The 201,966-nt window shown below is 41.0% G+C and overlaps 2 protein-coding genes across 4 annotated transcripts; both read left to right on the plus strand.

Annotated features, from left to right (window-relative positions):
• The first annotated feature begins 17,425 nt into the window (after positions 1 to 17,425).
• TMEM108 (transmembrane protein 108) lies at positions 17,426 to 171,543 on the plus strand. 3 transcript variants are annotated; one of them, XM_041407802.1, is made up of 5 exons: positions 17,426 to 17,546; positions 86,254 to 86,335; positions 160,176 to 161,288; positions 169,666 to 169,820; positions 171,200 to 171,543. In XM_041407802.1, exons 2-5 carry the CDS (start codon positions 86,296 to 86,298, stop codon positions 171,320 to 171,322), a joined length of 1,431 nt encoding a protein of 476 aa, XP_041263736.1. In that variant the 5' UTR covers positions 17,426 to 17,546; positions 86,254 to 86,295; the 3' UTR covers positions 171,323 to 171,543. The 3 variants fall into 3 exon arrangements, with proteins under 3 accessions (XP_041263736.1, XP_041263738.1, XP_041263737.1); XM_041407804.1 differs by having other exon boundaries at positions 169,669 to 169,820; XM_041407803.1 differs by lacking the exon at positions 17,426 to 17,546 and adding an exon at positions 48,069 to 48,152.
• Positions 171,544 to 174,499: 2,956 nt separating this feature from the next.
• On the plus strand, positions 174,500 to 195,092 carry BFSP2 (beaded filament structural protein 2). Its single transcript, XM_041407954.1, has 7 exons — positions 174,500 to 175,051; positions 182,373 to 182,455; positions 184,328 to 184,484; positions 187,991 to 188,152; positions 193,253 to 193,384; positions 193,842 to 194,062; positions 194,854 to 195,092. Exons 1-7 carry the CDS (start codon positions 174,596 to 174,598, stop codon positions 194,855 to 194,857), a joined length of 1,215 nt encoding a protein of 404 aa, XP_041263888.1. The 5' UTR covers positions 174,500 to 174,595; the 3' UTR covers positions 194,858 to 195,092.
• The last annotated feature ends 6,874 nt before the right edge of the window (positions 195,093 to 201,966 follow it).

Raw genomic sequence — 201,966 nt, forward strand, 5'->3', positions numbered from 1 at the left:
CACAGGCAAATTAGTTTTACAAATGTCCTTTGTTTTCTGTTCATTTCTTCATTTTTTCCTTTCATCATTCCAACAATAACTGTCGTGGGAAAAAAAACTACTCATGGTCCTCCTCTAAAACAAAACAAATTGAAAAAAGAACAGCACTAAAACATACTCAGTCTTTTTGACAGGATACAGAGTTGCCTTTACAATTTTTCTAATTAATTTTATCTTTGAAGGGCAGCTTAGGAAAAATAAATTGTACACTGAGGTACTACTCACACAAGAGCAAAATTCAGTAAACTGTTAATATTGAAAATCCGTTACAATTTTCTCTGCTCCATTACATGCGCATGACTTAAGTTGAGGCTCAGCACATTTGAAAACTCGGACATAATTTTGAGTCCTGAGGGAGCAAGGCTTAATAAGTACTCACACTTCTTCCCACTTCATTATTACTAGATTATTGCTTTCTTATTCCACTATCTTAACTTGTATGACTTGACTGTTCAAATAGAAACTCATTGACTTGAAAATGAGCCCTGTTGAGCTGGCTCTACAACTTTTGCCTTAGAGAAGAATTTTTAATGATGTAAATGTTGTGAAACTGCAGATGCTTGCATAGGAAGAGAAAAGAATGAGGCAAATATTTCCACTTTGTCTTCCAGAGAAAAAGGGGTATGCAGGGAACATTTTATTTTTTGTTCCTGTGTCTGCAGTTCTTAACCAAGAGCCTGAACATTTTTGGAACTCCTTATTCAAGCAAAATTATTAACTTCAAAGTCTCAGAATATGGCCACGGGCCTGTAAAACCATTAGGATCATTTTGGTTGATGTGCGTTGGACCATGAGTTGCTAGAGGGTTAATAGCAAGGTTGGATTAAGTAAACAGAACCAGACACAGAGATTGGAAACCTCCATTTTCCATGTACAGTGAGGAAGTTACAGGACAGATGGAAGAAATGTAAATTTTTCAATGGCTCAAGAAATCTCCTTTGCTTTTGAGCTGAAAAGCTTGATGCTAATATTGATAAAACAGTTTATTTGGGAACACTGATGAAAGAGGACATGGATGCTGTGTTGGAATTGAGCTACAAACCACAACATTTATTTACTGCTGCACACATATGCATATTCACACTCAGATATAGTTTGCTGTCTATTCTGTGAATTTAAGGCATGGCATGACAGGCCTAGTGAGGGATTCCCAAATCCCCTTGGGCTGGTTGTTTCAGGTGAAAGAAGCCCTGCTACTATCACTCCAAGCTCAGCAGCTACCAGCCTGATTCCTTACACTGCTTGCATAGGGCTGGGTGAATTACTATAAATTTCACAGGTGAAATACACTGTGGAAACCCCTCCCCACAGATCCTCCTGATGGGGAGACCCCTAAAAAGCTCTGAGTCAGGATTGAGAGAGACGAACTGGACTTTCGGTTTTTTGGTCTTCAGGTAGTTTATTTTTCTTGTCAAAAGTTCAGCATGCCGTCTACATCTTAGACTTAGCGTAGAAAGAGAAGGCACCAAAAGTCACAAGACACAAGGTTCAAGGTCTTTTAAAGCTATTTTGTTCATTTAACTCTTAGAACATACTTTATTTCTACCTTTCTAACAATAACTAATTATTTGTCTGTCCACGCAACATCTGCATTGCGGTTCATCTTAACCAACCACTCTGTGCCACCGACACTGCAAAAAATGGAGTAGATGAAGAAGAACAATGCCCAAAATCCTCCATCTTGCCTTCTATCTACCTCCATACTAAAACCCCAAACCTCTAAGTTTTTCACCCTGTGATAAACTATACTGCTATCTATTTCACACACTCATAGATTCCAATTCATCCCAAAGTCTTGGAAGCTTTCTCCATGGGCGAAGGTTAAAAGCAGTATTCTCCTGCGGATCAGGACTTCTCAGGATAGGCAGAGAAATGTTCCCTGTGCCCTGGGTTCCAACAATACACCTATTTTCTTTCCAAGGATTGGCCTGTTGGTATACCAATGCATTGGATACTGTTCATTTCAGAGAACCAATGCTCAGCCAAACACCTTGAAGTGACACATTATGAACAAATTCACCCACATTTGGGACCCTCATTTTTACTGAACATAAGTAAGAAGCCAAAATGTTTGCTGACCCATCCTTTCCAGGGAAATCCCTACATGATCCATGCAAATATCAGCAATTGTGCTACCTGTACTGAGTAACTTGTAATTCCTTTAAAACCTAGACAAAGTGGATGGTGCGCTTGCTTTATTGGATGTTCGAGGTGATTGAGCTTGCAATAGACTAAAGACCTGCTTACAGACAGACATCTGCAGACCTGTCAGTCTGTGGCTGCATCTGGTTAACAGTGGGAGGGTTTTTATGAGTCCCTGAGGAATGCCCTGAATGCCTCAGGAATCACCTGAGCCCAGCACTCTCCCCAACAGGAAACCAGGGAATGGCACTCTTTAAGACTCATCTCTCCGATCTTAGTGGTGTGTCTGACAATTAATGTCAAAGTTGATTAATATAGCTAATTCATACACATTGTGAGATAAATATCCGAAGAATATCATCAGATCGAATGTGGCAAATGTAGAAACTGGAGATTTGTACTGCAAAGCTATAGACTGGTCATTCCAGAATTTTGGAAGAGTCAAACACCTAAACCTACAGGACAACGATGGGCAGAGATTTTTTAGAAGGTTGGCCCTGTGAAAATGCCTGAGAACCTTTTGCAAACAGGGATGAAGGCAACAAATCGTAGAAATGGTAGGCAAAAGGAGGATGAAAATGTGTGAGGAAAACAAAGGGTTTTTTTGCCCCAAATATACTAAAAGAAAGGAAAGCATTCTCTGAAAATGATTTTATTTTTCCTGTCTGTCAAGTAAACAAAAATACCGCACTCTGAATAAAAACAATAAAAAGAAATCAATATACTAGAACAGAATTCACCAGTTTTCCATGTAATACATATTTTTACTATTTTCTTTTTTCACAGAAAACAGCCATATTTTATTTGTTTTGTCAATGCTCTACATTTATTTTAATAATAAACAAAAGGCAGATACTTGGCTATATCTCTATATCTTCTATTTGGCTGAAATACTTTCACACTTTCATTGGAATTCATATTTAGACAAAATACCTTCTTTTTCTTTTTCTTGAGAGAGTGATAACAAATACTGAAGCTGTTGTGGAACCCATCTGGAAAGCTGCACTGACTGGGGCATTTCCAGGAGTCACACCATCAGACAAGTAATGCACCGCTGAATCAAAATCCAGCAGCATGTTTTGTGACCAAATGCACTTAAAAATCTCTACAAAATGCTAATAATTACATGGCTGAATTAATAGCCCCTGAAAAAGACTTATAAAACTGCTTTGGTAATGCAGTTGCTTAATTGCTTTCATCCAGCTATAAAGAAGAGATCCAGTAGGCTCTACATGGTTATATTTTCATAAAACCCAGAAATAACAGTGCCATGATGGCAGAGGGATAGTTTTCGAATTGGATCAGGGACAGTGCAAACAATTTCAATCAGACATCTGTTTCTGAAGTCTCACTTCCTAGACTTGTAAGTTATGTGACAATTAATTTTCAGTATAAAGTGTCCCAAACCTTGAGGTTGGAAACATGAATTTTCTATTCTTTATCTAGTCCTTCTCTCCTTGAATGCACAGAAGAATGTCAGAAGAAGACAAATAGCTCATCTTATTTTAGTCTTCTCAATTTTCAGAACTGTAATAATGAATTAATCCAACGCCTTGCTAATTGGAACGTGATTGTAGTTTTAGAGATTTTTACATTTAGGAATAAGAACTGCACTGTCTTTTCAGGGGCACTTTTAGCTTAATATAATCCTTTGCAACTTACGTAAAAGTCCTTACTGTATATATAATTTCTGCTTCTCAAAAGTTATTTTACAAATAAATGCATCCAACTACTGGTGATACAATAAATCTGGACACAACAAGTCCATAGGAAAACAGATGCAATTTAGGAAGAAAAAGCAAGGAAAATTTTACTTTACCTGTGTTTGCATGACAGATGGTGAGCACAATCTTGAGTAATTTGTTAGTCCTTGTGAGTGAAATCAATTAAGTTTAGAAAATCTATTTATTGCCAGGGAGATTAAAAAGTAATTAGCAATCATAAAGAAATCTGTAAAGGTCCTAATTATAATGAAGCAATGAATTTAGTTTCTGAACAAGAGAAAGGTTCTAAATACACAGGAAATTTGTATCTTATCTGTTGTTCATTAAGAGAATAGCGAGCCCAATATTTTTGGTGTTTTGTTGATGATGTCTGAAAGGACCACCTGATTTTTTGTATCACAATGCTGACACAATAGCAACATCCTTAATACCAGTATAATAAAAACCAATAGCAGCATTAAGTACTTAGTTAAGAGCATTTTGCAACAGATAGGAGAATAATCTTAGAAATTTTTTCAAAATTTTCATACTATTTCATCTTTTTCTGCAGTTACTTTTAGTTTTATTTAGCCTTTTACTTGCACCATTAAAACTATATATTTTTTTCTTTTTCTAAGAGCTGGGCATAAGAAGAATAATTTAATTTCCACAATAAGTTTCCATGGGATGTACATCACCTGAGGTTTTTGCTGGAAAGCACATATCAAACCCCAGCCTAAAGTTGGTGGTGGCACATTTCTGTTGACCATACAGACGTAAACTAGGGAAATACCTGAAATGAAGAGAAAGTCAGCAACAACAAATCCCTGGAGTTTATGGGATATGTGAATATATGTGGCTTGTTGAAGAGACTTAGGTATGCTGTGGGGGGAGGTCTTATTGGTCACCTGCTGTCCAGATTGCCTCAGCTTCTTCCCTGCTGGGCCCCTGTTGTTAATACTGACTCTGATAGACACATGGCAAAATGGAACTTAAGCCCCCACTGCTCTGGTTTGGTGTGGTGACAGCTCCCACCAGCAGTGATCGCTCAAGCACTACTAGGAATTCTTTATGGGTGAGGGCAGCTTTAAACTAGTTTTCTTTGTTGATGTGTTTTTAAAATTTATTTTATCTTTGTGAATTACTCTCTTTGCTCTGAACCAAAAAAAAAAAATAAAAAAAACCAAAAACCAAAAATAACCCTAAGTTTACTTTCAGCTACCAGTGCTCTTCCTCAAAAAAATGTTTCATTAGGGTCTGTGTGAGGTATACACGCATCCTCAACACCTCTGGTTTTGAACAGTATATTCAGCACATTTATAAGAGAAGCATTCCCATTCCAAAGCCTGATATGTAATATTTAGATACAGATGTAAAATAATTGTGGCAAGCTTTGAAAATGTTGTACTTTAGTTTACTCTTTTCAGTGGTATACTCCATGCTCTTCTGCAAAATCCCTAAACAGCTACAATCCTACTCAATGAAAAGTACCCTCAAAGTCTTTTGAATTCTCCTATAAACCCTAAGGCTTTTCCTTCCCTCTAGGAGAACTTTTAAAGCATTAGTAGTTTTTTTTTGTTTTGTTGAAGATTTTATATTTTTAATATATTGCTTCTTTTCCATCTTGCTTAATTAACTGCTTGGAGACTTCTGTTTTGTTCATGCAACCAGCACAAGAACAACTTTCCCCTAGTAACAGCTGCTTTTTTGAGAACCCATCTTAATCAATATGCATCAAACCGAAATCTCTGAGCACTTTCCTGAAACATTCAATATATGAGCATGCTTTATGTCTAAATGACTTTGGCATTCATAGCTGATCAACTTTTCCTTCTTCAGTCCTTCCCTTTCCCTTTACAAATTCTAGGGAGCTATGAGATGCTTCTGAGAAACAAAAGAGGATAGAAAACCCCAGATATGAAATCTAAGGTTTTTGAAGTTGGTAGGCTTAACCTGGGATTTCCAGGACCATGCATAAACATTTAATAAAACAGTGCTCAGTCCTAGATCTGTATTTATTGCTACTATAGGCAGGTAGATATTTAGGATGCCTGAAAACCAGACTATATAATTAAATATTTTACCATGAATTCAGGGACCCAATGTTAAGTGTAAGCATAAATACAAAATTACAGTACTAAAAGAACACTCCACTGACTGCTGTTATCTGAATTCACAATCAAAATTCATCCAGTGGATGCAAAATTAGAAACATTCTTTTTAAAACTTGCTAAAATGGCTCAGGCCAACGCTGTGATCCCGAATGAATGAAACTCCAATATTTTTCTTACTCTTCCCAGTATTTTTATCATTACTTGTATCGAATCTTTGTGAGGTCTTTCCCTCTTTGATTCTAACTCATCGTTCTTAGCACATGCATAATTTCATGACTTTGAAAAGACCTAGAGATGAATTAAATTTGAGATGAAAGGAAAAGAGATTAATAGTAAAAAGGAAAAAGCTTTCTTCTTCAAGAAAGTGACTCAAATAGTACAGATTTGCTGCCAGTGCTTTTCTGAGAAGTATTTATGATCACAGATGTTTATAAGCCAAGACATTTTTGTAAAAAATCCTGCATATTTCAGGGATAGTTTTATGCATTTAAGGAACATATTCTTAACAACTCATCTCCAAGTTTTATTTTTAGAGCAGTGCCACAATATTTTAGTATAATTTATTAAAAATTGATTATGTTGTTAGCTCTCAAGTTGTAAATGAAGCATGTAGGAGGAGAGGGATTACTACTGTACAGCTTCTACAACTGGGAATAATTATAGTCCTTCTAGAATAAGAAGGGGGTGGAAAAATATTGTGTAATAAGTTGTGTATAGTTTTTCCTTTCAGTTACAGACGGATTCATTTTTTTAAACTGCAAATCTCTCAGCTCCTGCTGGGTGTTGGTTACCCACCATGTGACTGACCTACAGAGAGAAGAAAGGGATACGGTCAGAGGACTCACCTGGGGCTCCTCGTGGCTGTAGCTCTGAGAGCTGACAGCCCAGTGTTGCTTGTGCACCTCATCCTGATCCTTTGAAGCTGATGGGCATCTATCAGGCTTCAGTTCTCTTGAGTGCTAAGGAATTCTTCAAGGACAAAGAATTCTTGTATAGACCCTTCCTTGTTCATCCTATTTTACAACTTCCATTCATTTTGCAAAGATAAATTTTACTTGATATCTAAACCAGTTCAATTTGGATCCTCTATGCACTAAAAATTTACATTCATTTACTCTTTTTTTTTTAAATTTTCATTAGGTAGAAGATGAATAATGCCATGTGTTTTTACAAGTCCCATGAGGATTTTGAAAATTTCTTGTAACTCTAGTTATAACATCAAAAATAATTTTGTTCCAGTGAGAAAGAATCTCCAATCTTTTTCATTTGTCTTTTATAATTACTTATTAATTACAGTGCCTCTAAGGAGCCAAGCTTGCTGGCTTTTGATCAGAGACAAGTTATAACCTCTCTTCAAAGCATAGATCTTGAAGTGGCTGAACTTAAGTCTTCTTCAGAAAACATCTTTTAACCTGTAAATATCTATTGCTGGCTAGTTAAATAAACTGCCTTAAAATGGCTAACCTCAGTATGTAAAACATAGGCAGACTAGTGATTTCTCTGGAACAGGGTTTCCATATGTGGTTTGTGTGAACCCTAGGATAATGTTTTCTTAGCAGCTGAAATTTCCTCCTGAACTGTATTAAACAACTATGGAAGAAAAAGCTTTTACAGAAAAGTTTTTACACATTTTTAAAGTTTAGCAGAGTTGATGGACATTCTGCCAAACAAACCCCCTCTGTGTAGAGCAAAGAGGTCTATTTAACTTCAGGCTGTTACTTTATTCTGTTAAAGGCAGCAGGGAGATCAGGCAGACTGATGCTCCTTCTCTCTTTGACTAGGAACCAGAGTATCCATAGACTGGCAGACATAACTGAGGCTGCAAACCTAGGGAACTCTCCTCATATCTATTTGCTCATCATACAGGAAGGTGAAAATCTTACACTTCCTAGTCAGTAATAGGTTACTCTGTTATTGCAGCTTCATTAGCATATTTAGCCTATTTATTTAATATTTGTACTGTGATTGAAAACAACTATCTGCAGATGTTGTTAGTTGTTGGTGTATGACATGGACTCAGCCATTCACACAGCAGCTTGAAGGAAATATTGAGCAAAAGAAGAAATAAGAAAGGAAAGCCAGAAAGACATGGCAGTAGTTGGTTTTGCACTGACAAAGTAAAATCTCACTGAATAATCCATAGTTTCAATGTTGGTGATATTTCACCAGCAGCAGCTCTTTAATTGGAAGGAAGTCAGCAAAGATTGTAAAGCCTGTTGAATGAAGTGCCGAGCAACCAGGCAGATGGGGAGATTTCATTTTGGCGTTTCAGTGTCTAACAGGGGGTTTATAAGAAAGATAAGAACAAAGTTTTTAATCGGGCCAGTTGGGATAGGACAAGGTGTAGTGGTTTTAATCTAAAAGAGGGTAGGTTCAGAGGGTGGTAAAACACTGACACAGGTCCCCCAGAGAGGTGCTGGACATCCCATTCCTGGTAACATTCATGACTGGGTTGAACAGAGCTTGGAACAACCTGATTTACTTGAAGTTGTCCCTGATCATTGCACGGAGGTTGGACTAAAGGACCTTTAAAGTTCCTTTCCAACCCAAACCATTCTGTGGTTGTTCTATACACCAGAAGCTCTGTGCACTGCTTTGCACTCTTAAGTCCTAAATTCCTGACACACTCAAGATTTCCATGGAAATAAAAAGTAAGATAGCCTACACTGTCAGAAGACAGATGTAGCAGGTTTGTATTGGCTGATAATAATTATGTAGCAATAGCAAATCTAAGGCAAAAAGAGCCTTTGGTTACAAAAAAAAGGTAGGGTTTCCCCCTCTATTGGTTAACATAGGAAAATGCCAACCAATAATGATTTTGGCTAATGAGGGGAGAGGAAGGATGGCTTAAAATTTTGAGGAAGCAGCAGTGCTTTGGGTAAGACATTGAACTGGAACAGAGCTGGGCTGGGAGCTGCCACTGTTTCTAGATCTGCACTTCCGAGGCTCAGGTTCTCTTGGAGCAGCCACACCGACGTCCCTACAAACGTTCCCTTTCCTACGGGATAAATCCTAACTCATCAGTAGCAAATTTCCTCTGGAGGTCTCTTCCAGCCAGGCTCAAACCTGTAAGAGTTGCCCTGACAGCACACGAGCCCCGGTGTAAATGACTGGTAAAACACTGCCAGAATGTCGAACAACCCACTGCTCGCAGCGGCAGGGGCTGCGTGGAGCGAACCGCGGTGGCAGCCACCTGTAATGTCACTGTAACACCGTATTCCTGCCAACAGCGCCTGCCGTACATTTAACCTCCCCAGCCCGGCCCCCCTAAACCCCGGGCTTCCCTGTCGGCGCAATCACGGCTAACCCGCCCTCCCAGTCCCGGTGAGACCCTGCCCCTCATCCCTGACAGCGCTGCCGCAGCCGCGGCTCCTCATTTACATTCGCCGCCCGCGCCTCGCCCGCCGCCGCTCCGCGCCCCCGCGGCGGGGCCGCCGCCTCCCCCGCCCTGCCGCAGCCAGGGACCCTTCCCGGGGAGGCCGGGCCGGCGGAGCCCCGCCCGCCCTCGCTCCGCAGCGCAAGGGGAGGTGAGCGGCAGCGCCGGCTCCTGCTCGCCAAGGCTGGGGCTGCGCCGTTCGGTTCTGTTCCGTTCGGTTCTGTTCCGTTCGGTTCTGTTCCGTTGGGCTCGGCGGCACCAGCTCCGGAGTGAGGCGTGCGAGAGGGATGGGGCTCCGCTTGTGAGATGCGTTCGCTCCTCGGTTTGTCTTGTTTCGCGAGAGACGGTCTGAAGTGGCGGCAGGCTGGTGGCTAGCGGTGATAGTTGAAGGAGCCTTGCGCTGTAACTGTCCTTCTGCGGCGTGGTGGGCTCGGTTATGTGTGAATAAGCAGTTTCAGGGGTAGGTACGTAGTGAAAATAGCGTGTGAATTATTCCCACTCTTTTCGTATGGGTGGGAGCTGCGAGGGAAGGTGACATTAGTATCTATCATTGCGTGAAAAGCATCATATCTCGGGTAGAAGGCAGGATTTTTAATTTTTTTTTGTTTTTCAAGGAGGAACGACCAGGTGCTTGTCACTACCAGTTTGCAGAGATGTGTCTTGGCAATATTCAGCCGATGGCACGAGACTGCTCCACAGGAAAATGAACTGGGAGCCTGTGGCTTGCATGTTACATTTAAAGGAGAACACTGCATGTTAGACGGCATCCTTTTTTGAAGATGTCTAGAAGTGTAACCAACGCCTGTTGTAGTAGTGATAGTCAGTTTACTAGAGACAGCCTTCATATATTTATCTCATATAGTAGGAGGGGCCAGACGACTGTTTCAGTAAAATATTTTAAAGCACAGATTGCATAGATGGTTGTAACAGAGATAAAACAACTATGGGTAAGTAATTAAGGATTGAACAGACTTATACGGGAAAAATTGGGAAGGAAATTGAACTGTGCTATGAATAAATGGCCATGCTTGTGCAGCAATACTACAAAACATATACTGTATCAGAGAAAATTCACCTCTCTTAACTGCAGAAAGCAGTCAGGCATTCAAGGTCTGTGGAGGGAGTCCTTTATATGGAGAGGCTGCTGTGGAAAAAGCCGCTAATTAAAGCAAGTAGGATCAGTTCATCTTTATCCTATTGACAATTTAATGTTTAAAAATGACCCTTTGACTGCCTGGGAAGGTAAATCAGCAATGAGGACGTGCTTTTGATGAATGAAGGTGTCGTTTTACACCTGGCCTTTATTTTTGGGGGGGATGGGGGGAGAGGGGAAAGTGTGCAAATGAGTAGATTGAGGAATGCAATTCAAAAGAAAAAGAAAATTTAATCAAACATTTTGTACTAATGCTACCCCTGCAAGGCACATTCAACTGTTCATATCTATGGTAAGTTTGTCAGAGTGAGCTCTGATATTTGCAGAGTGATTTTAACCAGATAATTTGTAGGAATAGATAATATTATAGTAACAGTGACACTACCTGTATCTGAAGATATTCTACAGACTTAAAAACTTTAGACCTAAAACTACACATGCAAGCAATTGGCTGTTGCCTACTATCCTGTTGTCCCAGAGTGACCTATTCCCCTCTAGTTTATGCCAGACTTATTGCAAGTCAGAATCATAAAGTAATATTTCAAGCAGGTGCAGTGAAATTATTCTGCTAAATTTCTTACCAGCTATTCTGATTGTGGTGGACCATGCTAATCAACTGTGTGAACACCAGTTATTCCTTTTAAAAAAATGTGTTACTTCTGAGCATTTGAAAAATGCAGAAACACCTTTAATCCTATTAGAACTGATGGAATTTGCTTTACCCTTGTAAACTGATGTTCTCTAGACTAATGCCAGGTATGGAATAGTTTGAACTTTTGTCTTTCCACTGGAGAGATTAAAGAAAGAGGGAAGCCAATTACAGGTGTTACAATGGTAGAGATGCAATTATGTGATTGCACCCAAGGTCTGCAGTTACTACAGTCTAATGCAGAATAAAAAAACCCACAAGATTATTATTGACAAAATCTTTTATTTCTGCTAATAAAATGGATGTGTCAATATACTGCTGACATATCTGCAATATTGTGCATACATTAAAGAGATTTTATGTGTTGTCACTGCCTTTAAAAGTTTGAAAACACTGGGCAATCTTTCCTCTCCTGGCAACAGCAGGCAATATTCCTAAGTGCTTATGCCATAGCAACTCCTCTGGTGCTGCCTTCCACTGGAGGTCTTGCCAGGGCTGAGTTTTGCCTTAGCAGATAAGCTGAATCAGCACAGATTACATTTCTTCACAGCCTGCAGCTCCCCCAAAGCAAGAGTTCAGCTAAGCTGAACCTCTCTGTGGCCATGCAACAGATCTCGGTGGCATCAATGAAAACCAACCAACTCATGCTCCAATCTAGCTCACTGGATTATAAGTAGACCAGAAGTTTTGGCCATGCTATAGATTGGATTAATTGACTGCCAGGTAAATAGGGGCAATTAATTGAATAAATTCTAGTTTTTGTGTTTGAAAATTATCTATTCTTGTCAAAGTTAGTGGATAAGTGTAGAAAACTTTCCCTGACTTGTTCCATGACATCCTTGCTTGAGCAAAATATGAACTGGTATGCTTGGCTGTGCTTACTAAATTGATTAATAAGCAACCTGTGATTTTTTATGAATAAGTACTAAGTTTTTGCATCCGAAGCTCAGCTGTGTTGTGGAGCACAACTAAAGACAATATGGTGTCTACGACAGATCTCCTTTGAGTGATGGGGGCAATTTTATGACTATGATACTGAAGATATTTAAAGCTTATAATCAGTAGAAATTAAAGTGAACCAAAAATGTTGTTATTCCCTGAATTATTTCAAGGAAGCCATTAGGCACAGTTACAGGGGTAACTACAAGTGACTCATCTGGAGGCATGTGCTGGCCACAGTAAATATACAAAATAGGAAGAATGAAAATCTTTGTTAAGTTTTTAACTTAACATCCACAAAGAGAAAGCTTCATTGTCAACTCTCTTGTCTGATGGAAGACTGAGTTATTCTTCAAAAGAAACAGGAGTGAGCCCAGGTTATAACTTTGGATCTGCTTTGGAGTCTGTTAGAAATAAAGCTTTTCAGACTTTAAGATACTAGGACTCAGAATGGTGAGGTTAGAGGTGTTACCAACAGATCATTAGTAACAGGAGTGTGGTAACTGTTGAAATAAGGAGTGATGGGTGTAGGAAAGAATGACCTATCTCTTGCTCCGGGCTGATGGAGGAAATGAACTATGCAGAACACTTAGCCACCTCTTTGGGCAAGAACATGATACATCTCTTCTTGGTACTGAGTAATCCTTGCCACTGATGATGATATATGTAATCCATAGGTAAAACCTTCATTGTGACCTTTGGTTTGCTGATAGCATTCCCTGGAAAGCTGAGCATGGCTTGCCAGTTTTCCTTTGAAAAACTCTCCGGAGCTGGGTAAGGGTCCAACTTGTTCTTTATTATGGCAATGAGTTTCTCTTCATTCTTCTGCATCAGAAAAGCAGGTTTTATTCAGTGGGCTGGGAGGCTGAGGGAAAGATTTGCTAAAAATTGCCTCATCAGTCACCATTTGGGAGCATGATATAAGGGGAGACATAAATGTAATTTTACAAGTGGCTAATGCATTAAATGCTGAAAGTAGGAGTACTGATCTTGCTGCAGGCAGCAGTAACCACTGGAGCTTTTCTCCTAAGAGAAGCATAAAAGGAGCCACATGATTCTTAGAGCAAGAAGCACCTCTAACATCTGGGTACATTTTCAAAGTAATTTTTGCATCAGTCCATTCCCTCTGTGAAATGTGGAGACCTCAACTGAAATTCTTGTACCACTCTTCAGGATCAATTTTGTAATTTGGCTAGGTCTGTAACATACTATGGTGAACCTGTTTTAAAAAAAGAGTTGAGTAAATTTGGGAACAGGGCTCTGTTTACAGGGTCGTAGAACTGCTGGGTTTTCAGGGACCTCTGGAAGTTGTGTAGCCAACCCTTTGCTCAAAACATCTAGAGCAGGTTGCACAGGACAGTGTGCAGCTGAGTTTTGAATGTCTCCAGTCTCTGGGGTTGGAAAGTCCGCTGCCTCTTTGGATCACCCGTATGTGTGTTGGACCAACCTACAGTGAGAATTTTCTTCTGTTCAGATGCAGTTTCTCGTGTTTTCAGTTGTGCCTGTTTGTCGCCCTGATTTTGTAAGACTTTGTTAAGCCTTCTGATGTTTACATTCTTTCAACAAACTTTCTCACACACAGTTCTGTAAATAACCTATGTTTTGCATTCTTTCATGGAGGTGGAGAGAATTGATGGACCCTTGGTCTGTCCAGTGGCATTGGAGAGGTGGCACTGTTACCCTCCAATCCACTGTCACTTTTGGAAAACTATAAATGTTGGAGTCAGAAAATAAAGCTTCTTCTTTTTTGTTCCCCTCGAGAGCAGCAGTGTCTGTGTCATCATTTCGTGTCTTATCACAACAACTGTTTCATATTATTCTTTCAGTGGGCCCCTGAGGAGAGCTTGGCTTCCTCTTCTTTGCTGTCCCTTCTTTGTCACATGGGCATGCTCCTTGTCTGTAGTCAGCTTGTCCACTGAGAGTCCCAGGTCTGCTCTGCAAATCCATTTTGCTAGCCAGTTGCCCTTCAGTCTCTGCTAGCACAAAAGGAAAGGGATGGCTAAACAGAAAGGTGGGAAGAAGAGGAAATGACAAAGGGAAAAGAGCAGGAGATGCGGTGGGAGGTGGGTAGGAGTGTGCAGAGGAATGCAGGCATCTGGAGACATTATGCTGTTTGCAGCAGGCTGGTTTACCTCAGCCCCATTATAGTGCTATTGAGGCAAGACCACATGTCAATCCACAAGTGCTTTTATGCCTGGTAATTGAAGCAGGATTTAATGCATCCTGTCGTTGTAAACAATGACATTAGTATGAATCAACAAGGATGTGTGAGTTTTTCCTCTGCGGTTGGTACATACGCTTCCAGGGCAGCCAGGAATTTCCAACAGTCTTTGCAATGGCATAAATTCAGGCAGTTTTGGTGTGATTTAATAAAAGGTTTGGCTGGGCATCTCACTTCGCCTTATTAAGCCTATTAAGGCAGACTTTTCCAGGAATGGCCTTTCGTAAAACATCATGACTCCTAAAGGAATAGCAATAGTTTTATGACAAACCACCAGTACCTTATGTTAGTTATGGAAGACATGGCCTTCTGTGGTCACTTAAAGGATCACTGGCATTCATATTTTAATCCAGTGGGAGTCCTCTAGAGTAGGTGGTGCAGGACTAGATTTAGGAGTCCTTTACGGTGGCTGTAAAATGGAGGTTGTGCAATAAGGTTGATTCTGGTGTTTTATAACACATGTCCACTGGAGCATAGAATTTCTTGGTGTTTGGAAATCACATAGGCATACTGGGAGTCTTTTCTAGCTCAGAAGCAGTTGCAGCTTGGACTTATCATCAGCCATATGCACATCCACTATAAATAGGTAATTCAAAGTCAATGGAGCAGTATCTGTCTACCCTTTGTACTTTTGTTTTTTTCTCCAGAAGACTGAAAGTTACCCCAGAAACAAAAAAAAATGGTTTTCTTTTCAAAGTCACCACAGAGCACATGCCAAAGCCTGTGTCTCAGGTGTCCCTTTTCTTAACCTGCTGCCTCTTTCTGCCAAGTCAAGTGGTCCTAGTCCATGTTTCAGTGAAGCTCCTTTTTCACCCACCTTTCAAAGGACAGCAGCCACTCACCTCTTTCTGATCCCTGCTTGCTTTAGGACTCCTTGGTGTTACAGGGAAATGGAGATTGATAGCAAAAAATTTGCTGGCTGCCTCTCCTGACCTACCCTGGTCCATCCAACAGGACTGAGATGGCAGGAGGGTGTCATGTGCTAAGACTAGATTTACTTATTTGAAGTATAAAGTATAAGTATAAAGTACAGGTATTTACTTATATAGTATTTGACATTATGTTGGATTTGTATTCTGAAAGAGTAACACAGTATTATGCCAAAACCCCAGCACATGCATGCTGCAGCAATTGTAATATATAGTGGAATTGCAATGCAAGCTGCTTCCCCATGCCCAGTCTCTGCATGATCCACTGTCATGAAGTAGGTGGATTTCTTCTAATTAGAGAGGTCCAAAACCATGGGTTGAATACAAATATAGCCTGCAAGTGGTCAGATGACCTGAATAGTGTGGCATTTTCAGTTTTTTTTCCTAGCAGTTTGCATTGTGGTGTTTAATTTACAAGAATGTGTGTTGTATTTTTTCCCCATGTTAGGTCATGGCTGTTATTTTATCCAGTACTTCTGAAGGATAAACCTTTTACTTCACAGAAACCAAGTACTGAAACTTGTTGGGAGTAAAATGTTGCGTAATGTTGTTATTTTTTGGAGATTGAACATCAAGGATTCTCTGGTAATTGTGTGTGACCTTTCTGATCTGAGATCTGACTGCATCAAGGCAGAGGCCCAGATCCCTTGAAACATGTCCCAGGATCAAGGCTTTTTCTGGCTCCATCAAGAGTTTCAGGTTTGAATAGCAATCAAACCAGATGTAACATGTGCCATCAGTGTGTGACATGCAGGGATGGTGTGGCTTTGTGTGCCACCCTTCATGGTGAGAATTTACATCAGCCTGTAAGTGGTTCATATGCCATAGAGTGTCACCACTTAGGATTTTTAGACATTCTGACTGAAGTGAGTTAATTTTCAATTTTCCATAATAAAAAAGGGAGGGAGAAAGCAGCCTACAGAGGATGTGTATACTGCAAATCCCATATACACAAGGCTATACTAACCTTTGAAATACTCATAAACAATTTCTGTGGAGAGCAGGGACAGCTTCTAAGCAGCAGGAGCCAAAATGTGGAAAGCAGCAAATATGCATCCCATTTTCTGTGCCATGATGCTGGAGCCAGGGGTGTCTGGTGAAATCTCATAATGAAACAGTTGTTTGAGCAGTTGAATACAGCCCAGCAAAGCAGCTCTTGAACTAGCACAGGCTGCCTGTCTGCCAGTAAACAGATAATTACACTCCGTTGTTTAATTGATCTTTCATGAAAACTGCAATATGTTTTTTGTAAAATCCACCATGAAAATGTGTCCTGCTTGTGGATCCTGCCTATAGGGATCAAGATACTGGGGAGGGGTGTCAGGTACAGAGGTAGTGCTCTATATGCTGAACAATCTGCTGTGGGGAGTCAAGCATATTTAAGTGACTCCTTCATAGCTTTCACAGAGGAAAACTGTATAAGTCTTGGTTTTCAGAAGTCTTTTTCAGAAGACTTTTTGATTCAGATGACCAAATTTAGATACCTGGAAGGCACTGCAGCTCTGGGTACATTTGAGGAATTTCACTGTGACTCCCTGAGTAGTAAAAAAAAAATAAAAAAAAAAAAAAAATCTTTGATTGAATTTTCCTACTGTCCCACTAATTCATTTTGTTCCTAAAAACCATTGAACACTGGCCAGGGTCACTTCTTGGGAAGTTTTTTTCTTTTTTATTACCTTGATTGATGAATATAAATCTTGGCCACTCTGTCAACCTCCAGTTTCTCAGATTAGTAGCATTCTTATTCTGAAACTAGTATTTAAATTGAATTTAGTCTCTTTCCACAAGAATCAACCTTTAACAGATAAATTAACAAAGAAATTGATGATTCAGAGATGCAAGTTGTGTCATGTTTTGGTTTTTTTTCAAGTGTTTGAATTTCATGTTGGGAAATCTGTAGGATATACACATATGGAATATGACAGTCTGGAAAGTCTGAGTCTGCAAAGAAATCCTAAAGAGTCTGCTACTTATACACCCAAAAATCAATAACCTACAGAAACAATGTGGTCAGTAATCCATTACACTGAAAGCTCTGGAGAGCAATAGGAGTCGCATGGCACAGAGCCATATGTATTTAAATTGAATGCCTTATAAAATGAGATGAATAAACATCTTGGAATAACACACCCACTTCTGTAAATTTACAGGTTGCACCAGCTGGTAGATTAAAAAATAAGAAAGCAAGAAGCTGGAAGAATTTTGATCACCAGGAAGATCTGAACCAATGGACTGTATGGATATAGATATGTTTGAAGGCATCTGCTCTTCCCGTTACAAGGTAAGGCACAAATGGATTTCTCTGCTGCTTTGTGTCTCTTCAGTGTGGTGCAGCTCCCTTTTGTGGCACTGCTCAAGATGGTAGGGGAGGTGTTCTCCAAAGCTTGCTCAACCTAGTGGCTGACTGCTAATAACTATGGCCAGTTATTAGTAACATAAATGGATGATATGCAGACCCAAAAAAGCCTGAAGTTTGAAAAGCCAGTGATAAATCTGGGGCCTGTAAAATTCAAAGTTTTATTATAAGAAGTACCTGCTCAGATAGCTCTACAGGTTGTCTATTTTTAACATGTGCTAATAGAAGACCTTCCTGCTCACCTAAGGCATCTTTTTTATGTGCTTATTAATTGCTGTAGATTGAAGTAGACTTGAAACATGTACATAGTATAGCAGCTAATCAGGAGAAAAGGTCTCTAAACTGGATGCCAGAAAATGTCTCTGACTGGAGACGCAAGCTGTGCCATTTTCTTTATACAGTTTTAGTGTTTCACTTTCAGGATTGTTATGTGGTTCGTTTACAGAACCTGCTTAATTTTCTTTTTTTTTCCCCTACCGGTAAAAATAGTTACTTCCTAGTCTAAGTTGAAGATGGTGGAGAGCTTGATAGATTTACTGGGCATCTTTTTCCTGATGCCCAGATATACTCTCACTCTGAATGTTTTCTTTACTGAGCTGCTTTCAAGGAAGGTACAAAACACAGAATTTCAAAAAGCTACTTGAAACTGGTAGAAACACTTGAGAAATACGTGAACTAACTTGTTTTAAAGTAAAATTTATTATTTGTGAGATGATGTAGTTCTGCATGTCTGGAGAGTGGCTATGTGGGACTTCATATTTTTACAATTTGGATCAACACAAGTTTGCTACAAAGCAAATGCAAAACCATACCAGCTCTGTGTTACTCAAGAGCTCAAATCAGGCAGCTGAGCAGTTGGAAAAAGGCATCTGCAAATGGGCTTAGCTGGTCTCTGCTTTAACCCAGAGAGGTTGGAGAGAGGACTTTCAGCTCAAGTCAGTGCAACACTTAATTTCTCCATTTTCCCCAGCCAGTGTTAAATGATAAGGGACCAATCCTGTGCAGTGCTCTGCCATTGCTTCTATTCTGTATGGAAATATGACCACCAGTGTTATCAGTCTGCTATTTCCACAAGTGTGAGATAACAAATCTCCTTCTTTTGTGGAAGAACTAAATTGAAGAGATCCTTAGGTGGGGAATGTAAGACTGTGGCACTGCATCCTGTAGATATTTTGGGGGGGTGAAGGGGCAGGGAGGGGGAGGCTCCCTTGCATGCTGAAGTAACAGGAATGACATCGATGAAGTATTTAGAAAATGCAATGATAAGCAATAGCAGATACAACTTAAAAGGAAAAACACATTCAAACTCTTGAGCTCTTGGAACATTCCAGTAACTTTCCACAGCTCTTGTTAGGAAGGAATGCACATGGATCATAAAAAACTGTAGGATCTGGTCTAGATATCAGGCATTTCTCTGGAGAGTTTTATTTCATCTACCAGATGGTTGTGCAACCTCTGGTGTCCACACTCAAGTGCCCCAGTGGAATCTGTTTTGCCACCAGTTGTTGCCAGCTCCCACAAGTACAAATGCCTGCTGCTCTGTGCTTTCTTGTTTGAACACCTTTACACGAGGCGTATGCAGGGGGCGGGGAATGCCAGCTTAGGTTCTGCCTCTGTGAAGGGACAATGCCATTTCTTGTGCCACCTTGCCTGCTTTAATCGGGTCCTTCTCTGGATCAGAGCTTCCTGAGTTTTTGCTTCTTGGCACAGCAGGGAGCCCAGCCTTGGACAGGGCCTCTGGCTGTTGCGTGGCAAGTAATCCTTCCAAATAGGATTTGCATTCTTGCAGCAGCCGTTCTGGGGATAGGGGCTGAATACATGGAGGCAAATTGTGCTTACACAGACATAGCTCATGCCCAGCCATTCAGAACACCAGTCAATGACAGAGTTGCACACAAATTGAGTATCTGAGTATCTGAAGAGGACTTGTACTAGTGGCTAAGAAAAATGTACAGGGTAAGAGTATTCTGCAGTGTCTTAGTTAACTGGATTTATTGGTGCTGCTTCACAGCAGAAATGTTGTTAGAGCCCCAAGGTTGCTTTGTTACTCTTCATTTGCCAAAGGCTGTTGTTCCTGCTGTACTGCTGTGTGGAAATGTGAGCTTGCAACTCAGCTACCTCTGTGAACCACGTTGGTCTTCACCTAAAACTTCATTGCTCTTTCAGTACTGTGCATGCCCTGCTTTAAAGCACCTGAGATGATCCACTACAGTGACTCTTGTAAATGGTATAGTATATATAGTATAGTTTATATAGTATGTGTTGTATAGTGATTCTTGGTGGTAGCCTGCAGCTGTTTAATAGAAAACTTAACTGGATGTAATAGTGGCTTAAATCGAAGCCAGACTTTGAATTCCTGAGCTTTTAAATTGTGGTTTATTCGTGGGCATTTTTCTTGATGGCCTTTTGGCCGTGTTTGTACAGTTTTGGCTGACAAATGATCGAAAAACCAGACAAAGCTTAGGAAATGAAGGATCAAATTACTTTCTGGTTTATACCAAATACAGATACTCCAATATTACAAGAAGCTATGTGAGTTTCAGTTAATATTCATGTCATGAAAATGAAGGCCTGAAAACCTCTGAAAATCCTAGATTAGAAAAGTTAAAAACGGAATAAACATTTTCTTCAACTCATCCAAATGTTTTGTAGCTCTAGTTTTGTTGTGGGTTTTTTATTTGTTTGTTTATTTCCTCTGTAGAACATAAGGACATGTTTTTTCTCCATATTGAAGCACTGGCAATTTTTAATTGAAACATTTATTTTTAAACTAAGGATAGCTGAATCAAAATGAGTTGACTTTTCTAGGAGTTTACAGTCCAATGAAAGACTTCCTTATACTTGAATTTAAAAACTGAAGGTTTTGCTAATGACTTAGTCCTGTCTTTCTCCTTTCTGGTGCACTGAATTTTATGTTCCACTTTTCTGGTAATGCCCAGGACTTGATAAGGATTCAGTTGTTCTGCATACTGTGTTGGGTCTCACATAAATTGCAAATGCATCTTTCTGCAAAGAATATATGATCAAAGAGGCAAGAAAGTTTAGAATGAGTATGACCCAGGAGCATAGGGACAGTGAGACATTTTTCATCAGTACAGTAAGCAGTGCCTTGAGGAACTTGCAGGCAACCATCTACATATACAACTCCATAGCCTTGAGGTGATGCTGTTTTAAGGTGGTGGAGAATCAAAGCCTTTCTTCCACACAAGTGGGGAAGGATCCGAAGAACTTCACATTGTGTCACTGTAGTACTCCATCTATGATGTTTTGATTTGAATAAGAGCAATTTGATGTAAATCAACTTGGAAATGGGAGCAGGTTCTTGGCAGTGGGGGGAAGCCTTTTTCTTTTGCAAGTGAATGTGACATACGGCTTGCCTGTCCTGCTGTGTAATTTGTCCTGACATTTGCTGGCACAGTAAGTTCTTACTAACTGCAGTGACATTTGCCCCTTGTGACATAATTCAGAACACTTTTTCATAATACTTCCACTTGAAATGAAAGCAGCCAAACTGTCTTTTCTAATTTCAGCCCTCTTGATCCTTCATCCCCAGTGATAAATTCTGCCTTGCAGTGTTTCCCATTGCTGCCTGAAGTAAAAAAAACGAGATAGCAGCTAGCAATGCCAGGTTTTTCCCTTGTTGCTACTTTAGAGCATGCTAGAAGTCACTGATCCTTTATGAGCTAAATCCTGAAGGAGTTAGCTTCACAAGTCAGCCCTCCTAAAGCAGACACTAAGACACAGAAGTAACAACAGAGCCATCAAATAATCAGGTGTGTTTGTTCTTGCCTCTATTACTACTAACACTGGTCACTAGTCATAGAATATTATATTAAAAATCCATCAAAAGGAAAATGGTATGAACAAAGGTCACAGTCTAAACATGCAAAAAGCATTTTGTTTTGTTTTGACTTTGTTTTCAATTTGTTTCTAAAAGAAAAGTATTCTGTATTCTTTAGTAAAGAATACCAAAACACTTGTTGCTACTTATTCATCTACTCAAGCTGTGTGTGAGATGCAGCATTTATTTCTTGATGATTAATGGAAAATAAAGTTGTTTTGATAGCATTTTTTTCATGTTGGTGACATTGAATGTATATAATTCACTCCACTTTGTGATCTGGCCCTGACAAGTTTGATTTCTATTTCTGTCACTAGTAAGTGACAGTGTATCTTTTGGGGTGGTAGGAGACAGTGGGGATGAAAAGTCTTTTGGGCGCAGTTAAATGTTGTCAGGTGTGGTGGGGAATTCACCATTAAGTGGAGGAAGTTTGGGATTATGGTCTCTTGCTCAGTATCTGGTATGGAAAATAAACTGGTATATTGTGTAAAATCAAACTATGAAATCTGACAAAAAGATAAACTTGCTATGAGACTAATCTAAGAGGGTCCATCAGTACTGGCAGAAACAAAGAAGCAGGAACCTGACTATGCAGGATGTCATAGTGCTCCCTCTGGTTTCTCACCAAGCATAGAATTGAAAGCTGGGAGACTTTTAGGTATTTAATTATTTAGCCTCGGGTTCCTCACAATCCATAATGAGCCCAGGTTTTGAGGACACCTTGTATCAGCTCTGTGGGGTGGGGAAATGCCTTTATCCCACCCCCGCCACCCCCCCCCCCCCCCCCCCCCCCCTCCCCATACAGATGTCCACTGAGATTAGCCCAGGATCATGCAAAGCAGAGAACTAAATTCCACTTCTAAAACTAAACACCAGACCTGGCTATACTCTTACATCCATGGGCCGATCTTCCTGCAGAATGAGAAATGGGCCATACCATGCATGTCCTCAGATTAAGGATCAGTCTGTTAAATTTCAGCTGTGCATTTCTAGGTCAGATTTAAAGTGAGTAAAAAGGTCACATTCAATTCTTTGCTCTTCAGGAAGATAACTGAAAATAGTAAATGGAGTACAGAGAGCTACAGAAACTCAAGAGACTCAGTTTTTAAGAAGCAGGCCATACTGAACTTTTAAACTGTAATCTGTTTGCAAAGGTGAAATTGCAGCTGAGATAGCATCACTTTGTGCTAAAGAGGTCCCTATAAATGAAGATCCTCATACAAGAAATTAAATTGGTATAGAAAAATCTATGCAGGGTGACTTGTGTATTTGTTTTTGTATCTGTGCTATTAATTGCATGTTAGATTACCAGAAGTGAATTTTCAATACTCTATTTGTGATTTAACTTTTTCTTTTTTGTTTATGTTTTCCTCTTGTTTTTTATTCCTCCTTACATGGAGCATGTGTTGATTGCTTAGATTTAGTTAGACATTAAACTGCTTAAAAACAAGCCTTTGCAAAAGCAAATGCAAAGTAACATTCTTTATAAAAACCTGTCTTTTGGCACTTAGCGTGCCAACAGCAGTGCTAAGAAGTCAAGGGAATGCCTGCAAGTATGAAGGGAAAAGCACTTGAAGTGAAATTTCACAAGTGAAAGCCAGCATCCTCTTTTGCAACTAGTTGGGGATGTTTACGGCTGTGAAAAACTTGCTGATTGCCGAGTTGTTGAATCAAAGTGCTTAAAAAGTTGGGAAAGATTTTGACTTCTAAATGTTCTGTAAAAGCCTGTTTTCATGCATTTCAGTGTGGGTTTCAAAGTTAAAGTGTTGGATTCTTTCTAAATGTGTACAGACATGGGAAACTGATAGATATGATACGCCATGTCAGAAGAAAGCATAGTGGTGGTTTTTTGCTAGAAAGTGAGATGAAAGATGATCTGAACATGGTCTTACCTACAGGATCTGATTGGGGTTTTTTTGCCTGTCTTCAGCTAATTTCCTAATTATCCACTTTAAATATTTCCTGTGATTGAATGGAGTAATAGCTTGACTTTGGGAATGAAATGAGGGGGTGGATATATATGTGCAGTTGCTGAAGCTCCAGATTGTTAAAAATGCAGACTGCTGGTATAATACAACTTTGGTCTCATTTGAACAACATGATCAGCAGGCAGAATTGTCTAGGCATCCTAGAGAACTACCAAATAAGTATTTAATTCCCTAAATCCTCTATTGTGGTTGTCTTTTGTATGAATCGATGTCATAACTCATGCTCTCTTTTATAGCTATTCAAAGAAAAGGTTGGTCCATTTTTTAAAGTTACGCTCTTTGTCCTAATCCTTTTTTTTTGAATACTTGCTCATTTAACTGCATCCAGTGCTGACATTCTTTGCTCAACTTAGTCAAATTTTGGAGATAGGATATATTGTCTATAAACTTTAGATAGTTCAGCTGCTCTGCCTTTTATGCTGAATCTTTTTTAATTTTCCACACCATTGTCCGGAAGAGATTTTCAAAGCTAAGAATGATATCAGAGAGTCACCTTGTTCTGTTCTTTCTGATTTGGTGTTATTATCTGCTTATGCCTTATCTTACGGTAAAGTCAACTCCAAAAATGATGCATGTAAAGTCTTATTCTCAGAGCTTTTCTTTGAATTGAAAGATGTTTTACTTATCACTATAAGATACTAACTTGCAATTGTTTCTTTCTCTTTTGAAATGTCATCTTCATGCCCTTGAGTACAGTCTCTCTTAATATGATGTCTGACGCAGACAATATTTATTTTATTTCCTCATTCTGTCGTACAACTTAATAGCTTTCAGAATGGAAGCTGTCAGGTACCAATTGGCAGGAACCACCACACTTTAATTTTGTACTTTCTTCGGCAATTTAATAATACTGTATTCTTCAGTTTTCTGTTTCTCAGTAGTAGTCTGCATCTTTCTTCATCTTTCATTAAGGCAAAGCATCATTTATGTCTTGCCTTGACTTTCCCCTTTTGGAGCATGTGACATCTTTCTTCCTTCCCCTTAGGCTGTTAAAATTCTTCTTTGATCTTCTTGCACCTTTCCAGGTTAATTTTAGTTGTCTGCTTATGGGTGATCAATCTGTTTTTATCCAGCTTTACACTAAGTGGAATCTTCTTTGTGTTTCCCTCCTGGGACTGTCTCGTCCCTTGAACTTTTGCTCTGTGGAAAAATAGAAATATTCTGCTTCTCAATCACAAAAATATCAAACACATTTTCATGCTAGTATGTAGGGGCTTTTTTTTGTCTTACTTAGGTAAGACACAAATGCATATCAAAGAGATTTACATGGTGGCTCTTAATCTAATGCTGGCATTGCTATAGTCCTGTGCTAAACTTACTAGGCATGGCTAACATCATGTCTGTCTCTTGCAGCATCAATTTTATGTATGTATGTATATGAAACCTGTGCTTTGTGCACTTCACACACTTGTATAAAACTTCCCAGTGAATTACAGCTGGGTATCTGCTGAGTTTCCAATCTTGTTTCATACAGAATCTTTTCTAATTTAATGTTGCCAGTCTCGTGGTTCAAATTGCAGAACACCTGACTTCCAGACTTGGAAGAGTAAAGGAAACCTGGAACTTATTAAAAAATTTTGGCAAGAAGTGGAGGTGATAATTTTCAACAACCCAGCCAGAAACAGATTGAGAAAACTTAATGCCTGGTTTCTCTCTGATGTAACTGGTACCATGTATTTTAAAGTAAGGTCCGAAATAAAAGACCGAAATTCATGTGCTGTACACATGGCAGATCAGAGCGAAGCAGTCCTAATGAAATAGCAGTCCTTTCTCTCTTCACATTAACAGCTGCTGCGACAGAAGTGCTGTGATTTCCTCCTGCACAGGTAGAAAAGGCACAGAAAAGTGATGTAAGGGAAATATTCCTGAAAAATTTCCCTAGAGTGTTTGCTTTCAAGTATGAAAACTGTCTAGACTGATCAGTAGATCAGTCATAGAAGAGGCCATTCTGCAGATCTTTCCCTCCAAAACTGCAGAAAATTTCTAACTACCTCAGATATTAGAGGCACCAGCTCATCTAAGATGTGCATCTGTTTCAGTGAAGCAAAAAAGGAATAATTGGCTACTTTCACAAATGTGTGTTTAGTTTTTAAGCACTGTAAGGTACAGAGTACCAGCAGAGCTCCCTATGAATTAGGTTTGGCTAGATGGCTGCCAGCAGTGACTTCTTAAAAGGAAAGGTGATTTTAGATATCAGCAGCTAACAGTACAAAACCAGTCTAGCACTCAGTCTGATAGCACAGCCGTGGAAGTTTGGTGCCGAGGCGGGAGCTTGGGAGTGACAGTGGGGGAAGGCGTTGAGGGGGTGGGAAGATAATTTTCACACTCTGCACAAGTAACATAAGCTCTGTGTTTAATCTAATATCCTGAAATCTGACATGGATATCCCTCAGGGGATATTCACAGACTAATTGTAAGTTCTTCTTTGACGAGAGGAGAACTCGCTGAAACATTGCAGGAAGGGTAGCTGTGAAAATTTTTCCATACACTTTTTTTCAGTGCTTCTTATCTCCAGTTTAACCCTTTGTCCTACTGAATTGCCTTCATTATCCCTGTCTGATATAGAATACATTAGTGGGTTATGACAAATACTCAGACCTGATGCAACAAGACTGAAGATCTTCCAGTAATATTGTTCCGTGGCTGTGGCACACAACCTTGCAGTGATGCAATGACCTAGCCTCAGGCTTTCCCAGTGTTTTGTGTGCAATAATTAAACTTTACAATACTCTTCTGAGGCAACATCTGTGACAGCCTACCTGTGTTAGGCAGTGCTTGGTGAGTAGTTATACTGTAATTATTTTAGCTGTTTATGAGTGGAAATATGGTGTTGCGTGAAATCATGGAAGCTGGCCCTGTCACACACTGTATACCCTTCTCCCAAGGTCTTAACACTATGATGACAGGAATGACAAAAATAGAAACCATGAGTCTCAACTCCTGGGAGAGTGATTTCATCACTGGACAGTGTCTCTTCCCTTAGGACCTTCTGTGCATTTGCTTTAACCCACCTTCTTTCTACCTTTGTTGCAAAGAAGTAGTCTGACTCTAAATAAAATGTTAAATCAAGTTAGTAGCAATAATACATCTCTTCCATGGGGATTTGCATTGTCTTTCTTTTTAAGTTATATATACTAGGAATTATACTGAACTCTGTGCTGTGTAGTCAATACTGCATGAAAATTGAAAACATTCAAGCACCTTTTTGGAATGGAATGCCCTTACTGATGTTGCAAGGCAATTGAGTTCTGTTAGTATTGTTTGTTGAAAATCAACCAAAACACAACACCATTTTTTGTTTCCCTCATCCCTGTGACACAACCCTCAAATTTTTTTATAGATGTTAGAAGCTAAGATTCTCATTCTTTGGAGAGCCTGCACAACTTCACTCCGCTATCATTTAGATGATCACATGAGGTGTAACCAGATTTTTTACGCTATCATTTAGATGATCACATGAGGTGTAACCAGATTTTTTACACCATATAATAATTATTGCATCCTAAATGCAATAAAACTTGCAAAAGACGATCACCAAAGGACTGTTAAAGCTGATTTCTTATCACTGGAGCTTACAAGCTGCAGCTGACAGCTGGGTATACATGTAACTAGGTAAAGGTCAGAAGTAATCCACCTCCTTGCATTTTGGCACTGCGGTCCCATTCTAAATACAGTAACTAGCTACAGAAGTGGGTTCTGTTCAGATCTCCCTCCTGGCATACACGATTTGATGAGAAAAGGAGCTAATGAAAGCTTAAGTTTTTGATTTGAGAGGGCTTGCCCAATTCCTTTTACTAAGGATCAGGCTGCCCACTGGTTTGCTTTAACATCACCATCTTCCAAAATAACATACTGACTACTCCAGAATAATACACTGACCACAAATCCTGGTCAGGAGCAGTAAAAGTAGCTGATACCATAGTGCTGCATGGGAAGGGCAGCAGCTGTTACAGCTGTAATTTATTTATTTCTTTTTGAGTTGTAATTTGGTTTTGGTTTTGTTTGATTTGGAGGTTTGTTTTTTTTTTTTTTTTTTAATTTAGGTTTGGTTTGCATTTTTAACTTGGTAGCACCGATGCCACCTCAAGGGAATCCATAAGGGTGTTTTCTCGTTTACTGTGAGGATAATCAAGTCCCTACTTAGTATGAAGCAATCTCTAGTAATTTATGCCTGTATCTTGGCTGCAGATTACAGACTACATCATGCACATGTTTGGAAAAGTACAGGAAATCTCTTACTGAAATTAAAAGTAAACTTTCTATTGACTTAATGATTAAAATTGTTTTTGCTGGTTTTATGAAGTTTTTTTTTTGAAGGACTAATCACAGGAAAATGATGATAATTTAATAGCAAGAAAATAGGGTTAATTAGGAACTATGGGGTGCTGCAATGACCCTAGAGATCACCCAAGTAGGCATGACTTTTGTTGAACATGAGACTGGTTTCTTGTCTCCATAACAGTTACACCCCAAAGTGTGGATGAAGCTTTTGTAAAGTGTGCTTCGCCAGAAGGTGTCATTCATTGAGATAAAGAAGCTTATTTTTTGTTTGTTTCTGTTTTGGAACTATTTGAATAAACATGAATCAGTCACTTTCTCCCATTGATTCATGAGTCAATGTGAGGGGTTTTGAACCCATGCTATTAATGTTCATAGTTTTAACTGCAATGTTTTTATGCAGTGCTTTTACTTGGACTCCTCTCAGAGTTTGTTTTTGTTACTTTATGTACTACAGTATTGCATAGCACATTTGAAAATTATATTTTGCTCAAACTCAGAATTTCTTCTGTCATTTTGCAATAAAACAATGTTATGTTGCCATATTTTTATAATCTTCTGAAGAACACCATTACTTGATTCCAGTCTAATTTCTGTTTATTTAAAAGGCTGATACATTATAGTTTACTTCAGAAAAAATTAATTAACACTCCAGGAACATCAGGGATGAATGATGAGTATTAGTTAGTCATCTCCACAGCTTTTCTCTTCACTCCTTTTCCTTCATAGGAAGGAAAAATTCAACTATTAATATTTTTATTCTTCTTCATTCAGTGAAGATGTAATTCAAAATGTATTAATAGCTAACTGCAGAGTGTCATGGAAGTCTAATAAGATAACAAATTACCTTAAAAACTAGGCAGCTTTCTGTACTTACTCTTGATTCTGGACCATGTACTTTCAAGGCTATATACTTGAGGCATTGTGATCTCAGATAATCTCTCCCAGTTATTAAAGAAGGTCATTGTTTGGTATGAGCCGGAGTATAGACTCAGGTTTCAAAATAATCTATCTATTCTGATCTGTGAAATGAAATACCAGTAGTTTAATGTATTCTTTAAATTAATAATTACAGTGTATTTATGCTGTCTTTCAATTCACATAATTCAACAGCAGATGATGAAAAAGATCATAGATAACTCGATTTGTTGCCATGCCAAAGCAGGATTGTTCCTGGTGTCATATTTTCCATTGTGTTGCCAGTACACTTTTTGGTAACTTGAAGGACAGATTCCCCCTAATTTCTTCCTCCTTTCTAAGTAAGGTTGAGGTTCTTAAATGAGTTTCATTAAGAGGCTCATTCTTTGTGGCAGTCAGAAGTTCATCAATGTAAAATGACATTTGCTGAGATGAATCCATGTGTTTTGTGTAATAATGGAGCAGTTTATAAACTGCACCAGCAGTGACTGGATGGTGCAACTGGAAGAGAAAGTGTGACCCCTTGACTTCTAAGGGTATGAAAATGTAGAAGTTGCTTCTCGAAGGTCTCCTCAGGTGGTTTATTAAGTGATTGGTTTACAGACTCTGCACTAAACATTGGGCTTGTATGCCAACCTCCTGGGAGAATTCAGTGGCAAGTAGGTTTTCTGATTAGCCAGGAAAAGTTGTGAATTCAGTTCCTCATCATAGAAGTGGTTGTATTTCTTAAACAGAATTACTAAACTTGTAATCTAGAGGGAGAGGCTGATCTGTAGTATGAGTTTTTTCCCATTTTGTAACTCTATCTATGTGAAAGGATTGGCAGTCCCTCCTACTCATATAAAGTCACCTTAATCCAGGTAAAACTTTTTTTCTCCTCTCTTCTTTACCACAGCCCACCAGACTTGCTCCTCAACTAAACCTTTAGTTGTATTTAAAAGATTACTTTAAAAAATGTTTCCTTTACTTTTTGCAAAATTACACTTGGTCTCTTCCAGAAATAATTTCCAGTGTGAAAGTGCTTCGAGTGAGCCCTTTCTTCAATCAGAAAGTTTTTGTACTCTCTTCTTTTATTTACTGGAGGAAAACATTGAAGAAGTTATAAAACTTGAACCTCTGTGTCTTGTGTTGTCACTTAAACCAACTACCACAACTGGTGGCTGAAGAATGTACAGTCCAGCATTTATTTCGCTTGATTAACAGATCCATCCACTGAATTTTGTTCTTACTGACACTGAGGAAGTGAAGCTGCTTGCCCAGCCTTCTCAATTCTGTCCAGCTAATTATCTGTGTAGGATTAAATGCAAACAAACCAAAAAAGGCAAGCATGCAAAAAGCATGGTTTATGCTTGGTTTTCAAAAGAGATGTCAGATATTCATTCCCATTTGTTCCCATTGTTAAGGAATTGTGCTGACAAAAGCACTTTGGTCATGAAATAAGAGGAATGGAAGGAGAGGGCAAGGCAACATTAATTGGACTGAGGGATGTGCACGTAGCTTGGCAAATTGAGCAAGTGGAAGAAGTGGGGTCAGAGTTCCTGACTTCACAGCTGATAGACTGATTTTCTCAGTTTAACTGATTTACTCTGTGACACAGAGTACCTTGGCTCTTCAGTACACCCATCCATAAGAAGGTTATGTTACCTGATTTAATAAAGGGTTCTGCAGATTAGTTTGTAAAATGCTTTGGGAAATTTGAATGAGAAGATTTATAGCTAGATAGGTACAGATGTAGAAATAAATACAGATATGCATCTTAGCCTATGCAGTTACAGAGCACAGCGTTACAGCCACCAGAGGAAAGGACTGAAAGAAATCCTCTGGAAGCAGTTAAGTAATTCCTTGACTCTTTTCATACATGTACTAGGTGTTGCTTTTGTTTAGCAACCACTGTGTGGTGATATGCAACTTAGAGCATGGATAGAAGCAGAAGTGTGGGGAGAAAGGATAATTTGTTGAGGTTTTTTAATTCCTTTGTAACTTGTCATTAAAACCAAAATTCATTCTTTCTGTCCTCTAGAGCTCTAGAGTGTTAAATGGCATTTAAAATGAAAGAATTTCAATACCCAAGAATTATATCCTGAGGAGAAATAAAAAGGCTTTTTCAAAAAAGCTTTTCTTGAAGACAGGGTACTGGGTAGATGATTCCCTGGTCACTTCAGGATAGCAATTTTTACATTATTATAGCAGCTCTTCTCTGAACACTTGCTTCTCCTATGGCTCATCAGTTCCATTTGCAAATCACTCAATTTTTAAACCATTTAACTGGTAAACACATTTTAAGACTCCATGTTAAAAGCTGTAGCGATGTGCCAAGAATAATACCAACCTGTTCTTCTACAGCACTGTAGGATTCATTCCCCTTGCTTAGTATCTTCCATGTATTTTTCCTTTAGATTCCTCTTCCTCTTTCTTCAGTTTCTGCTGTCCTTGTGGCAGTTGTGTTCAGATGGAGTAGAAAGCAAGAAGTGAGAGCTCCCTGAAAGCATTTTTGCTACACCACTGAGAGAGGAGACTATTGGTGTGTGTCAGCAGGGACACAGGCAAGAGGTGACAAACAGGTGGCATGAAAGGAAAGGTAAGAAGCCATGAAGGTATAAGGGAACAGCAGTTGTCAAAGAAAGATAAGCAATGTCAAAACAATGTGCAGGGAAGGGAGACAGTTGGGGACCTAAGGCAAAGGTGGTCAGAGCTTGAAAGTGGACAAATACCATTCTTCCCAGCCAGAGCCTTTTGTGGGATGAGTGGCCCATGGTGACCTGCTGACTACTGGGGAAAAAGCTTTGGCCTCTTCACACTGAGCTGAAAGACCCTGGTTTTTTTAGATCAAAGGACAAACAGACCTCTCAAGTACTTTGGTTCATGTTTCTTCTTGAAAGTGTCCTGTGCCATTATTACATGGGTACAGACTGAAAGAGGGGAAATGTAGGTTCAATATTAGAAAGAAATTCTTTACTGTGAGGGTGGTGAGACTCTGGAACAGGTTGCCTAGAGAAGTTGTGGATGCCTCAACCTTAGCATTGTTCAAGGCCACATTGGAAAAGGCTATGAGCATCCTGGAAGGTGTCTCTGCCCATCTTGGGATTAGATATCTTTAAGGTCCCTTCCAATCCCTTAACATTCTGTGATTCTGTGATTATGTCATGCAGTAAGGGAAAAAGCTGCAGGGCTGCAGCTGGGAAGTGTCTATTTTGCCTAACCCATATGGCTGTATCAACTTTAATAAATGTGGCCAGCATGCCCAGGGTCACTCAGGCCCTAAGCACAGCTAGCTACATGCAGCTCAGCTCTATATAATCAAACTTTTTTTTTTAGTTTTTAGATGATAGCCACCACTGCTTGCTTGGCGTAGTATCTGTAGATTGCTGACTCCCAAAGTGTGTCTGAGAATTGTCAAATCCAGGACAGTGACCCTCTGAGTGATCTAACAGCATTGGTGATTGATTTCCAACACCCATGGTGCCATAGGTTGGCTTTCTCTGAAGGATATAGAAGGGGGTGGAAAGATGATATTATGATGATAATGGAAGGTCAGAGATGGGCAGTGAGGATGCATAATGAATCACATTGATCTTGACATTCTTGACAACCCAAAGCCTTTTGGGGTTGACTTCACTCCATCTTCAGGAAGTTAGAGAAGATTTTGAAAAAGTTTTGCTTTTGAATATCTGAAGTTCATTTGAGCCTGAGGAGCTCGGTTGGAGAAGTGAATAGGGACAGGTTGCAAGTCTTCTTCCACAGAACTGCTTCAGTTTTTTTTCAGAACTCCCTGCACAAAGAGAACAGGATTATTGGTACTTTATTCCATGAGGACCAGCTATGAAACAAGGCTAAAAAAGGTATTCCTTGTTGACTGCACCAGGAATTATACTTGCCAATGCCATTATGTGGATGTCATCCTAATGCCCATTTGCAGCAATGCTGTAAGCAAACTCATACCATGGTTTATTTCTAACTAATTAAAGTCTTATTTAGGAATGAGTAATCTGTACACCAGAATGATTTATTTATTTATTTAAAATCAGAGAGGCAGGCATTTCATACTGAGGTCTGCTGCCTCTGTAGTGCAACTTATTATCCCAGAAATGATCTGGGGTTGCTTTTCTCTGAATTCAAGCATCTGTGACGTTAATATTACTGCATTTTATAATTGGTACTTGATAGTTTAAGTGGATGATCAGCTAAGACATAAATGCAGCTTACCAGGAAACAATTGAGAATTTAGGATAATAAGACTGATTAGACACTGTGTTATGCCAGTCTCATGCTAAGATAATTCTACTGAGTTGAAGTTGTACAAATAATGCTGTAAGATGCACAGTGGTCAGGCAGGCCCCCTTCACGTATGCTTAACTGCCTGTCTTTGAGCAGACGCTGTCTAAAAGGTAGTAAGCTCTTGTTAGTGAGAAAGATAATATGCTCCTCAAATCTAGGATCATAGACATTGCTTTCCTGTGATCTTTTGCCACTTCTTTCACAGAGGAGTTTGAAAAACAGCTAATAACATCTCAAAGCAGTCATCATTTCAAATATTTTTGTCCTGTTATCTAGGCTCTTTATTTTAGATTAAAATATAAAGGGAGAAGTGTCTTGTCTGGCGTTACATAAGCCTGGTGGCTTCCAGCATTCATTGGGAATGCTTGTGTGCTGCTAAAGCAGGTGTTAATGCTCTGCGGAGGAGGGAACTGAGGGCATTTTTCTGGTGGACAAGCACAAAACTGGCAGCACATAAATTGTACAGGCTCTTAAATCAGGGCCCAAGCAGCAGAAGGAGCCACGTGGTCCACTTGAGCTGTTAGGTAAAGGTGAACAAAGAAAGCTTTATGTTACCTTTGGTACAAGGCTTCACGAGAACCAGTTTAGTCTATGTCACAAAAGATATCAGCCTTATTGTCTGGGTATCAAAGGAAGATGACACTGCCTGGTGTGGAAGATGTTGCTGGATATAGCAGCACAGGAAGGAGACCACTCACTCTTTTGTCCCAAGGGCTCATTCTGGCCCTGATTCCCATGGTCTAGGGATGGAGAGCAAATGGAGAGAGTTCAGTGATGGTAATTACAAGCTGCTTTTTTTTTTTCCTAGAGTGTGCTTCCCTGACAGCAGGCAGTACTTCTGCTAAGATTGACCTGTCAGTATCTTGTGCTGCTCTGGGACTCGCATAACCTGAATCATTTGGATCCGTTTCTCGGATTCCTCTGTACTTATTAGGCTCATGAAATCCATGCCCTCTGATGAGCATTTAATGCTCTCTCCAAAAGTGCTGGCTAATCCCCAAGTGCCTGTTTGGCACGCCCTTGACAACTTCAGTGTCACAGGAGCAGCAGCTGGAGCTGTGTGTTCAGTGTTCGGTGTGGTTGGTTGGGGTGTGTTAGACATATGCTGTGTGTTCAGGGCTGTTCAAAGGATTAATTTACATGAGCCATGCAACTGTACTGAAGCTAGTGGTCTTCAGTCTGTGCTCATTACTCTGTCATGCTTAAGCATAACAAACTATTCATCTTATTCCCAGTTTATTTTTCCCCGCAAAAATTCACCAAGGGGAAAAAAACCCCATGAAAATAACAGAAAAGCTTCCAAGACTGGTTGGAAGGGAATGAATTCATTAGTTTTCCTAGCTTTCCTCTTCTAGGCTCAAGCCAGCTGCCCAGTCTGTCTGGTTCATAGATGTGAGTGAGCCACAGTACCGAGGAAAGACAGTGGGAGGTGCGGATGGGGAGCCTTTCTGAGATTATTAAGGTAGAGGGGAAAGAAAATTACTGTTTAGGACACAGGCTACCAGTGAAATTATTGCTTTTTTAAGCAATTTGGTAGAATGACTGCTTTTTGAGCTAATAGTCCCAGATTTCTTCTTTAGTTACTGACTATATATTGGTTGATTCTTTCAGGTCTTTACAACAGACTTTTTTTTTTTTTTCATAATTGCACTTTTTTATTTCCTGGGTGAAAAAAGGGTTATTTCACTGTCTTCCAAGCACAGGAAGCTTCACTTTTATTCTTTCCTTGAAGTTAATAAATTTAGTTTGTTGTTCTTAGGATGAGAATTTTTAAATTATTACTTTGTAGAAGTATGTCAAAAGTCCTGAAAATTGTTGTCCGAAAGGAACTGGCTCCTGTTTGAATTTTTGCTTTGATGCCAAAGGAATTTCTGTGAAGGAAGGGAAAACTCTGGTCTCTTTGTCACTGAGAACATATCTGAATTGATTTCAGTAGAATCTGGTAAAATTGGCATCAACCTGAACCACTGGAAAAAGACACTTTGCATTATTGTCTTACTTCTTAATAACAGTACAGTACCATTTTCATCAAGGTTAGACAATTCTGAAGTGTGCTAGTAAATATCTGATGGCAACTGTGCCAGTGGATAAGCATGGCTCTGAGTCAGGAAGACTAAGATTCTGATTTCTGTTCATTTTTTGAAGTACCAACTCTCCATTGACCTGTCCTTCTATCCAGCTGCTATTGCCAAGCTATACATTCACTTTCTAATAGACAACTTTTTCCTTTTGCCCCACATATTTCAGGAATGCTTATTTTATTTGTTTATGCATCTATTTATTCATTTATTGTGTATCCAGCAAGATGAATCTGTATGAAGAGCTGACTGCAATTCAGCCATGTCATCACAGCAGATTTTTCCAAGGAGAATTGGAAAATCCCGCTGTGACAGTCACAGCCCAGCTGCACATCTTAAAACTTATTGCAGCTCTAAACAAGAAAATTGTACAATTTAAATAATGAAGTGGATCTCAAATGTTTTTATTGTAACCAAACAAATAGACACACAATGAACATGGCCCTGCCACTGATGACTGGCATAAAACATTGGGAAATGTCATATTTCATGGTGCAGTTAGACATCCAACAGCCCTATCTCAGCATGGATGTCAAATTTATATTGTAACAGTGCTTTATGATGGCCATGATTTTTATTGATGACCCTTGCTATCCATATGAAATGTTTTCTTCTTGCAACTGTGTTGTCAAACTGACATCACCCCTCTTCTTTACTATTCCACAGCAACTTTCCACAGCAGAAGGATTCAGGCATTTCACCTGTTTAGCTGCTTTAGCAAAACACATCACTCATAGGTTAAAACTGCAAGATGAAATGATAACATTTCCCCTCACAAAAGTGTGTGTACAATGGAACTTTATGGGAAGGAAATGTCATATCCAAATCTTACACAGCAAGAAAAACTACTCCATCTCTTGCTAAAGATGCTGATTTGTGACTGAATGTGATTTGAAACTGATGTGATTTGAAATCACAAAGATGTGACTTGAGCTGAATACAAAATCACTTGAAAAATATGAGCATTTGCCGTGTTCCTTTAGAGGAATTACACTAAACTTATGGTTGAATAGCCATTTTCACTATGGTCAGCCAAAGACAGTGTTAAAGAAAGTTTGTTGAATTTCAGATAAGCCAAATCACCTCTCTCAAACAGTCAGTAGGAATAGGGGTTTTTTTTTTATTATTTTAGCACCTTTTACATCTTTATTCTTGCAAAGCTGGAAATACTGTGTGAATAGTGTACCTCTGGGAAAAAAAGTCATATTTTATTTGCAGCCTGTCAGGAATGGAGAGATCTGGTTAAAATGAAAACCAAAGAAAATTGTCTGGATTGGGCTACTGCCTGAAGAAATCTTGCTCTGAATACTGAACTATGTATTACTTCATGTTAAAAATGCCCCCATTGTTCAAACCGTATCTTAGCTAGTGGATTGAATTTTTTTAGAGATGTCAGCTGAAGGTGCATGTTGGAATGGGAAGTTATTTATATGTTTTGTGGAAAGAAACCTGATTTGGATAGGAAAATTTCTTATAAATGCCAGGTTCATTTCATGGCTGGAATTTTGGTCTGGTAACCTACTGAATTTACAGTCAGAATTTAGTTTTAGGTGGGATGCAAAATAGAGCAGGTTATATAATCTTTCTAGCTAGATGGGGGAACGCATTTTCTAGGAATAAACTGACTGATTTTTTTCCTTTTCAAAGTAGTTAATGTTCTCCATGGTCTCTTCCTCAACCTTTATAAGCAGAGCATAAACAGCAAGGGATGAATCTTCAGTGCATCACTTTCACATCAGCCAGTAAGAAGCATTCTGCCCTGAAATGCTGAGCCCTCACTGCACAGCACAGCTTTCATTGCCTGCACGCGTGCAGTAGTTCTGCTTCTTTCTAGTTGTGTTGAACACACTGCACTTTGGAAGGTTTCATCTACAGGGCAGATTAAACTGTCTTATACAGTTGTCAAATGCATTTTTGTTATGAGGTAGTCCTCTGACCAGGGGTGTTTAGTGTCCCAGAAATTCCAGACAAAGGGTTGAGACTTTCTTCTTTTCCTTGTCTGTAAAATTCCTCAAGCAGTAAAAAAACCAATGACATGAAGAGGAAAACAGAGTAGTCTTAATCACAGTTACCTGCTGTAATAGGCTTGGAATTCAAAGAAAGGCTGATAATCTTGAGATTTCTGATGTCCTTTACTGCAAAAAAATTGCTCAGTCATGTTGTCTGCAGGCCCTGTCCCTTTGCTTGTCCTCCTGCATGGGCTGTGCCGCTCATAAATAGGATTGTGCTCTCCCTTGCCGAGTTCTGTGCAAGCCTGGTGTGGGTTCACTTGGAAAACTGAAAATAAAAAAGCAGATGTAGAAAATAGAATTATGTGTTCTCACCTGTTTTGTCTGAGGTAAAGCAAGTTGTTTACTGACCTTTTCTTGCTTTAATGATCTCTGTGTTCCATCTCTTATTCCAGGAAGCTTTGCATATCTGCTTGTACCTATGACTAGAAAGCATTAATTTGGACACCTGGATGACAAAAAATTGTTTATTTACACTTAAACAGCTGCAGTGTTGGAGTGCATCCTTTGAGGATAAGAGCACATGATGGACACTAATTGGAAGACTTTGAAAACTGAGCAGTATCTGCCTTGAATTATAACCTTGTGCTGTGCTCTGCACAAGATCTGTAAGATCAAGGCAGAAAGTCTCACTGAGAACTAGCACAGTTTCAGAGACTGCAAAATAAAAAAGCTTTGACAGTCTTAGAAATGCTTCACTCGGGGTTGAATGGTAGACATGCATCTCAACTGCATGGGCCTGAAGGAGAGGAAAAATTCTGATGTGCTGTTGGGGAATTCTAAGCTGTGTTGTGTTAGTTCTGTGCGAATTGTAATCTTTGTTAATTTAAGAGAGGGCTAAGCCTCAAGTCCTGGACAGGATGATTTTTCATGTGCAGAGTTCTGCAAAGACTGCTTTGTAGATTGGTTTTTTAGATATCTATGAGCTTTACAAGCCATTCTACAATAGGCACAATGAAAAGTATATAACTCAGAAGTACAGACAGTGAAAACTATTATCTCACCAGGAAGTGTAAAAAGGGAACACCACTGAGGCAAGCAGCTTAGTGAAAAACTTTGACAAATGGTAACTTTTTAGAGCTTTTCTGGATTTGCAAGGCTGTGGGTAGGGAATCAGCTGGGGTAGAAACCAAACATCAGTTTTAGTGGGACATTCGTGATAGCAATGACTGTCATGTGAGAGGAGACCAAAGGGAGGCAGCAGCTCGATGGAGAATTATCTTGTCATTCACCTAAGATGGCAACATCTGAGAAAGGGGAGCTAGAAGAAGTGCAGTGGTATTGCAACAAGGTGCATTGTTGTTGTAAGGGGTAAGTGCAGTGATGTTAGCTATTTTCCTTTGCAGGACTGCCAGGCAGCCAGGCTGTTCTCAGGGGCAATATGTTGATTTGCAGCAGAGAAATGCTTGCTGTATCTCGTTCACTTGGGGTAGTTTCTGTAGTCAACACAAGTTCAGTGACAAGATCCTGTGGTTTTTTTTGTGTCCCCTAGAAAGGAGTCAGTGTCCCTGCTCACCCTTTCTTTTGTAGATGTACAGTAGCCTGTGATAAAATAAATTTAGACTATTGTATTTTTTGTTCCAAAAATCTGTTCAGTGTTTTCACAATGCAGCTAGAGTGATATAGGCATGTTTCTTTTCTTTAACTTGCTTGCCAGTCATGTTGATGCCTTACAGAGCACATTGTTCAGGGTACTGTTTGGCCATCTTTGTGAAACCCTTTCTCAATTGTGTTGTTGGTTTTTGTCTAAAGATGGAAAGCTTTTTAGTCTTAGTCCTTCACTGAGGCACTTCAGTAAAGATAAACACTTGGCATATAAAGTACAAGGCTAGATGTAATGAAAGAGTTGTTTGCTTGACTTATTTGGGTGCAGTGATTTTTACATGGATGCAGCTGGTGCTGGTTTCCCATGTAGACACCCTTTTAGCAGGGGGTGTTCACTTCCAGGGCTGTTTTGGGGATTTCTTATATGCATCTCTTATCATAGGGAAAATGTTGGCTTTTTTTTTTTTTTAATAACTTCTATGTGACAGCTTTGCTAACCCAGGTTATCTGAAATGCAGGTCTCGCTTTTGGGGAGATTTGAGGATTAGAGGTTCACATGCTCCTGAACAACAAAAAGCCCTTCATTGCTCTGTGTGTCTCATCTCGGTATGAAATGCTGACCTAAAGCCTCGCTTGTGTTTCTCTTTGTATATCCTGGCAGCAGAGTAGCTGGTGTTGCTGCTGCAGGAGTAACAAAAGCTTCCAATTACCATCTGTCATGTCATATTTATAATTTTCAGGATCCAACCATGGCTCTCCTGGTGCGATTGACTACGAATCATGATTGACGTTAATAGCTATTTTTAAAAGTCAGAACCTAGGCTTTATTTCTGACAAGGGGAGCATGTTTGATTGATACTGAACTCATTACAATAATATACTCGAGTCCAGGAGTCCTGCCGTGACATTTATAACAGCTTTGTTTCACATGCACATGTACAATTATGTCCTAGTTGTGTAGGGCCTGCTCCAGCAGTTTGAATTTAATGCCATGTTTGGGGGGTTCAAAAAAGGAAGAAGAAGGGAAACAGACACCTGTAAAGGCAGTGAACACCCCTTTCAGAGGATTGTCCTATTGCTGAGCGGAGGAAAATAAATAAAATATACCTCTTATGCATTGACTTTAGCCATATTTCTGTTTGAAGAGATGCATATCCCTTTTTTAAGCTGTGGCATGCTGGCATCAAAAAATGCTCTGCAAGGGTAGTAAATCCCTACTATTTGGAACAGGCTCATTATACGCTTCAGAAATGCAGGCTTTTGATTATCCTTACTTTCGTCATTCATATGTGATTGCTTTTTATTTTATATACAGTAAGTATTATAAGAGATACAGACAAAAGTTTTGATTCAACTTTGAAGCCAGGCGAGGAATAAAATATTTTTGCCAAAATGAAAAAAGTAAAGAAAAGGCAATAAGACTTGTGTGAACTAAGTTGGCAAAAGTAAATACTGCACTAGCTTTTGTGGCATTGATTATAAGAAAAAGAAGAGACAGCTTTGAATGAAGTCCAAAGGACAACACCTGTGGCCTGAAAAATCAATATATTAGAATAAATTGTGTAAAACGTTGGCTGTAGTTGAAAAGCACGTTCTGTTGAGAAAATCTTTAGAAGTGGGTGTTGTACTTCAGAACTTTGCCATGTATTCTGTGATTTTTCTTCTTCTGTATATTTTTAATAATTTGTGAACAAATGAAAATGAAATTCTGAAAGGTTTTTTTTCTTTTTTGTGGCATAGTTCTAGACATTTCAGTGCTCAAAACACTTAACTTTAAGTGATAACACAGCAGCATTTAATTCTGCCACCAAAACTAGACCTATAATTTCTGTGCAATTTTAAAGTGTTTTTGATGATTAAGAGCCTGTGTCTGTTGTGTATAATGAAGTTTTTAAAGGGTTTCCTTCCAGGTCTCTGCCTCGTTTTTTGTGTTGTGAGTTTGAAGATCTGGGCTGGCACCAAATTAAACAGAGCTCTCATGTCTGCTCTCTCTGCCTCCCTGAGACATGGAATAAGTAATAATAAATGGTAAAGACTAGATGAGATTAGAAAATCTGCATAAATAAATAATGGGATAAAAATCAAGTTTTACAGAATCAGGGGCAATTTTTTCTTAAAGCCAAGTGTCATAATTTTTAGAGAAACACCTTACAAATACATAAGTTATGTAATAATTTGTGAAAATGGCAAGCCATGAAAGGCAGGAGTTCTGATAGGACTAGAAACATGATACATGAGTAAAATTAATTATATCTAATTGTATCCAGTGCAGCTTCTAAAATTAGGCAAACTTCAAAGAGGCATTTGTCATTACCACCCTCTGACAAAAGGTGGGATAGAGCATGCTTATCTTGTTGTCCCTGGGAGCAGCACTAGTATTTGGCTGGCAAACAATAAAGGTTTTCTAGTAAAATTATGCTCGTGGCTGCAAGAAGACAAACTCACATTTGAACAAGTACACTGGATTATGGTGCCTACAAGCAGATAGCAGCCCTCAGGATGCACAGCCAAATGCTTTCTTGTCTGTGTACAAGAAATTTTTGTTCTTGTAAAGCAGTGCATGAGCACTTCTGCAGGTAGTTATTTGACATAGTTGTGAAAACTCAGTCTTTCATTTGATAGCCTAATGGACTGATACTGTATTTTCATTTTCATTAGGATGCATAAACTTGAATTGATTTTGCACGAATGTCACTGAAGAAAGGATGTAACTTTTGTGCAGACCTATTAAATTTTTTCCTTATCTTCTTCTAAGCTGTGCTTTAAAAAAAAGAAATTCTTAAAATGAAAGTGTTTGTTGGCATGAACTTCAAATGTCTTCTGAAGAAAACTTCCTATTTTAAGCTGACTTTTAGCAAAGTGCCCTGTCTGCTCTGTAGCATTCATGCTGTGAACACAAATTTGAAATGCAAAGAAGGTGTCTGTTTTAGTACCACTGGCCAGGGGCAGTGAAAGGAGTGCAATTCTTCTTACCTTCACCATAACTCAGTGCTCTCAGTTCTGGGGGAGAAACTATTGAAAGAAGAGTCCTCAGTTTGGAAGCAAGTAGTGATTTGTCTTTGACTGGGTTTGGTTTCAGATCCTTGACCAGGTGAGACACCTGTCCAGGATATAGTGAGAGGATCATATTTTGAATTAAAAACAATCCTAAGTAGAAATAACTGGGGCAAAAGCTTTTAAGTACTTCTGCATGTAACAGAGAATATTTTTCAAGCACACAAGTTTTATGTGAAATTTGTAATGAACCTTATGTCCTTTTTGATTCTCGTGCATATTAAAAAGCTGAGACATGAGATATACAGTAAGGCAGATAAATTTAATCTTAAGTTGGTTTTCTTACATTTGAAAAAACCGCAAAAACTAAGAGATATGAGACTTAGTACTATCCTCAGTAGCTCAGTGCTAATGAAGGCTTGTGAAATTGTTTCCAGTAGGAAAACAGAGTTCAAGTGCTAGCTGGAGTTTCTCTGCTCAAGAGCGTGCCCATGCCAGTATGAGTAGGCTCATGGAGGCAGCACTGTGGTCCTGGAGCCCAGTCTACAGATGCCTGAGTAACACTGAGCGACTTCCTTAATCTTCTACAGCACAGAGCAAAGTAAAGTAAATTTACTTCAGGAGGTTTAAAATTGATTGAAACACAGGCTCACCTACATTGAAAAAACACCTAGGGGACTTCTGCAAATGGAGAAATATTGAAAATCACTAGACTACACAATTACATATGTATGATTATTACAGGGAGCTAATCTAACTGCAGGTAAAAGCTGTCAGTATGGGTTGCTTTAACAATTGGCATTGTGTATATACTGGAAAATGCTATTGTTTTGATTTCTTCAGATGATGAATGTTTGAGTGTTAAAGCACACTTGTCCCATCTGGTGGGACCAAAAACCCAGACACTCTCACAAGTGTCTGGTCTGTTTGGAGGTATTTTAGCCAACAGACAGAATGCTTTTATGGTCAGCCATCAACTAACAAGACTTTCAAATCAATTCTTTAGATATCAAATGCTGCCTTGGCACAACTGTTGTCTTCAAGCAATGACTTTTAAAGTAGATTGTTCTCCAGAGAAAAATGAAAGTGTCTCTCTGCTGTTAGTGTGATTTATGCTTCAAGTAATGTGCATACCTTGAACAATAATACTCGCATACTCAATTCTATTTACAAGTGAAGGTTTTTTTGTGTAATTTCTAATAAGTTTTGCTTGCATGATGGGTAGAATGATTAACATAGACAAAATTCTAATGGGTGGGACTAGTTACTACAATATGGATGCTTTTTTGAGCAGACTTTATATAGTTGAGGTGAGTTTCATGCATAAATTCATGTTTAGATATTACATGCTTTCTTTTGTCTAGAGATTGAGGTACATGTATAGATATTTGTGGATTAAGTGAATGTTTAGTTCTAAACCATAAGATAGACTACAACTTAATAGCCTAGAATTTTTAGAAGATACAAATATGGTGAACAATCTCTTGTTTTAGCTTGGCTTCAATGTATTTGAGGTACCTCTTGTCATTTTTTAGCAAATGCATATTGATGTTCTGGCGTGGTTTTTAAAATTGGATTATTTTATATTTTTATTTGAGTCTGAATGAAGAGCACTACCATTTCTGATTATTACTGAAGGCTCTCCACTGAGAGAGGAATGCTCTAGAAACAGCTGTTCCAGGAGCAGTGCCTTCTACATCTTAGCCACTGACCAAAAACAAAGTCACAGAACCATGTAAATTGGTGATAAGCAGGCGTCTCTGGAAGTCACCTGGTCCAGCCTCCAGCTCAAAGGGAGCTACTGCCAGCAGTAGATCAGCTGAAATGTGGCTTTGCCTTGCTGAGCCCTGCAAACCTCCAAAGGAGGTTTTGCAATCTCTTTGAGTGAAGTTGCACTCCAGCATGGTCATTTTGCTCTTGGGCATGAGGTTCAGCTAGTAATCAGTTGGTGTTTCTTGAGCATGCAGTTCTAGGTGGAAGAAGGAGGAGTGAATCTCTCAAACTGTAAGACCTACACTGTAAATCAAAACACTTTCCATAAGTAGGTTTGCTGAAGAAAGCATAAAGGGGAAATTCCATGCTGGTTTCCTTTAATTACTTCAAAGCTCAACAGAGGAACTTGAAAATCAGTTATACAGACATGACTGCGTGCCAACACATCTCTTTCGGAAATAGCAGAATTGCTACTCCTCGTTTTGCTGATGATGTCATGAGGAATCTGAAGGAGCAATCTGAACAAACTGCAGCTTAGGCAATGCTTTATCAGCAAAACAGTTATGGATTTGTGGATAGCAGCATATCGACCATGTATTTTAGTGCATTTGGCAGTTTTATCCTTTAATCTGCTTGTAAACCCTTTTCACCGGCTTGTAAGATTGGCTTTCTCAAAATAAGTAAACTGCAGAGGTGATTGTATGTGATGTTACACTGAGATGAGCATCTCTCATGGCTAAGATGATGCCATTTTTTTTTTCTAATTGGGACTATGGGAACAATTTGATAAATAATGTAGTTATAGATTTCAATAAAAAAGGGAAAGCACAGAGTAGGTCAAGCTGGGCACAACTAGATATCACAGTAGTTGGTTTGAAAATATTTTTGAAAGTTGGAATAAAACCCATGAAGTCTGAATTGGGGCAAGGAAATGTACTCACTTACTTTCAGAAGTAATTTTTGATTTCTGCTAGAAATAAGACCGACTCTGTGGAAATAACAATGACAGAGATCCTTTGACCCTTGGGTTTGCAATGTGTAGAAATTCTTCAAGATTCTTTCAAACTATTTCCCACTGGAAATTTTGTGTGCGTTTTGCAAACAAAATTGCCCGTGTCCTTGAATTTCAAGAACAAGCAATCAATTTAAGTGACAACTCCTGAATGATGGAATACACCTGAAAATTTGCAATATTTGTTCCAACAGTCCAGCAAGATTTCATATCTAGTTGTCAGGAATTCACCTGACAGAGGTGAGTGCCTGAGGACAGACCTTGCTTTGGGTGCCACTTCCCTGCTGAGCCCTGCTGCTTAGGTTGGCTTATCCAGCTATGGACTTGCTGCAGTTGAGTTTGCAGCTTGCCATGGGCATTAAGTAGTTCAAAATGTGTTCTCACATTTTAATAGCAGCCAGTTCCTGCCCTTCTGGGGCTGGATGATAATAAAATTACTGTGTGGAAATGGATAGAGGACAAATGAAGTGCTGCTGAAAAGCTAGATGTGACAAGCAGTATGGAGGAATAAGACATTTCCAGGGCTTTCATTTGTGCTGCATTATGTGAAATGGATGAGAATGGTTTCTTTGTTCAGTCAAGATTTTGTTATGAGGCAGCTAGGTCACCGAGGTTGACTTACAGTGAAAACAGGAGGAGAATATTGATGACTCCTGATTGCTAGCCAAAAGCAGGAGAGGGAACAGCAGTTCATTTTAAAATCGAGAAGCGTAAAATGTCACAGAACACAAACTTTCTGTTTCAGGAGGAAACCTAGGTAGAGAAGTTTTTGTTCTCTTTGTGAATAGGCATCAGACTTGATTGTATGTGCAGTCACAGGTATACCAGGCCTTAAAGTTGTACAGATGCCATTATCAATGGCCTTCCCTTGCAATCCATGCCAGCTCTGTTGCATCCGCTTATTGCATTGAAACATAATGACTGAGAAGTTTGTTTTTCTTTCCTTCCCCTAAGAGGTTAAACATTTTCTGCCTCTGTAAGAAGTGAATCAATAAAAATGGCTGGAACCCTTTGAAATGTACATCATAGTTTTTTTCAGTTAAAGGGGTTATTTTTGATGACAGCACTTCAGGTCTATTATGTAGTTAAGAATCTTAGCATTCCATTTCCCCAGTGCTGCTGGGTCCTGACATAATAATATGCACATTAAGTGTGCACATAGCCACACAAGTGAACAAGAATGCTGTTTTCTGTATTTCCTGACTGTTTCCTCATGCCAGTCATAGGCCAATCATTTAACCAGCACCATTTGCTAATATTTTTGTTAACTCAGGTTTTCTGAGTACTCTGTCAGAGATACACTGAGAATGTCATGAAGTGCTAGCAAAAGGGCAAGAGTCAACTTCACTAAAGCACTTCTTGAGGCCTTTCCTTCATTGGGATTCCTCTGCAGCATGTACCAAAGAATAGTTGATTTCTTGGTACAGTAAGTCTTACCTGTGATGGAATGGGATGGAATTCTTCAAAGGGTTGAAATAGTTATCTGTGCCTAGAAAGGCTCCTTTTAAGTATGTTTGTTTACACCTTTTTAGATTGTCTCCATTGATCATTGTTCAATACCTTGTTTTTTCTTTACTGTTTAAAAGTTACTGTGTTTTTTGTGCAAACAAGGCAAAAGAGTTTGTACATAAAGAACACTGTGGATATTACCTCTCCGTGTTCAGAAAAATATGGAAACAAATCCAAACAACTAAGTGTACAAATTTTGAAACAGAAAAATACTGTGCATATGTCTAAGTATCTAAGCATATTATTATACCTGCATGCATAAGTAAAGATAAAACTCATGCATGGTTTTGCTAAATCACTACAGCTACTCGAAATGCATCTTGTTCACAATTGTATTTATGAAATTGTCAACTCATATACATCAACATTTATTTTTCCTGTGTCAGGTTAAAAAATGGTTTGAGATAAAGTTGACATTGTATAATAGGTCCAGAAAAAAAGGGGTACTTGTTTTATGGTTGAATGGTGGCATAAGGTCCTCCTAGCTTGTAATTTTTTTCCAGTCTCTCTGAGCTGGAACTGCAGGAATTAAGTCCCTACAGCACTCAGAAAAAAAAAAAAAAAAAAAAAAAAAAAAAAAAAAAAAAAAAAAAAGAGGTCGGAGAAAAATGTCACAGACCTTGATAAATACATCAGAAGATCTACTGATTTAGAAGTATTAAAATTGCTTGGAGTTTGATACGAGGAAAATATCCAATTTGTGTAGGGTTAGTTGGACAGCAACTCAAAGTCACTCCATGTTTAGGACCAGATGATTGAAAATAGTACATGGATATGTACTGTTTTCCCCCATGTGGGCATGAATAGGTGCCTTGAGCCCTTGATATAATAAAGACTTTTTATCTGGCCAGTGAAGATAGGACAGTTAGAGATACATTTATTCTTGATGCATGTTTGGGCATGGATTGTTGCTGTTGGTCCAGACAACTCGTGTCTGACACTGGTTGATCTCTGCTAGGCAGCCAAGGCATGCATAGAGTAGCAGAAAATTTTTATCTCCTACCTGCTCAGGACTTCTTTTTCACAGACTCAAGAAAATGATAAATTGTACAGGGTTGTAAGTGAAATTGTTCTGCTTCTCTCCCTTCTGAATATAGTCACACCTTAGTTATCTCTCATCTGTTTAATATGAGAAAGATTCAACACTGAAACTCAAAAAACCATACTTCTGTGTTACTCTTGTGATCTCTACTGCCCACCTGACACTGTCTTCAGTGCCTTGTACAGAGAAATTCTGGTCTCATATACACAGATCATTTTTCATAAGCTGAGCAATCTCTGGAGCAGGAGATGTGTGGCTTTGAAATTATGAGAGCATGTCTACAGGCTGGCAAATGGCATTTCTCAGTGGAACATTACCAATTGGTCATGATCTACCAAATGCACCTTGGAGTTTTTTCAGCCTGCTACCTGATTTTTGCACCTCTGACAGATGGCACCCCAGGCCCTTCATATCACATTTGTTTGTCTCCTCAGTCTTGACTCTGAGGTAAGACTGCCATCTATTGAATCCTCAACATTATCTCCTGCAAAATTCAGCTTTCCACCTAAATACTGACCAGTCCTTTGTTTATGAGATCTGACAAGATTGGAGGCCTCCCTGGCATGCCTTCAGGCTGGATCACCTTGCAAGCAGAGATCAAAATGTCAGAAAGCAGCAGCTGAGCAAGAGCTCTTAACTTGCTGCACTGATTCTTTTTGCACTGAAAGAAGCCATTACAGATGCATCTTTCCAGAGCATGGCTGTCAGATGCATTTTTCCAGGGCCTGTCAATTGCAGTAGGATGCAGCTGTCTTCCATCAAAGGGAATTTCAGGCACTTGAGGATAATAGAAAGAAAGAGATAAGAATAACTTTCAGAAAACACAAAATTGGAACATGATTATAAGAAAAAAACCCTTCCATTCAGCTCATTGATTACTCTCAATGATTTGTCTCTGCTTTCATTTATATGCAGGAATACTCTCAAGTGTAATAAGATTCATACCCTGCACATTAGTAGCAGAAATTTTTAAAATCACTGGCAGGATGCAATTCTGAAATTCTGCCTTCTCCCTAGACACCACTTCACCTTAATAGTTTGATAATGTGAAAATCCCATAAGCACAATATTTGAAATTTTAATTTTTTTTTTTTTTTTTTTTTTTGCATGTCAATATTTAAGAGACTCTGCTGAATGGACTTTTAAAGAAGACTCCCTCATTTTAAAAAGTGAACTGACCACAGTTCAAAGTTGTTTGAAGCCAGTGGCTCGGTGGTCTTTTCTGGATGCCAGTGCAGTGGGACTCTAACAGTTCAGCCAAGTTGAGAGGTCTTGAACATTCTTTGTTAATCTCCAGGGACTTCTCTTGCACAGTCAACAAAGTAAAGAGTAAGTAATCTAAGTAAAGATTAAACAAAGGGTCTGTTCAGGAGGATGGTGAGGAGGCTGACTGTTTCTAAACACATAAGGATCACTACCAACCTAGCACCTCTTGGGATTTCAGACATTCCTTCTCCAGGCACTGAACAAGCTAAAGGTGCATGGCTAAAAGCTTGATTTCACTTGACATATTCTGCACATCTGTCTAGAAAGGCTTTCCTTTCTTAGCAGTTTTCCTTGGAATATCTCCTCTTTTAGGGGAAATAATATTTATTGGAAATAATTTCCAATGGTGTTACCTGTTTCAAGTAAAATCCTAAATATCAGGCACTGCAGGATGGTGCTAAGCATCAAAGATGCCTGAGTTTAAGTAGTGAATCCTCAGAATATTAAGGATTATTATTATTTTCTGTTGCCTGCAGTGGAAATATTTGTAGCTATGCCAGCTGAATAATAAGGTAAATCACAGGCCCAGTTGTTCTTTTTTGCTCTACCAAAAACTGATGTGAATTACTGGGAGCACTCAGTTCCAAAGTGTGGTATATTCCCCCTTCAGTGATAAAGCAGCAAAGTTGCTTGTATCTGCAGATCCTTCCCATTGGATTTAGGAAGGGTAATGCTTTCCTGTTCAGGCACTACAAATGAGGTAACCCATCACCATCAGAAGCAATGGAAAAAACAAGGACCAAAGGTTAGCATGCATCTTATGCTAGTTTGGCTTTGCCTGGACATTGGCAATCCACTGTCCCCTGCTGACTTCCTACAGCCCAAGGAGCAGAGGCCTCATCTTGTTCTGCATGCAGTAGTCACTTGTGGCCCTTCTCCCAAGGCTGTATGAGCAGTGAACTCCTAATGGAGAATTGCTTGGCCTTGTAAAGTGCAGCATAAGAGATAGAAATGTTTTCGTCCCTTAGGGGGATAAATTAGGTAGGCACAGGAATGAGAACAAAAGGTTTTGGAGTGGATTGAGCAAATAATACGTTTTACCACAAAGAGAATCAGTGTGTGCTGGGTGAACATATTGCTCAAGAGTGTATGTTAAAGTGCATAACTGTTCATGTGTGGGCTTGTGTGCTCCAGTGTTCTTTTATAGGGGTTCTTGTCACCCACTTTTCTCGCTTATGCACAGGCAAAATTGGGCTTCACCCAGCCTAATCCTGCACAGTGATCCTGTACGAGGCCTTTCAACACAAGAAAAGTACCTGTGCAACAACCTCTATCTGAACTGCGTCTCACAAGGGCAGGACAGACAGAAAATTACCTCAGAACTGAAACATTATCTTTTTCCTTGAAAAATCTCCATTTTCTCTCAGTCATCCTTGGGGCTTTTCATTCAGACATCAATAGATTCTTCCTTTACTGCCGGGCACCCAGAGAATGGTGATGGCCCAGGAGCTTTTTGTGTGCTCCAAATGGCAGCATCTTGTCCAATTCTTGGCTTCAAAGTCTAAGGGAGATTTGGTTCCTCTGAACATAGTGGGTAAGAAAAAACCGGGAAGTAAATGGGCATTTACAAAAATTAATTTCCCCACATTTTTTGTGAAGTATTAGCCAGAAAAACCAAATAACGAGTTGATGTATGTGTTTTATTCCTCCTGAGGCAAATAAGAATATGGATCATCATTTGTTTATGCTGGACAGGAAATCTGCATAACTTTAATAGGGCTTTCTATTAGTTTGTGACAAATAACAAAATGCCAATATATTCACCATTCCAAACCCATTAAACCTGTCAGCTTTGCAAATGATTGATAAAATGCTCTGGTTTAGACTTGCACATTTCATCCACATTTTACTACAACCACTGCTTCATGTATGAGGGACAGCATTCTCACCAGGGATAAGTAATTGGCCAATTAAATCATAGGCCATGATATCTTGTAGAGTGGAGTTAAATCAGTGATAGTCTATCTCTGAACACTTTGAATCTTAATGTTGGATAAATTAAGCTCCCTTCTTTGCAGTTCCCTTCATATGGAATCCTTCTGGTGTGAATAATGGAAAACCTGAATTTGTCAGTCAGGCAAGGCTTTACACTGCTTTTTTTGCCACAGATTTGTTTCCCGACTGGGTTCCACCTCTACATTTATTACTGAGAAGGCATTAGCAGCTTGGTTGATAAAATAATGCCTCCCTTATTTATGGCTGAAGCCTGACATCTTGGTAGCAGGAAGTGTTTTGTCAGGATGAGGACCCCAGGACTTGATGTTGGAGCTTTCACTCCAAGATTACTCTCCCCCAGTAATTTTGGCTTCTTAGTGCTACAAGTTGAATTAATTTTAGTAGTCCAGTATTGTCTAGAGCTTTTGAGCTGTACCAGAGCTCCATTGTGTCACAGACTCTATATAAACCCGTAGTGGGGAAAAGTCCCAACCCTGCAGAGACTGCAGTGTAATCAGGCAAGAAGATGGGTAACAAAAAGGAAATGGTATCTCTCTTTTTCAGATGGGGTTTTACTATTCACACAGGATAACAGAACAGTAATGCTGTTTTCAGAAGTGTGGAGAAATAAAGCATTTTGCCAAATGTCAAAAAGGGAATTTCTGTTAGAGTGGGGAGTGAGCTGAGATTTCTTGAGTCCCAGTACACTACTCTGATAAAAAGACAATCCTCCTGCTTTGTGATTTTTAAACAAAATTCAAGCATATCTCCCACAGGCTGGAAGCTAAGTAATATTCTTCTGTTAGATGACAAAAAGCACTGTAGCATGTGGGGAAGGCACAAAAAGTAAACAGAGATCATAAAAGTAAATTAGTTTTTCTTTTTTTCCCCCTCTAAATAATTTACAGATATCTTAGCGACAGTACTAAAAATGTAAGAATTGCTTCTATTTGACTCTGAGCTCTACCTCATAGTTGTAATATCTCCTTTTAGCACCCAGGGTTAATCTGGATGCTTGGATAAGAACGACCAAAAAAAGGTGAAGTGTGTGTCTAAGTTCCTAGTAACAAAAATGGTGACCAAGGTTTGCTGTTTACACTCCTGGATCACTTTTCTGCATTCCTGTGCTGGCAGTGACTGTTCCCTAAGTCGGGGCTAAATGTTTTAAGCAAAATCCCTTCCTGAAATATGCAGCAAACTCAAATCCTTATTTTTAAATTGAGAACAAGACTAGGTATTTTTCCATAGATGCAGGGACTCCAGCAGGGGAGGTACAAAAGCACTGGTAAACCCGATAGTTCTCTTAAAAAACCAGAATCATAGAATCATTTATATGGGAAAAGACCTTTAAGATGTTCAAGCCTAACCATAAAAAAAAACCAAAAAAAACAAAAAAACAAAAACAAAACAAAAAAAAAACCCAAACAAACAAAAAAAAACCCCAAAAAACCAAAAAACAACAACAACCAAAAAAAAAAAAAAAAACCAAAACCATACACAAACCTTTTTGGTTTTGAAGAAGATGATAAAACATGGGTTATTTAGTCTTAACCCATTCTTTGGTTATGAGTCAGACAACGCATATGTAGAAGCAGTTGCAGGACCATGAAAAGTCCTGATTTGGACTACATCTTCCACTGAATCTGTGGAGCTGCACCCAGTGTCCAGTAGTGAGGAATTTGGTGTGATGTCATGTCAGGGGCCAATGAGGAGGGCAGTAATGTTGCCTCTGCTTCACCGGAAAAAATTCCTGATGACAAAAGCAAAACATAAGCCCTGATTGTGGGGTTTTCCCAGCCCAGCATGGAAAAATGAGTTTTTGATCTTTTCTTTTTGGTGCTCCGAGAACTTTTTGTAGGTGGATCATGTGTTCATACACTGACGAAGGAACAGACTTGGCTTTTCACACCGCATCAGAAGGGCTTGATTGCTTTTTTGGAGGGAATGTGCCCAGACACCATCAGGGGATAAGTAGTAACCAGCTGGTGAGAGGTATTTAGAGCAGAGACACATTTGGTGATTAAGTTCTGACTGTTGCACTGATGGCCTTCAGCCTCGTTTCCTTAATGGGGCAGACTTGGCAGCAGGGAAGAGTGGGAACACCTGTCTGTTGGCTTCCCCTGCTCCGGCCTGAGCATCCTATCATTTGAAACACTGGGCATCTGCTGCTAGACCCTGTCTTTGTGAGCACTTGCACACATTTTCAAACACTTGCATGTGAGATAAATGCCAAAATCAGCTGGGGCAGGTTGTCAGGAGTCAGAAACTGAAGCTGAACACCTTCACCTCTGGAGTGATCAGTGGGCTTATTTAAAAAGAGTTGCAGAACAGAAGTGCAGTGAGTCTCAGCTGTGATGCATGGTAGGCTTGTGCATACACTGAAAACCAGATGTAAAAAGCACCTGCATTTAATCAGTCTGGGGAGAGTTGTCTCTGAGCTTTATCAAGACTTCTGATCAACTGCTGGTGCCTAACAACACCCACGGAGGCACTGGGAGTTGTTATGTCACTGGCAAGATATAATACTGTTGTTAATTTAATGCTCTTTAGATTGTTTAATTTGGATTTTCAGATTTAATCAAATGTCAAACTTACTGTCCAAATTCCTAAATTAAACATTAATTGTTTGGAAGCTTCTCCAGAACTGCTGTTTGTTGCATCAGTCCCACAGTCACTTTTATTGGTTGCAGAAACAACCATTTTGTACCAAGATAATTTGGCCCTTACTACCGGAGTCAGAATAGCTGCCTTGAGACATACTGAGCCCATTTTCTGTAAGAACTTGTGATTTTTAATAACATCATCGAAGTCATTTTGGTGGAGGCTGAGCAGGAGTGGAATAAAACCCACAAAAGGAAGGGTAATTCCCATTCTCATTAAGGCATTCCTTTTGTCTGTATCTTGATGTATGTCTGCTTAATGACTGTCATGTCCCTGATCCTCCCGGGGGTATTCATGTTTGTCTGCTTTTATAAGAAATGAGTCATGTAGTTTGGGCATCTCTGTCACATAAAAGCATCTACAAAGATCTGAGTGTAAACACTAGGGTTTTGTTCTGCTGTTTAAAATCATGCTCTGCAAACGCTGTGCTGGCTGAAGTTGCATGTAATATCTTTGTGAAAAGGGGAAAGACCAGACTTGGAATGTAAAGATTTATGAATATTTGTTAACAGATGAAGCTCTGGAGCAACTTTTAAACTTGATACTGGAGTTTTTGGTGTAGTGTTGTAGGTGTCTGATTGCTACAACACTGCAGCCTGGTTCCTTGTTAACAGCAGGGCTTGTGTGAGCTGAGAGTTGCTGAAAAGCCTGTCCCACTTCTGCGTGTGAACGGTTCACAGCAGAAATACAGGTCCATCTAGTTTTTATCGACTTCCTTCCACACTGGCACTTCATAATGGCATTGAGGACAGGCTGTGAGACAGCAGCTATTCTAGGTTAGAGTACACATGCCAAGTGTCTCCCCACGTTGTCCTTGTGCAGAGTTGAAGGATTTGGAGCAAGGGTTTGCATGAGCCTGTTATTGTGTAAATGCATGTGCTATCAGAACAATTTTCAGAACAGCGTGGTTTCTGATCTTTTGTAAATCCAGAATAAATGATACAGTTTTATTTCATATTTTCCTTAAGCTAATTGAAAGCATAATTTAATCCTTAATGCAGAGTATCAGAAATAAAATGGTCATTAAGCTAAGTCCCTTAAAATAGTGACATTGCACTCAGTCCAGGAGGGCTTACTGAAACATACTCTGCTGCTCCTCCTTTCTCAGGATCGCAAACAATTCAAATACCCATGCTCCAAAAATAGACTTGATCAATACCATTTGTATTTAGATTTTCATTGCATTTATGATTGTCTTTCAACTTTTGTTAATAAAACCAGCTAGCTGTAGTTCACTTATTCTGTTCTTGGTGCTACTGGCAGAAAGGCAGTTACAAATGTGTTCTGTTAGTGCAGAATGGATTTTCAATATGCACCTAAATTTCAGCTCCTTTACACTAAGAACACTGAAACTCGTGTCCCACGTCTATTCAGGGATTGTTAGTGATACCAAAAAACTTGCATTCTGGTCAGTGTAAAAAGAGGTGACTCTTCCCTGAAATGCTCCAGAGAGATACTGGGGATGCTTTGTTGAGGCAGTTGTAGCATTTGATATTGATGGGACCCTTTACCTTGCCAGATCCATTGGAGCAGGATGTGACTGAAAACTTCTTAGCCTAGACCAGTAAAAGTGTGTGTGAGATGTGACTTTCCTCAGTTCAGCTAGGTTGTTGAATATTTTCAGAAGCCAGCAAACAGCTGCTGCTTACCTTTTCCTCACTCACTTTGTAATTTTTGACCTGTTACTTTAATTTTGTTTCAGCCTTGTTTTTACCCAAATGTGACTCGGACTTGTCACTGCTGCCTGCAGTACATGGAGCAGGAAAGGAAAAACAGGAGGGAGAAAGGGACAGGAAAGAATCTGGCAGTGTGGTCAAAGCCAGATGGTATAAGAATATGTTTGGGGAAAGATATCTGGCTTCTGAGAATATTTTCTACCCTTGTTATTTAATTTTTTTTAAATGACATAAGAGTCTGTGGTTAATATTGCTTTGTCACCAATGTGTAGCGGCTAAAATGTGTTCTTCCTAGTCTGCAGAAAGCTGTGTCCCAACTTAAGTGTGAAGCAACATGTCAGAAAAGCAAAGTGACATACCAAGTCCTGAGCAAGACTTTTCTTTTTTTTGCTGAACGGTAACAAAATCTGAAAAATGGGGAAAGCTGTTTTGGTTTAATATATCTTGCTTTAATGCAAGACTGGTAAAGGGCAATATGAGTGTGCTGTGAAGTGGACGTACAGAATGGGTAATTTAATTTTGTTGCTGTTGTAATCTGCTGGGCATTTTTCCAAAACAAGAGTAGGGTGTAACTGGCATATTTCATTACAACTGCCCAGATGACTAAGAGGAGATTAAGCCTTTAATTACAAGATGGAGCATCCTCAACCAGCATTACAGCTTGTGACTGAAGCCACAGTCAGTCCTGGAAAAATCTAGAGGGTCTCTAATAGATGACCTGTATGTACCTGCTAAAGACTTTATGTCTTGCCTATTTACATATTTATTTTATTGAAATTATACAAATGTATGTATAAGAGGATTAATATTTTCCATGAATTGGAAATATTCTCATGCATCTGGTCTCCCAGCCATGTGGCACTGAAGCAAGCTGACTGCCAGTTCTGTTCTTCTATGTTTTCATATCGGCAACATAATTTTTAAAAGGTGCTACCCTGTGTGGATAGAACCTTTAAACATCATATTTAAACACCTTGTCTCCTTTTTGACTTTTCCCTTCAAATTAGCAAGGCTGGTTGCCGTCAGCAGTGGTGGATGGTTAACATTCTTGCTGATTTTACTTGCCATCAGACTGTCAAGTTAGGGGATGACATGCAATGCTCATGTAAAAGTGGCAGAGAAAAGATTTTTGGCATTTTTTTTCCCTTGGGAAAAAGGTAAAAAGCCAAGTGGAGGGATCTCAAGTACCAAGAAGGGCTGTCTTTTGACAATATTTCATTAAACCAATCTATATGAAGGAGCTGATTTCTCTTTTACCCAGAATATTTATAGGGAATAATGGTTTGAATATTTTTAGGGAGCTCCTTCAACTCCATTTGACTGTAATGGGAGTTGGAGTGGCTCAACTTATTGCAGGAAAAGAGCCCCAAAATTATGCCTTTATGCACAAGAGTTAGGTGATTAAATCTGAGACTTTTTCAGTAAATTATGCTGGAATAGTAGCCAGAGCAGAGTGGAAAATAATTTCTAGTGCTAGTTCATATACATAGGTTGAAGATATGGCATGGAAAGCTGTATTTTGCCAGTTAGATGGTTTGCCAGAGAGGAGCATTCCCTGGCATAATGCTTGGGTATTGCAGGCAGCACCTGGCTGTGAAGAGCAGTCATTCTCTCTCAGCTGCACAAAAGTCGCAGGATGTGGATGATTTTGTTACTCTGATTCCTTAAGTCCTGGAGCAGCACCCAACTTTAATGAAGCTCTGCTGCTGTGGACGTTTCTGTTCTCTGGCACAGGGAGCAGGATGGCAGTTGAAAACAGCCATCAGGTTGGACTTTTAACACACTCTGAATCTGCTTTCCTCACAATGTGTCTGACTCTGGTTGGCATGAGGTGGCTTCTTCCTGACAGAGGTCTCTAAGAAGAAAGCAACAGTGCAGTTTTTTTATGCATTACAGTGTGTTTGTCTGAGACAGCAAGAACTAAGTGGTTGCAGGCATGTGAGCTGTAGTTGAATGACTGAAATATGGTGACCATCAGGAAAGACCTAAAAAAGGAGCACAAAATTCAGCTTTAATGGGATTACTGTGGAAAATGGTGTCCTGTGAGCATGCAGTTTTTGATGTTGCTACTCAGAAATCCTCTGGATGACAAAAAGTGTTATGGAGAAGCTGTAATTTTACCGGGGATAAGTGCACTTTCTCTCTTGAAATATAGCATATGCAGGCAGTGGCCTAGTGAGTTGATACTCTTCAGCATCTCAGTTGAGGCAACACTGCTGTTACATCAGTGGGATTTTTCTGCAACTTAATTGTCACTTAATAAGAGGAGAGAATATTTTCAAAAGTGAAAATATCCCTGCTAGCTTCTTTGAAAGGAGTTTTACCTTTGAGAGCTGTGAAGTTAACATGAGAGAAGTCAGTAAACTAGCAGGCATTTTGATACATAAAGGTCAAGGATAACTATTAGAAAGAGTGGCTGGCAGAGAAAATCCAGGCATTTAGCAGTGGATTCATGCCACAGCGAGTTATGATCAGGCAGTTAAATAGCAGGGTTATTTGCATCATCCATGTGGTTCCGCTGTGCTATTAACCATTCCTCCTAGTGTCCTCTGCAACAATGCTTTTGAAAGTTTGTATTTAATTGCACATATATCCTGAGGCCCAGACTTCTTGTTCTTGTGTTTGTGGCTTTAGCAAGGATATCAAGAGCTGCAGGATAGGGCATATTGCTTTAGTGTAAGAAATTCAAAGACTACATTAAAGTAGCTCTTTCCCTTATTTGTTCTTATGTATTCTGCTTTTCATCCTTTGAACATGACAGGAATTTATTTTCTTGTTCCCAATAGTAGAGTGCATTGTGAGCACTGTATATGTCCCTCAGCTATGACTGAAAAATAAAGGAGAGAAACAGCTGCAGCTATTCCGTAGCCAGCGGCAGCAATCACTGCATGCTGGGTCGTCTGCTTGGCAGGCTCTACAGCTCTCTGCCCAGTAGCTAGTACAATTATCTCAGTTTATTTATGGTTATGGGGGGACATAAAGAGTACATTTGGGGAAAATTTCCATTTTCATGGTATACCTGGAAGCCTCAGTCATCGCACAAACTTAGCAACCTTACTTCTGTAGAGGCAGAAGCTGAAAACCCATCCATTCTGACCCAGCTATAAATATCTTCCTTGGGTGTGCTTCTCTTGTGACCTCGCATCTGTGTTTTCAGTGATTAGCCCCACTGAAATTGAAAGGTAGACAGTGGAGTGTACGTCTGCACTAGTGTTTGAGTTTGGTTTAGTAATCTTGTTTTGATCAGAATCCCTCCTGTTGTCTGCACTTCTTTCATTCACAGCAGTCCTGGTGCTTGTGAACTGGACTGGTTTTGGACAAAACTAAACCAGAAGCTGCAGCTGTTGATACCCTTGCTAAAGTATGCAAATTTCTCTCACTCAGTCCATGGGAGACTAAAGCAAAGCTGGTCCCAAGTAAGCTGCCCTGAAACACATAGGATGTGGTTGCTGGATCTGTAGCAGTACTGTTATAAGAAACTACACCAGCTGGGCTACACTACTTGCTTAATAGATGTAGCCTGGAACTACTGAGCTCTGTAGAGCAACTCAGTCCATGGAGTTCAGCTCAAGCCTTCATGCATCTCTACTCCCACGTAGGAGACTCCATATTCAAAACCTCTCTTGACGGAGGTGGTGATGGTGAATTTTCTTATCAGCCCCTGAGTACTCGCAGCAGAGGAGGGTGAGATGACTTCAGACACCAGCAGATTCCCAGCTGCCCAGGGAGGAATGCCTCCTTTATCCTACAATAAGTCTGGTCCTTTGAAGATGGATGATCCATATGAACTCCACTTTCATTTAACTTCCTTGATGCTGTAATGAAATGCCACTACCAGGACTCCAGATCTGTTGAGGAATAGAAGAACAATTGTGACTGTTTCATTTTACAGGCTGTTAATTAAAAGTTGCTGAATACAGCACAGGACACAAATACTTCCTGAGTAGCAATGTTTATTACTATTACTGTCTGGATGAAACAGGACAGATTATTGTAGTTATATAGTTGTTAAATGATCAACAGAACACCCTTTGTATGAAGGCTGTGGAAGTTCAGAAGATGCCCTACAGCAGCTGAACAAAACTCTTAAGATTTGCAGCTTATTCCCAGTGTGTGGGCTGGGTAGTAACCAGTCCAGTTCATTCTTGCCAGGACAACTGGGTGGGCCTGTTTTCTTTCATGCTGTACCAGAAAACTGTCTGTGGTAGCCAAACAATGCCAATGTTTTCAGTATTACATTACCATAATTGAAAATACTACTGAATTGCTAGAAAACTGCCAAATCAAATGCTCCAAATAACCGTGGTGCCATTTGTCTGACAGATAATGTTTGATTTCCTGAAGAACCATACAGCATGCAGAATTAGGCAAGGGGAAATACACTGCATGGTTATTAATGCTTTAATACTTGAAACTACTTAGCAAAGAACATGTAGATCAAAGCTTTTGCATGAGGAGATTGAGCTTCCGAGACAGGAGATAGCGGGAGCAGTCTGGAGCAATCTAACAGAATCCTGGAGGATAAAAAAAAAGAACTGATTACATTTCCATTAGTTTTTAAATCTCCTTTGTGTTCAGTTTAGACATTTTCATGGCTCTTGAATTCCAGGTTAAATGTAACCTGTTAAACACTTGATCTATTTTCTCAAATTGACAGGCTCTAGCTTTCCATTTCTAATAAATATGCTTGGAATTTTTGTAACCATCCTTCAAGAAGAAAGCTAAGGTGCTTGTTGATTTCTGATTGTCTCCACAGATTATGAAAGAAAGAGATGGGTTGTAATAATCCACTCTTTATTGAAACCAGCCCCAAAAGATGTATTTCAGACAGGTCAGATTTTCATGACCTCAGTTGCTATGACTCATAGAACAGAAAAAGGAGAGATAATCCTTTTTTTTCTTGTTGTGATGTGCATTTAATGATCTGATTCATATTTAAAGCCCAAGTCTACCATAAGTACATTCCTTATTGATTTCATTGGAAAGAGAAATAGTTTTTTATACCCAAAAATCCTGTAAATCCAAAAGCTGACCCTCCTGAAGTCGATGACAATTATACCAGAGACCTTGTAAGTGCCAAAATTTAACCTCAAGCTCCTCTGGATATATATGGGAGCATCGGAGAAATTATTTGGAGCACGACTCCAGTTCAATGAAAAAGAAAATAAAACATTAAGGGTCATTTTCATCTATTCCCAGCTTTTTAGCATTTAATGTACTCAGTAATTTCATAGTATGAAATCTTCTGAGATTCTATGCTAGTGTATATTGCAGTTTAGTGTTACTGAAAAGGACCAGTTAAGCAAAATACTGATTTTCATCGAAAACCCATCATATTTCATTAGAAGGAATTGCATTTCTCCTTGTATAAGTTGTTGAGGAACCTGAATTTCATCTTAGGCATTTCTAAATCCATTGAAGCAAATTAAGACCCCTACAAATCCTGTATTAGTAAGGAAAAAGTTGATACGCTGCATTCTTTATATTTCCCTGACATATAATTGTGTTTACTTCCGTAATTAGCACAAGTGTGAAAAATAGCACAGATTAAGACAGCAAACCGTCCAGTTTACAGAGCTGTGACTTTGAGTCACTGGGAGGGGACCGCTGATCACTGGCTTAGTTAAATACACAAGCCAAGGAGTAAATCATCAGACCACAAAAGTAGGCTTTAGGAGATGTTAATGCTGCTTATGTTAATAACCCTCCACGTGATACAAGAAAGTGTATAAATGGTTCTTTCACCGTTGCTGTTTTTACCCTTTTGGTACTAACTGGCAAAGCTTCAATTAAGAAAAGGTCACCAAAAGGTTAAGTTCTTAGTGGAATTTTTTCAGCTCTTTAAATAAAAAACACTTTTGGATCTTCCTTCTTCTCTCCTTTCCACCCCTTTCCTGACCCCTTTTTGATGGATATAAGTAATACTGGGGAGGATTTCCAGGATGTTTAGGAGTCACTTTGGCCTGACTGACCTCAGCAGACATATGTTGATTTTGACCAAACATCTGGTATTTTATTTTACTGTGTCTTTTCTTCCAAAGAGATGCCTGAATCTTGACTGGTTAGTTGGTTTGGTTTTGGAGTTTTTTTGTCTTACAAAAAGGCATTTAACATTGCTAGATATCAACTGGCTGTTTTAAAACAGTGGGAGTAAATAAATACTGACAGAAAGTATAACATGCTGTAACAAATATAACTCTATCTTCTACTGCTAATTAAAAGTTATAAGTCAGATTTTTACATATAATTTGTGTGTGAATAGAGCAGGTCTTTGTAATTGAAGGCTGTCAAAAGAGGAGACTTCTAACAGCTGTCTTTTAATTTATAAGGTGATTTGTTTGTTAACTGGTTCATGGCTGCCACAATTTCGGGTGTACCTGGGTATGGGCACCCACCATGCTGCTCTGTGTTTTAGCTGTCTGCCTCTCCCCTGGAGGCACCATCACACTGGAGACTGTTGTCTTAGGGAAAAGGTATTGCAGGCTATGTAAAATATATAACATCACACAGCAACCTGGCACTTGGTGTGCATCACAGCCCGCTGAACACACCTGAGGCATGGTGTGAATCACCTCTGAAAGGCTCAATCATTTTTATAAACCCAAGTTTGCTTATGTGCTCAGTTCATTGGTGCTGAAGTATTGAACTCTTTTATGAAGGGGCAAATGTGTAAAATTCAAAATGAAAGGGTTTTATGTGCAGTAGGCTGGATTGCACATTGAGGTATCTTGTGAGTCAGAGCAGAAAGAAAATCTTCTGGCTGGTAGTAGCAGGTGTATTGAACTTTTGAAGGTGAGATTTATGCTTCTCTCTGCTTTCCAGCCATTTTTGTTGGGCTGAAGGTGAGAGAAAACAATTTATGCCATGCCTTTAAAAAACAAGTCAAAGTAAGTTAAAATCTACTACATTTTCTTTGCTGCTTCCTTCTTTTTTGACCTTGAATTCAGTGTGATGGTAGCGTATTAGCAGCAGCACAGCCAGCATTGAAAACAGAGAGAAAATCCTCAGGTCATGCCACTAGCTAGAAGAGATGAAGCACTACTTAACAGGGCCTGGCTATGTTCTCTTGAATTTTGGACATGTTTTGTTTGGTTTTGTCCATACTTTGTAAGTGTAGCATTATGGTTTGCATACATTTACTTCATGGCAGAGAATTTGTCACTGATGTAATTTTGTCTGTCCATGTGAAGTGTTGTGCAGTCAGTGCTCCTGCTGGCACCAAGCTTGGATCTCTTAGATATGAATTACAGCAAGCCATGATGTTCAAAGTGCAATATATTTTGTCAGAAAATACTTTTGCATTGAAAGGAAAGTGTTGTTTTACTAAAATACACAGCCATTTCACCTAATCTCTGTTTGTCAAGTCCAATGTTAAATGTCCCTCTCCAGGGTATGTAATTCCCTCCTGATGTAGACACTCATGTGAGAAGCTGGAGCTATGGATTCAAGTCCCTGGTTGAATCAGGCAAAGCAACAATTTGAGCTTGTACTTTTCTAGATCCTAGGTGAGTTTTTGTTTCGGGCTTTTGGTTTTGTGTTATTTTTTTTTGTTTTTTCTTTTTTTGCCCACTACAATTTTAAGTGTAAATTCCTTACCCCAGCATGGAACAGAAAAATATTCAAAACATTTGCAATTTTCTTAACAGAAAAAAAAATCCTACACTTTATGATTGATTGCAAGGAAATCTTTAGTTAAGTGATGTGTCATTGAGGAGGAAAACACGATGGGTTAGTTTGGATTCTGTAATATGTGCTGGTCTGGAACCCCATCTCACTGGAAAGCCCTGAAAAGTGAAAAATAAAGTCTCCAAACATTCCCTATTTCCACAAGGGAGCTTTGGCATTAGCACAAAGGTTTTGGGAGCTGCTATGTCCACATTTTTGTAAAGATGGAGGAATGTGGGAACAGAAGCTGCTCTCTGCATTGTCTCCACTCCTGGGGAGTGGAGTTTGCAGTTTGGGACAGAGGGTGGTTCTTTTGCTGCCTGGAGGACAAGGACCTAGGTTCTTCCGGGCCATTGTGGTGCTCTTGGGTGGGTGGGGAAGGCGCCTGGGGCTTCGGTAGAACTCTTATTGCCTTCTGTTAGAGACAGAAGAAAGCCTTTGTTTTGTCCTCCTCCATCTTTCTCTCCATCCCCCACATAAGAGCTGTGAAAATCTCCCCTTAAAAATACTCTTCAGATACATGTCTGTATGTTTAGGCACACACACACTCACGTGTGAGGGCATGTGGATATTCCTTGGATTGTCCTGGGGACATGCAGGTGGTCAGCAGGTGGAGAGCACTAGCACACAGCAAATGACCCGATTAGTTTTCCCCTGTTAGTCCAAACAATGCCAGCCCTGCGAGTTATTTCTGGAATGTGTTAGAGCAGAGCCATGTTCAGCAGACTAGCTTTGTTGCTAAGGAATAGCGGCAACCACAGGGAAAAAAACCAAGCTGATTTCTAAGCTTTTAGAAACAATGTCTGGAGGGATTTCCCGCTGGACTTAAAGCACATTAATCTTTCTATCTCTTGTCAGAATTACAGTGTATTTGTGTTCAGGTATCATAGCTTGGCTGGGGCCTTATTTGTAAACACAGACAAATGTGTCTTCTCTGAGTATTAGGGGTCTTTTTATTTCAGGAAAGCAATTTGGCCACTTCAAATAAATTCTTTACATCTTGTGATTTCAGCACTTGGGAATAGCTCTGGCTTGACAGCCTCAGGTATACCAGGCTTTTGTTTTGCTAAACAGCTTTTCCTTAAAAAAGGGAGAAAGATTTTTTTTTTTTTTTTGTGATGTGTGATGAGCAGATCAGCACCTGGTCCACAGTGAAGGAAACCTAAGCAGTACAGCAGCAGTGTAGAGTTCTTCACATCTGTGTCTGTCCATATGGGCAGAGAAATTCTGTGGCACTCTTAATAACTCAGTAGAATTGATCCCAGTGGTGGTTGTAGACGAGAACATGAGTTTGCCTGCTGTTGCTAGTGGATGGTAGTATCTGTTTAGTTGCACAAACGGGTGCACTTTGGTGCTGAAGCCCATTTTCTATAGCTGTTGTAGGTGGTCTGTGGTCATTCTACATGAACTCTTAACTGTAGGTTTCTTGACTGCTGTTCAGTAAATTGAATTGGAGATTGCATCTTTCTTGAAAGAGCAGCAAGAAATAAACCTGCAAGTAAATAAGAAAATTGTGAGGGAGAAAAGTAAATCTGTGTATGTATCCCATCAATTGTAAGCATCAGCTCTGCACTGATATCTGGCTTAAAGAATCTACAAGAGCCAGGTACAATTTACTCCTGTAATAGAAGGGGGACAGGTACTTTTCCATGTGTGCTCATGGCTAATAGTCAGAAAACTGGGATAAGCATGATATTAATACATAAATGGAGTCATAAGTATGAATTGTTACTCAGCATAGCTCCCTCTTTACCCTTCAGATATGTGCTACAGAATTTAGTCTGTTTCACTAAAGAATGAAATAATAGGAAGCTTGGTCAAGAAACTGTTTCCTGCTTCAAGAGATAAATTCTGTGTAACTAAAACATTTTTTGTACCATCAAAATTATGAAGCTGAATGTAAGTTTTATTTTGTATAAGTTTTATTTTCTTGAGTATTATTGTCAAGTAAATCCATAAAGATGATTAAAAACTGGCTTCCTCTCAGCCCTTTCATTTGTAAGGAAACAAATGTGCCAGTCTCAGCAAACAGATGTCCACATCATAACAACCATCATCACAGTTGGCTTGAAACCTTGCCTGTCTCATAAATGCTTTGAAGGACTGAAGAGACAAGGAGTTTTACACCTCTTGGTCTCTCTAGGTCAGGCCTGAGAGAATAGCAAAGGAGAGTAAAGAAATCTGCTTTGTTACTTGGTTGTTATATTGTATGGGTTTTGAAATCCCTTGATTCCTGTTGCTGTCCTCTAGGGATATCTTGTTATTAAAAGAGACTTATAACCAAAAATATGTAAACAATGTTGTTGTGTGATTGTTACTTTATTCACACCATGCTGAGCCTGGGAGGGGGATGCATGAAGGATTTAATGCAAAAGGAGTGGGAGAAGCAATTGAGTTTTATCCCCAGTCCTGGCACAACCACTTGGATCACTGTGAAGGAGGAAATTTACCAGAACAGGGAGTTGATCTTAGTGCTGTGGGGTAATTTTGGGGAGTGTTGTGCAAATTCTTTTACTGACTCCTATAAGAGTGTAAGTCAGACTTATTGGATATGCCTGGGATCTGGCTGTATGTTTTTCAGATTCATTGGATATGCCTGGGATCTGGCTGTATGTTTTTCAGATCCAAAGACTGCATTAAAATGCAATTTCCTGAATCCTGTTTTTTTTGTCCTTTCTCTGCATAACAACAATTCTTAACACCCAAGAGTAAATTTACAAACAAAATAATGTGTTTAGACCAATACTTTACTGAGGGATGACTTCAGATTTGCTGTGGGTGCTATAGCTTATCAGCCACCAGCACATGCGAGGTGTAAGAGCAGGATGCTTTGGGGGTGCCTTTGTTCCTGAGTGGCTTTGTGGATTTACTAAAGCATGAGATGCCTGCCAGCCAGCATTGGTAAGTAGTGTCTCACTGCAGGATGAGTGGGGAGATTGCTGAAACATTGAAGTCCCACTTCACAGATTATGGAGCCTATGCAAAGAACAAAGAGACTGTATCTCAAAGTGCTTTTCATAATCTCAAATTGGGTTTTTTGGGGAAAGGAGTGGGTGATTTTAGACTACTACATTGTAGGGTAAGGTCCTGTAATGCCAAACTACCATGAACTGCTGTCTCTAGTTTTATGTCAGGAGTGCATGGTGCCACAAATGAAGTCTACTGTGGCACTGGGATGGGATGGATCATTCCTTGCAGTTCTAAAAGTACTGTGAGTCTGACCTGTATGGGGAATCTTGCTGTACATGGCATGTGTGTCTTCTGCTTCTTGTGCTGTGAGCTGTCTTGTGTGTAGGATGGTGGGGGTAGGGAGAGGTGTCTGGAAAATATCTGTCTTTCAAAAGGACTGCATCTTGTCTGCCTATACAGAAATGATAATGCTGAATTTCTTACATCGTCAATTTCCATGGCAACGAAAAATAATCTCATAAATGTGGGATTATTGCTTTAGGATCAAAGGGGGGAGAACCTGGGCTGTGAAAGAGAAAGTACACCCCTTACTTTATTTAAATATCTTAGCAGAAGAAGGAGTAAGAAAACAACTCTTGAGATTTGAGCATACTTTGCTTTTACTTCTTGATCACCTAAAACCCAAGCCTTAAATATTAAGCAAATAAAAGCAAGAATGTTCAGCTCTCTTACTCTATTATCTTGTCAGCATTGTTCATTGCTTCTGAGTTCTCAGCAGATGATAGAATAATTGTAGTGGAGCAGTAAAGTATATCTAAAAGAATCCTTTCCTTCTTTCAGCAGTGCCCTTGCAGCAACTGGCTGGAAGGTTAGACCCCAAAAAAGAACATGATACTGTCCACGTTGTGGTAGGTCACTCATCCCAAATAGCTCTTAATGGGGACTCCAGTGGAAATATTTCTCCTGAGCAGACTGGTTGGAGGGCAGCAAAAACATTCATGGGCTTGCTGAAGAATCCTAGATGGAGTCCACTACAGTTTGCACCATGAGAAGATTGCTGCAAACACTCAGTGTCCTCTGCTTCTTTTCATCACATCTCATTTTGAAGCTGTTTGTCTCTCACATACCTACTTACATATTGAGAAGCTACAGAGGAAATGTAGGTTTATAGAAAGGGGCTCATCAGCTGCCATTTTTCCTAAAAGAAAAGCTGCAATTTAACATTAACCTAGCAATTAAGCAAAAATTTACGCTAACATGCTGCTTTCTTGCATAAAAATCCCTCTCAGCAGCTCAGAAAATTATCTACGAGAAAGGTAATAGAATAATTCCCAGCATCTTTGATTTGGAAAAGCCATTTTCTGGCATGATTGATATTTCCTTTGTGTTAGCATGGGAGGCCATAGAAAGAGGAGTAATCTCTGTAATGGGTGTACTCCATGCTGGTGCCTGGGGTCCATGATACATTTGTCAGGCTTTAATTAAAGCTCTGGAGTTGAATTTCCACAGTAATTAACTTTTATTTTCAGTTATACTATGTCTCTCATTTTTGACACTGACACTTTCCTGTTAGAGATAGGGGCAGCAACTGGCATGAAAAAGAAAGGATGTGGAAATGAGGAATAATTTAAGAAATGGCATTGCATTTGCCATGACTTCTGATAGCAGACAAAATCACATTTTCCTTCAAAGCTGTGTTGTTGTTAGCTACCTAATATGTTTTCTGCATAAACACATATCCCCTTACCTTGGTTACTCGTCCTTATGCAAGGTCCAGTAGTAAAAAAGCAACTTTTGTTCAGTGGTATTGCACATTGCTGTTACAACAGGTCTCCTGTTATGCCTCACAGAAATGTTTTGGTACCTTTTGGCAAATCTTGACTTTTAAGCATAAATGTGTGCTAGTGAGGCTATTCAACCATTATTTCTGGTATTTCTGCAACTTCTAGTTCAGTTCTGAGTTGGATTTTTAAGAGTAAATACTACAAGAATCTACATTCTATTGTTGAGTCTACATTCTATTGTCAGTGGTGGGTTTGGTTTGCAGGAATCTCTGTCTCATTGAACATACACACTGCTTTTATTAATAGAAGTTAGGCACTTGTATCTTTCTCTTCCACTTTTAATTCATGTAGTTCTCACGCATACTGTGAAGTACTGTTTAGTAGGAGCACAAATAGCAAAATCACAGAGCCATTGTCATTTGGCTTGGCCTTAACAAAACAACATTTCCAGGAGCAGAGAAATGCAGACCTGGAATCCAGTCCCCTTCTGTCTGAACTGCTGTATCGATTACCCTTTGACAGACACACTGAACATAATTTTAAAAATTGAGGGTTCTTGGGTGGTTTTTTTTACACTACCATGGTCTAAAATCTCTGCTATTTATTGTCTGTCCTCTGATTTCCACTTTGAATGTATTCCCAGCTGGCTGTCACCATGTCCTCATGTGTGCCAGTCTGCATGTGCCTGTGCTCCTAGGTGGGCTAGGTGAAAACCGCCTTGCAGGATGCTGTAATTGAGTTAAGAACTATCAGAAAATATTAATTTCCCAGTTGTCTGAATGTTGTCTCACCCTCAAGAATAATCTTCCAGAGAGGAGCGAGCTGCCTTCTAGCTTTACTTTTGTCAGGCCTGTTGGTGTAAACTAACTTAGGAATTTGCTTTCTGTAATTTGCAGCAGCATCTTCTTTCCCAAATACTTTCCGGGTATCTCTTTTTTCCAAACTGCAAGCTTTTCTAAGCTTTGAAGCAGGTGATGGAATGGGCCCTCCAAATGCAGAACTACCAGTAAAGAAACAGCTAAGAATAGTATCGCTCCTGAAATAAAGCACTAGAGATAATTAAGCAGAACAGTGCAGTAAATCAGTGTGGCACTTAAGGGCATGGCAAAGGCCATGAAAAAGAAAGGTAATAAATTGTATGGTGAGAGATGCTAATTGATCATTGTTTGCAATTTCAAGCTGTGTCTCCAGATTTCATTTTAATATTTCTTGTGGACTGAAAAGCAAGTGCAGAGCTGAACTGACTGTGACCAAATAGAAGAATGGAAGCAGCAGAGACACATGGGCTGTTCAGGCACCAAATTCCTGTGAAATAATTCTGGCAATATGTTTCCAAATATTTGGCCTATCTGTTTTATAATGTGCTGGCTCTACTCACCCCACTTGTCTTACAAAACTGTTTCATAACAGAATGTAGCTGGATGCTGTGAAATTCTGTACGATATTTTCTCAATACTTTCTTTTTTTTAATTTTTAATTTTTTTTTAATTCTTCCTTGATTCCACCATCTCTATACTTCATGTGTCCATAAATTATTTATCCAATGTCTATTAAAACTGTTCATTGTAGATAATTTTACGAGCTCTTGATCAGCTTTATCCCTGAATACTTCAGTGCTAGCTAGCATCTATTTGGCAGTGCTGTGCCAAGGACTGAGTGGCATTATTTTACATGCAGTTGTTCTACAGATGTCATGGGGAGGAATCTCATCCATGTGTTCCACTGCAGTACTCACTTGGAAGAGAAACTTGGGGTTTGCTTGATTTCTGACCCAGATCTGATTTTGGACTAACCTGTGGTTAATGACCCATCCTATTTTAACAACGGACCTTGTCCCAGCTTTGTTAAGATTAAAAAGGAGCTTGTGTAAATGGCTTACAGGAGATTCCCAAAGATGGACCTTGCCTCAAATCTGCCATTAAACAGAATAATATTTCTTCCAGACACCTGAAGGAAATATTTGAAGTCTTGCAAAGCAAGAATTAATATGCGGGTGTCCTACATTGCTAGAGAGGAATAGTCACTGATGAGGTCACAACTCTATGAACTATATTTGCAGCATTGCTTGGAAACTTGTGTGTGATACATTGTGTTTTATATCATTACTATTGATCTTTTTTGTTATAAGTACATTTCCAAATTTTCCTTCTTCATCTGCAGAGCATTTTATGCCATAAATATATAATGTAGTTCTTCCAGGATCTGTTTTGCACATAGAGCTATTACTGCATGTTTTGCAGAGAAATCTCTTACCAGGAGTAGAGTTTCCTGCCTATTCATTGTCCTTTGATGGAGTTTTTCAGACCAGTCTGAGTTCATTTTGATCCTGACTTCCCCAATGAATAGGAAGCCCTGTAGGTACCTTAGCTGTGCTTGATCCACTAAGCTCTCTCAGGAGGCTGGATTTATTCCCTAGAGCATAGTGCCACACTGTGTGGCTTTTGCCTTCAGCCAGCTCACATAGTCAGTAAAATATGTCTGTGCTTATCTGCAAAAGGCTGTGTAGCTGTAGCACTGATGTGTAGAGTGAATGTGTCTTGCCAGCTCTTGGCTCCTTGGGGAGGTACTTTTTTATACGGAGATGATATCTTGGAGCAACAGTTGCTGCCATTCCCAAACCTTTAGGATGTTTGAAACCCTGCCCTGCTTGTGGAGAAACAGACTGAATGCGCATTCAGGATGATTTTATGGCATATATTAAAGGTGAAAGCACACTGTGACATTGACTGGAATCATCCCATCACACAGGGAAGCTTTCAAGGCACCTGCTAATCATTTACAGCATCTGTGGTCTTTCCTGACTCTTACTGTTGCCAAAATATTGTCAACACAAGTTAGCTCAGCTGCTTTGCATCCCTGTGCTTAATATCTCTGATAAAATGAGCATACATTAGGAACAGGATTTAATATTGATCACAAATCTCAGGCTGTTAATGTTGATGCATAGAGGTCTCAGTCATGAAACAGAGAGAGGAAAAAACTATCTGAGCTTTAAATCTATGTGTGTAATTTTATTCTTTTTCGCCTAAATTTTAAATTAACAGGCTACAGTCAGTCTGTGCATCTTAGTCCTGCTATAGGTGTTTTGTTGCAAATAAATAGTTCCGTATTCATGGCCAGAGAGAGAGAGACAAAGAAACTCATCATTTCATTTAGTGGAGATTTTAGGACATTCTCATTACAGAAAGGAGACTTAGGTTTTGTGTCTTATTTATACAAAATGGAAAAATAGCTCTAGGAGGGCAGGGAAAGAAGCTTTATGTTAGAGTACTCAGCAAAATGATGGTTAAAGTACTTATCTAGGTTGTGGATAACTAGCTTAACCACCAAACTGGAATGAGCCTTATATTTATGAGAAAAGAGTTGAAACACCATTTTTCCATTCAAGCAGAATGGTCAAATATCTGAAACCTCAATAAAAGAGAAAAAAAAATTGGCATGGGAAAAATATCTAACTCATCTCACTGAACAACACTTTCAGTTGTACACACCATCAGAAAGTGTCAGCATCATATGTCACTCCTCAGCTTCATATTTCCACAGTTGACAAATCAGAGGCTGGGGCAACACTGCATCAACTCTGCTATCGCTGCAGCATTCTAGGCCTGTGAGCTGAAGCAGTTAAAAAAAAACAAACCAAAACCTTAACTCCTGTGTAACAATGATTCTCCAAAATGCACAAGTAGGTGAAACTGGAGTAAGAAATCACATTACTCCTTGAATTTTCAGGTTGTGGTGGCTATTGCAGTACCAAAGCGTAAATACAAGGAACTTGGACATATGTTAAACTCACATATATGAATTGTCCTCCTACTGACATCTGTAGTGCTGCTTGCATGGCCAGCCTGCTTTCAGAGCAGATGTCAGTAAAAGCATCACAAACCCTAGGTAAGATAAATCTGAATATATGGGTCTCATCTGCATTCATAGCACAATGGGAAAATCTTGACAGAGTGATGAAGATTTAAGAAATGGAAGCTTGCACAATTCAGGTGCTGCGTGCTAAGTACTTAGGCATTCTAACATAAAGATATGTCCTGTTTTTTTCCTGAGTCTGTGATAAGAAGGATTATTCAAAGCTGCAATTGATTCATGGATAATGCAGACGTAGTATATTTTCACTGGAATGCAGAGAGAACTGGTTCATACAGATAAGTTATTAGAGGGGAATGGCACAAGATTTTCTTTCCAAGTGAATAATCAAGCATCTGCGTTGCCCTCAAAATGTCTAATATTGACTTTTTCCAACAAAAGGACGTCAGATTCAGTGGACCACTGCTTTTGTGACTGTGCCTGGCTTATAGATCCAGGATCACTGTGACAAATCCCACTATTCTTTGGTGTGAGAGGCGCTGTTTTCTCAAGAAAACATTAAATGGTTTATATAAAGTCAATCTCACTCCCAGCCCTAACAAACTAGTCCAGAATTGCTCTTTGTTTACATTGTTCCATGTGCATTTAGCCTTCTGGTGAATAGCAAGTGAAAGTTTTGTTCTGCTGTGTTACAGCATGCTCAGTTGTACTCCTACCTGGTGGGAACAGATGTATCTACTTCTCCTTCTTCAGAAATGCCTTGCAGGGCTTTGAGACTTGAAATGTCCTATTATCTACCAAATAACAGATGTCATCACAGATTAGCCTCTCGGAGTAAAAACACAGGCACACCACACAAAAGATGATGATTAGCTAGTTGAATAACAATAGACAAACTCCAATGCAGATGTACAGGAAACAAGGAAAGGATCAGGCAGTTATATTTCTATTTTCCTGAGTTCATTATATACATTCATTTTTACAATGACATCTTAATGTTAAAGCTGCTATTATGCAGCTTTCTGTTTCAAAGCTTCTAACTTATTATATTTTCAAATTAAAATAATGTATTAATATTTCTCCCAATTACATGCTAATAAAAGACTTAATTCAGTTTGCATACAATTAATGCATTTGTTGCAAAAGTATTCCATGTTATTTTACTTAATTTCTTTAAATATATTTCAGTTAAAGATTTGCATTCATATCTTTCAATATGAAGGAGATTGAAGAATGTTTCAGTGATAAATCCTGCAAATCATAATACACCTCTCTGTATATGGTCCAGCAGAAGCTAGAAAGTTTGCTTACATAATTTGGAATGAAGCATATGAAGAATCAGACACATTTATCTACAGGACTTCCCCTTCTGGATGGTTTGATTGTCTCCTTACAAAGACTTGCGTACCTGCTGATTTGGTGGGTCAGAGTCTTCCTGAATGCAGAAAAATATAGACAAGGACTCTGTTGACCTTGAGTCTGGTAAAGGTTGTCTGATCCCTCTTTTAGTCTGTAATTTTTTTTTATTTCAGTAAAAATAATTTAGTCTCAGAGAGAAAAAGAAATTAATAAAGCAGGGGGATGGGCAATCTTGTTTGATCTCATTACAGTACCTTGTATTATATGTGGGATTTCCATATCACAGATCAGGAAGTTGAAATCTGTCGGGGAGAGAGGATCATGCAGGACAAAAACTAAGAGGGATTTCTCTAGTGGAAGTCAAGGTTAGAACTCTCATATTAGTGGAAAACTGGCACATTCGACTGCCTTCTGCTATGAAAAATCCTTATCCATGTGCATTTCTTCAAATTTTGCAGTTCAGCTGTCCTAGGATTTTGTCAGTAGGGAGCATGCTTCAGATGAGAGAGATAAAAAGGTTGTGGCTATGGCCTAAGTGGTTGCCTTGGGTATTGAAATGACTAAGAAAGGACAGGGATGGGGTATGTTCTCCATGGAAGGGAAACTAGGAAAGGGACAAAGAGATTATTAATATGTGGAGACAGCATGGTGAGACAAAGAGAGAAGGCACAGAGGTGTGCTGAGGATGGAATGTTTAAGAAAGGAGAAAGAGAGAAAGGTTGGCAGGATTCTGGCAGTAGGGACCAGACTAGCAGTAAGGCAAGGTCAGGTGTTAGCTCAAGAGTTAAATTCTGGGCTCAGAACAGAAAAGGCTCCAGTTCTCTGGAGGATTTTTTTTTTTTTTTTTTTAATTTACAATTTTCTTTTTGTGTTTTTAAACTGTGTAAATTCCTCTTAAAAGTCCTTTTAAGGGCACAAAGCAAATCTCTCTGAAATATGGAGAGATTTCAGTCAACACTGCTCAGATGAATCAATATTTTATTTTATCATAGTAGTTCATTATGTCACCTCTTCTTCCCGTAACTGTACATCATTCAAAGCCAGCTTTGAAGCCAGAGTTATTAATTTCCTGGGGAGCACTTCTGTGGCTCTCATTATTGTGGCATCCGAGTGCTTTAAAAACATTAATGAATTTATCTGCACAATGTGCCGATAAGGTGAAATGACATTATGCACTGGGGAAAATTTTATGCACAGAATCATGATGTCAACAAAGGACATTTAATTTAGATGCCCAACTTGAGATGTTCATGCCCTGACTTCAAGAAACAGCATTGGAAACAGCTCTCTTTGTTTTGGAGTTGGCTTCTGCTGAGTCCATCACAGTTGGAATTGCTCCATGCTTCCACAGTTCAGAGCGCAGGTGTTCCGTACTCTGCTCTAAGCAAACAAAGAAGATGCAATTAATGACTGCCTGCATGAAGTTTGGGTTTTGTGACTCCCTTGGCATTAGGCACTGAGGCAGAGACAGAATCCAGTTCCCCAGGGCAGCTTTCCACTGCCTTAGGCACAACCATGGTGGTTTTCCAAGCCCTTACCTCAGTCTTGTTGGACTGACCAGTGCCATCATTGGTGGGGCAGAGATGCAGCAAACAGCAAGTTCCTTCTTGTTGTGACCTTGACTTGCTGAATGCGTGCAGTCAGTCCTTGCTCTTACACCAAGTGAGGCTGGATATTAGACTAAAAACCAAGGTATGTGAGTTTATTATTTGCATTGTCACAGTGTGTACAGACTGGAGCCAGTGTAGATTTCTTGCACTGCCAGGACAGATGCACCAAAAGAGCTCTCACTCCTTTATATTGATTCATATCTTCTGTAGCTCTGTTGTGACAATCTTAGCACCCAGGAGCAGGGGCTTCTGAAGCAGAGAGAAGCTGCAATTTTATTTGAAAATGATCCTTCATTGTTTCCCTGGGTGGCCTCAAATTGTGTGAGCTGATTTGGGGATAAGGTGGGAACTGTGTCACACAATACACCTATGGCTGGACATCTCCTCTCTTTGTCCTTGCAAGGTTGAACTCATGGCTCAGAAGAGCACTGCACCCAAAAGACACAAAAGTTTTCCCTGACTTTATACAGCCTGTAGAAGCAAAGCCATGGTGATATCAAGCAGGACATGGAAGAGACAGTCTCTGTTTCACTGCAAATGTTTTCTTTAGTAGGAAAAAGGGATGTTTTTTAGATGCACAAATAGAAGATAGTCTTTATTAGGTTTCACAATGAGAAGGGAGTCTCACTGAAGTCTGTACCTGCAAAAATCCTGCTGTAATAATCTGGTCTCCCCCACATCCTCTCCTGTTTTGTTCAAGACCACTCTTCCCCATTTTCTTTCATCAATTCTATTTCATACTGAATCCCATTGTGATGGGATAGAGTCACTGCAATTACTCTGGGTTTGCAGTCAGCAGCTTGGAATGTGGCTTAGTCCATCTCAGTTGCAGTGTAGCAGAAAGTATCTGACACACCTGAAATGGTCCTCACATTTTATCTGCAGTCAGCTATTCAGGCACATGTTTATTTATTAAATCCACTTATCAGTCCTTCATCTTAGCAGTCCTATTCTTTCCCTGTCTAGGTGCTTCCTTACCCTTGTCAGGAGAAAAAAAAAAAAAAAAAAAAGAAGAATCTTCTTCAAATGGTGGCATTTGCTTGCACTGCTTTATGAAGCTTGAGCCAGGTGCTGTGTCTATACTGAAATCTCCTGTCAGGGTTAGTGGGCTTCACCTGAGGAAGAACTTTACAGTTCCAGACAGTAAATAGAGTTTTCACTAACCTATTAGAATAAGCTATGCATCTGAGCATAATCTTACTTGACAGGATAATATGTTTTTAGATGCTGGTGTTTTGAGATTTCCCTTTTTTTTTTTTTTTTACATATATTTTTCCTTCTGGCTTACTTGCACCTCTGTAAATGCCAGTGAACCTCTTGAAGGAGGGAAGATGAGCTGTTTAGCCAGTAGCAGTCTTGCTGGCTACACAAACTGAAAAGGAAGAAAATAAGACACACAGTGATCTGCATGCTAAATCCTGTCTAAAGCTTCAGACCTGTCGTGTAGAGCTAAATCTCTGTCAGTGCCAGGTTAGCATCTTGCCCAATCATCTTACCCTACTTCTTCTTTTGCCTTCAGTCCTCCTCTCCAAAGCCTCAAGTTGTAGACATCACGTTGACACAGACTAGGGCATTATTATTATTCAGAGTTGCATAAAAAGTGAATTTACATTGAGTAAAACCAATAAGCCGTGCTGCTCTGACATTTAATTTTCTTGGAAATTCTTCCTATTGAATCAGACAGCACTACATGCATTTTCAAATGAAATTCAGTGTTTGCACTGCAGTAACCTTGTAGGCAGAAGAATGAATAATTTGGAAATTACCAAGAGGCTATTTCCTGCCACCTTCCTTCAAACCTAATTTTTTTGTGGCTATGTTTCTGTATGATGCCATGTGATTTTTTTTTTTTTTTTTTTAATTTCCATCCACTCTCTCAAAATGGTGTGCAAAATAGTCTTCTATAAAAAGGGTTGCTATTAATGTCGGGGTCACTGGTTGGTAGTCTCCTATTTTTTTCTGTGGCCATATCTTCCTCTGACATCAAACCCTGGGAAAGTTGAGGGTAGATAGATAAATAAATGGTGCCCCTTGAACTAGACATGGTTATGATAAACTATGAGATGAAATGTCAAGTCTGAGCAGGTGTACTATTCTACTTTCCAGTGTATGTTGATCAGCCTGCCAAAGCAGTGCAGTCATATTTCAGAGCTCACTTTATCTCCCTTCTCTTCTTACCATATTGAATGTCTGATTATAAAGGAGGTAGTAAATGGCTCTGTTAAAAGGAGGTTTAACCAGAGACGTAGGTCAAGACATCATCTTACTTTCTGTGTCAAATGATTGTGCATTTATGCATCCATCCATCCAGATCTGCCAAAGATGTTCCTATTCTTAGAGCTGAAGTTGTTATAATTTCATAGAAGAAGCTAGTTCAGACAGACTTTGTCTTTCAAGTGATGGACTTCATTTCAAGATGAATGTGTGCTCTAAAATAGCTGAGCAAAGGAAACCAGCAAACACATCAGTTGGGATTGCCCCTGAACTAACACCCTGTCATGGGAGCAAGAGGATCTGGCAGAGCACACAAGAAGGTCTTAGAAATGCCCAAACTTTCACATCTGTTTACTATACTAATATTTTTACTAAAAATATCATTATAAACCATGTTGGTTTTTCTTGGGATTTATGGTCTGTTAAAAAAGCTAGCAATATAGGTTAGTATTAAATACATTAATACACCGTTGAGACTGAATGGTTAAGAATTCAAAAGATGATTATGCTTTCCTACCATGCTTTTTTCAATTATAATAAAATGTTTCTTTCAATCTTAGGTACTTGTGTATGTCTATTATAACCTGTCATTGTGAAATTAGATCCTTATGCTGTACTTACACATTATTATTAGAGCTGGTTCAAAACATTCAGTCTGAAACTGACATGGAAATAATCTTGAACATGTATTTTGATGGGAAACTTAATATGATTCTCTTTTGACTGAAAAGAAAAAGTAGATATGCTGTACAGGTTTATTAATTATTTTTCCTTTCTTCTTTTTTCTTTCTTTTTTTTTTTTTAACCTTTTGTCACTGAGAAAGGCATGCTAGTATAAATAGGGAAGGAAAGACAAACAGAAAACATAGCTATCATCTATACATATATCCACAAACAAATATATATATGCAATTCAAAACTACAATAATGAATGCATCACATTTATTTAATTTTTTTGGCAACTGAAGTGGTTATATTTTCCTTAACTGTGGGATGGGCCACAACTAAAATATACAGGCAGGGCACTCTGACCTGACTCATAGTTCTTGTATTTCACCCGTCTTCAGTTCTCAGAAAGGCTGGGTCTGTAGAATGGTCTCAGCATCTGATGGAGCCAGAAGAGCACTACACTGCCATCCTTCACTGGTGATTATTTTCTCTGTGCTTTGTAGGTGTAAACCAGCCTAGGGAGTTGAGAGGCAAGGCAGGGTGATGGGTCTTGGACTCAGGTCTGCCGTGCTTATCTTCCAGTAGGTCAGTTGAAGTTCCCCTAGAGATGGTCCAAAACTTAATTATCTTATCTTGATCTTTTTCTTCTTTCATATTCTTCAAGCTCATTAATCTTTACAGTCTCTTGAGGAAAGTTAGTACAAGGGACCTCTTTTACAGATGAAGTTTTCAAAGCCAAAGCACAGTATGTGAGATTTTTGTCAAAACAATTAGAGGCACTTTCATTTCCTAGCTTGTCTCTTTAGTTCCCCGTAAATCAGATAATGCTGATGCACAATATTGAGCCTCCTTTGTGGTGGTGTCTTAAGGATTATTTGTTTGGCTGGGTAATTGTGACATTCACTAAAGGGAAGATGATCTTGCAGTTAAAATGTTATCTTGAGATGTTTCCATCTTTACTATAGATTTCCTTTGAAGCCATCTGGGGCCTGTGTAACAGTGTTTTTCAGGACTCCAATACAGGTATGTTTGACAGCACAGGACTTGCTTTCATTTTGGAGAATTTAAGCATCTTTATGAAACTGATATTTTGGCCTGAATTTCAGACACATGGAGCATGCATACTCCTCTTTGTGTACAGCTGATACTTTCCATTCTTGAACATTTGACCCAGTCAATCCACCTTAGGAATACAGTACCATATGATAAAAGAGGGAAAATAGTATCTTCTCTTGTTCATGCTTTTTTTATCTACTTGTAATACTTTAATCAAGCTGAATAATGTGAAAAGCGTGATTTCAGCTGCTTCACAAAGGTAAACCCTTTTTCTACTCTCCTGTGTTTATTACAGTGCAAGCAAAGCTATTTGCTTGCCTGTCCTTTACATTAAGTATTTTTTTACTGTATATCCTACACAATGGGAACAAGAGAATCGTTTAACACAGCTGCAGAGAAGTTAACCCCATAAGCCTTGAAATCCCTGTAGCTGGAGAAAGCTCTGGTGAGATTCCTTTTACAGATATTGGCATCCTGATTTTCGGTGTTACGGGCTGAAATCAATTGCTTGACCTTCAGCCCTTTGAAACTCAGTGGAGAAAAACAGCCCCACAGAAGGAATGGGCCTCTTCCTCCCAAGAGAGGCATTTTGAACAGGGCACGGGCATCAGGCTTCAGAGGAGCCAATCCACCTGCTCATTGCAGAGGGGGTTTCAGCATGTAAATCAAATGTCACATCCACAGTGTGGACACCCTGAGGCCCGTGGGATTCCACAGGAGATCCTTCAGGGAAAACACATCACAAGAGTGGTGTGGAAGCAGAGCTTTTTTCTACATCCATTCCCTGCTGTGAGCGAGAAGGACAAACAGACTGTATTTGCTTTATTTTTCCAGAAGTTATAGAGACATCTTTACTAACATAGTCAGAAAGGTCTGGCACTAACATATGTGCCAGAAAGGTCTTTTAACAGGAGAGTTTCCAGTGGTTATAAAGTTTTTCTATCAAAAAGCAGGCAATTTACACTGCTGAATGCTTCCTTGGTGTAGTGCAACCTGTGAAATTTTCATCATGAGCTTGAAATGAATATTAAGAGATTTTCTTTGGTTTGGCTGACATAAGACCCACAAAGAAAATTTTGAAAAATTACACAGCTTAGTGTTAAATTTGTCATATTTCATTAAAAAAAAAAAAGTCTTTTCAAGAGGACAGTGAAAAGTGCTTTTCACTATGGACTTTTTCTGTACAAGTTTCTTGACTCAGTTGTTTCACTTTATTTTTTCATGTTGCATTGTGAAGGATTATTCTCCCAAAAACTCAGAGAAGTTGGACTTTCTTCCTTCAGTTGCCCAAAACAGCATATTTCAAGGTGTATTTCCATTTCATATTTCAATGAAATAAAATTTCATTATCAAAGTTTCAAATGCCCATATATTCTCATGTGATGAGGCGTTTGCTTACTGGGAAAGAGAACATTGCTAGGTGTCCACAGGGATTTCACAAAAATATTTCACCATTTCATCATTGGATATTTTGTATTCAGCCATATACAAGTTTTGAAATGAAGTCTTCCCCTGCTCACCCCTAATATGTATTAATGACCAAATTCTAATTATCCCTACTGCTAGGGATAATTAGAATTTGGCTGCTAATTCAGTTTGATCTTTATGAAGATGCTAGCTTCTCAGGGCTCCACAGACATGAATGATGTAAAGGAAGGGCTTCTTCTTTTCTTATTCCAAAACTGGACAGACAGACACACACAGTCATGCCTTTGCACCATTGAGAACAAGAAGCAATCAGAACAACTGTCCAGACTTTTCTCCCACTGGAGCTGCCATAAGAAGTATTTGCTAATGGTAGATAATTAGGAACAAAGAAATAGTCAATAAATAGTTCCTTGCACCACTGATGTAGTGTGAAGGACGTTTAGCAGCCTAGGGCTTTAGAGTTTTTCTGATCTCCATCTCTGAGATCTCTCAGTTATAATCAGGCAAGAGAGTGACCCTGGCCATCACAGCTTTTCCAGAATGGTCATGTCTCTTGTGAAATGACATTTCATTTCCACCCTCTCAGTTTTCCCTAACCTTCAAATGATTGCCTTTTGCTGTTCAGTGATTGCTCGTGATATGACCATAGATGCCAAGACATTAAATAGCCAAAGGCAACAGTAGTTTTACCCAGCCTTTTCGGACTTAGTCCTTCCCCTGGCCATGGTCACATAGACATGAGGTTCTTCATGCCCATCTATTTTTATGACAGTGAACCCCAAGAGTTCCTTTCTTCCCACTCCTTTTCATCAGCATGCCCAGCTCTGACTTGTGAATAAAGGAAGATGGTGAAGGGTGAGCTAGCTGGCAATGGCCTCCACTTGCCACAGGGATGACAGTAGTCTTCAAGTGATCATCTTGCCTAGAGTTCTTCATGGAAACACTGTCACAGCTGGGAGGAGGGCTGTAGGAACATAGGAATTGGAGCTGTTATGTTAGAGAGATGAGGGATGGGGACTTCAAGAGTTAATGATGAAGTAGGGAAGCTGAGGAAGGGGGAACAATTGCTGTGAGGGTTTCCCTTGCACATTGACACTGCTTTCTCTGTGTGTTTTCCTCGACTGGTGTTTATCTTTGTGCTAATGCAGAGGTATGGATCCAAACACCAATACAAGAAAAACCATAGCCAGCTTCAGGCTCAGTGGGGATTGTAGATGCTGTGCATCTGAATTCAGAGGGGAGAGGCTTTGGGAAGATTGTATGGTTTTGTTTTGTTCTGGATGCTCTGAGATTCTCTGCTTCCAAGTTCATGTCACATAGGATGCAAGAAAAGCATGGTAGTAGCTCAGGTTCAGCTCCCCACCTGACTATTCCTTATGCACATGTGACAGGCCTGCACTCCACCACCAAGACTGGTTTTGATCAGCTGTCATATCCTGAGGGTAGACCCTATTCTTTGGAGACCTTAGGAAAGCAAAGGGTGTATACTTCTCTGGGTGATAGTGGAAGTAAATGTGAATTGCTCATTCTTAAATCTGCAAAGAGGAATTTACTTCAAAAAGTGCTGAAAGGACTGGGCATAAAATGGGCATAAATATAAAAAATCTGCACTCAGAATGTTATGAAGAAAGATGGTAACAGTGGTTTGCATGTTCCAAGCAGTGGGAAGCAAATCACAGCAAACGATGTAGCACATATTGAACAAGAAAGAGAATTCCTGCTCGGGGGAATCTTATTGCTGCAAGTGAATCATCTTTTTATTAGCATGCCCTGAAGCTTTTTTGGATATAAATTTTGCAAAATAACATCTGGATTGTGGAAGCACACCATAAAACTAAGAAACAAACACAAGGAAAACACAGAGTTGTGCTTGAGCTGTGTGTAGTCAAGAAGAGGACACCTGCTTCCTTTTATGAGGCACACCGGAACACCCACTGTGACTAACCTGTGGGATGCAGTGGATGGAGACCATGGTGGTGGAATTTACACTGGGGGAATAACTCCTGGGGGTAGTCTCAGCTCTCTTGAGTTGTAAGTGAGGAGCCTCTCCTGTTGATGTCTTATAAGAAATTTGTTGGACATCCTGGGGCAATATTATACTGAAAGGATCAAGGCTGGGTTTTCTTGAGAGGGGAGACAAAAAAGATGGGAGATGGAAGTACTGAATCTGTCTGCTCTTCCTCTTTCATTTTCGGGAGAAATACTGTTGTTGAAAACTATCTGTGATGTACCTTTTTCTTCTTTCCAGAATGATCCATAGCAGAGAGAAAGCAGTCAGAAATAACACAATAAGGTTTATGTGCTTCATGGATGGGAGTGGCATGTCTTTTGCCTGTCTCTTCTTTTCATCACCATTTTTCGACTTCTTTATTTCAGTCTCCTGGTCTCCATTTGACAGACAACAAAAAAGAGTTCTCCACTGACTGTTAGCTTTGGCTCAACGTGCATCTTCTCTTCTTTCTCCTCTATTTCTTCTTTAATTTAAGGCCTGGTTGGCATTTTTTCCCCATCAGACATAATGAATGGCTGGGAGCTGTCTGCTCTTTTGGACTCTTTTGTCTTCAATCCATCATTATGTCTTCATTGTCCTCTTTAATTTAACTGAGATGTTGAGGGGATCACTTACTGTGAAAGACAATATTGCTAGCTGTCTACAGGGATTTCACACATCTATTCATCATCTTGGTAAGATAAACTATATGTGAAATATTGTGTACTAAAAAATGCAAAATACGTAAGTCCATTTCAGACACCAAGTTCTTAACCAGTATTTTTAAACACAGGTGTCTATGGCTAGGCATATGACACCTTTTCTGGACACAAATTTTGTCTAATTTAACTATGGAAGATGAATATTTCAAAGTTGACATTGATTTGACTACAAACTTGCACTAACTTTATTGCTTTATTTCAAAGTATGTCAGTAGGTACACCAATATGAACTGCAATGCAGAACTGAAATGAAAGTCATAATTACACCTTTATTTCCTGGTTTTCAGAGGGAGTTCAGAGGAATTGAGAATATGCCCTTTCACTTGGAGACCAAAATCTAGGAAATTAACTTTACAATACTTTAAAAAAAAATAATCTCAGGGATCAGGTATAGTTGTATCAGATAATTCCCTCAAATACTCAGAATGACTTCTCAAACATTAACGCCCAGTATGTTTCAAAATTAGTATTTTGGAGAAGTCTACTCCCAAAAAACCTCAGGGAGGTGTTGAAGAAATGATTGAGGAGCATAAAATGGATACAAAACTCAGAGACTCACATTAGATTTTGGATTATTGAAGTTTAGCACACATTTTCCAACTAACTTTTTTCCAAGACCACTTCTATTTCTGCTCATTCTTCATAATTTTTTTTTCTTGTAAGTGACAGTTTGTGTATTTAAAACAGGTGGTGGTACTCTGGTTTTAAATTAAACTGTCCAAAATCAGGAACCGGCTTTGTGTCTGCATTTTCCATCTGCATAAGCACAAAATCTATTAGTGCCTAAAACTACATTCTCAAATACCTAAGAGAACATGGGTTGGTGAACTTGAGCATTCTCAGCTACCAGCCACTCAATCTGTAACCTTCCTTGACTGTGATAAATAAAGGTACCTACAGGGCTCTGAGAAGAGTATTGTGATGGCTGGATATGGCTTGATACTCAGAAAGGAGATTTCCTCTGCATCTATTGAAATGTCTGACCATAAGATTTTGCTTTATCTTCTCAGTGGTACAGAAGAATTTCCATGATTAGAAGGTATTATTGTAGAAACTGTGGCAGCTTCAGAAGTCCTTATATATGATAGGTATTTATTTGTAGTATAATAATAATAATAACAATAGTAATTCAACCCTTCATTGCCATCTCTCAGAAAAGTCAAGGTAGTAAATGATTGTGCGGCAAAAATGGCAGATGAAATTCTGTGGTGATAGTTGTAAAGTCACCTCCACAGGCAAAAATTAGTCCAAGCTCTAACTACCTGAGGAAAGCTTCAGAGGGGTTGTTATTACTTAGCAGACAGCTCTATAAAACAGTGGAGTAGAGCTCAGGAGCAGTGATGAAGACAAAGAGAATCCTAGGCACAACTGGGAAGAGACTAGAGAAGAAACAGGAAATATCACAGCGCAGTCTGAAACTCCAGTACACACCCAAATGTTGGTGGCTGCGTACAATTTTGTTCCCTTCTCCTCAGATCTGTACTGCAGTGGATTAAGTACATGTCAATTATTAGACATTAGGTGTATATAAGGCATGACAATTATCAGACATTACGTATATCTTCTTTATGAAAAAAGAAATAAGATAGAAGTTCCTCAGCTTGAAAAAGATATTCTAAATGATCTAATGAAAGACTAAAAATTGTATGATGCTGAGGAGATAAGTAAGGAATAATTATTCTCAAGTTAAAAAAATATGGCACCTTAGGTAATTTATTTCACTCAGGCTTGCTGAAGATAGAGCAATCTATGCCAGGGCATAAAGATTACCTTGCACTGAGGTTGTTTCACAAATCATTTCCCTGCTCTCCTGCTGGCAGCTCATGTTTAAGCCAGGGTAATGGACTTGCTGGAGCTTTCACCCGGGTGGGTGCAGCAGTGGTTCCTCTGTTGCCATGTCAGGTCTTGATTCAGGGACTTGATGGGCTGGTTCATCTGCCTCAACTTTGTGCAGCCTTGATAGGCATTGCAAGCAGTCTCTGCCTTTGGAAAACCATCACTGATGTTCCTGGGATTCCAAAGCTATACCAATAAATCTTACTAGATGTCTCTTGTCTCGCAATAAAACAAATCCTTGTTTTGCACATATTTCCTGTATACAAGAAATAAGGTATTAAAAACTGTGGAAAATTCAATTGCAATATTTTCCACACATTTTAAAATTTAAATTAGTTGAAATAGTTGATCATTGTTGGTCCCTTCCAACTGAAATGTTCTCTTCTATTAATCCCAAGTCACACTAAGGACTTTGAGGAAATTGAGACGTAAATTCATGGAAACATTTCACTTATGTATGTTCACTGAGTTCTCCATGTATAATTTCATAGCCATGTGGTCAAAAAAATAAATCTTCTGAGACCAACAGAAGAACATAGTAAAGTTTTCCAGTGATAACCTTTGTTTCTTTGCCCAAATCACACTAGCTCATATTTCTTATCACAGGGTAAATTCATGGTCTAAATAAATATACACAAAAGCATGCAATTTATTTCAACCACAATGCCAGAATTTATGAGCAAATACCTTTATTTATTATGGGTAGCATTAATGTGGAGAAGAAAATACAAGGAGAAAGAAGAAGAAGAGAACTTCTCTTGTGGAAGAGAAATACAAAAAAAATTGTGATTCACAGCCAAAAACTTCATCACATCAACATTGCCAAGCATAGTTAAAATTATACAAAGTCAATAATGTGGATTTAGGGTTGCAATTTCAGAATCTCCCTTTTTTTTTCCACTGTAATTTTATGACTTCACATGGGTCAGTGCTTGTAAATCCTGTTTTGATACAAACTTAATTTATTTGTTCTTTTTAAGCGTACTTGGGTATATGGTTTCTACACTGTCAGTGGCTTATCTGGTTCTTGTCTTTCCCTGCAAATATTTTTATTAATATCTTAGTGGCTGTTAAACACAGATGTATTGTATATGCATCATTGAAGAGTGCTGTAATAGATTATATGATGTCTGTTTATACATGAAGTCTGAGGTTTTTTACTACATCTGTTTCATCATTTGGTAAGCCATAGCGAAAATGGGGCAAACAGAAGTCCTTTAGCAAGTTTCCGTGATAAAACTATAGCATGAATCTAACACTGATTCTGATTAAAAATGAGGCTAATTCACAGGTGATTGCTTCCATTTAGGAGAAAACACCTTGCAAATACTGACATTTCTGCAAGTTACAGAGATGTTTTTAAGGTCCAGTGTTAAATGGAAAGTGTAGGGGAATCCAAACACCCAGCATTGTGTGCATAAAGTTCTGTGTGGAATAACTAACAAAACCCAAACATCTTTTGTTACAGGCAAGAAAAGTCATGATCCTTTTGAGTTTTCCACATAAAAGTCAAATATAGCTCTGTTTTCAGAAGCTCTGCAGCATTTATGCAGTTCAAAGGTGTTATTCATTGGTTTGACTTGTTTATCTTATGTCTTCAAGACTGCATTTTAAATAGGCTCCGAAAGATTTATATGCATGTTAAAATGACTCAGAAATGTCCCTAGGAGTTCAGAAGATGAAAATATGTTCAACTGAAAGCTAGAGGATACTACATGCTTTTTAATATTGACCAAGGGACTTTCGAGGAGGTGATCTCAGGGTCCTGCTTTTCACAGTTGGTCCTGAATGTTTAGCAAATTATTTTTTCTGGAAAAAAAGAGCTTGAATGTTGTGTTGTCTTTGGGTACTTGGTGAGACATTACTCACAGCAGTGCTTTGGGACCACATTTGCTTTTCACTTCTGATTTATGCATTTATTTCCCTCACAATGTGAATAATTAATATCAGCATGATTGGGATTTACTTTTTCATAATATCTTTTAAACCAAGGTGAAAAAATATCCATGTCAAGTATCTGAAAATACCATCTGAGGACTCATAAAATATTATTAGTTGCTCCCCAAGTGGGCAAAGGCAGGGAGGTAAGGTGGTCACATGTTTTTGCCACATCACATTTTCGGACAGCAAGCACAAGAATTATGAGATCCCCCTTCTGTACCAAGACAGTTCAATTTAGAAGAAACAGAAAATGCCTAGAGACATGGAGAAGGTTCTCCTGCCCAAGTTGCTGGTGGGGTATATCAGGAAGAGATATGACCTACGACAGCTGAGTAAAATGAAGATAAAAAATGCCAGGACAAAGCTGCCCTCTGTGCAGAGATTTCAGCAGAGTTTGGGATCTCCTCAGCTTTGGCACCACTGAAATTTTCATTGGGAAAGGAGGAGGTGGGCTTTCCCTGTGTTGTACTTCTTGAGGGATGTGAAAAGGGGAGGCTCTGGGAGAAAACTACAGCCCCATGTGCCCAGCACAGCTGCCTGGTGCTGTCTGCATCTTGTGTTGGCTTCTCCACTGAGGACCCTTCATCCAAACTAAAAGGACTCCTACTAAATTAATTTTATCAAGACATAAGCATGACATGAAATTAATTTGCAGTGTTTTTATTTCACATACTCTTGAGAAATTTTTCCCTGTTTGGCCATAACTCTATCCTTCCCTGCCAAGCTGTTGGAAAGCATGACTAAAGCAAGCAAAGGGCAGCCAGGCAATTTCCCAATGCTTATCAATACAATTTTCCTGTGAAGCTTCATCTGACTTTGTAATGAACAGGTATAACAAGGCAGCCTATATTTTTCAAATATAATTTTCTCCTTCTCTTGACTTTTTTTTTGACAGAATCATGAATAAACTGGCAGACCAGCAGGACCACATGATACCATGAAGAGAAGCTTACAGGTCCTCTATTGCCAACTGTTTAGTAAGTAAATATTAATTTTTTATTCTGCAAAGAAGAAACTATTCAAATCCTTATGTAAGATAGTAATATTTATGCAGGGCACAATGCAGGGAAGTACTTACCCATGTGTCTTGCTTCAGGTACCTGGAGGAGCCATATGGAAGTTAAATTACCCTGTTGTCTGAGATATTTAGAGATGTATTAAAAATGAGTTGAAGGATCAGCTGATTCTGCAGAGTTTTGTACAAGAATAGAAATGATTTGCTGTGTCTTGCAACTGAGGCAGCTTTCACCCTCAGAAAAATGAAATGAAGATACAGAGGATTGTGGCTGGAAGAAATAATGCAACATTTTTTGGAAGAGGGATCCATCCCACTTTTCATTTCTGGTGGTTGCCACTCAGTAAAAGATGTGTGAGTGAGGAAAATCAGGGCTCAACAGACCTAAATTCTGTGTCACTTCCTGAGATGACAAGTTTTTTTCTTTTTCTAAGTTTTGGCTTTCAGAAGAGTACATCCAATATGAAAGCCCAGCAAAAACATCAGGTGGAATTTAGTCCGTGTGGATAGGGAGTGGCTCCCCTGCTCATGGAAGTAAGGGAAGGTTTTAGGTGTAAAACAGTATTGACACTGTTGGGGCATTTTTATAAACTGACAATTTTCAGTGCAAGCATCATATGCAGAAATTTTTCTTCAAAATCACTGAGATTAAATAAAGTAGGACTAGATAAAATGTAAGTATAACCACTGGCTGTCATGTTTTACAAGGGAAATTGCTAACTTCCAGTAAAAATGAAAAAAAAAACCCACTTTTTTAATGTTGTCACTTCAATTTAGCAGAATGTCTCACTCCAGTACACATATTTTCATAGGCAACTTTGTATGGGTTTCTCTTATTCTGGCCAAAGTAAGAGAAAAAACAGAAAATCATGCTTAGTATGCTTGGAACGAGCAATGGAAGGACTGTTATTTTATTGGATGTATGAAAAGTAAATCTGAGGAATATTTTGTGGGCCGTTACAGAAATCTTGTTGCTATCATATCTTTGCTTTACTCATGATCATCAGGGTATAGAGTGAGAAATTTCGTTTTGCTTTGCTGTATTGGTTGATGTTCTCATAATGTGTATTTTTACCACAGCCAAGGACCCAGAATATATCACTGCATTTTGCCACATTGAAATGTGATTCTAAAACTAACTTGGTTTCTGGACCAACATTAGGTTCATTGGAAAGAAAATACGAAGCAGAGCTGTATAAATACATTTCTACCAACATGTAGGGAAAAGAAGGAAGGTATACTTTTCATACAACCTGTCACAGTGTGTTGAGTCTTTCTGTAACTATTTTTATTTTTTTTAATGCTATGCTTCCCTGCTTGGCAGCATTCTCCTTTGTTATCCCTGCTGCTCTAAACTGTATTTTTCAGGGTCATATGTTGACAAGATAGGGGGCAAATAGAGGAACACTGAATATAAAGAGGGAAAAACCAAGAAAACCATACATATGTATATACACACAGATATATATTGTAACTATGCAGCAATATTTTCAGCTCTGTGATGTAATTTGAAAATATGGATTCTGAACTTACTACTTCTAATGACAGGAGAGAAAACAGCTTTATTTCTCTGAGTGCAGCAAAAAAGTGTAATAAATGTAGTTTTCATTATCAAATGCAGCAGCAACTATAGCTATATCAGAAGTATTTTGGGCATCTGGAATGAATTTTTCCAGTGGTTGGTTTATAAAAAGCCTATGGCAAGTTACTTAATTTCTATTAAATCAGCTTGATTTTAGATGCACTGAGGTGCGTTACCTAAGCTCACTTTTTCCCCAGTTACATCACAGTGCTAAAAACAAACTCCAAAAGAGTGCATTCTGTCCAAGGAAGAGGAAATTACTTTAATGTGCTTCCTGTGACTGTTCTTTATGGTATAAGAAGCGCCTGCAGCATGGTCTTATTTGTTTCATTTGGACAAAAGAGGAAATTTACTGCTACTCTACAACTAAAGAAAAAGCAAACATTCAGAGAAAGTTTCTAAAGAGGATATTCTGCTTTGGGCTGATTCACCAATGTCTTCCACCTGCCTGCCCTCCTCATCTGCAACTGCAACAAGTGGGTCTGTGGTGCTGCTTTGATAACGTGGCAGTGTTTTCATCTTGTCTGCTGTGGCATGAGTGAATGACTGAGGTTCAAGCCTATAGAGAGAAGGGACCTGTGTATGCATTCTTGCAAATGGGAACATAGGGCATGCATAAACATAGAAAACCGAGGATAGCTGGAACAAAGTGTTGGTGGGTTTTGTAGAAACAGTGATCAGCTGGAGAGATGAGACTGTGTGTGCTTGTGGATGTGCCTGTGGCAAAGAAATGTAGGAAGAAGCAGTTTCACCTCCAAACTGGTGTGTTGTTATGAGTCTTGCCACATTTTACTTGAGTCCCAGCTCTGCTACTGGGCCAGTAGTGGCTACACTCATCTGTGAATTCTTTTCCACCTCTGTTCATTTGTGCTGTGTTCAGCTGTGTTTGTGCAGTGTCTGAGACACTAGGGCTCTGTACTCTAGAGGCCTTCTTGGCTTTGGGCTTTGGAAGAAAATACTTGTGTAGATATTGGTTTGATGGTCAAACAGTGGGATTTGTTAGCTGTATTTTTTAAATCAGACCCATATATAAATAAGATTTTGATTGTAGCTTATGTCTGGGTTTTTTGGTGAATTTCACAAGAGTTATGTAAGCATTCTATTGCCATCCATACTCTTTTGCTTTCCAAAAAGAGCACATTCCATCCATTCATGCTGATCAAGAATAGCATGTGAAAATGGCACTGGCAACAGCTGCTCTTTTGAATAGAGTTGTAGCTGGCTTGAATCTGATCCCAGCTGTCAAGGGGTAGAGTCTGTGAAAATTGTAGCACTACACTTGGCCCAGGACAGGGGCTCCAGGCGATGCTACTTTACCTCTAGTCATTCATAATTTATGAATAAGTAATTAACCACATGATGTAAAACTATGAAGTAGTGCTTTCATACTGTATCTTCAAAGTTTCTATTTAATTTGAAATTTCTTAAGACATTAAAAAAAAAAAAAAGATTGAAATAAAAAATTTGGAAGAGGTTTCTTAGTATGAGCTCTTTGAAGTCACTAGCTGGATTGAGTTGATGAGGACCAATTAAAGCAAAACATGTGTCCACAATTTGCTGCCATTTGTTCAAGGCACATCTTTATGGATGAAGTTTGTTGCCTCTGTAATGATGAAGATGCAAATGTCTTTCCCATGAGGCTGAGCAATCTCAATTTTTTATAAAGACCTAATGTGATGATTTAAGCCCTACAGCATGAGCCACAATATGTCTGCATTTTCTGTTGTAAAACATGCACATGATAATTCACCATGCATGCATTGTTCACTCAGGGCTTCTAAGCTGCATGTATGCTAGAGAAAAATGTGGGGACAGGTAACTGGTGAAGCTCTTGGTGCACAACCTCTATACGGGACTTTCTTCCTCAGGCATTTCTTTTCCTGAAAAAAATTCAAGGACGTTTATTTCTTGTTTACTTACAGCACTAAGGTCTGTGTGAGGACCTGTCACCACAGCATCTAAAATAAATGGCCATCTGAATGCTTCTTCATGTCATTATCACTTAGTGCGTTCCCAAGTATCACTCTTTCATCTCAGAAGCCTGGCACAATGCCCAGTAATATCAATAGAAAGAGTTTCCTATTTGCAAGTATGTACCACTCTCTGTAGTAAAATGAGCAAAAATGGCTGTGCCTTGTAACACAGGCTGTCACAAGTCTCCTATCCCATTGCTGTGGATGCAGCTCGCCTTCCCCAGTGTTAACTGGCAGCCTGGCTGCCTCTCAGTCAAGTCTTTGCAGTGAAGTTCACCCTGTAGAAAGGGTTAGCACAAGCCTGTGCTACATTCCACTCTGAAGCAAGTCCAGGATGAGCCCATCCCTCTTCTTGTAAATATTTGATAAGCAATGTGAGTTTGTAAAATATTAGAGAAGACCCAGTCCTATTACCTTCTGAAAGGTGTTGAGCAGCCTCCTAAGGCCTCTTGCCTCTGGTAGGAAACCACACCTACCAGCTTTTCTTTCTATTGCCAAGTGCTGTCTGTGAATAATTACGTGTTATTAATAAGATGGTATGCACTGATGGCTCGTTTATACAATTACACATGGCTCGTTTAGTGTAAGTGAAGAGGCCTGGTAACAGTACAAGAAAAGACTGGTGCCAGATGCCGGGGAATAACCTGTCCTCTGCCCAGAGTAGTAGATGAGACGTGAAGAAATGGATTTATAGAGCAGGTAGCTTGACATTAGGTGTCAGGCAAAAAATGCTTTATCAGGTTAAGGTATTGAAACCCTAGAACAGGCTAGTCAGGAGGATTTAAGTCTGTCACCGAAGAACCAAATGGAAAAATACCCAACATCTCTCATGGGAGACAGAGGTCATCTAGGTTATTTCAAAAGCTCTCATCAAACCCTCTGCTCCTGTGGCCACTAGGTACTGTGTCCTTAGTGCAAATGAGCCTGCTTGCTTCCACAGAGAGCTCTCAGCTTGCACTAGCCATGTATAATTAATCCATTTGCTAGAGATGCACAGCTGACATGGGCTTAAAAGTACTGGGGATCACTTGATACACATCAGCAGAGAGTGTCTTCCTATCATTCACAAGGACCCACAGAGAGGAAAGAAAACAGCGTTGTTGTTGTGCTCTGTTAGATTGACAGGTATTAGCTTGAGCAAAGACAGCAGCAGGGAGTGGTTATCCAGCAACAGATTCCATCTGGTTTGCTTAAAAATTAGAAAGGTAAACAGCCTCTGGCTATGCAGTGTATCATGTACAAAGCTTTTTGGGATGCTTACTGGGCTGAGGCATTTTTATTTGAGAGTCACGTGGCTTGGTAACAGCCTGCCCATCGGGCAGCTCACAGCAAGCAGTCCCTCAACACTTTCTTTTCCCAGAATTCAATTAAAGGTTGTTGCTTCAGTTTCTCAGCAAAAACTGCCTTCTTGAAAAAAGCTGCAGCCTTCCATTTTGTGATCCTGTGCTGAAAAATAGACCTTATAAAAGGGGACTTTAAAGGCAAGCCAATGCACCTTATAAAGAAACTAAATAGAATTTACATTTTCTTATCAGATGTAGGCTCCAGTGTCCTTGATGTGCCCTTTAGTGAGATTTCAGCTTAAAAACACATACACACACAAGAGGGAGGGTTCCTGCTTGCTGCCTGAATAAGCAAAACTCTGAATCAGATGGCTCTTGCCATTCCAAAACTGAGATTGTTCCCATGAATAGCTTGCAGTATGTATTCTAAATTTGCTGGTTCCATGAACAGTGCCACTAAAGGAATAACAGAGGCAAGCTCTTTAACAAGTTTGAGGTACATCTGTGGGGTGGGGTTCTTCTGCCCTGTTTTGCCAAGAGCGGATACAAATTCAGGACGTAGCAACACAAGCAACTAACATATTGTGTAAAGTTCTCCACTTTTCTTGCAGATTTGCTGAAACCTGGAAAGATATGGAATAGGCCTGGGACTGTAGGATTTCAGGTCATGGTCTTGACACTGAATTTGGGATAAAAAGCCAATAGGCAGTTACACTATTATGTTTACTCTTTCTATTTGCAAACAAGCAATTCATGCCTTTGCATATATCATTTGATAGTCTGAGTATGTTCTGGTTATTAAGCAACTTCAATTTTATGCTTATACTGGTGCTATTTGCACTAGAACCCTGTAGATTTTTCAAAATTAATGAGCACGGATTCTTCATAGTGTTTATATTCATCAAGCATTCACACACCAGTTGTGTGACATTCTGGTAACAATGTCCATGATTAGTATGCTAGAAAACCAAGGGATATTAAGTAAATACATATAAATATGTATGCTTAGCCAAATTTGAAAACGCTGCAACGTTTTGGTTTTAAAATTCCTTACTACCTTGTTAAAACAATAATTTGATATAAACCCACAATATTGCTTCCACCTTACATTTTGAATTATTTGTGTTTTGGACCTGAAGTGATCCCCATTGTATGACACCATATCTGTCTAATCTGTTTTAGATTCAGGGCTATTTGCCTCAAGCCCTGAGAGAGATATTTTAGAGGGAGGGTGAATAGGCAGGAGTACAAATGTGACTTTCCTCTATTTTCCCTTTCAAAAGTCTATTCATCCATCTCTAACAGAAATGAAACTTCAGGAACAAAGGCTTAGCAGCCTGTGCAAATTCATGCGTGTGTTTTGAGACCCAGTGTCAAGTGGAGGAAGAAATGTTGCTGTTGTGCAAGCCTAGCAACCATGAAATATTGGTCCTATTGAGTTCAATGGCAAAACTCCCGTTGACATTAGTAGGATTGGGATTTTATTCCCAGCCTTCATGTTCCCAGCTTGCTTTGATATGTTGCAATATAAAACAAAAATATCCTGACAAACATTTATTTCTTTCCTCAAAGCCTTTTTTCCTGGCTGTGCCTAAGAAACATTGTTATGGTTTTTGACAATATTGCAATCAAGGCCTAATTCAGCAAAGACAGTTAAATATGTAAATTGAGTTGTTAGCCCCAGCCAGACTGCCCCTACAGCAGCCACTAGCCTTGGGCTTGAATCACCATTGAACTATGTTCCAAGAATTTGAAATAAGAACATTTATATGTCAACATGCACACTGGTGTCTCACGTCCATGAATTATCCAGTGCCTGTGACAGTGTTCCTGTGGGAAAGACAGAAAAATTGCTGTTAGATACTCTGTTACATTGTTATCTGATATTCCCCATGCGAGAACTGCCCTGCACAAGGATTTGTACCACTGGTATCAGTACCAAAGCAATATTTAGACCCCCGTGTTTAGGTGCTGAAACTTTTATATGTTAAAAGTGTCTTTGACTACTTCCAACGCCTTTGAACTTCTCTCCCTCCAGCCACCCCGTGGCATGCTACGTTCTGTTATTTTTGAGCAGGAAAGACCTAACTGTGGATGTTATGGCAGCTTTCATTGCTCAGTGTGTTCATTGTAGCTCACTGCAGGCTGTGTAAATAATTTACTTGTAAAACCAGGCTTGTTGCAGGCAGTGGAAACAGTTTGGAAGAAATACACAAACACCAAAGTGTCATCTAATTCAGCAGCATGTTATGGGTATTGTCCCTGTCCCTTCTCTAAACAGAATATATATGGATGCCGTCTGTGGATCTACAAAAATTCTCCAAAGGACTTGAGCACATACCACAACTTAAGCACGTTTGACTCAATGGAAGACCTCAAAAGTCCACCTGCAAAAAAACTTGGTGTGAGTCATCATCCAAGTTAGCCTTTGGAACAAAGCCTTTGCTTCTAGAAGCAGTGCATCCATCTGGTCTTTATTTGAAGACAGGCATCTACAAAACTTCCTTGACAAATCAAGGCCCTGTACATAATTGGTATGAACATATTGTTTTGTAGTACATTATTGGCTTAAACTGCGTGTATCCTCTAATGTCTGAAACATCAAGGGCCAGATGTGCTCCCAAGGTCTGAGAAAAGCCACAGTCTCCTTTCACATGAAGTTGTTCCCCATATTATTTTTGGATAAGAGGAAGATGTTGGTTATATGTCCTACACAAGATGTTTGAAAAGAAATCTTAGCAGGAAAAATACTCTACCCCTGCTCTGGTAACTTAAGGCCGTTCCTCTACTGGCTTCATGAAAGGTTTCTGGAAATGAGGAGAAAAATTTTATAGCAGCTCACAGCCTTTCAGCTAGAGCAGGCAAGGGAACCATAACAGTGAGGCCATATTTCCTTGGGATTGAGGTGCTGGGCCTCCACTCTGGATGGTGTGTATTTCATAATGGGCATTACGAATGCCCAGGAGGAACCACCACCTCAGGTTTTGGAGGAATAGTGCAGTGTAGCCTGGCCAGCTTTCCCATTACTGAACTATTCCTACTGCTGAAGACCAGACTCCTGGTCATATCCAGGCCCAAGGACAGGCTTTCTGGGGCCAGGTTTTCCATATCAGCAAATGCTCAATAACTGATTTTGGCACTCAGTGAGTTTTTCTAAGTACCTAAGCAGATTAACCTGCTTTCTTCCTGATGGCTGGAGCCACCAGGCTCCAGGAAAGGAAGGAAACTTCTGCAGGTGGCTTGAAGAAGTGCATGAGGCACATCTCTCTATACAAAGTACCAACATATTTTGGAAAATCTGTTCCCTTTCCCTCGAATTTAAGGGAGCAGACTTTGTTTCAAAAGTATGTCATACTTGGTCTTAGCAAGCACTGAATATTACTCATATAATATTGAGACAAAATATTTTTGTTCTGCATTTTTGTTTTTCCCCCTTCCCTTATAAGGAAGGGGGAAAAACAAAAAAAAGAAGGTACGTTGAAGGAAGTAAAATAGTGTGGATGGGTAAAGAGATGGCTGTATATTCCTCATAATAAAATAAATATATTAATAATAAAGTAAATATATCCATTTCTTATTGCAGGTTTAATTGCAATCTTTAGGTGTATTCCACATACCCATTTGAAACACTTGTGCCAATTGGATTTATTGTCCTATTCTGTATTCATTGGACTGTTTTCCCTTACTCTCTATTGCAGCAACATGTAAATATCTTTCTTGCCACTGCCATCATCAGTAGAAATGTGTGTGCTGTGGCAGAATAAAGCTTGCTCTGCATGGAAACCTAAAATATTGCTGAGATTGAAATGTTCAGAACACACAACAAACTCTGTCTCATGAGGTTAACCCATCGACCTTCCTTATTGCTAGAAAAGGAACCAGCAATTCTCTCTCATCCCTGAGGAATATTGCTCTTAAATAAGTTGCTGACCAATGCCATCAGTTGTTATGAGTCATTGCAGGAGACTCTGAAAGAGTTTGAAATTTTCATGCATGCTTAGGTGACTTCACATTACATTTTATTGTGACTTTCAGAGTGAACCAGTGAGTATTAGGACAGTACTTTGATGTAAAACTGTGAAAAGCAGTATGATTTCTGGCCATGTTATAAATCCATTTTGTAAAACCCATGGCTTTGTTGCTACTGGAATTCCCATGCAGCCAGCCTGTGAGGGGTGCTCAGTTTTCTAATACGAAGTTTCTCATTCTTTATGCATATGGAAAAGGCACTGCTTCCTTAAGTTAGCATTGCATGGGAAGGATGATGACTTTGCACTACCTTCTAAAGCATTGGATTTCACTGGCTCCTGTAGAGGCTACAAATTCATTAGGCTATTGCATCTTTTCATTGCTGAGGGCATTAACAATTAACATACAAACACCACAATGAAGATGTCAAAGAGAGGAAAGTAAAGATAACAAACAAGGAGAGAACCTGATAAATTAATGGCGGCATGCTTGCAGGGCAAAACACTTGTGTTTGTATAGATAGATTTACTTTTGCCCTAAAGCACAGGGAGAGAAAAAAAGTGGCTTAAAATCCTGTGAACTTTCAGTCTTGTCTTGCAGGTAGAATGGATCAATTATCTCCCATTTTTTGTTGTTCACTTCAACAGTGCTGAGATTTGACACTATTTTTCCTTAGAGAACCTGGCCATTTCACCTAGTTAAAAGCTGTTTTGTTGTGCCATTTCAGGAAGGAAGAGCTGTTTTTCTGATCAAGGTTCCGTACATGCCTGAAAGCCTCACGTTAAATCCCTGCCCCGGGACCTACTTCTTAATGCTGAGGTTGTGAAGCATAAAGTTAATCACATTACAGTCTGTACTGCACAGAGGTGCCCTGAAAGTTATTAAGGATGAATCTTGTGCTGGAGAAAGGGCAATAGGTGCTTAGGGAAGGAGGATCCTCCAAGGCTGATTCCCAGGAGCAGACAAGGAGGATGTGCAGGAATGGAGTAATGTTTACAGCTGATTAGGAATGGACAGTAGCAGGGTTTTTTTTTCTTTTTTTCTTTCTTTTTTTTTCATGCAGAGCAATCCCTTATGGGAGAGATCATCTACAAGACAGGAGTTATAGAACCCTGTGCCTCAGCAATGCACACTGCAGTGCATCTGTTGCCCTTGGGACATTTATGACTGGGACCATTAGTTTCAAAGTCACAGCTGAGCATGTATGTGACTGACAGGGAATCAGATATAAATCCTCTAGCCTCTGAGGTGGAAGTGAATGAAATGGAGACAGGATAAGACAGAGAATGCTTAGTGTGCATTGTCAAAGAAAGGGCTCTTACAGGAAAATGGAAGGTCCTCTTTCCTTGCAGTTTACAGAGCTGCAGAAAACCTGGGGTGAGTGGGGTGCAGTGTACATAGACTTGACTAGTGCTTCTTTCAAGGAAAATTTGTTTCAGAAATGAAAGGCTGTTCTAAAGACAAGTCTCTGGTGAATAGTTGTTGGGAACATCTCATAATGCTCCTAGCTACAAGCTTCTCTCAGTTCCAGGGCACCTGTCTTCACCAGTATTTTCCAACATGAAAACAATCCCTCTTTCTTGCAGAAGGTGGTGACACCATTTACTAACTTTTGTCAGCTCTTCTCAGCCCTGAGGAAGCCACTGTCTCCACCTGTGAATGTTCCCTGCTCCTGGACCTTCAGTTCTACCAGAGCAATGTGCCTTTTTCACAGTGGTTTTCACTGCTGCGTCAAAATTTTCAGCTTCATTCCCCAGGTTCACAGGCTCTGTGGTAACCTGGAGTTGCACAGCACAGCTCAGCACAGCAGCCTGTGCTTCTGTGGACCACGGGCTGGCTGTGCTCCAGAGCAGCCCCATCACAGAAAGAACAGCTTGAGGGTTACAGTCAATTGGCATAAATTGCTAAGGGCCCAAAATATGTTGCAGAGCCAGTGTGGATTGTTAAGCTTCAAAACACATTCCCTTTTTCTTGCTTTTTTTTTCTCACTTCATTTTTCTCTGCTGACTCTGTGGAGGAGAAAAAGCTTGGAGCCCCATTTTTGTCATTCTCAGAGGAGGGATGTAGCTGATGCAGCTGGAAGACTTAGGGCCAAAAGCACCTCCTAATATTCAGAAGACCTTGGACTGTTGTTTTCATCACTGAATTTCTCAGTATCTCCTGTTCCTGCATGTCTTATCTATTGAACTGTAAGCATTTGGGGCTAGGGGTTGACAGTATTTGGATGTGTTATACACTGCTGAGCATAGTTTTGGCTCTTATTTAGTAATTACAACAATTAATAAGAAATACCATATGGCTAAAAATATTGTAACTCTCAAAAGAATTCTTGGGCCATTTATTTTTTGTGCATATGAGTGTGTGCTTCATTTAAGCCAATTATTTTTGTATTAACAGGCATTGGTTATGCCATCCTTCTGCTTTTATTTTTAGTAATATTCAGATTATTACAAGAAGTGTGAAGAGCAAATGAATAAAAGAAATCCGTTTCCTAGTACTTGTCTTCTAAAATTAAATTTTCTGGTTGAATAATCCTACATTTAATCCTCAAAGGGATGTGACCCCCAAGGGGAACATTCTCTGCACCCTCAGGTTCCTGCTGTCAAAATGTCAGAGGATGGGAGATGAATCCAAATGAACTAATGAATCCAAATCCTTGTTTGGAAATCAGGTGGTGTTTGATTATGGCTTTACCATCTTTAACCACAAATGTGAAATTTATGGACCTGAGACATGTTACTCTCAAAATTCAATTCCCAGGTTGTGTTCTGCTTTTCATACAATGCAGCAAAATATGACAGAGTCCCTCTTACTCCCGATCTTGTCAGTTATGGGAGACTGGGAAATCTCAGTCTCCAGTGTTTCAAGATGGAATTTTTACGTCTAGCAGAGATGATCCTTTTTAGCATGGCGTAGACAAGTGTAAAGCCTCTTTTGTCTATGGATTGAAGAGATTCAAGCTTTATATCCGTGGAGGAATGGAGATCACACATGGTCCTGCTCCATCTCCAGACTGCCTGTGTGTGTCCCACTTTTTGAACTGGAGGCTGTGACAAAAGATTCTGTTCCCGTTCAGTGATATTTTGACAGCAGAGTGCTGTTACTGAGCCTGTGATCTGGGGCAAAGGACGCATCCACGTGTGTTTGCACTGGGCAGCAGCATCCACAAGGAAACAACAGACCAAGGACTTGGGGCACCATGGTACCTAAATCATCAAAGTAGCAGATTTTTAAAGTTATGAATGAGTTCACAGAAGTGTATTTCTTTAAAATTCAGCTGTGAGTAGAATATGATTCTTATTGCTGTTAAGAAAGGACTAACATAGTGTGGCCATCTCATTGATAGTTTCAGAACTATTTCTTGTGTTTAAATATTAAATAGAATTATTGAAAAGCTTTGACTACTGCCTTTCTGAGAACAAAAACACAGGTAAGTATATTTTTAAAGTGTGATCTGATATGCTAAGGGGGGACACAGGGGAAAGATGTGCAGAAGAATTCAGGTTTGTGTTAATATTTTTTTTAAAACAGCCGAGATGTTATTTTGTGAAATAAAGTTGTTTTGCTGTGGCAGATGTATAAAGGCATTGGTTGTTTCAATGTCAAGTGCCACTGGCAGATGAAAACAAGATTGTGTGAAGAACTGCAGTTGGATCAGCAAGGCTGATTCCTACCAGTCAGAGAGCTTCTGGAGATTACAGTGTAGCATGGAGAATTTATTGAGGTGATTTATCCACAGTGCTTGTGAATACATTGCATCCATACTCTGTCTCAGCTAGTGTAGAGTGTTCTCAATACCTACAAATGTATTATTAATGTTACTGTAGAAAGCAGTATGTTTTTGAATCATTTCAATATCCTTCATCCTCATGGATTTTGAACATAACTCTAAAACTCACAGCAAATCTTCTGCTGTTGAAACAAATAAATTTTGGGAAAACATAAAAAATACTTCTAAAAATTACATTTGATAAAAAATACTCAGTCAGCCTTTCTGCTGCCAAGAGCACCTAACAACCAGAATTGGAAATTTCTATAAAAGAGCCTTCTGAAAGGAGCACAGGGGGGAAACTGAATATTCTGGTTTTGCCTGTGGGGCTGCCTTCTTGTTTTGGAAGCTTCTGTCAGTAGGTGTGGTTGGTAGAAAAAACAGCTGGAGAAAAGCAAACTGAAAAAAAAGAGACAAAGCATAATTTCATGTTAAGTACTCTGTTTTCCTCTGCATTCATAAGTTCTTGTGCTATGATGGAAACAAAACCAAAAAGACTTGTTAGAGGAGGGGACCAAGAACTTTTGTTTTTACAGTCAGCAGTAAGACAATCATGTGAGAAAAGACTCTTTGGTTCGTGTGGTTTCCTCTGTCATGGTGTCAGAGAGGGAGAGTTCTTCTCTCTTCTCTCTGCTTTGCAGTGCCAAGCTGTTCCTCAGCTGTTCCCCTCAAGCTCACAAGATCCACTAGCTGACCATGCTGGCATTGCCTCCTGCCCAGGCTTGCAGATCCATATATTTTGTTGCTCAGCATCTGCAGCCAGGGATGAGTTACCAAAAGAAGCAACTCCTTTACAGCCACCAAAGAACAACCCCTTCCTAGAATTTTTTACTGCAGCATTTCTGAACAATCCTTGTGAGGTGCAGAGAAAGGAGTCTGGCAGAGCTGTCCCTTTTAGAACCCTTTGGAAACTAGCACTGGAGAAGAGTGGTGTGGGCAAGAGTAGCTTCCCCAGCAAGAGTTTTGGGAGGGGGAAGATTGCTCTCAGATCAGCGTGGCACCCTGCACCTCAAAGCTTTAGTGAGAAAGAAAATTAAGCCGTTCCAGGAGGTCAGTCATCTGTGGCTCATCTTCCACAGCAAAACATGCTTTCTACAGTGCATCTGTACAAGAGTAGGAAGCAGTAATGAATTTGGCAGTGAGAAAATTTTGCATTTATAAAGTTATTAGCTGCAATGGTTTCATTTCACAGCCCTGAAATACACAAGACACTGAACTGAGAGTTTCTCATGTTTTGCAAAATTCAAAACTGCTGGTTTTGCACTGAGTTATGGCAGGACACTGTGGTAGCCTCTGGTAAATGAGCTTCAGAGATTTACATCCTTATGTTTGCTTTCCTAAGCCAATATATATTTGTGCAGAGGCAGTATTTTTTGTGCAGGTAAGATAGGATGCCAATAGTGTTATGTTTGTCATTACAGAAGATCAAAAATGCTTTCATTTATAATATGCATTCCAATCTCAAGACCCTGTTAATTTCAATGAATTTCAGGGTCTGGTTTGAGGGACAGTGTTTTAATGAAGACATAAATCACCAGTCATAAGCACCTCTTTGCTAGTTTCATATGTAAAGTCAGTAGCTGTATTAAAGGTACACTGATATTCATAGAGCTTTTGGTCACTATGGAAGAAGTATTTTTCTGACAGGTCTGGGACTTTGTAATTTATAATAAACTGTGAGAATAATGGACTCAGAACTGTATGTGTCTGAGGGAGAGAGGTACCTCACAGTCTACTGAATTTGACACATATTTCAGTGTTTTTAAATATTAATTTGTTTTTATTCCATTTTCTAATCTATTTGTTCATTGTTCAACATAAGAGAATTTCAGCCTGTGTAGATGCATTAAGCACATATCCTACCCTGTGGTTCACTCATCAGGTTCTGTAGATTGTTAAGGTAATGCCTCTAGTGCAAGTTTGGATATGAACTGAATCAATCTTGTGCTTTCTTCCCCTTCTCCTACCCCATTTTCATTTGCAGAGGACCTTGGCGCTGCTGGTTGTCATAGGAATGTGGTAGGATTGTTGAACAGGAAAAGGGGAGATGCATAGCTTTGCCCATAATACATTCAGACTGCTACCTCCAGGAGCTGCAGCAGCAAGGGGCACAGCTTGGAGAGTCGCTAGTGGCTTTGCAGTTGCAATAATGTTTTGGTGAGGGCAGTGGAATTTCAGTACTCCTGTTTTGAGCCCAAAGCCTTTACAATCCCCAGCAAGGGCTGGGAACAAGTTTAAGTGCTCTACAAACCTAGAGGTGATAGATATGTGTGAGTGAAGTGTATACCCTGCTGCTCTGTTGTCTCGAGAAGACATCGCTGTAATGCATTTCACAAAAATGTTGCAGAACTTCTCAAGGATTTCATGAGGAGACACTAAAGTTACCAAACTATATCTCCTACAGCCTTCACAGAAGAGGCAGAAGCTAAACTTTGTTATGGATGGCTAGTCTTCACCCCAAAACTGTGCTTAGCGGCACAGTTTGGATATGAGAGACCTTGGAAATGTATGTCTGACTGCTATGCTTCTATAGTGTTCATGTCAGCAACCTTCTAGCTATTTACTCAGCTTTGAATGGAATTATATTTGTGATGGCTCCTCTCTAAAGCCAGGTTTTGTGATGGTGGGGATTAATGGGTCTCTTTTTTAAAAGAGCTTTGCTTAGTTCTAAGTCAGTGTGCTAAAAACACCCTTAGGCTGTTTTTAATGTCTGTTGGGATTGCAATACTCTAAAACATTGCTGGCAGTGATGGAGCACCTGCAGTTTTCATTCTTTTAATTTTATTTCCTAGCATTTGAACAGGAATTAATCAGACTGTGAGGAGACTGCTGCAAGGTTTAGGTAGATTTGTGGCTGCCCAAGCTGCTTCCCTCAAAAAAAAAAAAGAATGTCTGTCCATTTCTCTGTGACCCTGTCTATGCTGGCAGTCACTGCATCAAATACTTACCCTGAACGAGAGAATGGAAGGTCCAGCTGAAGAGAAGATCCAGAATATTTGAAGAGAAAAAAATAGTCCTGAACTTCTCTAAAGGTCGTTGTTAAAATTAAGATTAAAATTATTAACCTGCTTTGGTAAAGAGGAGGCTCAGCAAGTACAGGTCAGTCAACAAGGCAGCAGTATGATGCATAATGGGAGTGTGGATGCATTGGAAATTAGGATTGTGGATGCATTGGAGGGTTAGTTCTTAGTATTGTTTAAGAAATGCCTCACAAAAGTGAATGAGAATGCAAGAGGCTGAAACATGCTCCATTTACTCCACAACAAGAAGAAATACATCGCCAAAGGGAAATCCTGGGATCTCTGCTGCTCTGAGTACCACCTTCAGATTTCTTTCTGAATTTTCATCTTTTTGTATATGAGCTTCAAATTGCTTCATTGTCATAAGGAACAAATAAAATTAGTTTATTATTAATGCTTCTATCAAGTCTAAAGATCATACTCTATATTTCCAGCAGTGTTAGACCAGTGGAATTTCTTTCATTCACTGAATCGGATTCTTAGTGGACAGAAAGATTGCCATGATTAGCTCAGTTTAATTCAATATTGCTCCATGGAAATAAGTCACAAGACAAGTATGAGAGTTTTGTCTGGCTTTCTTGTGTCCTTCTGCTAGAGTTTATGTTACTGAGCACACTGTTTATTCTTCAGGAGTTGGTCAGGTAATGCTCATCTTTTAGGCACAGCTTTACTGCAATTAATAAAATACTGATACTGTATTTCAAACCCATAGATTTAGTAGAACATTTTTTTGCAAAGCTTAAACTAGTAGGTATTCATTAAAGCATCTTTTTAAGGATGTTCCTGTGTTTTCCACATTAGTGTAGTCTCAGAGATACATATATGTAAGGTCTGTGCAAGCCCTTTTTTACATGCAGCTATTCACACAAAGGCTGTAAATGAAATCCATCAAGCATCTCTTAATTTATTTTATGGTTCTTGGTAACTTCTTTCTTTTGTTAGTACAGCATTTAAGCATTGTCAGAACACAGCTTCAGATTCTCATCTTGGTTGTTCTGATAATTTAATTTCGAAAAATTTAATTCAACAGATCATCTTTGGATTTATACTGACGTTAAATGTGATCTGGTTCACTTGGTATCTGTTCCAATGAGAAAGCCAATCTATTGAACTATTTTAATATTTTCATAACCCTTCTTTGCTGCAGTTGCCTATTTATGACAGCCCTAGATAGTATACAGCTATCTAGGTTGGTTGATTGTCATGTGAGGGACCAGTAGGATGCTCTGTAAGAAAAAGATCCCTGAAGTGTACTGATTTTGCAGCTATGCACAGTGCAAGGGGGAAAGTTGTGTGGAGTGACAGATGGATGCCTCTGGATAACCTCGCTGTAGGTGCAGGAGGAGCAGATGGCAGGCGGGGTAATGTCCAGACATATGATTTTAGGTACCTTTGACCCTCAGCATAGCTTTGTGCAGTAGCAAGTAACACTGGAGTCTTGTGTGTCACTTTTATGTGATGCAATGTGCCCTTCTGGTACTTCAGACACAGTTACAAACAGGAAAACAAGAATAATGCTGGCCATTATTTCTTCTTTTGAGGGTCTTGTGGTATCTTGCATGGATAAACTGAATAACTCATTAGTGAGATCTACAAATTAATCATCCATAACTGCTTTTGTGCTCTGTGTGCTGTAAATACATGTTGTAGGGTGAAATAGGTACTGTAAGCATGTGCATAATTAGCTTCTCTGCCTGTTTTGCAGATGAGAAGCCAAATCTATACTCTCAGCAAGTCAGTGGTAGAACAGAGCTGGAGTGCTGCCTTTTCTGTGTAATTCCTGGTTGTGGTAGATTTTTGGTGAACATGGCCCAGATTCTGAAGTTTTCCTCAAAACATTTGCTTTTCCTTGACTGGTCTTAGTTCAGAGGGTGACTTGATCAAAGCAGGAGAGTGATGATTTGACCTGAGATTGCTTTTATTTCCCTGAGTGATGGCTGAATAGCTCTCCTTCTTTCTTGGATGAAGTAATGCTTGATCATGAACAGACATTAATCTCTACTGAGAACATTTCATATGATGGGAAAATGGAAAGAAAATGAATCCAGGCTTTTATGCAGCACTTGGCTTTCTTCTTCTGTAGCAGAAAGAGCTGAGTGGTTTATAGGAAGGGTCCCAATTCTTCCTTTTTTGGCCCCAGCCAGCAAGTAGCTAAAAGTTAGATACAGCAGAGTGACTGCACAGCCAGGGTGTAGGGAGCAGGCTAATCTCTGATATGACAGAGCCCACTGACCACTGAGAAGCCTTCTTCAGCAGCAGTCTTGCCCACAGTAATGGAATCACATGAGGAAACCCTCATTTTGGGAAGCTTCTTCTTCTCACCTATGAACAGATCCATCAATCTCTCTCTCACACTTTTCAGGAGCCACTGGAAATAGGTATGTAGAGATAAATGAGGCTATTTAAGGTGAGGAGGGTGAAGTTACTGTAGCAGTAGACTTTCTCTCAAATACAGCCATTATCAGAGTTGTGCTCCTCAAATGTCAGGGACAAAGGCACAAAAGTTGAGGAAAATTTTCTGCAGCTTATTATTTCTGATGATAATAATCGTCTTTTTGTGTTCAAGCAGGAGAAGGGCTCATTTTTCAAACCCTGTGAATATATGAGCTATACCATCCTGGATCCTAATGCATTTGAAATCTGAACTGAGAGAAGATGAGCACAGGCATTATTTTAGCATTGGAACACTGAAACAACGTAGGAACTGGCTTCTTCAAGACTGGAGGGAGATTTGCTGGTTCTGAACTCTACCCTCAAGGCCCACTTGGTGCTTTAGTGCACGTTCTTCACTCAGTTTGTCAACCAGTCTAGCCTACTGAATTAGGGAGAAAATTGATCCTGTGTTGATTTCTCTTCTTTCTGGTCTTCAGTATTGCAGAAATTAAAAATAAGCAGAGAGTAAATAACGTGATTTTTATTTCACTCAGAACTGTATAGTGATTGTAAGTCCTGCAGATAGTTGCTGTGTGATAAGCACTCTGCTCATGTAGGGAGCTTATTTTTGGGAGAGGCAGAAGTCCCCTATTTCCCCATGATCACTGTGGGTTTGTGAGGGAGAAAAGCAACACGTGGGTTGTATGTATAAAGGGAGTCTTTATCCCCAGGATGGATAAACTACAGCAAAATGGTAGTGCCTATGGAGCACATGGTAGGACATCATTTCCTGCCACAAGACAATGAAATTCCTTACTCAATTTCCCTGGAAGAGGTGAGATTGCACATTCTGTTAAGATCACAGACTCAAATCTTCTTTGTTTATGTTGGGTGGTTTCGGCTATGTTGGGTTTTTTTACTGTCTTGCGTATTTTTCTTTTTTTTTTTTTGACAGTTTCTTTATTTGTCATGTATTTTTGTATTCTTTGTGCAGCTTCTCTTGGTCTCTCACATTTACCCAGCTTGCTGATCATGGCCAGTGGCATTACCCTGCTGAGTAATGCCCAGCTAGGAGCCGTGTCTTGTCTCAAACATGGCATAGCAGGGTTGAGATCTTGCTCTGAATAACTGCCTCCACTGCCACCTTCTGAGTTTAAATCTCCCATTTGACCTTGAAAAACTTGCTCCATCTTTTGCCGTGTTTCCCCATCCCTGCACCCTGCCTAGCCCATGTCTAGTGCAGAGACTGGGACGTGCAAACATGGCAGAATTTGTGGCCATAAGTAATTGGTGATTTAATGTCATCTTGTGGGTTTTCTTTCTAAATTGAAGTCAACTGCCTTCAGCAGCAGTCACAGATGAAAAGGTCTTTAAGTGCTGCTGAGCTTTAGCAGGAAAGGAACCACTTATTCTGTGTGAGCCTGAGTGTGCCTTGGAGGTTTCTCAGAAAGAGAACATTTGAAGAAAACAAGAGCTGATTTCAAGTCCAGTCAGACCATCCTCTACAAAACAGACTCAGCCGTGCCCTGTTTCTCTTGTTCATATTGGTTTGCAAATTGCAGTTAAACAAGTTTTCACACTGACCATTTGGAATCACCTTATAAACCACAGACTTCTTGGTTTTGCTTCCATGTGTGCATAGAGTTAGTGGCATGATTAAGACTTTGCATGTATACAGAGAGAGATTTAGAGAGACAGGAGCTGGCTTATCCGCTCAGGTGGGGTGTCCTGCTCTGGCTGTGGCTTCTGGGGGCGTGCTTAGCATGGTGAATATGCGAGTGTAAAGTGTTTGTCTGGGGATGAGCACATACAGTACCTGTGAGGGAAGGGATGCTGCTCCTTACCTTGTGCTTATAAAGCCTTCGGTGCCACGTGCCAAGCCCAGTCACACTCATACACTTGATACTTTGCTATTAAAAGCTGATTTTATAAAACTGCTTGTTTAGCACAAAATCACAGACACTGGAAACAGAAAAAAAAAATAGTTTATTTTTACACTCTCTCAATTATCTCCAGATGTTCCCACTTCATACTTTCCAGCCCTGATACAGTCCTCTCTTAAGTCACACCTTTCGTATAGAAATTACCAAGGAATAACAATTAAGGTCTATTTTTATCTCTCCCAATACCTCATGACTACACAGGACACGAAACCTAATTTGTATGACACAGAGCTAGAATTATGTGGTAAAGGCTACAAAATTTTTCCTTGTCTCCTTTTCTTGTCTGTCTGCCTTTGGTTTTGGTTGAGCTTGATTTATTTCCCATTAATCCACGTGTTCCATTCCTGGTGCATTGTTCTTGTTTGGATGTAAAATGCAATGGACAAATACTCCTGTGCATTGCAGAAATTGTCCAGGGAAAGTTAAAGGTTCCAGTTAATAGACTACATATTTTGTAGCTTTGGCTCTGTCTGGCAGTCTCTCACGACACTGATCAGAAACCTGATTAGGAGTGAATCTCCCCTTTCATTCTTTCTTAACACAAAGCTGGAGGTGGCTTGGAAAGTATGCTTGAGGAACCTTTCACAATAACAAATCACTATATTGCTTAATATATAATCATAATTACTGCTGCCTACTGCCAGGGAAAAAGAACATTGCACTTCTTCGTGCTGATGAGACCATGAACATGGTAGAATGAAGATATTTAATTTGTCAGCGTTAGTATTCAGAGTGAACAGAGCTTTATAATAAGTCATAAGATACCACTTCCAGATCTGGAACTGCTACTTATGCATTGATATTGGGGGGGCGGGTTTGTTTTTGTGTTTTTACATTTTCTGTACTTGAAGCAGTAGCAATTTTAAATCAAATCTCAGAAGGACATGAATCCAAGGTTTGAACTTTAAAAATGAGACTTTTCTAAGGCTCTTTCCTTTCTCTCATAGCCCTATATTCAGAGGAATTTGATTATTTTATCTCCTTGCACTCTTTATGATCAGACTGTGAAATCCCACTAATGGATTCACTGCTGTTTAATGTGCTGTGTGTACCTGCCAAAATGACCATGGTGCCCTTTACAGGCCAAATAAGGGCAGACTCCCTGGCACCATGTGTTGGCTCTACAGTGAGAAATAGGTGGTCTGTATGCCCATCCAAATACCCTCGCCTTCCATCTTGCTAGACGTTTCAAGAAAATAATCTTGGAATTTGGCAAGGGAACGGGGGATCATACATGGCCAGATTCCCCTGCACAGATAGCAAAGCAATTACGGCCAATTTAAGACGACAGTCATCCAAGCTGTTCTGTGTGGAGCCAAATTGAAGTATACCCAAAGCAGATTGCAGGATGTGAGCCTAAATTTGAAATCTCAATATTCTTAGAACTTTTCTTTTATATTTAATTATTATTTGCTGTTTATTTTGTAGCAGTTCTCCCCTCCTTCATCAAGCAGAACACTTCCATAAAAATCAGCCAGTTGATTTCTGTAAACGTGTCAGAATCAAGCTTTCCTTATGAGTAATAAAAAATACATTTATGGGACGTTTCTTTTCCACAATGTAGTGCCAGCTCTTCTTTCCACCAGGAGAGGCTGTCTGTTCCATGGCAACTGGAATAGAAATATGATTTTTCAGTTGAAATATCCTAAAGAGGCTCATAACAATGAGGCCCACCTAAGACTGATGGGAGGGAATTGGTAATTTTGAATAAAGTGCTCTGGCCATTTTAGACAGGGATTTTTCTGAAACAGTCGGGCAGAAAGTCTCTGAAAGCCCAAACACGATCAGGCAAAGAATTAACTTCTTCTTTATAGCTGCTGAATTGAATTATCACTGGAAGGGAAAAAAGCTCCTTAATGTTTTACCCAGATATTGATTCTCTGTTGTTGTCAAACCCCAGCTGTTCTGTGGAAAGAAATCGTGGGGTCAAAATATAACCCTTGTTCCACACCATGGAGGATCAATACCTGCAGTATAATTCAGGTAGTTGTAATTACAAGGTCTTGACAGCTTTGCCTGTAGGTTAAATGACAGTCAATACCAAGTTCCTAGATTTCTTTTTCCTGAAAGCCCCTAAACATGTGGGTTTTGCTTCTTTTCTAACAAGAAGGAATCTTTGAGTCCTGGCACTTCTAAATTGTGTGCTCTGCAGACTGGCCTGTCTACTGAGCATGGGTGTGTAGGATAAACCCTGGCTTATTTACCCCAAGGAATCCCATTACTTTGCTTTCCATGCAGCCTGCAAATCATCCTATTTTATAATGTTAAGATTTTTTGGGTCATGGTGGGCATGGGGAAAGGTATTTCCAGTGATCAGGACCAGCTTCCCTTTCATGTGAAGGACAAGGCTGAGGTTTCCAAAGTAACAGCATGTGGTGGTGGGTGGGATGGCAGCTCTGGAGTCAAATCACCAGCACTCCAGAAGATATTCTGGAGAGCTTTTTGGATGGATTCCTGCTGCTCCTGGATTTCAAGTGCTGTCTTGAAATTCTCATCCACATCTGCTGTCACTGTGGATTAAATTATTTGTGTTCTTACACACAGCAGGACAAACCATAAGGCTCCTTGTGTACTTGTGTGCATGCAGGCACCCATGCCTACCCAATATTCCTCTTGTGAGCTAGCCACAGGCTTTACAAGAGACATTCTGCACAGCTCACCACTGCTGCTCAGCTCTCAGTGACTTCCACCAGTGGCAGGAAGAGGATGGTGCCCAACACAGCAGGTGCTCAGTGGGACCAATCACCATTGCATTGACAAGACCTGCTTGGCTGACCCTGCCTGTGAAATAATGCAGGCAGTACGTCATTGAAACGATGCAGGTGCAGCTCTGTACATAAAAAAATGATGGTATGGTGCTAATCAGAATTAAAATAAAAGCAGCACGGTCTGCTGTCCTAAGAGACCCCAGTCTGGGGCACTTGGAGCCCAGCTGAGCACAGCCCAGCTCTGCATGCTGAGTCCCAAAAGCACAGAAATCACATGGGTAAGGGCTGTGGTACTGTGTGTGCACCGGTTTGACATTTTTGGGCACTGTTGAGTGGTCCAATTACATAGCATCATGGAGGGGGAAAAACCCATTTGAGTTACATCAGTTCATGAATGTTGAATGCTTTTCCTGACATTCTGTACAGTCTGAGGCACTGGAAGAGTTTATACACTGATCTTCTATGTACTTCCTGGGAGTATGTTCATGTTGAAAATTTTAGATTGCCAGCCTGCATTACAAGAAAGAACAAGCAGGTTTTTTGTCTTGATCTTCCCATCCAGAACCTCAAAAAATATAGTATTCACCCAATAGTTGGTATGCCCTTCCAGTAGAGTTTTCTGTGTTTTTGGAACAATCCAAAAGCTCAAAAATTTTAGTTGTCTGTCGTGACAGTTCCCCCATCTGGAGGGACTTAAAACACAAGTAGATATGAAGACAAAAAATCCTGAACTTCAAACAAAGATATATTGTTTATTATTACTGCTGATGGAAACCAAAAGAAAATCCCTGTCTCGCCTTCGCAAATCATATTTATTCTCCTGCTTTTTATTTCATCTGAAAAAAATAACCTCTTTAGTAGCATCTAGGAGTCACACTGAAGTGACAGAGAGGGAAGTGTGCCACCTATGAATAACAAATAAACTGGCAGCAGTACCCAAAACCTATGGTTTTTTTACAGGTCTGTCATCTTAGAATTCACTAGGCTAAACCATACTTAGCTGGTGAGACCAGATGAGATAATAGACGAGTTACAGACTGTTCCTGCTGTGGACAGCTGGTAAAGTCATTTAATTTTTAGCTGGAGATTTATCTGCAGACTTTCACTTAAACATCCCTGAATACAGAAGCACAGAAAAGGATTATATCTGTCTGTCTAGAAGTATATATATAGTTCTTACATATTTTAAAGAATGAGAGCTTACTTCTGAGTCAAGATGTAAGTTTTCATGCTTAAGTTGTTGTAATAAAATAAAAACTGCAGTCCACCAAAAAAAAAAAAAATTGAAGAACAGTGTGAGCAACATAACCTCATATTTTTCCATATGGATTTGAAATGAAGCTGTTTAACAAAATGGAGACATCTTTCGGTTTGAAATTTCTATAATCTCTCTGCAATTATGGGAGAGACAGGTAATCGATTGGAATTTTGATTTTTTTACTTACACTGAAAATCCACCCTGATCCTTGTTTTCAGTGAAACATTTGATGTTAAAGTAATTTGGATCTCCTTTAGATAGGAATGCCTAGAACAGGGTTTAGGACTAATATATTCAACGAACAGGGAAGCATTGTTTACAGGCATCCCCTGGGTCTCAATCAAGGCATTAGCAATGGTTATTGTAATAACAAAGGAAGGTGCATCCCCTCTTGGCAAATTCCTGTTGTTTGCTTATCTCATGTGCAGCTCTCTGGTGTTTTATTTGAAGAACATTTATTGATTGTTCCTCATTAACAATCATGTTGTATTGAATGAAAAGAGTCAAGTCATGTTTGATATACTGCCCTCAAACCCTCAGGCTTAGCACATCCGTCCTGGTTCCATTTTTTCCCTGACTGCTTCTATTCATTATTTTTAATGGACACTTTGAAAACTGCATGATTAGGAGCTGATTGTGCTAAATTTTTTTCTTTTTTTCTTTTCCATGGGTTTGGGGTTTTTTTTTTTTTTTGTTTTTTTTTTTTTTTTTTTTTTTTTTAAATGAGGGAACAGGTTTTATGTTGTAGGAATATACCAGCTCATTCATTTTGGCACATCCAACACCTAGATATGGGTATATCTAATCTGGTACTATCTTACTGAGAATGGCAAATATGTTGGACCAGATTACAGGAGGCTCCCTAGAGAACAGCTGCTAGCTTAACTTTGCTTATGACTGACTTTTGTCCTGAAACAAAAGAGCTTATTGTTCCATTTTAAGCTAGCTAGACTAGCAGTGTGCTGTTCTTTTTGTTTTTTCCTTAGGTCGAGATAGATTGGCTCTTGATGATCCTGATTAAATTCCTTTTTTTCTACAAGATAACACAGACCAATTTATGTTCTTCTCTCCTGTTCAGAACCACATATCAAACTAATTCTATTTCTACAGCTTCTGTTTTCACACATCTCGCTATTCTACAAGTTTAGATACTATTGGATTTCCAGACAGAGTAAATGGACACATCAGATTTACCTTTTATCATTTGTGTGCAGAACTGCCTCAGCATCCCTCTTGTGCATGTCATTGCTAAGGCTTAAATCTTCATCTCTTCAATTTATCCATAAGGATCATCCTGAACAATTTTAATTATTTTTAACATCATTCATATTTTGCTCCTGCCAGGAAAGGCATTAATAATTTTGGGGCTCAGCATAATACTTTTTGTCTGATTGTATCTATTCCTGAACCGTATGTCTATACTTTTGCTTCATCCTATTTAGCAGAATATTGGCTACATAATTAAAAAAGAGAACAAGGCATGTTGTAATGTTACTTGATAATTATATCAACAAACCATAACTCCGAGAAGTGACATTTTAACAATCATCAGCTAATTGAACTTAAACTTATTCATAACTGGGGATGTATAACCTGTGTTTGAAGAATGTAGTTCTGCTCCTCCAGCATAACCATAATTCTGCTTTCTGAGTCACCAGTTCCCAAGCTGCCTGTTTTTCTCTGGATGGCAGTGCTGCACACAGGCATCATGCAGCACTGACACAAACACAGTTTATTAAGCCACTTTCATCTGTGGTGAAAGTAAATGCTACTGCTGATGCCTGCTGCAAAGTCACCAATATCAGTTGAAAAAGTTCTGCTGTTGTCATTTTATAGGCCATAATCTTTCAGAGCTCTGGAAGAAGAAAACAGTGCCAGCTACTGGTTGAATTGAAAAAAACAGATTATTTTTGGGGTGCCTAATGTGCATTTTGGCATTTTTTATCTAATCCTCAGTGAAGTCTGCTCTACACCAATAAAATTTAAACATATATTCCCATCTTCTTGGCAGCTAATGCACAGATTTATGTCAAAATGCTGCCTGAACAGGAGTCAGGTGCAGCTAGATGCCCTGCATCCCATGCCAAGTCAATTCTTTGTTCCCAAACCATTAAACATACATCTTGTGGAATGATTATCCTCTCGAAACTAGCTGCAAACTAATTTCATTTTACTCTCTACTCTCAGGTGATTTATTTCTTTTTTTTTTATTTTTAGTTGGAAGTGCAAAAGGAGCAGGTGATACCTGGCAATGGACAGGGCAGTGAGATTTTGTCCAAACATCCATGTCTGAGCAGGCAGTTTCTTTATGACCTTAGCATGCATTTCAGTGAGCAAATTCAACACCAGCTGCATTTTCCCTCACTGACAAAAAAATTATCCTTCTGGGGCTCAGCTTAGCTTTCCAAGAAACTTTCTAGCCTTAAAAATTGTGGGAAAAGCTCAAGAATGTGACCTCAGTGTCACAGGACACCTCGTTGTGGACAAGCCTTTTAGGTGGTTGGTGTCTCGCTCCGTTTTGGGATGTTTTGAAGCACTCCCAGTTTGCATGTTGACCCTACTTGCAGCCTCCCCACAGCCCATGCAGATGCTTTCCAGCAGACACATACAGGTGTGCATTTTGCTCATTAGACTTTACCAGGGAGGATTCCTGGCTCACTGCTCTCACCATCCGGTGTTTGTCTTTCTCACTTTCACAAGAATCTCACCTCTGGGAGTCACAGCTATTTCCAGTTTCCTTCCCTCTTTGAATTCCCAAGTTACCACAGGCTAAGAGACAGCTCCTGACACAAAATCCAGACCCCTGAGAATCAGGATCTCATGGCAAGCACCGTGGTGTGCTGTGCTTATGTAGTGCTGATCTGGAGTTGAGTGTTTCCAGCAGCCACGAAGGTGCCCAGCTTCTCCTGGGGGCCTGAGCCCTAAGCCAAGAGAACTGAGCCATGATTCACTGCTCATCACACATGAAGAACCAGATATCAAGGTCCTCCCAAGCCAGTCTGATCTACATTTTGGAAGCCAGTGAGAAAAGTGGTTCTGGAACACCTGAGAAAATGTGTGCTGATGTAGCCTCTGCTCTAGCACCCTTCAGCTCCTTTTTAGATGTCAACTGAAATGTACAACTGAGAGAACTCAAAAACTGACTTCAGGGTCTGTGTAGTGGGCTTTATCTCTGCTTAAAATTGCAAATAGCCTGAAATACTGGTTTTGAGCAAACAGCCAACCTTACTGAGATGTTTAGAAACAAAAGGCACAAAATGAAACACTGAAAAAAATGCAGTGCAGTATAAATAAAATCAGATTGTCTCTTGAGAAAAACAACAATAATGATGATTGTTTTTCCTACTTTGTCCAACAGTCATATATTTTAAAATCATGTAGCTATGTCCCACAAATGTTGTAATATCTAGGTACTTTGGAACAGAGCTTGAGCCATGCCACCATTGAATTGTTGCAGTCAAGGCTGTAACATATATGTCTATGGTGAGGTGTATGGAGAGGAATTTGAGTGTATGTGAGTATTTGTAAATCAGAGTTTGGCTTTGTGGTGGGTTGACCTTAGCTGGAAACCAGGTGCCCACCCAAAGCTGCTTTGTCACTCTTTGTCACTTTGAGGCACTCCTCAGCTGGATAGGGGAGAAAAAATACAGCATAAGACTTGTGGGTTGAGATACGGACAGAGAGAGATCACTCCCCAGTTACTGTCACAAGCAAAACAGACCTGACTTGGGAAATGAGTTTAATTTACTAGCAATCAAATCAGAGTAGGAACAGGAACAGACTGCTCCAGCATTAGTCCTGCACAGGGCCACAAATCTTGCCAGCAAACCTGCTCCAGTGCAGGCATTCCCTGGCATCACAGCATCCTTCAGCATTTACCTGCTCTGGTGTGGGTTCCTCCATGGGCTGCAGGTGGATCTCTGCTGTACAGTGGAACCTTCACAGGCTGCAGGGGACAGCTGCCTCACTGTCAGTGTGTTTGTGGGTCCCAGGACGAGGGATGAGATGAATCTGGCTCCATATTTCTTAGAAGGCTGGTTTATTATATTATGATATTATATTAAAAAGTGCTATACTAAGCTATAGAGAGAAAGGAATCCATCAGAAGGCTAGGAAAGGAAATCAATAATAAAAACTCGTAGCAGACAGAGTCTGACTCAGCTGGCTGTGATTGGTCATTAAGTAAAAACAACTCACATGAGACCAATCAAAGATGCACCTGTTGGTAAACCATCTCCAGACCACATTCCAACGCAATCAGATAGGCGATTGTTTACATTTCTTTTCTGAGGCTTCTCAGCTTCTCAGGAGAAAAATCCGAGCGAAAGGATTTTTCAGAAAATATGACAGTGACAGCCTCACCATGGTCTTCATCGCAGGCTACAGAGGAATCTCCATTCTGGCATCTGAAGCACCTCCAGCCCTTCCTTCTCTGCTGATCTTTGTGTCTGCAGAGCTGTTTTCACTCACACACTCTCACCCCTCTCTTCTTTGACTGCAGTTTCTGTTGTGCCTTTTATTCCCACCTTGAATGTGTTCTTCCAGAAGCACTGCCACTGTCACTGATGTTCAACCTTGGCCAGCAGTGGGTCTGTCTTGGACACAGCTGGCACTGGCTCTGCCAGACACAGGGGAAACCTCCAGCAGCTCCTCACAGAAGCCCCTTCTGTAGACCTCCTGCTACCAAAACCTTGCCATGCAAACCCAAGGCAGACTTACAAGAATAAAACCATCTCCGAGGAGCCAAATCCCTTGACAGAACGTTGAGGAACGCTGATGTGCTCAAACATCAATCAAAAGAGAGGCTAACTGTCTGGAATCCCAGTCTCTGCTTGATTCTTCAAGACCCTGCTCAAAATATCAGTATTTTGTGGAGGATACCTGTTTGTCATCTCTGCAGAAGGAGGTCGTCTCCTGACCTTTACAGTGAAAAGTTCCCAGGCAGTGATGCACAGTCCCCTGACACTGTTAATCTCAATAGCAAGCTAGAAGGTGTGCCATGGAGACAAGTAGACCACTCATTGCCAGTGTCACCTTGGCTTCCTTCAAAATTAGAAAAAAAAATAAAAGAAAAAACAACCCAAGCAGTTCTTCATAGCAAAACCAACAAGTTTTTATCTGTTACTTGTGCTGGCTGTTATCAATTTGGATTGGCAGAAACTTGGAGTGCTTCTGAATATTGGCCTCTGCTCCACCAGTTGTCCACAGCTGCCAGCTGTATGTTCTTCATGTAGACCATGCTGTATCATCAGATAAAATTGCAATATTGCCTCCAAATAATGATCCATTTAGGACTATGTCCTGGTCAGGCCCATATCAAAATATTTTGAAACTTGCTGATAGATGGTGAGTTTTTTATATGGGTGAAAGTAGCTCTACTATTAATCTTGGGGTTGGTATCAGAGCACTGGAGCCAGCTTTGAGGCTTTTGTCTCTGAGTATTTCCTCCTTAGCCCAGGACAGTTTATCCTATGGTCATGTGTAAACAGTAGCACACTGATGAATAAACGGTGTTCCTGCTGTGTCCTGTTTGGGAGCTGTAATTATTACTCAACAAATTACTGGGCACCCTGCTGAGACATTATTTAATGCTACTTCAGGTGCACAGGAACTGATTAATTGAATGCCCCTGTAAGCAGCCATTACTGCTGTTTCAGTAGGATTTTATTGTTTTCCCTCTCCTCCATTGGGTATTTAGAGACTTTTTCATTGCTTAACTACCCCATATCACAAGCATTTGTATCTAAGGGAGATGGAGGAGATGTAGCCCTTTCAGGTATGTTTCGGACTAGGACTCTGCCTCTGTAAGAGTGTGTACCACATGAATTAGCACAGAACATGGTGATTAGTTCTTAAGCTGATATGACTGAAGGTTTGTCTCCCCATCTAACACATCCATTGGATTAGTAAAACCATTTAACATGACTCTTGGTCACAAAAGAGAGCAGTAATCATGGAACTTTAGCCTCCAAATCCAAATGAGTATGTCTGAGATGGAGCTCACCCCCCGTATGGCCGTCAGGATTGGGCTAATCAAGATGGGTTAATGGAAAGATGGGTTTGGGCTGGGTTTGGGAGTTAATCCACAGCAAAATTCTAAATTAGCTGTCTGGATACAGAGAGAATTATGATCTTTTATAAACCTTTAAACTGTTCACAGATCATGTATTATTCTGCATTTTAAATCAGTCTCATGCAAATCAGCCCTATGGGAGGAAAAAGGGTTAGTTAGATACTGATTTCTAACCTGCAGTTTTGCTTAAATTATGTTTTTCCGGCACTGATTTACAGACATGAAGTATAATTCTATAATCAGAATCTCAGATGGACTAAAACTACATGATTGCTGTGGCTAGGGGAATGTTGTCAATTCAGATCTGACTCCGTTTATCCTGCAGTAAAGAACTATTTTGATCTTTCACTTCCCTTTATTTGGTAGACTTCATCCTGCAGAGAAAGTAGATCTGCAGATAGCAAAGGATAGTTTGCAGTTCCATGAATATATTTCTGTTAAAACATAAGTTCTTAATTTCAAAGTGGTTTTCACTGTCCAGCTGCCTGACACAGAGACATCCAGTGGTTTTCCTCAAAGAGTCTGTGAGCCTTGTTACTAATGCCTTGATGATTTCTCAGCTCTAATTTCTCTCCCAGCTAACCAGCATTGTTACCTGCATAGATACCTTAAGATCACTGGTTAGATGGGTACCAGCACATGTGCATGATGACTCCTCAGTTTATCTCAGCCACAAGTGAAAATCAGCTGCATATACATGGAAAAACTAACCTGATGAACAAATCCTCTTCTTTCCACTTGTGTTCCTTAAAGACTTTAATTCATCTCAGTGGAGAAAAAATAATAATAATCAACAGTTGAACAATGAATTTTTGCCTGAAACTCTGGGCAGTGGTTATTAAGCAGCTCACGGTGGTTCAGTCATGTGCAACTCATTTGAACTCATGAGTGCCGCATGCCTGAGACTATGCAAAGCAGTTGAAACTTGTACATAGAGCAGTGTGTAAACATTAAGGATGAATGCTGTCTGCTTTCAGGTAGCTTTTCATCCCACATCTTCTACACGAAGAGGCACCAATTCTGCTGACATCTTTATGAGGGAAGAGGAAATTACAGTTTTCCTGCTGTCACCTTCCCAGACAATACACAAAGCTGGTAGTTTCTGTGAAAATTCTCACATGTTTTTCAGTATCTTTTCCTTTGTCTATTTCTCTTTAGTCTACCTATAAAGTCTTGTTACTCTAAGCAAGTAGTGTTGTCAATTTCTTGGGTGCCTAAAGCATAAGTGACTGCATTAATGTGGCCTCAAAGTACTGTGTTTAATTTGTGTTCTCTTATTTTGCCCAAGAGAGCTATGGATTTCGCAGCTGAACCTCATTTAGGCTGCCAGTGTAGGATAGGTCAGCATTTTTGCTCAGATTAGAATGATACTTTTGAAGTGAGTCTCCTGGCTGTCCTGATGGCTCACATTAGGAAGCTTTAACAGCGTGCAGCAGTTTGATCCCTGTGGGTGAAGCCAGGCTGAAGTCCTCACCTGGGAGCACACTGTTGTGCCCCAGCTGCTGATGCATGCTAGAGATCATCAGAAGGAACCCCCTGAAACACATCCACAGTGTAGGTGTTGGGTCTTCAACAGCTCCAGCTCCACTCCAGAGCTTCCCACCAGTTGCTCCACACTACTTGTTAATGTGGATGTTGGTGCTTGTTTCTGGAGTCCTCTGCTGCTCTGAGTCACATTGAGTTGAGTGTGCTCTCTGCTCTGAGCAGCATTTCTGGGTGAGCCAGGTGACTCCAAACAAGTCAGTCCCTGACTTCATGTCTATACCAAACGCATTATCATTCCATAGTAAGAGCGTTGCTGCTGTGAGGTTTATTACATATATGTGCATAAGGTGAAATGAAGATTACCACTTTTTCTTTCAAAGCAGGTTGACAAGATAATGAATGAATGAACGTGCAGCTTTTACTGACACACTGGATGCCTAATTCAAAAGTCAGCCTGCCCATGTTAAAGTCATAATTACCACCAGGTGGGAAAAACATCCATTTGGCTCATGTTAGATTTTTTTTTTAGTTGCTTCTTTCTCAGATTTCACGTACTGTCAGATTTGAGTCCCCTATTGTCAGGTGTCATTGCTTCAGAAGGTTCGGTCAGAAGAACCAAATCACAACATTTTCAATATCCCTCTTGATACAGTACTTCAAATCCCTTTGCCCATGACAGGAAATGCAGTACAACTGACTTGGTAAATGCTTGAAATAATTGAATAAAATCCTCTCTTGAGTACAGAATACAGAGGTTCAAAGCAAATGGCTTCAAATCCCGAGATCAAAATAGAAATGCAACATAATGGGTGTTGAAAGAGCAGGGGAAAAAATTTCCTTTCATTGTGATGAATTCTGGGTTCTTTCAGCTTCCCTTGCAGCAATTCTGATTTTTTCATCATTCTATGTTTTAAACCACAATTGAGATTTAATACTGTGCCAGATGAGATAATTTATCTTCATCTGACTGCATATTTCTACTTAATCTACTTAGCAGATTTCTACTAGCTCTGTCAACCATAAACACAACTCTACCCTTATACAGATTTGTTTCAGTGCTTGTGGCTGTGTGATTACCTCTCCCATCTTTGCTTCTGTAAGCTTTCTTTCATGCACAATGGCTTACAGCTCAGTTGTGACTTGTCAAAAAAAAAAAAGAAATGTTTTGTATGCATGTGGTTATGCTGTTGGGAATATAGCATCCCTTCTTAATCAGGAAATGCATTTGGAGTATACAGCAAAACTGCTACCCTGCCATACTCTTCACTGATATTGCATTTAAGTCCCTTGCAACATGGAGTGCCCAGTTCTTAGTTATATTTTTGTGCTACAAATAAACAAGTGTAGTATTTTGCATACTCTCAAGTTGTGTAAACAGTTGTGAAATTGATTTCTCAGGCAGGTCCTGCGTTCCCCAGCCTTGCTCCCACTCAGCGTGTGGTTAACCTTGCACCTCTGGAAGTAGTTCCAGCTGGTGTAAATCTTATTCCACATCTCTCATGGGCACGTCAAACTGTTTATGCTGGTATCTGCACTAGTAAATTATGTGTTCCCAAGAATAGTCCTGACAGCTGATGCTAGCTGGTGGGATTCAGTGGGCTACTGGGGCTTGCTGACAACCCTAGGCAGGGAAACTCTCCCAGCCTGCACAAGAGGGTGGATGGGTTCCCACTGCACTTGGCAGCAGTTTGTGTGCCCTACTGGAGCAGCGCCAGTACTGGGTCTGAGAATCCTTTTGCTTTTGGATAACACGGACAACTGCAACCCAGAACCCAGGGGGTCTTCCCAATTCTTACTTAATTAGCTAATGCAGGCATAGCTTTATTCAAGGCTTGTGTACAGTCTTCCAAAGAAGTGAGGAAGTACAAGTCCCTAAGTCAGATTTGCAGTTTAAGCTTCATGCTTTTCTGAGATGGGGAGATTTCACAGCCCTTCCAAAAGAAACATTTAAAATTATTCATGCTGCCTGGTTGTCATGCAAGTGAAAAAGTGCTAATGATGTGAAGGGATTTGAAGTGAGATGAGTTTTGCATGGCTGTGCTGAGGAGCACTCTAGTACTGAGCGAAATCAGAAATGTTAGACTTGGAGATCAGTATCAGTGCTGCATTGTAGAAAATGGGTGTGGAATTACTCCTTCTAGTTAATTTATAGTCCCAATTTCTGTGATAATGAGCTATGCTATGACCCAGCAAAAATTTCTGTCTTTGTTCCAGAATCAAGGAATTAAGAGAAATCAACATACAACAAACCTTACTGATTTCTGTTAGGGAGCTCTCTTTACTTTCTTCTATTGCAGTGGTATGATCAGCTTTGATATTGAATTTATGTGTGGTAAGAGAGCTCCATGTAACAATTTACGTCTCTTGGATGGGGAGTTCGCACAGAGATAATGAGAAAAATGTTGCATTCATTCAGTCTCCTTGAGTAATGGTTTTAGTTGCCAAATCATTCTTATTTTCAGTAGAGAAAGGAAAAAAAAAGTTTTTAAATATAAATCAGGGTATATGGCAAATAGTTCTCCCTTTCACCTATTTTAACACAGTGCATTTTTTAGAAATAGATTCCACTGATGAAAGAGTACATTGTAAGCCAGAAAGTTCTGACTCCTTTTATTTTATTTTTTATTTTTGCATGATGTATTGTAATAAAGCCCACTCCTGTTTGAAGTTAATATGTTTCAACCGATATTTATTTAATCTGGGCAAAAGAATTGCAAGAACAGCAATAGATCATATTCTGTTGTGTTGCATTTTTGGTCTGCTGAAATAGATGGTAACAGGAGCTGGTAGTGGTTTTTGCCGAATAAAGAAAAAGAAAGCTGATCTGATCAGTTACTGACTGGCTCATCTCTTTTGGATGTTGTCACTTATGCCACCTGTTCTTCATCTTTCCATAATAAACAAGATCAGCTGAGAAAGGTAGAGAATTTTTCTGCAATGAAATAAAAATGAGGAGATCATTAATGCTCTGGTGTTAAACATCCTCTCAATAGGGAGCTTCTGTCTCAGTTCAAGATAATAGACAATGAAGCTCTAAGACAGGAGCAATTTAAATTACATTTTAATCAACTCTCAGGAGGGAAGTCAGCATTATGTGAAACTGTTAATAGAAAAACAGCAATGTTTCTTACTTTATCATTTGTGTGCATTATGCCTGAACAATCCGATGAATTAACAGATTATCTCCTAATTCCGTCAAACAGTTCTGTGATGCTTTAAAAAAAAATCCCATCCTACCTTCCTGACACTCTTTCAGAACAATAACATCAGATAATCACAGTCTCTTATCTAATTTCATTGCATTTAAAGTCTGAGGGGTGAAGGCAGTGTGAATGTAAGAGACAATGTTGTTATCACTGCTGCATTGTGACTTGGAATGGAAATATTTTTTCTTCCTTAGACTTTTATGCACCCTGTCAATGTCGCTGGAACAACCTATAATAAGTGTAATAAATGCTAGAGATTTGGCGTAGAATCCAGTGAGTGGGCTGAGTTTTCATATAGCTTGTTCTTTCAGAAGGCAAACTCAATCAGCAAAATGTACCAATTGTAACAATTATTTAGTGTGAGGTGTCACTGACAGAGATGAAATGGCAAGTGTGCTGTGCTAATCCCACTTCCCAGGCTGGAAATGGAAACTGCTGATTAAGAGCAGCAAATCAATTTGTTAACTATAGTTCTAAAAATAAGGTGTGCTGCAAATAGAAAATTAATGGGAAATGGATAATGTTGAATGGATTGATCAATGGAAATGAAAGAGAAGACAAATGATGTGTAACTTTATTTTTCCCTTGGCTAATCAACTTCATGCCCATATGTAACCAATGAAAGAAGAGGGAGAGAACACATTAGTAAAAATTAACCAACGACACTGAACACTGCTCCTCCACAACCCTGAGGAATTAGTGCAGGCAAGAGTAAAAATGTTTTACATGAAAAATCTTTTCTTTCTCAGAGTCTTGGTTTAGTTGAAATAGATCCATTGTGTGCCTTATATTATCCCTGGATCCACCAGTCTCTAAGAAGGGGGTACTGGAAAGGGGCAAAAATGGAGGCAGGGGCATTAGTGGAGGGAGAAGGAGTAATGTCTAAGGAACTTGCACCAGGCTAGAGGAAATATTACAGTTCAACTGCTCATTGCCATTACTGGGTTTAACTTGCAATGGTGACCAGGGTCATGGTTTCACCTCACATGCCATCCCAGTGACTGATTCGGAATTACTTAGGGTAAAATAAAGTGAAGAACTTTTCCTCCTAAGGCTGAGCAATCTTAGTGAAATTTGGAGGAGACAAAGCAAAAGTAGAACTCTGCAGCTCAGAGATCAGTTGTGCTGCGACCCAGATTAATCTGAATACCTGCAGTTGTGCTGTGATTAGAATTCCCTCCTTTAAGAGGAAAAACATGGATGATTCATGACCTCTTCTGGGAGTCACACAAATCTGTCTGCATGAGGCTCCACTACTGAGATTGTGCTTTTTGAGAGCACAGATCCCTGTGTTACTCTATGTTGTATCTTGATTCCTCCTCAAGGAATAACCACTCCTCAAGCCAGGAATGGAATGGTAGACAGAGAATCTAGTGTTTTGGTACAAAGGCCTATATTTCAGATAACTTTCTTTCATAACAATGGGGGTTTAGAACATATTTTTAATAGAAAATATTGATTTAATTCAAAAATATGTACTAATCTCCATAAAAATGGAAACACTGAAAACATCCTGGTTTTTGAAAAAACAGGGAAATCTGGGGGATGTTTGTCTTCAAGAAAACCAAAATGAAATTACTTTTTGTTGTGATGTTTGAAGATCCCCAAAATCAAGTTGCTTTTTTACTGTTAAAATTCAAACAAACAAACAACAGCACAAAAACCCCCGCATTTTATTCAGTGACAAGTCAAAGTCAATCCCCCAATTATTTTAGCAATTATTTGCCAGTTTATTTCAGGCATTATTTGCCAACTTCTGATCAGGAGTTCTTGTGATCAGGAAGCCCAGGATTAAATCCAGCAAAGAGCATGGTCCTGATGAAGTGGGTGCCAGTGCTGTTTCTGGGCAGTTGACTGCATTTTGGCAGACCAGAGATTTCAGCAGCCTGCACTGCAAAGCAGGCACGTCCTGGTGAGGGTTTGTTGGCTTTATGCTGCTGACTGCAATCATCACAGCATAGCTTCATGCTAAAATCAGGAAGCAGGTCCAATCCCAATGCCATCATGGCTTTGCAAAGGCTTTCCACAGCCAGGTACATTCCTCAGTGGCTGGAATATTTTGTCAGATCAACGTTTCTTCCCCATGTTTGATCCTTCTGCTTGTGACAGTAATAAGATTTATGAGACTTGAGGAACAGTAGTTACCTTTTCAAACTTATTTGTGTTTTCTACATGCAAAACTAATTAGTGATTACTCCATAATTATTTTGGGGTGCTGAGATATGCTCTGAGATGAGCTGTATTTTTATTTAATTAATCAATTTCCTGAACATGGATGAATATAATAAGCACAGTTGCAAGTCTGGAACAGGCCAGTGTTGATACCCAGCACAGTGAGACATCTAGCTAAGATCAAATCCAGCTTGAATCTGTGCCATAAGCTATCACAGGGCCTTGCTTGGTTACTTTGGGAAAAGAAGAACTGGAAAAGGGAAGGTCTGAGGTGGAGATCCAGGTATGTTAATGAAATGAGTGGATGACCTTATAGATGGCATGAGCAGTTGAACAAACCAGACAGCACTTTAACAAAAAAACTGAATTATTTTGGAAACTCTCACAAGAAATGGTGCTTTGAGAGAGCATGTAAATCAAATGATGGTGCTCCTTATTTGGCTCCACAAGCTGAGCCACCTCAAGATTCCTACATTAGGATGTGACCATACTAATCCAGCATTTGTGGTGCATGAAATGTCCATGTTGTTGCCAGTGCCTGAATATATGGGATGCTTTTAATCTGGCATGGCATGTCATCCCAAGGAGAACACTGTGCCTGAATCTTCAAAGATGATCTTGTCTCATTGGCTTCCAGTTGTGTTTACTGGCAACCTGCAGTGTGTTGCCATGCAGCTGGTGTGCAAGCTGAGGAGAACATAAACAGCACAGTTGGGAGACAACACATGCTGTTTCAAAAAAAAAAAAAAAAAGAAAAAAAAGAAAAAAAAGAAAAAAAAGAAAAAAAGTCTGATCTGAAATGCAGCAGCACATTTTTATGAGAATTCCATATGGAAACAAAGCACAATAGAGAATCAATCTCACAAATTATTATTTTTGTGGAAAACCTTCCCTTTTCCCTGAAGCTTTCTCTTCAGCAGTCTTCCACTGTAATTCCTTACCACTGACAAAAGTTTTTGGCAGGCTACACACACGGGTCTAGCCTGCAGCTGGCCTTTTTGGATGCTGCCATCCTGTAGGAAAGGGGTGCCAGGACCACCTTATCTTTGCTTTGCCATTACTAAGAGTCAGCTCTGGCAGTCCAATAGCTCTAAGGCAGCGGCATCCATCAGCTCAGGGCTGTGGCCAGGACACACAGCCGTGCTCTGCATGCACAGCAATGGATGCTGGAACACAGGCTGCTGCTTTTGCCAGCAATGGCAAAGTATGCTGCTGTAAGCCACATCCTTCTAGGCTGTTAAGCTGGCAAGACAGCTTAACCTCCTGGTTGGCTTTCCTTCCTGGATCCCCTGCTCTTCCACCTAGCAGTGGCTTTTTGCGCAGCATCCAGGTCTCACGGTGCATTTCTGTTTCCTAGGTGTCATGGCAATAGCTCCTGAGAGCTGGGGCTTACTCCAGCAGATACAACCTGCTGACGCTGAAAGCACTGCCTGTTTCTTCACACTAATTGCATGCAAACTAGTCAAGCTGCTTTAGTCCCCTGCTTCCCTCTGTCTGCTAAGGACTGCAGATCAGGAGCATGCCAGGGAAGTAGGCAGAGGTCATATATGGATTTCATCTTTCCAGAGAGACCAGCGTGTCAGAAAAGAACAGGCAGTCAAAGGCACCAGTGTGCTTCAAGATCTTTGACTTCAGAGCTGGCTTTTCTCATCACTGCTTGGCCTTTCCTTCACTCTGTCAGTGTCTTCCTACCCTGGACCAAGCGTGCCTTACAGTCATCTTAAGCTGTGCTTTTTGAAGGCAGGATATTGTCAGTGCTCTGTGTCCAGACTGAAAAAATAGCTGCAGAGGGCCAGGCTGAAGTCAGTGCCACAGCTTTCCCACTGTAATGGGCTTTGGCTCTGCTTTTGTAAAACCAGATGTCAAGGATCAGACGTGAAAAGGCGAATGGTTGTTAAAAAGTAATTTAGTAAATAAAATAAGTGGATATCACATCCCCAGCTGGAGTTATTGCAGTCCTAAGTGCTTGAAAATCATTAGGCTCCAAGAAATCCTGAAATTGGCTTAAATAATATGAGATTAGAAAGTGGTTTTGGGGTTCATGTAGTTGGTTTTCAATATTGAAGCATTAAGGGCTCGCGTGGGTTAGAAACATATTTTTATTAAAAAGTGAAGCAGGGATTTTCACTTAGGCTGCTTCCATGTTTGAAGAAATTCACAAAATATGGAAGAACTCATTGAAAGGGTTTCCTCAGCTTTTGATCTGGGGAGGAGAGCAGCATCAGCCTTCAGTGGGTAAGCACTTGGTTCCTCTAACTCCATAGGTGCCAAGGCAGCTACTCCAGATTTACACTTGACTGTATGAGACCAGAGACAAAGTAGACTTCAGCTGACAAAAAATGGTACAATAAATTTATGATCAGTCTTTTCTTTGGTTGCCTTCTAATTACCTCAGGTACATCTTGATTTTCTGTGTCAGGCAGCAAAGCACAGGACAAAATATGTGGACTATTTGTATAATGAACATGACCTTCATATACTCAGGGTCATGTGTTTTACAGTAAAGGTGGTTATTTCTAGCCAATCCATTTGTATGCTGGCATGAAGATACCATACGAAAATGAGGGTTTTCTTTTGAGATGTTCATGTATCTTCAAGAAAGATGAAATCTTTTAATTGATGCAATCTCTTAGTAGCAGCACCAAGGTTCATTTTGATAAGAGCAGGCTAAGAATTTTTAAAATTCTATATCTTACTTATTGATACAAACTGAACTCACAGCGCTTTTAATTAAGTTGTCAGTGTGGTGACAGTGACATTGAGAAGGTAGTTGCACAGTCATTCCTTTTTAATTATGTCTCTTCTTGGTAATTAGGGTAATTCCAGATTTATGAGGATTAAAAGAGCCATATACCTTAAATTTGTTCTTGGAGGTTCTTGTAACACACTGAAAGTACTGTGTCAATATAGTAAAACCAGAGTCAAGGTAATGACAGATAGATGATTCTCCCTTTCTGAAATCATGTCCTTTGTCTTCTGGAACATTTTTATACCTATTGTATGCATAGCTGGAGAGAGAGCACAGGCTGCCCACGGACACAGAGACTGCACTGACACGGAGGAATAATGGAGGAGTGTTTCTGAAGCAAGAAAGGGATGCTGTTTACTGTGGTGAAAGTCTCCTACAGTAAAATATTACCTGCCTTTTAAATGGGAATAATTATTTAGGGCACTTCAACCTGAAGCAGTATAAAGGTTGGGGAGTAATTTCTTAGAGGACAGGTAGTAGCAGCCTGTTCAGTATCAGTGTTCTGATGTTTCTGACATTGATGCTTGGAAATTGAGGCATCCATATCCAGATAAGGGGTTGGTGGATGTGCCTGTCAAGTTCACTTCCTTTTATTCCCCACATTTTTTCTTCACACACTGCAGTCTCTTTATGTGCAGAGTTTCTGTTCAGCATGTAGTCTTCTGCAGGGTAGTGGAGGAGGCCAGGTGGTGGCAATGCCATGTGTTCCTGCCTTCAGCCCCTGCCATTGCCTGCCACAGGCACAGTTAGCTCAGTGCCACCATTCTCCACATGCTGAGCTCTGTGCTGCCCACCCAGTGTGACTTCCATTGATCCCCAGTGCTTCTCCCTGAAACAGCAGTGTGTAAGTAAAGGTGGCAGAAAAGAGGCCTCAAAACAAGAGCTGAGAAATGAGGTCTCTGGGCAGGATGCAAGGGACTGGCCAGTGCTTTGGCTCTGCCTTTTCACAGTCATATTTTCTGGAAAAATCCCTTCACCCAGGATTTTGCTCCTGGGAAGCTGAGAAGCCTCAGAGGAAAAGGAAAACAATAATTATCTGATTTGCTTCTCCTGTGTTTTGCTCCTTTGGAATATGTTTGGAGATTGTTTACCAACAGGTGGTTGTTTCATTGGTTTCATGTGAATTGCTTTGACTTACTGGCTAATCAGGGTCAAGCTGTGTTGAGACTCTGGAAAGAGTCACGAGTTTTCATTATTATCTTTTTAGCCTTCTGTAAGTATCTTTTCGGTATTCTTTAGTATAGTTTAGTATAGTATAGTTTAAGTATTCTTTAATATAATATAGTATCATAAAATAATAAATTAGCCTTCAAGAACATAGAGTCAGATTCTTCATTCCTTCGTCTGGGAACCACACAAATACAATACTGCCTTGCATGGAAGGGGGCACCATGCACTTCAGCCAAGCCCTGATGTCTCCTGCCCGTATCTCTGGTTTGAATACCAGCCTTTTCATAGGTCAGAATTAAGGTGCAAGGTATTCCTGTAGAGACGCCATTCCCGTTCCCCGAGTGCCTGTCTCTCCTGCAGGGAGGATAGATCACCAAGCACTCTCTGCAGCATATACTCAATAACTCTTTAACTACTGCCTGCCTTTTCACATGTCTGATTCTTGACATCTGTTTTTACAAAGCCAGACAAAGTCACACCTTATCTGTCTGGATGGTGAGGCATTCACATGCTGAAATACTCAGCTGAGGTAAAACTGCCACTGATCCCAATGCAACTCTTATTTGGGGAATTGAAGGTTTAATTTCTTAATGTAATAAACAGCTGCCACAGTGGGTGGCAGCCAGGAGAGCCAGTGCTGGGAAGCCCTGGGTTGCAGGCCATGGTGGCACAGCTGTTCCCAGCCACACTGGGGCTGAGGCTGCATCCAGGGTGTCTGGAGCTGAGCAGGAGCACAGGCATGCTTCTCTTTCCCTGAACTGGGGTATGTTTTACCCACTGGGCCAGTTGGCTTATGGGTGCAGACATCCTTTAAATGAAAATCTTACTCACTCAAGAATGCCTCATGATTCTAAAGGAAAATGCACAAATGAAAATACAAACAGTGAGCAGAAAGTGGTAATTAATGTCCAGTGCACATGTGCAGCATCGCTGATAATGTTGCCTGGTAACAGAGGAAGGGGTGGCAGAGCCTCACCAGGAGGCAGGGTGTCCTTTTCAAATCTGGGATTTTGCCCAGGGGAGAGAGAGAGCCCCACTGACAGCTCTCTCCTCCTTATTGACCCCCATTTACAGATGTACATGCATGCATACATGCATACTTACATTTCTTTTGGCGCTGCAAAATGCCATCCTGAATAAATAAATACATGAGCTCTCTCTTTTCATCTCACACCAGACACCCGTGTTTTGCTCTGAGGTGCCTACAAAGGGCTTTGAATGGCAGCATGTTCAGTGGGGGAAATTTTTGCATCCTGTTCCTTTGATCATGATAGCATGGTGAGGAGGAAGCAGACTGTCTTCATTTCTGTAACTAGGTAGGGTGCCCAACTTGACAAGGAAAAACAGTTCTTACCCTACCAATTTGCTTTTTATGACCTAGAGAGCATTAGAACAATTTATGCATTTGTAAGTGCATTAGAAATAGCTTAAAAAGAAAATTTGAAAATTCGTCAGGAATCAGCATTCTTTTTCAGTCCTTAATATATTCTGTTCTATGAAATTATAATCTGTTTTCCTTGGGGTCTTTTACTATGTTTTCCACAGCTACAAGTGTCCTTTTTTGTTCCTGCTGCAGTACACGAGACTGTTAACTAAAATTTGCAATCTGTGAATAAGCAAAAATATTTCATTGTTGCAGCAGCTACCAAGGCCACAAAAAGACACTCCTGAATTTACACTCCCAGCAGGCTGCAGCAAAGATTTTTGATTCATCCACTCTTAAGTCTCACCTAGTGCTGAGAACTCGAGGCCCAGGATGGAGTCCACCCAGAAACAGCATGCACTGTCGAGTCAAACGTGCTCTCACAAACAAAATTTCCATCTTGTAAGGATGGAACTAATTGTATCAGGTGTTTCAGTGTCGATGCAAGTCAGGCAGATTATTAATGGTTCTCACCAGCTCTCACAGAACTCAGAATAGTCTTTATCTCCAGCTGAGAGGTATCCAAAAGGATATGCTTTTTTTTCATTCAAAACTACCTTGTGAATTCAAATAAATTCCTTCCTGACAGAGGTGTGGCAGAAATTGCTGGTGGCCAGCACGTGCTTTTGGGAGACATCTATATCTTTATTAACTGAGTTTTGCAATTCATTCGAGAAATAGTTTGTTGCTCTCAGTAATGTGTAAATGTTTTATTAAAATGTTGATGGCATTGACTGGAAATGAAATAAAAGGATTTTTAATTTCTAAAAAGCCTGTAAGTAATTACCAGTTCATGCCTAGGAAACCATTCAACTGCAATAGAGCCTCAGACCTTTTTTAGCATCTACCTCCAGCTATTTTTTAGAGTGTAGAAGATTAGAATTGAAAAAACCTATTAAACAATTGAATGCCAGCTTTTACAATAACTGTAATCTAATAAAAGATTAATGCATCTCAGCAGATCTGTGTATGTTGCCAGTGGAAGGTTTTTGACTGAGCTGTTAGAGGTGTCACTTTCATCACAGGCTAATGACTAGATAAATAAAACAACATCACAATAGAAGAGTTTCAAAAGGCTTTTTTATGGTAATAAAAATGCATTGCCTACAATCAAAAGTGAAAATACGAGTACACAAGGGAGATCCATTGTTTGAAGGGAATCATAAAATTTGTTAGGAGAATTAAAAAGTTACAGCAATGTGATTCCTGTCACCATAATCTTAGTATGCAATGAACAGCAGAGTTACCAGCTTAGTTTTGAAATTATAGCAACACTGATTGAGGACAATAAAGAATAAAAAATCTTCTTTTAAAGGCACTTTTCATTTATAGACTGCATTATTCAGAGACCAAGTGCTGAATCCACCAAAAACCATTTCATGTTTAAAATCATGACTGGAACAACTTTGCAGGGGTGATATGCAGCTACAGGTCTAATTACTTGCAGTACACAGGATAGATGGATTTTCTGTTCACTTGGAATTGTCACAGCAGCAATGAACTGGGTGTTACTGAGTGAGAGACTTAGTGAAATATTACCTAGCACATTGAGTAGGCATGAGATTGGAGGGAAGGTTAGACACCCTGAAAGGTGTTTTTCTGCAACTCTGAAGCCATGAAATTGAACAGCAGCCAACCCCTTTAAAAGACCGCTCAGTAATGAGCTGTAAAAAGCAGGGTAGTTCAGTGAGATGCTGCTTTATAAACAGTAGGAGAGATTTTGGCTAGCAGACAAACTCCTTCCAGCATCTTGATGAAGCAAGCATCGTTTTCCTACTGGGATGCTGCCCATTAGCATCAATCCAGACCACCATGCTTTGGGTCTTCCAAAGGAGTATTTTACACTAATGACATTAACAAATATAAATTCAGATAGCACATTTTAGCCTTACTCTGTCTGGTTTATCATTACTAGACACAACAGTAATCACAATAACAGCATATCTGAAGTAAAGTTAGGACACAGAAATACAGTAACACCGCCATAGCCTTGTTGATCATCTGAGCTTAGTGGGAGCTTCAAGCCGTGGCAGTTGGGCTGCTGTTCAATAATGCAAAACGGCTTCATGGCTCCCTACACTGAAGAAGAGAACATAGCCAGCAAAGGCTGTTTATTTTGCTTTTCTCTATTTGCTGTTATCCAACTGTATTGGGTTTTTTCCAAAGATCTGCTATTGCCACACAAAGCGAGTGGCAGTGTCGATAGCTGTAAGGAAATGATTCGCTGGAATTATTGGGAATGGTGTCCTCTCATTCTTGGGGTAGAGCACCACCTGGTTTGGTGGGGTTCCTCCCTAACCACCTGCTCACTTCAAATATTTTCTGATGACAGTCTAGCAGGATAAATGCCAACCATCAAAACTTTAGTTTAATGCCATAATATGAAGCTAATTGAGCCCCAGCAGCCATGGGGGAGTGACAGAGAAAAACAGGTAAGCACAGCAGGATGGATTTGGGTACCATCTGGCTTCAGGAGTTCTTCATTACCTGGGTTTTCTCATTTTCTCCAAATTACTTCTGCTAGGGAGAGGCTACCTACCCCCTGGAAATGAGCTCACTTTTATTAAGTACTAGAATACATATTAACGTACTTAATTTTACATGTTCACATTTGGTGATCTGCGTCTAGGAACTCACAGTTTGAATGGATGTGGGAGAAAACTCATGGAAAAGTTCATTTTTCTCTCACATAAAGTCTAATACATTTATAATTTTGGCCATTTTTTTAGAGCTGTGGTCTTTGGACCAATTTTTTTCATCAATGTACTTCAACGCATTAGTTCCTAGGAGATTAATTTGGTTCACAAAAGGAGTTAGCAAATAAAAAAGTAGGGGTTTTTTCTTGCAAATAACAAAGTAGGGTTTTTTTTCCTTGTAATTTCATTCTGGACTTTAAGAAGTGAGTAACCTTCATAATGTTAAATTGAGAAGAACACCAGCCCTGTTTGCCTTCCTTTTACCCATGGTTGAGCCAGCATATTTTGATTAGCCAGGAATCATTCAGATAATCCTTTAAAAATCTGGCCAGTTTCATCAGTCTTTGTGAGCCTACTGCACGCACCTATTTCTTTTGGAAAGCACCAAAATCAAGTCCTAAGGATGTTTTTGTCTCTCGGGAGCTAAAAATTCTCAAAAACAGAAGGGTTTATCTACTGGTGGCAAAGATGTGGTTTCATCTTAGTCCAATATTTGAAAGAGAGTATTGGCTAATCCTGTTATTCCTAAATGTTGTTGTCTGCAGTACCACTGAAATATAAACCTGATGGTGACCTTCCTTCTGTGCAGCTATGAATTTCTTACCTTGCCCCTGCACTCTCAAGTGTCTGTGACTTTATGGTGTATTAGAGGAAGAAATGGCTCATAAAGATCTTGGGTATCCAAATCTTTGTGTTCACTTGTGTATCAAAGCTGTTGAAACTGGAAGGATTCTCACATGCCATATGTATCCATGTTGGATATACCTCCACCATCTATGGCACAATAATAAGAACAAGATGTGGGCCTAGAAACTGACAAAAATGCAAACCTCAAAGCTGCCAAATTAAGTAAATTTGTCAGGGAAGCAGTGAAAGCATCTGCAGGCTGCATCTCATGACTTTCATAAGGAAGAGAATTCCACCAAATTCAGGCCAGGCGTATTCCAGATGGCACAGATGGTTTAGCAAGTGACAGATTGGAAACAGAACCCAAATTATGAGCAAGTACATAAACAGAAATCAAAATTTCTCCAATAGGTAGGAATCAAAGCCTGAAGGGTCTTCAGAGACAATAATAACATGTTAATTTTAAGCCTTAAGAAATAGCCAAGTTGAATGCCTGAATAAGGATGGAAGATGACAAGTTGTGAGAAGAGCGCACAGCTTTTCAGTAGCTGCCAAGTTTGGAGTAGATTCTTAACAAAACTGAGAGGCAGAAAATGGCCCCCCATATGTAGCTATAGTCCAACCTGTAAACTGCAGAAAAGCAAGTCAAGATTTTGTTAACTGGCTCGTTGCAAAACCAGTCTGAATACTGGATGGAAAAAATTACATTGTTATGTCTTTTTAAATCAAAATCCAATTCAGACTGGCTTTTATGACAGCCAATTTATAGATGGGTGAAAATGTGCATATTATAAAAACAGTAAGTACCTGTGAACATGTGAAGAAAGTGTGTGAAAACAATAGGAGCAATGAAAGAAGAATCAGAAGTAAGAATAATTCAGTATCAATAAGGGAGGGAAGAAAATCACAGCAAAGAATATCCTCAAAATGGCATGTGGAGAAAAGTGAGAGGAATTTTAGCTCTGACTTAAACAAAGACTGATAATTTTATTCTCCAGTAATACAGGCCACCTTAAAATTTAAGACAGCAAAGCATTGTAATTATTTGAATAATAATTACATTGTAGTGTCAGTATAAGAACTTTTAAGTGTGAAAATACCAATTATAGGTTTGTGTGTACATGTGTGTACATATGTGCACACACAGACATGTAAAATGCATGGATAAAATTTTACAGCTGCCACTGTCTCCTACTCCCTTTAAGCCAATGGTAATAAGGCTTCCAAACTGCCATCCCTTTTTTGGCAGTGCTGTCCTTTTTTGCTGATTAATCCCTAGGTGTTAGACATGGGCAATGGGCCTTGTTCATGTGTGAGAGTTGGTTTTGTGTCCCAGGGAACGATTTTTACAGAATCAGAGTGATCGGGAAGATGCTGTGGAGCTGGCGTGCTCTCTCCTTGGCTTTTCCTGGCTTTATGAACAGCAGGTATTTTCCTGGTTAAAGGTCAAAATAATAAAAGCAGTGGTGATTTGGTATTTCAGGCATAGTTAGCTCTTCTATGTGGTCCTTTTGCAGAGAGGCTGTGGACATTCTTTTCCTGCCCTTTTTTAAGGAGCTGAGTATGTTCCACCTCCTATAACCACACAAAGAAGGCTGGAGAATGTCAGTAGCTCTGCTCTATCCCACCATACACACAAACATTCCCCTCCAGTTTTCAGGGTGGCAGAAGGCCATTCAGTCTGGTAGGTTTTGTTTATGCTTTTATTTGGCCAAGTGCACTAAACGCACATCCCCAGGATCCAGGTCAAGCTCTGGATCTATTCTGATGTGCATCAAGGGACTGCCTTAAGCAGTGCTTTGTCCACAGTACTTTGGTGTAAAACTGTATCATGGCCCTTCTATCACCCACTGTCAGAAAACCAAAAAAAAAAAAATTAAAAAAAAGAGAGAGCACATGTAGCATATGAACAACCCATAAAATAGCTGAGAAAATTAGGTGGGAAAAAAACCCCTGTATTTATGTTGAGTGGTTTTTCCTGGTGGCCAGGGAGGTCACCTCTTTTTTTTGTCTTTTAATCTGGTCTATCTGCAATATCATCTTTGTACTGCCTTCCTGGTTTCTTTATTTTCCTGTCAGTCTCTGCCCTACTCCTTGCCCCACTGTCTTTCTGAATTTCTTTGATATTCAGATTTACTCAAATATGCTCTCAGATCAAGCAGCGGAAAAAGAGCAGTAATTTAAGTCACATTATAAATCCCAGATAGGCACTAGAGGTTTCTCTCCATATCTGCCTCCCTCCCCTCCAAACATCACCAGAATGTTTTCAGGGTCTGATACTGGCTGCTTCCTTTATCTTTCCTGAACAAGGGAGAAAAATCCCCTGTGGGTGGAGAACACGGAGACCCTAAAGCCTCTTGTTTGCTCTGATGTGCAGCTCGTGCCCATGGAGCAGGAAGGAAAGGAGGGAGCACTGCCGGGGGGAAACGCGTGCTGTGCTCCTTGGGTAAAGGCAGCAACCCTGGAGCTTAATGAATCAGCAGCTTTCATCTGAAGAGGGGCTTGCACAATGTCCCTAATTGGATTTCTCTGAAGAGCTGCAGGTCCTAGATCATCACCTGGAAGGGGAAGGTGGTAACAAATGTGGACAGACAAGGTGTGGTGTTGCTTAAAGGAAAGGGAAACTACTGGGTTGGAGACAGTGGCAGCACCGGCCTCGTGTGGCTGCTGTGACAAGATGGGGCCCACATCAGTGATGGCATCTCAGGCTCAGCAGGAGGCCCTGTTAAAAATAGGAGAAAACTGCCAGTCTTCCTACAACAGCACAACCTCCTCTGTGACAATTTACCCAACACCAGAGGGATGCCAGCATCCCTGGGGGACATCTACATTCCCACTTCACTCCCCCATCCCTCACCCTCACTGAAGTTGTGCCATCCATCTTTAGGCTCACCCCACTGACTCCACTGCCTCTGTGGAGTGTCTGATGTGGATGCTGGGGGCACTGGCAGGTGGTCCCTTGGGAGCTCCTGGTCAGGAAGTAGGAGCCTGCATTAGGTCTGTGCCGTGGAGCAAAAAACTGACAGCTAATTAAACATGGCTTTAGGCTGTGGTCACTACACCTTTGAGAAGAGAATTAAAGGAAAAATGCATTGGTGTGTTCTCATTTAGAAAAAAAAGTGTTTAAAGTCTCCATGTCTGTCCCACCTCATGTGGAGGTGGAAATGTTCTTTCAATGGAGGCCTGTGACAATATGTGATGGGCTCTCACTAAGCAAGAAGATGCAGATACCAAGAAATTTTCCTGATGACTGGGAATTCCCCTGCAGTTCCTTGGATGTTCATATTTTGCACCTGCTGGAGTTGCTGTTGACTTCAAAGGAAGCAAGAGACAAACTGGGTTTCTGTGTGTATAAGAGGGTATATTCACTGGTGACAGCTTTGTCAGAAACCAAACAGAGTCTTCAAACTAGGAGTAGATTATCTGTTCTGTCTTCTATTTTTATTATTCCCTTTATTATGACTGTTAATTTTTCTAAGTAATTTTGTTCTTTCCCTTTTGGAGTTCCACTTCAGATGCTTGATCCAGCCTAGTACTTTCTCTCTGACCTCACAGTCTGTTGCCATGGAAATTCAGCTTGGTAACTTCAGTGATGGATTAGGCAAAAGACAAAAGATAGTCTAGATAGGAAATTGTTGCCAAAATCCATAAAATAAAATTTCTTAACATCAACATGGCATTAAGAAGCAAGCATTCTTTATTTGGTGCCAGACATGCGGGGGGATATTTCCACCAAAATGTTGCCCATGCTGAGCACAGAAAAGGCTCTTGTTTGTATGCTACAGTTTACATACATATTCATTGATTTCCCAGAGGAAACATACATATGATAATGATTTCCTCGAAGCCATCAGTGTATTTCCTTCCTCATCAGTGCATGTGTTCTCTCATCCCAGGGGTCTCTCTGATGGGCTTTGGTGGTCACCAGCCCTGAAGTTGTAGTTCACTGCCTAATGAACACGATATTGCTTCCCAAATATGGAGCTGAGGTGACACAACTGGTCTAGTTCATTACTTTGGGGACCCTTGATGAACAAAATGTATCTCCCATCCCTCTCCTTGGTTAACATTCAACATGATCCTCCTCACTGTGTGGTTTCAGTCTAATGGTTTTGCAAAATAATCATTGTATTTTCCCTGCCAGCAAAGAGTTCTTCATCTGGCAACCAAATGAACTTTCATTTGCTAAAAGGGCAAGACCAGTTGTGGCTGTGCTGCTACCATGTCTGAGGAAGCTGCTGAAAGCAAAGTCCTGACTCTGGATTTGCTACGCAATGCCTGGGATTGAGCTCCTGACCAGCTCATGTGTGACTGCACCAGGAAAGTGGTATACCAGTGCTGGAGGAGGGAGTTCAGTCTGTGCCTTTGCCCACTAGAGGTGGGTCACATCTCTGTAGCTTGCAGACAGGTACCAGAATTTCATCAGCATTTCATCAGCCCCTGCTGGGAACCAGGGCTACTAGTGCTCCAGTGGTCTATATGGCTGCAAATCCTTGATTTACCAAGCTGAAGCACACAAGGCCCCCTGAAGTACTTGCTTTTCTGTGGAAGGCCATGTAGAAATCCCCAATAAGAAGCTCTCTATTAGCAAGGCAAGGCCAGACATCCATTCAATGTTTTATCTTATTGCACCTAATCTTTGCTGTAGAAAGTAGTGAAGGATATGTTTGCCCCCGTGGGTTTGTGTGATGATTTCAGTGGGTTTCCAAGAGGGAGGGTGAGCAGTGCTGCTGCCCCTATGCAGTGCTGCACGTGTTGCTGCAGGTGCATGGGTAGGGCCAGATGTGCAGCACTTTTCTGATCGGCTCCTGAGAACCCCACAGCTTCCAGGGCTCTGCTTGACATTTTGGTACAGTCTGATGCCTTGCAGCACATGCCCAGAGCACTGCATTGATGTCACTGTGCTGGATATGGGCCAAGCATCCAAAGGGCAGTGAGTTGGTTAACATGATTATCACGTTGCATCCTAGTCTCTCCATATGACAGAACTTTCCATTCTTGTTCATGACTCTGACACATTTTTCTCTAAGGGCAAATGTGACTTAAGCAAAGTGGCAGAAGGGAAAGAGGCCAGTCAGCATTCATCAGAGAAAAGAGGTATCTGTGATGTAAAACAGTAATGTTTGGAATTATAAACATCAGGAACAACTCCCACCAGTGCTGGATACTGTCTGTTTCGTCTGATAAATCTTGGAGAACTGGGAGCCCCCCAAAAGCAACAGGAGTACTGGAAAAATAATAATCCAGTGAGGGTCAAGAAGCCTGGTGGTGGCAGGCACTTCTGTGTCCAACCCAGCAAAAAGAAGGGGGAGCTGACATACCTCAGAAGAGTTAGTGCCTCTTCTCTGAGGGATGAGAGTTGCAACAGCTGGAGATTGTGCAGCTGGCTGCAGGCAGTGTTTAACAGCTGGCTTAACATCCAGCCCCACCAAAGGGCAGAGCTGTCCTCACATTTGTGGGAGTTATTTAGGTTCCCAGAATGATTTTATGCTCATGACAAGGATTAGAGCAGTGCAGGGCCTCTTCCATTCTCTGGGGACAGAGTAGGGCACAGGAGCTTGTACAAAAGGAGAGCCAAGCTAAAGGTTTTGCCTAATGCCATTTTAGATTGGTGGAAATCCTCCCTCTGATTGCAGTGGTCCCAGGATCGGGCCTTGAATCTTTGCATCTTGCCTTGAACAAGCACAAATCTTTTTTTAATGTGGGTTTATTTCATCCTAAGAATTTGCCAGCATTCCCAGCCCTGAACTGTACTCTGGAGTCTCCAGCTGCACCTGCTTCTTCTGGGTTTGTGCAGGCTGAATTTGGTGGAATTGCTTTGAGCTCCTTGGGACAAGGGCTTTCGGTTGCTGTGTGCTGGTAGCGGGCTTAGGCTCATGGAAGCTTGCTTCTGGCTGCTTTTTCCAATTTCTTGGGCACAGCTTGGCCTCATAAACATCTAGAACATGGGCAGGCAGAGTGCAGGGAAGGAAGAGGACCATGATGCAGCCATTCCAGTTTCTTCTTTATGGCAAGGATGACATGAACCAGTGATCCTTTGCTATTGAATTTGGTATTTTAATGGAGAATGTAGAAACATTGTACATGCAATGGGTTGCTCATGCCATACATTTCCCACCATCAATCTGAAATGGAATACGCATTGATATGATCAGTATTTGACCAGCAAAGCTCTAATATCACCAGATGAACCAGAAGAACTTTCAGCTCAGTGGCAGAATCTTTTCCTAATGTATCTATACAATACTTCAAAATATTTGCAATGGATTTATTTCCAGTTGGGTCTAAATCCTCCAGCAAACTCCAAATTTATTACCTCTGCTATGTGCAAAATACCTTCTTTGTACCTCATATCAGCTTCCTTTCAAACCAGATGGTACTTAGGGTTTATGGCATACTACATTATAGTCACTTACCGTCATACATATTGTGTTCTTCCATGGCTCTAAATGTTAAAGGCCACCTTTTTGCCCTATTTGAAAGGAGGGGGAGAGCAGAAAACACATGTATTAGCAAAATTGCTGTCATTTATTTCATCACATCAAGGCTGAAATAACCAATCCATTAAAAGGGAGGTAATACATCATACATTATCTGCTGCTTGCTATGGCAAGCCACTGGCTCAGCACATGCAGACTTATGGATTTGGCATGTGGAAAACCATAATGAATGGGCAGTTGTGATGAGCAAAATTAATGCTAATATTTACTGTTCTACACAATTGCTATATATCAACAGCTTCCCCCTCCCTTTCTGTTTGCCTCCCTCTGTACATGCAGGCAAATGTTCCAGCTATTTAATTTCTATCCCAGCTATCACTCAGTAGCAAGCTTGTCAGCAGGGGCTCCAACCCTTTAGAGGACAGAAACGGAGCAGAGGCCTCAGGGAGGTTGGTTTGCCATGCCACTGTGACCTCCTCTTTGGCTGCCATTGTGCCTGTGTGTGAAAAGAAGCTCCAGAAAGATGCTGCCTGATAACTTCTCTCTCCACAAAATAGTTTAATCAAAATGTTTTGGGTCAACTGGAGGATGTCTGGCTGTGCAAAGCAACAGTTAAATTTGGCACCAAATGTTTTGAACTACTGTAACAACATAATACCTTATAGTGGTGTATATATATTATACTTATTATTTTTATATCTAGAAAGACATGAAAAAGTATATGTTATAGATAGATAGATAGATAGATAGATAGATAGATAGATAGAGAGATAGACAGACAAATAGATCTGTTATTATATTCTTACAAAGCCACCTGGTTGCAACACCCCGTAATTTAAACACCCTTTATTTAAGCCCCTGCTCTGCTGATGGCAGGGTCAGAGTGAGGCATAAGCAGGCTGGATCAGCTGTGTCCTGTCCCACTTTGAGTGGGAAGAGGACAGGACACTGTGGGGACACAACAGGCTCTGTCCTTGTGCTCCCAGCAGCTGCGGACAGTCCTTCTGCAGCTTCATAAGAGGGTTCCTTTGGCAGCTCCTGGAAAGGCAGGGATGGGCAGGGCAGCATGGCTGATGTCAAGACTTGGGTGACTTCCCATGTGTTCCCTGATGTTCTTTGCATGCAGCCTTGGTGTTCCTTTTGAAGTAAAGCAGAAACATCCACATGTCCAAGCCTGGCTCTTCACAGTCACCTGTCTATCGATGCAACAGGGTGTGCTTGAGGCTTGGTGCTTATGGTTTCTGGACTCATTAACTACATGTTCAGGAAGTGGATCCATAAAATTCATTAACCCTGGATGATCATCAGTACTCCCTATGGTGCAGACATCAGCCCTGTACTCTTATTTGTGCAGTATGGACAGCAAGAGCACACTCCAGGATGAGTTCTGGCCGGAACACAGCTACTTCACATGCACATCCCAGGCAGCTGAGCCTGTGCTAAATCACCTGCCCTTTGGAAAGGCAGGGAAAAACACTGGCTCACCTGACCACCAATGTTAACTTGTTTCACATGCAGTACAACAAAATCATTGCTACAATCGCACTGTACCATTATTTTCAGGGTCTGAAATGTTTTTCTAATCAAATTTTTACTGTTTTCCTCAATGCTGAGTTGCAGATGGTTTGTGACTGCCACTATCCTATTATTTTTAAAAAAGAGTGCTGTATTCTCCTGAAAGGCTGAGTGGCAAACCTCCTATTAATTTGTTTCTCCACCTTTCAGCATTCCCATGTCACCCACTTTAGCTAAATGGGAGTTGTGTGTTGCACCTTGGGGAGCAAATCCCCATAAACATGCAAACATGGTAACTTATTTCTAAAGAGGAACAGCTGCACTATTACTCTTGTTTTCTCAAAACAGCCAGAAGATAATGGGTCCAGATTTGTCCTCAGCCCTCTTTCTGTAACCGCTGTGATTTCAGTGCATTGCAGTTGCCTCATGGGTGGGCAGACCTATGTGTCTTGTTTTGCCCTGATCGTTGTCAGAGCACCATGGTGAGATTGAACCTGATGGGAAGCTGGGTTGCACAGGTGCACTGTGCAGGCTTTTTGTCTTAGAAGCATGAAGGAAAAATGGCAGAGCAGGGATCTGGGTCCTCGAGAAATAGCTGGCTTTTGCCCACAGCACTTGCCCTTCATCACCATAAAAAAAGTATTTCAGCATCTCAAATGACCCTTCCTTCTGGTGATCAAGATATGGGCATTTGTGTCTCAGTATTTTTGTATTTGCCAGGAGAGCTTGAGAAGGAGCAAAACAAGTCTTTCATGGCTCACTAGAGCAGTGAGTGGTTGCAGCTTTTGACAGCGTGACAACTGAGTAATAACATGTTTTCACATGGTGGCCCTGCGTGATGTCCTCAGCATCTTCATGCTGTACTAGAGATTCCCTGTCCCAGGGAATGACATGTGGAACAGGGTAGTTACATGGTGTTTCATAACCACTGCCTGTGGCTAAGGATATGTAGTTGGGCTGGTCAGAAGTTTTCAAGTGCAAATAATTTTTAGCTAAAAAGGGACCAGAGGTAAACGAGCTTTTTTTTTTTTTTTTTGTATTTGTCTGTGTATCTCACATGCAAGAAAACAAGTTGGTTTGTTGTAAGCACCCAACTCAAATTCCTCCTTGAACCCTCCAATATGAGCATTTGGAGCTGTGGGTTTTACTTCCAGTGGCTCAGACTTTTAAAAATCTCATTTGATCCTATCAAAGCTGCAGAAGGCAAACATGGGTACAAGTGTTTCTCAGAGAATGAGCGGATGACTACGATGCCACTGGGATGCCTAACGTGGAGCAGACTCCTCATCCAACCAATGTGTCTCAATGTGAAAGGCAGAAATATATCAGATTATGCTAAAATCCCCGGGCAGGCATTGTGAGTGTGGTTCTGGCTGTGGTCTGGGCTTCAAGGTTCAGCTTGAAAGATGGGGTTGCCAAAGCAGGCAGTGAGCAAGGATCTGGGGGAAGTCTTACACATGTTCCTGGTAGTCATCATGGCAGGGTTCCTGTCTGTGAGACATAAGGAACAGATTCAAATTTCCCCAAACAGCCTATAATTATCTGATGCTAAGAGCAAAAATGTCTCTTCTAGGAAAGATGAAAGCCACAGTCCCACTCACGAGCATGTGGGCTCTTCCAAAGCTAATTTATGATGGAGGTGTGGGAATTGTAAATTGCTTCTGTGGAAACAAAACCACTGTTACTGCTTCTTATGGGCTTCTTTTTCCAGGCTCTTCCCCTGTTTTCACTTGTTCCTAATTTTCACAAGAAAGTTTCTTGAGGAGTAGCAATGTACCTTTCAGGCTTGGCTCAGTCTAAAGGTGAATATTTTGAGAACTCTCAGCAAAAGCAGCCTGGCTGTTTTTATGATATGTGGGCGTGAAGAGAAACCAGCTATTCCTATTTGTTCCAGTTGCAGCTTCTCTGACCTCATAACTCAAGAAGAGCTGACGCTAGGAAATTTGAACCCAGCTTGTTTTATAGACCTCGGTGATGAAGGAGAAAACAGTTCATGTCTGAAGAAAATCAATTCAATATTTCTAGAGTTGGAAGCAATTAGAATTGAAGGCCAAATTTTTCTTTGAAGTACGGCAGCACAGCCCTCCTGAAATGCCAGTCCGAGGGCAGAGCTCATCCTGGCACAGTTTGTACATATTGATGAAGAATTTAATTTTTCCTAAAATGTTAAGCAGCGGTTGAAGGGAGGAGAGGAATGTCAGATTTATTCTGCATGAAAGACCCAGTTCCAGCTCTGATGCCAAACTCTGGGCCAAAGTATAAATAATGTTCATTCAGCAAGAAGTAAATATCTCAGCCATGTCAATGGGAGGTTTGTGTAATGATCAGAAAGAGGATTTTGCCATGTACAAGCAATTAGCCTTTTCAGATAACATTATTTATTCTGAACATAGTTCTTACATCCAGTATTGCTTGGTAAGAAAATATGCCATCTTCCATTCTTACTTCATTCTATTCCCTTTTTTTCCTTCCTCTGTCTTTCTCCCTGCTCCCTGTCTTGGGGTATCCCCTTTGTTCTTCCTTCTTCCTTTCCTTCCTTAGAGCAATTCTCTAACACTGCTATCTGCAAAGGTTTCCCTAATATCTTACCCATTCCAGGTAGTAGCAAAGAGTTAATTCTGGAATTCAATTGTTGTTTTGGGGCTTTGACTTGACATGTTGGTGGCAGTAGAGAGAGACAAACTTTCCATTTTTACAAACCCAGAACACAGGTACGGATAACATCTCATCAAAATATTGAGGGATTGGTCACATAAATCCATTGAGTAAGTTTGAATCAGCCTTAGACTTGGGTTTTTCATTGGGTGAATTTTGTTGTTTCTGTCAAGCTGAACACCTGTGTGAAATTCCACATAAAATTTCACCAGATCTGCCCCCTTCATCTTCAAATAAGCTTCTTGACCTAAGCAAAAGCACTGTGGAGTGCAAATCGTTAAAGGGAACAGACATGTTAAAACCCCTTAAACCCATAACGTATTTACAGAAAGTGGATTTTTCCAGCTCTTGCCTTTATTGAATTGTCACCTGCTGTATCAGGCAAGCTGCGAATGAACAGCTGTGATGAAATCAAGTCTTCCTACTCCTAAACCATCGAAAGACATCTCCACAAATGACCCAGCCATCCTCTGACATCTCATGACAAAAATCTCCATTTAGTGTGACAGAGATGTCCCTCAGCAAAGCCCTCCAGGTCTAGCTGAGCTCAATTTGTCAGCTAGGGCTCTGTTCCACCCAGTTCAAAGGGATTCTACCTCTTCTGGTTTGGAGGCAGAGCACTCCATTCTTACACCTCAGCTGAGTGTCAGTTGTCATGACATATATTTGGAGTTAAGCAAATGTTGTGTCTTCACTTTGCATTAGGAGGCATCCTTTTAAATTGATTTTATATTCATAGGCTGCATGCCATGTGTACATAGTAGAAGATTTTGCCATATGTAGGGATAATGCCTCCAAATGAGTAATTTTCCTCAGGGACTGTAATAGAGACTGACAAGGAGACTCAAATGCCTGGATTTTTGTCTCCTCTCCTACTGGAGAAGATGCTGTGTGGGCATTTCAGACCCACCTCAGAACGCTCCATCTGATTCACAGCACTGCCTTCCTTGTACAGCCTGTGTCAGTAGCTCTTTCTTACTTACAACAAACGAAAGACCTTGATATGTATACTGTAAAAGGTGGTAAGACCTAAACTACAAGAGACTGCATTTTTTCCTGATTTGATTTTTGACAAAAACATGAACAAAATATAAAAATGAAATATAAATGTGTGTGTTAATTATAACAAACATTGGCATGCCCAGACTTTTTCACTCACAACTGCTGCTATAACATACCTGTGCCTGTGGGTGCACAGGAGGGGCAGAGAAAACTTTTCAGCATAATCATACACACATCACAAAAAGACATGTAAATGCATCCCACAAGGTGTCTGCTAGGAATGGATTTGCACAGCTGTCACCAGCAAATCCTAGTCTCTGCAGGATGAGTTTGATCATATTCATGCCTGTGAATGAATGAATGAATGAATGAATGAATGAATGAATGAATGACTGAGTCTTTTTTTTTTTAATGGAGATTACAGTTGGTTATTTTGTCCTACAATCTAAAAATATTATTCACTTTCTGCTCTCCACTTCTGTCCTCCCTTTCCTTTCTTCCCCCTTGCAATCACTCATTTGTTTGAGGCTAGTAGCAGCACTGTCTCAGGAGGGAGGTGCAGGGAGAAGCATGCAGTGACACGATCCTGTTAATGGACTGTGCCACCAAGATAAGAGTGTAGCTCTGGAGGGGTCAGTGTGCACTGCTGGCTCTCAGGGTGTGGTGATGACAGAGTGCTCTTGGCTTGCAGCTGTGCAGCTACAGAGCCAGTCCCTGGATGGCTCCAGCTTGGCAGTGCTCTTTGGGTTTCAGTAGGGCCAGATGTCTCACACAAGCTCAGGGTCAGGTCTGCTGCTCTGCAGAGCCTGCAAGAGAGTTGGTATGTGTGTTGCCTGGGCCAGGAACTGAAAATGAAGGGTTAGGTGGGACCTGCTCATTCCACAGATCCTGCTGCTGGGGAAACCAAATGAACCACTTCCATCCATCCATCCATCCCTTCATCCATCCATGAGGCTGGACAGATGTGTTCCACCAGCTCTTTACCTTCACCTCTTGTGAATAATTAACACCCTCTAGAGTTAGATAGCCTCCATGGAATCACACAGGAGAAGTTTTAGCCTGTTTTAGAGAAAGATCTGAATCTTCATTAAAACTTAAAGGATTTTGAAGAATAATTTCTGCTGCAACCTGCTGGTTTCATCCCTGCTAAGCTTTCCCCGTGACTTTGTCCCACATGGGCTACATGGCAGAAAGCAGGAAAGCCCTGATGCAATGTGCAACTGGCACCAGAGCTTGTGATGCCCTCCCTTTCTCACCAGACAGTTGTTTGGGAGCCACAAAAGGAGCAAGATTTAAAATGTTTCCCTTTCAAGCAGCAGTGAAGCACAGCAGCTCTCTGCCAAGTGACTCAGCCTGCCCTTGGGCACATCTCTTTTGCTGCCATTCCAGAAACAATGTGGCAGAGCTCTCCAGCTGCATCTTCTCCCCTTCCTCCCCATCCCTCTCCTACACTCACATCAAGGTCCATCACAGGCAGCAATGTAGAGCTGTTCAGATAATTCAATGCTACACAGACAGTCCTCTTATATCAGAAGGGTTTTGTTGAGGGAGGCTGTGCTCCTCCTGTGCCTCCAGGGATGCTGTATAGGTGACTGGCCAGTAAAGAATCAATTAAAATCTCCTGCTCAGATAAAAGCTTGGTGTCAGATATTTTGCTTTCCATAACTCCATATTAAAAAATAAATCTCCCTTTTGTTTTCAGGGATCACTTTTAAACTAGCTTGTAAGAATTGTTATCATGTTCCCCTTTTAATTATGCTCTGCCAAGAGCAGCTGCACCAGAGGTGAAACGGTGTTTGTATCCAGCTGCTCCCAAGACCCCAGTGAATGAGCAGAGACAGCACTCTGTTTCAGTTCAGGGCTGAGCCTTGCATTGCTCCCTCTCCTCCTCTCTTCTGGAAATATCACCTCTGGACTGACTCCAAAACTGAAATGTTTTAGCCCTGTTAAATAATTATTGTGACAGTTATATGTCTCTTGAAACCACAGACTTATTAGGGAACCATAATTTTGGACTGTGCCTTAGGTACATTCTTCCCTTTTACCCTCCTTTAAGTCCTTTCTAAACTATTCCACATATATTTTCAAGATGTGCCAAAGATTTCACATAGGAAAAGAGGGAAAGTTTGGAAACATTACTGGATAAGTTAGGTAATATGATGTAATTTCAGGGAATAAGTCTGGATATTTTTTTCCTCCTGCATGGTATGTGCCACGTAGCTTGGAAGATCAGTTAGTGCCTTGGACACGTAATGGTAGCTTGATGATTTTTCAAGGGACATGCTGAAAAAATGGAGTTAGCCAAGCCTGAGCCCACTGCAAAGAGTTACACAGCCTTTGAGCTTCAATTAGTAACTAAACCCAAAGATGAATCTGACTGTAGAAATTAAAAATATGTCAGAAAAAAAGCCTGTAAAGTGCCCAAGGCGCTGCTGATAAATATGGAACACTTGTGTCTTACAAAATGTATTTTTTCATAATTACCAGTATATGGATTTGTACTGTTCAAAGCCCAAACAGTGAATGTTCTGTGATGGATGCACAATAAAACAGGACTAATTGGAAGCATTAATTTACACTGAGGCAGAAGTTGACATGGAGCTCTGAGTAAGAGATGCTTTCTATTACCATAGCAAGTACAAAGTGCTTGCCTGTAATTTGCAAGTTCAAATCACACCACCTTCACAAACAAATCTTTCCAAACTGTTGCTGTGTCATTTTTCCCTCTTTCTGTTTTATTACACGTCTGATAAATATCTTGGACCCAAGGTCATCTTCAGGAAATAGTTGTAACGCAATAGAAACATTGCTGTAGGTGCTGCTGTATTTCTGGCAATGTAATTGACAGAGAGTGATCATGCAGGAGCAACTCCCAACAGGGACACTTTTGAATAAATATACAATAAAGAAGCACAGAGGAATGGGAGAGTAATGTATCTCCATAAAGAGCTGTATTCTGTACGTCCACCCAAATCCTCTTTTTTAGGCCTGTAAGAGCAAAGGTATGTGTCAATTTTGCTGCTCCCCCTGCTTAATCTGCGTGCTCCCACCCCAGTCCCAGTTCAGGAAAGTGTGACCATGCGTGGTGCATCTGGCACGTGGCTGATGCCACCGACATCAAATGGAAGCAGCTCTCACTCCAGTGCCTTTCTGAGGCAGCGCTCAGAACAAGAAGTCAGATTCTGATTGCATGAAGATAAAACCTTAGGCAGGTTTCTGGTTTTCTTACGGATTTCAGCCACTGACCTTGGTTAATACCAGATCACTTGTTTTTAGCCACTATATACAAGTTACTGTTTGTGAGTAGTCTTGGGCTGAGCAGCTGTTTTACACATCTTACTTAAATCTCTCGTTTGACTGAAACACTGATACCCAGCAAACAAGGTAAAGGGGAAAATTAAGCACCCAAGCACCCATCCAAGGTTGTGCTAAGTTATCACAATGGCTTCAAATGGTCCACCCAGCACCCAGTTTTGAAGAGAACAAAACATGAGCCTTTCCACTCCTTTGACTACTTCTTGCAATTCTTAATTACCCTTAATCTTCATATTATTTCTTGCTCCTAATTTGGCCACTGGTCTTCAAATCCCAGCTGTATTTGACTTCTTCAGGTCCATTTACTGTTTCCTCTGTTCTCCTCTGAGAGTCATTTGTATGTTGAATAATCTTCCTAATTGCACAGGAGCTGTCCTGGATTTACACTGCTGCAGCAGAAGCCAGCACCAGTCCCAGGGGACTTTTCCTGACACTGCTCTCTATGGTCCTGGAACTGGGTACCTCGAGCAAGCCTCCTGTTATTTATTTCCATCCAGTCCGTTGAACCCATACTGAACTGGGCTGAAAGTCTGCACTTAAAATTATGTCCTCTGTATAATGCTTCTTGATATTCCTTCCTCTTGGTGTGCTGACCTTGGCTAAGGCCAATGCATTCTCTTAGCCACGGTAGTTAATGCTAATGCAAGGACTAATGCTCTCCTACAGCTTTAGCACTGATGTGCCACACTTAGTGCTCTGTCTCCAAACAGAATTGCATCCTGATGCTGCACTTTACTGTGGGAGTGATTTTGCTGTTCGGGTACAATGACAGCTGAGAATGCTTAAAAAGAGAGAGAGGGGGAAAACGTAATAAGGCAAAATTGTGACAAGACACTTTTGTCAGTATTATCATTGCATTTCATAGGAATGTAACATCTGACTGCCACACAGCTCTTCCAGCATCTGTCTGGTGAAGACTCAGAGTGATGTTTAATTGTAGTTCATTCAAAGTGCCTGAACAGAAAGTTCTTTGTTTGTCAACAGCTCCACTGCGCCCTAGTTTCAAGACTATGTTTTGCATATTAATAAATTAAGTCCAGACCAAGGAAAGCCTGGAAAAGAGCAGTGTAGGCAGTAAAAACATGTTATTATCTATTTCAGAGATGAATTTGTCTTTCCAAACGCACCTCTGGGTATGTTTGCACTTGCACTGTTTCTAAGGAAACAACTCACAGCTGTGTTGGAAGTTTGTTGCCAATGCACCAGCAAATCTCAAGCCCTCTCTGAGGCCCAAGCAGTCACACATATTAAGGGCAGTGCAGTGAAGCCAGGTGCTACCACTGAGGTAGGCACTGACACTACCAGAAATCGAATGTCCCTGTTCCGTGGCTGGCATTTTTGCATTCCCACCAGGAAAAAAATCAATAGCCTTTAAGCGCAGAGCAGCTGGGTCACGGGGCAGAGGCACATCCCCCTGCAAAGCATTAGGACAAGCACCTCAGCACTTGGCTCCTGCAGTGCTGTCTCAGCTTGGGACACCCAGGTACTGTAAAGGTGGAGGTGTCTGAGCCTTGGTGCTCTCGGTAGCCACCCAAGGCTGCTGCACATCTTTGCACAGACACTGTGCTCTTGGAGGGGAGATGGTGGAGGGGAAAGATAGGAGAGCAGCTGCCCTCTATTTTGCCTTCTGATGCCAGCTCACATCAGCAGTAGCTGAAAAATAAGCACTGTGCTTTGGGAACTAAGCTATAGCCTGACTGAAATGAAATGAGGCTCCCAGTGTAGTTTCTGGAGGGGGAAGGAGAGAGATAAGATGTCCACATCATATCACCAACAACACAACTGGTATTAACGAAACAGAAGTCAAGGATGAGTGAGCATTGGGGCTGAGCTAACTTTCACATCAAGAGAAGATCCCTGAAGGGCTGTGTGCTGACAGGGCAACATGGAAAAGCTGGTACACTTAATCTCTTCACAAGGGCTCTTCTGTGAATAATCAGAAGTTGTTAGGGTTGTCAGTCCAATTTCCTTCCAAAACAAAATTAAGTGTGGAGGTGATGACATTTCAGAAATGGTAGAGTAAATTCTTTCCTGAATATAAATAGAGGCAGGTTTAACCAGAAAGGAGAGACAAATAAAATATCTTACCTGTAAAGTACTGTGTGAATAATGCTGCAGTAGGGTGCCTGCACATTATTATTGCTGTAATTCCAAACAGTTGGAATTACAAACTATTATCCAAACAATGTTGATGGTGTCAAGTGCCAGCCTGTCATGAGTAAGGCAGGATGACTTTATTCCACTATGAACACTTAAATCATTGAAGGTAAATGATGCTTCAGACATGCAATATACTCCTGTGAAAAGACAAGACCAACACATGTTCAAAATTGCATTCCAAAGCAGCACACACGAGTTCGTAGTGGATCATTTATTTCTTTTTAATGCAAATGGGGATGTAAAAAGAGGCCATCCACACAGAGAAGGGAAACATTTTACTTTGTTGTGTAACTGCATTCATGCTGAATTGCAAATACGAATTGCAAAGTGAATGAACTGCAGAGTTGATAGAGCAAATTTTTATAAAGTGAGATCCTCTTCCTAACTTCACATGTATTTCCATTTACATTACTCATCCCCTGACTAATCAAGTGCTTTGTGTCATTGTGTCATCTCACCCTTCTCTTCCTTGTGTATGATGTTGAGTATCTCCACCTCTTGAATCGAATTCAGAAGCAATAACACTGAGTGAAATACAAGCAGTGGAGTCCTGCTCTCATTAGCAGAAATTATATCCAGCTCCTGCTGTGACCTTACTTATAAGTACATATGATTTACTACACCAGCTTGAACCATCATTCCTTCCAGACCAATACCCAGCTCCAGAGCATGGCAAAAAATCCGTATGTCAATACCTGTGCCATCTTGCAATTCACCTAATGGAGCAAAAACCCCATTCTTCATCTCTGCAGCCAGCAGCTGATATTTGCAAGAAGGGAATTTGATCTTCCCCTTTTATCTTAGTATGTCCGAATGCAACATGCACCTCTGACATTCTGGAGTTCCAGGCATGCTGCACCTCTGTTTTTTTGCTGTGCAGGGGCTTTGCTGACCCCCTCCGGCCACAAGCAGAGCTCCTTGGAGAGTAGCTCACAGAGCATCCGTGTGGCTCAGTGTGGATGGACCATGATGAGCATCCAGATTATTCTGAAATCAGCCTTAGCTGAAGCCAGGTTCAATTCAAGCCTGCAAAGAGGCAATACAAATTTTTGTCCCAGAAGCCAAAGGAATGCTGTTTCTAGTCTGTAGGAAGGATGAATAGAAATGAAAAGTAAGAGCTCACTTCTTTCCCTATCAACCTTACATCCACTCCAGAGGCCTTGCTAGCCTGTATAATCCAGCAGATAATAAAATCAGATAATAAAAACAGCAAGTTACAGCCTTTCTGGCTGATTTGTGAGCAACCTTACAACCTTCCTGCTGTTCTCACAGGAGAAAATCTGGACATGGAAGCGTTCACTCCCTATTATATCCAAAGTCCATCTTGGGAATAATTTCCATTTACATCTGTAAATACCCTTTGTATCCCCAAACCAGTCCCCAGTCCCCCATACCAGAAATGTTGACTCCCTTGATCCTGACCTGGTTTGCCTTTCACTTGCCCAGATGATAACCTGGGACTATAAATAATTTGCACAATCCTCCCCTGTCCCCTGCCCATTTACTCACTCTGAGGCAGTGTCCCTTTTCCTTCAGCTGGAAATGATCAAAAAATCAGAATAAAACTCTCCTGCAGGTAAATATAGTAATTACTTTCTAATTGTGTCTTACGTGCTCATATAACAAATCAGTGCAAGCTCCTCATTACCAGCTCTCATTGGACATCATGCACAAAGATAACCAGGCACTTGGAAGTAATAATGTGTTTGAAGGGGGCATAAGTAATAAATCATCCAAATTACTTTCAGTGAGCAGATGAAATGACAGAAATACCTTCAGGGTTTATAGAAGTTAGTCAGCCTGTGTATGACTACAGCATTCCTCCTGGCTGCAATATCAGTGTTTCTGTACCTGCAGCTGGAGAATTTAAGCACAGCTTTTGCAAGTAGAGGAGAAGAAGGTCTGCACTGTTGAAGTAGAGGATCCACAAGTGGGGTGCTCTGCTCTGCCTCGCCATTTGTCATACAGTGTGGTACAATATTTGAAATCAGGGTCAGGAGTTAGTGGGAAAGTTTACCACAGGGTGGATAGAGGATAGATAGACAGGGTCTGTTCCTTTAAATGTTTCCTTAGAAAAGACAAGTTGAAATGACTCTGCTGTAATGAAAGAGTAACTTGAGTCCAGAAAAATCATCCTTGATTGGTGGGTAAGTCAGTGTAAATAACTTAGAGAGGAAGAAATTAAGTTTGTAAAAGACGTATCATCTGGTGCTGGAATCAGATGCTTTGGACTTGGTTGACTCCAAGAGAAAGTGGAAGGATTTTGAAAGGAGTGCAGCAGGCACAAGAGCTGTGTGTTTTTGGAAAAAGGTTTATGCATGAAGAAGTGGCTCCTACTTCCTCATGCTACCCACCACTTTCCAGTTCAGCAGGCACCAGGCATCTTGCCTTGCAGGGGCCAGGAGCAGCTGATCTGTAGTGTGCTGTTTCTCTGAGAAGCAGCAGCTCCAGTTTCAGCTGAATTAGTGTTTGACTACTTACCCTCTAATATGTGAAAGAAAAATACTTCCTAATGCATCACCATGGAAAAGCTGTCAGGCCCTGTTCTAGTCCACTCTTTATGCCAATGTAATGTGCTCTATAGAGCTTGTTGTTCACTTGGTGTTCTGTGAAAACTGGTTCTGAATGTCCAGAGCAGTGGGATTTAATCTCCTGGAAAGTATCACAATACAGGGGCTGCATTTCACCTTTTTAAACATCACTTCTATTTATCCCTTTATGGTTTGCTTTATGATGATGCAATCTAAATAGGTAGAGGGATATGAGGTGGGATTCCTCTCACCTATTTTTCTTCACCTGAAGGATAGACATTAAGTTAAAACTCATCATCCTCAATGTGACCTCTTTTGCTAATGCAGGAGAGGTGCCTCTCTGAAGTACAAGTCAGCCTCTGGATGGAGCGAATTGCCTGCCAGAGCCACGGCTACCTTTGACCAAGCATGTAACTTTTACATATGTGAAGTTACTCACTGTTTGGGGAGCTTTCAGAAATCTTTTTAGGATGGTTTTGAATCCTCCTTTCCCCTTTCTTATCAGTGCTTGGGAAATGGACACCCTGGCTTGAGTTAGCATCAGTGACACCAACTACATCCTCTCTTTGGCAAGGTCCTATTTTAAGCTTTTCATCGGAGGCCACAGCTATTTGTGTCATTGTCAAAACTCTTCAAAAGGTCCTGTGACATTGACGGTAGGTCTCTTAGAAGCCAAAGGTTCTGCAGTAACATAAATAGGATCAGCAGCACTAAGTGCAGGTGAAAGAAAAGCCAGCTGCACATCCTTTCTGTCTCCCTTGGCAACAGCATCCTGCCAACAAAAACTGCTGCCAAGTCAAGGCTGGAGAGGAAGGGATGTGCATTGGCAAAGCTGGGGCTGGACAAGCTTTGTGTGAGGGGGGAGCTGTCAGACTAAGGAATGCTCATGTGCTTTTAAAAATATTTTTGGTTTGTTCCATGTGTTTTTGGACAAGGGAATGCACAGAGCCTCTGTCCTTATGAAGAGTTTTTATCTGAAATTCCAAACGACAGTCTTTGCAGTTTTGGACCATATGTTTCCATCCATGACAGCACTCAGGGAAGAAATCTGTGGTGAATTACTACTTACAGATGTGGCAAATCCCCCAGTAAAGGTTAAAATACGTGGCATGGTTCTCTTGTTACGCCAGCTGCAGCTTCATGCTAAATCATTGTTTCAGCAGCAAGCTCTTAATCAGCCCCGAGTTCTAGAAACTGCTAAACAAGCTGATATTTTTAAGGACCTTTTCTTTTTTTATAATGCACTAAATATCTTTATTTAGAAAAAACCTTCAGGCTGGAAACAGTAAGGGGAAAAAAAGTGAACTGCAAATGGTAGGGAGAAAAGGAGCATCATCACAAAAGCACAGAAATGCAAAACAGACCTAAGATTATTATTCGTACTGTTTTTCCATATCCTTCATGAAATTATCAAACCTGTGAAGACAGAGTTTGTGTAACTGTGGGTGAAATATATGTATATGTTCATGTATATGATACATGCACCTGCCTACTCTCCTGATAGGGACTTTTGTCCCCAGAAATCAGCATTGGTGTCTCTGACAGAGTCCCCATAGCTGCTAGTCCTGCCACATCTCAAACCTATTGTCACATCACTTCTTACAGATTTGGCCACGGCATCAAAAAAGAAGTCTGGTGGCAACATACTAATTTCCAAGGCCTGGAAAAAAATAGGATGTTCTCACCTGGTATGGTAGGAGAGAAGAACTGGCTTTTCTCCCTAGAAGAATTTATTTTGTGAGAAGCCCATGTTACAAACTGCTTGGGCTGCTACAGCATCCTTGGGTGCAACAGGAACTCTGAGTCAAAAACCCTCAAGAAGCCCCCAACTTATTGCTCTCTTAAAATTTTCCTGTGCCTTTTGAGGGATTGGTATTTTGCTGCCCAGGACACATTTTCGTGCTCTCCAGGCAGCGTGTTCTTCCAGACAGCCAGCTGTGCCAAAGAGACAGGGAGAAACTAAAAAAAAAAAAAAAAAAAAAAAAAAAAAAAAAAATCACAGGATCTGTGAATTTCTTTATGGTTACAAGTTGAAATTGTTCATTCGCCACTGAGGAGTGAAGAAATAAAATACAGAGTGAGCATTTTAATGCCAGGGAAGGAGAAGGACAGAGGGCGATCACTATTTCATTCCCTGTATTTTCCTCTGACAGGAATATTAATATCATTAGAGATAATTGAATAAGTGGATAGTCTGGTGGAGGTGCAGAAGCAGGAGGTAGATTTGTAAAATCTATCCACACACAAAAAGCTAAGCACTGCTCTGGAGGGAGGGCACTGTGCCTTGGAATAGGGACTGAACAGCCTCACAAGGGCATGCAGCTGGGGTGCTTGTTGCTGTTTTGTTCCCGGAAAACGAGAACTGCCAGCAATCCTCTGGCATCTGAATAGACTCGTGTCAGACAAACTGTATCTGGACTTGATGGGAAACCAAGCTGGAATACCAAGCAGCCCTTCGATCTGCTGGCAGAGAGGAGGACTGGCTCAGTAAGTAATCTTGCCTTGCAGTTGCAAAGGTACTCCATAAAGGAGTGAGCCCTCTCGCTGCACAGCCCTGCAAGACACGCCTGCCTGGGCTGTCTCTGTCCTCATTCCTTCAAACCAGTTCCAGCAATAACAGCAACTCCTGCGTGCAACTGCCTCATTATAGAGATGTATTTTTCGTTTTTCCACTGAGAGATGAAGCTTCCAAATCCTTGTGATGTGAGCAGGTGAGGATGTCTGCTGACAAGTCCAAATGATATTTTCAGGTAAGTGCTTACCTTGAACGAGCAGCTAGAGTCAGGCTCTTTCTTTTTATTACCCTCCTCTCAGTAATTACTGTAGCCCTGATTGTCAGCAAGCCTTATCACAAGCTAGAACAGCTCCAATATCTGTATATATTTAGCAGAGTAGGGGATCTAAATAATTTCTAAAGCACCTATCCCTGTAGTATCTGTGAGTCTCTAGTGCAGTGTGAGAACAAATTGGGAACTGCTTGCTCTGTGAGTACATGACACTGTTCTTTTTGTATCACCTATTGTTTAACTCTCTGGAGGGCCAGAATTTAATTTTGATTCACAGGCTCACTCTCTCAAAGTCTGTGGTGTAAGTGCATTTTAAAGCAGTAATAGTGGTCCACGATGTTTTTGTATCTTTAAAGGACTGTGAGTTATTGCCATATGAAAACCGTAACTGCTGTTACTGTTGTTGCACAGGGAGTGTCAGCAAGAGCTGCTTAATTTGTGTTTGTACATGTGATTTCCAGAGCTTCTGCTGATGCTGTTTAATGTTACTGTAAATAGAGGTGTTACTCTGTGTGTCTCATTCCCTGCATTTTACCAAATGCTTGTGTGCTGAATTTCAGGTTGGTCACTTGTCTAATAGAAGGGAAAACAGACAATAACTTGTAAGTGAATATCTGGGATTTCTGGCATGACAGATAGACTTTCAGAGGAAATAAATTTTCTATGCAGAGTAACCTACTTTTTTTTTCCCCTCAGTTCTGCAACCAATCACAGAGATTAAATTTGCTTAACTCTTTGTTTATACAAAGGCTGCTTTATTGTGAGTGAAAATTGTATTGCTTATACAGACCACAAAGAAATGACCGTAACAGAAGTAATAATGCACACTTTGTACACAGTTTCCACCTATTAAAGATTCATTTTGCTCCTTGTAACATTTTAGGTTTGTTGAGGGACACATGAGAAGTTATTAATGTTGAGAAGAAAGCTTTTGTTGCATAAAGCTTTTGTTGTTGTTGTTTGAAGAAGTTTTGCACACTCTTCTCCTGCTATTACCAAGACAGGAGCATGGAGAGCTTCAGCATCCCTCACTGTGGCCATGTGCATCCAAGCCCTGGGTCTGTACATAATGGGTCCTTTGTAGGACAGCTCCCGTTGCTTTCCTTGCCCACGGCAGTCTGAAATAATGAGTCCAGCAGTAGGTCTCTGCATAAAAATCTCTTCCTGACTTCCTAGAGCAAAAATGTTTGCCAAGTACTGCTCAGGCTGGCTCTGTTTGTCTTGCTGCAAGGTCTGAGGTAGCAGAGGCCAGAAGGGGTCAAACACCAGACTGAGCTAGTTGTGCATTTTCATTTGCTGTAGAAAATGTAAATGTGCAGCTCAAAAGTTTCCACTGTATCTCTGGCAATTAGGACTTGATCCAAAGCTCACTAAAGTCGTTGGGAACCTTTCCACAGGCTTTAGAACAGGAGTTACATAAGTTTGTGTTGTTTAAAGGGGGTGCCCCAGGGAGGCCGAACGCATGAGCTGACTCGACAGCCACATGCCTGCTCTGCCATGTCAGGCAAAAAGGCTGTTCTCGAAGTGCCCAAGAAGTGTCCCGTACAGCACCAGGCAGAATTTACTCCTGAGTGGAAAAACCTTCTCATGCTGTCCTGTGCCAGGACACTGGCTCATCATGGAGCCTCCCAAAGTCCAGAGATAAAACAAAGAGCATAAACTGCTGAGGCCTGAATTGCTCATTTTTTCTGCTAAGGAGGGACACAGTTCTGTTGCTTGTGTGCAAATAAAAGGGTCACAAGGAAGTTTCCAAGGGGTAGAACCCTAAGGATTTCATAGTCTAGGAAAGCCAAGTACTCTTAACCCCAGACTTTTCTGAGATTCATTGAAGACATAAGCCACAGTCTTTTAAAACATTGATGTAAAGGAACTACTTCATTTCCTTCACATACACAACTATACACACCATTTCCAGGCTCCTCATATGAGTGTACAGTGGAAAGAAGCACTGCAGGGAGATCCTGTTGAGATTTGAACCATTGCACCATGGGGTCAGGAAGTTTTTATGGCTAAATGCACATCCACACCCTCTGTGTACATTCTGCTGTCACTCTGCTGTGTTTCATCCTTGACTTAATTATTTTGTGCCTAATATGCCCTTCCTGGTGTGCTGTGCACTGTGCAAGACCACAGTTCACACCACAGAGATGTCAGATCAATCAGCCTTCTTATTAGGGTTGAATGGATTTAATGTAGCCATGAAATTAGGTTCCAAAAGCATGAATTTGACACATAGCATTTAAAACACAAACCAGTTTGATCTGTTCTGACCCTGAGCTCCTGTACCTTAGAAACAGCCCCTTATGAAAAAGCTTAATGGTGTGAGCTGACCTTTGAAAATATTATTATTTGCTATAATGTGCTTGCATCAGTCTATATTACTGTTGTGCCAGCAGCATGTAAGGACTGCCAGTCCTTACTCCAAAGGCCTCAAGCTCTAAGTAAAATCAGCTCTAAGAGCCTTAGGCAGCAAAAAATGAAGGCAAAGACTGCAGGACTGCACTTTGAACTAAACAAGAACATTTGCTATCTCACCTGGAAAATCAAAGTTTGGCAAGGAGATCTTGATAGCATCCAGAAGGCATCCTTTCACTGGTAGTAGAATTGAAGGTAAGCTGAGGCACCAGGGAACAGCTGGCATTGTACCCACCAGGGCACCATGGTCCTTCACTTAGTACGGCTGCATTTGTGAAGCACAGAGGGAACAAAAGGAAGGGTGCTGGATAAGTCTGTTTCTGGGACAAATGCCTCCTGTGCCTGAGTACAGAAATTCAGAATATCATTTTCCCAGGCTTAAGCCAAAGTTGCCAATAAGGGCAGTCCAGTATCAGGGAATTCAGTAACACCCCCACCTTGTAAGGCTTTGCCTATCCTCAATGATAGAAAAGTAAGTGAGAGCTCTGGGCAATCAAGTAACTGCAAATCCAGACAGAGCATGCTTGGGTGATGATGCAGAGCATCTAAAAATACCAATTCCAGCTTTACTTTTGCTTTCCTGCAAATTAATTCTACTTAAAAGGGCCAACAAAACCCACTGTGAAATCCTTATCATCAGCTGTTCCTCTCTAAATACACAGCACTGGCTATTTTTACAATTATCTGCTAAGCTGAATATTATTCCATTAGTTAGGGGCAGAGATTAGCTCTGGTGGTTCCTGAAGGAATTATTGTGGGCCATCCAACTAGCAGAAAAAATGTCCTAAAAAGCTGTAGCTTATAGGGCCACAGTGGCTCTGCAGAGGCTTTTAAAGCAAGAGTGGCAGATGAGCAAAACCTGACTGCCACAACCTGGGACAGCCAAATGTCATGGGAGTTATTGTTTATTGTCAGATAAATTACTTCTGATGTAGTATTTCCTATAAATATTTATTCATACTTTACAAGCCACCTAAAGGTACGAGCTAAATGCATCTGGTTTGCCATGGCTGATGTGCAGTGACCTGCTACCGCAACAGACTCTTCCAGAGAGACTATAAATGTTTATAGGGGCAAGCCTCAGATTTATCAGTATTTCAAGAAGTGGAGATGGATATTAGGTGGGTTTTCAGCAAAAGATCAGGGTTTCTAACCCCAGGGTACATTATGCATAAAAGCTGACAACTTCTTTATTCCTTCAGGAGTATCTTGGCGAAAAAACATTGATCCAACAGTGATGGGGGGTTTTTTGTGTGAGGTGTGAGAGAAGGTAGTTACACAAAGAACAATCAAAAATTCCAACAGGCATTACAACCATTATAATGTAGTATCTCATAGTATCTGCCAACATACTTTTATCTTGTGTGCTCAGAACAGCAAGCCCAAAGTTTCCTGGACCATTATCTCCACACTCCAAATCCAAAATAAATCGTCATCCTTTCCTCTTTGAATTTGTTCTGTGGCAGCAACTTGTCTTGGCATGAAATATTAGCCATATGGACACTAGAATATCTGCTTTGACCTTGACCTGAGAATAAGCACTGCCAAATATGTGAGGATAACTCCTGCCTTTTATATCCAAGAATGATGCTCCATGGGTACAGCCCAATCTGCTCTCCTGGTTGCATCTCAGTGTAGAGAATTCATGGGTTTTAATTTGAATAGGTGTTCTGCTAAGAGCATATTGTCTGTGGCTGTCTAGGAACTGGGAAGCAGTATCCTGGATGATGGTTTATTTGGCAGAGATATTTATTCCAGAAATTAAAAAAAAAAAAGAGCTAATTTTAGCATCAGGCAGGGGAAAGTGCATTACTTGTAATTGGCTCTCACATGTTATTTAGTCAGTGTTTCCATCTTCCGGATACTCTTCCAAGTAACAGGAGGCTGCTGGGGGCAAGATGAGCTGAATTTTTTTGGTTGCAGAGCTCTGCACTTCTCTGGTTCAGAAATGATGGGTAGTGATCACAGTAGAACATTTAGCTGGGTGAGAGGAACAGATACTGCTCCTTTGGTGAGTTCTTGCTACATGTATTGCAATGATCATGCATGGGTGTGAACGATACTCAGGATTCAGAATAAATTCATTTCCTCACATTTGCATTTGCCCAACATGAAACAGAAACAAGGCCAGCAGACACCTAATCAGAGATCTTCTTTCATTTTCCCAAGTCCCTGTCTTCCTTTGGCCCATAACAGACATTCCCAAAGAGTGTAGAACTAAATGGCATAACAACACTCATGGAGAAAGCTGGCCAACTAGGAAGGGAAGAGCAGGGGGAGGAAGGCACTCCACAGTCCTGGCTGGAAGTTGATCATCACCCAGTTTGGAGACCTGCAGTTTTGACGAACTCATCTCCCTGATTTGTTAAGACCATGACAACATTTTTCACCCTGACGCTGCTGGTTGAAATTCACACTAGCACAGTGCTATTGGTGCCATCTGATGATGCTCAGTGGACTGTGCAAAATGGATTTATTCCATGTGCTTCCTGGTAGGCAGAGATCCACATTACACTCGACAGCTTCAACATATGGAAATGGTGACATGTGATTGATGTGGTCCCTGCAGGTCACGCTAACTCACGGCGTATTAGCCCTGCGTCCCGGGGAGGCTTATGCTACTGCAGCTGCCCACCTCCATTATCTGAACTAGGAATAAATGAAAGAATTGATGTTCCCAGCAGTGTGGATCTGGCACCTCCTGAAATTATGTGCAGCATTGAGGGAGGTGGGAGGCAAAATTCATACAATTCAACCCCACAGCACATGTGAGCACAGAACAGGTTACAACCAAACTTTGGTTATGGGTGTGAAGGGCAGTTGTGTTAAATCACAATAATCACAATGTGTTTTTAAATTGCTGGGATAGCTGTGTTTTCTTGTTAATTTTTGATGTTTGGAGTGACTAGATTTTCCAAAGTCGCTAAGTAAAGCACAGCATGTGTAACCCAGGTAGCCCTCTCATCAGACATCCCTTCTTGACCTAATTTTCAGCAAGGCCTTTCAAAAAACAGATTGCTTAATGGCAGCCAAGACTGGAGGCAGCCAAATTTAGGATTTTGCGGCCAAAGGAGTGAGCAGACTAAGGTTTCCCATAATGATATGGACATTCATCTGGACACCTCCTGGCCACAATGAAAATGAGAACGTCTGTTGTTTCTGCTCCTGAAATGTAGGATGCTTTTTAGCTTCTCCAGGGAAATCACCTGCCTATGGCATTTTAAAGCTTCACATGAGTCGATACTGCAAGGTCCTCTCTTTCTTTACTACAGAAATTCCCTGTAATCTTGCTCATCACTCTCATGGCCATGGGGTCACCACAGCTCCCGCAGATTTGTCTTTCTCTTCCTACTTTTCAGAGAAGCAGACAAAGTTGGATGTTAACTCTTCTGTCCTTCTGCAGAACATGGAAGGTATTCCTTCCTGCCAAATACACAAGCCATGCTGTCCCCATCCACCCCTTCCTCCCCAGTATCTCACCCTCTTTTTGTGTTTTTTCCTCAGGTGTTCTACTGATCTTGGCACTGACAGAAGAGCTGGTGTTTTCTGTTCAGGTACTGTCTCCCACTGTCTCCTCCTCTCAGGGCTTCCCGATGAACACTACAACTATCACAGCCATGGGAACAACACCTCACCACAAAGACCACCACACGGCAGAGCCCCTTCCCACGTCTGCTCAAGCCATGTCCCACCCCATCAGCCTGGTGGAGAAAGCCCCTTCCACCGGGCAAGAGCAAGAGAGTGGCCCTCGCATCGGCGAGAAGGAAACTTACCATTTGTACAACCAGAGTGCTTTGTACTCAGGACAGTCTCGCCCCAAGGGGAAAATATTCCAGGTTTTCAAAGGCAACTTCTCAGAGTCGACAGAGCCTTACCTAAAGACGACCCTGCACTCTCCCTTCCCTACCCTGAGGAGCCCTTTCACAGACCACCCGTTTCAGTCCCAGACCACAGCATCCAGCGATCCAAATGGAATGGGGCTGGCAAGAACTACACACTCAGACCCTTCTCCCCATCGCAACACCTCGGGAAGCCTTAGGGAAGCAGAGCGAGGGGATGGGACCGAAGTAGTAGTGCAGGAGGCAGATTTTGCCACCACAACTGCTGGACCATCAACTGATCCTGAAGCAGTGTCGGTGCCTTTTAAACCCACCCGCTATGGCATGTGGGATATGCTGAGCAAAAACAACTCTTGGGTAACCTTGAATCTCAGTACAAATGTCCCTCTGTTTGCTGGCTCTGGATCTGCTACAGCAGCAGCTGGTCACTCAGTTCAGACCAGTTTTGACGTCAGCATCTCGTCCCCGTCAGCGGGAGACCCCGAGGGACTCACTCCAACGCAGCACGGCGCGGTGACCAATGCCACGTCGCTGGGCAGTGCTCTCTCCTCAGTGCCTGCCACCAGGTTGTCCAGCTCCACCTCCACAGCTGGCTCCACCGCCACCGGGAACTTCCTGAACAGACTGGTTCCTGCCGGGACCTGGAAACCAGGTGTGCAAGGAAACATCTCCCATGTCACCGAGGGGGACAAACCCCAGCACAGAGCAACCATCTGTCTCAGCAAGATGGACATTGCCTGGATAATTCTGGCTATCAGCGTCCCTATATCCTCATGTTGTAAGTTAATTGCCACTTTATTTTTCTTTCTCTTTCTTTAATATTCAGATTTCGGCTCACGATTCAAGGACTAGCTGGAGGCCTAACAGAGGCAGGTCACCTTGGGATGGATGAGATGTACAGGCATCACATTCACTGACCAGAGTGTTTAACTTCAGAATGCAGGACTAAAATGTTACAGTCAAAGCACTCACTCTATTGTTATTCAAAATCTTATGGGGTAACTCTCCACTTGAGGGTGTAACACTAGCCTGAACAACTATATAATGTGAAGCAGCTTTACTCCAAATTGTTTAAGACAGTGATCAAAAACTTGGTCAAAGACAGTGATCCTTTTAGACAGCAATGCTTTTGTCTAGGAACTGGTATTTGCTACCCTGAAACTGGAGTTAAAAAACCCACTGCTAACCCAAAGGATTAATAACATCTGTAATGATCAATAATTCAGGAAACACCAGTTTTCCAGTGGAATAAAATATTTCATTGCAGGTAGTGCATGAACTATCTGATTTAAAAACCTGATAACCAAAGTGCTGGTTTCCTCAGTTTTAATTCCAATTTACAGTTGCCAAAGGGAAGAGAAAGAAACCTTGGCCTTCAGACACCTGGAGTCAGCCACCTGCAGGACCAGGGCAGGTTGGGTTTCCAGAGCTGGCTCAGGGTCTTGTTGTTTGACTCAATTTCAAAAAACACATGGGAAATTATGAGCAAGCTTGTGAGTGCTTGCCAGGATGTCCCGTGCCTAGCTGGATTGTAGCAGCTTGGTGGGACAACATATTCTCTGGGGTCTCACTGTCATGGGGTGTGATTATTCTGATCTGTCTGGAATGAAACAAAACCAAACATTTCCCAGCCTTTGCTGCCTGAGGAAACACAAAGGGGTAGCAGCCAACAACACTGAGTATTGATGCTGTTATTTACAGCTATGAGCTGCACTGAGGACAAGGCTAGATGACTGGCCTGAGCCAGTCTCACACACAGCTTACTCCTGCCAGAAAGGACAGTGCTGCTCTCTCCTGCCCTTTCTGACATGCAGGCAGCTCTCCTTCAGCCTGGGCCTGACTTTTTACCTTTTCACAAGACACTTTCAGATTGTTGAAGTGGCTAAAAAATACTCACATTTTGGTACTTTCTGTCCAGTGAGCTGAATCAGCTCCCCACAGAGTCAGATGAGCATGAGACCAGAAAGAATGAGACTGCAGGAATGCAGACCTGGAGAGGGGACCATACTAATCCTTTCAGCAGCTGCAAATTATTGGATTGGGTCAGCATATTTGTTAGATTCACACCTCTGGGACCATCAATTCTGCTATTGCCAATGTAGTTAAAACCACAAGTGAGAACAAAGCTTAAGGCTAAAAGATAGGCAAAGAGGAACCAAAGCAGAATTTGCATGTGCATTTCTGTGCAAGATGGAGAAAAGAAACTGGAGCTTAGCAAGCACGTGGTCAGAAGCAGCAATATTTGATGATTTGATGAACTATGCCTTGTCTGTTCATCAATAGAACTAGAGGATCAAATAAATGTTTCCACTAATTACTTTTTGGGCCAATATCCAGAAAGAAAGCTGAGCTGGATAGAAGGCATCTAAATACAAAGTAAGAAGTGCAAAACTATACAACACAAGCATCAGAAGCATAGCCAGTGGGGTGTGTGCAGAGTGCCATATATGAGTTGAATAATAATAACAGTAACAACCACAATAGTAATAATAAAATGAGAAGTCTGATAGAAGGAGTGCTAACGCACTGTTCATTAAATAGAGGTGTTAGCACTTTTCATCTTTTCATTTGTGCCATGTGTTCATGTGACTCTTCTGGTTTTTATATTCATAAGCTACATTTTTCTAAAAAAAAAATTCAAATGCTATTTTGAAAGTTATCTGTATCAGCTCTAATACAATTGAGTGTTTAAACGATTCAAGTATTTAAGTCCTGCTTTCAAGACCAGATTCCTGAGGATGACCTCCACTGGACTCTCCTTTTAAAATCCGGGGATCCTCGGATGTATGTCAGAGCTGAAATGAACAGCAGGCAAGCATTTACATGGTGTGTTTTGGGGGTGATCTGGCTTTAGGTGTAGGAAATTGATTCCATCCCGCCGTTTGGCTGTGTCAGGCGCACCGCGGGGACGCTGTCTCTCTCGACGGGCTGCGGGCAGCGCGAAGGGGACTGTCGCCACCTCCCGGGCACAAGCGCTGGCACATGCCTCTCTCCTCCGGCCTAGAGCGGGCTGATGCCGGGAGAAGGATGAAGAACAAATATTTGGGTTTCATTTCATCTTCAAACAGGGAAGAAGTTTTCCAAGAGAGGCTCTCGCGGTTCTTGTGGGCACGGATTGAGAAAAAAAATATTGTCGTGCTCCTGCCTTGGGATGCTGGAAGGCTTATAGAGATGCAATCCTGTGCTGTTAAATATCTGAGCTGCCTTAGGAGGGATCAAGCCACAGGGGAAGCCACAGAGGACCCCTGACATGGGGAGGTCAGGTGGCCCTGTGGGCTGTGAGCTGGTGGCTCTGCGCTCAGGCTGGCACCTTGAGCACCGGGCAGAGAGACAGCCTCAAGGCAGGGAAGTTAGCCACACACTCTGCAAAAACATGGAAAGAGGTGAACAGAGGCAACCCAGAGCCTGTGCATGAGGCTGCAGAGCTGCAGGAATCCAATTAACTCAGCTCCCTTGTCCTGCTAATGAGGGGTGCCCTGAGCCCATGCAGCTCGCTGACCTCTGTTCTGTTTTCCCAGAGCCTTTGAAGAGCTGTGCAATGACCAGAGCATCTCTCCTCTGCCAGGAGCCCTGTGTCTTTCCATATAATCTCTCCTCTGTGTGAGGAGTTACAAGGAGGCTGGAAAAGCTTTCTTTGGAGGGCTTCTGGGCACAGCTTGTGCTACCCAAAAATCTTTGGAAGGGAAAACATATCATGATACTGCAAAGATGTTTCTGTCCCTCTCTGATCCCTCCATGCTGCTTGCTGTCACACCTTCTAGTGACAGGCACCTGTTACATGAAAACCTGTGGGCATTTGAGCTTCTATAGCACGGGAAGTGACTTGCTGGAGAGCAACCACAGGAGCCTTTGGCTCCTCATCCCCACTGGAAGAAGTGCTTGGGTTGCCGCACTTCTCCTCACAGTGGACAGACCCTGCAGGGGTTTCCTTGCTGGCCCATCCCTGCTGTGGGGATTTGCACCAAAGAGCAGGAAGCAGCAGAGTGTTTGTTCAGCATCACTGTGCCCTGACATCTGAGCCCCACTGAGGACTGGCAGGTCCCCCCCCCCCAGCTTTGCTGGTGGCACAGCTCAGGGGCTGTAACACAAGCCTGAAATCTGTTACTCAAGAACTCACCTGCTTAAATAGGAGCTGGATTTAGCCTCCCACCCTTACAATTCCTACTTCTTTACAGATGCACAGAATTCTGAGTCCCACTGAAACCCCTGAAACTGCTAGCCAGAAGAGTAATGCTTTGAGTAGGAGTGCACAAGCCATCTCTGCTGCATGAACCTAGGGAAATCATTTCATCTTTTGGCAGCTCAGTTTCATGGTATAAATAATGAGAATAATGTTGCTAATGCCATGGGAGGGCTGCAAGAATGAAGGATTCTGTATCATTCCCTTTCCCAGAACAGCAAAATCATATATAACAGTGATGTAACTATTTTCTTCATGTCACAGCTTGGGTTGGTTTTGCAGTGTCCTTCAGGCAGCCTTGAACATTTTTGTGCACGTGCTGTTGTACATGTGTAGGTGCCTCTCTCTGCAATGCAGAACAAGAACAATATGAGCTCATTTTAAAACCCACCGTTCCAGTCCTTGGGCTCCTGGTGCTTGCGTCACTGTAACTACAGAATGACACAATAAAATGTGGAAGAACAGGAACTTGCAAATCAGATGCACACAAGTCAATTTAGCCAGCCAGTTCTGCTGACACAGGAGAACATGAGAGGAAGGCTGAGCCCCTCAACACAGGCATCAGCAGAACTCAGAGAATATGTGAAGAATTGCCTTGAGCCTAACCTCACTTAGCTCACATTTCATGCACTGGAACACTTTCCAAAATTACCTCACCTTCTCCATCACAAAATCTATGCTTGCTTTCTGGTCTGAAGTGAGAGATCCCAAGCCCTGAGCCTAATCTGCAGGTGTGAACTCTGAGCTGGAGTGACTCCTGTCTCCAGATGTCAGCAGCTGTACTCAACAACCAAATCCATCCTGATACTTTTATCACAGCTAAGTATGTGCTGCTACATATAGGAAACCAGGAAAATTGAAAGAAATACAGAAAAAGCACTTTTGGTCATTGAGAGAAGGGTTCTTTAAACTTAGATTATGTTGTGACCTGCAGGTGTAGGGAGAAGTAAATGAAGATCCTTCACCCTGAATATTGCCTGACTTTTAAGTGCTTACAGTTTCAGATCTGTTAACACTGTGTTTTGTGTGGGGGCTGGAAAGTGGGGGAAGGGAGTATGCAGCTGTGTAAGATTGGTAAAATATTTTAGTGAGTTGAAGGGAAAGACTGTCAGAAAACTGTAGGGAATTGGTATGATCTCATTACACTGCATTAATGAAGCTGGATTGAATGTGGTATACAGTCATAGTGGGTTATATTTAAAAAGAAAAAACCACCAGAAGATTAGAAAAGAGAAATGGAATGACTTAGGGGTGGAGAAATGCAACATAATTCCACTTGTGCCAAGATGTAGACAAAAAGAGGCTGAAGCCTAAATATATAGGAGAGATTTCTGACAGCATAGTGGAAGTTTTGAATAAAAACAGGCAAAAGAACATGGAGGAAGTAACAGCTGAAGGTGAAGGTATTTATACAAGAGTAATGTAAGCATGTCCCCACAATAGAAATTAAACATTGAAACAAAATTTGTGGGAATGGGATGGACATCTGGTCACTCTGTATTCTTAAATAAGGCTGAGTATTTTCCTATGAAATGCGCCGTATCTTAAATACAGATTATGTTAAAGGTAACAGGTGAAAGTCTCCTGGTGTGCAGGTGCTAGGTGGGTGACAGTAGGTGATGGACATGTCCCCACCAGCCTGCGAACTTGTAAATCTGTGAGAATCTTGTTTCTCCCATTTGTGGGATATTTTATGTCCTGTGTCATGGCTGGGGGGACAGATAATGCAGATGTAACTTGCCCTATGGCCAAAGAATGTCCAGCATCAGGGCTGGAGCTCATCAGCAGCCAGCCCCTTAACATGTGAAAAGACATGGGTTAGAAATGCTTCCAGAATCTCTGAACCTCCAGAGACCCCTGATATTTCCTAACATGTGTCACAGTCTCTGTACAAGGGACTTCAGGCTGACACAGGGACAATACTGACACGTCCTTCTCAAGGCACTCTCTGTTGACTTAAACATTGAGCAGGCAAAGGAAAGTTAGTTGAGCTTTTCTGATTCCCAGAAAGCAACCAGAGGATTGCTTGAAATCCAGGGAAGAGTTAACCACATAAGGCACCAGGATACATAACCAGGGTGGTGCAGCTGCTAGTTCTCTCTTCAGCTCTGTTGTTGTCATTACTGCCATTTGTGCCTTCCAAACCATCTCTGCCCTCTGTGTATTTCATCCACCTAATACGGCCTCCCTGGCCATTAGAGTTATTGTCTGAAAGAGTTTTTTTGTTATACATGTAAGTCTAATTATGAGAACAAAAGGATATCTAAGAATATAAAAGCTGTACCCTGGTCCTAGTGTTCTGGAAGTGGGAGGTTCTATGTTGGCTACATTAATTTCACTAAAATATGCCCCAAATATGGCATGTTATGTGGTAGATGTGGCACTTAGTGCCATTGTTTAGTGGTGGATCTGGCAGTGTTAAGTTAATGGACTCAACATTCCTAAAGGTCTTTTCCAACCTAAATGATTCTATGATTCTGTGAAAAGGGCATTTAATATAAGATGAAGAGGGACTGACCCTATTCCAGCCCTGCTGTCCTCACTCACCCTCTTAAATGAGGTCTCCTCTGCTTTGGATTGGGGCAGCTTAGATAGACATCCTTCTGCTGAAATACACATTTGTGGAAGCTCAGGAACCCATTTTCCATGCTCTTCCATCCATTTTCTTGTGTGTGCACTCTTGGAGGCCAAGAGTGTAATTAAGAGAGGGAGAATTATTGCTGTATGTATCTACAGATGGCAAGGCCATTTCCTGCTGGAAGAAGCTGGGATCTCTCTCAACTCAGTGTCACCAGCTTTCCAGCCCCTAAACCCCAAATCCTCTGTCAGCAGCCACAATATTTCATAAGCTATAAAATCTTTGGCTTTCAAAAAAATATTTGCACAGAGTTGACTTTACTGGGGCTCTCACATCCTCAGGCATCTTCAGAAATGCTCTGTGCCTGTGGGATGGATCTCTTGTTGCTGGAGTGCTGAAAAACTCCAAGGACTGTTGGTTCTCACCAGCAATGGTGTGGATTAAATGCAAGTCCTGCATCACTTTCTAATCTTCCCAAACCTGCAGGCTGGGCTGGGACATGGAGAGGGTAGCAGTCAAAGTAGGAATAAAAGGTGCAGCCCTTCAGGAGGACAGGCATTTCCCCAGGCAGGGAGAGAAGTTCTGGGGGTCCATGAGGTGCAGCAGAAGGATTCAAACTATTGGGCTGTCAGCAAATGAAGCCATTAGTGACAGAACGGCCTAAACTGAAAGACATTGATTTTTAAAAAAATTATTATTGTTAGTAGTTTATCCTCTTTTTTTTTTCTTTTTTTTTTTTTTTTTTTTTTTTTTTTTTTTAACTGGAGCTCTATTCTTGCACTTTTGTGTTGCTATTTTTATGTGGTAGATGGGATAAGGAATTAGATCCGTGGCACATGGGTAGCTGCAATGTTTGTCAAAACATACATGATCAAAACAGCAGTGATCTCTTTGCAGTCTTTTCTTTCCTCTGAGTTATCATTCTAATACATAATTTTATCTGTAGCTGAGGGAATAATATATTTTTCTTCTTCATTAATATTTTCTGTCTTCTACCATGAGGGATTTAAAAATAATAGAGGGAATTTACAACTGGGCATTTCCTATTTCACAGGTACAAATAAAAACAAGTACATGTGCAGCTACCTGTCTGTATAAATCAGGCAGATTACAAACACAACTGGTCAATGAATTCCACAGGTGTAAAGGAAGCAGACAGAGCTCACACATTACAGCTCTGAGCAAACCCTTGCACACATCCCAGCTTCTGCCTGAGCAAGGGCTAGTGGGAGCAGTAAGTCTGCTGCTGTGGGTTTGCCTGTCTCTTGTAAAGTTGCCAAGATTACCCATCTGAATGGCAACAGAGATGAATAAACTGAAAGCACTTCCAGAAAATAACACTCAGCCAGCTTTTTGTTCAGCTGCCTGCTGGGAGAGAATTACCTGGGCATTTCTGGGGCCCAGGTATTCCTGTGGCCCTGGGACCAGACAGACTCCTGACCATAAGGAGTTTTACTTGCTGGTCACTATATCTTGCCTAACTGCTCTACTTTAAGTTCAGATATTTCAGATTGTAAAAGCTTAAGTGTGCTCTGCAGGTGAGGAAAAAAATAAAAAACAACAAAAAACAACTCTCAGACATTACCTAATGCCCAGGCAAGTGTGGGGGAACAGGTTACCCTTATCAGTAGATTCCACATCCCAAGGCTGATGGAGACAGGTAGGAAAACTCCAGCTCTGGTGTTAACACTATCCTGGAAATGTAAGGTATGTGAGACTGGTGTCACAGGGGATCTCCACACCACCTTACCCCTCTTATCATCTTACTCAGGGACCCATCTGTTCCTCTGGCTGGTTGCTGATGTGTTGGAACATGGTCACGAACCAAAATCCAAGTTACAAATGGCAGGCAACAGAGGCAGGGAGCAGTGGCACTTCAGAAGCTTTTGGTATTGAAGCCACACAACTGCAGGATTTATGAATTTGCTATTTGAAATAGGACAGGGATCTCTCACTGCCCACTTGCTAATGTGCTCATCAGTGCAGCCTCTGAACACACCAGATGCAGAAAAGATCCCCACAGAAGCATCTTAGTCCCTGAGGAATGCCCTCTCTCCTAGAGGGTCTATAAATCCCTGCTTAGGTATTAAATTGCCATCAGTTACAACAACAAAGCTTTTTATTAATCAGGCATCCACATCTTGAAGATTATACACTCACATCAATAAGAAAGCAAAAACTGCATATGCTGCCAAGCCCAAAGCCTCATCTGCTTGGCCCAGATTCTGACATTATTGTGTAGGGTTTGTTAGCAGAGAGCTGGGACTGACTGAGACTGAAGGGTATGAATGCAGGTCACCAGCCCTCTCCTTAAGTAACATGAAGTACAAATCCGTGGTACTGATGAGTCCTTATTGAAAGGAAATAACCAGATTTTTGGCATGTTTCTATTGACAGCAGTTCTGCTGACAGTCTGCTGCATGAGAAGGAAGAAGAAGACATCTAACCCAGAGAACAACCTGAGCTACTGGAATAATGCTATTACCATGGACTACTTCAACAGGCATGCTGTAGAGTTACCAAGAGAGATCCAGTCATTGGAGACTTCAGAGGTACCTCACTTGCAGAGCTGGTGTCCGAAAACTGTAGCTGAAGCCATGCTGGGAGGAGGGGAGAGGAAGTCATATGAATAAAGCCTTGAAATCCCTACACATGTTCAGGGGAACAGCTTTTAGGGAAAGACTCACTCCCACACACATATTAGATGGGATAAACATCTCAGCAAAACTGGATTGCCATCCTATTCCCAGCCACTGCAGGTGTGTTCCATATTGCTGCGTGGTGATGTGCTTTAAGCATCTCTTGGTGAACTTGTTCCTGGGCTTCTCTTCCTTGTGAGCCTACAGCCAAAGTCAAACCATGCCATGAGGGCTTAAGGAGAGCCCTTTGGGTTCCCTCTTGAGAGTTCTTTGGGTTTGGCTCATTACTGACAGTCAGCCTACTGTGCACGTGCCACACAGCATAAAAAAAGGGAGGCTGGTGGGAGTTAATAAAACAAAGAAATTTTGTACGTTTATGTCTCAGGAGCTGCCTGTAGCTTCTCAAATACCAGTTCAGTGAATGAGTGTTTCCACTACAAAAGTAATCAGAACATTAGTGTGTGGGGGAGGTTGGTGGTGTGGTGTACACTCATCAGCCTTTACTTAAGGGATCTGACTGGTTTGGTGGGATTATTCACACATGAGCAGGTGATCCTACTGATAGAAATCTATTCCCTGGCCTCAGAGACAGAGAAGTTTAGTTCAAAGATAATTAAAACCTAGAAACAGTGAAGAGTCTGAGTTTATGCTAAAATGATTTTCAGATCAGCTAGCTGACTAGCTCATGTGACTAAATTAAAAAAAAAATTAGAAAGGAACTTCTGAGATGTGATTAGACAGTCACAGTCACTCCATTAACCCCACTTTGCTGGCAATCATGTTGCTCAAGCTAAGGCAGGACCTGGTCTAGCTTGCCCAGAATCAAATGTCAGGCCTATTCACATACAGGGTGGTCTTCAAAAGCTGTCTGATTTAAACCTGATCAGACTATGACTGAACTGGGGCATGCTCAGGTGGCTTGAACCCATATATGTAGCTTTCTAACCTTAAAAACAAGTTGAAAATGCCTCTTTGAGGAGTCAAGCCCAGCTGAGAGACAGGAAACAATTGCAATGAGTCAATAAAGTGGGGGAAAAAAAAAAAAAGGGGTTGGAAGTTTGGTGCAGCTGACTTCTGGGTCCCCAGCCTGAGAAAGAATCAGCAGACCCTCAGAGAAACTTTTCACTCACAGCTGCTCCTGCCTGACCAAGGGAGAAACCAGCTCACCAAACCCGGCTCTCCAGAGTCACAGCCCACTACATTCAGGCACCTTTGGGGGATTGGGAGGAATGCCCTGTGTGCCATGGAGAAGGGTGTGAAGTGTTCAATCTGCTTCTTTGTTTTTCCCCTAGGACCACCTGTCTGAGCCACGCTCCCCGGCCAACGGCGACTACCGCGACAGCGGGATGGTCCTAGTGAACCCCTTCTGTCAGGAAACGCTCTTTGTGGGACACGAGCAAGTCTCTGAAATATGACCCCACAGCTGCCCCCATACTGCAGTTTCATCTCTACTGTCTCCAAATTATAAATAAATATATATATATTATAAATATAACCTTTGTGTAACCCTGAACTACGAGAAATGTTTTCAGCTTTTCTTTTGTCCCTCAGAATTGTCAGCCCCTTTTTTATAAGTGTGGTAAAACTTTACAGAACAAACTGTGGCTTTATAAAATAAAGGTATTTCTAAGCAAAACATCTGTCAAGTGGACTGTATCCTTTCCGCGACTCCAGTACTGCCTGAGCACCAGCTGGGGTGAGCCCTTTACTGTCCCACTTCCAGTCTGAACTCCAAAACTCTTTTGTATGAGCAAGAACAAGAATGCCTCTTTTTTCCTGCATAAGTGTTTTAACCACAATACACATTGGACTTACAGCTGCTATACTTCAGCCCAATAAGCCTAGAATTATTTCCCGAAGATCAAACAGCCTCAAAAGAAGGAATGTAGAGTGCTCCCTTCAAAGGAACAGAAAATTCCTTTCAATTTATCAAAAAAATCATGCAATCTGGTGACTAGGGACTACCACCAATTGAATGCTGTGGCTTTGACCACATTTCCATTTCCCCACTGTTTTATTTACCTTGTGTGTTTAGACTGCTGGTGCCACTGAATTAAGTTTCCTCATACCCTCTTCTCCTCTCTGGGGCTTTCCCCCTTAGGAAGGAAAACACAGAATTTTGGAGCAAAATGGCTATTCTTTTCTACCCTGTTAAGTGCTAGATTGCCGACTCTAACAGTATTAGGGGAATAGTAAAGGTGAACAAAGCGTAAATGATGGATTAAAAATAGGTTGCTGCAAGGTGAGATTAATATGGAACATGGAATGACTTGGCCCAAATAGATGCTCTCTCTCTGAGTAACACAGAACTGTTACTGTGGGACCAATTCTCAGTTTTGCTTCTCAAATTGCTTTTTTATATCATTCAGCAAGTGAAATGGCTTCTGTCCTTTGAAGTCTTGTCCTCCTTCTCCCCACCTCTGGCCACCAGTTCACTTCATCAGGAGCAGGCTGTGAGGGGCAGTTTAGCCTCTGCTCCAGCTGGCTGCTCCCTGCCACTGGCTGATCAGGTTTAATGCTTGGCTGCATGAAAGGGAAGTTCCAGCAGGACAGGGTTAGTGTAGCATCATTAACCATATGCCTTGCTCAAGATGAGCCACAGCTGGTACTAGAAAAGAGACTTACAGAAGTGACACATCTGGTCCAGCTGTTCCCACTTGCTGACAGTGTCCCAGTGGCTCCTGTTTCTTGGGGCAGCATGACAACTTTACTAAATGATGGCTGGAGTCAGACCCAGACTTGGCTCAGGGGGCCACATTGCTCCTCCTTTCTCCCCATGCCACACGCGCACTTCTGCTGTGCCAAGGCACAAACCTGGATGTGGACTACAGGCTTCTGGAAGATTGTAATGTTACAGGGACTCTCCTGGATATTTGTTTCTCTGCTCAGCATCAGAGAGCAATGCAGGGCTTTCTCATGAGGTGATGGGGCAGGCAGGATGACACGGCTCTGTGTGGACATGGATGGGCACTTTGGGAATGGATCTCTTCACCATAGGATAAATGCTACGCAATATGATACCTCATGATTGATCCTCATGATCAATTACTAAACAACCTCCTAGAAACCACTGTTTGATAAAAGAGTGAAAATTCCTGAGGGTATTGCCAAGAGCAAAAGCAATCCCACAAGGATCTTTGCTTTTGTTTACAGAGGGAGGTGGACAGAGGGAACAAGGTTACAGAAAACTAAATTCAGATATTTGAAAAAAGAGTCCATATTATTACATTTTTTTTTTTCTGTACATGGTATTACTTTTGCAAGGGAGATTTTCTAATTTGACACAGAGCAACTACACTGAAAACACTATGTGAGAAATACTGGAGGATGCTTCCCATTTAACCAGCACAGTTTGCTTGGTAATCTAAAGGCAGAATACCTAAACTAGCCAAAAGTATTTGCAAAGCTCAGAGATGCTCCACTGTTCCCAGTCTTCACACAACCTGGAAATGGAGGCCTGACTTTAAGCACCTTGCAATTCCCCAGCTTAAAAAACAAATGAAACAAACTCCAGCCATCAACCCAGCGAGCCAGGATTAGGCACCAGTGGAAGACAGGAATTTCTGATTGTATCCTGTCTCGCCAAAGACTCACCACTGCCCCTGCACAAACCTACACTGCATTAGGGCAATGCCCAACATCAGCACATTGCAATCGTGCCTACAAAGATACACATACGGTGATCCTACACTGGAACAGCATCCTGGCTGTGAAGTATCCCTGTGCGTAGGTAGAAAAAGCCAGACCTAATATTGTGTTGAAGGATTGCACTGTAACGAGAACACATCCTACTTATTATTACCTATAAACTACCCACCTGGTCACTAGTAGCTAAAGAATAGTGACATAAAAGGAATAGCAGGGAATCTTCCCCTTTCCCTGCAAAAAGTCTCTAGGATTGTTTTGCCCTCTTCTTTTAATTCACAGTTGCCTCACTTTGTCACCATGTGACGCAGGCAAAGAAGTGAAACAGGCCCTTGCTGAGCAGACAAAGTGCAATTGATTATGTGAAGTTAAACTGACTGAGAAGGGGTGGACATGAGGTTGCTTGTCCCTATAAAATCTGCTGGGATTATGTCAATATGCCTTGGGTAGGTGGTGAAGCCAAATTGCAGAGAAACCCAGAAGCTGCAGCAGACCCAAGGGAGCATTCGATGCTCTGCAGTGGCAAAAGGCTGGCTCGGCTCTGCTCAGCTGTGGCCCAGGTGACTCCACAGAGGTTTGGGTTTTGCTAAGTTAGGAAATGTCTTGCTGACGTAGACTATGTCTGGAGCAAGCACTGGTGTGAGAAGCAGATGTATTTGTAGTATATAACTGAATACCTGTGGCTGTAAGGGTAGGAAATCACCCGGGTGTCAGCGTAGAAAACACTGCTGGTATTTCAACACGAGCATTGTACTGAATCCCCGTCCCGCTGTTCCCGTAAACACCATTGTGCTTTTCATCTGCCACATTTGCAGCAGCAGCAGCAGGGAGATTTCCCCTGAAATGGGACTGCTGACCCAGCAGCCGCCCGGACAATGTGACGGGCGCTCCCATGCAGCACAAAGCCCCCCTTCCAGAAAGCCGTCGCACAAAGCCGAAATCCCAGGCGAGCCTCATCCTGCTGGGCTCGGCACATCCCTCCCGCCAGTGCGGGGCCAGGCGGCCGGGCTGAGCGGCGGTGCTCGGCAGGCTGGAGCGACGACATGCCCTTGCCGAGGCGCCGGTCGTCCTTCCTGGGGCAGCAGCCCTCTACCTCCACGGCGGAGAGCTCGGGGCCGCCCGGCCGCCGGGTGAGCGTCGGAGGTGGAGGGAGCCTGTCCAGACCCCCCGGCGTCTACGTGGGCACCGTTCCCACCGGCGGCGTGAGCAGCCTGGGCACCCGAGTGTCCCGTAGAGCCCTGGGCATCAGCAGCGTCTTCCTCCAGGGTCTCCGCAGCTCGGCCGCCGCCGTGCCCCTGGCCCCGGGGCTGGATAAGGGCAGGGGTCTTTCCTACGAAAGCCTGAATGGCTGCTTGGTGGAGTACATCGAGAAGGTGCGAGCTCTCGAGCAGGTCAACCAGGAGCTGGAGGAGCACATCAGAGTCTACCTGGACAAGAAGGCGGCCAGCGTGAGCAGCTGGGGAGCGCTGCGGGAGAACTGGGAGGCGATTTACCACCAGGTGAGCGCCGGAGCGCCGCCGGAGCGGGAGGGAGCTGCGCGGGTCGTTAGCAGCTCCGGGCGGCCAGGGAGCAGGCTGCCCGTGAATGCCGTCTGATTTCAAGGCGAGAAGCCCTAGACAGAGGGTTTAAAATCTATCTTCATGATAATTAGCATTATTATGCCTATTAAGAGGGAAAATTGCCTCAGGCATCCTGCGCATGGGAGCGATTGAAATGCACCCCAAGGCGCCGAAGTCTGGGCTGATCAGGACGGGTGGGGTTTTTTTTCCTTTCTTTTTATTCTTATTTTAAGTCTGTGGTTATTACAGAGAGTATCAAAATTATTGAAAGAAACCTGCTAGGACTGAATTAGGTTATCTTTCAACATGACATTGCAAGCACATTGCGGGTTTTGTTTTTTGTTGTTTGTTTTTTTTTGTTGTGTTTTTTTTTTTTTAATGAGCAATTCAGATTTTTACTTTGTTCCCTTGTTGGCTTAATAACATTTTCAAAAGCTCTATTTATTTAAAAATAATAATTACATGGCTACAAAGGGAGTGACTCCCTTGTATCCTTTGCCATCACCCCAGCATCCCTTACTCCCACTTTCTCCATACAGCACAGATAATTATTGTAGGGGTGTGAAATGGTGTCTACATTGACCTCATGGACAAGAAGGAGTTCCTTTTGCTGGCCAGTAAGGCCTTGCAGGCTGATGTCCTGCTTGCAGCAGACACAGGGCTCTGTCTGCTGAGGTCTTAGTGCACCACACAAGCCTGGCTTCCCAGCTCCCAGCCAGTGGCAGCAGACAGGACTCCAAAGACCTGGAGTCCGGCATCTCGCACACCTCTTCCCAGCAGCACTTGTGCAGGCACAGAAAATGCCACCATTGGGTCTTCAGAAAGCTTGAAAGCCAGCTTTAAGTCTCCTGGGACAAACGTGTGTTTTAACTTGGGCTGGCCAGTTTTACTTTGCATTTTTAGGGCAGGTATTCTCCCAGAATGCTACAAACGTTGCTTGAACCCTGAATGTGTTGGCATAAGCTGTTGTACAAAGATCATGTCAGCAGAAACACCCAGTTAAGCACCAGCTTTTAAAGTTGCTACCTTTTAGTATTAATAAATGATGTTATTGCTTCCTGAAAGGAGCAGCTGCTGAAGTAAAGGTGTGCTCTGAATCTGGGGAACAAAAAGCCATCTCCTTGAACCTATTATCTCACTGGGGACGATGGGGACTTTGATAGTGGAAAGGGAATTAATCCTTTGCAGCCGCCATTCCGTGTTCTCCACACCAGTGTTGCATTTTGTAGTTGTAGACTTGACCTGTAAATGCTACCAGGATTTATGGTTAAGCCCAAAAATGTGGGACCATAGGAAAGGACCATTTGAAAGGATCATTTAGAAAGGACTGCTTGATTTTTCGTTATATAAACCCCCAACATTGCAGTGCTGATCAACCTGCAAATGTGATAATTTTTCATCCAAATTGCTTTCCTTTCAACATTCCTTTGTAGTCATCCTTGCCTCTACCTCTTTTTTGTGAATTAATAAGAGCATCTTATACTGAAATCTAGCCTGAATATTGGGCTCTTCCTATATGAAAATAATAAAAAGAAAGCCATGTGTAATAGCATTTGTGAGTATCATAGAAAAGGAGAGAAAGATTAGCATCATCCGTATCTATTTAACTATCAAAACACATCAGAGAACACATAAAGTCTTCTGAATTGCTTCAATTAAATCAATAAAAGAGGCATCACTTAGTGGGTTTTGTCTTTCACGGATGTGATCCAAGCTGTTATGTTCAATCCTGATTAATAGACTTCTTTGCTTCTTTTAACCAAAAATGAAAGTAGGACGCTATCCAGCCCAAACACCAATTAGCTCATTCGTCCTGGAGCTAATTGGTAACATTATGCCAGCATCAACACCAAACCACCACATTTATTAAAATAATGTCAAAATCAGTTGCTGCAGAAACAGCTGAAATCACATGAAGTCGGAACCCTCTTGCCACAACATATCCCAAACAGAAAAGGAAAAGGCATTCAGGAGCAAGGTGAAGCAGAAATGAGAGGCACCTGGCAGATACATTACTAAATGTAATTTTTGTAAATATATTCAGCTTTCTGCAGATCTCCACATCCACCTTGATTTCTTTAAAAGTGGCATACCCCATTTTCGGCTTCTTGTAAAATCCGAGCACTCATTTCAATTCTCAGCCCAATTCAATTCCCAATGGGTTTGGTGGGGAGAAATGCCCAGCAGCTGTAAAGTCCCTCAGTGCCATTTGCATAAAGCAGCTACGAAAGTTTTAGGGGGGAAAAAACACTCAGGTAGGCACCTGGATTAGCCCAAGCACTCATGGTAGGAACAGTTTTTGAACAAGAAACGGCAAAGGAAAATAAAGAATTGGGAGGGGTTCTAAGCACCTAACCCTTTCCTCTTGTCCTGCTAATGAAAAGACAAGGACATGGCCACAAAGGACTCTCCTGGTCTCAAAATCACAAATGTGACAGGCCCATCTCTGCCGTGGCACCGGAGAGACCCCAGCAGACCTGAAGTCCTATTTCCCTCCTGCCCTCCCTGGGATGTGCTCCAGCATCCCAAATTTTGAGTAGTTGCATTGCCAGCAAAAACAGCTTGGTGCCAGCATATCTCCCGAACAGAGAGCTAAGGAAAAAAACAAGTCAGCGAGTGACTCAGAGGGTGTGTGTGAGCACAGAGTCCCTCAGGAAAAACCACTCGTGCTTCCTTGCAGTTGTCAGAGCTATGGCTGCAGCAGGGGATCACTGGTGGGAGCTGAATGATGGAAAACCACTATCCAACTCACAAGGTTAATTACCCGCCTGGGCAGCTGGCTTTTAGCAGAGCAGGTGGACACACACTAATTGGGACAAAGTGAGAGGATTTTTGCAGGAAAAGAGGGAAATGAGAAATCCTTGCCAAGAGGAATTCATATGACAGAATTACAATTTCATGGCAGAAATATAAATTTTACCCTGCTCATACTCTTCTTCTCCAGACTTCATCCTGGTCTTCTTGTGGAAAATTCTATCTCTAATCAAATGTGTCTCTTCTGCAGAAGAGGAGACTGTTTGCAATGGCAATTCCTTCCCAGGGAACAGGGCAGCACCTGGCAGAAGTGGATGCTTGAAACAATCTGAGTGAGTTTACAGAGAGAAGAGGGTAGCTCAGCCTCCATGACTGCTCAATTACAGCTGCATGGGAAACAGATTTATTTTGTCTATGAGATGACACATAGTGCAGTTCAGATCACAGGAGTAAACACAAAAGCAGAAGAAGGAATCAACATCCTGGACTAATTTTATCACTGCTGTGACTGATCACATCCTGTGCATGATTGGGAGCTTCTGAAAGACCTCCAGAGTTTTCCTATGGAGTTACTTGTATTTGCACTTGGCCTTTCTACCATTTAATCAGTGTGAATATTAAGCCTGGAGAACTCACAGGTCTAACAGCCTGAGGAATTGCCACATTTGGACTCACACCCACTAATTTATTTGCTGCAGGGTCAGAAGAGCCTCTGTTACTGGTGACACACTCTAGGACAACACAGTGCGTGATCAGTGTCTGTAAACGAGTGAAATAGCACTCTGCTACTCATCTAAGGGTACAACAAACTCCCACAAAATGGCACAAAGCTTGATCAACTGCCCTATAGAGGACAGCAGTGAATTAGTTTTAATCATGTTCTCTCATCTACCTCCAACAGCATAAATTTGGGCTGCCTTCACAGGCAGCTGTGAGGGGCTGCAAGGTTTTCTCCTTGTGCTTGGGCAACATTACAGTTTTACAGATCATTTCTTGAAGAGGTATCTCCTGCTTTGAGAACCAGGCATTCTTTGATGCAGTCCTGTGTACTTATAAAGTATTTGATGTATACACAAAGTTGAATTTCCCTGGATGCAGCAGGAATCAGGAAAGGAGCCATCAATCTCAGCCTCTCTCCAGGTATCACTTTTCCTGAGGCCATGCAACAAATGCTACCCTTGCCACCTTTGAGGTTTCCTCCTTCAGGCTCTGAGAAAGGGTTCAACATGGAAAGCATGACCAAGACCATTAAGAGTTTATTGCTTGGCAGTGGCCTGCAGGATTTTGTCCTCATTTAAGTTGTGAATTAAAACGTGTTGGAGGCAGTGGTCTGGTATCAACTATTTCCTTGTGTGTGGAAGGAAAGACTAGATCAACATCTTCTGGTCTTTCCCCATGGAGGCCTTTGCTTTACTGAAGTGAACTTAAAAGCTAGAGAAGTTTCCATTACATGAATAATTAAACCATGATATTCATTATCACAGGTCCCACCTGAGGCCATGAATTTAGTAGCAGTCAGAAAGGATTTAGACTTTTGTAAGAATAGCAAAAGTACACAAAGCTACAGATAAAGCACAGCTAAGAATTTGAAAGGCATAGTAAAGCTTGCCATGCCAAACTTGGCCAAATCTCTGTTAAAAATCAGAAATTGCTAGTCACCAGGGATAAGGAGTAAATTCTCTCTGTAAGTGTCTCTATGACATCAGTCTGGCATTTGCCCACTCTGTTGAAGCAGCTGTTTTATCCTTTATGCCACTTGTAACCCAGCAAATGGGCCAGCATATTGATGCAGATTTTTAGGAGACTTTTCTTCCAAAAAATTAACATTGCATTTTCATGTCCACAAAATCACAATGAAATCAAAGAAAATTGTTGCTTCTTTGTAGTTAAAATGTTTAATACCATGAATATTCACTGTTAATTCAAGAGCTGAAAAAATTGTGATCAAAAGGTGTATGTGCATCACAGAACTGGGTGTTGAAAGACAATGTGTGACTGAAAGGAGCTATTGTTAGTAATACTATTTGCATTTTTTTAACTCTTCCCATTTTGGCTCTTTGGATGTGTATCAGTGATTTAAACCTCCCAGAAGCTCTGTGAGGCAGGACAGCACTGCCTTCTGCTTTACAAGCAGAGGAGGCAATGTCCAAGTGCTTGCAGCATTTCAAAGTCTCTCATTCCCAATGGACACAAAGAAGGGTGTTTCCTAAACTGCTGCATCATGTGTTTTAGTATACATGTCAGCAAAGTGGCTACAAATCTGTCTCACTAATGCTGTGTGTTTGCATCCAGCTGTTGATTAATAGGAGAATTAAATCAAACAAAAGAGCCCCTAGATGGAAGACTTAGATCTCTTCTTCTGGAGCCTAGGAAAGGGCTTTCACAGCTTATGCAAATCAGAGAGAACCAAGATTTCAGAGCTTGTGTCAAAGAGGTCCCTCTACTTCTGTGCTGAATAAATGCCAATTTTCCATCCTTCAGGAGCAACTCAGGTGTTCTGGTGCAAGGGAACCAGAGGACAGAAGAGCAGCATGTCCCCAGAGCCCCAGCAGTACTCAGCTGCTCTGAAATGCCAGAGATGGACAACCCAGGGTTTGGGGAGTTAGGATAATGCTGGTGAAGTGGGGCTGCAAAAAGATCAGGGAGCAGGAAATAAGGGGTTGAACAATGAAGAGCAGCCAGTTCTGTGTGCAAACAAGCACACAGAATTCTTCTGTACTTGTGAGCTGTACAACAGGGCTGGCTGGGGTGTGGTGAGGGACCATCTCTTTGCCCACACCTGTGGCTTTCGTGACATCTCTGAGTCCTGTGCTTTTGCTGCACTCCCCAACTTTCCCATGCCAAAATTGGGGTGCTTTTTTTCACTCTGAGTGGCAGTATTTACAGAACCTCTTTCCTCTGTCCAGATGCTTTTTTCACGAAATGTGTCTGAGATGGCCTATCCCTCTATTATATTGTTGTAATTGGACAAGAAATTCCACAGTTATTGAAGAAAAATAGGTTCCCCATGCAATGGTGTGAAACAAGCTCCAGCCCCAACCACCTTTCCTGTTTTTTTTCCTAACAGTAGGTGAGAATTAAGAAAACCACTTTTAAAACTCTTGTTCCTGATCAGATTGAAAAGATGTAGAGTGCTTTTAACTTCCTGATCCATATGGACATAATGGATAGTGAAGAACAGGTTATTTCTCCACATTTCTCCTTATCAGATGCCTTCACGTATTACATATTTGTTGGTCCAAACATTAGTAAGACATTTGGAGCAGTAAGACACTGTCCATGAGGGTAAATGTTAATTACCATCTAGAAATGCTTCAGCCTTGCATGCCCACCTTTACCCCATCACCAAGCAGCCTCAGGGCAGGTGGGAACATACGGCAACAATCCCACTTGAGATAACTTGTCTGGATGCAGCCTTGATGTATCTACATTGCATGGTGTGTTTCACCTTGGAGGAGCAGAATGCTTTGGGTGATTTGCAATCTTAGTTACAGACTTAATTATCTAAGGAAAGATTTTTCTGCTTCAAGAACTCTCCTGGCCAGCTTAAAAATCTGATCTTATTCATGAGGTGATTTAGTTTTAACTGCAAATCTTCATAGGTGTCTCCTGAAAAAGACCAAATAAATATTTAATTCAGCTTTTCCAGAGTGACAGCATGGATCATGGGGCAACTGGAGCTCCGAGACACTTACTTGCAGAGGTGATCACTCTAAGCCTGGTACTGAATTCTGCATGGTCACCTCCATAGCTCAGTGCATGTGTGACTCCAGGGCAGGCAGTGGTCTTTTTTTCCTTTTTATCATTTTATATAACCTTCCTGAATCACAACAAGCTGCCAAGTCACAAGCCTTTCAGGTTTACTTACCCCTCAAATACCTCTTGGACGTTTAGAGATACACCCCAGAGCCATAGCAATGATGCCACAATCTGATTTGCACAATCATCTTTCCAATCAGTGTAATAATCTTTGAAGGCTTCTCAGGTCTCATATCTATCGCAAGAGCCTAGAGGATCCCATAGGAGAAGGAAAACGACACTCTGGGAGCTGAGGAGGGCTCGCAGGCGGCAAGAGCACCAAGTATTCCGTGGCTCCCTGAGGAGGACGACCCTGAAGAGGACTGCTAATATGGGAAGTAGAATAGGAACTACATAAGTGCTGCTTAAATTGTATCTAGAAAGTTTAAATGGGACTTAAATGATGAAAGTACCTTGAGCACAGCAATGAATTTTGCCCCTTGCAAAGAGCTGGTGATCAGAATAAATGTGTTGCTACAAGAAGATGAGGGCTTAAGAGGAATAAGCAGTTTGATGACAAATTACAGCTTATTTGGCGAGAATTTGTGAACTTATATGTACAGAAATAATTGATTAAGTTATCTGGAATGAGTCACTTGAACAGCCCTAGGATGAAGGATTATTTTCAGAATCAAAGCTGTACATCTGTTGTACATCTACATATGCTGGAGCTGTTCATTGCTTGAGCTCTGTTATATCTTTCTTCTAGGTGGGTGAAGCAGTCCTTGAAAATGCTCGTCTTATGCTGCACACCGAGAATATTCAAGCCTGTGCTGAAGATTTTAAAGACAGGTAGTCCTGTGGTGCCACCCAGCTGGCCACTTTCTTTAAACTTTGCCTTTGTGAACACTTAATTTGTAAGGGTGTAATGCTAGGGAGTAGAATGGGCTTGTTTTTAAAATTGCATATTCTTATTCAACACCCTGATTTGGGAGAAAAATAACAATGGTGCTAACATTATTTTGGAAGATTTTGAAAATTCATAGTAACAAAAATGTGCACAAGCACAAGCAAAATGATCTAACCTAGTCTTAACACAGACATTGGTCTCTCACTGAGAGGCCAGTATTCATTCAAAATTGAGTTGGGATTTTATAAAGGCAAAATTCCATGTGCTTTTAAATTGTAATTTTTAGTACTTCATTGCCAAAACCAAGTGGTTTTGGAAGTAACAATCATTCTGCTACAGCCGCAGAGTGAAAACTGCACCACTACAGAAATGGGTGGAAATGTTAGACAAGAAAACAGAAATGGGCTGTGCTGATTTCCCTTTACTGAGAAAAATAAGAAACAAAAGAAGATTTTAAACACTGGCAAACTACTTTTTTATTGTCTTTCTGTTTGAAAAGCCTGATAGTCACGTGTATGAGCGCATGAACCTATTTAGATTTTACTCAGGAGATGTGATCCTTCTAGCTTTTTGTACTCATAATGGTCTCATTCATTTACAAATAGCTTTTTTGCAAGCTCTGACACAAAAACCACACTTCAAATTAATTGATTTTTATCTCCTATGGCTTTTTATCATCCCTTAAACTTTTTTTCCTCTCTCTCTGGCATTATTTTATTTAATCATAAAACCAAAATGTGTTAATCATTCTTAAGTTTGCCTTTTATTTCAGAAAGGTACTACTTTGAGATAGTCATTTGGCTTTACATCCAGAAGTTACATTCATATTTTATGTAGTTTAAAAAAAATACTTTTTAGAAGTGTCAGCTGATTTGGATGAGAAGTCTACATAACAAAAACAGTGTTGAATCAATCTACTGCATAGTGAAAGCTCCTGGAATCACTCTCCCAAGCTTTAAACTCCCAGCAATGAAGGTGGTTATCAAGGAGCAAAGTGTTTATGAAGCAGGTTCCCAACTAACCTGCCAGCCCCTCCAGATCCCCAGGTTGGACAGGTTTGGCACAAATGTCTCCCAACCAAGGAAATTCACAATGCACTCCAATTTCAATGGAAAGCCAAAACCAAAAAGTTGCAAACAAGAGCAATGCAGCAAGCAGTGCTCTGGAATAGAAAGTGCTTGCCAAAATTTCCCTATAATTACAGCCATAATTTGGAAATGAGCCATTTGTTCCAACAGCAATTTTATCCGACAAACCAACCACAGAAATTTCCTTTTTATTCTGATACTACTGGGATTTGATCTTAGGAATGGGCCAGGACCATGGAACATCGGCCAGACTTCCATCAGCATGTCCGTTAGTAAAAGTAATGTTTGATGTTTTTTCTTTAACCATTACTCTAAAAGGTTTTTGTGTAGACAAGTGAGTAAGTATTCTCATTTTACTGCCAAGACAACTGAGAAAAAGCCACCCATGGTGATACTGTAGATAAATATCAGATCTAGCAAGAAACCATGAGCCTCTCCATGCTTTTTCTGGAATCCTATCAGGTTGATAACCACCATAGCACATACTGCTAACTTGGCCTGTTTTCTTACACACTGAATTAACGACAGGGCACTTCAGGCAGTTAACTTCAAGTACAAAGAGATAAGGTGAGAGCAAAGTATACTGTCTGTGTTTCTGTGCCTCTGTCTGGGACACATTCGCTAATTAGCAGAAATAGTATCATTCAGAAAAAAAGGACAGGTTTTACTTGCTGAGTTGTGCTGTGTTGAAGTTTGGCTTTTGTTTTGTTTTTTTTTTCATTGCAGGTATGAAAATGAGCAGCCATTCAGAAAGGCAGTGGAAGATGAAATTAATTCCCTATATAAAGTGATTGATGATGCTAATTTAACTAAAATGGATCTGGAGAGTCAGATAGAAAGCATGAAAGAAGAACTAGCTTTGCTGTCAAAGAATCATGAAGAAGTAAGTGCAGACTCGGGATACTGCAAAGCCAATGTGTGCCTGTTTCATCTGGTTGGTATCACATATCTAGTGCAAAGCAAACATTAAAAACTCCATCTGCTGTGTCTGGGCAGGGGGAGGGGATTTTCCTGAAACCTACTCCTATTTCTTCCTTCTCTTCTAACTCAGAGGACTAACCCCTGAGGCATTATCAAATTACTTACATGTAGGCGTTAACCCTTTCTCCTTTGATAAATGTGACATGGAAGAGATGCCATCCCTTCATTTCTTGTCAGACACCAATGATGGTCAAGGGGCTGCACAGTCATACATGTGGATATCTCAGCAGTGAGATCTGATGGAAGGAGAAAGTGCATGTGCAGGGCACCAGCTCTGGTCCTGCTGCACTAATGTTGAGCATTAACCAGTGATGAAAATAGCCTGCTTGGTTGAGCAAGGCACTCAGTTCCCAAAACTGAATCTCTCTTGAGAAGCACAACACTTAAGCAAGTCACAGGGACAGTGGCATGAAGGAATGGCTCTAAAGAATCATCATCAATGGTGCTGGCAAAATCACGTTTCATATGAGATGTGAAAGTGCAATTTAACTTTGATGGCAAGGTTCATTTTATTCCTTACTATATAATGAAGCTCACAAAGGAAAATTGGATTAGAATCAATCTAGAATAGTTTACCTGGAAATCAGGGATGCAGAGGGTAAAGGTGCTAAAGGATAAAGGTTGAAAAGGGTTAGGGGAGGCCTTCCCATTGAGTCATGAGGTTCAGAGCAGACTTCCTTTCTTTCTAAACTCCTGATGGAGATTAGGTGCAGCTGAGCCCAAACTTGACCTCAGACTTGGTCAATGGTTTATAGCTATAGGATTTGTCAGCACCTGATCACTGACTAATTTAACATTTACAAAATGATCCAATAGGATTTCCTGTAAGCACAGCAGTAACTTAACTGTAGATCTGGGATGGCAGTATTCACACTATACCTGCTATAGGGTATTTAAACCAATTCACACACTCACACAAACAGACAGGAAGAAGTTTGTTCAAAGTTGCCTGTTAAAAATTTCCCTCAAGTTCAGTGCAGTACTCAAGTTGGATGCTTCTGCATCTCAGAAGCACCAAGTCAGATGCTTCTGCATCTCTCAACAGGTGAGGGCTGAGCCTCGAGGAGTAGTGGGGATATCCCAGGCCCCACCATCAGCATTTGGCAACAAGTATTAAATATTGCAAACTTGAGAGCTTGTTAGCTCCAAGAGGTGTCCCAGTCAGAGGGAGATTGCTGCTCACAGCCCACTGCAGTCCAGATCTCAAGGGCCTCACTCAGGACTACTGTTTATTGAGTCCCAAGATGATTGGCTCTAGTCATCTGTCAATCTCCATCCTGGCTGTAATCCAAGATGGTAATTACTGGAGATTTCCTCAGAAGTCTGGTAACAAAAATATTGTTCCACTTGAGCTATGATTCAGGCAATAATATTCTAAGTTTATGCTAGGATAGCTGACTATCTCTTCCCCTTCCTTAGTTAGGCACCAGAAGCTCCTAGGAACAGACAGTGTTTCTGATGAACACAAGGGAAACTTAATAGCCTAGGAGCCATTGATTGATTAAGGGTGAGGTCTATAAAGAATTCCTGAACCCACAGAGAGGCCCCAGTGGGTGGGGAGGATGCACCACCACAGACAGGCAGCCAGAAGAGAAGCTCATACTACCCAATTTTGCAATACTTTCCCACTTACTCACTGCATTCCCCAACACCATTTGCATGAAGGTGGTTTGCTTCCTTCAGCAGGGATTTCAGGATTGAATACAAATCAGCATCTTTATTCATGGGGACTTGAATATGGAGCTGTTACTAATCCCTCATAAGGGAGAGCAAGCAACTGCGCTGGTGCCTCAAAAGTAAGACAGAGCTTGAATTGTGATGGCTCATGAAAGCAAGGTACTATCCTACCTTACATTTCTTACCAGTTGTCCCAACCCCAAGATTTCAGCAACACTGGCTTGACAAGATGAGGTTACATCACCAGCTCCCTACTTGCATCAGTCTAATTCCAAGGCTGGCATTTTGCAGAAAATAACCAGTGGCTTCATTACCAGTGCATGGCAGGAGAAGATTGAAGTTGTTTTAGATAAGAGGGCAAAGAGAAAAATTGTAGAAATAAACAAGATCTTCTTTAAACCTCCAAGTAAAGCAATGACTTGTGAAACCAGAAAAGCTGGTGCTGGTGCTGTTCTCTGTCTGTAGCTATGGCATAACGAGAACACCACCTTGATCCATCTTGATTCTCATATAGCCAGCAAGGAGCCCTTGCAAAGTGGAAAGATGCTTTTTTCTTTACCTTGTGGGAGTACCTGAGCATTTGCAGAACCACTTCAGCACAGGCCTGGTTTTCCCATGGCAGCAGGACCAAGGGAAGCTGCTTAAGAGAAGTCACAGAATAAAGGCTAAAAGCAACTATTTCTGAGCTCTGGCAAAATAAAGTCCCAAAGACTTTCCTGAACTAATTCAAACCTTTCTTTCCACTGGTGCTCCCACTAGCAAATCCATGCCAAGTCATTTTGAAGATTTTGTGAACTTGGAGTTGGCACATTTTGAGGTTTGCATTCTTGCAGGTTCATAATTCCCATAATTCCCATCCATTTTTTCCAGTATTGTCACTGTCAGGGGCCATTTCTTACAAATACAATTCCCACCTGTTTTTGTTGTTCCAGTAACACAAACAGGCTGATATAAAAGGATTGCAGTGCCAGACAGTTAAGATACATGTGAAAATCTCATTAATTTTTGTGTTCCTGAACACGATGTACAGCTGATGTGCTACCTTTAAGTGTGCAATTCTAAATCTGTTAATTCTCTACTGGTTACATATTTTTGGAGCACTTAATTTTAAAGAAGGAACAGAATGCTGCCACAGAGGAGAATCCTCTTGATCTAATATGCACATGCATAAAACACACACTTGTCTCACACAAGCTGCGAGGCTGTAGAGCTCCTGCTGCTTTGCACATCTTGTATCTTCCAGTAGATGCTGGAAGGCCCATGCTCCTGCATGGTGCAGCAGCAAGGGAGGAGTTTTTGATATCCTGTAAGCTGTTAGTTCCTTGGCCCAAATTCCACACTGCAGCTTTACTGGCAATGTTTGTAGCAATTTCGGGTCCCAGCTGGGCAGCATGCACATCTCAAGCACTGGGTGCTGGAGAAACTTGCCACCGTTGAGAGGGCTGCTCCAGACACTGCTTTGGTGTAGGGCTTCAGTCTCCTTCCACCAAGAGGAAAACTCTTCCAGCGCCCTAGATCTGCAGGAAGAGACCCCATGCAGAAGCAAGTCAAATCCACATCTGAAAAAAAAGCCCTTCAGTGCACTAAATCATTAATGTAGAGATAGCTTTTGGGACCAAATTTAATTACTCTCTCTGTTTGTGGCACCAAAAGAGCTCTTCCTTGAGCTTCTCTGAAGATACCATTCAATTGTCCAGTTCACTTTCTTTATGTTTGTTATTTTTGTTCAAGGATGTGAAGGTATTATACAAGCAGCTTGCTGGATCTCAGCTGGAAGAACTTGATGTTCCCCTGGGAAGTGGCCTGGATGACATTCTGGAAAAAATCAGAATCCACTGGGAGAGAGACATTGAAAAGAATCGTGCTGAGACAGGTGCCCTGCTCCGTACCAAGGTCAGCACTCTGTAACCCACTCCAACATCACAGGAGATCAAGAAAACACAAAATCTCTCTAATATTCTGCAATATCTTTGAGGGTTGGGTGTTTTTTGGGTTGTTTTCTTTTTGAAACAGAAAAGGTGTTAAAAATCTAAAGCATTTTGGTCCAAGTCCAAAGGAGAATGCACTTATAAATATAAAGGCCTTCTTGGGATGCACAGAGTTAAGCACTGGTGGAAATAGCCCTGCTCATGTCACAGGTATCTGTGGGAGCCTTTCAAGGGCTCTGAAATGTTGGCTAAGGAAAACAAACTTAATCAGTTGATACCTTCTGTATAGGATAAGCCACTGTTATTACCCTTCTTACTAGGGCTGTTCCTCCACTTAATAATTTACAGCGGTCTATAAATAAGAATATAGACATTGCCCTCTACACTACAGACTTGGTTTCTCTCTGATACTGTTTCCTCTGGCAGCAGTGGGAAACCTAGATATTAACTTAGAAATGAAAAGTGATGATAATAGCCATTCCCTTTAAATAGGGTTTCTCCTCTCCTGAGGCTGAGTCTGAAACAGCCTTTTAATGCAGCTTTTGCTCTGTCATGAAGGATCACTCACTTTTCAAAGTTTCTGGCTGAAGTAAGTATTTTTGCACAGCTGAAGCATTAAGATCAGTGGATGATCCTGTATGTTAGAAGCCATCTCATTCCAAGCTGGCTCTTACAGCAGAGCATGACAGGGTAAATCAGGAGAGTAACGAAGATGGTGAAGGGCCTTGAGTGGAACCCTGGTGAGGAGCGGCTGAGGTCACTTGGTTTGTTCAGTCTGGAGAAGGGGAGACTGAGGGGAGACCTCATCACAGTCTGCAGCTTCCTTGTGAGGGGAAAAGGAGTGGCAGGCACTGATCTCTCCTCTCTGTTGATCAGTGACAGGGCCTGAGGGAATGGCCTGAAGTTGCATGGGGGGGGGTTTACATTGGATGTTAGAAAAAGGTTCCTCACCCAGAGGGTGGTTGAGCACTGGAAAAGGCTTCCCAGGGAAGCGGTCACAGCACCAAACCTGACAGAGCTCAAGCAGCATTTGGACAAGGCTCTCGAGCACATGGTGTGACTCTTGGGTATGGATCCTGTGCAGAGCTAGGAGTTGGACTCGATGATCCTTGGGTCCTTCCAACTCAGCATATTCTGTAATTCTGTGAAATCATAACTGCAGCAGTGCTGTTGAAATACTTAGCAAAACCATATAAACATATGCCCCCTGTTCCAAGGTAAAGAGCTGCCATGAGAGGTGTAGGGGGCATTGAAGGCAAACAGTGAGAAAAAACAACACAACCAAGAAATATATTTGCAAACATATGTGCAAGCTCTGAGTTAATTTTCAAAATAAAGAAGAAAAATCCTGTGACAAAGTGATACCAAAATTGCTAGGAAACATACAAGAAGCCAAGCAGAGGGGTTTATCCCAGAAGTCCCATCAAGTTTGTGAGAATGCCAGACTTATTAAGCAAATTTTTCATAAAGTTAGTAAGTGGGACCTGATTTTCCACTCATGCAGTCCAAAGGAAGTGACACAGTAACAAACTACACCAGCCTGGAGAGTGCCTCCATACAAAGCACATGCAGCCCTGAAAAGCCAGGGCATCCTCAGTAGCCTCTTGAGCTTTCCCCATAAAAATTTGGTCCTGACCACTGCCGGGTTTCTGCAAAATGAGCATCACTCTGATGGCACCAAATTCTTCAGTGTTCCCACTTCCCCGTCCTTCTTGTTCCTCCTCCTTCTTCTCCTGTGCAAAAACACCCTTACAACTTCTTTCTTCCTATTTCTTTCGTACCTTCAGTATCTGGTCTTTTAGCTCCTCAGAGATATCATTTGGGGAGAAAATTGGCAGCTCCTAGTACAGTGATCTATCATGTCTTTGATACCCAATCCACCCCTACTCAGCCATCTTAGCCTAAGCTCTTACTAGTTTCAGTTGTTCCTGTTTTGGTTTGGTTTTTTAATGGAACAAAGAAACAAAACATCACAGATTTCTGGAACAATCACTTCTGGTTCTGCATAGGTTCTGGTAAGACATTCTAGGGGCTTTTTTTTCCCCACAAATTCAACCCAGATGATCCAGTTTTGTGTCCCTTTTCTCCTACAGACACAGATCAATTCAGATTACTACTATGTATACAGATGACAAGAGTTTAGCTTTTATCAACTAAGCTTATGGTTTTAAATTGTCTTTTGTGGTTAAGTTGTATCATTTGGTTGTCCACACGGTGAAAGACTTGCTCTTGCTCTTTTGTGACATCACAGGAGGGAGAGCAGTTCCCTGCAATCCTTTGCTCTTCATTACCAATTTTTTCAGTGTCTCTCTGTGAGGTTTTCCTTGGCCCCTAATATTTTAATTTCCTTTTTCTGCATCTACTCTCTGGTGTACTTGTGACCAGCTCAGACCAATGTATTTCAAATTATGTTCTAGCACTGACTTAGACATGAGGGCAGTAGTTCAGTATTTTTGTTATTTTCTGACTAATTACCTTGCCTCATTTGCTTTGTCTTGTGACAAGATTTGCAGTGTTGGCTCAATTTTTCAAGGACATTTGGGCACCAAAACACACCAATTTAAATTCATCTCTAATGGGGTTTCACTTGGGCCTTTTTTAGACGAGTAACCTCAAAACTCAAGTTCATTGGTTGCACCTGTGCACTTTTTTGTCTGTAGTGGTCAAAGTCTTTCCCCAGATTGACACAAGTGATTCAAACCCTTGCAAGACATACATGCTATTTAATATTTTTCCCTGGAAAGATACTTTACTTACTGATGTGCCATTCATTCATGTAGTTTGATTCCAAACATCCACCCCTGCTCATTGCTGATCTGTATGGTTTTATGTCATCCATAAATCCTTCTAATTCACGCTTTATTCGCAATGCAGTAGACCTTGAGGTATCAAGCTGTTATGCTTCTGTCTTAATGGAGCTAGACCTTCATGTTCTGTCTCTTGAACAGCTGTTGATCCATGGAAAAGTTCTGCCCTGAGCACACAAATACACATCTTTCTCTGTTGTCCTCATAAAAGGTTCTGAAAAAATTTGTGAATTATGCCAGTTGTTTCTCCCTTTTTTGCTACTTTGCTAAAACTGTCCCAGAACACTCAAGAGCTTTTCAAAGTAACTTTCTTTCTTTAGATACCACTCTGGTCAACTCTGGGTGTTGGTGTTCCATTCCTAACTATTCTTTCATTATCTGGATTCCATAAAAAACAGACTAATGAGGGATCCTGCACTCATGTACAATGCTTGGCTTGAGACTGTACAGAGGTTTGAAATCCACAGATTCCTAGAAAACTCAAGCACCAACATGATAAAGATTTAGGAATATGATTTCATCTTCTCTCTCCATTAATCCAGTTGTTTGTGGTCACCACATGTATAGCCTCTCCCTTATAGAGCATCTCAGGAATAGGAAAAGTCCCCAGAAAATATTAATTACCTAGTGAAAAGGACAAAAACATGAATTACCTAATGCACTTTTCCACAGAAGGAGCCCCAAAGCTGAAGCCAAGTGTCATGCCCAGCAGCACCCCACACATGGACACTTGGGGCTGGTAACCCTGTGAGCAGAGTGGGGAAACCTTGTGTGTCCCAAAAGCTTTAGAACACATTCGGTGTGTGCCCACTTGCTGTGTCCTCCTCAGTGTTCAGGACCTGATGCAGCCATGTCCATCTACTCCATCTGCCTGTTCTCTTGTTCACACCACTATGGTCAGATTCACAGCTTAGGGTACCTCCTGGAAGGGTTTCAATGCCACCTGTGATGAGGGCAAGCTGGATTTACAGGCAGCATTTGGGCCACCAGCAGGGTAAATGCCAAAGCCAGGCTTCAGGTAATGGGTGCAGGCTATAAAAATAGATGCAAAGGCACCTTCCCTTCCCTGTGTATCTCTTTAAAAAGAGGCATTTACAGTCCTCGTAGCCCAAGAAGGTGCAGACTACTCTCTCAACACAATTTGTGAGACACAATTTACTGAAGAGTGGCAGGTCCTTGATCACTGGTTCACCAGGAATAGTAAGGTAGAATTATGTCCCTCTGAAGCAAAAGCCCCAAAAAAGCATTTCCAGAAAACACAGGATCTGTGCAATTTGCTGGAAAGGACAGGTTTGGTGCTTGGATTGAAAATCAGCCCTCTGCAACACAGGTTCTTAAATCTAAATTTCTCTTTGAGACTTGGTATTTAAATGACCTTTTCCCACTGAGGCTATTTCATTCACAATGTGCAAGGTGTGGGCTTCACATGATAATACAAAAAAATCTCTATTTTTGGTGCATGGTCCTAGATTTTTAAAAATTCAGTCTTACTTTTAAAATAAAATTTAAAAAAAAAAAAAAAAGAGCATGGTCAAGATGAAGCTTCAGAGTAGGATGGAAGTATTTTGCATAGTTTAATTTTAGCATCACCCACAAGAAATGTAGGTTTTGACTGAAGAACTGTGTTTTCTAGAGAGCCCAGAGCTCTGAGCTGAAAAAGCTTGATCTCAGCCCCTATTAAAAAGTATAGAAATTCTATTTTTACTAAGGTACTTTTTCCTCCACCTATTTTCAAGGAACCTGAACTAAACGCATATAAAACCCCCCAAGCCATAAGAGCAGGAAATAGCAGAATTAACTTAGGACTTAATTAACAGGAATTTTTTTTTACCCCTGTGATATGACTTGCTGCCTGACTCACAGACTCTTATGTGCAAAATTAAGGTGTGAGTAGTTCTGAAGACACACAACTTTTTAAGAAATCTTACAGTATGGCTATAAAATGAACAATTACAGCCATGTTTTCTCTTTAGAGATAATTTTAAACATACAAGTATGAATTCTGAACAGCTGTTGTTGACACAGATAACATAAATATGTTTATATGCATAAGCCATTTTACAGTAAATGCCTAGAAATATGATAATTTTGACACTAAGAAGTATCCAGAATTATTCAGCCGAGGGATTTAATGCACAGGAATCAAACTTAGAGTCAGAATTGCCACAAACTGTGAAGACATTACTGTCAGTTTGGTCTGTAAGGAAGCTAAACCATAACTTGCGTAGGTTGTGATGACAGTCGCCTTCTTTCACCAGCAACAGGCTGAGACGACGGCTGCTGTGCGAACCCAGGAGGAAGAGCTGGTGGAGGGCCTCAGAACCGAGTTCCACGAAACTGCCTGCAAAATACAGAGCTTGCAAGCAGAAACCGAATCTTTGAGAACCTTGGTAAGGGATGCTGGGCTTTCAGTGGGTGTATTCTCTGTGAACTCAACGCACCTTCTGAGGGGAACACTCCTGTCTTGGGATGCAGAGTTAGGAATGAATCCCATTTTCCACCAGATACTGTTTCCAGAGATGCCAGACATTTCTGGGCTCCTGTTGATTGAAATGATGCTCTAAGTGTACCACATTTGACAGCCAGGCTCCAAATTTCCATCTTCCCTGTATTTGTACCCAAGATTGCTTGGTAGTGTAGTACTAGACAATGTGAGGAATATCTGCACCTTATAAAAGTACAGCTATTCAACTTTTGTAATGATAATACCTAATACCAAGGTAGCTAAATAAAGGAATTCTCAAAATATATATGTAGTCAATAGAGATATTGGCCAAACCTGAATAAAAATCACTATAAAGCACATGAAAAGTGACTGATTTATTGCCTGCTGTTCTGCCCTTGCAGAAGAGGGGTCTGGAGAACTCTTTATATGATGCCAAGCACTGGCATGACATCGAACTGCAGAACCTAGGCTCTGTCATTTCCAAGCTGGAGGCAGAGATGGGAGAAATCAAAGTAGAAACCGAGCAGCAGCAGAGGGATCGTGAAAATCTGCTGACTAGCAAACAACAGCTGGAGAAAGACATTGCTGCATATCACTGCCTCCTGGATGGAGAGCAAAGCAGGTACTTATCCTTAGAGGACATGCTCCCTGGGAAGAGGTTGTGAGATTGCTGGAAGCAGGAGGACTGGGGTGCTTCTCACATTTCATAAGGCTGGCTGGTAGATGGTGAGGTTTGGAGAAGCTGCCAAAGGGGGAGAACACACCAAATCCCATCAAACAGAGATTCCTAGTGTATTGGAGATGGGTGGTTTCCAGCACTACAACAGAAGGACATGAGTTGGGAACATGCCATGAGTTTCACTTCTCTGAATGTTTGAGATGTGACATTAAAAAGCTACTACCAGGGGCTACATTAGTGGCTGCAAAGCAGATATGTTGTTGTTTCCTGATTTGAATACATTATGCCATCCTTCCTCCTCCCTCAATACAGTCCAAATAATATAGCTGTGGTCCTGGGAAATCTCCCTGTCTAAGCTTGTAAGTTTATCCTGAAGTCCAAGGACAGAATCTGGACCACTGACTGTACCTTTTGTGAAGAAACGTGGTTCCGACTCTTAAGATTTTTCCTCTGGGAATAACCTGTGAACACCTTTACAGTGGTTGGGTTGCGTTGCTTGGTTGGGCATTTCTAAGATCCTTTATCACCTTTAGCCATGGGAAACTCTGAGAATCTGATCCACAGATTTTGACTTGACTTGCTCTTCTGTTCAAGAATTTGAGAATTTCACAATAATCAAATCTTGCTGAAGCTGCTGAACTGAGGATCGGTCTTGGTTCAGCAATTTTCCTGTTTGTAGTAGTGACCAATTTTTTTTTTTTTATTTTTTTATTTTTTATTTTTTTTACTTTCAGCTGATTATGACTCCCAGCTCACAGAAGACCATTGCCATTAAAGCAAAAGATGTCACTGCCAATTATGTTCGTGGAAGCTAAAAACCCATCAAAGCAGCCTGCTTTATTCAGTTTGATTCAACAACCAAAGTAGGTTGTAGCTTGAACAACTTTATTAGACCCTCTTCATGTAATTGCTTTGCTTACAGATTTCAATTTAATCATGTTGTTAAAATTATAATAAAAATAAAGAATATCAGGCCTTTGTTTGATTTTTTATTTCCTTCCTGTATTTTTCATGATAGCTGGAGGGGGTTGGATTAAAAATATCAGCTCTCCATTTCCCACCAAGTAAATTCTTTCTTTTCACAGTACAAATATATCAAGACTGAGCTACCCCTCCACTGTGCACACAGCACCCACATGGAAATAATGAGCGCTCTGTTGTGTCACAAGACCATCAGCTCAGTAGTGTGAAATCTAATTCAAATAATGCTGAAGGAGTTTAAGTGCACCACTAACTCAATATGATTAATTTTGCAACATGTAAACCAGCAGAATCATTAATCTAAGCATGTCAACAGTACCTTAGAAACACATTTTTAAGTCTAGACTTAACTTCTGGAAAAGCTGAAGGTGCACGAGAGCAACAGCAGTTCTGCCTGCATCCAGGTTACATCCTTTTACTGTATTCTGAAAGTCCAAGCCAGGGTATCAGTTTGTGAAAATTTGATACTTCTTGATATATTGATATATTTTTATATTTGTTTTTATATGGTTGCTCTTTCTTAAAATCAACATATCTCCAAGGCAGGTTGGCCACATTTCTTTTGAACAGGAATCCACACAGCATCAACCTGATGGCTGACCTTAGGTTGTTTCCTGTATTTTGATGGTATCACAAGGAAAAAGATTTCTCCATCTTTCACTTTTGACTTTCTTTTATATTTTAAACATTGACAACCTAATTGTATTGCATGTGCAGTATGGTCACATAAAATGCCAAGATGGGGCTTGCATTTTCAGAGAAACATAATGAACCTTAGCTCCTATCACAAAAAATTTTAGGCAGGTGGTTGCAGGTGGTTTCCTTCACAAGTTTCTGCACAGCAATGAAGTTAACCATACATATGTTTGTTGGATTGGGACACCAGGTGACAACACAGTTCATTAAATGGACTCAAAGACTACTGAGAAATAGCACATATTAGAGAATACAGTGGCACACAGGACGTATGAGAAGCAGACTTTAGATATTTTGATTTTTAATTGAAACACTAGCTAAGAAAGCTACTTAGATTTTAATGACTGTTAAAATCAAATACTCTCTGAATTCACTAAATGTGATACACCAGTGAATTACAGGAATAGGGACCCAAGTGTTGTCACGCCTTTCCTTGTACATTCCCCCACACAGGAAAAATCCTTCCTGATGCAGCTGCTTGACAAATTATCCTTCCTTTAATCTCTGCAAAAAGACCATCTGGCATATACCACCTGCAAGATTTTGATAAAAAATTACTGGATTAAAAGATTACCCAACAACCAAAAAAAGAAAAAAATAAAGACAGATGATGGCAGATTCTGGTGGGTTTTTTGTTTGTTTTTTTTGTTTTTTTTTCTTTCTCATATAATGAAGGCTCCTCAGAGCAGCAATAATACCTTCTAATACATCAGGGCAGACAGAACTTACCAAGCTGAGTCTCCATCAAGAGCAGTGATGATGAAATAAAATACACACAAACAGTGATATAAGAAATTAGATGGCACACACCCTTGGCTTGGGGATAACTGGTTGGTGTCTAGGAATTATCACTTTTTGGCATTAACAGAACATAACCTCCCACTCATTCCTGACACAGAAGAGAACAATCTCCCTATGATTTGAAAGTGAAGAGGGAATTTAAAAAACATAACAATATACAATCTGGATTCAGATCCATTTGCTATCTTCTAGTGATGCTTCAGGTATGAAAAGCAACTGACTATTCCACTGTGAAACTATTCTTTATACTTGTCACTTATGGAAATAAACATGATGAAATTTTAAGACTACAGTTATATTCAGATATGAAAGAAACATTTTTTTTTAAGTTTTTTATATGCCATGATCCATTATACTCCATAAAAAATTAAATTAGGTTAATACTAAGATGTTTATTCATTGGAATGGAAACAGTTTCTTTCAAAATCATCAAGGTATTTCAGCACAGAGAAGTTTCTGGAAAAGGAGGAAGAATCTAAGCATAAATAATGAATTTCCAGCAGCTTTTCTCTCTATTCCTAGCAAAGACCAAAAAACCACAGAAATTATTATTTTTGTGAATAGTCCATCAAAAGTCAAATGTAGCACTTCTGGCCCTTCTAAATCAAAGTGCTTTCATATTGAGTACTAAAGCTCTTGTGAAGAAATCTCTGCACTTTCACACAGACTCCTCTGGGTGCCTAGCTGGCTATGCAGCCCCTCCAGGCTGCCTGAATGCTGTCTAAGCACTGACAGTCTTCAGTGTGTGAGATGAGATATTGAGAGTATGAGAGACTAAAGGCTTTCACAACTATTTGTAAGCACTAAGGTTCATAAACTGATTTAGCTTTATATTTGTGCTCTAGTCTAGCAGTTGCTTTATTAAATACACATGAACACATTTCCAACTGGTTTTCCACAGAAAATCAGCACCAGAAAACAGATTTTATTATCTCCCACGGCAGTATCTCTCACACCTATATTCCTGTGAAGGAATTTGTGGCATTTTCTGTTATGAACACTCAGGATGCAGTCAGAGAGCACAGATAATACAATCTAACAGCCAGCTGCTGCACAAAAAGACACTTCTGCTCCCCCTCATGTGCTATGTATTCCCATTGCATAGTCTTGTGTTAGCACCAACATCTGTCCGGATGTCTCAGGAGACAGCTCAAGATTCAAAATCAGCAGAAAAATAGCCCTGCAAAATGCTTGAAAACTTTCCTGACACTTGGTTTCCTGGATCCGGCCACTGCAGGGACAGACAAGTACCAATGACAGCACAGGGATGGGAGGGGGAGAGGAACTAGTCGAGACTGTAAAGCACAGTCACCCCCTTGGTGATAGCCAGTCACTAGGTCAGATGAGCTGTGCTCTCAAACCAGATGTGTACTTTATACTCCTCCCAACCAGGCACAGCTTCTTCTGCACCACAGCCTGAACCCACACTGCTGCATCCCTGGGGGAAGGAGAGGGTGCCAGCTCTATGTGAGCCCCTGCCTCATTTAAGATTTCACACTGAGCAGCAACATAGCACACCAGCTAGAAACTGGTATTCTAGCCCGTCATTCTGCTGTTTCTATTTTAGTATAAGAACTATCATACTGATTCTGTGGTTAAAAGATCATTTTAAAGATAATTTTCACTCTGGCACAGTCTAAAATTCAATAGTTTAACAAAACACCATGCACTGCTGGCACCAGTGCCTGCGTTCAGATGGCAATCAGTGGTGGAGAAATGGTGGTGGATAAAACTTCTCCCTTCTGGTTGTAGAGGTCTGAAACTACACCAGACTCTGAGCTTAGACAAAGGCTAGGCTCGTACAGAGAAGTGGGCCCATGATGTGACAAGGACTCCACCAGAACCTTTCTGCAAGCTGTTCTGCACCTAAGGGCACCTTCTCCAATGTCCAATTTTCAAGCAGGCATCTGCCCAGGAGTTACTGAATGCTCTTCTGCTTGTGCTCTGCAAATGTGAATGCAGTTTGCAGTGCTGTCACCTTCATGTCACAGAATGGAGATAATTGGGTACAAAGGAAGATGAAACACTGGGAGACTGGAAACGGAAGTCTGCTCCTAACTCTTGCATCACCCACAACTCACTTCAAATTTCCTTCCTTCAGTTTCTCCAAGCCAACAGTGCCCACTGCACCACTTTCACTTTCCCTACATGCTTCACGCATCAGGCTTTATAAAACACACCAAGACACACAGGGAGCAGCGCCATGGCAGGACTGGCCATAGCTACAGAATGGAGAAGAGCCAGGCAAGCACCACTGTACGGGGAGGAGACAAAGTCCTCGGAGTCCTGGGGGTAAATCTGTACCTGAGCAGAGGCACTCAGAGCGCTGTGTCTTGCCAAAGGCGGGTCACACAGGTCAGTGATGCACAGTGCAACAGGGAGCCGTGTGCTGAGCTCATGCTCCTGGCACAGCAATGTGGCGTTCTGGATATATTCCTTGCATTACAAACATCACTTCTGCCAGTCCGTGCCTGCGAGCCATTCTTCAGCCAAGTGTCCTCCATGCAAGTGTTGAGGGCCGTTGAATTTGAGAAAGGAAAAGAAAAACACAAAAAATGACCTTTTTCCTGCCTCTAACTTTTTACACAATGGGAATCTTAATGGTAAAAGCTGAAGCAATGCATTCACACAGAAATACAAACGCCATGCATCAGCACATTTTCACAGTTTTACATAAAAATAAAACTAGAGGTGGGAGGTAAATCCAAGCATAACTGCATAACTAATGCTTCCTTTAAAGCACCAAGACATGCCTTTAAATCGGGATCTAAGCCTTCTGAGGCATAAAACGTTGCTGCTGTTTTCCATGATTTCTGCTGAGTCTGTTTCAGATTTAACAGCTGAAATGTTACTTGGTGCCCTGCTGCTGACAGGCATTAAGTTTTCAATCCAGAGCTGGGCATTCCAGCCTTACAGTATTGTGTTTGCAAGAGACGAGTGACACAGATGCAAAAAGGCATCAGGTTCACATTCTCCAGCCTGATAATGGGACTATCTGTAATAATACAATGAAAATATTTTACCACTTGCTGAAATTCAAGAAATGATCGGCACAGAATCAGGCACAGCACTGTGCTTAGTACATTATCTACCACAAAAGCTGAGGGACACAAACTGTCTGCTTAGTCGAATGGTATTACCAGTGCTGAGCCTGCAAGTCCCAGCATGGGGCAGTGCTGGAGGTATGCTGGCTTCCCAGGAAATAAAGGAGCACAAACACAAGGGAATGCGGCCTTTGACAACAGGAATGTCAAACACTCTTCCACACCCAGCTGTTCCCTGTCACACCTTCCCCATGACCTTCCATCAGCTGAAGGGGACAGTGGGAAGGGAGTACCCAGGAGGCACAGAAAAATGAGATTTGCTACCAAATTTGCTCCCTGCTTCAGTAATGATTCCTATCACAAGTGGAAAGTGTCACTGATCACGTGACATTATTGGTGTTACCAAATGAATTGTGATGCTTGCAGCTTTTGGCTCTCCAGGGCCTGCTCTGTGCAGGCTCAAATCCTCTAAGTACACAGGTAGCAAAAATACAAGGACATCAGGTGACGCATAAAAGGAGGATTGTAACACATTTCCCAAAGGCAGAATGCCTGACTACAGTGACTCAGTTACTCACAGCTACATAACACCTCATGAAGACATCGTGTATTTAACCTCTTTCTGCAACATCAATGCACCTTGCCAATTTATCAAACAACCTGAGAAATACCGAAGGAAAACACTAAGTAACAGCATTGTCATGGACATAAGTTGAGACTGTCAACCTCCAAAGGGTGGAAAAACTTTTAATTTATATGCTAATACGCACATATATAGTTATTTCAAGTGAAAATATGACATACATAAATTATACTAAATAACTCCAGAATATAAACACGCCTACTTTTATAGAATTGTAATACAAACCAATACATATTTGATGGGTAATTCTCATTTGGGCTCACACTTTACCAGTAGGAACTTCTATCTCCTTTAGATGGCTGATGAATGAAGTAATTGGAAACAGTGTTTCATGTAATTATTTATGAGTCATGACAGGCTGAGGATGTTTTTCCAAATGTCCTGCCTTAAAGCTTTTGACGTGATTTGAAGCCAGTGAACTTTTTAAACACCCATGTTTTTTTCCAGTTAAAGGTCACTACAGTACCCAGAGTGAGAGGTAACAATCTGCAGACACCAGCTGTGAAGTTTGTTTTCCAGCATATATTCTCAAGGCTTCAACCTAGTCAGAAAAGCAGCTAGGAAGCTCAGGCCAACGCATCCGGACATCCTAGACAGAGCGGTGTTTCAAGACTTACTCATTTAACCACACAGACCCAAGATGAAAGCTCAATGACTTCCTTGCACCCTGTGCAATGACAGGGTAAGTTCACAGCCCTTGCTGGGGGGTGGGAGGCAGTGCCTCTGTCCCTGCAGTCCATGCTGGGAATGAATGTCACCTTTCCTCAAGGGCTGGCACCCAATACGGGAAGGAGCCAAGGGTTCCCAGAGGAGCTATGCTGGTCTCAATCACAGAATCGTCAGGGTTGGAAGGGACCTCTAAGAGATCATCCAATCCAACCCGCGGCCAAGGCAGGGTGACCTAGAGGAGGTGACAGAGGAACACATCCAGGAGGTGAATGTCTCCTGAGAGGAGACTCCACACCCTTCCCAGGCAACCTCTTCCAGTGCTCTGCCATCCTCAACATAAAGCAGTTCTTCACACTAAGGTGGAATTTCTCGTGATTTAGCTTATGGCCATTACTCCTTGCCCTCTTGCTGGGCACTATGAAAAAGAGCCCAGAACTCTCTTGGCACCTGCCTTGGAGACATTTATGTAAATTTATGAGACCACCCAGTCTGTGTCTTTAGATTGAACAGGCCCAGCTCCTGCAGCCCCTCCTGTCCTCATAAAGAGATGCTCCAGTCCCTTCATCATCTTTGCGCCCCCCCCCCCCCCCACTGCATCTTCTCCAGCAGCTCGCCCTTCTTGTCCTAATAAACCCAGACCCGGACACAGCACTCCACACGTGGCCTCACTAGGGCTGAGCGGAGGGGCAGGATCACCTCCCTCGCTCTGCCGGGCACACTGTTCCCGACACGCCCCGTGTCCCTCCCGGCCGGTGCGCACCGCGTCCCTGCCCCTCCCGGACCCAGGCGCTGCCCGCACGCGGAAGGGCGGGGCGGCAGGGGTCGGCGCGAGCCCGGCCCCCGAGGGCGCACGCGCCGTCCCGCCCGGCTCGGCCAATCCGCGGCCGCTTCGCCGCCGCCCTCCCCGCGCCCGGCGCGCGCGTCCTCACGCGCCTCAACGTCAGAGCCTTTCGCCCCTTTCTGGAGACGCCCCCGAGCGGTCGGCGGCGCTCATTGGCCGCGGCGTGGCAGCG

Source organism: Onychostruthus taczanowskii, unplaced genomic scaffold (genome assembly GCF_017590055.1).
Source record: "Onychostruthus taczanowskii isolate IOZ18803 unplaced genomic scaffold, ASM1759005v1 scaffold28, whole genome shotgun sequence".
Lineage (NCBI taxonomy): Eukaryota > Metazoa > Chordata > Aves > Passeriformes > Passeridae > Onychostruthus > Onychostruthus taczanowskii.

Coding starts and splice junctions, on each gene's coding strand:
- TMEM108 (XM_041407802.1), top strand. CDS start 86,296: ATGAAGAGAAGCTTACAGGTCCTCTATTGCCAACTGTTTA. Junction 86,336..160,175: donor CCTCTATTGCCAACTGTTTA/GTAAGTAAATAT, acceptor TTTTTTCCTCAG/GTGTTCTACTGATCTTGGCA. Junction 161,289..169,665: donor CGTCCCTATATCCTCATGTT/GTAAGTTAATTG, acceptor TTCTATTGACAG/CAGTTCTGCTGACAGTCTGC.
- BFSP2 (XM_041407954.1), top strand. CDS start 174,596: ATGCCCTTGCCGAGGCGCCGGTCGTCCTTCCTGGGGCAGCAGCCCTCT. Junction 175,052..182,372: donor GGGAGGCGATTTACCACCAG/GTGAGCGCCGGA, acceptor TCTTTCTTCTAG/GTGGGTGAAGCAGTCCTTGA. Junction 188,153..193,252: donor GTGCCCTGCTCCGTACCAAG/GTCAGCACTCTG, acceptor TTCTTTCACCAG/CAACAGGCTGAGACGACGGC.